General features: G+C 40.2%; 2 protein-coding genes across 8 annotated transcripts; one reads left to right on the forward strand and one right to left on the reverse strand.

Annotated features, from left to right (window-relative positions):
- Positions 1 to 844: 844 nt before the first annotated feature.
- On the forward strand, positions 845 to 32,934 carry AASS (aminoadipate-semialdehyde synthase). 2 transcript variants are annotated; one of them, XM_086747268.1, is made up of 24 exons: positions 845 to 917; positions 3,000 to 3,220; positions 4,371 to 4,547; positions 5,202 to 5,286; positions 6,021 to 6,088; positions 6,202 to 6,348; positions 7,355 to 7,433; positions 7,537 to 7,664; positions 7,837 to 7,985; positions 9,172 to 9,294; positions 9,422 to 9,533; positions 10,069 to 10,128; positions 10,222 to 10,289; positions 12,623 to 12,744; positions 17,058 to 17,187; positions 18,062 to 18,172; positions 19,356 to 19,464; positions 19,892 to 20,032; positions 24,435 to 24,602; positions 25,897 to 25,992; positions 27,904 to 28,019; positions 28,189 to 28,277; positions 28,589 to 28,765; positions 30,368 to 32,934. In XM_086747268.1, exons 2-24 carry the CDS (start codon positions 3,008 to 3,010, stop codon positions 30,484 to 30,486), a joined length of 2,787 nt encoding a protein of 928 aa, XP_086603394.1. In that variant the 5' UTR covers positions 845 to 917; positions 3,000 to 3,007; the 3' UTR covers positions 30,487 to 32,934. The 2 variants fall into 2 exon arrangements, with proteins under 2 accessions (XP_086603394.1, XP_086603388.1); XM_086747262.1 differs by lacking the exon at positions 845 to 917 and having other exon boundaries at positions 2,909 to 3,220.
- Positions 32,935 to 38,056: 5,122 nt separating this feature from the next.
- On the reverse strand, positions 38,057 to 179,812 carry PTPRZ1 (protein tyrosine phosphatase receptor type Z1). Of its 6 annotated transcripts, none has more exons than XM_086747302.1 (31): positions 179,480 to 179,812; positions 140,166 to 140,231; positions 104,083 to 104,262; positions 102,126 to 102,277; positions 100,578 to 100,673; positions 100,253 to 100,319; positions 96,477 to 96,634; positions 95,765 to 95,915; positions 87,240 to 87,424; positions 86,356 to 86,482; positions 79,709 to 79,752; positions 73,606 to 77,092; positions 69,823 to 69,967; positions 62,320 to 62,411; positions 57,781 to 57,866; positions 55,541 to 55,561; positions 55,279 to 55,375; positions 53,715 to 53,797; positions 52,844 to 52,978; positions 51,428 to 51,562; positions 50,218 to 50,381; positions 49,427 to 49,510; positions 47,733 to 47,868; positions 46,604 to 46,750; positions 45,293 to 45,386; positions 44,912 to 44,985; positions 43,770 to 43,898; positions 42,130 to 42,276; positions 41,696 to 41,838; positions 40,767 to 40,902; positions 38,057 to 39,096 (listed from the first exon to the last, which is right to left on the reverse strand). In XM_086747302.1, exons 1-31 carry the CDS (start codon positions 179,535 to 179,537, stop codon positions 38,956 to 38,958), a joined length of 6,960 nt encoding a protein of 2,319 aa, XP_086603428.1. In that variant the 5' UTR covers positions 179,538 to 179,812; the 3' UTR covers positions 38,057 to 38,955. The 6 variants fall into 6 exon arrangements, with proteins under 6 accessions (XP_086603428.1, XP_086603406.1, XP_086603413.1 ...); XM_086747280.1 differs by having other exon boundaries at positions 73,516 to 77,092; positions 179,480 to 179,811; XM_086747287.1 differs by lacking the exon at positions 55,541 to 55,561 and having other exon boundaries at positions 73,516 to 77,092; positions 179,480 to 179,809.
- Positions 179,813 to 288,358: the final 108,546 nt, after the last annotated feature.

The following is a 288,358-nucleotide window of genomic DNA, read 5'->3' on the forward strand; positions in this document are numbered from 1 at the left end:
CTCTTGAGTCCTTGTGGCTTCTGCTGAGCGCAGTGACGATGCCTCATGCTCTCAGACTCTGTAGCGATGCCCTCACACCTGCTAACAGAGACTTGTAACAGCAGCTACATATGGAGATCTGCCAAGGTGTACCTTCCACAGCACACAGCTTGCCGCCTTCTGCCACCCCACAAACCCTGGACGCGACTCTGGTTTTGCTTTGGTTTCTTACACCTTGCAATTTTTGTGATTTATAGCTACAACACCCCACTATTATTGGTGATACGCCAACTTGCCAGCTGAGGCCCAACGTAAAGGATCTCATTCAAGGACCAAGCTCCAGCTGAAAACTGGCAGCAGCATACGTCACAAATAACGTACCATTTCTATTCGCCAGGCAAAGTAACTTCTACCATGTCCTAAAGACACTTCCAAGGCACAACGTGACCGAACGGACGTAAATAATTCGAGCCGGCCTGTTTCGGGAAAACGCCCTGCGCAGGGGGGCGGTGGGAGGACGGGCTGCGGCGGGGTCCGGCGCGGCCTGCGCTCGGCCTCGCCCCGGGCCCGGCGGGGGTCAGGCCCCGCCGCGGGTCGCTGCCGGAGCCGGTTGTTGCCGCGTCGGGGGGATCGTTGTGCCGGTGCGCGGAGCCTGCGAGGCCTCGCGGGCCTCCCGACGCCGCCGCCTGCCCCGGCCACCGTGGGGTGCGGGGGCTGCGGGGAAGCGCCCGGCCTTCCAGGAACCGGGGGCGTCGAGGGGGCGCGGCGGCGTCAGCGGTGACGCCGCGGGCAGGACCCCTCGCCATTGGTGGGCAGCGAAGGGTGTACCCGGAGGGCGGCTCGCGGTTGGCTGCCGCCCTGGGCGTCGGCGCTGCGCTGGACGTGGACCGCAGCAGGGAGCCGGGCCGTGCTTCCCCCGCCGCCCCGCTCGCCCCGAGGTAGGTACGGCGCTGTCCGCCGCCCTGGTGCGGCCCAGCCCCGCGCTGTCCCCGGCGGCGAGCGCGGCCTGGTGCCCCCCGCCCGGGCGGCGCCGTTGGCAAGGCGGCCGCTCCGCCCCGGCCTCCGGCTGCCACCCGCTCGCTCCCGCTCCCTGCACTTCTTTCTCCCCCGGCTCGCCCGCGCCTCCCTGCCTTTCTTAACGGGTTTTTGGTTTTGTTTTTCCCCTTCCGCGCTGGAGGGGCCCTGTGAGACCCCCAGCCGGCGGTGCGGGGCGGGGGGCGAAGCACCCGGGCAGCGCCGGGCGCTTTGGTGTAGCGGGGTCTGCGGTAGTGAAGGGGAGACACAAGTCGCCCCTCGAAGCGTATTGAACTCGCTCTGGAAATAGCATCGACCTCAAATTGTGGGCTGTAGTCAAGTGCTTTGCTGGTTTTTGGGTTTTGGTTTTTGGTTGTTGGTTTTTGTTTTTTTTTTTCCTTTTCCTTTTGCTGTGTTGCTCGGCGCTATTTAAGGCTCCGTGAAACCCAAAGTTGGGTGGCACTGCCACCCCATAGCGTGGGGTGAGGGAGAAGCAGCCAGGGAGGGTTCACCGGCTGTAAAGTTACTTTCACATTTGCGACGGGATCTCAGTATCTCTGCGGCGAAGCCTGAGCACACACAGGGAGGCAGGGGTGCGAGCTCCGGGCCTGGCGGAGGTCACACCGAGTGTTTGTTTGCCGTAAGCACGGGGCAGCTCGCTCCCTCTTGAGAGTGGTGGTTTTTTCTTCTTGTAGGACTCCTCTGTGTGAGAGGAATTGGCTTCACTGCAGGCTTGGGTTTGAGGTGCACAGTGCACCGATGTGAACTGCTCTCATCGTTAAGTTTTAGGGTGCAGTGATAGTGACATGGTGTGACAAGACTTCCTCTGTTTTTGAGAGATACCGACATGCTTTTCGAGGATCCTCTTAGCAAGCTGAAGAGCAGTGTCATAAAACAGCTCCAACTTCCATACAGTAACTTCTGCTGATGACAAATCTAGCCATGGTCGGAAGACCACACTTGGAGCTAATGTAGAAGACAGTATGCTTCTGTTCATGCCTTCCTTCATGTGCTAGTTTTTCTGTCTAAGCAGCCTGGAGTCAAACAGGACCTCTTAAGGGTTTAGGCGTACAGAAATTTTACAAGGTTGAGGCATGAGAACAAACAGGATATTCCAAGTGATTCAGATGCAGAGATTCATGTTGTTATCAGTTAAAATTGCTTTGCAAACAAAGTTCACGTCTTTGAAGCCTCTTATGTCTTTTAGTCGCATAAGTATCTGAAGTTCTTAGGCACCTAGATATTTGGTGCTGGAAGCCCTTGCCGTTGATGGGAGAGCCAAGCAGTGGCATATATGCTTCACTGGGAGTGAAAAGGAGGAGAGAAAATAAAAGGATAATCCTCTGCCATGGGAATCTGTCCTAATGAAGCTTTTCCACTTTGTGTAAAATTTTGTTTAGAAAGAAAACTTGTCACTCCTGGCCACGCATATGCTGACCACTAAGCAATAGTAGTTAATAATAGTTAAAAATAGTTAAGGTCTTGTCCTTATCTTCCATTTTCAGCTTGCGTAATAATTAGTTATGTAGAAATACTTAGCTTTGGTCTTTCATACTGGGCTTTCTCTTTTAATCAGCTGCTTGCATTACAGCCTGTGTTCTGATTGCTTTCTATGTGTTGCTTCTCACTGTTCTTGATGCAAGCTTTGATAAGGGCTTGGTCTTTGCATGTTTATGCTGGCAAATGAATTTAATTGGTATCTTTAAGTTTCCAGCATTCTTCTTAAGCCATGTAATTAAAAACTGGGTGCATTGAACATATTAAAAGCCTTCCTTTACAGTAGTACAAACAGTTTGTTTCTTTAATGACACCCCACCAAACTGAGATGCAACAAAGTACACAGAAAGTAAATTAACGTCTCACGAAAGTAGGATATAACTAGAGTATAAAGTATCTGGTTTGTGTTTTACAGCAGATGTTAAAGGAGACCAGAACTTTTGCACAAACAATGTTTGAAGCATACATATACATGTATTATTTTACTGCTTTGTCTTTGCTGCCATCAGGCTTTACCATGCTCCGAGCCTTTAGTCACACAAATGGTAGGTGTGCGTTCCATCGCGCTAAGCGTTGGCATCATCGAAAGCCTGTGCTGGCAATCAGGAGAGAAGATGTTAATGCATGGGAAAGAAGAGCACCTCTAGCACCAAAGCATGTCAAGGAATTGACACAGATGGGGTACAAGGTCTTGGTGCAGCCATCAAACCGGAGAGCCATCCATGAGAAGGTAAGGTTCCGTTCTGAGTTTATCTAAAAGCAAAACCACAGTTCAGTTATTAGCCATAGTACAGGAAAAATAATATTTACAGGATATACATGAGAAAACACATTATTAATTTTTTTTTTTTTTGTTAAATGAGGAGTCATTGTGTCCTAGTGGAGAGTAAAAGGAGTAGTTTGTTTAGCATTTTAATGTCATGCTAGCACACCAATGGGTTTTTGGAGTTGTTTTTATTGATTTTTTGCTCTTTCATCTGTCTCAGAAGAAGTTCTCGATGCTCTTGAAGTAGAAACTTGGGAATTCATTTAACGTTGGTGGTAGTGTCGTCTGTGTGTGTGGAGGCAACAATCCAAAGAAATAAGCATATTTAAAAAAAAAAAAGAGGAGGGACAAATCTGGCGAATCCCATTCCTGCTTCAATCCTATTCCTCATGTAAAATGAGGAGAAGGCTTTTTTTTTCTCTAAGGCTGTGAGCTTCGGGACTTTTCAATTCTTGCAGCAGCAGTAATACTCTGCTCTAAGGTATCTGAGCCAACAGATAAAAATTGAAACGTAAGTAGAGAATTAGTGATCTTGCACATACCACCTTTTAATTAAGGCACAGTGCTGGTTTTCACCAAAGCACAGATCACATTAGGTACACAACTATGATACTGAAAGCTGGAATTTTAAAATGCTTTTAAGATAAGGGAGAAGAAAAATAAATTTTGATATGGCAAAACATTATTTTAGAAGTTACTCTTCAGGTTGGGCTTAGTCTTATACAATTTTATAAAATTACATGAATCGGTCTTCAGATTAATTTGTCACAGTCCTTTAAACTTATTTCCAAATATTTCAACACATTAGAAAGGACTGTTCATTATTGTACTACTATGAGATATACTTTAAGTGTAGTAAAAGATTCTTTTTGTAGTCTGTGAATTTAAGATGAAGGATTTTACTAACACACGATTATGTTTGGCCTTGCACAACAGGGTGTTACCATGGCAATTCAGTTTGATGTTTGATACCCCTTTTTGACAAAGAGGTTTATGAACTCATTGCAGTAACTTGTTTCTGGTTTGTAGAATTATCTATTTATCCTCTATTCTAGTTGCTTATGTGCTGAGATCTGAATATGAAAAAAAAACATTTGATTTTTCTCTTTCATAGGATTACGTCAAAGCAGGTGGCATTATTCAAGAAGATATTTTCGAGGCGTCTCTGATAGTAGGTGTGAAAAGACCTCCAGAGGACAAGTTAATTCCTAAAAAGAACTATGCCTTCTTCTCTCACACTATTAAAGCCCAAGAGGCAAATATGCCCCTTTTGGATGAGATTCTGAGACAGGTAATTGGGTCATAGCAAAGACAATTGGCTCTTAGCATGGGGTGGAAACTGAATTTAAGGCTGAAGTGTGATCGAAAGCTTACCGTGGAGCGTGGTTACTTTCAACATGCCTGTTTGTAGATGGTTAGTGAGAACTGTTTTCAGTGTCCTTTCTGGGAGCTGCGTATTTCTTGCTCAGAGGATCTCGTGCTTGCAGTGCTACTGTGTTTATGTGTGGAAGGACGACGACTTGTGAGAATGGTATGCTCAAGAGAGGTTCATGCTGTGTGAGCACAAAGGCTTGCTGGAATTTTGTTGAGCCAGAGTGCATACTGGTTGTTACAGGGCGTGGCAGCCAGTTCACTCAGAAACAGCAGCCTCTTGGCAGAGAGTGTGAATGGGTCTGCAGCAGCTAGAGTGGCACATTGGGGAGCTCTGTGCCAAGAGTGCACAGGCAGCACAGAGACTCTTTAAAACGAGAATTCAATGCAACCTTTAGGTTTTTCTTTTTATACTTAAATCTTGTTATGAACTATTTGCCTTTCTTATGTATGCCCATCAGACTCTATCACAAAGGATGACAAAGGCATATGAAAAGGTAGTTCCTAGGAGAGCAACGTGCCACTGACTGCAGCCACTGAAAGTTTTAATACTCAGTTTGCTATGTATTTTCAGGAAATTCGACTGTTTGACTATGAAAAAATGGTTGATCATAAAGGAATGCGAGTTGTGGCCTTTGGAAAGTGGGCTGGTGTAGCAGGTATAGTGCATAAAGTAAAGGCAGGCTTGCAACAAGTAACTTCTTGTAATACTTCTGGTTGCCTACGTTTCCTGAAAGTTGAGGCTTGCAATGCGTTTTTAACTGTGTTTTTAACTCTTGCCTTTAAGAGCTTTTTTCCATTCTGTTTTGTGCTCCCTACTTTTGATGTGATTACATGTCAAATAGTCCTGTGGATTCCTAGCACGTCTCCTATTTTATATTGTCTTGAGTCCTGTTTGTCTGTTCAACTAATCTGAGGCAGACTAAATATCAAGAGATCAACTGAACAGGCTTTTGAAAGAAATGGCTGCTGTCAGTCCTGCGAGTTTGAACAACATCTGTTTGTCACTTTGTTATCCATTCACACTGATTTTTGTGAGGCATGGTTCTCATTCTTTTCTACTGAACTTCAACTGCATTTCTTGAGAAGACTCTCCTTATTATCTCCTTCTTTGGAGTCTGGTGGTGTGGATGCATCTCATAAAAGGATATCTGAGTATTAAATAATGTTGCAATGCATAATGTGGGCCAAGAGCAGGTTTAAGGTCATGGCCTGCTATTGAATTTCTTCTTCCCTCATTTTAGGCAGACTTTATTTAGAAGTATTAATATTAAAACACAGGAAAAAATATCCAGGATGATTTTAGGCTTCAGTCAGTCTCTGCAGTTTCTAACTGTGCATATTCATAATTAACACTAATGGTTTGATTTTTCTTTTGTGTTTTTAACAACAGGAATGATCAACATTCTGCATGGATTGGGATTACGATTTTTAGCCCTGGGACATCACACTCCCTTCATGGTAAGAGTATATGTGGATGTATTGTTCTTCAGCAAAATGACATTCGAGCATCTGCTAATTAACTGTATTTGATTATGGAAAATGTCTTGATGGTTCTGTGCCTTTGTTTTCAGCATATTGGGATGGCACACAACTACAGGAGTAGCAGTCAGGCTGTGCAGGCTGTAAGGGATGCCGGATATGAAATTTCACTGGGATTGATGCCAAAGTCAGTTGGGCCCTTAACATTTGTGTTTACAGGCACTGGTAATGTTTCTAAGGTAAGAATTCCGTCTTCAAGATGAAACGCTATCTTACTTTTAATAGAACTTCTTGGCATTTGATACATATCAGGTTAAATGGGTTGATGAGTTAATTTTGTTTGCTTAGACTTCAGGCTTTGCTTTGCCAGTAAGAATTTTTAAGTACCGGAAACTAACGATGAGACTATGCCTGACAAGGCTGACCATGCTAACTTCTTACCATGAAAATTGGGTTAAGTCTTACTGCTCCTCTCTCTTTTCCTGCTTGCATGATTTTTGTCTCCCTGTCTCCCCTCTGTAGACTCTGGGCTCACAAGGTATGTTGAATCACTCCATTTAAAGTACAGGAGAAAGAATTATTTTTCCTAATGCTTGCTGACTTTTTATATCTGTTTTTATAGCATTGCTTTGGCTTGCAAATGCTGGACGCTAGAGCTGTTTTCTATGATGCAGCGAAAAGGCTTACGCCTGGTTTTGGCAACAAAGATCAGTTAACTAGGCTCCAGCTATAAAGTGAAATCACTGCCTATGTCAATATATGCTTTCTGGACAAAATTATAGCATGTCTGAAAGGCCTGTATTCTATGATCACAGCTTCTTGGGAAAGTAATCCTGAAGTTCTTTGCCTTTTGAACAGTCTGGTTAGTGAGGAGTAGCTTCAGAAGACTTCCCTAAAGAGAAACTGTTCCTTAAGAGTGGCAACAAAACCGTCTATTGTGGCCAAGTTGAGGCCTCCCAGCTCTGCCGCTAGAAATATAAAACAGACCTCGGGCTGTGGGTCGTACTACAGGCACGTTGCAGTAAAGGGGTATGATGTAAATTCCTTGTACATAGACCCCAGGCAGCTTTGTTTTGGATAAGCGGCAGTATGTGTGAAACAGTTTGTACATCTCTGAAGATGTTCTCTGGCAGGACTGTCAAGTTGTGCATGGTGTTTTTATATTTGTTTTCCCACACCAAATGAGCAGTGTTACACTACCTTTATATTCTCTGCTCATTCTGAATCCTACTTCATTATTTACAGGGTGCTCAAGAAATGTTCAGTGCTCTTCCATGTGAGTTTGTGGAACCACATGAGTTAAAGGAAGTTTCCAGATCTGGAGGTACGCTGTGACAATAAAGTGATTTAGAACACTAGAACCCTTTTTGTCTAAGTATAACCAAGTATAACAGCTAACTTATTTTCTTTTTTTTTTTTTACCTCAGACCTCAGAAAAGTCTATGGGACAGTGTTAAGTCGTCACCATCATCTTGTAAGAAAACGTGATGGACTATACGATCCAGTAGACTATGATAAACATCCAGAACTTTACACTTCTCGTTTTAACACTGATGTGAGCATCTCTTCTGTTCTTTTGCAAAGGTTTTTCCATGGAGTGTTGGTAGTTGCTACACCTTTGCATGTGCATTGATTGAGAGAGCATTTGTTTAAAACAGTAGACTAAATGCTTTCAGCTTCTTAAAGTACTGGATGAGAACATCAGACATCTGTAACTTTCTTTGCAGATTGCACCCTATACAACTTGTTTAATTAATGGGATATACTGGGAACAAAAGACTCCTCGCTTGTTAAGTCGACAGGATGCTCAGAAGCTGCTGGTGCCAGTTAAATCTACTGGTGGTGCAACGGAGGGCTGTCCTGAGTTACCACACAAGTAAGACACCTCAGTTCACTCGTAACAATTCTGCAGCACCATGATTAAGTCGTAATGTTAGGCAGTTTCACCACACTATCTACCAAATGATTCTGTTTCTTACATTGTTCCTTTTGTATGCCCCATTAGATTTTACTTTCGTTTTTCTGTGCTTTGCAGTCTTGTTTTCACAGTTCAGAGTTTTTGAAAGCATCACAGTACAAATGATTGACACATATTGGCTGTCTTTCCGCTAAAGTAGTTCTGGAATTGATCCTTGTGCAGAATCCAATACAAACAGCATGACATCTGGGAAATGTACCTACTGCACCATTATTGCTGGAAGTTTCTATGCCTGAGCAGTTTGGTTAAGTTCTTCCTGCCCTGTCATTTGGCTTGTACAAGTTCAATAACTGTTCCTTAACACCTCTGATTTCTGCAGCAGGTAGTGGGAATGCTTCACAACCCTGAATAGCTTTAAGGATGGAATGTGGGGTGCAAATCCAGGGTTAGTCTCCTTTCAGTGTGGTTAGGAGCCAGCCTTTTCTAATAGCCCTGTGTAATAGTCCTCTGGGAGACTGGCCTGGGAATGGATTTGGGGAGGATATACTTGGCAGTGTATCCTGGTGAGGAAGCAGGCCTTTGTCTCTTCTCTGCCCATTCTTGACACCTTTCTTTCTCTCACTTGACAAATAAAGAATTTAAGTGTTAACCTTGAGTGGAGCCAGAGGTTGTGAGTTAGGCTAATGAGTGCTCCACCTGTGCCAGCTGTCTGTGGACTGAAAGGACGCAGCCACCTCTTTCGGTTTCCCTTTACCGTGATGAAGTTATTCTAGTATAGGGCTGCCCAGTGATAACTCAGGGGAACTTGTCGATGGATAATGAATCAGAGGTGTTGGAAGTACATGGAGTACAGAGAAGAAGGGATGGATGAGTAGATTCTCCTGGTCTTTGCGTGAAATATGGATCCTCTTGATGTGAGTGGAAATCTTATGACTGCAGCAGGGCCAGATTTCCATTATGTTTCTGGAGGTCATTTTTTGTGTTGTGTTGACTTCTAAATTGGTTAAGGTGAATGAAACTGCAAGTCTGATAGATCTTCTCACATTTCTTTTCTTTCCTATTCGTTTGTGATCTCTCATACTTATATTCCTTAGTAATTTGAGTAACACTCTATTCCTTTCTATTTTATATTTAATTGCTTTAGACTTCTGGCGATATGTGACATTTCAGCAGACACTGGAGGATCTATAGAATTTATGACGGAGTGTACAACAATTGACAGTCCATTTTGTATGTATGATGCTGACCAGCATATTATTCATGACAGGTGGGAGAGCCTTTAGTTCTTACTGCTTTCCTCAGTAATTTGTACAGTCAAACATTATATTGAAAAATCATGCATTTAAAACACTTCTGAAAGAAGTAGTATAGAAGAGCTATGTTCTCTCTTTCAGTGTTGAAGGCTCTGGGATTCTGATGTGTTCCATTGACAATCTGCCAGCACAGCTTCCTATAGAATCAACAGAGTACTTCGGCGATTTGCTTTTCCCATATATTGAAGAGATGGTAAGGTCTTACATGTTCAACAAGAAGGTAAAAGACTCAAAGACTCAGACTTTGGTCTGCTTGTTTGTTGCTTTTCTGGTCTCCTGTATACATTCAAACTGAATCTGCTGTAGAACATAACTGACTTTGTACTTAAAGAAAAAAAAAAAGCATTCTAAGTCTTGAGGTAATGCTTTCAAAAAGCAACACGTGTACGAGACATTAGTGACCTGGATGTCTTGGGGATTTGTCTAGAACACTTTCTGTAGGCAGGAAGGAGGCTCTGGCAGGTAGTTCACTGCTCCTGGACCCTGCAGCAGATGTCTAAGTCTGATTTTCTTGGAGCATTCAACAATCATACGCAATCAGACTGCTGTTAGAATTCCTGTATTTTCATAAAAATCAAATGACATTGATCAGTGCCAGAAGAATTTCAGATCTACAAGGTATTGGTATTGTTGCATGCATTTAAATGTTGCTTAACATCTTGATGTTTTACTCTGAAGAAATTTATGGGAAATAAAATGACCTGATTTGAAATAACTTATCTCCATAGCTGTTATCAGAAGGCTCAGAACCTCTTGAAAGCCAGAATTACTCACCTGTTGTTCGAAATGTAAGTTTTGCAATTTGTCACTCTGCTTGTCTTCCTCTGCTTTAAAACATACAGGTACAAGTAACCCTGAAAATTTGTTTTGTGTATTTGTAGGCAGTGATTGCATCCAATGGCTCACTGACAGCTAAGTATGAATATATCCAGAAATTGAGGGAGAGCAGGTAATGTCTAGCTTCTTAAAGTTTGTTTGGTTCAAGATTGGAAAAAAACCCCAACAAACCACTTGTCTGCATTCTATCTCCCCTTTTGCATTTATTTACTCTTGTGTTTTGGTGGAATACTGCTGTATTGCACTGTGTCTAATTGTCTCCTAGCTTGATGATTTCCTTCTTTCTTCATGCACATTGCCTAAGTCATTAACGTGTTTTTAGCAGCTTACATTGAAGTTGAGAAAGTGGCCATTTTTCTCTTTCTTACATTATGGAGATTGTTTTACCAGAGGCAGAAAACAGCCACATACCAGTATTATTCTGTTACTCCTTGCCCTTTTAAAATGGGTATGACATACAGTCCTTTGAAAGGAATGGCTGAAAGGAAATGCCTCTCTAATATACCTTGAATCTAGTTTCCTCTGGTATGGCTCAAGTGCTGTGCTTTATAGCATTGTTCAGGGACTGGGTGTATTCAGGAGCTTCTGTGAGACTCTCAGACTTTTTATTATATTCCTTTAGCTACAGCTTTAGCTACCACTTCATCCATACCCTATCTTAGTAGTTATCTGCCAGTAGTAACATGAAAGAAGTAGTATTGAGTGGATTAAGCTAAAAAAAGTATAAATAACCTGGATATCTCTTCCCCTTGCTCCCTGTTATTCACAAACATTTATAGTTTATCTATGAAAAATGTTAATTTGACAATAAGTGGGCACCTCTGGCTTCATGTTTATGGTCAATGCTACCTGCACTGTACATCGTACGATGTTGAAACTAGTCTGACCACAAGCGCTGCATGCCCTATCTACTAAAAGCATAGTGTGTTTACTTTTGCATGCCAAACTTTTCAAATTTCCTTCGGGAATTTGAGGAGTTCTGGTTATGAACTTATGCATGATGGACTGTTTTCATGTTATTTAGGTATTGCTCTGTCAGGCTGCAACACCATCCTTCATTATTGTGGCTGTTTTTCAACTGAAAAAAACACAACTGAAAATTGACTTACAGATGCCATTTGGAACCCCCAAAACATCTGTACCAAACATTATTTAGTAGAGATATGATTAGCCCTGTTCTAAGGACAATAGCTTTAAGCAAAGTGGAGATGAGCTTGTCAGCTAGAGGTCAGGGTTCTTTCTGTGGCACAATCCACAATGCAGTAATGGCTGCATAAACTCTCAGTAGATAAAGGGGAAATTGAAGAACTTATTTATATGCTTCTGAAGTTTCCCATTAGTCTGTATTTTCAGAGGTCCTACCTATTTATTGAAATTTGTTTTCAGGATATGGGATAAGAAAAGCCAAACCTCAATCTCCATTAATTACATTAAACAATAGGGCAATAAACAGCTTCTTCTTTTTCAAAAATAAAAACTGCATTAAGTTTTTTTTTTTTAATTTGCTAAATAGTTTTTATCTGCATAGTGATGATACTTCAGACAAACAGTTTTACAATCCGAATTTTACAACTTAATGCAAGTTTAAGCTAAAAGGAAAAGTAATTATAAACAACCAAAATGTGTTTTCCTGCTATAATTTATACATTTATGAGAGCATATTTAAACAACTACTTAACTAGGTTAGTCTAGTCAGCAAAAAGAAGTGCAAAATCTGATGTGAATACATTTTTGTATTGTATTTCAGTATATTTCAATGTATGTATTGAAAATTTTATATCGAAAGTTAACAGGAGAGCTACTTGTTATATTTATTTAGGAGAGTTGTAGAAGCTTGGTTGAAACACCCTGTAATGGTTTTGAAAGCTGATTTCATGTCTGCAAACAGGATTTCTTAATTGAACATTAACTTTTATTTGACTTTTATTGACTGTCATGTTCCTATGATGGACTAATAAGAACCTAGAATAACTTACCTGAAATACACTTTCACTGGCATGGTTTTGTGTACTTTAACAGTTACCTGTGATGCAAAGGGAGCAAGGCAGAGCCTGGAATCCCTTTCTGACAGCCCAACATGACGAAGGCAGCCTCATGGTCCTCAAGTGATCAGATTACAGTCACTTGGCCACTGGGAAAAAAGTAATGACAACTGAGGAGAAAAACTGTTGAACAGCCAGTAGCAATTGGAGAAACAGTGGAGATGTTGATGGATTTCATCATGTTTATATTAGAGGGAAATAACTAGAAGTTATGCAGCGGAAGAATGGAAGACACTAGACAGTGATTGCCCAGTCTTGGGTGAGGTAGCTGGGAACTTGGCTCTTGGTCTGAATAGAGCTCTTGGTTTGTAGACCTACTAAAACATACTTACTGTGTTAGCTTTAGCAGCTTACAGTTTCCTTCTTCTGTGTGATTTTAAAATTTGCCTGTAAAACCTCCTAGGGAATATGCTCAGTCACTGAAGATGGGTAATAAGAAGAGGGTTTTGTTGCTTGGATCTGGCTATGTTTCTGGCCCTGTACTTGAATATCTCAGTAGAGATTCTGACGTTGACATCACAGTTGGTATGTAAGACTTTGCTTGTTTTTCATTGAAAAATTATGTGGTATTGAACCTTTCTCACAAGTAATACATTGATCTGGTTCTCAGAACAGGTAAAGAAAATCTTTGCTATTATGCACAGCAGAAAAGGATTTTTTAGCTTTCTGAGCATTTTAAGCTTATATAATTGATTTGAAAATGACAGCCACATGAAAAGTTTACTGTTCACATGTGTAACCTAAAGGAAAATTAGAAGTATTTTTCCTTCTATCACACTTTGGGCTGGGGATTGGTTTTGTAGCTAGCCAGTCATGTTTGTTGATGCTTGGCTGTGTTTTCAGCCTCACACAACAAGAAGATGATGTCGTTTTTATAGACATCTGTATGAGTGAAGCCTCTATTGTTATAACCAGTACTGTGATGGTAAACCTTCAGACCCTGACTTTCCCACTAGCCGCACATGCTTGTTTATTCCTCTGTTTTGATTTTATCTATGGCATATTTCAGGCTAGGCATCTCAAAACCATTTTTCTGTACCCTCGATGTTGACTTTACCCTGATTCTGTGATTTTGGATTTAAAACCCAGGCTGTGTTGCCTGAAAGATGCTGTGCTGGGAGGTGATTTCCTTTAAAACTTACTGTTGTATTTCTGTTGATTTTTGTTGTTGTTGCTTTGGCTTGTTTTTTTTTCCCCTCATGCTGCTTTCATACTCAGCTGCTTTTGCTACCCTTTGATAACTATAGTACTTTTAACCCCTGGGAAAATATTTACTAGGAAGAAGAGGGGAACTCAGAGGAAGCTGCACCCTTGTTATTAGCACTGCCTGATGCAGTGAACAGGGAGGGATTACAGCAATGTGCAGTATCCATCCCCTCATCAGTGCAGAGGCTGCATCTAGTCCCTGCAGTACAGAAGCAGTAAGAGAAACCAGGTGAACTGGAAGATCTGTTTTGCCAAGCACTGTGCAAACTTAGTAAGTGCCTCTTACCTGGGTAGCTTAAAAACATGCTGTTTCTACAGCGCGCACACACACACACACGCATACACACACACAAGCTCAGAAGGAAAGAGACGCAGAGATATTACTTGTCTGTTATTTGGCAGCAGGCAGGTAGGTGAAGAAGACATAAAGTACGTATCGCAGTGCCACATTTGGTTCCCTGCTGTTAGGCTACACCACTTTAAATCCAAATGACAGAAATCTTAACTGGGAAACCTTCATCTAATCAACATTTTTTGTTTCGAATTTGTAGATTATTTTACCTAGCTCTTTTCTTTCAGCACAAGTTGACGAGTATGGTACAGAGAATCATCTTCAGGCAACATTTGTTTCCAGTTGACTTTGGAAAGGTCATAAGGAAGTAAGGCCCTAAGTTAGAGGCACAGATACTTTTAATTCTCCATAAGCCTGTGCCCCACCTGCTGCCTTCATTGCGTACTCCTTTCTCCTGGCTGTGTTCCCATTGCTGTCATTGTCCTGGCAGCATGGTGAGCTGGCACAAGAAACCAATTCACTTTCAGTCAGATGTGGCAAATACTGGTTGCTTTTTCAGTTCTGCTTTCCTTACAATGTTAAGTGCTGATGGCAGTAGGAGCAAGAAAACAGGAAGGAACCAGTGGAGGCAGGCAGAGACTCCTCACTTTTAGTGATAACATTAGTGTATGCAGAATTGGTAGGATTAAGCCACAGGTAAATATTGAAACTAGTCTGATTGAATCTGGTGGGCCCTTTAGTAATATTTGGCCTCACCAAAAACGTAATATTTTTATCTTTGTTATGTTAAAAATGATTAATGATGTGAATTGGTTTTATTTTAAGCTATTAAGCTCTTCTTGGCTATAAATAGGAATTCTGTTAAAATGTACTGAAACAGAGTTTTGAAAGACGTCTTTTTTAATCAGATTTACCTATAAATATACTGGCTACATGGAATGAGGGATGGGGTAAGCTTTTCTCTTAGCTATGTTGAACTTGCATGTTCATCAAGACCTTAAAACCAAGTGTAGACTGAAAAAGAAAACCAAATTTTCCTCTTTGGGCTTTTTCCCTTCCTAGACTTCTAGTCAGCTTCTTGTTTTTCAGTGAAGTAGTCTGTGCATTTGCAGAAATAGCTGCTACCATCAATAACTGATTGAATACTTCACCTCTGCATTTATTTCGCCAGGTCAGAGAAGTGACCATTTTTAAAATAAGGAGAAAATATGTAGTGCATAGTGACCTAAGATACTTTAGGCCTCAAGATAAATTGTCACACTAATTGAAAATGGTTGCTTTTTCAGCAGGGTAATACTAATCCAAAGTCAGTTTGCTTTTAAAATACATTGGGCATACAATTTTTTTTTTGTTGCAATCTTCCCTCAAGAGTCACTGCAACACAGTTCATTAAATTGGGAAACACCAGGCATGCCTTTTCTGTATTTCCGTGTGAAGGTTAAAGCAAGAACAAAACCTCTCCCTGTTTCAATGCTGTTTGATTATTCTGTTTCACATGAGATTATAAACCTGCAGGGAAAGGCACTTTTTGGGGTAGGCAATCACTTTTTATTTTTTCCCCTAGCTTTCTGGTTATGCAGTGCTTCTCCAGCAAATTGATGAGCTCATGAATGTTGATGGTGTTTAGTACACCTAGGACCCTGATGCGAGTTTCTGGCATTCTAGTTTACTCCTACACCTTGTTCTGCGAGGCAGACCACTGGATGACTCATTTAAGCAAGGGTTAGTAGACCGAAGGGATGATGTCCTCCGCAAATCAAAGAATGAACATCAAGTCTGTTTTGTGATTCTCCAGCAAATAAATAAGGAGAAGAAAAGTTGCTACTTGGTTTCATAGTACTGTATCAGGGATGTTGTTGAGTTCCTGCTTGTTACTCCTACCTTGGTTCTCTTCCTCTCCTGTTTAAAGTTTTTCTTTTGTCTGATCCTTTTGACTCCCTACCTTCAAAACTTTTTCCACCAAAAAACCAAACTGATCTGCCTGAGTGGACTAGTTGTACTTTTGACTGGGCATAGTAAAGCTGTTATATTTTTCTGCTGGTCATCTTTATTTTATTTTTCCCAGACTGTGCATGGTGGGATTATTTTTTCTAGTTCAGATGAGGTGCCTTCTCCTATATCAATAGAAGTGTTTACTACCGCTCTTGCCACTTTCTTCTGATCTTTCTCTAAGACTTTGCTCGAGCCTGAACAGAAGCATCCAAGCATCTCTCTTGTGTGACTGTTATTTGCATTATTCAGCCTCAAACTCTTTAATTGATGTGCTTCTAGATCCAAGGTAATAGTACATTTCTAAGGATTCCAAAAGAATCTAGTTTTGTCCCTCCATCAATGGTTTGGTCATTTTTTCTTTGAAAATTTTGCAATGTTTTTTTTTCAGTGTGTTTCAACACTTTCCAAAGAGTGGCAGGTGTTCATCTGACATATCAAAGACTGAACCTCCTGTATGTATGTTTTTCAAAACTTAGAATATGCCTTCCTACAGGTTCCTATGAGGAGTCAAAGTTAAAGACATGGGAGTATGCTTTTGGAGTGGATCACAACTCTGCCTAGCCTATCATAAAAGTGTTGGGGTTTTGCAGCTGGTTAATGACATTTTTGTGACATGATTCTGGATAAGAAACATTCAGCAGACTTTTTTTCCCTCTCTCCAAAAAACACTTAGGTGTGAGTGTGTGCTTCTTTCTATGTAGTTTATTGGTTTTCCCACCCATGTGGGTGCTCAGTTACCTGGCAAATGTAGACAGTGTTTTTGTAGAAAACCATGCTGGGAGGACTTGTGCATGTGATGCAAATGAGCCAGTGGGTTCTAGGGTGTCCTACTGCACAAAGATGGGCTTAACAGTCCTTTATCTCATGTTCTAGACCTACTTCTTCATAGACTAAGAAAGAAGGGAGATGATTTCTAGTTTTGCATAAATAATTTGTGTTGATCTAGTCTGCAGATAGGAAAAATGGGGTTAAAACTTTTGTTAATTTTAAGTACACCCACAAAGCTGCGAATTGGTTACAAGTCTGTTCTTGTTACACGATTTAGCAATGAGTGGTTCTCTACTTCTGAGAGTAAGTATTCTTTGTAGATTCTTGTTCTTGAGTTATAGCTGCTGTGGCTTGACACTGGCAATTGATAATAAAATTTCTACGTTAGGGGAAGTAAGATGTAGGGGAAGTAAGATGCTTTACGCCTGCTTTCCCTTCAGCTGTTAGTAAAGGAAGATATCCGCACAACTGCTTCTCTTTGGGAAGAAGGAGGTGTATGTAAAGCACAATTATATGTGGGAGTGCTTTGGACTTGCCTTCATCTTTTGGTAACAGTTTATGTGTTTTACTTTTAAAACAGTATCTGTCATGAAGGAACAACTTGAACAACTGACGAAAAAATACAGCAACATTATTTCAGTCCATATGGATGTCATTAAGCAAGAGGAAAAGCTGTCCTCTTTGGTGAAGAATCATGACCTTGTGATCAGGTCAGAATTCTGTGTAAAACATAATAGGGTCAACCCTAAATCACACTGCTTCTTTATCCTAGTTCAATGACTTCAATCAACATTTTTTTTTCATGCCCAAGAACTGGTGTCATATTTGTGTATCTAAATAGTTGTAACTGGCCACTGCCTTCTCACGTAGCAGGGCATCAGGACTTTCAAAGGGGCTTTGACTGCTGCATCTTTTTAAAAGTGTTCATTAATTATGTGGGCAGCCTTCTCAGTGTGAGGGGCCAGCTACGTCCACCAGTGTATGTGTTCCTGGGATCACATTTGCATATTTGCAAGAGGAGGCAAAATTCTGACATCTGGGTCATTTCTCGTGAATATTCCATTGAGAAAGATCTCTTTCCAAGTATTGAAAAAGGGAAGGAAATTACTTCATAGTCCTTGCCATTTTGTCCCTTTTGCAACAGATGTCATGAGTGTTGCTTCCTTTCCACATAGAGCATGCTTTTCACAAAGTACTTCAGCAAGATCATTGTAATGCAAGCTTTCTCAAGGATGGTTTTACGCTTTTGCATCTTTAAACCTCCAGCATGCCTGTTTAGAAGGTGGCCTTGAAAAGAGGTCAGTGGTTTATTTTTTACAGAGAAAAGTGTGACAAAAGATGCTGTCTAAAGAATGACTCCCCTCTTGCCCTGCACCCTTTTCTGAGCACGTACAACAATGCTCTTCTGGTAGGGTAGCATTTCACTTACGTAGATATGAAACTCCTCAGGGCAAGGCAAGTATGGCTCCTGTATTTACTTGAGCTCCTTTGCAGGCATATAAAAACTCTTTTTAAATGTCTTTCCAGTGACAGCATAAGTAACTGGTTGGATTCTGATGTTACATAATTCTCCTTCATTTTTAGTTTGCTGCCTTATTCAGCACATCCTTTGGTTGCTAAGAAATGCATTGACCACAAAGTGAACTTGGTAACAGCCAGCTACTTAACACCAGCTATGAAAGAACTCCAGGAGAGGTAGGTATGAAAGTAGCATCTCCCTGATGTTGCTTCCTTCTTTAGTACGTTAGGTGAATATGTTGCAGTCTGTTACGCCTTCAATGCTTATTGTGAATGTTCTGCATTCTTTCTCCTTCCTTTTTTATGTCAGAGGACTAAGTACCCTATTTCTTATTAATGTGGCTTCTCCTCTCCCCTCAGACCTGTTAGGATCTTTGAGCTGGGCTGATATTCAAACTGGGCAGCTGGGCTGTCCTGTTCTACCAGTGACAGCAAGCTTGTTTGTCATCCTTCTCATTCCCCTAATAAAAACTCATTCTTGGCTCATTTTATCTACAGGAATATCCTCCTTCTTGCCACCTTCTTTTGGACAGGCCTACTGTATTAATCTCAAATTGGTGACAGTTCTAACTGTTCTAATGTTTCTGTTGTCCTGCTTATTGTATGATTGTAAGTTGTTTTGAGCATGGAGCTTCATCTGAGTGCTCCTCTCAGTCATGCTACTGGAAACTCTGAAGTGAATTTAAGTGAGCGAGATGAGAATTGTACATGCTGTGTCTCTAGAAAGGGAACACAGAGACAGCTAGACAGGTAGAGAAGAAGTTTTGCAGACAATGAGGGAGGTTTAGGGGTCTCTCCTCCCCTTCTTTCTGTGATGCCAAGAGGTCATATCATGCTCTCAAAAAAAAAAAAGACACTTCACATTTGTCAAAACACAAAATTATTTTGAAAATCAAATAAATCACCTGTGTAGTGATAAGTGAGCTGCTCTGGGAGTGTGTGCAAATGTTAAAAAAAGAAAACCCAATGTTTGTAATTTGGGAAAGGCCTTTTAATCTCTCTCCCCTGGAGCTGCTGTTTAGGGTAATTATGACTAGCCCTGTGCTGTCCTCTGCGTTACTACCTTCCTGCATTGTAGCGCTGTCCAGGAGAATGTAGCATATGGAGTCGCTGGTAGGAATTTCTTTTTCTGCCAGACCCTAGATGTTGCAGTAAAGTAAGAGAAACTAAGGATACAATGACTCTCAGACAATTGTCACTGTTCAGGCTTTAACATCTTCACATCTTCCACAAGCTGCAGACAGGGGCCAGAATTCACTGTGTTGGGGAAAGTTCACTGAGCCTTTGTTAGACAGATTTCCTGAATAAAAGGCCAGTAATAGTGAATCCTCTGACAGCTCTGCATTTCTGTTATTTTTAGTGTAGAAGCTGCCGGTATTACAGTTATCAGCGAAATGGGTTTGGATCCTGGTCTTGACCATATGTTGGCGATGGAATGTATTGACAAGGCAAAAGAAGTTGGTGCTACGGTAAGATTGGCAGGTAGTGCATAGTTCTGCCATGGTTTTATTAGTAAAGTTGTTCCTTTAACACCAGCCAGTTTTGGGGCATGTCACTGATCTGTAAAGGGTGCTGGACACCTGACTTTTTTGATACTTGGAATTTGGTGCCAGCTAATCCAGTTGGTGAGATCATCAACTAAGATGACTTTACCTCAGTGTATGGTTTGGTTTCCTCTCCTTTACGAGCAGTGCCTGCAGTGTGACAGTTTGATATTGTTGCTCAATGAAATTCTTTTGGTTCCCCTGTCCACTGTAGATCTGATTTGACTCATTTGGGGCATAATGTCAACAGAAAGGTTAAGAACTAATGAGGATTCTGCAGAGTAGCTCAGTTCTGTTTGCATCCTGGTCTGTCTTCTCTTCATTGTTTCTTTCCTGTGAATAAATTTGACAGGTTGTATCCTACACTTCTTTCTGCGGTGGCCTACCAGCTCCAGAGCACTCTGACAATCCCCTGAGATACAAGTTCAGCTGGAGCCCACAAGGAGTGTTGCTGAATACAGTTCAGTCTGCTACGTATTTAAAAAATGGAGAGGTGAAGTAATCCTAACATTTCCATTTAAAGCCAGACAAAGAAGGTGGAAATGGGCAAAGGAGGGAATTGGGATTTGTAAGGTGCTGCGTTTACTTCCAAGCCAGTGACAGTCAGCTGCCTAAGCAAGTTGCATATGTCACTTAACCTTGTGTTTGATGGTGTCTGGCTGCTGCCAGCTTAATTCTTACTTACTATGTAGAATGTGATTGCAAAGAAGGAATGTGTTCTAATGACTGAAGCACTGGATTGAGGTTGGTGTTCTGGGTTCATCTTCCATCCCTGTTGTGTGTTGCTTTTGCCACTTAATTGCCCTGTCTTTGGCTCTGTGAATCGAAGGTGAGAGTGCATCCTTCTACTTGCTTTTCTGTCTAGTAATTGTAAACCAAATAACCTCATTTTGAAACCATAGGAGCAGCCTCACAGTCACAAGCCCTGGTCCTCACGGGGGACTTCAACCACCCTGACATCTGTTGGAGAGACAACACGGCTGGGCACAGGCAGTCCAGGAGGTTCCTGGAATGCGTGGACGATAACTTCCTCCTGCAGGCGATAGAGGAGCCAACAAGGAGGGGTGCCACAGTAGACGTTGTGCTTACCAACAGGGAGGGACTGGTGGGGGATGTGAAACTAAAGGACAGCCTTGGCTGCAGTGACCACAACATGGTGCAGTTCAAGATCCACGGGGCAGCAAGAAAACTACATGGCAAGCTCTCTGCCCTGGACTTCAAGAGGGCAGACTTTGGCCTCTTCAGGGACCTGATGGGCCAAGTGCCATGGGAGGTGGCCCTGGAGGGAAGAGGGGCCCAGGAAAGTTGGTCCACATTCAAGGAGCACCTCCTCCAAGCTCATCAGAGGTGCATCCCGATGAAGAACAAGTCGGGCAAAAAGGCCAGGAGGCCCGCGTGGATGAGCAAGGAGCTCCTCGATCAACTGAAAGTGAAAAAGAAAGCCTATAGAGGGTGGAAGCGGAGACAGGTAGCCTGGGAGGATTACCAAGAGGCTGTGCGAGTGGCCAGGGATCAGGTAAGGAAGGCCAAAGCCCTGACGCAATTGAATCTGGCCAGGGATATAAAAAGCAACAAGAAAAGCTTCTACAGGTACGTAGGGGACAAAAGAAAGTCCAAGGAGAATGTAGGCCCCCTCCGGAAGGAAACCGGTGTCCTGGTTACCTGGGACATGGAGAAGGCTGAGGTACTCAATGACTTTTTTGCCTCAGTCTTCACCAATAAGGGCTCTTGTCTCACCACCCAAGCTGTGGAAGGCACAAGCAGGGACTGTGAGGATGAAGAACCGCGCACTGTACTCGAAGAGCAGGTTCGGGATCATTTGAGGAACTTGAAGGTGCACAAGTCCATGGGACCTGATGAGATCCATCCACGGGTCCTGAGGGAACTGGCGGATGAAGTTGCCAGGCTGCTGGCCATTGTATTTGAGAAGTTGTGGTGGTCTGGTGAGGTCCCCGATGACTGCAAGAGAGGGAACATAACCCCCCCATTTTTAAAAAGGGGAACAAGGAGGACCTGGGCAACTACAGGCCGGTCAGCCTCACCTCTGTGCCTGGCAAGGTCATGGAGCAGATTCTCCTGGAAACCATGCTAAGGCACATGGAGAGCAAGGAGGTGGTTGGTGACAGCCAACATGGCTTCACCAAGGGCAGATCGTGCCTGACCAATTTGGTGGCCTTCTATGACAGGGTGACAGCATCAGTGGACGAGGGACGAGCAACTGACATCATCTACCTGGACTTGTGCAAAGCTTTTGACACTGTCTTGCACGACATCCTTCTCTCTAAACTAGAGAGGCATGGCTTTGATGGACAGACCACTTGGTGGATAAGGAGTTGGCTGGATGGCTGAACTCAGAGAGTGGTGGTCAACGGCTCGATGTCCAAGTGGAGACCAGTCATGAGTGGTGTCCCTCAGGGGTCCGTGTTGGGCCCGGCCCTGTTCAACATCTTTGTCGGCGACATGGACAGTGGGATAGAGTGCACCCTCAGCAAGTTCGCCGATGACACCAAGTGGTGTGGTGCCGTCGACACGCTGGAAGGGAAGGATGCCATCCAGAGGGACCTTGACAGGCTGGAGAGGTGGGCCCGTGCCAACCTCATGAAGTTCAACCAGGCCAAGTGCAAGGTCCTGCCCCTGGGTCGTGGCAATCCCAGGCACAAATACAGGCTGGGCGGGGAATGGATTGAGAGCAGCCCTGAGGAGAAGGACTTGGGAGTGCTGGTGGAAGAGAAGCTCAACATGAGCAGGCAATGCGCCCTTGCGGCCCAGAAGGCCAACCGCATCCTGGGCTGCATCAGGAGAAGCATGGCCAGCAGGTCGAGGGAGGTGATTCTCCCCCTCTACTCTGCCCTGGTGAGACCCGACCTGGAGTACTGTGTCCAGTTCTGGAGCACCCACCATAAGAAGGACATGAAGCAGTTGGAGAAGGTCCAGAGGAGGGCCACAAAGATGATAAAAGGGCTGGAGCACCTCTCTTATGAGGACAGGCTGAGAGAGTTGGGGCTGTTCAGCCTGGAGAAGAGGAGGCTCAGAGGAGACCTTATAGCGGTCTTCCAGTACCTCAAGGGGGCCTACAAGAAAGATGGGGAGAGGCTGTTCAGTAGGGCCTGTTGTGATAGGACGAGGGGTAATGGTTTTAAAATAGAGGGAGGTAGATTTAGATTGGATATTAGGAAAAATTTTTTTACGATGCGAGTTGTAGAACACTGGAACAGGTTGCCCAGAGAGGTGGTGGATGTCCCAACCCTGGAAACGTTCAAGGCCAGGTTGGATGAGGCTCTGAGCAACCTGATCTAGTTGGGGATGTCCCTGCTCCTTGCAGGGGGGTTGGACTAGATGACCTTTGAAGGTCCCTTCCAACTCTAGCCATTCTATGATTCTATGATTCTGTACTCATGCATTGTATAGCAGAACTCTTGATTTCTTTTTCTTTTGGTGCAACCTGTAATGCCAGTAACCCACTGGGTGGATTTTGTGGAAGTGTACAGTGCTTTCTGATGTGTTTTATATAAGCTCCGTTTTGCTGTTTCTGCAGGAGTCGTTAGAGTAGAGTTACCCTAGCAAATGTCACTGCATCTGCTTTATGGAAAGATTGTAACTGATTTGTGCAAAGCTACTGCAAGCCATTATCACATTTCTGCTTTCCAGTCCTATCTGTTTGATCACTCCCACTTGCTCAGAGTAGTTACTGAGCAGGAGCTCTTCAAATGTCAAGGAGACTGCCTTGTATAACCACTGTAAAGTTTAGCTGATTATCTAAACTTTTTGATCTGCAAAACTGCGAAGTCTTTTGAGATGTTTTATCATGACATTTTGGTGCTCTGTTGTTCTTACTGCAGTAAGAAAGGAGAAATTCAGGGATTGTACATTGGATCATTATTTAAAAAGCAACAACACATAGTTACAAGTTTCAGATGAAAGGATCTCTTGGAGAATGTGAAAATGCTTCTTATTTAATGCTGACCTGGTTCACCCGTTGCTAGGAAAAATTAGATCATGCATATGAATGATTCATTATGAGAGCACTATGCGAGCTTGTCAATAAATTGTACAATTTTCCTCCTTGCCACTAAATTCTTAGCTGACTTTGTTGTGCAGGATTCTTCCACACTAGTGTCTTCCCTGACAAGCACAGTAAGGTCTTTCGGTATTGCTGCAGACTTCATAGCTTTAGTCTTTCTTCTAGAAGGAAACCTTGCTCCTTTGCTCAGAAGTCACAAAATGAGTTTGTATTGATGCTGCATAGCAGATAATGTGCATTAGCTGCTTGAAGGAAGCAGGGTTCAAGGCTTTGATTTGGAGGGATAATAGACCTAGTCAACCTTATTTTGCTTTCCTTCAGCGATGTGTTCTCTTTGTGCTTTGTAGCTGCAAGTAAAGATACACACGGGCAGCAATTTTATATCAGTGTGATAGCCTCTGGTTTATTTTAATCTTAAAAAAGAAACAAACTCTCATCCTTCTCTTTATATTTACCTTCTCCTCCCCCATAAAAAAAAAAAGATAATTAAAAAATTTACCAAAAAGCAGGGAGCCTATGAGCAGAATGTCCCTTCACAGTGATATAGTTTGGGGAGGTGCTCCAAAATTACACTGATGTAAGTGAAGTGGGAACCTGCGACCTTACTGTAAATGCAGCAGGAATTAACTGTGTGTGAAAAGGATGTGGCTTGTTTCAGCCCTTTGATTAGTAGTGGCTGACATTGTGCGTGCTCCTCCATCACAGGATGTGCTTAAATGGCTTGTGCAACTGCTTTACTTAGATTGGGCCTTTGTTTGCACCAGAAACACTAAGCATGTTGCTCCTGTTTGGAGCACACTTCAGCTTTTCTGTTGTAAAATAAATTAAATAACACTGCATCGAAATAATATTGTTGTTCTTTCACAAAATTTAGATTATCAATATTCCAGCTGGCGGAGCATTACTTGATTCTGTTACTCCGATGGATTTTTTCCCAGGATTAAATCTTGAAGGTTTTCCTAACAGAGACAGTACAAAATATGCTGAGCCGTATGGTATTCAGACAGCTCACACTTTGTTGAGAGGCACCTTAAGATACAAAGTAAGTTGTTATTGTTATTATTAATTATTGTTTTCTTCAAGAGATTAATGTTGTCATTTCAAGAAAACTAAAAAACTGACTTTTAAATACATATAGCTCTATACTTGCTATTTATGAGCTCTCCACTATCCCAATTGAGAGATAACTCAAAGCCCTTTTCTCTCTTTTTTTTTTTTTCACTGTAGCTTTACTTGATTTATTTAACAGGTGTTTGTTGCAAGCCAGAAAATAGTTTTACTTGTTTTAGGCAGGTGGTTGGTTGCATAGTCTGTATCTGTGTTCCTTTTTTTTCTCTGGCTTTGGACTAGGGTTGTGTGGAAGAGCTCGGCACACCTCTACCTGTGGTATGCCAGAGCATAGCGCTGAGCGGGGCAGAAGTTAATGTTGGGCCTTTGCACACACTGCTCTGTCACAGAGCAGAGAGCGATCCGTTCAGTGTGGGTGCTAGCATCTCCTCAGGGTGCCGTTTATAGATTAAGTTCAGAGAGCTAATGGAGTCAGTCTGAAGAGGGGTGTGCAGAAGGATCTCACTGCAAGGCTGGCTGAGCTAATAACCTAGTGCTGGTGGAGGTGGCTCCTAATTATAAATAGCCCTCTTTGAGGGTGCTTTACTTCCACCATTCTGCTTTTTTACAGGGTTTCTAGTCAGTTGCATCTAAGTCTTTTCAGGTATCCAGCAGCTGTGTGGATACAAACAAAAATGAGCAGAAACCAGTTGAGACTTCTTTTATCGTGCAGTCTTTGCAGTTCCTTTTAAATACCATGCCAGTGCTGACCTAGTTGTCTCTCTGGTATTCCTGAAGGAAAGATATAAACACACAGGTTTCTTATTTTTAAAATCGATTTATCTGATGTCCATACGACCGTACTGGTGTAAAACTGGGGTGAGCCAAGTTCAGCGTCGGACTCTCTCTTTTCTGTAGTTTGTTTATGGGCCAGCTGGCTGATACAACCCCATCTGTAACGACATGCTGGAGTTTGAACTACTGCTGGCCAGCTGAGCCCTCTGATCGCATGAACCAATGCTACTTGCCGTGGACGCATTGATGGCAGGATAATAATAAGTCATTAAAGAGGGTATCGAAAAAATAGAGGGAGGGGTGGAGAGGAGGTGGGGAAGGTACCACTCTGTAGCAGCAACTCCACTGGCATCATGTTATTGTGGCTGTCTTCCCTTGGGAATAATGCTTAACACTGCCGTGGTTGTGTCCACCGCTACGTTCAAATCAAGGAGAAGTAGTCACCTCAGTTCCAAGTGATTATTATTTTTAACCATGTTATTCTTTTGTTTTAGGGATACTCCAAAACTATGGGAGGCTTTGTAAAACTGGGATTAGTTAATGCAGATCCTTATCCTTTGCTGAGCTCAGCCACACCACCTCTAACCTGGGTGAGTTACTCTGATTACTCTGCTTTTTTTTCTCTGTTTTATTAATGTTTTTCTTATTGTTAGGCTTGAGTGTGCTTAACAAGGGGAATCTTGTATTGCATCCTGGTCTTCTCTACTTTTTATTCCTGGAAATTAGGAAGATTTTCTTCATCAGAAATATAATACAGTGCTGGAGCAGGTTCCCCAGAGAACTCTGGAGTCTCTGACACTGGAGACTTTCAGGACTCAGGTGGACTTGAGTGCTGGTGGTACTCCTGCTCCAAGTAGGGCGTGGGGCTAGAGGACCCTCAGGGGTCCTGTACCATATTTTTATGAATTGTCTTAAATTTTCTGTTAGTCAGAATCCAGCCCTCAGTGCTGTGAGTTTGAAGTGTCCGTATTGGTACTGGCCCATTGTCTTCAGTGTAAAAGTATTTTTTTAAGGCATCAAGAAGTAAAAGTTCATGCCTAAATGAATATATTAATTATTTTTTTTTCTGTTAAAACTCTGTACTCTTTTTTATTTTTCTTCCATTATTCTGCTTTTCTGTCTTGCATACGGATGCTTCACTTCATCTTAATCTCAGATGATGTGCTGCTGTAACATTTGGCAATCGATGTTTTGGTTGACTGTGGGCAAAGCAGGGAATTTCATATTTCAGTGTGGTGTAAAGAGAGCTGATTTTATGAACAGCTTACTACTTGTCAGGTCTGTTTGTCTGTCTTGTGAGAAATTTTTCTTCCATTTTGAAAACCCCTGGGAGAGTAACTTTGTTTATTATTCAGATGAACAAAATTCAAATCTGTCTCCTGTTTCCTTCCTCGTGCTTTTATCAGCATTAATCTGGAAAAAAGACACTAGGCTTATGCTGTGTAATGGTCTGAGGAGAGCACAGTATTCTTCTGATGATGCCATTATTTCAAATTAAGAATGTCTTGAGTGTTCTCAAAACCAAGAAAGCACAAGGTGAAGAGGCCCAGTCTTGCTTGTCTCTGACTAACATACAGCATCGCTCATGTTCTCAAACTCCAGGAGTTTTTGGGCTGCCATATGGAAATTACTTTTCTTTTTTTGAGATTATTCTTGCCCACTTTCAGTTTTAGGATTGATACCTTCAGATTTTCTTTCCAAAGATGGCTAGAATCTCCAGTCCTTCTAGCATCAGTGAATAAGGATGCAGTGTCATGTAGTCTGAAAATAACCACAAACTCATTAGTCTCACTGCAAACCTTGTCTCAGCAGCAGTGTTACATCTTTCCCTTTATCTACTCTGCCTGGGAAACAGAGGAGATAGGCTAACCTGAGCTTCTAAACAGACTCTGCAGTTCTTGCTTGCTTCATATCTTGTTCATAGCTCTGTTTATTATCCGTCTTGCTGTGAATGAGGCAAGCAATAATTAGTATCCAGAAAGCACAAAATGGTCTTCAGGTATGCACAAAAATCTTTGGAAAGCTTTTTCCTAATATTCCCGGGATTGCCAGAGCCTTGTTCATCTCATCAGTCTGTTTCCTTCCTTTTGAAAGGGACATTCTTAATTTCTAGGCTAGCTGAAAGATATACTTAAGTTCCTGACGCTCTGGCTGTCTCCAAGCGGCTTCTCTTTCACCCTAACATCCTCCCAGTGTTCCTCATTTAAGCAGATTTCTGTATTCTTTCTTCACTGTCAGAGAAAGCGGTAAGGCTAAAACATAGGAAGAAGGAGCTGAGTGGTGGGGTACAGAGTCTTTTAGGAAAAGGTGACCCCTATCCTCACTTGTTGCGATTAAAAATCTCAAACTATCTCACTTTCCCTGTACGCATGACTTGACTTCTCAGGAGTCCTGGATATTAACTGAGCTTAGTGGAGCAGTGGGTTCTCAAAACCTTGACTGAAAGGAGTGGGAACAGATGTCAGGCTTTCAGGAACTTTTTTTCTTTTCTTTTAATACAGAAAGAGCTCATGTGCAAACTGGTTGGAATTAAGTCACCTGCTGAGTACCATGTTCTTAAAGAAGCTGTATTTAGCAAACTGGGAAAGGACAAAAGTCAGCTGGAGGCAGTGGAATGGTAAAATGTTCTAAATGTTCTAAAACTCAAAAGGTTTGCAATTCTACCCATTTTGGTCCATGTTGAGACTGTTAAAGTGATATACTGAACAAACTGGAAATTACAGAACTGAGACTTAAGCTGATGGATGATAGGCAGTGATACAAGTCTGTCTCATTTCTTCTGCCAGGCTAGGTTTATTGGGAGATGAACCAGTTCCAGCAGCAGATTCCATTGTGGGGGCTCTTGCAAAGCACATGGAGATAAAGCTGCCCTTTGGTATGTAAGAAATTCTTCTTTTTCATGGCTTTGAGTGGAACAAGTCCATATCTCTTATCAGCCTTAATTGGATTAGTCGGTTTTACCTTCATTAATAAACCTTCATGCTATGTTTTTTGATGTCTTATGATATTCTCTACTCCCCCAATTTATCCTTTTCTTTCCCTGTTATTTGTCTGCCTTAGTAGGCCCTGTCTTGTGTCACTTCCCAGATATACGTGGTGTGTATGCATAGTGCCTTGCTCATCAGGAACCTCACCTTGATGTGACTGAAATAGAAGTAATGAATAGTTTGTGTGCTTTTCTCTTAGGTGCTGGAGAGAGAGATATGATTGTTATGAGAAATGAAATAGGTCTCAGGCATCCTTCTGGTCATTTGGAAGACAAATTTATTGATCTGGTTGTCTATGGTGATAACAAAGGATATTCTGCGATGGCTAAAACAGTAGGATACCCCACGGCTATTGCTGCCAAGATGGTTCTAGACGGTAAGTGACTGTTCCGGCTTCAGTAACAGTATTTCAGCGCTCTGGATCTTACTGCCTGTAGAAAGCAGATGTGTAGCGTTTCTGAAGTGTGTATGTGTGTGTGTGTGTGTATATATATAAATTTAATCAAACTTTTCCCATCATCTTTACGGGATTTTTTAATCTGCATATATGAATGTTTCATTGACTCTTCTTAACTTCTTAATCTATAGAGATTTTTAGTAGTTTAATCTTAAATGCTGTAGAGGAAACCTGTGGTATGGTAAATTACAATTAATTATGCCACAGTGAAGCAGGCTAAAATATACCTGTGCTAAACAAGCTAGTGACTTCCACTGCTACTTTCTGGATTGGTCAAATGTGAGGCTTGGGGCATATTACCTGATCATGTTCTGTGTATATATACACAGGCCTGCTCTGCCTTGTCATCACCATGTTTAAGGAAATATTGTGATTTCACTTGCTTGCTCTTAATCTTTAGAACTTCATTCTTCTCCTGGCTAACTGACATGAGCAAAAACTTCAGGTTGCGGTGGGGGTGGAAGGGGAAGCTGTTTTGGTCCCTTTTGGTTTAAAAAAAAAAAAGCCAAACTTTTGAAGTTCAGATGCTTTTCACCTAGGCATGGTGTCACAGCTCTATGAATTAAATTCAATCTGTGTATGCTATTATGTACTTCAAACTTTTTTCCCCTTGTTCTTTGGTACAGTACTGCTGCTGTGTGAGAACGTAATGCCAAGGCTGATTAATCTGCATATATAGATATGTAAAAATATAAAAATTTAAAATGTATATAATTGCGATTGCATATTTTTACCTGTGGTGGGATGAGCATGGCTGGCTGCCAGACGCCCACCCAGATTCTCTCTCCCCCTCCTCAGCAGGACAGGAGGAGGAAATAAGGTAAAACAGACTCAACTTGAGGGAAATTAATTTTCTTGCCAATTAAAATAGGTTTGGCTAGTGAGAAACAAAGACAAAACAACACCTTAATCCCCACCTCTTTTTCCCAGACTCAACTTTGCTCCTCCATTTTTGTCTTCCCTCTGCCCCGAGCGGTGCCGGGGGACGAGGAATGGGGGCTGTGGTCAGTCTGTAACAGCTCCTCTGCCGCTCCTTCCTCCTCATGCTTTCCCTCCTCACGCTTTTCCCGTGCTCCACCCTGTTCTCTCCACAGCTGTGGGGGAGTCTCTGCCACAGCACCTGCAGCACCTTCTCCCCACCTTCTTCCCTGACCTTGGTGTTGCAGGGCTGTTTCTCACACTTTTTTTCCTCACTCCTCACTGCTGTGCAGCGTTTTGCCCTTTCTTGATCCATTAAGATGTCCTTGCCAGGGGGGTTGGACTAGGTGACCTTTCAAGGTCCGTTCCAACCCGAACTATTCTATGATTTTTCCCAAAGTGCCACCACCTTGGCTGCAGGGCTCAGCTGTGCCCTGTGCTGGGTGGGCTGGAGCCAGCTGGAACCGGCTGTGTCCGGCACGGGGCAGCTGCGGCCTCTCCTCACAGAGGCTGCCCCGCAGTCTCCGCCGGCAGAGCTTTGTCGGGTAAACCCAGAACAGCACTTAACCTTGGTTGTTTTTTTTTTTCCTACCTTTATCTCAGGTGAAATAGATGCCAAAGGTATGGTCATACCGCTGACAAAGAATGTTTACAGACCGATACTGGAACGTGTTCGGGCAGAAGGTGTTGTGTACAGTACGCGCAGCGTTATCAAACAGTAACCGGAAGCGGTGGATGGAACCAGATTTGGCTTTGTTTGGTTCCTCCTCGCCTTTAAGAATCTCAATTTGGACCAGCTAAAGGCAGCACCTGCCATGTCACACGCAAATGATGCCTTCCGTAAAACCAGTCACCTGGCTTTGATGTCGATACCCAGACATCTGTAGATACCCAGATGCATGAATTCTGGTATTTTCCTCTTAAAACTGTTATGCTTTCATGTACATGTCTCAGCATCAATCAGATCTTTCTTTAGATCTTTCCTGAAATATCTCAGGAGGATTTTTTTTTTTAATTTATCTTTTAAGTGTGTAGGGTTATTACTGAGACACAGTTAGGCTGAAAGAAAAATCTTACTAGATTATTTTGTGGTGGAAAAGTCTGGTTAATGAATTCCATTGATTAAGTTTGATTGTTTGAGTGGTAAAAATAATTTATCAGAGTAACAGAGATGAAAGTGATACTTAAATTTTAAGTCTTGTTGTCCTTTTCCCTTTAATAGTATTTGTGAATGTTTTCACAATAACAATATGCAAGAAATAGTTTAGAAATTCTGCACTACTAGCAAATAAGATCCTGTTAAATCTTGAAAATGTTCAGTTAAATATTTGAAACCTAGACCTTAATATTTTTTAAATCCCTTTTTTATGAATGTAAACTTAAATTAATTGGAAGAGGGAGGAGTTTTAAAGCAAGCCTCCCCCAGACCCTTTCCCATTACAGAGTGGAAGCTAGTTGCAATACGTTGAAATACGTGCTGTTACGTGTTGCCTTGTGCTGCGAAGAGAGCACACGAGCATTTAGCTCTGCAGCCAGGAAGGGCATTCTGAAATACGAGACAGTTAATGTGCTTCGAAGCCGCTCCACATGACATGTTTACTCTTTCCACTTACACTCTGTGCCTCGTCCAGGTTAAGTGCTGTTACAAAGGGAATAGACTGTGTAGTTTAAGCACCTTTAAAATGCAGTAGGCTCAGGGGTTTAAATCACTACTTTGTGAGTTAACTTCTGTCCTTTTGCTATCATGCTTTTGAAGCCTTCGTTTGGGAGCCTGTCCATACTACTCAGTGCAGTGCCACTTCAGGCTGGTGAGAGCCTGACAGTGTACCAGCTCATTGGATGCTGAGTGCTGTGCTGCACAGACGTGCCAGCCTGGCTCCAGTGGCAGTTTAGCCACCTCAGCCCAGAACTGAACTTCAGCCTGAGTGCAGCTTCTCTCTGACAGAACAGCAGTTGCCTCCTTCCAGGTCAGGGCTACTTCTGTGGCTTTTGCTCAGGGATTTCTACACCACCTTGCAGTGCAAGCGTGATTTAGACTTCTCCAGTTAGGTCTGTGAGGTGGAATGCTGTGGGCAGATACCATCTGCGCTGGTACCTGTGTGACTGTTTGGAGCTGTCCTTTTCTAAAGCTGAATACTGATGCTGGAAGCTGTCTGCTTTCAACTTTGCTCACAAGAGCACTTTGCTGACAAACGCACAGCCTTTAACCTCCTGGGAAGCATAGTGCTATTGTCATGGTTTTGAGGGGCTGTAATTCCAGGTGTTGCTCTGCCTGCTAGGAAAAGCAGCCATAAAAATAGCTGAAGTTTTGATCTCCGAGCCTTGCTACTCAGGATTTGGATTTTCTTTGTGTAGATGTATTGAAGTAGCAACTGCAACAAAGAAGAGGGTGAAAGGAGCCAAAGGGAAAAGGAAGAATGAAGGACAGAGTATTATTGTCAAAGAGGAGGGCTTTTTATACTAAACCACTGAATACTTTTGTACTGTCAAATTTGATTCTGTTACAGTGCCATTTGTGTTCTGAGCATCGGATGAAATCCTGGCTCCACCAAGTTGTTTCACTTCTCACTGACCTTATAGGCCCTTGGTCTGTTGTATGGCTGGTGTGTGCATCTGGGGTAAGGAAGGAGCCTGCAATGAACATTTCACTCTCTGCTGCCTCCTCCTTCCCTCAGCAGATTAAAGGTCCACAACTAAGGGTTAAAATTAGGCTTGTATCTGCTGCCCCTTCCAGTCCAAGTGCTTGGTGAAACCAGGATTTCACTCAGGAATTCTCTGTTCCTTCCATTACTCCACAAATACACAACCATGGAGTTGTGACTTCCATATATTAGTGCACCTTGCTTGTTTTTCTGCCTAGGAAATGCAATATACAAAGAAAATGGTAATTTTTTAAAAGTATATAATCTCTTTGGAGCACAAGAAGAATGAGCACTATAGAGTATTTTCTTCAAGAAACACTGCTACTATTTTTGAAACATTTTATATCAGAATATATTTCTGTTTACCAGTGCAATGCTGCTTTTTGTTTTCTAAGTTTAGAGTTAAATGAGTTTATTGCTCAGCTTTTTCTATGAAGATTATACTTCTTAGTTTTCCTTGCATATTATTGGAAATATAATTGTATCTTACACATGAGAATGCTTGAAAAATAAATCCGAAAGCCTGTGTTTCATTGTCATGTCATCTTTACAGTCTTGTGAGATGTGTATGAATGGGATTTGGCTTTTTACAAGGATGGTTATATTGAAGGGGTGTCTACACATGGACTTCTCTATGTACATGAAACACCTTTCCATACTTCTTGCTAGACTCACAAGAGAAGACTCTTCAAGGATTGTTTAAACATTGCATCTAACACCCATATATATGTTTATATGCATATCTGTATCTAGGCATCGTAGTCAGCTGTAATCTGAAGAGATGCAATTTTTTTTTAGCACCTGTTTTGTGCTTGGGCACAAAAGTGGAAAGCTACAGAACAGTAGTTGTATAATGTCTCCCTGTGCCCCAGGAAGAAGTGGAAGCTTGGTGTCTCAGTGCCTGTCTCAACTTGAGGGCCTTGCTCGGCTGAATACGTGGTTTGGTTTCTGCTATCATGGCCTGGGCTGAAAGGCCAGGCTGTTCACATCAGGCTGCAAGGAACAGATTGTCACTGTGTGTCCTTATTTTTTCATTTTGGAATTTATTCTAGTGCCAGCTCTCCATGACAGATAAGATCCCAGTTTCTTCCTGAGATGGACGTGCTTGAGCCCTGTTACGTTCAGACTTCCTTCCTTTCCTCAGTGTTTCCCACTCTCTCTGGCCCGGATATTCCTGTAGATGAGAATTGCCTTCCTTTCAGGGACTGGAGCGCAAAAGTGTGACTGCTGGACAAAGGGCATTCGCTCATAGTTCAATGGCTGTTTAAAGGGAAAAAAATAGGGGGTAAAGTGTGATTAGGCTGGAAAACTAACAAGGAGATGGATAAAAAAGAAATTTAGCTTTAAGTGTCCAGCAGAATCTATCAAGGGAAATCAGACCATCTCAAATCCACTGTGACTAATTACAGAGCCACAGGATGTAGCTTTGCTAAAACAAGGGAATGAGTTCAGTAATCCAAAAGGGTGTTGGTTTTTTTTTCAACTTCCTTTTCTTCTAAAAGGAAAAACCTGATATTAATCCCATCCCTCTTCAAGTCTAGTTTAAAGCTCTGTCAATCAGCCCCCCTAGCTCGTTAGCAAAGACCCTCTTCCCACTTTGAGAAAGGTGAATCCCATCTGACACCAGCAAGCTTGGTGCCATGTAGGCCATCCCGTTATCAAAACACCCAACATCATGGTGGTGACACCAGCCGTGGAGCCATGTATTAATAGACTGACTCCATTTGTTTCTTCTGATCTCACTGCTCGCAACTGAAAGGAGAGAGGAAAAAATAACCTGTGCTCCAGATTCCCTTACCAACCATCCCAAGGCCCTGAGCCCCTAATCCACCAAAGCACAAACCTGTGAAACAGCGATGGATGGTCAGACCTCAGCCTTGCTGGAAGGAAGTAGGGAAAACTAAGATGGAAACCTAGGACACCTCAGACTTAGGGTGTAGCTGGGTCCTGTTTCTGTTTGTAACCCCAGCAAGACATCACGGCTGCTCTCCTCCCCAGCCCTGCTTTGCTTGTGCTTCAGAACACTTAAAGAGAGAAATGAGTTTAACTTTACTAAACTCATTTGAAGTAAGCATGTACGACTGAAAATTTCAACTCATCTGAAATTACACGTTATCCTAGGACGTTGTGATGAACTATGCCTGGTAGAGCATTGTGATAAAACATTGTGAATGAGTTTAGTCAACTGATTTTCAATTCCATACTAAGGTCTTCAACTAATAGGCTGTTGTACTTATAGCGATGAGTTTGTATGACCTATTCATCATTTATTGCTGACTTTTGTAAAGCTTTTCCATAGGTATTAAATCACAGCATCACCACCACTGAAAAGTTGGTGATGTTAGTAAATTACTTAAGTTTTTTTCCTAACTCTCTACTCACCTACGACTTCTTAGGAGGAAGCTCACGTATTGAGTTTTCCTTGTCACACACAACTTAGAGCTTTGTAAAAAAAAAAAAAAAAGAAATCTTAAACTGACATTGTTTATTAATATCCTACTTCTTGCAGGAGATACATGACATCTTTTCCACACTTGACCCAGTTTGAAAAGGCAGGCTATGTGTCTTTTGAGTCTGCAGCTTGGATTACAAGAAAAAAATTAATTAGAATATGGCCTTTGTCTGAGAGGGGAACTGACACGCATTTATTAAAATCTGTAATCCATCATGGTTGAAGATTATAAAAGATTTTTTATGATTCTTATTTTTTTCTAGATCAGAACCAATATGTGTGAGTAAAGAGATTATCCTAAGCAGTTATGTTTTAAATAACTTGTCAGCATGCTAAGATGATGAATGTGATTACAAACATCTCTGGAAGAAACCTTGAATGACAGCTGATTCCTTGGATTATCATTTTAAAATGTCTGCAAAACAGTTTAGGTTGAAAGGAACAGTTATGTCAAGATGGGATTTTAGACAGGAGGATTCCTTTTTTGCTTTTGGTCCACAGAGGCTTGAAAAACATAGTGGAATTAATTGGCCTAAAAACTGCTTTGTGTATACAACTATGTGCAATTGCAAATCCGTTAATAGAAGATATCAAAATAAAAAGCACAAAGTTATTTGTGGCTACAAGCCAATTTTCCTAAAAAAAAGGCTGGGGAAGCAGCACACAAGGATTACAGTTTCTTATGTTGTGTACTAATACGGTGAAGTGCAGAAGTCTATAGTAAGAAGATTATGGAATATGGTTTGGAAATGGCCATAAGATCACAATTAACCTCTCTTGTAGAGGCACCCCTAAAGATTAAGAAAGGAAAAATTGTGTTTATGTTTTTTGGAATGAGCAGCGGAAATTATCTAATACAGCTGTCCTGGTTAGCCTGGATGTGCAAGGGGAGGTGTCAGTCAACCTGAGGGCTTTAGAGGAAGCAGTAAGGAACCCCCAGGCCACCTGGAAAGGGAAGATAGTCCCTTCCTTGAAGAGCAACCATTACACGCTTCTGTATGCACCAACTTTGTGCCTGAAAGCTGTGAAGAACAAGTACGTGTAATTCAACAGTGTTACAAAAACTTAAATTGTTTGGGACAATGAGCGGGTTCTATATATTTGAAACTATTATGACCTCCAAAATAACACAAATATAACACACAAAAATTTTGGATCCTATTTTCAGTGGTGTTTAATTTCATTAGGGATACATTGAAAGTTCCCTTCCACTTAGAAGCCGAATCTCAGTCCTGTTCTTCCCGGGCTTCAGAATCAGCAAATACGCAGGTATGACAAGAACCACCGCAAAATTTAAAAAAATGTAAAACCTCAATAAAAACATCTTGGCTCAGAAAAGTAGGTTCCCTCATTTCTGAATTATTCAATCAACCAGTTATGGCTGTCAACTAAGGAGGCAAGCACCAGTATCTGCAGGCGCATGGCTGGCGCCCCGAGGCTGAGCTCTCTGCACAGACCCTGACAAACTGCTGGGCACGGGACGGGGAACCGCTGAAGAGAGGAAGAGTGAACCAGATGGCACGAACAGGGCTACGACGTCTGGCTGCATTTCACGGGCGGTTCATGGGGCGTGGCGTGAGGGAAGGCCACGCTCTGCTGGAGACATTTTGGAAAGAAAAGCTCACAAGGCCCAAGAACCATGGTAACTGTGTTGATAATGCCATGTGCGGCTGAGGGGATCCAAGTGGCAGCATCAGAGGTTTCACACTTGGGTATGGCTGTAACAAAACTCGAGGCCTGAAGGAAAGGTAATTAGGTTGTTTATCTGCAAAGAGACAGAAAGCAGGGTGGCTAGGGAACGAATAAGCAAGGGAAAACGGAGGAGGGGTAAAAGGGGCTGCATGCAGTATCCTTGTGCGGCTGTACCCTGTCCTTGATCACTGTTCTACCTCTTTTTAAATCCTATTCCTATTCTCTGTTTGTGCGTGAGACAGGAAAATCATCCTGCATTTGGCTCTGGTGGACAGGGAAGGGGAAACCCCCAGGGCCCCAAGCCCAATGGGTTCAGCCACTCCGTAACCTCTGGGGCTGCACTGTGGTTACGAAGAGAAGTGGTCAAGTGTAAAAGAGAATTCAAGCACATTAACATGTTAACATAGTTAATATGTTTGCAAAACAGACTATAAATTCGTTTGCAAAACAAACTATACATTACATTGTTTTGATTATTTTGTCTATATGATATTGTTTTCAAAAGAGGACAAGAGCAGGAACAAGTCTGCTTTAGTGCTAGCTGTTCCATTTTGTCTCCTGGCCTAGCACCTTCACGCTCATTTCATGTATCAACAGTATGAGGATTTTTTTAAAGTTTCCACTGTTTAGATTCCTCTAAATCTAAATTTATTTTGGCTTTGTTGCAGCTTCACCTGTCCATAATCCCACACTGCCGAAGGGATCTAGATTTATCTGCTGACACACCAAGATCTCTCACACACTCTTGCCTTAGGAATCAGTCAACTGAAATCTCCAAGCCCACATCAGGTCCGACTTCTCCTATCCTTACTTTTCATCTAAGATAGTGTCTGTTGGGTTCTGTGGCATTCTAGTCCAGAACAGTATCTCTGCTCTCAATATTTCTACATAGCAACTGAATGCACCAAAGTGAGAAAATAGTTACTCTCATGGCCTGTGTTGGTTTTAAACAAAGATCTTTTCTGCTCCAGGCTCCTCCACCCTCCTCAGTGCTTCAGCCTTCAGCACAATCAGTATCTTTTCTTGCCAACTCAGAGGGCTACAGAAAATAATTGAGTGACCAAGTGGAAACATCTTGCTTTTGTTCTTGCAGAGATCATTTGCTTTATTGCTTCCCAGAGTTTGGCTTTTGCTTTGCCAAAGGAGGCAGCAAAGACCTCAGCAGCTGAATGAATGATCTGAAGCAAAGCCAACATGGAGAAGTCTTGTGAGGGGGCAATTAAAGCAATTTGGAGGCATGGGGACAGCCCTTTAGCCTGTGGGTGACCAGACTGGGTGATGCACAAGGAGAGGCTAAAAAAGGAGCTAACCTGGACACTGAGTACGGGTGGAAGTGGAACAGAGATTAAATAACAAAAAGTTTTTCAAAACTGTCTTCTGAACTCGTAGATTCCATGGGAAGAGCAGCCATCTCCAGGTCAGCCTTGAGTCCTTATTCTTCTAAGTAAAAGCTCTCCTACCTGACAGTGAGGACTGTTTACTGTATGTGGAAGACTGCTAAGCACAGACTGGAATATTTATATTTATTTTTGCAATGCCATAGGTAAAAACAATTTAACAATGCCAAGTACAGGTGTTATTCTCATAAAAACTTCTCATTTCAAAACAAATGATCTCTATTTCCCACAAAAAGTTAAAATCACATGCAGCTATATGAAGGTTAATTGCTTAGAGATGCACAATTATATATCAGAAGACTTTGTTAAAATAAAAACATACTGGACTACATCATTTTAACAAGGCAATTACACAGAACTAGAAAACTGACTCTGTAGTAAAATATAAAAATCTACAATTAGAAATATAAATTTGGTCCATGGATCACTACAGAAGTAGCAGTATTTACAGTAAGTATCAGATTCCTATTCTAAATGTCCAATTGAAGTCTTAAAATGTTGAATGTTACGGAGGACAGTATTTTATTTACATTCTACTATATTAAAAGTTGTATTTCTAGCAAATGTAAATTGTTATAAATACAGCAAATAAATCAAATACTAAACCCATGACATGTTTGTAATTGAGAATCCTCTAACATCTATACATATGATAGTTTTAAGTTAAAAGTAAAGCCAGATAAATCAAAAACTAATACTGAAAAAACATACCACAATTCAATTCTTAGAAACACTGTAAAAGTCAATCAAGTTAGTCCAGACGTAACAACGTATTACAAGAAATCTTTCAAGAAAAGGCACACATTGTTAATGATAAAAATTCCGCAGGAACGTCCTATGGAACAGAAATGACTGTTTGTTTGAGCAACGGTTGGGATCTGATTATACATAGTGACTGGACAGATTCCCCCCGCCCCCCCCCCCAAAGTATAAAACTGAAAATAATATTGGTAAACTCCAGGTGTGACTGGTGTGATGCAGGTGTGTGTGTTCAATTCGATGTGTTACTTAAACTAAAGATTCTAAACTTTCAGCTGCGTTTCCGTCGGGTAAAGCTGAGCCATTACTGTCCATAGATGCTGAAGGGTTTTCTTCTTGCCTCGTGCTGACAAGGCTGAGAATAGCTTTATACAGAAACTGGTACTGTTCCTGGAGAAGCAAAGAGGATATAGTCAGTGTGTTGTCAGAAATAATAACACTAGATTATCTTGTAACACTGTTACTCAAAATTAATTAACAGCTGATGTGTCAGTCTGTTAATGTACTGTGCTCCACAATTTACTGTGTTACTTAGCAGCTTTATTAATTTTCTGACTAATGGCTCCCCCTGTATACAATGTAAAGCACAACACTAACAAACACAGTACAGGTAGGGGAGTAAACTGTATTTTAAAAGAAAAATGTGCTGAATCTGATCCTTCTTAAAGTCAATTACAAAGTTCCCACTGACTGATGGGGTCAGGATTAGGGCCACTATTTGTCTGGTGGCTTTTTTTTCCCCTTGAATATGTTCTCATTTTTGCCCTCTCAATTCTATTGAGGCAGATTTTTTTTCCTTTCGGTACTTGCATTTACTGTTTATGTTTTTGAAGACCCTGCCAAGTGCAGGAAGAGAGATGAGAGTTTCTGGCAAGATTCACTGAGGAGGCCACTGCCTAGAGGGAGTGGGAGGTCTCAGTTGGGTGCAGTGGGAAATGGGGAGTGCCAGAAGCCAGCTGGACCACAGTGTTGGCTGGGAAGGGGGAAACAACTGGATGCTCTGCGCAGGGCAGCATTGTGGGAGAGCGGAAAGTGCTGCAGCAGGAAACAGTGGATGCTCTGAAAGGGCAGAGGAATATTTTGGGTTCTAGGATGGGTACACGAGGATAAAGAATTTCTGTGATGGAGGGTGTGGGGAACAGTAAGATAGAATAAATAGAGTGGGGTTTGGGGTCTGGACTATGAGGTTGGACTAAGATATGGGGCAGAAAGCACAACGGATGTGAAAACCTGCAGTAGGAGGATGGGAAACTAGAAATCTGAGATAAAGAGCCCAGGTATTTGCTGGAGGTTCCTGGGACAAGAGGACTGAAGGTCCTGATGGTGCTGTTAGGGTGGGAAGAGTTCCTATTTTCACTCTGTTGTCTGCCAGGCACCTCAGTCTGGGCTAGCGGGGTACAGCAAGTGGCAGACACATCTGTCAATCCTGTCATGTCCCGTTTTTTTTTTTCTGCCAAAAACGTGATAATGCTAACCCTAACATTTAACTCTGAAAGTGCTCTCCTTACTACATCTATTGTAGCTCTACGGCAGTCAGATTTATAGTGGTATGATCAAGTGGTTCATAGTTTTAAATTTCTATGATGAATTTTCATTTGTATGACACTGACTTAGTAAGTAATTCTCCTTTGTTATACTTTAAATGTTTTTTCTTTCTGTAAGCACAGTGACAATGGTGTCAAGTGACCATTCAACAGATCATGAAAGATCAAAATCCATTCTGAAACGGGAAATTAGAGTAACTACTTCAAGGTCTACTTGGAGTACAAATTTATTCCTACTGAATTAAAACCTTCAATTACATGACATAGTGCAGATTTTATGATGATAGTGACAGCTCTGCCTATTTTGAGTATGACCACTTGGTAACTACATAGCAGGTTTTCATGGGAAATACTTTGTTTCGGAATAAGCAGCAGGTCCACTACAGAATGTCATGAAGACAGTTTTGATTAACTCATGCAGAAACTGAGGCAAATGGTTCAGTAATGTTGCCCTAAGCTTACTAATAATACCACATATAGGAAAAAAAATATGCACATATTTTGCTTATTACTTACAATGTCTGTAAAGACTCCAGGCCTCATCAAATTTATCATCTTCGCTACCTGGTAAACATCCACTGAGTTCTCATTTTCCAGTTGATGCATCAGTGTTGTTAACGCACAGAAAGTGCCTGCTGTCACTCCTCCATGCCTTTGTAAAGCGAAAAAAAAAAAAAAAACCAAACCACAAAACACACAAAAAAGGTCTCTAGAGACTGGATCAAGTTTCTACTGCTGGAGAAAATACAAAATCCAGGGTAAATGGGTAAGATTAATTTCTGTCATGTCATCTTTAGACTTTCTGAAATAGGCCTGCCCAGCAGTGCCTTAAGACAACCTTCACAGCACCTGGCCACAATTTTTGGAGAGTCTTTAAAAGTCAGTCTTGCATAGAATCATAGAATAGTTAGGGTTGGAAAGGACCTTTAAAGGTCATCTAGTTCCAGCCCCCCTGCCATGGGCAGGGACATCTTCCACTAGATCAGGTTGCACAAAGTCCCATCCAACCTGGCCCTGAACACTCACAGGGATGGGGCATCCATCAATTTTCCTACAATCCTCTACAAACCAAATCCTGAAGGCCTCAGGTGCTTCAGTATTTCAGCATTTCAGTATTTTTGGCCATTGTCAAACAGCTCGAGTAAGATTCCTCAACTAAATAGTCTTACTTCTTTCAATAATAGACAGTGAAGCCCTGATTGATTTTCTCTCCAGTGTCCTACTTGGCAATCATATGGAGTATCAAAATCATAGGACTGAAAAGAGGACGTTAAAAGTGTGATAAAATAAAAATGTTTCTCTTGTTGATGCAGCTGAAACAGAAGCAGCAGCACTATTGCTAGGTGCAGACTTTGTGCGTTGTTCCAGCAGCTTTCACTCTAAATTAGATGAAAGGATGGTTCTACAGAAAGACATCAAAACAAACTGAAAGCTGCAGTTCTTACTCGTCATGTACGATCATGGGTCCATCACGGTTGGAAGTTTCCTCTTTGATGATGCTGATCAGTTCAAAAGTTTTACTAATAGGACTATCAGGATTTGGCCATTTTGGACACTGAAAATGCCTCACTTCAAGGACATAGTCATCCTAAAAGAGTAAAAAACTACATAAATCAATTTGGTAAAAGATTGACTGTCTTTATTCTGATTCTTCATCCTATTCCAGTCCGGCTCCAGCCTCCAGATACAGAATCCCAGCCCTGTGGAGGTTGGATTACCCTATTCCCCATGTCACCATATTACCTATAGAGGTTATTCCCTCCCTGGGTATTTCAAGGGTATGGAATTTTATCACTCACTTACCATAGAAAATGTAACAAAATGCAAGCATTACCTTTAAAAATTCAAGTCCTGAGTTACATGTTTATGACAGTGTTACCTGTGTAGCTTCTAAAATAAAGTCTTGGATCATGAGCTTCTCCTCGTTAGAGAGACACTTGTGTTCTTCAGCAATCATAGTAACTTTGAAACTCTCACAGTTTATAGGCTCATCTTTGTTTGGCCAGTATACAAATTCATCTTCAGCCTCCAGGAAAAAAAAAAAAGAAGCCATAAAAGTAAGTAATGTTGAGCTCTTAAAATAAAACTTAATCCAACATAATAGATAATGTGTCATGTATGTAATCAATGCAGCCAGCTAGATTTAAATCGACAAATCAAAATCTGAGTGGGATTACAAACATCACAAGTGATGCTTTTCAGACACCTCTGTAGTGGCCCTGACCAGAAGACCACTGTACCTCATTGGACATAGCGACCCACACAACAGGCAACATGTGCTGTGTTGCGCTGTGCCACACGTCCACCCTGGCCTTTAGGCTGTGTTAAGCTGCCCGTAGCCCATGGCCACAGCATAAACTCGGCTGGTGGATTGTAACTGTGCTGTAGCTCCCACTCAGTACCAGCAATTATGACACCTGCGTGGCCTTGGAATTATCTAGAAGTAGAGCAAGAAGTTCTCATGAAAACATCCTTTCTGTTTGAGAGCAGAAATGATGAACAGAGTTGTTTTCTCTTAAGAAAATCCTGTAATAGCTTGAATGACCAAAATGGTGGTAACCCTTCTGTGGACGGGAGCTGCATGGCATGATGTACCTTGACCAAAGATCCATTCAATGCTGCACAACTTGGGGTTCCCAGCATCTGAAGGGATGTAAGAGTATCTATACTAACCTCTCCTTTATAGTGTCAGCTCTAATAAATAGCATTTTAAATTATACTTTACAGAGTCTGAGTGCCTTTCTTACTGGGATCATAATGAATCAGCACGTCCTGGCAAAGCAACCTCCCTTATTACAAGGGCTAACTTAAAAATCCATCTGTTTTAAAGGAAGTGTAACATTCATAAAACATTTTATGATAATTAAAAACCAAACATTGTCTTGGTTGTACATGTTTTTCCAATCAAGCAAGACTCTCCAAAGCATTTGGATGGCTTTCCTCCAAACTCATTACCAAACATGATGCCCTCTCACACCTCAAGATTTCTCTAAAAAACCCTAAAAGCTCTCACATATGCCTACAGTTCTAGTAATTGAAAAACCTATTAATTTATTATTAAATTACACATACAGGGTGAACACACGAGCTTTCTTTGCTGTTTAGAGTCAGATAAATCCCTGCTAAACAAGCATTTGTTTGTGACTTCAGGAGACAAACAAGAGAACAACCTCATATTTCTCCCCTTACCTAATAATGGCTGAAGAAACCATATTACATCTAAAGTAAAAGTCCTGGAGCAAAACTAACCTTGTATAACGGTTACTTCTGCTGTTTGTCTCTTTTTATAAATTATACAGGAATAATTCAATACTTTCTTATGTCAGTTGCAATCTGCCCAGAAAAGGATCTCCAGATTTCCACTAGATGATCTGGGGGATTTTACACTTAGCATAGTACTATTAATTTTTAACTGGTTTTTGTAAAATGCAATATAGTGTCTCATGTACTGCATATTTCAAAATGGTAACAGTATTAAAATTCATACATAAACCCATAACAATCAGCCATGACACTTACCATGTTCTGGCTATCAGGAAGCATGACTATTAGCTGGGCATTATGGTCCCATATCATTCTCCAGAAATCCTTGATAGTGTGTAGTAAGGGATGCTGGGTAATAATGAATTCATTACTTTGATAATAACCCTGCAAAACAAAAACAGACTCAGAACTGATGCCCAACTATTAGCATTTAAAGGAAGCTTCTAGTGGATAGAGCCAGAAGCCTAGAAAATAAATTACAGACTTGTGTCTCCTTTGGCTTCCTGCAAATATCAGAAGAATATGAAATTTCCACTGCAGTATTTTCCAGATGAAAAGAAGAAAATCAATTACACTGAAATGATTTTTAAAACTTAACAAAAATTTATCAAAAATAAAGATGAAAGAAATCAGTGGAGACTTGAACATCCAACTCTGAATGAAAATACATTAACTCAGACACACATGCTAATTGTTTCACATTAACCAGACTTCTAGAGGAGCTGGCAACCTGAAACAAATACAAGAATACTTCAAAGATCTACAAAAATCCCAAGTAGTCTCTTAATTTTTAGACATCCCAGATGAACTTCGCACAAAAGATAGCTCTTTTGCACTGATGGACCTGATGAAGGATCATGCATAAACAGCACTGCAGGGAGCTTTCCCATATCCTCCTGAATGTCCAGGAAGAATTTAGTCCTCCCTCTCAGCTAATGAAAGGGAAAAGAGTTGAAGAAAACCGAGGGAACAAAAAGATAATGAAAAGCTGATGAGCTATGGTGCCTTGGGCTATGCCAGTTGCAAAAGCTCTGTAAGATGAGCAGGTAGGAAGGCAAACCACAGTACTGCCATTAAAAACTAACAAGTTAGTTAACACTTTTAGTTCATCTCAAAACATCCTTCCATAGATGGCATTTAGCTTTACCCGTTCTAAAAAGTACGAAGAGATTTCCGGTTCTACGGATTGTCAAAATGCAATGCACTTAACCAAACTTAAAAATAGTAATAACAGTAATCATACTTCCTGGGGGAAGTAACTCTTTCAGGCAGAGTGAATAATGGAAGAAAGGAGCTTTCAAAACCAGGACTGTGCCACCAGAACGTGGACACATGGCAGCTCTGAAACCAGCTCTACAATGGGACATTGTTTTTCACCAGTACAGTAACGGACTTACCATTATATAGGAAGCATTGATGTAGTCTGTCCCTTCACCAGACAGCGATGAGATACCCACTCGAGATCGTTCCACTGTAAAAAAAAAAAGTAATGAACTAGTACATATGTTGCAATGACTCTCATATTACAACAATTATCTCACATATCTCATAGTAATGATAACACTAAGCTCTATCAATCAGGCTAAAGTGTTATGCAGCCATCTATTTTGTTTTCCTATGTGTAGTAGTTAAATAATTTCTTCACTAAAAGTACTTTACAGAACATTGCTCCACACAATGCAGATGTCTTCAGTTCTTGTTGAGGAAAGATTAAAAGTTTCACACGCACAATTCATAAACATTTGGCCACTCAGAGAAGCTGATTTGAACAAGCTTACCAGGAATGATGGATGAAGTTCGGTTCTTTTCTCTGTTACACTGTTTGAGTGCAGTTGAATAATCACACTGTTGTGTGTTAGACTGGCTCAGTAACTGAAACAATGAAGTTAAAAAAAATCAAGTCACGGTGCAAAAGCCATTCCTTCATTAGCTGCATTATACAGAAGGCTGCATGTATTGCAGGTTAGTTGTCTCTCTTAACCTTAGGTATCTAGTTATCTGGCTAAACTACTTAGCAAGTCATCAGAATCTTTTTTTCTTCACTGTTTTATCAGTTCAAATGATTCTTGAGCCCTAGATAGATAAGCATGCCTTTGAGGGAAAAGCCACTTTATGTTGGTCACACGTCCAGCCCCTCACTGCTTGTGGCCACCCCAGTGTCACTGCCATTTTGTGAAATGTTTGTGAAACAGTTTTTGAAAACAGTAAATTTCTGCACAGAAAAATCTGCATTGTTATACAGACAGTATAGCTCCTGTTTGTGAAACAGTTTTTGAAAACAGTAAATTTCTGCACAGAAAAATCTGCATTGTTATACAGACAGTATAGCTCCTGATGTGAGACTTCTCTAGAAGTCTCTGGAGCTCAGAAGCTCCAGTTAGGAGCTTCCTGATTTTCTCTCCAAGCCTGTGAGATGAAAACAGGGCTGATCTGGGGGGAACTCATTGACTTACTTGTTTCAACTAATACAATTCAAATAGAGAAGAGTATGAGAAGGAATAAGTATGCATGTATAAACATCACAATGCTGTATATATACTGCTTAGGCATGAAACAAGTTGGAAAACAGGTCTTTACTACTTTTTAGAGGTTTTTTTTTTTGATTGCTAGTAAAATCAATCACATTAATCACAACGTTTAAAAAATCAAAAGACGCTTCTGTGATGTTTTGGGCTGGGCATGTGTAGCTTTCAGAAGCTGCCTACTTTGGAAAAACATAGCAAAACAGGGAAGTTCCATCAAAACAAATTAGATCACAATCTTTTTCATTTAAAATATTTATGCAGTAAAAGAAGGCTCCACATCTTTGTTATTATTCTAATAATTTTAGCTTGCAAAGGAAATCAGATTGAATGAGACATGTCCCTTTCTAGTAATATTTAAGCTTTTGAAATTTGAGCTCTACATGGCTCCTACAATTTGCACGGCACATTCTGTGATTATATATATATTTACATACTCTGTTTCCATATATTATGTATTTTATTCTTTCATCTGGGTAGGAAAAGTGGGACACTTATCTCTTCAAGCACATCACACCTGAGATAAGAGTCCCTACTTTTCCCATTCTCTTTTCTGGGAAAGCTCACCTTGAATTGTTTCTCCAGTTTGGTCTTTCCTGTTGGTCCAGGTATCAAGAGACCATTCACATAGGCATGAATGTGAGTCTCAAGAACTTCTGTTTCTTTACTGAGTATCGCTTCGACCAATGCATCGTGAATGAAGATGTATTGCTCCTAGGAAAATAAAAACATCCAAGCTCTAATTATTTTCAGATTCCCCTGCACACCTCTGGCTAAGCTGCCACTTCTGGCGTGGTCAGTATTTCTTCACAGCATGCTGCTGTAGGGGTGTTTTCTCAAAAGTGATCCTCTACAGTGAAGGCTGTCCCTCCACAGGACAGTACACATTTACAAACACAATTGAACCACACATGCCATGTATATCATATAATACCAAATTCCCACCACCTGTGGTATCTTGTGTTCAGAGAACTGAGTTAAAAATGCAAGCATAGCCTTGAGTCAAATTTTCAAGTCAGCTTGTTACACAACTCTCCCTGTCTTTCTTGCAATAAAGTGATCGCTCCCAGTTCCCACTGCTATCCTCTATTTTCTCTCTCACATCCTTTAGAACAAGTGCCCATGCTGTTGTTGACTATCTTTTTTTTTTCTGTTGAAAGGCACTGGGGAATCTAACCACCTGTTCTTGAAACCTGAAACAGACTTTCAAATGCCCTGCTGTTGTCCTTATTGTTTTCTTCTGGTCTTTCACTATTCTATATATAATCTTCTGTTTAAAGCAGCTATAGATAATCTTCTGTCCGAAACAGCTTTTTTTCCTGCTTTTTATTGCCTGATACTAACTGTTTGATCAGGTTCAGTGAAGATCTGAACACCTGACAATGGTGCTTCCTTAAAAAAAATCTATGACAAAAAAAGCACTACTGCGGGAAGTATGATTTATACAGACTTTCTCTCTTCGGAGTCCTCCCTAATAAATGGACAAGAGCCCACAGACAGGTAATTTCTAGTGCATTGCTCTAAGTGAGCCTAGAGGAGTGTCTCTATAAAAACAAAAGAAGCAAAAGGGAAAGTCCAGTCTGGTGACTGGTTGCCGTTCTGTCTGGTGGTGCCAAAAAAAATGATTGTATCATCTCTCCTCCTGCAAACAGAAATAATCTGTAATAGTCTCTCACTATATATATTTTAGTCTTACCTCAGTCTGCACCAAGTAGTTCCTTTGAGTACGTATGTGTTTTAAGAATCCAAATATGTTGACTGTCCCTTCATGCTGGATTTGCTGCAGCATGCTGTCTAACACTATGTATGTGCCTGTCCTTCCAACACCAGCACTATAAAACAAAAAAACCAGTCTTGAGCCTGAAGTAAAACAGTAATAAAAATAACTGTTTCTTATACATAGCTTTTTCAACAAACTGATGCATAGGGAAGGTTTTCCTCTACAAATTGTTTTATTATACTATATACTTTGCTAAAACTTCAAAGCTGGTAATGAAGAAAAACCTTTTAAACTCATGTTTTTCTTTGTACACAAATAGATCTAAAGATCATTTTCTCAAATTATTTTCAAAGTATCAGTTGAAATAGAACTAAGGGATTTCCTGCAGGTCTGCAATTTTTAGGCTTCTGATATTCCTTAGGATACTTTGTCAAGTATATCTAGAAAGGGTAGCATATGTCAGCATCTGGGCAGGGTTAATGTGCCCAAGTTCTTCCACATTGAAACACAAATCACTTCAAAAGGAAAGTTGCATTATGCCACTCAGTACACATATAGGAAATTTCAAAGATACTGGACTGAGGAAAACCCCAGGAAGTGGCAGAGCTGCTGAAGGTACATCTGTAAAAGAAAAAGCTTAATGCTCTCCAGATACAGCTAAGAGGGCAACCAATGATTGAAGCTCTTCTTAAAAAGGAAAGATGTAAAAGAAAGGGTTAATCAACTCACTCCTGTTATGAACTCTTGACTCATTTAGCATAAAAGCTTCTGTATCGTAAGATTAAAAAACAATTTTTCTTTCATAAAATACCTGAGTAGGGTAGTAAAAAGTCAAGAGGTCCTTTTTAATCTAGTCATATATGGGAACTAGTCAGTTGTAACTCCCCTCTAAGCTGTATGAAAATGTTACGTGCATTGGTACATGTAACTTGACAGCAACACTAAGCTGGTTCTGCACGGTTCCTTACGGGCAGACCCAAGCTCAGTCCGTACACACCAATTCAGTCATCTCATTTCTTCCACAAAGGTGGCACAAAGCATAGGTAGTGTGAGCTCAGATTGCTGTAATAAACTGTCTAAATAAATGTAATATAAAACTGAAAGGTCCAGTTTATCAACACACTATTAGACACAAAACTATAAAGATTACCAGACACCATCTGTACTTGTTATGAAAGACAAAACATGAAAGTACCAAGACATAAAAATAGCTAAAAAAGTCTCATGAAGTTCCTCATACGTGTCCTCCATATAGCCTGTAAAGATAAATAAAAGTTACATTTCTCACATGAGATAACTCCTCTGAAATTCTATAGCGCATGGGGGCAAGTGAACTAAAAGCCGAATAAAACGGCCTACAGACAAGAGGTGAGTTATACCTATGACCCAATGGAGAGGTCTGACTGAAGCCACACAACTTACCACTGTTCACTTTTAAAAAACTCAATTTAATTGACTTATAATGCATTGCTGATCTCTCAGCCTACTGGCATAGATCTCAGACTTGGTATTTTGGAGAAACTCTTATTTTGAACAGGCAGAATGTAGATAGTGGCAGAACAACCAAAATGTGGAATTTTCATTTTCCAAGCTAAAAACAGATTTCAGTCAGATTAGATCATCCCAGAAATAAAATATCTTCATTTGCAGCATTTCCGAGGTGACTTTACCTGTTGGCTTCCTCAGAGTCAGCTCCAGAAGGACAGAATTCATGAGGAGGTTCTCTTTCCAAATGTTCCATCAAAGGTGAGGTACTACAGTGGAAAACCAGAACCTGCTTATATATTTTACAATAACCTGGTCCTTCACGGGCATTGTGAAGTCAGTCCAGGCCCTACAAGCCCTTTTTAACCATTTTTCCCTGAGCTGCCCAGTTTTAGCGAGCACTGACAGAACACCTGCCTGCACACTGCGGCACATGCAGACCTCAAACTGTTCCCCAGAATGCTCCTCCATTGCAAATGACTGCTAAAGCGCAGAGTAATGTTAAAACCAGCAGAGTTGTAGTTCAGCCAGAAATAGAGTGAGTCTTCTTTTGTGGACAGAGCTCCTCTTAGGATTACAGAGTATCCCTGCACCAAAGAAAGCATGAGCCAAAACCATCCTAACAATATATTTGTAGAAATGAAACAATTACTGCTATATATGTATCTGGTAAGCAATCAAGAGAGTAGTATAGAAATGTGCAAAAAGGTAGAAAGAAAAGCATTTTTGCAAAAAAGAACATGGTGCAGAGTAGCATCATCTTGTTTACAGCCATTATGGAGATTTACAGAAGTGGCATAGACAGTTGATTAGCTGGCCTTACCAAGGATCGAAATATCAGCTAAGAAATTAATCTTATTCCATCAGGAACTGTTAAAAGTGAGTGTGAAATTTTGCTTAACCCACCACTGAAAAATTCATTTTTTTTTTCTGCAAAACAAAAGCGGAGTGAACCTTATGGCGGTAAAAACCACACCTGCAATGAACCACAACAGGCCCGACAGCGTGGCGCTTGGCATGCGATGCCTTCCGCACGAAGGTGAGCACGGGCAGCGTGTATTCTGGAACACCCATGTCAGGCCACTGGGTATAGTGGTACTGAGTTACTATACGTCCACTAGACCTCCCTTTCTGGGAGCCCTGCAACAGAAAATAATTCCATACGTAAGCAGCTCACATTTGAAAGGCGGCTCTTCATAATTTTATTTATGTACTTGATAGTTCTTGAATTAGAACTGTCCCTAATTAGTTAAAAGCATGGCACCTAGCTCTGAATATTCCAGCTTTGAAAGAGAAGAGGAAAGACCAGTGCTTCTGTCCCATCAGCTTGCTCACTGAATGGAAAAATGACCTGGCACTGTCCCTTAGAAAGTCACAGAGAAAGGCTAAGAGCACTGGAGGGTTACAAATTACAGCTGCTCTTAAGAGTGACTAGCTATTTCTGCCATGCTGCTCCTCTGTTGGGTGGACAGAAAGAGTAGGATTAATCTCATCCAACTTTAGTGATCTAAAAGGGAATTAGCCTCGTGTAGGCTGCTTTTCTGAGCTCCCTCTCTCAATGGTAACTCAGAGGCAGGGATACCTTCAGAGAGCAGGTCACCTTATTCAAAGATTGTTTCCTAAAGAAGGCAGAAAAAATTACTCACCGGTAAGTGCTGTATTTTATGCATTAATTGTACAGGGAGGCTGAGAGACTAGATATCTAACATTTAGGTGGCTGAAATAAATTAAGCTTTCAGAATCCCTCTCAAAGTAGCCAGCATCACACCACTGAGCTGAGAGCACGCTCATTACAATAAAACAAGGTGTGGATTCACCTGTTATTAAAAAGCAAAATGGATAGCTGAGGTGGGTAATGTAATTTATACCAGATTTTCTACTAGTTGCTCTCTTCCTGAAAATGTATCCTCCTGCTCACCAGGCAGGCAAACCCACATCAGCTCTCAAATGTGATCATTGGCTTTTCCCTGATGGTCCTACATCACACTATTACTACAGGCTACCATCTTCTCAGTTTGTTGATCTGGTCAAATCAACAGAAGTTGACAAGCAGCTTGGCTGGCTGAGACCTACAGGATTCAGCTTTACGTATACAACAGAAAAGAGCTGCCAACTGCCTTAAAAAATATTCTGAGCAACTTTTAACACTCCCTTTTGCCCAACCATGTTTTCAGGATGCCACAAACCTTTTTGATCTTGGTGTTTCTAAGAGTAAAATTCCTCACAGTGTAATAGGCAAGTACATGAACGCTCTTCTGAGTAACCAAGAAGTTCCCGTATTCTTCACTACCTTCGGCAGGCCAGTACTGGTCACATTTTCTCTGTTAGAAAGCAAATGAAAAAAAAAGAGAAAAAAAGAAAGAAAACAAAATGTCAAACTAGAAAGCTGAAATGTTCACATTTAAGAGCACAGTCAACCATAAAAACATACAGGGACTCTCAATATACCCAGCCTATAATAGACATGATCTTCAGCACAAGAGAAGAAATAATGTGTATTTGTTTTGTGCTGTAAAGAGAGATAGCTGTGTAAAGATGCCCTCTATTTGGAACACTCAAAAAAAAAAAAGAGGTTTAAATCATACTTTCAGAGCTACAGCACTCCAATATTGTAGAACTTGCCATTCTGTAGGCAATCTAAAATCTAAAGAAAAGAACAGATCGTCTATAGAAATAGTGGGAATTCATCCAAGTCAGTGGAGTCGGAGGTGGCTTTTGGGTAGTTCACAGCATGGGTAGAGTATACTTCTGTCTGATCAGCGAGGGTGAGGGTGAGCTTGTGCGTGGCCAGAACACACAGTAGAGAGCTGTGATGTCCAGCCTTTCAGTTGGGCAGCCATATAGCCTTCTCTAGGAGTACAACAAGAGTACATGTTTATGCCATGGTATTATTAATGAAGCGGTACTCTCAATGTGGCCCTCGTCTGCATTTGCTATGTCTGTATCATCTGACAGATGCTTAATTGGTCATATGACAAGACTTACACGTGTTTTAGGCATTGCTGCCAGTGTGCGGCAAGTATGATGCCATGTCTCTTCCTGTGACCCCAGGATACGTGCACACTCTTATCACACAACAAGAGAAACACAGATCCTGTGATAAGATTTGACTTCATTTTGTCTCACTGGGCAAACGTTTATCTCACCATGTAGTAGGAAAGGAACTATGGGTCCTATGGGATGTTAACAGAAAAATTCACCCAAACTACAGCCTTCTCCTTTCAAGGGTCTAAGGCACCCCTGAGAAAGAAAATGATGGACAGCAGATTGCTAGTAGAATGTGGTCCTCAGTCTGGCCACTCCTAAATACATACAAGAAGTCTTTTTTTCAGTATAAGACAACTTTTTTTTTTTTTTGTAGTTGGAACACGGCATTTTCAAAACTTCTGTTGCTGGCAACTGAGTTTGAATGTTTTCTTTAGTTTCATACTACAAATCCTCAACTTGATACTTCTATAGCCAATCCTAGCACAAGCAACTACAACAGACTTGCTTTTTGCTCAATAAATGCCTAAAATAGATTTTTAAAAGAGAGAAAGGAGTCTACTAGAAGTAGATCTATCAACAGCGGGGATATAAATAATAGACAAAGGTACTCATACCCTTCCTTTTTCAACAAGATTAGTTATCATCACAATAACTTCTACGTTATGTTCCCATATCATTCTCCAGAAATCTTCTGCTGTCGATTTTAGTGGCCCTTGAGCTGCAATGTAGGCTTTTGGCTTGTTGTAGCCCTAAATTGAAACATAACAAATGACACTTGTCAAATCACAGACCACAAGCAAAAGGAGGTTGGCAGGAGTATATGACATTTTATGTATCTGTTTTTAAAGAATCTCAAAAGCTTTCAAGTACTTTTGAATTTATAACTATCCAAATCCCTGCAGTACCAGATGACATAGGAATGCAACTATTATGTCAATGTTTATCATTCCAACAAACAAGATATATGTTCAAGTGCCCATGTTCAGGCAGAATGTTGACATGATAGTGATTATGAGACATCTGTTATGATAGTGGTTTAAAAAACAAATCAAGATCATTCCCATGTAAATTACTGGGTAATGAAAACTGAATAAATGGTACCTCAGTGAGGCTCTCAGCCAAATGCCATCTTCCTCTTATGAGATTATATCAGAGAGAAGAACTAACCACTTACCAAAAATGTATAAAAGGACAAACATGCAGATGCAAAATGCTTCTGAAATGACTCAGACATGACAGAACATTTTTGTTTCATACAGCTCTTCACTAAGCTGCAGCTGCTACAATGTTAAGATGCAGTCAAGAATTGGAGTTTTACCTGTGCTTTCACTTTGTAGGCTTAACTTAGATCATTATAGCTTTTCTTAACAAAATCTGTAATATTGTGTTTCTTTTTCAAAAAATTAAGTCTATTCACCTTCATACACTAATATTTAGAGAAAGACTGAGAGATGAATAGTCTGGCAGGTAGAAGAAGGCACTTACATCAACATAGTTGGCATTAATGTAATCAGTCAGTTTTCCATCCTTTTCTGCAAGCTGTGCTAATTTAACCCTAGTATGATCATCTGTAGTAAAAGAAGGGAAAAAATAAGCATAGTTTTCTGAAAAAATTATATTCTATCTGCAAGAAATATTTTTTAAAAATAATGTAAAGAATTTTTACAATACACAAGACTAATACAGTAACAATCACATATGCAAACAGCCTGTGCTTAAGTATGAATCAGATTCAAAATTCTAGTTTGCAGAAAAATAAACTAATGAATTTAAGGGTTCAGAATTTACTTGCTTGAACAGCAGCACCTGGGGTCATTTTAGGCACTGTGACACATTCCCAGACAGCCTCCAGTTGCTGCCTGTGAAGGGGCACAGGTCTTCTCTAAGTCCTGTGCTGTTACTGCTGAGTCTGCACAGTGTCCTGGCTGCCCTGGGCTGTCTCAAACATGGTTAGGCACAGTCATTCCAAGTCAAAGAAAGTGGAGCCTGGAGCCTGGAAAGCGATGGGACCTTGGAGGAGCAGGTCAGCTGAAGAGCTTCAGCAGTGCCTAGCTACCTCAGGGCGAGCTGAAGCTTTCTCTAGCCTGCACTGATTACATGGGCTGGAGACTTGATTCAGTCGCACAGGGCAATTCTTGCTACTTGAGCTGCCCTAAGCTGTATGAGCACTGCCCTTTGGTAACAAAGCCCCTGGGTTGGCACCTTTCGTACGATCAGGTATCAAAACAGACTGGCAGAGGAAAACCCCTGACCTTCTGTCCCCCTAGAGGTATCTTCAGCCAGGTCGAATGGGATTTCTTGCTGCTGGCTTACATACTGTCTGCTGCCAGGTGGGCTCACTCTGTCTCTTTTTCTCTAAAGCTCTAGTGACACTGAATGTTGAACATGTATTTAATTCAGAGTTTCTTTTGTAAGAACAAAGTTGTAATAGTATAGACAGTTAAGAAAAAAATCTATTAAGCCACCAAAATTATCAAGAGCCCAGAGCCGTTAGCTTCAGAGAGATTATCAGAACTGAGTAGGTGTGTTCCAGAAAAGAAAAATCTGGGATAATGAAGAAGGGCAACATAATGGGAAAACATGTGTCCCAGCTAATGAAGCTGATCTATCACATTGTGGCCGGGCACAATACAACATAAAACCAGTACACTTCTATTTATATATGACAGTAAATATATTCAAGGATTGTGAAGCTCCTAGAAAGGATAAATCATCGTTATTCCAGATCAAAGATGGATTAATTTAAACAATCAAAACACAGCTTCTTTGGCTTTATAATGGCATTATAATGAAATCTCCCAACTCCCTTTGGGTCATCACAGAAGACACAAACATGTCTTGCTAACACATGCTCATCAAAGCAGCAGAATGCCAGAGAACCAACTTGAAGAGATGTGAAATCTCACGCTACTCCTCTTCAAGCATTTTGCTGAACAGCATCCAGAGCTGTACCAGCGTAGAGGTACTTTTTTTCCCTGTAATAATAAATAAATCTAGACTTGTCTATAATTATTTCTTAAACAAAACACCAAGTGACACATTTACTTACAAGCAACAATGTTTATGTATCGATTCTTATTCTTGTTGTCGGGGTGATTAGAGCTGTCTGATGTAATACCTAGATCTACAGTACAGCTCTGGATTTCCTGAAAAAAAAAAAGTACACTGTGCGTTAGTAAGTAGTAAGAGACACAAGATGCCTTAAAGTACAGTTAAGTCAGCAAAAAAGAACCACAACCTTATACCCACTTATCTATGATATTTTACAACTACTTCATTGCTAAAAAAAATGCAGTGAAATAATTCCTTACCTGATAAAACTCTTTCAGTGTCTAATGAGGGAATGAATGCAAAAAAAGTAAAAAAAATCAAATTCCACAGCACAGAACAAATGGATAAAAGCGTTTATATAAATTACAACTACTATATGGAAAACAGTCATGCAATATATATCTCTGTAATAACAATAAAGCTGAATATTTTGGCATAACTTAGAAGAAACAAGAGGCAATCTTCCTGTTAAAATACTGACATCTGTTTTCCTATCTTTAGCTTTAATGTTAGATGTTAGGCTGCTGAAAGCTTATACATATGAGCAACATCATTGACTTTAGCCAGATTATCCACATATTTAACTGCTTGTGGGATTTGTTATTGGTCCTTATAACTGCATTAATTTCTCTGTGGAATGCTTTTGCTCTCTTTGCGTTCAGCTGGGAAACCTTCACTGCAGCAGGACAGCGTGCCACTCAGCCAGCCCCATGGCACTCTGGTGAGGGACAGCACGACAGCCAGCAGTTTCTCAATGAACCCAACGTTTTTATAAAGAGAGAGCCAGGCCTGAGAAAGACAGGCACAAAGTCTATAAAACTCACAAAATTAACTTGTTTTATTGTTTACCTTAACTGACAAGAAACTCAAGCATTTATAAGGTCCACATCGTTAAGTAGGAAATACATTGTCATAACTAGAAGTACTATAACAATGTTTCCCAACACTTATGATTTATTTTAATATTAATCACCTTCAGCTACTTAAGTATACATATGAAAAGCAGTTACCAGTCTGAAAATTAGATTTTAAATACAAGTTGTTTTATAGTAATATAAATAAAAAAACTGAACCACCCCTGTACTCTCCTGTCCAAATGTATGCTGACTCTGCAAAGATAATGACTGTATTTCAATTTTTCCTATCTTCTAAATTATTTATTGATAAATAAAAGATCAGGAAACTAATTCCGGAGTAGTTTGCAAAGCCAAAAAAGATCTCCCAGAAATGACAAGGACACCGATTTTTTTTTGTAATAGTTAAAACAAGCATGAACTATTTCAGATGGTGTAAGTGTTGTTCAGTGAAATGCAACATATTTGGTCCTTGGATCACTGCTATAATTTAGGAAAAGAACAATTTTAGGAAAATAACAATTTCAGACAAACAATTTGATTTCTGTATTGTTGTCCTCATTAATGGTGAAAAAACTTTGTTACCATTGTATTTTTACATAGTCCTGCTCTTACTAACAGCCAGTCCAGCTGCAGCCCAGTCCTGTCAGTGCGTACGCACATGTGTAACACAGGAACATGTACTGGACATTCACAAGTGTTTACAAGTTTGGTGCCACAATCAGATGGCTATTTGTTAAATGAATTGGAGAAGAAACAGTGATGAAGAAGGTCAGGTGAAGGACATGGAATTTTTGGACCATTAGATCACAGCACATTTTCTGGGCAAACAAAAGCTAAACCAAAAGATGCAAAACTATGAATTTCTTTACTTTCAGTATTGGTTTTGCAGAGATCAATTACAAAATTTGTTTTCATCCCAACTGACTGATTTTGTTAGAAATCACTTGTCAAGAATTTTAATAGCACAGCTTTAATTATAGAGTTTGCATTTATAATTTTATTTTATGTGACTTAAGTTAGAATATAACTATATTTAAATTGTTTGTAATGTATATGAATGTGAAAAACAATGAAGTTCATTAGTTACATATGGTGACAGTAACATTATATGATGAGAGTGTATGTTTCAAAGTTCCAAAATACCTCTTACGAACCATTTATTTTAGGAAAGGAATTGTAAAGCTTTCACTACCACATATGAAGACTACATTAGCTCCCCTGCTAATCAGAAGTCTGGCCATATGTATGCATAATGACTTCCATATTTTTTTCTCTGTAAATGGAACAACCAAATTTGGGTACCTTCTGCAAAATTCAATTGGAATTAGTGTTGGAAAAGCTTTAGGTATATATCTGATAGACCATATAGACTGCATTATCTTTGCAGTTTATTGACATAATCATTTAGTATTTTGTCACAGTGATAAGCATTCCCCTTTGCATCCCAGTTCTGTTAGCTTTTATAAATCTCCCTAGCCTTTATGCATGAACAGTCCTTACTGGGCTCACAGTACCCATATTTACATGCATTTCTGAAATTGGTCCCTAAGCGAGAATGTAATGCCCAGTTCTTTGCTTCCAGGCATTTTAACTCAACATCATTTGTATGAGCTAAGAAGAAAGACAACATCATAGAGCCATACCTCAAATTCTTCAGAAAAACCATTACTTGCATGTAAATCTGCAACATGTTTTGGAAAATGCTTTATTGGAATTGCTCCAACATCATCTTAGGGGTGGGAAAAGACAAAAAATATATTTATGAAGAACAAAAAGCCAGTGACATATAAAGAAGTTTATATGTAGGCAAACCACACAACATCCTGAAAAAAAAAAATTTCACATGAACTTTGGACATAAAATTCCCACAAAAATAAAAACTCTTTAACACCATTAACATTTCTAAAATCATTCTCTAACACTTAAGACACTTCTAAACAGCTGTTCTGAATAAAGATATAGAAAACACCCAGCCAGGTCTTTAAGCCCCCAAAATCAAGGTGCTGACTCTGCAAGATTCTGGGCTTGTCTGTAAATTGAAGAGCACTCAGAACTACCTGAGAAGTCAAGTGGAAATGGAAGGATTAGCGGTTTGCTACGAGATACTCAGTGAGAGAGAGCAGGAGCAGAGCTCTGAGTGATACTGTTAAACAAAGAATGATCAGGCAGAGGAATCTGGGTACTTCAGACTGATTAATGTTGCACTGGGTACATGGATTAGCCATGTAGTACCAAACCTACTAAATTAATGCAGCATCATGTCAGTTGTATAATTTTAACCAACCTATTGCATGTTTGCACTGGTATCCAAAGGAATCAACAAGTAATCTTCATCTTTTACTGAAAGTACTGAAAATGCAGATGGGGGCATTTTCCCCCCCATTCTTCCCATGATTATATGATTACCTATTGATAATAATCTGTCCTGGTTTTATTTAATGGGGGGGGGGGGGGGGTACGGTGGCAGCTTCTGTAAGAAGCTGCTAGAAGTTGCTCCCCTTTGTCCGGTGGACTCGGCTGGGCCTAAGGCAGACCCACTGCTGGCCAGGGCAGAGCCAGTTGGTGACAGAATGGTAATGCCTCTGAGAAAATGTATTTAAGAAGAAGAAAACAGAAAAAAAAAAAAAAAGAAGAGAAGATGTGAAGTTGGAGTGGGGGCAGAGAGGGGGAAGCATGAGCCTTGTGAGCCTTCTGCCCCTCACCTGGGCCCAACTCGGCCCAGTTCGGCTGCAAGAAGAGGAGATGAAATGAGTTATGAAGAGAACCTGAGAGGTGTCTGCCTGAGCCAATTGTGAAGAATTTTTCTTGTGAGAGGAATGGCTGCAGACGCCAAGGTCAGTGAAGAAAGAGGGGGAGGAGTAATGCAGAGATTCCCCTGCAGCCCGTGGTGCAGCCCATGATGAGGCCGGCTGTGCCCCTGCAGCCCATGGAGGCCCTCGGAGGAGCAGAGATCCACCTGCAGCCCGTGGAGGACCCCACCTCGGGGCAGGCAGATGCCTGAAGGAGACTGTGGCCTGTGGAGGGCCTGCGTTAGGGCAGCCGTTCTGGAGGGACTGCACCCATGGAAAAAATGATCCATGACCAAGCAGTTCATGAAGGACGGTAGCCCATGGGAGGGTCCCCAGGCTGGAGCAGGGGAGGAATACGAGGAGTTCTTCCCCCAAGGAGGAAGCAGCAGCGTAAAGTGACGTGTGATGAACTGACCATAACCCCCATTCCCTCTTCCCCTCTGTGCCGCTCGGGGCAGGAAGGAGGTAGAGATAATTTTAAGCCCAGGAAGAGGGAGGGGTGGAGGGAAGTTATCTTGTTCTCTTTCTCATTATCTTGCTTTGGTTTTAATAATAAACAAGGTTTTCCCCAAGTTGAGTCTATTTTGCCCAAAACAGTAACTTTAAGGATCTCTCCCTGTCCTTATCTCAAACCTCGAGACTTTTTTTTATATTATCTCTCCCTTTTTGTTATATTATCTTCCCTCAGAGGGTGGCGGGAGTGAGAGAGAGACTGCGTAGTCTGGTCCCGAGCAGGGCTAAACTACGACGCAATCTTATGTCTGATCCTGGCAGTACTGACTGCAAATTTTCATATCAGGCTTTATACTTCAAGTTTTAAGTTAAAGATTTAAGTTTAAGACATTCTGGATACCCACAAAGACAATACCTACATTCTTAACCAATAAATGTGACTCATGCAACTTCTGGATCCTGATACTGAGTCTGAATTTTCCATCTGATGTTATTATTTCAAGATATCTCCTTTTTACTTTATACAAAGACAGAAAAACACTCTTGTGTAGAACATTCATTAGGGATCATGTAAAAAACCTTAGGGACTTTTAATCTTCTCTTTCCTGCAAATATGCTATGTAAACAAAGTCATCTGTTCTGTTAATTACCTATTAAAGGATGACATTATTTCAGCTAGTTTTGGTTCCGAAGAATAATTTTGGTTTGTTTTTTTTAAAGCCTTTCAAGGACTAAAAATATGTTTATTTCACAATTTCATCACTGTTTCATATGAGAACGAAACATCAAAAACATCGAACAAGGACCTGTTATTTACATCAACAGATGTTCAGCATTTAGGCCACCTAATAATTTTAGCTTTCCGTTACCAAGAATTGTTGATTTGTATTGAGATCCATCTGGTCTTCCACTTACATGAATGGATCTGAATACAAAAGTGAATTTACCCAGTCAAGCCTAAGAGAAGCTGAACAACTGTGTAACACTATCTTCACACTTCAGAGATGAAATCTGGCATAAAATGTTTATTCTAATTATATGCAAACACAAAACCAGAAGGGAAGGTAAATGACCCTAAGAGCAAGGACAGTAAGGGAGAAAGAAATCTCAGGTTTGGTGTAATTACTGTTTTATTTCCTTGCCAGTGCTAATCTCCCAATTCAATCACTTCTGACTCCAGAAATATATTTTATATCTGGATGGCAGGTATCACTTGAAACTACTTAAAGCTTGATAGTGGGTCCTAATATTACACTGTAATTCATTATTTGTTCTGAAAGCATCTTTGAATTATGCTGTGAAGTGCCAGGGTATTTTCTGTGAATAACATTCTCCTATCTCTGTCAATGAAACCCCACAAAAGGAAAGCTTAATATATAATAAGATCTGTGGAGTGTGCTTTTAGCCATAGGCATAATAAAAAAATGAAACTTAGCAGTCACAAAATGCTCTTCCTGCTCTACGCTTTTTGCCAGTATTATATTGCAGTTAGTCTCACTTGTTCTAAAATCACACTACTGAAACACTTGTGCAACAGAAAACACAAAAACTGCTCGCTTGATGTCTCTTGTAAGCAAAATAAAACAAAAATATTTCCTCAGTGCTTGCAGCTTTTTCCATAAAATGTTTTATGTATCTTTCTGTCACTTAGAAACACTTTGCTCTTTAAGTTAATATTTATCAGCATTTCAGAAGGAAAATCTCCAGCATTAAAACATGTATTTTAAGCATTCAGAGTAACTGTTAAGTGCAATTCTGTCTTATGACAATGAAAAACACTGTCTCTCTGAGGTAAGCTGGGCAGGAAAAACAGCAAGAGAATTATACAGTTGTACTGTAATATAGTTAATGATAGAGAGCAAGAGCAGAGATTTCCTATAACGATTGCCACTTGACATGCATGTATAATCACGTTTTCTGAAATCAAGCTATATTCCTGCCTATTAACCATTTAGAGAAAGGTTATGCACCTCTTAACAACAGCAACCAATACAAGAGCCCTTTAAAGTTGCCTACAAGTCAATTACAACAGAAGCATAATGTTTGGGATTTATTTAATGAAATGTGTTTACTAGTTTCTACACAAGGACTGATTTTGCTTCCCTTAGTCATTCCAAGGGAAGTCATCCCCCTGTGTGATAGCACATTTTGCAGAAGAAGTACTTGTGGAACGAAAGATCTTTTTCCTCATGGGTGGAAATGAGACTCAGGATCTGCTGCAGAATTAATCTATTTAAGGTACTTTTAATTCTACTTGGATTGAAAAAGCTGGGACGGCTGCATGTGCTCCTCTGATACTCTTTGAGAAGGAAAGAAAAAAAACAGTATCTCCAAATAACTGTGGTGGATACAGAACCAGAAGATGCTAATAATATTCTGCACTTGTGTATCATTTCTATGAGAGGCTCACAGAGAACTTTACCAGTGGTAACTATGCTAGTAAAATCTGTAAGTTAAAGAAAAAGGTGTAAATGCAAATGAAATGCAAACAGATGAGGCATAGATTGGTCCTGCTGGTAAAAGAACAGGTCACGTTCTATACATAGGTGACAAATTCAATTAAAGGCAGAAATACAGCAGAGTATGTTGCTAGTGTAATCCTCTGCTTTGTGACAGTGAACTAGAGATACTTAGTGTCGCTCAGAGGGCTACACTAGCAGCCATTTCCAGCGAGAGTACACCTCAAATGCCTGGAAGGCACGGTGTATCTTTGAGACAACTCTGTAAGGTGAGGGTATTTCTCTTTTGTGTTACCTACGGGAGGGAATATTAGAAACGCTAGTCTCTGCCTCCGCCAAGTGCACCTGTGTTTACTAGTACAAGACAGTGCAAATCTCTGGTTCACAGAAGTTACAGTAAGTGAAGAATTCATATAGACATATGCAAGGCAGCATTCTCCAACAGCTAACGACAATCCACAGAAGAGTTGACAAAAAATACCTGATACTGGGAAGATTGGAGCTGGGGGAGCAGAAATCACTCGAGGTGATGTATTATCTTCTAAATAAAAGTGAGCAGTCTGGAAACATTTCCTAGAGGGAAAGAAACATAAATAAATATTGCAAAGTTTAAAACATTATCTGAGACCTTTTGGAATTCTGGCTTTATTAAGAAACAAATAACGGTTTTGAAAACCAGTTTTCATGGAGTGTCAAATACTACTGCTATAATATAAATATTCCCCCAATACAGCACCAAATTATGCATACAACTGAAGATACCACATTAACTCAGCATAATACATAGTTCACGCATCTTTACCTATACCAGAGGCAGAAGACAGAGCACACATCAGACATAGTGAAAGCTGAAAGAGGAACTCTGCATCAGGAGCTACTGTAGATGCTGCACAAGAACTCCAAGTATAAAAAATGCCATTGTCTTCCTTTCTTATCCAAATTTGCACACATAATTACTGTTCCCTTTCATACGATTATGCTAGCCTGAAGATGGAGCAGGGTAGGAGATCAGTTCTGGTAATTCATCGATAGATCCTACTGCAGACATGGAAACGGAACAAAAGGCAACATGCCCTGTAACAGACAAAACGGCGGCTTTGGAACTACTATGACTGGGGCTAAACAATATTTTCATAATGTAATTGCAACACTGAGGGACACCTTAACCAAGGAGGACTTCCCAAAATTGACAGAAACAGGGGAATTTATAACTACAGGAGCTGCTTGTTGTTGCAAAAATAATTGAAGGATGAATATAAATGGAATCACCTTAACTATGACCCACAATGTTATTTGTATCTGTGCTGTAATCCAGATGTGAAGATAATAAGAACAGCAGCTGTTAAGAGTCCAAGCTATTCAAGGGACTAAACAATCAACTGCTACTGTAAGCATTGCAAAGCCTCCTTAATTAAAAAAATCTCCATATGATTAGATATGCTAATAACAATCTTTTCTCTAGGTCACTTAATCTATTTGAAATATTATTCACTAAACATTAAATTTAAAAAGAAATATATGCATCAGGAAAATATTAATCTCATTTTATGTTTACAAGATTCTGCTTCTTCAAAGATGCTGGCTGAAGCTATTATATGATCTTTTGATATTTTGTGTAATCACTGGTGTTTAAAATTCTTCTGTACTGTTCTTATATCACTGCAGGGATAGAACCGTAACTGTTGTAATAAAAAAGAAATTTCGAGGCTACTTGGAGAAATAGATAGGGAATATGTGATATTGTCATTCTTTCCAGAATCATTAATGTAGATCATAAAGACTTTGGTAAGCTTATTTCACCATAAGCTTTGGTAAGCCTCTGGGAAACGTGCCCATATTCTCAGAATGTGTTGGGACTTTTCTGTCTGTGTACATGTTGTAGTTCAGTACAACAGTACAATGCAGATTCTCTCAAAACACAAGAAAAAGTGGTCAGCTACATCAAACGGAAAATTGCATCAGGCAAAATAGTTCTGGTGATTCACATGACAATTAAATTTGGAGTCCAGCTAGAATCCTTTAAAAGCATATTTGTGACAGTCATAGAGGAGCTTTGGCTTTGCATGACATGTTTGAAGTAAGACTGTCCTAAGTTTTACTAAGAAATGGTAACTTTGGAAGCAGACCAAGAACACATTCTGGATGTACCTGGGAACATCTTTCTAATTTTTAAAGATGCTCAAACATTAGCACCCCACAGAGTTAGCGGCTGCTGAAGTGAGAAAGGCTAGCATAATACTCAAGAGTCTCAGGACTGTGTGCAAAATGTCTGTAAGAGGTAGGCAAGTATCAAAGTGCTTCAAACCACTAAATGCATTTGGAAAGTCTGGCCCTGCCTGCTGGGCACCAAGAATGCTGATGTGCTGTGTTTATTAAAAACAGCACCAACCAACCAAACACAACAACCAGCCTGACTGGAACAGGCTGCCCAGAGAGGTGGTGGATGCCCCATCCCTGGAGATAATCAAGGTCAGGCTGGATGGGGCTCTGAGCAACCTGATCTGGTTGGAGATGTCCCTGCTCCCTGCAGAGGAGTTGGACTAGATGGCCTTTAAAGGTGCCTTCCAACCCTAATCATTCTATCATTCTGCAATTCTATGATTAAAGCTCTAAAACCAAAAATGTCCTCCCCCTAATGCCTACTGCTTATGAACAATGATCATACATAAAATTTATTGACTAACATCACAGAGTTTTGTCATCTCCTTGCTTGAGAAAAGATTGAGCTAAAAAAAATTTAATTGGCATAATGGCTTTCACATCTGAAGCAGTACTTAAAATGTCCTCATAACATGCCACACATTCACTATCCCTCACCGAGCCACTGTATCTTTAATCTTTAACAAGTTAATTGTGGCTGAAAATAAATTACACCCTTAGCACATTTAGGAGACAAATTCATAGCAGTTGACTTAACCTGTAACAAGACTCATAAATAGGCACTCCATCTGCTTCTGCATCAGCAGTGAAAGCCTTCATGACTAAACCTAATGTTAATAACCATGTCTCCTTAATTATCACTTGTTGTTAATGAAAAAAGTGATGACTATTTCAAACTTCCAGACAAAGGTCCCATCACTCAATGTTAACCTGATTATTTAATTTACACCTTTCATCACAGCGTTTAGATCTTCAGCCTAAAACTGTAATTTGTAATTTAGACACTGCACTTCTTCGAATACACACTTTATATCATGCTAAGCCATCAAATTAATTAGAGTGCCTGTATTTGTACAAGAAGCCATGCAGCAGTAGCTCTTCAGTTTAACAGGAGGGACACTAGATCTGAATGAACACTTAAATTTGAACTGCTTGGGATAAGGCTACACCTCAGACTACAGAGGACATAGTTTTTCTAGTACGCAGGCCCCCAGACTTTGGCTAAGGATACATGCTGCCTGCTTCTCCCCTGGAGCAGGGACTGCTCAAAGGTTGACTGGGATTGTCGCCGAGGTGGGCAGCACAGCATGGCACTGTGAGTGTGTGTGCAGCGTGTTCACTGCTCGTGTCAGCCGAGGAAGAGAGCTGAACCTTGGAAGTCAGAGCCAACTGTGTCAGGATGGGTTTGCACATCCACTGCTCACTCAGAATGGTCTTAGAAGCACAACAAGGTCTTTCTCTGAGAATTTCAGGGTCTTTCATGCCCACAGGATATTTGCCAATATGTATTCTCAAACATCTATTAGAATTTACTTTTAAATGGTTTAGATCATTTCAAGATCCGATGGTTCCAAAGGATCTTAAAATGGATCCTCAGTGGATCCAATTATTCCAATGATTCCATTTTAAAATGGTTCCAATTAATTTTTAAGTGCTTGTCAGCTGAAATGTTAATTATAAAATTTTACTAACTTATTTATAATTTGATAGTACATAGCTGAGAAATTTTTCCTTCACAGATGGATGAGTGTGGCCTTTGTAAGTTTAAATCTGTTTCTAGTGTGTCTCTGCATGTGCGAGTTCAATTATCCTTACAGAAGGTTCTCAACTCCATTCCCATAAACCTAACACAGGATTCAAGGCATTAGTACAAACCATGGATAAGAAAATGAACATTCTCTGGCAGCTGTGTTTCAAAGATATAGGGTGATAGAGGAAACTTAAAATTTAAATGACTACTCAGGGTGTTGTCTGTCATTGGGTTCGTAATTTCTGAAGCACTGCTGTCATCTAACTTCTAGGAGGCTTTATGACCGCCAGTTGATATTCACTATGTCTATAGATAGAAATGTAGCTAGAACTGCATTAGCAGTTTGCTGTTCACATTATTAGAGCTAGTCTCTCACTGAGATTCATATATATTTGCTGAAAAAGAATCTGGAATGGTGCAGCTCCCACTGACAAGTATTACCGTTTCACTATTTTCCAAGCTCTTCTTATGATAACCATTACAAAAACTGATTTGCACAAATAGCCTGACATCTCTGCCTATATACCATTTCATCAGGTTTATTTTCATTGATCACTTCTATGAATTGTTTCAAAAGAGTACACACATGCATAAGCAATTTTATTATTACATGTTGGCACAGAGAAACTTTCAATTTCAACCACCTTAACAGATAAGGTTAATTCAGCAAAATGAGAGTGATGAAGTCATCCAGAAATGAAAAGAACAGAGCAAGAAGATTCAAATATCCCTACTGCATCTCTGCTGCAAGGACTCAATCGAGTAGACAGATACTGAGAGAGATGGACAGATTCTAGATTTGGGTAGAAAATTCTCTCTAAAGCTGTAAAAAAAAATAATTTATCTGGATGACAAAGCCATCAAACAGGCAAAAGAATCTCCTTCTTTATTCCACAGTAATCTTAATCATGCTGAAGAAATGAAAGGAAAATGTCATTGCTTGAAAATTTTTTGAACTACAAAAGATTTGATACATAGAAGTAGAGTAGCTCAAAATTGTCTATTTTCCTACTGGCAATGAGACAATCTTTAGGCAATATCACCATTAAAAGTTTTCATCTCTGTCAGAGAAATGAATATTTTATCATAGAAAGATTGAAACTGTGCCTAATGAGATAGTGAAGAGATTGGGGAATTTCCTCAAGTGCTGATTAACAATTTCATGTAAAAAAAAATCAAAACCCCAAAACCCAAACAACAGATGGTACAGAATTATTTTTCTGATACAAGTCATTCAAGTGAAGAACAAAATAGTTTTGCATTTTTTTAACCTTGAGAAACTGGAATTTGCTCCTCTTGGTACCTATTTGGGTTTTTAAACCAAATAACACACTTTTTGCATATTTAACACACCATTTGCATATTCAAATTAGGAGCTAATAGTGGAAACAACTCAAAGCACTATTCACTCAAATACCTAGCTAGGATATATCCATGCAGTTTTTCTAAGTACTGTTGCCAAAGGAATATAACTTCTCACAATATAACTTCTCATTCTTATTAATGAACATTAATAAGTGAACATAATTGGTCCATATGAAAAAAGAAACACTGACAGCTTACATCAATTATTTCAAAATAAACTAAATCTAACCATAAAAATGCTTATAGACTTTATACTAATATTTTCCAGGTATAAAGAAAACTGCATAGCAATGAAGTTAATGTTCTGATTTTTCCCAGGCTGTAAAAAGAAATGAGGGTCTTGGCACCTTTGAAAGAGGACCACAAAGTCCCACCTACAATACATACTGTTTATGTTTCATTCCTCTGAAATAAGAAACATGTTACTGGTGTTATCATAATGCCAAGAAAATTTTCTTGAGGATTAACAAAAAAAGAGCTCCATATTTTATTTTGTAGTACACAAGAAATACAGAAAAGATTAAATTCAAGTTCAAGAAGATATTACTGCTAACGGGATTTTTGTTTAATTTTGAAAGACCTATGTCACAGAATTGTTCATTCCCAGAAAAAGAATACAAAATGAACACAATGTTATTCGACAAAAACAAGCTTGTAACGTGTCGGATTACTAGAACTGCACTGTACAATCTCAGTCTTAAAATGGATGGTGTTCTTTGGCAAATAGAAGAGATTTCAAATTCTACTTAGCTTCAGAGATGAAACCCTTCAGAAGATGAATATGAACGTTCATGTTGCGTAACATGAAAGACAGGAAAAGTTTCTCAATATTAAAGTGGTTAGCTGGAAATCCTGTGATGGACACTATAATTATCCAACTAAACATAACCTAAGAAATGAGTTGCACAATTCTTACGGCAATTAACTACTTCTTTGTAAAGAATAAGGAATCTTTCTGAAAAGTCATTGCTCAGAAGTGTTTTAAATCATGCTGAAGGCTGTCTGACTCACTAGCACACTTGCCTGGAGCAAAGAAAGCTCAAACTCAATTTTTTAAGCTTAGTTTGTCCAGGGACGGGATGTATTCTGTCCCCATGTGGGATGTACCCTGCTAAGCGGAAAGAAAACCAGTGTTAGGAGACTAGAAGTCAGTAAACACAACCCTGACATCATAGTCTAGAGATTACAGTAGTCAATAGCTTGGGAAGGGCAGTCTGAGGTCTAGTTCCTGGTTCCTCACGACTTTTATACCTTTTAGATTAAGCAGAATTGAGTGGGAAAAAAAAAAAAAAAAAAAAGAAGAAGAAATAAGCTCCAGAAGCATCTGTGAGATGTTTGGGTTTGCCTTCCCCCTTGTTCATACAGCTCCTGGAAGAACAAGGTTCTGTTTCTTGCTGCTAGTTTACATGTTAGCACTGCAGGAGCGGCAACAGGATCAGGCTCCTGCCAATCACCAAACAGCAACAATCTCCATGGTAGTTTTTGCAACTTATTTCCTTCTTCTAGACCACTGCTTTTTCTCCTGGCAACCTGCACACTCGACAAACTGTTAGGTTGTGCATGGATTTTGAAAAGCCTATGAGCGCTTAAGCGGACGTGTCCCAAGGAAGACACTCTGGCTTTATCTACAACCAGTGAAACAGAGCCAAAGGCGTGGGCACTGCCACAGACTGCCACATGGCTAACTAGATTCCTGGTATGCTTTTAGCTCAGGCCAACTTGCATTATTTCACACAATGCTTGACGCAGTTTGGGGTTAGCACAGGGCAGAGACCATCCCCAGCAGGTGATGTGAATGCAGCCACTCTGGTTTTTCCCCGTGAGGGAAGAGACTTCAGCTGAACGGAAGAGATCTGTACCGTCCCAGCTGGTCTGCTTTATTTCACAGTTATAGATACAGTCTTTTGCCCTCATTGATTATGTTATAATGACTTTTTATAGCTATTGCTTCTCTTTAGCCTAATTTTTTTTCTCTCAGTGTCTTGTCAAGTCACAGAGAAACAGGCCCACGAGGGAACTTGAGCCTGTGTGTGCACAGGAAACGCATCCTTAGCTACCCACTGAATGGTATGAAAGGCTGGGGGGAAATTTTTGTTTTAGATATAGGCAGAATCACAAAGCAGAACAATTCTTTAATCACAGAACATCATAAGAGCTACTCAGTAAATGATCTTAAATAATTTATACTATCTCACTATCATTAAACTATCCCATTTCTGTCTTGTGTACAAAGTCAGATACAGCACACTCCTGCAGTCCTGTATTAATTGCTTATTCACATGGACCATAGATTCTCAGCCTAAATGGACAACTACCTTTTTTAACTGTTAAATGACTGGAAAGATAAGAAACAAACCCATGCCATGCTATTCATTCTTCTTCTGACTCCTGTTCTCAGTGCTCTCTTAAACCACTTGGCTTCTAGGTATTAATAATCACAAGTAAGCTTACTAAAATATCTCAAAAAGGAAATAAACTATCCACAACAGTTCAACCTTCTGCAATCAAAAATAACTGTAGCTGAGTATTTTGGACAGAAACAAGCTTATTTTATCAGCTTTATGCACTGGAAGCAATACAAAGACACGGTGAGAAACAAGATCCAGTCTTTCTGTAAACCCACCCAATAATGTCAATCACATTTTTCAAATCAGAGCTATTTAGAACTGAAAAAATAAAAAAAACAAACACAACCAAAAAACAACTTACCTCCAGTATATGAGAATACCCACAAGAATCACTAGACAGATAAAAGTCAGGGCTGATACGACCACAAGTGGTATAACTGTCTTCTTCTCTGATTCCAGACTCTCAGCTAGACCGATACGAGACTCATGGCTACTATTACTTGCCTCTGCAGTCAGAGAAAATTGAAACAGTCCATGTTTAAATTCTGACAAATGCACAGCACGAGTGAATGAGCCTACTTAATGCCACTTACCTCTATTTTCTACTATGTACTGCAGAAAGTGCATACATTTGCAAACCAGCTTACAGAAAATAAGCAGATAGAGGGTAAAGCAAAGTGTTCAAGCTTATGTGACTCAGCCTTCCAGCAGTGGAGATTTCTCTTTGTAAGAAAAGCAGATTGTTGTTAAAATATAGGATAAGAAAGCTTTTTATTTTCATTTGTTTATTAGCTGAAAGCCAACTGAGTTAAGGAATCTAAATATGTAATATTGGAATGAGTAAAGAACACTTTGAAATTAAATTATCACTCACATAATACAAATCACTTCTCTGACTACTAGCTTAATAGGAAAATTTTCTTACAACAGTCCCTTTGTGCTTTCTGCATTGCATTTAAGCCTTCTGTATTTTAATACATCGTCCATTCTGTAACTTGCCTTATAGATAAATCCTGCTTCCTTTCAATCCAATTGCAGTACTTCCTCCCCCAGCTATACTGGAGCCAGAATTAAATTTCCTACCTCCATCTTTACAGGTGATCCAATTCTTATTTAGATATTGTCATGGGCATAGGAATCTGTATGAAGACTAAAACAATACATCTTATAATCTCATTAAGTAACGGAACACAATGGTGGACAAGACTAATCATGCATTTTAAACTTTGGTCATACCTCAAAACTGTGATTTTGACGGATTCTTTTCAATCTGTGCAGTTTACTGTGATCTGTGACCATTATAGGAGTTAAAACACAGAAATAAACATTCTTGCACTGGTTAGAATTAAACTGCTAGATTTTCTAAGTATGTCTTCTGCTTTTGTGAACAGTCCTAATTCAGTGAATGTTCTGTATGGGAGCAGAATTTCGCTGTCTAGAAATCAGCTGCACTCCCCTGGGATTTCAAAGGACCAATTCTACACAAATAAAAAGCTTTCAGACAAAAGGGAGGAGGGAATGAAAAAAACAAAATGACACAAAACACATGGCCTGAATAGGATGTCAAAAACCACACAGCTTCACACAATACAGATTTCCAGGCAGCTCTCTGCTTGCTTCCATTTTGTTGAGTTTTGGGGGTTTTAGGGCTTCATGTGCAAAAGTGTCTAAGCTTTCATGTTGCAGACATCTTCTTGATTTTAGTTCAAAGTACTCAAACACCCAAAATCAATCACTAAATCCTGTAGCTCTGTATGCAAAGTGACTGCAGGCACAAGTTGCTTCTGAAAAATCTGTCCCTGAGTTTCTGGTGAGTAGGCCCAAATCAGTATTTCCCATAGATTTCAGAAGAAATCACACGTGTGGCATGAGAGATCAGAATACGATCTCTTTGAAGCACTCACACTTGCTTATCCATCTCTGGACTAATTCACAGCTTAAAATCTGTGTGATGACAGTGTTCCTTCAAATGACATGACCAAGCTTCTTCTATGACAGGAGGTTTCTTGCCTACTTGGCCTCCCATGATGCCAGCTGAAAAGGCAGTCTCATCTATTGTAGGTTTCTTTGCTCCCTAATAATTAATGTGTTTGGATCCTTTGCATATTTCTTTGTATTAGTTTTTCTTACAGTTTTTCAACAGAAGTCGAAAGGTTTAGGCAGCCACAGAGGTCTTACAGAGAAAGCCCTACTTCAGAACAAGCATAACTATGCGTTAACAACAACAAATGATGGGAAAAATTTAAATCACTTTTTTTTTTTTTTCTGTAGTGGTTATAACAAGAAGACATTTCATCAATTTTTGGCAAATTCACTGTAATGTATAAGTGAGTTCTCAGTGGAGAGGTTGGGGTTTTTTTTTGTTTCATTGCTTTATAATTGAACTAAAGCAAAGATGTCTTTGATTTACAGGACACCATGTTAGACATGCTCACATTGAATTTTCTGTTTATTAAAAGACAATATTTGGCATCATTTATTGGAAAAAATACTGTACATGAAATGATACTGTATAGTGTCTTTCAATAATACCTAGAAGACAATGTATTACAACTACCACTCTAGTAACGTAAAATCCTTTCTGAATTACTGTAAATAACAATTAAAATGACACCCATTATGTTAACTTTAAATCTCTTATGGTAACAGTCTTTCACATTAGTAACGTAAGTTTTGAAATAAGGATGTTGGTTTTGCTGATTTTAAAAGAAACGTTATGCATTTTAGATTATACAGTAACTACTTACCTACTGAAATAATTCACTTACTGATTCAGTTTTATAACACCTATCTTGTTAGGACTCCTATTAATTTCAGTATGTTTTCTACTTTATTTCAGTATGTCTTCTATTTTCTTTTCATTTTTATTTTCTACTTTTCACATTTTATTACCCCCAACTACACAGAGTGTCAATTTACCACCTTTTCATTAGTATTCTGTTGCTCAGGAGTAATGAGCAATTCAACTGTGTATTTGTAGGAATGTGCTGAAAATCCACATGCTTCATGGATTCCATTCCTTAGTGGATTTAGCTGGATAATACTGCCCTCTACAGATGCTGCAGTACTTAACAGAAATTCAATTTCTTTTTTAAAATACCAACTTAACCTTGTTTGTTGGGTTGTGGTTTTTTTTTTCAAACATCACAGATACTGTTTCTGACTTTACTTTTGGATTTTTCAATACTCTAACAAGAGGCAAGGCAAATTATGTGTCTGAATACTTCAAGTTTTTCACCATGCATTTTTAAATAGAAAGGAAATGCTTCATATTTATCAGGTTTTTATCTATGTGAGGTTCAGTTTTGCCTTCTGACCTTATCCTTGGAATCACAGATAGCAAATACCGATGTTAAATAGGAAAATAGCACTAAATATAAACAGGTACAGGAGAATCTGGCTCTTAATATTTTAGAAATACGCAAATCTGGCACAAAAAGTCTGCATCTCAGTGAAATCTGAAGGTAGCATACAGAGTAAGAATGAAAATGAATGTTTTTATGAGTTAAGATGAATCAGAATTGAACTGAAGCATCTTCTTTCTTGCTCAACATATCTTAGAAAATACAAAACAAAACACAAGGAGGAAGTTTGCTGCTGGAAGTTAAAACCCAGAATCTCAGAGGTGTGTTTCCTCTGGCAGAGGCATGGTTTCCTCTGGTGTGTTTCCATAAGGGCGGCACTTGTCTTTGTACAGAGAACTGATGTCCCTCTTAAACCTTTAAAACTCAAATTAAACAATTAACACTGCAACAAATTCTGGTTTTAGATTGTGCACCACCCAACTTCTGCTGGCAGTACACACCTATCCAAAAGCAGAGCATGAATCTTCTTACTGAAGAATATTTCAGGTGCAGTTTTAAGGAGCCAGAAGAAGCATTCACAAGATAGCCAGCTCAGCATGCACCCCCTGTCCCCCAATGATTCCTTAATTACACCCACTGGCACTGTTATGTTCTCTTTTTATTATATGTAGATAAACCTCATTCTCTATGGCACAAAAGTATCCCCTCACAGCTTTCCATGGTATTCATTAGACTTAGCCATAACTAACCTGCCTCAGAGATGTTGAATACTGATGAGTGATCGCTAGTAACAGATGAGGCTGATGACTGTGATGATCCAGGAGTTAATTCTGAGTTACCTGCTTCAACTGCCCCTTCAGTGTCTCGCTCATTAAGGTCAGGAAAACTGAAATCTGTTGAAGTTTCATTATCATTAAGGCTATCTGAGGTACCTTGGCCAGAACCACTTTCTTCATCACTTGTAAAGACAGCCCAAGACTTAGACTCTGATGTGTTTTGTAATGGGACACTAGAAGTTTGAATACGGTTCTCCGAAACTGTCAGGTCACTGTGCTTCTTAGGTATCACATTTGCTGTCAAAGTTGGTATGGAGGTATAATTATGTCTGTCCATGGCATGGTTTATCTGACTGTCTGATGCAGCAGTTGAGATTTTCTCTTCTTCTTCGGGTTTCTCAGAATGTGAGCTTATAATTAGGTTACTCTGATCCTTGTTATTGTTTACCTTTGTATTTTCTTCCTCTCCTACCATATCCTGAGCTTCTCTATGAGAAGTGCATGAGATACAGTTACTTACAGGGAAGCCATCGTCATATTCATCGTAGTCATCCTCAACTACAGAAGGCCACAAATCGGTACTGGACATGATACTGGGAGACAACCCAGAGAATTCTCTAGAAGGAACCAGCAACCTACTCAAAGTTACAGGGATCTCACTTTTGGGAGGAACAGCCGTAACAGAAATATGTACGTTTGGTAAAGGAAGAGTATGACGAATGGACATGTCAGAATCAGAAACAACTGCAGGCACATGAACAGGATCAAAACCCAGTGCAGAACTTGAAGAGACACTTGCAACCTCACTTCTTTCAAAAACACTTGAAGAGATACGGCTGTCTGCAGGAGTAGCTACATGCGATAATGTATCACCTGTTAGGAAGGGAGTTGTTACAGCATTCGTTGCTTGGCGGGGAAAGGCATTTGCATTTTCTAAACTGGTCAGCTGGAATGAAACATCACTACTGTACAATGAAGGCATAATCTGCTGAACATCTTCACTGTTAAACAAACTGGATGAAACATATTCCTCGCTTGCATAAGAAACAGATAAACCTTGACGTGACGCTGTGGGCTTACTAAAAGTGTCTGACAACATATCAGCAACGGAAGGTGCAGATGTAGAATGCAGCACGGTTTCAGTTGTAGCAGAACCTGGTGCCATTTGATGCAATATTTGGTCAAATGTAGAACTATGAACCCTGGAGCTTTCAGCCAATATTGGATCACTAGGCACAACTGCGGCTGTGTTAAGCAGAGGGCCATCACCAGAAGACTGGAAGGAGGATTGCAGTAACGTTTCATTATTTAATGTAGCTGAGGTCTCATAAAAGTACAGCTGAGTCGAGGAGAACGTTTTGCTATAAGCAGGGGCAGAGAGAGCTTGATCTGAGCTTGCACTAAGCATAGGCTTAAGCAAAGTGTCATCAAAGGCTGGAGGTGTAACATGCAAAGGCTGAACGGAAAGGCGATTTTCTGTAAGTTTACTAATATCATTATCAAATATCTTAGTAGTGGGAAGAGCAAGAGAGACTGGAAGGATTCCCTTTGTGCTAGAAACAGGAAGTGGGCTTTCTTGCAGAGACGTATTCTGCTTAATTATATCATCCTTAGCAACAGATGTAGAAAGTTCAGGTATCACTTTACTTTCAGCATTGGAAGCCATTTCACTTAAAGAAGAGGAAATTTGCAGTTCTCTCTCATCTCCATATATAACACCACCTTTTTGAAGCATCTTATTAACATCACTAAACCCAGATGATTCATATGTAATATCATCTACAGAATCAGAGGAAGAAACATTAAGTACCGTCAAAGTATCTGTATCAGGCAAAAGGGACTCACTACCAGAGTACGCTTCAGACCAATCCGTATCACTAGACAGAGAGCGCGTAGGCTGCAGCAAAGTATCAGCTTGTGGTATTACAGAAGAAGGTTTACGCACCAGTACATTGTTATAGCTGCTAAATAAAGGATCTTGACGAAAGACGTCAACAGAATCATGCACAAATTCTGTGGAGTCATAGGAAACAGTAAAGCTTTGGAGGGAGCCCACAGTACTAGACAAAGCATAAGGAAGTTCAGACATTGTAGACAGTACATGCATATTTAAATCACTGCTGGATGGTTCAACTTGAGAAAATATATGAGTTCTATTATGACCAAATATCAGTGTCTCTGAAGCAGCATGAGCAGTCTGATGTGACACCACATCAGCATATTGAGCAAGGCTTGGCTGTATTAATGTATCACCCTCTGCCAATGTCAAAGAAGCATGCAGGGACACCTTATCACTTGCAACAGCTGGAGTAGCACGTTGTGGAAACATTTGAGAAACTGGATACAGACGGTGAAACAATTTACTACTGGAGGAAGCAGAGGAAAATGTAAGCAAAGGTACATCATCATAGGAAGACAGGGTGGGTTGAAATGACACATCAACACTGGGAAATACAGGCGTAGCATGCAAGGTCACATCACTATCTGATGTAGCAGGGGTAGTGTCGAGCATCTGAGAGTCAAACAATAAAGGGGTGACTAGAGGAAACACTTCACTACTGTAGGAAGGTTGAAGAGGTATCTCACCATTATAGACTGGTTGAGTTGTCTGAGAGAGTACCTCACTGGCAGCAGAAGCAGAACCATATTCTCCAGAGCTTGAAGAGATAGAGTGAGGTGATAATTCAGCAGAGGAGAAAGCAAAGGTAGAATAATGTGGCAATTCTAAATCCGCATCTGAAGTGTCTTGTGAAACCACTGGGCTGCTGGAATAGGGCACGGTAGCTGGGTTTAATCCCTCTACATAAGCATCAGTGTAACTGGCCTGAGACAATTGCCTGCTATCCGACGTATCAACAGATTGAGTTGTCAGCTCTGTAGCATTAGGAAACCATAAACTTCCGTCAGTGGAAGAAGTATGCTTTGGAGGCTCATCGGAGCTTAAGGGTGTTACACCTTCTGAAACAGACTTAATGGAGCCTTGGGAAAGAACATAATGCATGCTTATGTCTGGGCTTCCTGAAAGAAGGGTGTCTTCTTGGGTGGTCTCCTCTGTAACCAGTTGTGCTGAAGAAGTGGCAAGAACCGAACTCCAAAAGTCATCAGATTCCCGATGAGGTTTAAAAGAAGACAGTAAGAAATCTTCATCACTATGGCCAGAGGTGGTTATTCTTGTTGGTTCAGTGCCTGAAGAAAGGTATATGTATTCCTCTTCTATGCCTTTGGTGGAGTCAATGAGTTGAGGAGGAATTCCAGTAATTGTTCGGGATTCCAAAAAAGGATCTTCCTCTTCTTCGGAAGTTTCACTAACAGGTGGAGAAGTAGGGTAATAAACTGCTTTGAAAACATCATCCTTACCATGCAATTCTTCTTCTCTTGTTAAGTATCTATTTGTTTTAGCTTCGTTGGGTTTTGTCCCCATTTTTTCTTGACTGTAGCTGGATGTAGTCACCTGGAAATCTTTCCTCCTTATTTGGTTTACCGTACTGTCAGTGCCAGGAATCACTGCAGTTTCTTCATCCATCTCTGTTTCCTTTTCATCAACTTCATCCTTTGAAAAAATATCACAGCCAAAGACAATTAAAAACATTTTTAGATACTGTACACAAATGAAAAGCAAAACTGCAAAAATACATTTTCTGGCTCCATAGAAACAACAGAGAGGCAAAACATGACAACACTTGAGAAGACTGTTGGTCTTAAAGCAAAATATTTAGCTGCAAGAACAGGTGTCCTCTTCTCTCTTGAAAATATTACTTATTTGCAATATAAACAAAAAGCTCCTGTGTCACAAGAACTTCTTAAATATTGCTTTACTTTTGCTGTGTTCGAGAGACAAAAACTACTCACAGTATTTACTTTATTAAAAAAGCTCTGCTCTTTCCTAACAAAATGCAATTGTATATGTAGTCCACAAAAAAGAAAGAATGGTTTTGCATTCAGAATGTCTTAGAGATTTGCACTAATATCCTGATAGTGATTAAATTGTCATAGTAACAGAATTTGTAAAATATATTTATGACCTATCCTGAAATTCGCTGAATTTTCAGAGTTTTCTGGAAAAGAAGATTTCTGTATGGTCAGCGTGACTGCAACAGTTTCACAAGTGTTTTAAGTGATACCACCTAGTTGCTGTTACGACCCTTTGCTGAGCATGAATAATGATATTTTGTGAAAAATCTGTGTTAAGTTTTTGACTTTGAAGGACAGATCCAAAAAAAAAAAAAAAATCACATGACTAAATACAATCAGGATTTAGGCAGGCCTTGAGGATCTAAGTTCAAATCCTTCCATCCTTTCTCCAGCTTCCCCTGCCCCAAATAAAAAGCAATGTGGAAGCATCAGACTTGCTCAGTTGGTATTTTTGCTTTGACCTAGACACAGCAGCACCTGCAGCTCTGAGCTGTGCCCCCATCTAGAACTGCACCAGAACTAAATGTCTGCGCACAAATCTGCAAACTAGATTGAAGGGCACCTTCAGTTTCTGAAGGGACTTGATTTGATTGAGGCACACATAGCCCTAAGAGACACCAGCAAGACAGAGCCTCTTATAAAATATAGTTGAAACTCTTTCTTCTTCTGTAGATCTGGCTTGGTGATGTGGTGGCAATGCCCATCTGCTTTTATTCAAAAGCATAATGTTCTGAGAAAACACTCAGAAGACAGGAGACTGGGACACCATTATCAGTCTGAGAAATCCTCGGTTTCCACTACATTTTAGGCTGAGTAGATATCCCACTCCTGCACTGAAGTGAGCAGGGCACAGCAAAGGAAGAATGTAAAATCAACGGTCTTTGAAAGTAAATGCCCAATATGAGAAATGGCTGAAGAAACTATTAACTGGGGCACTCGGCTAACAGGACTTGTGAGCTTTTATCCAGTCTGACCAGAGTGAGGGCTCTAACCACTAGGCTAGAGCTGTACTTCACACCTCAGTCCCTTTTTTGTACCAGGAACATCCTGGTACTAAAAATCTACCTCACAGAATATAAGGTACCTCAGACATGATCCTCAGGTTTGGATTTCATTCCAAGGGCTAGATATCTAAAATGTAGGGACACCATCAACTAAACTGCACGTCCTCAAAGCCAGACTGGACCAGATAGACCCTTGTTTGTGAAAATCTACCTTCTGAAGGGCAATGCTTGCACTTTTAAATGTTGATGGTTCAAGCAAAAATCAATGGACATTCACTGGCACTCAGTCACTGTCCTGACAGATGCAATATAATAATCCAGAGATGTAGCTTACATCAACAGAGAAATAACTGTATTATTGGTTATGCAGCATCCACAAATACAAGGGAGGATATACAGGTAGACAGGTAAGCACAGGCTGTCTATGTAACTAACAAGGACTTGCCACTGAGAATACTGTGGTCATAGATTGAAATGGTAATATAAAATTTCTGAGGGATTACTTGACACAAATGTAGGTCTTACTGAAGGAACGGTCCGTGTTGTAAAATCTGTATTAGAGACTATTAACAAGTTCACTGTGATATTTTCACCTCTCTCATTGCTGGGATGCCAGAAACCTAGTTACCAAATATGAAGTGTGCACAGAGTATCATAAAAACATAAAAAACTGTGTAAAATACAGTTGTACTGTAAAATCTAACTTGATTTCATGATGTAAGAGTAAATGACCCTCCAGAAAATTTGGAATAACTGTTAAGTTCAACCAATAGCACATAGACAGCAGATACACATGAATCTCACTCTTCAGCACCGCTGCCTTCCCCCCTTCCTTTACTACATGCTAAGACCATCATAAGAAAGTCCAAGTCAGATTTCTCTTTAAACAAACTAAAAAGCTTAACATTGACAGCTTTAATTGTGCTCAATGAAGAACTTTGTCAGACTTCACTCAGAGGCGACAGTAACTTGACATCCCATTTTCAAAAATACTTAGGCATATCCTGTGATATCCCTTACTGGCCCATGTATCTCCAGCCTCAGAGAACTAAACAGTGAGGTATCTCTAGTCATCTAGGGAGAATACAGCTGAAAGAGACGGCTGTGTATGCATATATATGTATGTATATATAAATTCAGAAATTACATTCAGTTGGTGACAGTTTTATGAATTTTCACAGATTATCTATTAAATTTAGTTGAAATGTATGTATTTGAAATACTCTCTTAAAAATAAACGAATGCTATACCTCATATTCTTCAGTTCCATTCAGTTCAGGAATGAGGCCAGCCTCTATAAAACAAAAATACATACCATATCATCCAACATTTTAAATTCACAGAATTATTAATTCTGCAAGGACTCAACTGAGTAGTTAGTATGTTTACTGAGACTCAGTCTAATACATTTTGCAGGATTATGTTTGGAGAACATAATCTCACTGGCATGAGAACTAGCTCTAAGGGCACCAAATGCTCATCTAGACAAGACATGTTCAGCCACAAAAGTTGTGCCTGGCTTTGATCCTGCAGCACATGTTGGATCTGCAGTGAGGACCACACCCTAGCCAGGGAGAAAAAGTTTACAAGAACATTTGCTATAAGAAAGTACAGTTTAATGCAGAAATATAGGAGAGAAAAAAGGTAAGTTTGGGAATCAACTATTTCTCTACATTTAATCTGAAAGCTCTGAAGATATTCTTGTAAAATGATCTCTTCTATAATTTTCATACAGCAAATTCCTCGTTTCTTCAGCCAGGCTTGGAGTCAGGTACTAGCACAACAGCCATACCATCATATTCAGCACGCAGGTGCCTGTCGCCATCAGGGCAGACCAAAGAGACTCATCTTTCCTACAGTTCATTGCTTAAGGCCTTTTCAAACTCCCACTCCACTTGATTTAATGTAAGGACATGAACCCAGTCATAGCACATCCCACAGGAAGTCCCAAATAAACAGCTACTGGGTGCTCCACAAAGAACTACTCTAAAGGCTTTTGAGACCTCCTCACTTTCCATGAATAAATAACAGCTGATGCAAGGTCAAGAAGTAAATCTCCTGCAGCCCAGGTGAAAATTCTTCTCTCTAAGTTTAGAGGTAGTCTCTTACCTTCTTTCTCTCATCTTTTTGACCAAATCCAATATTGCACTTCCGATGGTGCTCAGCGAGAGAGGCTTCAAAGCAGGTTGCAAGAAATCTACAAATCTCTGGTGGGAACTGGCACAAATCTCCAGGGATGAAATCTAATACCCCTCCCACAGCATTAACTCATCTTACTGCTCCTTTGGTCCACAGAAAGGTCCATTCCCTTTCTGCATCTTTCTAAGGCTTTCTCCTAAGCAATGTTCTAGTGCTATGTCTGTACACCAGTGCTAGCACATATTCTGAGGGCTGATTTGCACTAAGTGCAAAGGCCAGTCTCTTAGCTTGGGGAGCAATTCTTAGTAACAGCATCACACAGAGCTCCATGTCTGCACTTGCCCCACAATTCCCAAATGAAGTTTCCTCAGCATACTAGTATAAAGATGTCATCTTTATACCTCACATCTCTGCAAAGTCAGATAGGGATCCATAACTTAATTTGTATTCTCTTTGGTCTGTCCTTATCTACACTTAAAACAAATTGAGACATGTATTATATATGCAACATACACTAGACAAAGTTTGTCAAACTAACAGGCTCATGTAGTTTTATTTATAGCATGCAGACAAATTTTGACTAAAGAATGCTGCACAAAATTTTCATAAATTGTTCTTTTGTAACAAACATTTATAAATTACCAAGTACTGAATTAACCTTTTATTAACAAGATAGAGAAAAATAATCTTACCTTTGACTCCTGGAAGCCTAGGAGGCTCCGGGGCAGGGTGGGGAGGGGAGTGGAGGGAAGGAAGGGGTGGAGGAGATAATGATATTCCCTGGCTTCTCAATGATATAAATCGAATATTGTACATATTAGTTTCAAAGTCTTCCCAGAGTAGACCCATACCATGTATTAAGTACTCAATGGACTTATCTGAAAAATGTTTTTAATACAGAGAAATTCTATCCGTTTTTTCTGCAGTCACTATTCTTGAGCTGAGCTTTTATCAGACTCAGTTAGAAAAACAAAATGTCCTGACTGTGCTAGAGTATACAGTAGCATATTTGCTCTCAAATTCCACCAGCAGAAAACTACAGTTTCTTGCTGTTGTCTCCATGGAGAGATATTAACATATATATGCAAAATGTATACTAACAACACAAAATCTTCAGGCGTTTTACAAAGCCTATTTAAATTTAGTTGGTCACAGAAAATGTATTTGTCGAAAGCATTAGAGACACACACTTATAGAAGTTCTGTTAATCTTGTTGTTGACTTTTTGATTTGATGGGAGATTACAGAAATCTGCTGACATCGCCCAATCAAGGAGAAGAACCGCACCCTCCAAAAAACAACCCGTTGATGTAGGTTGATGAACAAGCTTATTTATTTTTTTTCTGGAACCACATATTGATTATTCTATAGCTTACATTTTAAAATAAAATAATTAAATCATTAGTTAGAAAGTTTTGTAGAGCTCTTTTCAGAGTCCATTTTAATGACAGATGCAGAAACGAGAGAACAAAGACAAAAAAGGTAACTATTTCCCTATATTTATGTTCAATGTAAGTCTTTAAAAAAATCTCTAAAATCTGTCTGATTTGTAATTGGAGAATAATGCGCACAACATAAACTGTTCATTTCTGTACTGTCTTATGTAATAAGTGGCACAGCAAGAACAAAAGTAAAGCCTGCTTCTTCTGAGTAAATTAGTTTTTGGATATCTACATTTATCAGTACAAAATTAGCAAAAAGCATCCCCTAAATGAAACATTTAAGATATGCTTAGTGTTTTTTAAGACAAAAATAACAAAGACAAGTTAGAAAGAAATTGCATAGCTAGATCCTTACAAAGCATTGCTGGTAGCATGAGCTGCCACACAGGAGACAGCATTCGAGAGCCGTTTACCAGCATTGGGGTTTTTTTTTTTATAAACACCAACCAAAGACTATGCAAAGGAAAATTAGAGGAGAGATATATCCTTATTTTTCATTTTCTGTGTCAGTAAAAGCATTTAAGTAACACCGGTATTAACTACACAACATACTGCAGAACTTTCAGAGCTATACAGATGTTATCTAGATAGTCCAAGCACACATTTAGATAGTTACTCAAAATCCAATTCTAATAGCAAATGAAAAATTGGTAAATAAAGGTTGGACTTTCATTAAAGCTGACTAAAACACTACATACATGATTCCTTTCATTTTCAATGGAGGTTGTGTAGCTACATCATGGAGGGCATCTGGTGACTTTTACTATGGAAACTAACTGGAAAGAATTTCAGCGTGCACATACGCTGTATCACAAGGCAAAAGGCTGCCACTCTGAACAGTTCAGGAAAAACCCAAAGAGCAGAGGTCTCAATTACAATCATTTGCTCAATGTCATAGTAGAGGTCCTGAGGCTTCCACAAACTGAGGCAGGGAGCATGGCCCGAAAGAGATCCTTCCTCTTAGGAAGCACTGCTGAGAACAAGAGGGTTTACACCTGGTCTGTAGATCACCTGGAGCTGGCAGAGCCCTCACCAGCCACATACAGGAGACACTCAGACAGAGCAGGGAGAAGGTATGAGAAATGCTCTCTGTTGCAAGCATCTCGAAAGGAAAAGGCTAAAACAATGGTCGTGAGTTTTTTGAACACTGGATTTGTGTTGCACCGTGTACTGAAACTTCCCTCATTAAAAGAGGCAGAACTCTTCCCAGGAAAGGGCCCATCTAACGCTTCTGCATGACTCATGCTTCCCTTTAGCTCTTAACATGAAGATTGATTGATCTGGAGGTGACTGCAGTGAATTTCACCTTAATTAAACTGGCTTACTCAGAGTAAATCTTGAAAATGAAAGTTTTATCTTATGCTTTATGTGAGTCAGTTTTATTTCATGTCTTCATGGTGAAGATAACTTTTCTTTCATAAATTCACAAGCAGGAGCTCCAAGAAATCCCCTTTTGCCTCAAGATCTATAAAGCAGATCACAAAACCAATTTGATGTTACAGTTGTAACCAGCAAGTTGCTCTGAACAAATCTTTCTCATTAGATATCTACATTCCCATATCTCTGTTGTTTAATATTTGCAACATTAAAATATTAAATATGGAAGTATTTGCAATATTTGCAACAGTTAATTCAGATGTAAAAAATTAGTAATTGTAAGTATGCAAATAAACATTAATATTAGGAGTGAATGGAAGCTTTTTTTATATTTTAAAATTATATCCAGGGTTGAGACAGCATCTATAAAACTTATTTATAGAGCAATGTACACCCATAGAAGTCTAATTAGTAATTACAGGGGAGGACTTTTTCTCTGAATTTTCCTCATTCAATGCTTTCAAACGTACTCCTGTGAAAGTGTCAAAATAAAAGAAAAACAAGTACCTTTAATAAATTTGTGTCCATTTCAGATAGGAAGCATCCCAAATGAATGTTTTGCATGTTTGAGAAAAACTATTTATTTTGGCATTTCATTGTTATTTATAAACTTCCCTCACTTTTAATTTTTTTTTTTAATTTAAAATATCCTTGAAATGCTTCACTTAACCTGAAATAATCTTCCTCAATTTCTAAGCTTCTGGAATACTAAAGGAAAAACCTGAGGAAGACCTGAAACTATTATAGGTTTTCAGAACTGCTTGAAATTTGAAAAAAAAAAAACCAAACCCAGATGTTTACACAGTTCTGATATGCAGATTATTTAACTCTCCTCTTTACAATACTTTATTCAAAACCAAGAAAACTTACATACTTATATGGATTAATCTGCTTTAATGCAACATTAAGGACACATTTAAATGTTCAAATGCCAGAAAACACAAAAGTACCATTTTCGTAGTTACACTAATCTGTTCATACTTTATCTAGAGACATCTTTACATTGTTATGACTCCTAGGTATCCTTGCATTATATTTTCTCATTTATTTAACAAAAATTAAGTAGTGGTGTGTCTGTGTAAAAAGGCATGACAGTATCAGACCTTCACTCAGAACTGCTAAATATAACATTTATTGCACCAAATTCTCTTGTCCAAAAATACAAAACTCAGAGAAATTTCTGCTGATGTACTGGAAGGTGAAATGAGTTTTCCAGTCTATATTTCCAAAGCAAGGCCCTCACTCTTCCTTCTACTGAAACGAATGCAAAGGCACTGCTTTGCATGACTTCAGCAGAAGCACAACAAGGTTGCCATGAGCAGTGGCTGCATCCACACCACTGGCCAGCTGCTGACTGCCAAACGCCCATCGTCCTCTTGCTGAGTTTGTTCCCTGGCAGTATTTCCTCACACTGCAACCACATCTTACTGAACCTTAACAGCACGGACAAGAGTAGTGGTAAGGTGGGTTATCCTACAGATGTTACCTACGTTGGATTTTTTTGTTGCAATCTCTGTTTTTTGAGCTTTTAAAGCTGCAATGGCAGCACTGTACTGCTTTGATTTGTTGAACTGACCATTTAATAACGACAACACGAGACTGCTTATTTGTCATTCCATATAGAATGGATGCGGGGGAATGTAGATGAAAGCTTATCTGAGAAAATTCTTCAAACACAAAATTGGCAAATTCTGGAAAGGAAGTGGAGGAAAATAGCATCTAAGGTAGAATGTCAGAATCTAGTTGTGGACTTCTTAGAAAACTGAAGGGAAATAGGAAAATTCTGGTAGATATTAGAAAAAGACTGCAAAAAAGCATTCTTCTTAATACATTGTGTTTGAAAGACAAGTTAAATGTTTATCGAAAATTTATATGTACTATACCTGACCCTGTGTCTCCCTCCTTCAGACAAAACCGCACTATTATAAGCCTATTACCATTACTAGTTCATAATTCACGCAGTAGAGATTGTTGAGAATCATACTCTTTCTCACTGTAAAGGAATGTGGTTCCCTTAAATGAAAAACTCAGCTGTTTACCCAAATGCATCACAACATTGCTAAGGACTTTGCTGTAGCTAAACAGACTTAATGAAGTGTAAAACTGAACTTACAGCATCTATAAATAAACAACAAGAATCCAGACCCTTAGATTAAAAAATGGTTTGTTGCATGATCAGAAAGTCTTTGATGTTTTCCTGTGATCAGTTACAGGGTTCTTAACTAAAAACACAGCACGTTCTCACTTTGCTAAGAACTGGGTCTGATGCAAAATCTTCCACAGAATTTAAGGAATTATTAAAGACAAGATTAAGCTTCATGCTATAGTTTCAAATTATTTCATATTTACCAGCAGGCAGAAGAAGTAAATCTGGCTGTGAAATCAGTAGGATTTGTTAGGCCTTTTGATTTTTTGCAAGGCAGCATTAAGAAGCAAGGGAATTCCATCACCACAAGTCCTTTGAAATCAAATTCCAAGTAATCATAATAAATCAAATTTCAAAATCAATTGATACAGACTTGTAAGTCATATATTGGGTTTGTATTAGTTGTTTCCTTAATACTTTGGCTATGTGGATTAATTTTGGGAGGACGCTTGAACCATAGAGAAATAATACCAAATGTGGTTTTATTTCCCTACATTATATTGCTAAAAGATACACTTGTGATATTTGAAATCAGGTAGGTGTTTTTCAGAATATTCTTAGAGTTAAAAAAAATAACATGCAGTCTTTCATAGGCAATGTTCACAAGGAATGGAGAATTACATCATGTGAAATATCAGTAGCAAAGAACATGCTGAAGGTTAACTGTAGCGATTTTGAAATTTCATTTTAGCATATGTTGATAGTCGTGCATTTTAACTGGTTTGCAAAAAAACTACTTCTTCAAATACAGATTTTCAGCTAAAAGTGATCACTAAGCTCAAAAGATTACTTACCTGGGTCCTCTAAAGGCATATCAACAATGACTTGGTCACTGTATTTTCCATATAGACCATTAGAGCAAACAGCAACTATCTGAAGAACATAACTTGTATTGGGCAGCAGATTATTTAGAATAGCCCCCTAAAAGAAAAACCATGTTTAATCATTTACTTGCAAACAAGTATCAAATACTTGGAAATGTTAATTTTTTTCATGATACATGTTTCATATGAACTCTAAAGCTCCTTTCGTCTAGGACTCTAATGCATGTTTTTTATATTTTATTGTCACAAAAGTTTTTCAGCCAACTTTAAAAAAAATCTTGTGAATTTTTAAATGGATGACACCAAACTACATAATTATTTAATCCTGAACACTAGTTTAAGTAATTAGTTTAGGTAACATTATCTCTGATAAATTATGAGACTTCAAAGAGGGTAAAAGGAACAGATCACATTAATAAAATACCATGAAGCTATAATCAGTAGCTTCATATTTAGAGAAGTTATGATTGTACTGAATCTTACTAGTTGCTTGTGTTGGTCATTCTTTGTACATCAGTGAGCGATGAACTACAGATCACTATTAATCGACTAAGGGTTCTGTGGCTGAGGAGCTCTGTGACTATCCCCATAAACTTTTGGGGATAGTACAGGCAAATCAGAACAGCAATCTGTGAAAGTTTTCCCTCTTCTTGCAAGAGAGGCTTTTTTTTTTTTTTAAAAATCATCTTTGTGGCTTCACAGCCAAAAAATGAAGTACAGCTTCTGTGAGCTGCAGCCAAAGAAGTAATTTATTATTGAATCAGCTCCCAGCTACTGTTTAATCCCTTAAGATAACTAACAGGAAGTGTTTTGCCATCACCCCTTTGTATGAAACTTGAAGAGCTAACAGTTACCAAGTCCTGATACCCATCTGTCAGAAACTCATGCTTAGTCTGGTCTTCTCCATCCAGCTGTTGATAAAAGACAGCAAATCTCTCAATTGTGGTGTCATATACAACCCGAGGTCTTTCCCATGTAACGAGAAGACTAGTATAATTCTTTGGATCGGATTGAACATTCTCAGGTTCTGAACTGCAAACTGGAAAAAAGAAAAGAGGAAAGAATATGATATGTATTAAATGGTACAAATGACTCTACTAAGATCTTGAGCCACCCCCTGAGAAAATTAATGCAAGTCTTTCATGTGCTCCTTTTTTAGCTTTCTACTGAAATACCTCAGATGCCGTGCACTATAAACAGAACTAGTATTTTAACACTAGATTTTCAAAAGCAAGTTAATTTGAGGACTGAGTCCTCTTTCCTTGCTTTTTTTTATACCATATTTTGTGAAATATTAATATGCAGTTCCCAATAAATAAAATATAAAACACAAAACCCCCATAAAGATATATGTCCTGGACATTAAGTATCTGTATTACTCTGCCTTTATGGGTCTATCAGAGTAGAATTAGAGGAGCAACACACTCTCTCATCAGCTATAACAGACTGCAATAGATATTAAATTGCTTTTAAAGGTTAAAAGTAAACCTATCACACTTGAATTTCCTCTCAAGGATGTCTGAACCTTATCACAGCAACCAAAGAAGAGACAAAAGACAAATAAGCAGAGGCTAAGAAATTATTAGGTTAGCAGTAGTGATTTCACTATATTTTAAGGCACCATTGAGACATCTGCTGAAGTCTGACCAGACTGCTGCAGTCCTGAGCTTGACTCATGCCCATCTTCTTTGTGAGCCTGGAACCTGCACTCCAAAAGCCGAAGCAGCCTGGTCAAGCAGGTACTCTTGCATGTCTTCCAGCCGTTCCCCTCCAATACTCCTCTCATCTTATTCAAGTAAGCCAAATGTATTGATAACTTTCTAGACATACAGAGGTACTGATTACCAGTGTGCTAGAAATTTACTGAGACTCTGCCATTTGGTTTTTTTTTTTTTAATTGCACAAGTACCTGTGTGTGGCTTAAAAATAATATACAAGGTCAAAGATAGATTAACTTGTATGAAAACTATGTTAGCAGAAAATGTAATTATTTAGCTGAAGCTCACTGAAAAATGTCCAATAAGTTGTGATACACTAAAAAATAAATCAACATCATATACAGTTCCATCTTTCATGGCTGATATTGGTTTGGGGTGAGACCCCATTCACCTTCTGTGCTCTCATCATCCCCTCTGCTGGTGGGGGAACCACGTCTTCAGACACAGCACTGCAGAATGGAGACTATTGTCAAAAGCTGTCACTAACTTTTGGTCAGAGCACAGCAACTAGATTTGTTCCGACGTCTCAGAATGAAGGCCAAGGGTGCCTGACATTTCCTGTTATAAATCCCTCTTCTTGTCTCCTTGAAACTGCATAGTTGTTGCACTTTGGCTGAACTGCTCAGTGGCTATCTGCTCATGCCCTAGCTTTGAGAAGGTCCTTTCTCATGTACTGAATTTCCTTTTACATGTGCTTTCATATGTATTGAAAAGGCACATTATTGAGTCTATTGCTTCCTTTATTATCTTATTTCTGTTGCTTTATTTAATCCATTGGACTTGACAAAGTCACTGATGAGAATACATGAAGTTTACTTTGAATCTCTCAACAATTTAATTAAATGTTACATACTAAAATGATCAAATGGATATATTTTTATTACAAAATTTTTAGCTTGACTTTTGCACAAGTAATTACATATCATTCCCTGTTTGGAATAAACGAGGAAACATATTTTTCAAATCTCAGAATCTATTTAAACCAAACTTTAAGTATCTAGTAAATAAAAGGAACTATATAGCTAGTTAAAAAACAAGTGTAGATGCTTTGGAGTTCTCTTAAAGGAAGCAAGCACCATGATACTATAATGCTTTCGGTAGACAACACTGCGTTCAGAAAGGAAAAAAATTCTTTCCATTAACTTTGCAATTTGCCACTTGAACACAGGAGGGCACTCAAACCCCATTATTTAGAAAAACTCAGTTTCTTCGGTTCTGTACGGAGGTGGGCAGTTTTGAGCAGTTCTGGTCTGAGCTGGTCAATGGAAAATAAACAACGATTTTTTTTTCTTTTTTTTTCTTGCGTATGTGAGCTAACTAGAAGCAGTATTTAGTTGTGTAATTTAATTGAATTCTGTAGCTTGCCAGGCTTTGAATCTACTGTTCTATGTATCTGACATGCGATTGTATTCATTATACTGAATTCTTTTAATTGATGTAAAGGAAGAGCAAATTAAAAAATTCTCAAGTTGTGTACATTCCGTTCCTAAAACTTGTCATTCCACCATATTTCCACCAGGTGGCAAAAAGAAATCATTAGACCAGCAAAGATGATTCCCTTCTCAATCCTGAGCATTAAGCCCCTTCTAGGCTTGAATTCAAGTTTCTGCTTTTCCAGGTGAATAGGTAGATGATTTTGCATATCAGACCATGATGATGCACCTACCTTTGCTTATTCTTCTGTGGAATAAAATGCTACCCATATGACTTAAAGTTTTTAATCTACACTGAATTGCATCATGGAGAAGCACCAGGGTACATTAGACAAATCATTGTAAAAAACTGTCTGGGCTGTGTTTTTGACAAAAAGACTTTCATAAACTGCTCAAATTTGGCAGTACATTAAAAAAATTATACCTTGATTTAAGCTTCTCTGAGCTTGACATAGTTGGAATATAACTAAGTGTAGTTCTGAGGCAGTTCTGGATAACTCAGGAGATTTTTTCCACATTTGTTGCTTTCTTCTACTTCTAGTTGAATCTGGGTTTGAGATTTTTATCTCTTAAATCCAGATTTTAAATTGTGGAAGCTGTGACATCACTTTATTTACATTAAGGCATTCAAGGGCTTTTCAGCTCCCTGTCACACTGTGTGGCAAAAAGTAGTTCTTCAGTATTCCCAGTCTACTCTGTCTCTATGATGGAGGTGGAACAGCACAGTGTGTGTGCTAGGTGGACCTTGACTGGCCATCAGGTGCCCACCCAGCTGCTCTCTCAATCCCTCTCCTCAGCAGGACAGGGGAAGAAAATAAGATTAAAAAGCTCATGGGTCAAGATAAAGACAAGATAGCTCACTAATCACCATCCTGGGAAAACAAACTCAACTGGGGGAAACTAATTTATCACCAATTAAAACAGAGTAGGATAGTAAGAAACTGTCCTGGGATGGAGTTAATTTTTGTCTCTGTAGCTCACAAGTTTTGGATTTAGTATGTGAATAATGTTGATAAACATACTGATGTTAGGAGCTGTTGCTAAAGAGACCAAGGACACTGTGCTAACGTGCAGGTGCAGGAAGCTGGGAGGGATATAGCCAAAGCAGTTGACCCAGACTGGCCAAAGAGAGTATTCCATGTCATAAACGTCACTCTCAGTATATAAGCGGTGGTTGTCCAGGGGTGGCATCTCTCTCTCTCTCCTTTGCTTGCTATTAGGTTTCATTTCTGTGATCTCTGCTTGGGACGGGCTGTATCGGTCGTTGGGATGACAGGTGGTGAGAAATTGTGCATTGTTGATTTTGTATATTTTAATATCCTTATATTTTGTTATTACTGTAATTTTCCTTTGCTAGTCTAGTAAACTGTCTTCATCTCAACCCACAGGTTTGCCTTTCTTCCCAATTCTCTCCTCCATCCCGCTGGGGAGGGGGAGGGAGAGGGAGAGTGAGAAACTGTATGGTGACCAGGGCTAAACCACACAGAAACAAAAACCAGAACATCTTCTCCCCACCATTCCCTTCTTCCCAGGCTCAGTTTCACTTCTGACTCTTTCACCTCCTCACCCAGAGTGGTGCAGGGGGGCTGGGAATAGGGGTTGTGATCAGTTCATTCAGCTTTGTCCTTGCCGCTCCTTCCTCCTCATGCCCCTGCACCAGTGTGGGATCCCACACATGGGATACAGTCCTTCATTAACTTCTCCAGCCTGGGTCCTTTCCACAGGGTCCTTTCCACAGTCCTTCAGGAAAAGACTGCTACAATGCAGGTCGCCCATAGGGTCACAGATCCTGCCAGAAAACCTGCTCCTGCGTGGGCTCCTCTCCACAGGCCGTAGCTCCTGCCACGAGCCTGCTCCTGCATGGACTCTCCATGGGCCGCAGCAGCACAACCTGCCTCACCATGGCTTCCTCCACGGGCTGCAGGGGAATCCCTGCTCTGGTGCCAGACACACCTCCTCTCCCTCCTTCTTCACTGACATTGGTGTCCCAGGGCTGTTTCTCACACTTTTTTTCCTCACTCCTCACTGCCATGCAGTGTTTTGCCCTTTCCTAACTTTGTTTTTCCAGAGGCTCTGCCAACTTTGGCTGCGGGGCTCAGCCGTGCCCTGCGCTGGGTGGGTTGAAGCCGGCTGGAACCGGCTGTGTCCGGCACGGGGCAGCCCTGGCCTCTCCTCACAGAGGCCGCCCCGCAGCCCCCACTGCCAGTGCCTGGGCACGGACACCCAGCACATTATGTGAGCAGAAAGTACCCTGCACAAGAGGAAATGTCTTGAGAGAATCTGAGAATGGTTCCAGCTACTTGATGTTGTCTGTGGTATGTGAAATGGTAAGGAAGTGTGTCCTTACCCCTGGTCTTGCAGAGAATTTAACTAAAATAGCTGCTGAGCTTTACACAGTTGTATTTTGCAGGGGAAAACAGGTTGACAAACATTTTTTATCAATATCTAAAAAAACTGGCCAGATGGCCAGGCCCAAAGAGTTGTGGTGAATTGAGTTAAATCCAGCTGGCAGCCAGTCACAAGTGGTGTTCCCCAGGGCTCAAGAACCGAGGCCAGTTTTGTTTAGCATTTTTATCAACAATCTGGATGAGGGGATCAAGTGCACCCTCAGCAAATATGCAGATGACACCAAGCTGGGCAGGGGTGTTGATCTGCTTAAGGGTAGGAAGGCTCTACAGAGGGACCTGGAGAGGCTGGATCAATGGACTGAGGTGAACTGTATGAGGTTCAACAAGACCAAGCGCCGGGTCCTGCACTTGGGTCTCAACAACCCCATGCAATGCTACAGGCTTGGGGAAGAGTGGCTGCAAAGCTGCTTGGCGGAAAAGGACCTGGCGGGGTTGGCAGACAGCCTGCTGAGTATGAGCCGGCAGTGTGCCCCAGGTGGCCAAGAAGGCCAATAGCATCCTGGCTCATATCAGAAATAGCATGGCTAGCAGCACTATGGAAGTGATTGTCCCTTTGCATTTGGCACTAGTGAGGCCATGTCTCAAACACTGTGTTCATTTTTGGGCCCCTCACTACAAGAAAGACATTGAGGTGCTGGAGCGTATGCAGAGAAGAGCTACGAAGCTGAAGGGTCTAGAGCACAAATCTTATGACAAGCAGCTGAGCGAACTGGGGTTTAGTCTAGAGAAGAAGAGGCCAAGGGGAGACCTCATTGCTCTCTACAACTACCTGAAAGGGGGCTGCAGCAAGGTGGGTGTTGGTCTCTTTTCCCAAGTAACAAGTGATAGGGCAAGGGGGAACAGCCTCAAGTTGCACCAGGGAAGGTTTAGATTGGATATTAGGAAAAACTTCTTCACTGAAAGGGTTGTCAAGCATTGAAACAGGCTGCCCAGAGAACTGGTTGAGTCACTGTCCCTGCAGGTATTTAAAAGACTTGTAGACGTGATGCTTAGGAGCATGGTTTAGTGGTGGACTTTGCACTGTAAGGTTTATGGTTGGACTTGATGATCTTAGAGGTCTTTTCCAACCTTTATGATTCTATGATTCTATATTGTCAGTCTTGAATTTTAGGAATCCATTGTTTTTTACATCTTCACTAAAACCAGAAAGATTAACAAGAATCATGTTTCTGTGCTTACTCACAGGGCGTTACTAGAAGAGTGGAGTGGATGGGAAGTTACATAACAGGCCCAGCAGCTACCATGATGGTTCTCAGGTTTATAGGAATAAACAATGATTTCTATTATAAATGGATTTTCATGACAGTTGAGGTTGGTGGAGATGAAGCACTGCAATTTCAGAAAGTTTTTCAAGTTGAATCCTCAAGTATGGCTGTTAAGAATTAGCTATTTTAATCTTCTTCTTTAATATATACATACATAAATGCATACATACTTATCACATAGGAAAACTGCGCGTATCACTAAGCAGACTTGGGGAATGGTATCTCCTATGTCCTCAGTAAGGCAGTGCGTGTACACCAGGAATGTTGGGGTTCTCACTGTGTGAAAATTTTTGACAATATATTGCTGAAATTAGTTTGTAATTGAACAGAAAGATTCCTCTAGCCTTTCGAAGGAAACTTAGCTCTACTTAAAAAATGCCATGTATTAATAACAGCAATAAATAAAGCACTTAATCCTACTGCGGAATGAGAGTCTATACTGAATTGAACAGGAGAAAATTTGGATTCTAGCTATCACAACACAAAATAATTATCTACTTGAGTAAGACCTACTCTTGTCATTTCTCTCATATCATCTAAAGGGATTTCAAAGATTATTTTTTCTCTGTTGACTACAAGAACTTTGCAATATTAAATATGAAATGCGTAAGCCTATTTACTCTTGGGGACTTAGGCATTCATGGTACAGTTTTTACATCTCAACATTTAAATTTAATGACTCCTAGTGCTTTTTATTTACCTTCTCTTAAAACAGAGGTAAAAATATAAATACTCCTCTAATGTTCCACATTAAAAAAAAATCCTACAATTGCATTTGTGTGCCTATAATTTTAGTAATCCCTTTCTATCCCTTCTTGTTTATGGCATACACACTGCTTTGGGACAGCAAGCGGAAAGCTCCTTCAGGTGTCAGCACATGGAGTGGGCAGAAGGAAGCAGGGGTCTGAACAGTATTATCCAGCCTTTCTTCCTGTCAGTCTCTATGGAAAACTAGATCAGGACGGCACAGCTGAAAGTAGCTTCCTTCTGTTGCAGTGACTGAACTGAAGGGTCAAGGCCAAGGTCATGGCTGTAGAGCAACCCCCTGGGAGGCAAGTGGATTGGAGGTGGCAGAAGTCTTAGTCTCTGTCCTCAAAGGTCCTTTGCCTAGTCTCTGTCCTCAAAGGTCCTTTGCCTATGACATTTCTTCACTGTAAAATGATGTCTATTTATAAAGTACTGAGAAGATTAATTTCCTTCAAACAACATGGACATAAGAAAAGGTGGTTTGTATCACAGTGACCTGTCTCCCAGAGACCTTCATTAAATACAGGGATTCAGGGAAGGATGATCTTTCTTTAAGTTAGACCAAATCAATAATATCCATTGTAAGTCTATTTGGAAACAGAAATCTATTTAATTGTGATAATTTGCTTGACTGCTGCAGCTCAATTCCACACTCCTTCTCCAAGCTTCTTAATTTCAAGTGCTATGTAGTACCTAAACAAAAAAATCCTGCCAGAACAGGTATTTCTTGACTTAGACCAACGCAAAAAAAATCATATCCTGAGCACATATCTGAGGAGTTCATGACAAACTGAGGTCAAAACAGAAGTGCCACTGACTGGTTATAGAAATGAAGCAGTAAAGCTATCCTGTGCAGCACCTTGGCACAACAGTGTGACGTACTTGTGCGGGGACCCAGCTCTCCAGCAGTTCTGAATGATGAACAATCCCTAGCTTGTATGCAAGTTTCATACACAGGATCCTTCCAGTAGGAAAAAAAAAAATCACCCAAATAAGGCAAATTAAAATGAAACCACAATTCTTTCTAGTCTGGAGAATACTTACACCACATACTTCAGTCATCTATCTGTGTCTAACTAAGCACAGTTCAGTGCAACTGTGTTTAAGAATTTACAGGTATCCCCACCCAAGTAGCAACATAAAGCTACCAAATTAGATGTTTACTATTTATTCTTCTGTGCTTGTGAGTATAGAAGTCATCAGCTTCCATATTTAGTGCTAGATCTTGTTTCCCATTACATAACACACTGTTTTGGTCATTTAATCTTCACAAACTTCCCAGAGGTTTTAGGTAAAACAGAGAACAGAGTCTAGCTTCCGGGATTCTCTCCATCTATCACTTTCTCAGCAGACTACGCGAAAAAAAATTGGTGACCTCACTTCAGCCTCTGTTGGAAAAGCATCCACATTATACAGCAAAGAACCAATAGGTTTGTAAAACAAAATCCTCTTGCAGCTCCTGAAAAGGAAGCTTTGTTTAAGTCTGAAACACAAGAAAGCTTGAACTGACACGATCTTCACTGAACATTTGGTCAAGACAAGCGTTTAATTTTCCACTCCATTTAATCTGACACATTTTATGATTGCTAGTTTTCTTATCTGAAGAGATAGATTTATAAGTAATAATACAGTGTGCTACTTTCTACACAATTTAGAATGAGCACCTTCATACTAGGATGAATCTTTTACAGAAAAGTGTCTTTCAGCCCGTGAATCATAGAATCATAGAATTGTTTGGGTTGGAAGGGACCTTTAAAGGTCACCCAGTTCAACCCGCAAGAAGAAAGGAATGACCATTCAGTAAATACCTGCTTCATGAATTTCTTCTTGTCCAGTGTAAGAGGAAAACACTTGCCCAAAGAACTTATACTGCTGCTCTCGAAAGTTATTTTGCAGATAGTCCATCAGCATAACATAGCCAGACTGCTGCATTGTAAGGACTTCACAGAACACAGCTAACTAGAAGAGGCGAGAAAAAAAAAAAAGTCGTCAGAAGTCATAACAAATGAACCGGATTCTGCTAACAGGCAAAAACCCTGCGGAAAAGATGTCGGGTAAAGTCTCCCAGCTGAGTTCTGCCAGATGGCACTGAACTTTTGTTGCTCTGTACCAGGAGTAAATCTAATGCTTTACTCCAGCTGTATTTCTCAACCACTCTCCTGTTGGAGCTATGCTCTGCCCAGTCACCACCATTTTGCTAGGGGAATACGAGGAGTGTTTTGCACTCCTCTTTATTTGGGCTAGAAGTCCAGATAGCCTGCAGAATTACCAAGTGTGTTCTTACTCCCTTCTAAGGCAAGAAATGACTCAGAATCTAGTCCTGAACTACAAAAGGGCAAAGATAACACACTCAAGTAATATACATACTTTCTAATTGTATGAACAATTTATAACTAGATAAAAGAAAAGCTAGGCTGTTGGACTGGCAATGAGTGCCATGAGCTTTTACCATATACGTGGCAACTGCTTTTCCCTGGTATTATGTAGAATTGTTTGGTTTTAATACATTAAACAAATTACCTGGTCTTCAGAAATACTAATGGTATCTTTAAACACAATCCATTCAACTGTTTCAGAGCAGGGAGGAGTCGATAAAGATCCATTATAAGTGTAATATTTGTCTGTTGCATTCGGCAAAAGGTTCAGCAAAATAAATGGTTCTAAGGCAGCCTGTTTTCCTGAAAATAAAAAAGAAATGAGAGTCAGATAGTTAAAGTACTGCAGAAGCAATGAATAAATAAAAATCACACTCTCCAAAAGAGTCACCACTATAGGAACATGCTAATTTTGAGGCTATTATCTCCAGACAGACTAGCATACAAATAAATTGCTGAGCCTTTTCCATTCAGTTTGAATAAGCATTGTTCAAAATCAACTTTGTTTACTTGGGAAGGTGTAATGAGTGACTCCAGTAATAAATAATCAGAACATTCTTCACAAGAGTTTGTTCACCTGTAAGTCTACTTGTGAATGTCCAAGATGCCAAATTTGTCTAACATGTTAACTTCAACGAAAAAAAAAATGTTAAATCTCTGTTCTTGCTCTCATAACATGTCTTCAAACTCTCTCTGAATTTGGTCAAGTTGTTGAGCTTCTTGCAGGATCTTAACCTCTACAGAAAATCACCACCTGGGGAACTGTCGCTCTGTTAGACCTGAGAGTTACATAACTCATGACTGCAGAAGCAGAATTTCTGTGGATCGGGGGTTTTTTAAATGGTGTTAATACAGCGCAAACCTGTAATAGCGTTACACAAAGCAGAGAAGGATGCAAAGACCTCATCTACGGGAGTATGACCATTCTGTTTATTGCCCTGTGAAAACAATACCACATCTTTCAGGTCAGCAGTTTACCTGGTGCCTTGTAAGCTGGGAGCATGCATGAGGAATTGCTGGGAGTCAATCCACAGTAAGCTAAGCTCATGCTGGTATGGCAGTAGGGTCCAGCAACAGAAATTGGCAGAAATGGTACCAACTTCCCCGAGGCAGATTTTTTCAGTCTGTGACATTTATCAATCTTGTCACAATTATCTGCCTTATTGTCTGGTGCCTCCAAAATAATACTTGTTTTTTACACCAGGAATAATGGAGACCCTTATATAGATTATTTCAGTCTCAAGTTACTGATTTTAAATTTCTCCCTATTTGATAAGTATTCACTTATGAGTATTTAATGAATTTTCACATTGTGTATTAACCCGTGGTTTTACAGATATGTTACTTCTTGAGCCCTCTACTGATTTCTGACCTCTGTCTTCATAATTCCTTAGAAATTTGATGAGAGCATCAAATTACATTAACATTTTACTAAAAATGACTCGTGCTTTTCTTTTGTACAGTGACTGCTCCACAGAGTTAAGGCTTAAGAGCTGGCTCCTCCCCTCTCTCCTACCCATGTGTCACAAAAGGGGAACATTTAGCAATGCTAAGCAAAGCCCATCCTATTTCTCCTGTCAACATGTTAATCAGCCTTCAGACAGAAGCTATCATTGCTATCTGGTACGTGTCTAGTTAATGCATTCTTCCTTCAGCAACAATGAAAGGACAGTCCATTTTATATAGATGCTTGGGGACATGAAACTTCTCATTTACAGTAAGAATTCTGCCATATATTTTGCAACTTTGGATTTTAAAATGCCCTTTACTGTGACTGAGAGCCTAGATTGTAAAATCAAACACCTACAAAGAATGATGAGAAACAGAGAGTTTGTCTGGAGGGAACAGGACTGCTCTTCTTCAGAGCTTGAGAACCCAGCAACTGGGATTCAAATAAGCACAATACAGATATGACTGACAAGGACAGATCATGTACACTGCAGACAAGGACAGATCGTGTGCTATTCACTTTTCTTCAGGAAGAACAACTTGATTTAGTCATGACCTGAATTTTCAGAGCTCATTTGCATTTTATCCAAGAAAATGTTATTCTGCTCATTGTCAAAGTGCCATGTAGTGGCTGTATCTTGAATCTTGCTGCTGGTAGTTTTACAGCTCCTTCCAAGGCTGTAGGACAGTATCTGCCTTGATGTTTGATTCATTCTCCTTCATGTTTGATAGAAGATGGCACACAAAGATAATGAATCTTAACCGCTTTATATTTTCTTCTCCTCTGTCTTTGTAATTTATTAAAGTTGCTCCCTTTTATATTTGTCAAATGGTGTTTGTTTTCTGGAGAAAACCAATCCTGATTCTAGTCATACTTTTGAAAGCTTTTAAAGTAGTGGACTAATAGCTTTTTATACTTTCAACATATTGATCTTATGAGGCTTTACAAAGCTCAGGCATCATTACATACAGGAAAACTGAGACACAGTTAGCCATTTACGTAAGGTCATGGCCAAAATATCCCTGTTCAAAACAGTGCTCATTTATGTTTCTTCTTCTGTGGAGCCACTTTGAAACTGAGTTAGAAACAGAGCCCAGATCTCCTCATGCACCACCCCGAAGTCCACTTGCTCAGACATGAAACTGTAAGGAATTCTAAAACACCAAAGTGTCAACATTTGGTTTGAATAATGCTCGTACAAATATAATATAATTGGATTATTTCAGATTTACACAGGAGCTACTGAGAAGAGAATTAATCTCTGCTGAGTCTACTGAATACTGCTATTCATATGGTCTCATGCTTGTAAGACACATCTTGGATGGCTGCAACAGGGTTATCTGGCTTCCAACCACAAACAGAAATCCAGAAATGTATTAATAAAACTCACAGAATAAATCAGACATTTTGCTTGATCTAGCATTTAAAGAGTTGCAAATTCCTTATGATAGTTATATTTATTCATTTACAATTACTGCTCTTGTTATAAATATTCAGTCTTGGGGTAAATAAATCACAGAATCATGGAGTATCTCAAGTTGGAAGGGACTCATTAAGGATCATAAAGTCCAACTCCCTGCTCCTCGCAGGACTACCTAAAACTGAACCATATGAATAGAACTGTCATCCAGATGTTCCTTGAACTCTGACAGGCTTGGTGCTGTGATGACTTCCCTGAGGAGACTGTTCTAGTGACCTATCACCCTCTCAGTGAAGAACCTTTTCCTAACGTCCAATCTAACTTCCCCTGATGCAGCTTCATACCATTTCCTCGTATCTTATTGCTGGTCACCGGTGAGAGATGAGCACCTCCCCTCCACTCCCCACCTTGAGGAAGTTGTAGCTTGTGATGAGGTCACCCCTCAGCCTTCTCTTCTCCAAGCTGAAGAAACTAAGTGACCTCAGCCCCTCCTCCTAAGTCTTGTGCTTGGGACCTTTCACCATCTTGGTCACCCTTCTCTGGATGCACTCTAAGAGTTTGATGTCCTTCTTACATTAAGGCGCCCAAAACTGCACACTGTGCTCAAGGTGGGGTCGCACCAGCACAGTGCAGAGTGGGACAATCACCTTCCTTGACTGGCTAGCTATGCTGTGCTTGATGCACCCCTGGACACGGTTGGCCCTTTTGGCTGCCAGGGCGCACTGTTGACTCATATTCAACTTGCCATCAACCCAAACCCCCAGATCTCTTTCCATGGGGCTGCTCTCCAGCCTCTCATCTCTCAGTTTGTACGTATAACCAGGATTACTCTGTCCCGTGTGTAGAATTTGGCACTTGCTCATGTTAAAGGTCATACAGTTGATGATTGCCCAGCTCTCTAGTCTATCCAGATGACTTCTGTTGTTTCTAATGAAACAGACATGGTTGAGCTCTAAAGAACCATGCTCCCTGATGTCTTTAAGGTTTCATAATGACACTGAAATGGAATTTAGTCTAATCAGTAATCAATAAAACATGGAAGCAGACTTACCGAAACGACTAACACTATCTACTCCATTAATGATTGGATTATAATCCGGATTATCTTCTAGTCCAATCTGTCAAAAAGAAATTGCATTTTTTTAACAGTATAGGCTTCATAAAAAACCTGAAAGTTGCAGTTTACCACCAAAATTATAGATGACTTAAAGCAGAGTAAATGTATTTTGCCCATTTGCTTTTCTGTAAGAATAAATTAGAAAGATATATGCAAATTTTTAACTCAATGGTCACACATCCGGAACCCGTTAAATTCAGTTAGAACATCTGCTGTGTTTCAAAGCTTGTTTAATGACACAAATATATACTTTGTTTACCTCAAATAAAACTGATAAAGCTCTTAACTTTCCATTTCCTTGAATTGCCTCTTCGAAATCTGTAAACTGATCTGCATCATAGCAGTAGATTTGCATCTGCAAATAAAAATATGTTCAAATGTTATATATACAAAAATTTTTAAAAATTAATCACTGAAGTTGTTTATACTCCCATTTTGAGAAAAAATGTCCAAGCAATAAATTTAGCTACATATATATGGATTTTTTATCTACCTCACATGCATTATCTGAAGATACAGAATGGAATTCATCACGTTAGCTACCTAAAAATGACCTCTCGTGGAAAACTGCTAAGTATGTAGAGGTTATCTTTTCAAAGAGCACAACACTCTCCATGGATAATACAGTAAGCTGAGATATCTTGCTGATACTGAACATCTAACCTAGAGTACTCAGGTAAGATGAAGCCTGAAATTAGTGGTAAAACATGAATAATACGGCAAGATGTCCCTACTGCATCTGCCTTGTGGTGAGGGAAGTATTTGTATTAAAAGATTACCAGGTATTTTATGTCCACATTTGACTGCTGTCATGAACATTGGGTTTGTTGCATCCCTTCCTCTCTTTCTCTGGATGCAGTTGGGAGAAATCTCCTCCAGTGCTGGGTCACCAAAATGAATGTCATGCTCCTACTAGCTTTTCACGTGATGATGATGGAAGAGAATATTCTCTTTGATGCCTTGGTCAGACAGGTGGAGCATAAGTGGGAATTTTTAAATGGCTAATAAGGTAAAGGAAACAACACTGCCCAGGGAAAGCTGCTGGTTTGCAGCTCTCTATAGGACAACCTTGGCTCTATTGCTTTGCTCTGACATAAAGTCTAAAGGGCTCAGATTGAGGAGTAGCATGGTTGCCTGCCAAAACTACATCCTTTTAACCGGAAAATGATCACAACACCATGTTGAGGGTTGAAAGTTTGGTCTGCAGAGTGCCCTTGTGGATCTCAGCAAGAGCTCCTCCTCTCCTACACCCCATCCCCATGCTGCTGCAAGCTATTCTGCCTAACTGGCCTAGCTGCCTGCAAATGCAGACACATCCAGGACCTGCTGTCACATGGTGGTTCCTGGCACACTGCTGCCAGCTCTTTCCAGCCAAGCGACACGGGCCGCGTTTTGTCTCAGTAAGGCCCAGTAGCTCCCATGGGCTCTCAGCAAAGCCCCAGCTTTGAAAAGTCCATTCACACTTTAAACAGTCAACTGCTGTGTAATATGACGGACCAAACTTGTAGGAGCTTAACTGTTAGTCGGAGCTTGAACTTTGTCAGATAAGCAGAATAAACTTCTGATGTAATCTTAAAAGACATGTTCAAAAACACACAGTTTAGACATTCTCAACATGTCATGGAATAACGCCTTACGCTGCCCTCCTAAAATGCATCATTTAAATAGTATTAATTTGAATTTAAGTGAATTATTATATATGCAAATAGACTTTAATCAAGTGATAAACAAAGGTATTTAGTAAACAGTATTACTTTTTGGAAAATGTCAAATCATCCAAATCGTCAAAATCTATTCTGTACTTTACCTCAAGAGGAAATTTTTGTCCTTCTAAACTATGTTCTGATCCATCTGATGACACGTTGCATTTTCCCCAGTGAAAAGTGATCTTGCTTGCTTTGAATACGGTGTCTAACCCACCTCCACTTACATAATAATCATTTGTCAAATTAATTTCCACTGAACAAAGAGAGAGAGAGGGAGGGGGAAAAAAGGAGTGTCAATATAAAGCCAACCACAGCATCTATGACTCTCATATTTCAGTATTAGATGCTAAAAGGTAAATATGATACATTTATTTCCTTGTATTTCATAAGCAATTTGACAGGAAATTGGTTATTTAAACTAAGCAAGAAATGTGGTAATTCACTATTAGCATGGAGAAATATGTTTCACTTCATGCTGCAATTCATAAAATAGTCATCTAATGAATTACCTAATTCATTTAATACCGAATTAAACTAATATTATATTAGTCTCTTGTTGTCTGAAACTAGCCACAGCAATACAAAAAGCTCAGAAAACTGGCTTAGCCACAAATCTGGCTTTCGAAGAAAAGGAATTCCTGAAATACACAGCTTCCTGAAAGCACCTTTTAACAAAAAGGAAAATACCCACCCTGTAGCCCTGTTATTATCATAATTTTAGATACAAATCATGAGGCAACACAAGAAAAGATAATTTTAGCCAGTTCCTAGGAGGACTGTCCTGTCTTTGAGACCTCTTAGCTTCAGAGTAGTCTCCCATGGGAGAAGGTGATGACAGGTCTTCAGCTGGACATAGCTGTACACACACGCTAGATGGGACTGAGTATTTGTCTTCTGGAGGGAATGAGCAGGGTGGAATAGACCGAAGCCCCACATTTGGCTTTCCCACTTCCAGTGACTGTGAATTGTTTGACCTCACTAGTCGAGCTCAGTTTCATTATGTTCCTTTCCTCAAAACCTTGAAGACAATTTTAACTGCACAGCTTAGCAGTTCCTTTTATAATATCTGTATTGCTGTAGATGAGGAAGAGCTCAGTTCACTTCTATGACTTTAAAGAATGTTTCCTCAGGGATCTCTTGAAAAGACAAATGCACTATTTATCTCAGATGATAGTAGGGCAAGAGGGAAGTAAGTGATCTGTGTTGTAGTATGCAGGAAGTACAGGATGGGGCCAAGAACAGAAGGTAGAAAGAATGTCACTAAAATAAAATAAAACTAAACAAAATAAAATAAAATGGCTGGTCTAGGGGTCTCACTGGAACTGGTAGAAGGTCAAAAACAATTGTTAAGAGATTCCTTCCTTCATGCCTATTCCCAAACCAAGAAACAATACTTTCAACAAGCAGCTTTTAGTTACTCCTATCCCGGATTTATAAGTGGTTGCCTACAGGTATTCGTAGGCATAAATCACTTCTTTCTAAAATACATTTCTAAGACAGGTAAGACAAATTGGACCATAAAAGCACCTATTTCTCTTCTTTGACTGTAAGAAAAAGTCTAAGTGAGTAATTCAGAGGCAAGTGTCTACATTATAGCCGTCTGTGTAGGTGAGATGAATTCAATCTTGAGTTTTTTGAAACCACAACTCATCCATGAAGTGCTTCCAGATGAGTAGGTAATTTATTCATACTTTTAAAAAATCATTTTTTTATACTTGTTCCAGCTGCTAGATAGGTAGTACTAATTATCATTATTTCACAGCAAATGCTAAATTACTGTTTAGCTTCAATGAAGTGCTCACGATGGGATGATAGTAACGATGTGATTGCTTTGGCTCTACCTGTCTAAGCGCATAATTTTAATCTGTGTGATTTCTCTATTTTGCTTGGTTATTGTCATCATCTGTTTTTTTTTTTTTATTTAATAGATAAATTCAGAATGCATCAGCTAAGGAAAAGTGAAACAAACATGTTTCATTAAAAGTCCTTGGTTGATTGTCTGCCGTGTATCACTTTTCTGACCTCATTTAACTACAAACACGAAATCTGACTTCTTACCTGTTTTGCCAGTGTTGCGAATGAAAGTATCTTTCAAAGTTTCCTTTTCCCATCCATGGAATTTAAGTTTCTTCAGATTCACGTTTACTTGCGTAAGATCTTCATCTATATTAATAGGAGATTGTTTGGCACCATTGCAGGCTGAATATTTCTTTCCCCAGTTCTTTTGGTTCAAAGTTCCTAGAAATCAAAACATTTGGGGTAAATACATTTAAAACCTAAACTGGTATCCGTATATTTTTTTAATGTGGGAAAGTTAAAATAGAGTTTGCAATCTGTGATCAGAGTACCTGCCCTCCTTTTAGGCCTCATCTGTGGCAATAGTTAGCACACCTACCATTGCATTCCACCTTCAACAGTTAAGTCACTTTTTGACTACTGTAGACATCATACATACATGCTTATGAATCTCTAGGGAAAGCAGAAAACAACAAAAAAAAACCCTTACACACAATATACAGAAATCATAAATAAAATGGGGGGGCGGAAATTAAAAGCTTTCAGGGGAAAGAAATTGGCTTTCAAAAAAACTCAAGAATTACTGCAAACTCCTCCTTTCCAAATAACTCTTTTAATCATACGAATCTCATTAACGTTCCTTCTGCACAATGAAGTCAGCCATTCAATAAGATTCTTAACTAAATAAAAGCAACAGGACCTTTAAAAAAAACCTTACCCAGAGGGAAGAAGGTTAAGTGATTCTACCCTGAAAAAGAAAAAAGGTTTGTGACGCTCTGGCGGGAGAGCCTGGCTCTGGAAGGCCATGCACGCACGCTCCACCCATCTCCCTTTGCAGCTGCCGGGCGAGAGCGGGCAGGAGGTCCCGCGCTGCAGCAGGGCGCCTTCTCCACGCATGGCATCCCACTGTGGCCAGTTCAGACACAGATAACAGGGACATAGGCAGCATGTCCTTCGCCAAAGACTTGATTATTTTCCGTAAGAAACGCTCAAGCACTCTACAGATTAGTGTGAGGGGTTAGCAGCTGCTCTGAGAATTTTTTGTTTATATAATACAGCAATATAAATAATACAGTATTTTGTGTATGTTTATGTGTTTGCATACATATAAATATTTTTCCTGACAGAGAATTCTGGTAACACTTCAAAGGGCTCATTAAAACCAAGAGTTGACTGCACAGACCTAAGAAAATCTAATTGCTTCAGTTAGCTTCCCACTTATTAGTAGTTAAAAGCTAATATTAGTGCATCCAATGCACACATTTTAATTCTATTAGACATGCTGAAATGAGCCAGTGCTCATTTACAGGCCACTGTGCTACATTCAAGTCTGTCAGTGGAAGATTTGCTATATTGTACCCCAGGCAAGAACAGCCCTCATATTGCACTCTGAAAACTCAGAGAGGGGAGAAGAGATGCAGCCAGTCCTGTAACCATGACAATAGGCAGTAATACAAGATGCTCATCGCTAGCTGCCTAGAAATAAACCTGAGCTAAATTATTCAACAAGTATCGAGTCAAGCGAGTTACCAGTATCACCTTGTTGCACCAGAATTACTGGAGGTCAGATGGTATATAACCTCATTTACTTCTTGCAAACAACAACAGAACAAACTGCTAAGCACAACAGCCAAGCAAACCAAAATGTGTTTAAGTCACAGGGTTATGAATCTGAATATCCTGCAGGTGAGGATTAGAGTCCTATACTGAGGAAGCAGTGCTCCCCTTGGGAACGGCACACTGGGTAAGCTTCCAGCTCCTCCTCAATTCACACTTGTCCTGGACATCAGCTGTCAGTTATAGTTCATCATTTGGACAAATGATGCAATATCCTGACTTCTAATGTGCTTTTCATAAGAAAAGAGTGGCTAATATTTAATCTCTCTCAAAAGCTTCCTTTAAGAAATTCTGAGCGCAGGTCAACCAAAACTTGGAGATGAATCTGCTCAGATCTTCTGTAGTGAATTTTTAAAGAAATATTGAAGGTTTTTAAAACCAAGAAAGCCAATTTTATTTAAATATAAATTAATTTTTATCTTTAGAATCACTAACTTTTAAACAGAAAAGCCCCCAAAATGGTCAGACAGGACAGAAATAACAATTCTTGGCTTGCCCTGTGCAAGACAGGTGCTTGTTTCCAGGTCTGCTTTCAGCCAGCTCGGTGATTTTGCAAGCTGCAGCAAACTCTTTAAAGCCCTCCCTGGCTCTTTCAAAGCCTCAGACAGTTTGGGCTGGGCTAGCTGCCTGTGGCCATCCGTCAGAGTTGGGTTGCACTCCCCACTCTGTGCTCCGTTTCTTTTGCTCCTTCCTTTTGCCACAGCCCAAGACTTCCCCAGGCTCCTGATGTTGCCTCAATGCAGTATAAATCTCCTTTCTCTTTCCACTGACATACCCACTCCCACTGCTCACTTGCAGTCTCTCCTTGAGAACATCACCACAAATCTTTTCCCAACATTCATTTCCCGTATTCTGTTCTCTCCACCACTGACATTACAACTGACTGAAAATAGTACTCTGCTCTCTCTCCCACCAGTACTCTTTTGGGTACTTTCTTCCACGTTTCTTTTGATGAATGTTATTATCCCATTTTTCCATCTTCCCTTTAAATTCCCTACTATCCACTATCACATGCAATAAAAACAAACACATTAAAATTAGAGAAGTTATAATCTCCTTCCAACTTTCACAGTTCCACATTTTGTGGTTTTGTTACGCAGAATGTAAATTCTTTGACTTGATAGTCATCATCTGTGCCTCAGTGTGTAACAGAACAAATTCTTAAGCTAACTACAACAGTAATCCTAGCTCATCCCAAAAGACAGTGTTGTGCCAGCACTGCAATCCATCACACCGTCCTGAGCCAGGGCACGTGGAGTTACGTAGGATGCTGGCTGTAGGCAGCACAGTGATGCTGTGACCCGACCATGGAAGTTCGTTCTTTCACTTTGGATGTGAAGCTTTTTGTAAGCATTGCCAGAAAGAAATAAGGGAAACAGAAGGCTTGATGAGATTAAGAATATTTCCTGTCCCTTAGAAAGGCCTCAAATCTATGAGATGAGCTTGCTACAAAGATTTTATTAAGTTCTATCTTTTTTTTTTTCTGTGTAGAAACAAAGGCAATTCAGTCAAGCAAGTGATGATAATAAAAAGATTCTCATTTCATAAAGAACTTTGTTGTTTACACCTTAATGAAATCTTACAGCATCTATGAACCTTTATGCCCCAAAGAAAGTTTTAGAACAGTGATTTTCATGCAATTACATACTGCCATATGTACTAACAGTCAGGTTAAGAAGCTGATCTACGTACATAATATATGAAAAAGATGCAAATACTGTTTCAGCTACTTTCTGGTCGACAAAAAGAAAAACATCTATCCTATCTGTATGAATGCTAGCTTGAAATCAACCAAGGATAAATGAAAAGTATTTCATGGTTGCAGAGCACAAGAGATAAGACTTCCAGCTATGACAAATTAACTGAATGCTCCAAATCAATGCTCCTGCTGGCAAATTTGAATAGGTATTTGACAACTTTTCATCTGTTTTCTTCTTCGCGGTTCAGTAGTTGGTGTAGCTGAAAAAGCTACATAAACAAAGGACATCATTATTGCTTACAACTGCAGACGTACAAGTGATGTGAGCACTGAGAAACACAGGCAATGTGGAAGCTCTCTTTCTAAGGTAAAACATATACTGAGTTCAGTAATGAGGAACAAGATCTGTCTGCATTCTGCATGTCAAGAGGAAAATCACACTTGCGTAACTACTGAGAAGCTGTACCATTGATCAAAAGCTATGGAGTGAAATGTGTAAGGAATCTGTGGCAGGCTCCAGTCTGGGGCAGGAACATGGGAAGTTCCAGAAGGAACTGGAGTTCCGTCATGATGATCCAAATTATATCTGAGCAGCAAAATACATGTTTATGCATAAATCCTGCAAAAGCTGGAGCAGATAATGGTTCTGTCTATATTAGCAAGTAGTGCAGACCAATACGAGTGGATTTACAGAGCGAAACAGTTGTGGCTGAGGACCAGATGTCCATACCATATGTCTTTCAGAAGGTTTTTACCTCAGCCTAGCTCTGCCTGGTCCCATGGGCTGCATGCCCACCGGCTGCTGAAGTGCATTTGGTACATTCCTGCAGCACATCTCCTGTTTAATATCAGTTGAGATGAACCCATGTCCCACAGTGTGAGACAACTCTACCTTGTGAACCAAAGCTTGGCAAGTGGGGAGCAGCCGGAAGGTTTGCTTCAGAGGTCCACTGCCCATCTGAACTGAAGCATTAACGTAAGCACAGCCAGTGCAGGCAGCAGGTGGTGAAACTGCTGCAGTTTACATGACTTGCAGAAAGCCAAAGGAAAAGTGAAAGAACTAAATGCTTTTAAACAAGAGCAGATCGTTTTACTGTAGGTGTTATGATGGAAATCATAAATCAAAGCAGTGCCAGCCATTTTGAAAAATATTGTTGAAAATGAGCTTCAAAAATGAATTCCCCCAAACTGTGCTTTGGAAATCTGAGGAGAATAAAAATGTGCACGATATATCTCAAAGAGTGCACAGAGGAAGCAATGTTTGTCAAAGCTGTCAGCTCTGAAGAAATAACTCATAATTCACAATGAATGAAAAGGAGTCTGAACACAGCAGATTACAAGATAATGGAAGACTGCCTATGCCATACCCTTAACCACCCTTGCCCAGGGAAGAATGTCCAAAGCAAATCTTCCTCCACTTTCTTTCTAGGAGTGCTGCTCCTCATCCTTAGCCCCAGTGCTCCCACCCCTGCAGCAAGCATCCAATTCTCATTTCGTCCTCCACTTCTGTTCGCTGCTGTCTTTAGAAGACCTGGCCCACAAGATGTTACTACTCTTCTGCCTTTTGTAAAAACACTCAAAAGAAAAGCATCTGTCTAACAGCTCTCTGTGCGTCAGTACCCTATGCAAATGGAAAGAATGAGCAGGACTGAAGACAAGCTGTGAAACTGAGTAGGCTGTTGTCCTCCCAGCAACTTGCCAGGAGAGGGGTTCCTCAGCGTACTCACACGCTACTACGTGCATGTCCACTGGGCTGTGTATCTTCATTATGAGCACTGCTGTTTACTACCACCTATCAGTACTGGCTAAATGTAACATACAATTGAGGAAAAACGGAAGGTATCTTTTTAAATCAATGGAAAATACACATAGAGAACTTAAAGTGTAAACCTCAAATCCAATGAATGAGATTCTGAATACATGAAACAAATACTCTGCATTTCTTCTTTGTACTGAATATGGATGTAGTTTCTGAAGAAATATGATCTTATAAATAACACTTTGGGCTTTATGGGATTAATAATGATGTCAGAAAATTGCATTAGTGAGGAGATATGTTTTACTTGGAAAATTCTACTTCCCAGCACTTCAATTTAGTAACTGTTGTTTTGGCATCATAGAGTTTGCATCCTTAACTCCTATTAGGATCACGTTTCTCGTGAACGGGCATACTCCTAGCATGTACCCCACCAGGAACTGTAAGAAGCTCGAGCCCTCATGACAGCTACAGAAAAAGAAATGCTTTACACGTTGGTGAAGAAGCCATGCTTCCTTCCCAAACATAAGCAGTGTTAGATATCTCCTGTTAGATACAAACAGAGGTACAATATAAGACCATATAAGTTTTAGACTCTAACCAGTTGTAAACACTGCTTCTCAAACTGGCAGTAACCGGTAGTACAGAAACAATCATAGGTCTGAATTAGATTTTCCATTGCTCCTATCTCATTTATTATTTCATTATTTAAACTGATGTGAATTCTAGGGTTTATGTTATAGATGAAAGACAGCAGAAAAGAGAGACGGATTCTTTACCTCTACTTCGTTTCTTCTTCATGATTTTTCATCAGCTTTTGCTTTCACAATGATATCATTACTTTTATAAGTATAGATTAGACACACACAGAAGATGAAGGCTATCCCCTCTGTGCGAACTGTTAATAATGGATTTGCCTTATCACAAATGTTACTGACTTACCACTTTGAAGTGTTAAGTGATGTCAATGGGGTTTTTTTTAGAGCAAACACATTTTACCTAAGATATGAGAAATCAGAAATAGGGCCATGACAAGATATGGGTACTTATACTGGGACAAAGTTTAAATTTAGATGTCCAGTCAATACTGCTCTAAACACCAAACCGAAGAGCTATTCTTTTTTTTTTCCCCCTCTTTATTTCTGCTTCACTATTTAGATAGTGCATCCAAACTGGATGAACAGAGGAGATGGAGATCAACAAACCTCAGGATGCTTCATACCATTAATAGCTATGGTATTTAGCTTATTACCAAAGGTTGCAGCTTCCAATCCTCCAAGACAGAAGAGTGATTTCAATTCACATTCTGGATGACTGCACTACTGACCTAAAGAGAGATGTACTGCCAACACTAATCTTGTGAATGTTACCATAGGTCGTATTACAAAGGCCATGACATAACACACTGCATTCTAGGGAAACATTCTGGTCATCAAAAAACCAGAAGGTTTAAGTTTTACATATTACTGAGTAGAAGACAACATTTCTGCTTCACCTTTATCTTCATTGTAAGGATTTTGGGGTTTTATGTTTTTCCCCTCCAAAAACCCCAATTATCCCCATAGCCTTTTCACGATCAGTCTCATAAAGGTTATAAAAATTCTTCAGATTGAAAAAGTAGGGTTTAATGGGTGACATTCCTTGTTAGGACAGAGTAACAACTACAGAGAGGGAATTCTATTTTCCAGGTTTGGGCTTAGCCAATTATTATGTCCGTCTCTGTCACTTAATTGCTTGCGAGTTTTCCAAGACTGGATTGCTTGCCTATGTCTAGGTCAAGTGTTCAAAAATGAAATTATACTGATTATGTTAAAGAGAGTCAGCCCACAGAGTAACTGGATGGCCGCTCCAAAAAACATTAATAGCATTTAAACCCTCAAAGTCCAACACTAATAAAGTAACTTGCTTTTAAATATGCAAGAGCCAAATATATCCCACATATTTTTTTTTGGCACATATACAGTAAGAGAAATGAATGCAATACATTTTCTTACTGTAGAGTATAATATTTGAAATAAAGCAAACAGAATCAACAAAAAAAATTCTAATTGATTTGCCACTAGATGCATTCAGGCAAGCCAAAACATCTAATCTATTATTTTGTTTAGTGCTTAATTTGTCATTTTTGCATCTAAGTATCAGCATATCTACATCGTATTCTATGTATTGTGTGTACGTGCACACAAAGAAGACAACACGTACTGTATAAACACAGACAAAAATGGGACTTTTCCTGAGGAGAATACCCTAAAAGATGGCACAGCACCAACCTGTCTTCAGCTGCACTCTAGTATGTTCACCTTCTCTGTTCCTCATCCGAAATGTGTTGGAGAACTTGCCCCTTATTAAAATCTAACTTAGAACATGAGTCAGGAAAATTCTGATGAAACATTTTGTTATCTTCAGATTATCAGATCTTTTGTTTATTTATTTGAACTTAAACTTTATGCTTCCTTCACATCTATGGTCACTGAGACATCGCTCAATAAAATAACCCAAAAGCAACTGAGTGAGAAAAATGTTTTCTTTTTTTTTCATTTTATCCCCACAGAAAAAAAAAAACCAAAAAACGAACATCAGACAGAATAAACTACAGTTGTTGGGATACAATGGAAAACTGTGATCAGTATTATTAGTACTCTGGCTTGCTGGAGATTTTTCTTCCTGGGAGTCAGTCTGATAATGATTCACAGTCAGACTAAGTGAATTACTGAGCAAAATGCGTAGGAGGATAAATGCCAGTGGACAGCTTTCTTTCAGTACAGCAACTGTTTGCTGTTCCTCTTCTTCTTTCATTGCCTGATAAATCTGGTCATTGCAGGCTAGTTAGAAAATATATAATCAAATACGGCTATGCCAGAGACATACAGATTATCACTGATGCTCCATTTGCAGTGCACTCAATGAGATAGCTGTTTAGAGTAGGAGAAAGATTCTGGGAAAAACTCAGTCAACCTTTTAAGATACTTCTTTTCTATTATTCTTATCCCATTGCTCCTGAATTTGCATATAAGTGCTGCTAGAGAATCATGTAGCCATACATAATGAAAACATGCCAAGTAATTTTTTATAATTCATGTAATGTTAAGACCTAAGCTATATTTTTCAAGTAAGTATTAAGGAAGGAAATTTGGTACAGTGCCAAATGGGAAAACGTCTAGTAAAAAAGAAAAGCATGCTTCCTCCTGCTTTTATTTCATGTTTGACAATATGTGAAGCCTTAATTGGAAGCCCTGATTACTTCTAAACCTTGCTCCGAGGAATTCAGGTTGTAGCAATGATTTCCCTTACCTTCAATAATACTTAAGGTCGTGAAACTGAATACAACACTGTTGAGTGACAAAGATCGTTCCAAGATCACAAATAACCAGAGCTGAAAACAGAACCGGAATACATGGAGCTGACTCACTTTCAGCCTAAGAAATAGGCGATGCCTCTTGGCCAGTGCTGAGGACCACGGCCTATGACTTCATTTCATATACCTTACAGCTGCACTTTTTTTTCATGCTGGATGTCATAGAACTAGCTGTGAATTTTGTGTCATGGCAATGTCAAAGGCCTGCTTGGTCTTCCACAAGAAGGGGACTCGCCACCTGTTTTTGAGCTGTTTGGCATACTGCTAGCAAGGAAGGACGAATAAAATGGATGACTGAAGGCTTTGTCCTCTTAACGCCACTCTGATTCACAAAATAAAAGCAAGAGCTTTCCTGCATGGTACAGCTCCATTACAATCCAGCTGCACCTCCTGGAAGTAAAGCTTACCCCCAAACTTACAGCTACTGCACAGAGAACAAGCAGATGTGTAGGCAAACACAGGCATAACTGAAGCTTATGGAGACATCTCCCTCTGCCCCATATGGTGCAAGTACCATTCTATTAGAAATGTAATGGTTGCATATGACAAAAATTATGTAGACTCAAAGCTTACATGACTTTTAAACAGACCAAAAAAATGCACTTTAAAGGACCATCAACTGGAGCACAGAAAGAGGAAGCCATAATGGAGCTCCATAATGGGTTCTGGAGCACCCAACATAAGAAGGACATGGACCAGTTGGAGAAGGTCCAGAGGAGGGCCACGAAGATGATAAAAGGGCTGGAGCACCTCTCTTATGAGGACAGGCTGAGAGAGTTGGGGCTGTTCAGCCTGGAGAAGAGGAGGCTCCGGGGAGACCTTATAGCGGTCTTCCAGTACCTCAAGGGGGCCTACAAGAAAGATGGGGAGAGGCTGTTCAGTAGGGCCTGTTGTGATAGGACGAGGGGTAATGGTTTTAAAATAGAGGGAGGTAGATTTAGATTGGATATTAGGAACAAATTTTTTACAATGAGACTTGTAGAACACTGGAACAAGTTGCCCAGAGAGGTGGTGGATGTCCCATCCCTGGAAATGTTCAAGGCCAGGCTGGATGAGGCTCTGAGCAACCTGATCTAGTCGGGGATGTCCCTGCTCCTTGCAGGGGGGGTGGACTAGATGACCTTTGAAGGTCCCTTCCAACTCTAGCCATTCTATGATTCTATGATTCTAATCTACTTCAAGTGCAGCATTTAGCATCTGTCTGGTAAGTGGTAGTTAATGTAGCCCCAGGAGACAAGCACAATGAAACCTATCTTCAACAGCAAGAAACCTCATTCTTACCAGAGTAAAGATGACCATCCAAGTCTTATGAACTGCACTAAGACAGTCTTCGCTTTTCACTCCTCGTTACTATAAGGTAGACTCTGCTGCATTTTAGAAGTTATCCGGGGTGGCAAAACCAGGCATTCGGTACAGAAACAAAATGCAATGATGAACTTTAAAAGAAAGCATGTGATTTCCTCCTTCTCAGCTTCTCAACAGATCAACAGATCCAACAAGATTGGCTTTCACTGAGAAAATCAATATGCTTTCCTTTTCTCTCCTACTGTGGTATGACCTCCCTCCTTCCCCCACTCCACTTCCCCTCTTCCCTCTTCTTCCCTCCTTTCCTCTCTCCCTCCTGGACCATTAATCATTAATGAGCAGCCTGTTTAGTTCCATGAGAAGTCCTGTGGCGGAATACCACAGGGACACTTTTTCCTGTTGCCAAAAACAGGCATTACAATGTTGCTATCACCTAGGAAAATAACTTCTGTCAGTACCAGCCTATCTACAAGAATAATAAGTCTCATAAAGGCCACAGTCGTAAGTTCTGGTCCAAAGCCCACTGAAGTATACAAATAAATCACAACTAGGTTCTCTGGGCTTTGGATCAGATAGGCTGTGCATACACAAAAACCAGCTACTAAACAACACTCACGGAACCTTGGATGCGAAAATCCCACAAATAGCCAAGAAAAAAGTTGGCATTTACCCTTGAACAGCAAAAAGGCATTTATTTCAACTGTGAAGAATAACATAAAGAACTTGAAAAATAAGGACTAGACAGAAATAAACCAAAGCAAGACAAATACAAGGATAAAAGACTACTGAATTACATCACTGCCCAGTCAGTCCCAGCAGCTACCAGCAGATAAATTACCCTCATATTCAAAAGGACATAGAGCAATTCTAGTTTTTCGCTCCCCAGGTTCTCATTTTTACAGAGCTTCAATTTTTATAAAATGAAACTCCTATATATCTCCAGAAGTACATAATACCAAAGGAAAGGGGGATTTCTTTTTAGTGTCTTTTAGTAGGATTTAGTATCACACTTCTATAGGAATTTCAATACGTATTATATTTGCATAATGGTAAGGATAAGAGGAGATGATGGGCAGGAATTTGTTATATAGCATTATATTGAGTCATACGGATTTCTTACACAGAGCTATAGCTGTATGAGTGCTTATCTACACAATTTCTTATCGTATTTTATTTCTTACTTCAGAAAGCCAATTCTAGTTCATAAAATGGCTCTTTACCAAGGACTTCTGCTGCAAGAGCAAAAACTTTAGTTCTCTTTCCCTTCCAAAATAAAAGAAAATTCTTTGAAAAATGTTAAACATCAAGCCCCTCCTAACATTCCCAAATCTTCCCGCACTAATGGTATTACTTTGCTTGGACTAAGTATAATTTCAGTGTTACCATTACGTTTCCATTTTGTCCACAGACTTTATAACAGGTACTTTCAGAACTGCCATAGCAATGTCAGTGGATGTGTATGACTCTTCCTCTGATAATATTCCATGTTAAATTTAAAGAATATTATGATGTGAACAGTCTTTTTTTTTTGAGATTATCATATCCTCAAAAACACTCTTTAACAACTCTTCCACGGAGTGGTGTTTTACCTAGGCTTGACATGATAGCAGCATTATGTAAATTACACAGTAGATTATTTATTCCAAGTATTTCTTCCAGAACCATGCTGTGTGAATCTCTTTTGTTTCCTTTGCAGATCTGCAAAAAGGCCTAAGCAGTTTTTTAAATCCTTTAGTATTAAGAACTTTCAAAGTCACTTTCAACGCTGAGTAGTTATTCTGAAGAGTGCATAGCTAAAAGCTATTGAGCAGTAGGCGTAACTCACCTCAGACGGGGAACTCACTGTCCATTAATATCATTTATATTCACAGCTTTTCCATTCTATCCTACAGTGAAAACTGTCTGAAATGAGGATGGAAGCAGCATTTACTGCTACAGAGGCACACACTTAATTCAAGTGTCTCTGAGCAATTGTGGTCTCACATGTGTCTTAGTCAGCCAGGAACTTGTCCCTCTGTGACTCTTCTGATAAAACTTGCCTAAAATGTCTTGCTGGTGCTAGGAGCACTGCTTTTTGCTTCATATTTTCTGCAACTAAGAATTAATTCATTGCACTGCTTGTACTGAAAAATTAATAGAAACTGTTGTCTAACCTACCCCCTCTGAGCCAAAAGTTCATAGTAGGGATTTCAGTTTTCATATCAATATTGCTCTAAATTTACTGAACTCTTTAATGGCTTAGTACTTCCTTTGGGTTTTGTTTTTTTTTTTTAATCTATGGCTAATACACAGAATAATCAACTCCCGTGAAGATTTGTGTCATCATTTTTCTTTTTCTTTTCTCAGTGAAGAAAAAAATATTCTTCTTTCATTTCTACGCATGGGAAAGTAGAAGAGGATCAGAAGAGCATACTTCCTTTCTTCACATTGTTACGAGAGATTAAATATGTAGGGTATTTTTGATCACCTGCAAATATTATTTCTTTTTACTAAGTAAACCATTCAAGGAGGAAGAGATCTAGCATACTTTATCACAGTTGGATAAATTAAAAGTATGTTTCTTCATTTATGTATCTATTTCAAGCAGGAAGTTACTATGGCAGGAGCAAGAGGAACACACGGTACTCCTGACACACTAACATCATCCAACCATCAAATCTCTCCCCAGTGCAGAGGAGCAATCATCTTCCACCACAGAGTTACACTATCATTCATACAGAAGAAATCAACCATTCCTAAGAGGGAACTGGATGCACACAAGTGACTTCAGTACCAAGTAATCCCAAGTATTCAAGAATTCTACAACTTATGGATTTGTGGAGGGCTTCTATATAAGCAGATAAAAATTTCAGTGAAATTTTGTCTATTGCTGCCTTCCCTTTCCTTTTCCCTCTTGGAGAAAAGTATCAATTTTATGCTCAGGAAAATAATTATGCTACCCTAAACATGTTATCTTGAACTTAAATGTTATTTTGTTACATTATCTTACAATTATTGAATTAATCCAGAGTAAAAATTTTCTGACAAGAATCTTCTCTGTTCAGTCTGCAAGGAATTGGACAGCCATAACAAAAAACAGCTATTAGGACAAAATCTCCCCAATACATGTCTATTTTGCAGATAATTGAAATGTAGTTAATCAAGCTCAAGAGACCAAGCCATGTCTGAGCCCATAGGTTCCTAAATTTTCACCAAAAGCTCCCTAAATACTCTAGCCTTGCCTGTGCCCTGAGGCACTGTCAGTTTGACTGAGCCCACTTTGGATCTGCAGACTAGTCATCCTTTGCAGAGATCTCCCAAGGCACAGACCTAGCTGGCATGGGCCCAGTGACCCTCAAACTGCGCAGCCAACAGCACCAAGATCAAAGCAAAGCCCTGCAGCTGCGCCTCCTGTCATTCAAGAAGATTCAAGCAGATGCCCATTTTAATACAACACCCCAGCAGCTACAGCCAGGCAGTGTATTTGAGAGAACATGAGTTAAATACCCTTTTCAGCCAAAAAAAAAAAAAAAAAAAAGTGTCTATATTTTATGACAAGGCCTGAGAATATTGAAAAGGGAAGGAGAACAAGTTCTCTTCACTCACCCCACCAGCACTGTCATACAGTAAAGCTGAAAATTCAAGAATCATTGGGCTGTAAGATGAGGGAGAAGGCTGATTTTGCAGTCCAGCAGCTGGAGCACTCAGCAGGGGAAGGGTAGAGATGACATAAATGGGCTGAGACAGGCACCTTTCTGCTCGTCGGTGGATACTGAGGCAAGTAACTCCCTCTTGTATTGTTTAGATGCCTCATGTAGATGCCTAACCTTGAACTGCAAACTTAAGAGAAGACCTATGTTCCCTATGATCCCTCAGTCATCAGCACTTTTACAATGGGACATGCTAAACCTTTGTGCACTTGAGAAGTCTACACAGCAAATTACTGCAAAATAACTACCACATTTGGAATTCTCACCTTAGATTATTCCACATGGACCTTCTACTGGCACACATAAACCCTAAATCACAGTCTGTAATTCTTCTATAGTATTTCTCGGGTGTTTTGGATGTCATTTGGATTAGGACTCACTCCCACACCAGATCCATGTGGGCAGCCAGCTATTCTGGTCACAGAATGTACTCATGGCCATAAAACACCTTGTATATCATTAGTCTGTTCATACAAATAGACCATGGTTCTGTTGCAAATCAATCCCCACCATTATTAAAGCAATTAGAGCAAGTAATTGATACAAATACTTAAATATAATACATTTCTAGTTGTTTTATATTTGCTATTACAGCAGAATGGCTCATGTTTGTGATATGGCATTTAGCACCAAATAGCACCGCCATGCATTAAGAGATTTCTGACACAGTTCCATGACTGTTGACCAAAGTCTGTATCAAATGATGATGTCTAATTCCTATATTCTTGAACAAGAAATTCAGATTGCATATAAAAAATGATAATCAGGAAAATCAGAGGAGAAAACCTCACCTAGGTTATGCCAAGTGTAAACCAACCACTTAGTGTTTTAAAACATTTTTTCCTGCTTTTTTTTTTTCTGGAAGAACTTCCTTTGTGCTTACCATGTTCACTCTGCATCACAGTGTATGTCTCACAGTCTCCCAGTGCTTCATTCTTGGAGGATCTGTGTATGACTTCTCCCTAACCAGAGTAGTTGTGGATGACCTGATCTAGTCGGAAATGTCCCTGCTCCTTGCAGGAGGGTTAGACTAGACGACCTTTAAAGGTCCCTTCCAACCCAAACCACTCTATGATTTTATGACTACTGTGGGCATTGATTGCAATTGGCGTGGAGAGCATGACAAAGGATTATGATGGTTAAAGAGGAGATACAAGATAAGAGCTTCTAGCTAAGGCATATCGCACAGGCAAGGCATACTAAAGCCCAAGTGCTGAACCTGTATCTCTTGGTATAGTTTTAAAGGTATGAAAAGATTAGTCCCACCCGTGAATTACTTGCATGACATTTACATAGAGCTTTCATTCTGAAAGGGCTTATAAAAAAACCCCTGTAGGTGAATTATATGATTCTTCTGTATCAATTCTAAGACAGGGAATAACATATTAGACCAGAAAAAGATGGGAGCTTGGGGGTGGGAAAGCAAGGCAAAAGCACTATGTAAATGAAAGTTTCCGAGAAAATGCAGAGACAGCTTCTTGCATATGTAATTGTGAACTATTTTTTAAATAATGTCTCTCTGCTGTAGGCAGCAACAACCTTTCCCTTCATGAGAATCAGCTTTATCTTGGAATAATACCCAGAATCTCTTGTTTCCAGTACAGCCTACCTCCCTGTGGGGAAACATCAAATCTAGAAGACTCAGTGAGTGGAGTTTCCATGGAATTGTTTCTGCGAAGAAGTTTTTGACTTCACTGAAAATACTGCCAGACTGTGACTGTGAGTCACAGGAGATCTGCTGAAAATGAGCATTTTTAATATATTGTCTCTTTACTTTTGCTAATATCCTGTCACACTGCAGTTCTGATAAATAATTCCTTGACTGGTAGTTGTCTTCAAATCTCTTATTCTGCAGAAACGTGCCATACAAACTTGTATTGAGACTCACTCACCCTTGTAATTTTTTAGCTTGTCATGTTCTTGAATTTCCTTCTTTCTCCAGGCTAGTAATGATCTGTATTTTGTGTGAGACTCTTACTCTTACAGAATGGTTGAGGGTGGAAGGGACCTCTGGAGATCATTGTCAAACCCTCCTGCTCAAATAAGGTCATCCACAGCTAGTTGCTCAGAACCACGTCCAGATGGCTTTTGAATACCTTCAAGGATGGAAACTCCTTAACTTCCCTGGGCAACCTGTGCCAGTGCTGAGTCACCCTCACAGGTAAAAAGTGTTTCCTGACATTCAGAAGAACCTTCTGTTTTTCATTTTGTGCCCGTTGCCTTCACTGGCCTGAACAGTACTCCAGGGCTGACTAGAGGGGAAGGATCACCTCCCTCAACCTGCTGGTAATGCTCCTTCTAATGCAGCCCAGGTTACCATTAACCTTTATTTTTTTTTTTTTTTTTCTTTTTTGCTGCAAGAGTACAATACTGTCTCATGTTCAACTTGGTGTCCACCAGGACTCCCAGGTCCTTTTCTGCAAAGCTGCTTTCCAGCTGGTTGGCTGCTGGCATCAACTGGTGTCTGGGGTTGTTATTCCCCAGGTGCAGGACTTTGCACTTTCCCTGTGGAATTTCATGAGGTTCCTGTCAGCCCATTTCTCCAGCCTGCTGAGGTCCCTCAACACTCTTCCCCGTTTTGTATCACCAACAAACTTGCTGAGGGTATACTCTGCCCCATCATCTAGATCACTGATGAAGATATACAGTAATACTCTTTTCCCATTATGCTAGATCTTGTAAAGAAAAAATAATACGGACTTGTGAAGTCAAGTCATAAAGAAAACCTCTTCACCAGGGCTGCATAAGCTACATCAGAGCTTAGAGCTCCTGGGGCTTTACAAGTGTAATGGCATGGCCATCCTGGGCATCCCATCTCATTTACGGGATCTATAAAACCTGGGGATCTGTTGTGCTTACTGCTCCGCAGGTTGGAAAATTATATTCCATGACCACATTGGCACCGTGGGTAAGCAGACCCTGAAGAAAGCTGCTCTTGCCAGCCTCTGCTCTCTCAACCTGTAATACTACCGCCATCCTGCCAAAGCAAAATACTGATGGGCACTGTGAGGGAGTCATGACACTAGCATTCAGTCTCACATCAAGGAGGGATTTTGTTGACAATTGTGTCCTTGTCTCACTTCTTAGCTGAGCAGAATTTAATTGCAACACATTTCCTGAGAACATTTCATCACTGTTCAAATAATCCTCAGCTTGCAGGCACAGAGCACTGAGGGAGCTTTACTCCCTGCCCTTGCACATTCTGCGTTCCCATGCCATTTGACTTGACTACAGCTGCACATCTGCATAAACTCACCCCTTCAGATCAGGGATGGCAAGTCCCTGTTCTAAGTAGAGCCCATTGCAAGACTGTAAAACATGATCTTGCTTGTAATTTGGTACACAATTTAATTTGGTATTAGGACTCCTTCTTAGTTGCATAAAACAAACACTGCCGTTACACATACCACAATGGTTCCCTTGTTAATGCTGCTGCTGCTGCTTGCTAAAAATTTGGCAGTTGCATTTCTCCAGATGTGCTACTTAAATGGCCATTCAGGATGGAGAATTTCCATCCCCTGCCTTACACAGTTTTATAGTTCTCATCCTCATATGTACTGGGCATTTGATGGAGCATAGATATATAAGATCTTACTCTATTTTAATGGTTTTTGAAAACAAAATGTTTCTTTACAAATATTGCAGGAAACAAAGTGGCACTGGCAGCATAGTGCTGTTTCCTCTGTATCTGGCCAGAACTGAAATGGTGGTAGCTGACATTGAAAACAAATTTACCAATTTTCAGCTGTGTTGGTTTAATGAGTGCTTAAGGGATACCTTGAGGGAGGTAAAGAAAGGAAGAACTTGCGTTCAAGAAGGGCGATTAGTGTTGTGGGTTCCTGTGAAGCATTAACTCAACAGCCATGCACAAGTCAACAGTATTTTTGTTCTCTCCTTTCTGCTGGGGGTATTGTTTCAAAGAGGGTCATCGGTTTGCAAGTCTGGCATCTACTTACATTGTTTAAAAATCTTACAAGACCTCCATTAGAATAATGGGTCTTGACATATATTTCCTAATTTGCTGTATGATATAACTACTGTGGACAACTGTAATCATTCTCCAACTGCTGCTTTAGAAAGAGGTTTTTAAAAAATTGCTCCATTGATCTGAGATGTAATCTGCATCTGTGATGGTATAAACAATAGGTCCTGTGGGATGACAGCATTAATATTTTATTAATAACTCCTTGCACAGCCTCCTACATGAGCTGTGGCATGTAAAAACAACCTTAATTGAAGCAGAGGATGAAAAATAAGAAGTTGATATATGAACAAACGTTAAGAAACATTTAGCCATTTCAGCATTTCATAAGATGCATTTCTGCTTAAGATTTTGGCTTTTAAACTGCAGGTTTGCTGCCCTGCATAGAGTTTAAAGGATGTTTGCTGCCAACGTGAAACCAGTCATTTTCAAGGAAATAATAATATTTGGTTTGAGGGATCACATTTGTCAGCCTTTGAGGTTTGACAATCACATTGCCTATTTTTAAAGGATGTTTTTTTTTTCTCCTGAGCATCCATATGCTATAGTTTCACTCAAACAAAAAGAGGAAACTGAGAGGGAAAATGCACTGAAGTTTTTGGCCATCCCTCTGGCAGCGCACAGGCTTAATGCAATACATCCAACGCAACTGGGGAAATATGCTATGCAGCTGAAGGCAGAAGGACTTGCAGAGGGAGATCCAATGATCATAAATTAACGCCTCTCTCTTTTCACTGGCAATACTGAAGGCAGGCACCTTTCAAAGGGCAGTCCAATCTGTCCAGCTCAATTGGTTCTCTCTCAAGGGTAATGGGGATGATGGCCACAGATAATATGTCTGTTGTTAGAGCACTGGGTGAGGAAGCAGTGACTTGAATTCTTGGGTTTACTCTTCCTGAAGGAGTTATGTCAAGACATTAGGAAAAGGCCTAACCAGTAAAAGAGAGAAGTGGTTGTTGTTTCCAGAAAGGCTGGGCTACTGTGGCCTCTGGGCAGCAAGAGACCTCAGCTCTCAAGGCAAGAAAACCCCTGACTTTCACCTTGTGGCTATGGCATTTAGTGGAGGGGAAGGAGGGCAAGGGAACAGTCTGAAGTCTGATCTCTCCTTCTAGGTCTGGTTTTTGCCTTTTATTCAGAGATAATCTAATTTGAGAGGTGTGGAAGCTGCATCTGGAACCTCAATGCCAGTGAGCTGTGCTAATTTGTAGGAAAATTGCACCACACTGCAGGAAGAGGCAAGAAGCTGTAGGAGGTTAAATAGAGGAGTTACAGCTCATGTAGGAGCCTGCAACTTTGGAGACTGTAGGCTGTAAACTCTGGAGTGTGCAAGATGGAAAGCGCAAACAGGTAAAAAGAAATTTCAATGTATTTCAAAAGGGCATTATAATGGAACGGTATTGTTCGACAGTATATTTAATTTCACTTTAACTCATTAATAGCAGTGGATGCTTCCTTTGAAAGCAAAAAACCCAAGAAGTGATACTTGAGTCTGATGAACATAAGATGAATCAGTCATGCAGAGACCGACAGCCCTGCTCCTCATACACACCAGCACTTCTGTGTCCTGCTTCCAGACAGAAGCCAATGATTTCTGACAACTGGAATAGCCACTTCATGGGTTACAGAAAGATGTCAGAGGGAAGAAGAAAGATGTTTGGGAAGTGACAGAGATATTTTTTTTCCTGACTGCATCTCTGTCTTTAAATCACCAAAGTGTATAAGCCTGGAAATTGCAGTGTCTTCAGTTCCCAGTAACCTCAAGGGACTGCTTAGCTAGAATCAGGTCCTAAGTGTGTGTATTATTATGTTAGGTTGAAAAGAGCATCTACTTAAAGGTACTCCTATAATGTGTCAGTTCATTATAAAAGCACACTCAATAACTTACACAACTATGTGACTGCTCTGGGTTGCTCAGCAAACAGAAAGTGGTTTGTGTTTTAAAGAACATATACCAGAGGGTGATGGGATATGCAGGTGCAAGCCTGACATTTAAAAAAGTGATTACAACTGCTTTTTCTAGATCTGCTATTGTTGGGTTGGTTGGTTGTAACTATACCATCTCTAGGCATATATTCCAGCTCCATTATGCAGTATCATTATGACACACAAAAGAAACCTAACATTATCCTCCCAGGGACACGGATTCATCACCCACCACGGTGCAGTAACCTCTGGGAATATTATAAAGAACTCATCAGCTAAGCAGAAAGCAAAAAAGTGTGACATGAAAGGAACTGATTCACCAAGGACAAATGTGTGAGCACCAATGATGCACCGTGCTGCTTGAAGGAAACTGTGGAGGTGTTCTAAACATCATGCTAGCAAAAGCTGATTTATCATACCATCCCGTGAATGTAAAACGTGAATGCTAGGACAAATACAGAGCGTCCATGAGAAGCCATTAGTTGGGTGAACAACAGGTGATGCTGCGTGGCTGGATTGCTATGGCAGGACTGCTAAAGGCTTGATGAAACGACAGGCTCTCCTAGTCCACACCGTGCCCACCAACTCAGTGGAGGCAGTACAAATGCAGAATATCTGACCCTCAGGCTCCTCTGACAGAAATGTCAGCAGGTACCAGCTGCTGACAGTCCAGCTGGTCAGAGCCACTCAGCAGCACAAGAAAGGAAGCACTGCCAGCCCTCAGTGCTCTGCTATAAAGAACTTTTCCCTCAGACAGAAGCAGTGAGCATGCCTGACTGCAGGCTTGCAGTAGTTGAAGAGACAGAAAATGAAATCAATTTAATCTCAGATTGTCTGCAATAAATGTCCAAAGAACAGCAAAACACTTTTTAATGTCCATGCAAAGCAAAAGAGTTTGCCTTTCAAAATGGGATCCAAAAGCTTTGGAGGAGTAAGTGATTGGTAAAACCCAAAAAAAGTTACGAACTTAGAGTTACAAGAAATCTCCCACATCAAATTTGAATTCTCGGTGCAAACCAGACAAGCCCTAGAAACAAGTCTGAGTGGCTTAAGAAGTTACTGCCCTCACACAGAGTTTTCTGCTGCATTGGATCCTACTGTATTTCCATTCAAAATAATTACACCAGTCTAAATCGCTCAGATAACATTAAATGAATTCAACAGATATTTCATGTCAGGGCGTGGTGGCGAGAGCTTGTCCCAGAAACACTTGCCCTAGACAGAAAGTGAGTTGATAAAATAAAAGCTACCTCATCCTTCCAGGTACCAGATCCAAAATGAGGACATATTACAGCTTTCAAAGAAAAGACTGCCTTTTTTTTTTTTCCCCAGAAGAGAGAAGTTACACATTTTTCTGAATCTTCTTACAAAAAACACATTTTGTCTGGAATACTCCCTGTAGTCCTTCCTCCCACAGTGTCAAACAGTCAAAAATGGGGAAACGACCTATCATAGAAAATAATTTTCTTAGACGAATGGTTGATGATTAACAAGTAGTAAAGGACTGAAAATCTGAATAATTTCAGGAATGGCTGGTAGTATTCTCTTTATCTACACAACAACACATACAGTAGGTGCTGTTTGAAAGATGATTAAATAGGGTCTTAAGTTGCCCCAAAGCATCACAGATGTGTAAGACTGAAAGGTCATCTGGGTCCTTTCCTTCATTACAGGATCAAGTATAATTAGACTATTTCTCACTGATGCTTATCTTCCTCATTTTTTGAAAGAGCTTCAATGAGAGGGATTCCACACCTTTCCTAAGCAACCTGAGTTTAGCTATTCTCACAGTTAGTTTTCCTATATTGCACCTAGACCTTCTCTTCTGCAAATTCATCCTTGTCACTTCAGTGGAATGGAGAGCAACTGATCACTTTATAACAACTTCTAAATATTTGAAGACTGGTATCATAACTCCCTTTTCTACACTAACTTATTTCCTTCAGTTTTTACAAGGAGTTTGAGCTTTCTTAGATGCCCATCATCCTTTTTCCTTCTTCTCCGGACCTTCTCTCAATTTCTCACTCTTTTCTACAAGTGTGTGGCCCAAGGATGAATACAGAAGTACAGATGAGATCTTACAAGTGACAAGTAGAGCAGAATAATTGCCTCCCATGCCTTATACATCATTCCTGGTAATTCACCTCAAAAAGAGATTGCCTTTTTTTTTGCAACAACAGCGTATTGTTAATTCAGATGCAATTATAGCTAACCGCCATATAGCCACCTATACCAGACAGTCCCCATTTTGCTGGATTTTCTTTCCCAATTGGGATATTTTGTGCTTACTGTTACCATTGTATTGACAAATTCTATTTGATTGATTTCAGAACATTTCTCCAATTCTGAATTCTGATTATGTCACCCAAAATTCTTGCAACTTCCAGCATGGCATCCTCCATGAATTTGCAAATACCCTCTTTCTTCTGTCATCTGAGACATTAGTGGAAAAACTGAAGAATATCACATTCAGGAAGAAGCTTTGTTGGATATATCTTGATAGGCTCTATGAAATTACTTTATGTTTTCACATTACCATTAATCTTGTAACAGTCTCCTTCATTCCTGGATGTGCAGAAAAAGCTACACTTGCATGCATTAATTTGGATCTGGTACTACCACAGACTGAAACAATAGCCCTGGAAAGTGTAAACTGAGCCATTCATCTTAGTGAAATATTAAATATGAAGTTTCAGGACAATTAAATGTCAACATTAATTTTCACTGATGATCAACTTTGTATAATCAAGCTAATACGCTTGTACTTTCTCTTATAATGTAAAATAATGAGGGGTTTGCACAGGGACAGCTAATTGCTGTTGGGTATTATAGAGTGATTCCTCATCTAATTACCAAACACTCCCAGTTTTGCCATGATAATTTCTCCAATCATTTTGCATTTCTGAGTATTTTTGCAACCCACTTCACCACTGCTAAAATCTACAAATTTACATGTTGTTTAAAAACATAGACTATTGTTAATGTGATATAAATTGGTTGTAACTATAAGGTAGGACTGATTCGAAGCTCAATTTCAAGTTAAGGGATATCTTTTAACTTATCTCAGTTGGCTGTATTTCAGGTTGTTAGACTAAAGTTTGAGATTTGGCCATAGGTAATAGTTGTACTTGTAAAATTTAGTACTTACACAGCAATAATTAAGATGTTATTTATGTAGGAATTTATTAAAATGAGATTTCTCTATGGGTGATCCCACAACAAAGCTGCGAACTGGGTATTTAATAACCATACAAGCATTTATTTTAAAACTATAAATCATTGCAATTTAATGATGCTTGAATAGGAAATAAACTTTCAACATAAGCAATATTTTGCCTAGGATACAGAACACTTTATGAGCCAGGTTCCTTATACTGACTCATGCTTATAAAGTCAATGGAGTTAAAGCAAGGTTGAATTTGCCTGCAGAATATGAATGAGAACATAGCCAGCTGTTTAGCCGGTATCCAAGTTTGGATATGCTGGGAGACAGAAAGAAAGAAAGAAGGAAAAAAGGAAGGATTTTAATTTAAATAATTAAATAATTAAATAAATAATTAAATAAATAACTGGAAGTCTTTGAAAAACTGGAAATTGTGTAATTGTGCTGAATAGATCAGTAAAATCCCAAAATTGTTAACACAGTATCTAACAAATCAGTACTTTCACTTGATCAGTAAACACAAGAGACGGAGAGAAACAGAAAGCAGCTGTAAATGAGAGGTACTAGGCTGTGTGTATGCAGGAAACTCAGGACTTTCTCAGTTCTGCTTATTACACCTACTGATGCCACGACGTGTGAAAACGTGCCATCACAAGGAGATCCAGTATAGCATCTGGGAAAAACAGCTGACCGAGGGCTGAAGTAGTAAAAATGGCATAACATTTCACAATGCAATTTGTAAAATCATACACTTAGAGACTCCTAGTGGGAGTTTTTATTACTAATGAGAATCTCACCATAGGAAAAACATGGGGAGGAGCAGAATCAGACCATGCCTGAGAGTCTCAGAGGCCTGTAAACAGACAGTGTGATGGAAAGGCAAGAGTGTTCTGAAGTTCTAACCGAGCATTTCCTAGTAAAGACAGGGAAGTGTTAATTTCTCTGCACAAAGTCCTGGGGACACTTCATCTGGGATAAGCGCATGAGATGCTGGTCACCCATGCTGAACATAAAAGAATTTTAGCTGAACCATGAGTGAACAGAAAAACCTAGTGCAATGATCAAAAGGCTCAAGAGACTAGATTATCTTGGTTTAATTTAAAAAAAAAAACAATCAGGAGAGGGATATCAGTACAGGAAAACATTGGCAATAGAAAGGAACCCTCAAAAAACCAAACCAACCAACCAATTCTATCAGAAGAACCAGATGACCTCAATGGTCTGCTAACACAGCTAGCCTGGAAATTCAGACACGGTTTAAAAGTCAAGAGCGAATTTCTGAGATAGTCTTTCAGTAGAACTATGAAGCAAAATATCACAACTACTTTTAAAACAGAGTTCAGTTAATTTTATGCAAGAGTTAGATGGCATGATTGTCTGTAACAGCAGGCTGTTGGAGTTGGGGAATCCATACCTGGTTCCAGTAAGAAAAACCTGAACAGTTCAATGAAAGAACTTAATCATACTGGAAAATCCTACTGACTTCATTCACAAGGGCTAAAGTTGAGCAACTGGGAGAAGAATACCTTGTTTCTACGAAACATTTATCAAGGAGAACTATAGTTCAGAGCTCTTCTCTGTATGATCTCTGAACCTGAGGCAATGTGTTTCCAGTCTACCTAAGCATTTGTTGAAGAGAATACGACCAACTTAACCTGGAACAATTGACTGGAACAGAACTTACTGGTAGCTTATTATTTGGAACAAAGGCATTTATTCATGTTTATGTTTGATATCAGTTTATGAACTAAACGACATATTTTAGAGACAACCAGATGACTCAGTTGCTTGGGATTTCAAAGTGAGTTTTAAAATCTGTCGGCATTTCAAAAAGGATTTTGCTATTTCTGCTACAAATCTATCTACAGGTTGCTAGCTATAAACCTGAGGTTTAAAAAACAACGTTTTCCAATGGCTGGATGCAGGATGTACTTTATTTGTATTGAATTTTCCACCAGGAAACTATATAAAAGAAAAGCTTTTTTTGCTAATAACCATGTTTCCGCTTGAAAAATAAATTACGAGGAAACAGAAAACACCTTCAAATCTTTTTATTGAAAGTACTTAATAAATACAGCACAGTGTGAATCTCACTGTTCCTCATCAGCATTTACATTTATGTCCTAACCTGTTGAGCTGGCAAGCTCACCAACAGTTTATATAGGTAACTTGTAACACATCTACAGACATACTAACACTCTCACAAATGGACGGACAAAGAGAATATTCTTAATTGATTGATGGTTTTTATGGTGCCAAATTGGGGCCAATCTTATACAAAATATGCACAAAAAAAGCGCACCTCTCTGTATGTTTGATTTAACTGTGACACAGCAGGTTAAGTGCCTTCCCTCACTGTATGCTCCTACAAAACGTGCAGTGGGTGTGCTGGCTTTTGTGAACCCTTGCAGGAATGCCAACTGAACGCACCATGGTAACCACGCTGGAGAGTGGCCCTGACATTTAGGAAAAGGCAGCTGGGAGAGACAGCAAGATAGTAAAGGAAACACTCAGCCAGCTCTTTCTCCATTAGTTACCTGGGAGGAGAAAGAGTTTCTCCAGGAAACACAGGAGATAAACTGGCAAACTGATGGTTACTTCATGCAGCCATTAATGAATGAAGTAGGCAACAAAACACTATACAATCATTTGATGGTGGAGAAAAAGAAGAATTAGATGAACCACTTGGTGGATACGGAATTGGCTGGATGGCCACACTCAAAGAGTTGTGGTCAATGGCTCAGTGTCCAAGTGGAGACCAGTGACAACTGGTGTTCCTCAAGGGTCGGCATTGGGACCGATCCTGTTCATCACCTCTGTTGGCGACATGGACAGTGGGATTAAGAGCACCCTCAGCAAGTTTGCTGATGACACCAAGCTGTGTGGTGCGGTCAACATGCTGGAAGGAAGGGATGCCATCCAGAGGGACCTTGACAGGCTGGAGAGGTAGGCCCATGCAAACCTCATTAATTTCAACCAGGCCAAGTGCAAGGTCCTGCACACGGCTCAGGGCAATCCCAAGCACAAGTATGGGCTGAGAAGAGAATGGATTGAGAGTAGCCCTGAGGAGAAGAACTTGGGTGTGCTGGTGGACAAGAAGCTCAACATGAGCCAGTAATGTGTGCTTGCAGCCCAGAAAGCCAGCCACATCCTGGGCTGCATCAAAAGAAGCGTGGCCAGCACATCAAGGAAGGTGATTCTGCCTTGCTACTCTGCTCTTATGGGACCCCATCTGGAGTACTGTGTCCAGCTGTGGAGCCCCCAACATAAGAAGGACGTGGACCTGTTGGATCAGGTCCAGAGGAGGGCCACGAAGACGATCAGAAGGCTGGAGCACCTCTCCTGTGAAGACAGGCTGAGAGAGTTGGGGCTGTTCAGCCTGGAGAAGAGGAGGCTCTAGGGAGACCTTATAGAAACCTCTGAGTACCTAAAGGCGGCCTACATGAAAGATGGGGATAAAATCTTTAGCAGGGCCTGTTGTGATAGGACAAGAGGTAACGGTTTTAAAATAGAAGGAAGCAGATTCAGACTTGATATAAGGAAGAAATTTTTTACACTGAGGGTGGTAGAACGCTGACACAGGTTGCCCAGGGAGGTGGTTGATGCCCCATCCCTGCAAATATTCAAGGCCAGGTTGGATGAGACTCTGAGCAACCTGGTCTGGTTGAAGACGTCCCTGCTACTTACAGAGGGCTTGGACTAGACGACCTTTGAAGGTCCCTTCCAACCCAAACCATTCTATGATTCTATGAATTTTATAATGCACAAGGGAAACAAGTCGTGGCTGCACCAACAAGAGAGGAAATAAGTCAATATGACAAAAAAGTGTAAAATGGAAAAGGCAAGAAAATTGCTCTCAAGAAAAAGATGGAGTGAGAAGACACAAAAAGTCATCCAGAAAAGCTCTTTTTAGTACATGCTCCATAGCTTCTCTAGACAAAACAAACTATTTCAAAGGGAACTTCAGACGTGTGACCAAGCCACTGCAACAGATCATCATCAGTTCCTTTCATGCAGATGAAAATGAGTATTGTTCTCATTTTGATCAGATACACATGATATAGTCACACGAGGACTGGCAGGCGTACAGATCTCTTCTTGGTGGTTAAATGTGTTGGTAAAGACTAATTATAATAACATACTGAATCTGTCTATCTGAAGTGGGTACTTACAGCTCAAGAAAACGAATAGTTGCATTATTTAAAGTATGTGTCCCCTGGTCCAAAAAACAGGTTACATATTGTCTATCGCCTGTTCGTGCTGATCGCCTTCAATCTGTTCTGGATGCTGTGAAAGCAGGTAAAATACAGACTGAAGAGGTAACATGCTAGTGCTCCTATTTAGAGAGCTCTATTCATACACACTGCAGCCCTACTGTAAAGCTAACTTTCACGAGGATGCGTCTGAATAATAATGAAAAAAAATCTCCTTGCTTGTAATTTTTCACTGACTTGCATGTCAGCCACAAATACTTGCTTTCCTGAAAACTGACAGAAAAAATACAGCTGAAAAAATAAGAGATTGATCTTACTGTACTGTGTATATGCAAAGTGGACTGAACCTCTGTGAGCAGGCAGAAAATCCACTCTATCCTGAAACAGGAGAAAAGAATTTATGAACCATTGACCAGTATTCCTAAATACTCCAGCAACAGTATTTTTTTCCACTTTTTCCCTTTCAGTTACTCAGACAGGGTAAGACAAGGTGAGCTTTTTGTTCTTGTGTGCTTGTTTTTGCCATTAACTCAGTGAAAATAATTGTTGTCAGTCTATGATCTTGCACCCAAGCCCTGAACTGACTCCTTCCACAGCCAGAGAAATACCAGAAGTTTGAAAATAAATTTCCAACTCCTTACATGTAAATGATTCTTCTCTCTTTTCCATGTAAATAATTCTTCTTTCTCTTTTCCAGCATTCAACACATTGTCCCTCTCTTAGCTTTTCCATTTTTAGTATCTTTGTTTTCCTAACTGCCTTTTAAAAATGTCTGTGGTTAACACAGTTTTCATCAGACAAAGCTCACCGACAGTGAAGGCACTGACAGAGAAATATCATGTTCAGAGGGAAAACAGCCTATCTCTTAAATGCAGCATCTATGAAAAAGGATAGCAGAAGACAGCAAATTGTTTCTGCGGCTCCTAAAAGTGGATCAATGTCAGGCCATATCAGATCAAGCCATAATTTAATTTCTGGTAAAGAAAACTCTTGAAAGAGAGCAGAAAGAAGCCACCACAGGACTGATATGGAGTTTGTTGCAAGCACAACTGTTGAAGCACAGCAAGAACTAGCTAAACATGTATGCAGCTAGATGCCCTGACCTGGTTTTTCACAGAAAGGATTTTGTGCACCTGTCAGAGCTGATACAGACGCCCAAAACTGAACTTCTGCGATTGTGGTAACCAAATAATGGAGGGAACAGTTTAGCTGATAAATCTAGTGGATGCACAGTGTCATAGCCACTGTCCCATGGACCGCTGCAAACTAACAGTTACAGACTTTGACAGCTTTCATCAGGACTTTCTCCACAAGGAGGGATGACTTTGAGCGTGGAAGAGTGGTTTCATATGCACCACAACTGGAGAAAAGAGGCAAAGGAAGAAAGGCTGTGAAATTCAAGGACAAGTCCAGGGGCACAGAGCCTTGATTCTGAATTATATACTTTCTTTGTGATCTAAGCAGCTTTTCAACATGCTCACTATTTCTTCAGAGTGGTGTGGAAAGCTTGTTACTCTGGCCAAGAAACAGAACACAGTCTTCTTTGGGAAAACCTCCTAGAGTGGATCTCCCTATTGTAAAAAACCAAGCTGTCTAACACTCCTGTATAATTCAGGTTTCTTAGAACTGTGCTAACCTGCCAGTACAAATCATGACACTGGATATAAACCAACCATATATAAGTAAACACCCATATCATAGAATCATAGAATAGTTTGGGTTGGAAGGGACCTTTAAAGGTCATCTAGTCCAACCCCCTGCAAGCTGGACCTTCAACTAGATCAATGCTCAGAAACCCTTGACAGAAAGTGTTCTATGTACAAATAAAAATTACTTCTGCCTTTTGCTAATTTACCCTCTTTGTCATGAATTACTACCACTTACAGCAAGCCTGCAGACCGAACTAGCCGTTGCTGACAACCACAAAACCTCCTGGCCTATCTAAGAGCGAGCAGGTGGAAAGAACTGCAACAACCATGCTAATGCTTCACAAGAGATCGTGAGGTCCAGCCACCAAGCTACAAACTGGGCTGGCTCTAACATACCCTAAGATAAGCAGAAGCTTATTTTTACCCTTGAAATGAGGTTACATGGTTTACACATACCAAGGGCAGATCTATGGAACTGAAAGTGCCATTTCTACAAGTTAATCTTAGAAAGATCAGGATTTTTCAGTCATTCGGGTTTTTTTTTTTCAGTAAATGTCGATTCATCCAAAACAGAACTGCTGATGCGTTTCCTTAGTTTCTCAAATTTAGAAGTTTTTGAAAAAATACTATTTTGTTGGAAAAAAAAAAGTCATATTATAACATTTGAAAATGAAATTTCAAGTACAGCATGAAAATGTGGTTTAGGTTCTTCCACAGTAATCTACCAATCAAAATTTAGAAATTTAAATAGTATGTGCTGTCCCTCCTATGCTCTGCTTAACTAAGTCAGCCACACTTGCAAAACACCAAGCACGCATCCCTCACTGAGCTTGCAGCGGTTGTGGCTTCAGGGGCACCTGAGCCTCCATGACAGCTTTCTGCTGTCAAAGAGGGAGACCACATTCCTCCTGCCCGCTCCTTCTCAGCATCCTTCCTCTGTACCCTTCATCTTCTTTCTCTCTGTGCTCCTAGCCACACAGACTTGTCTAACCCTGTCTTTTGGAGGACTGCTTTAATCCTTATTGACCCATGGAAGAATGATCTAGAAGGGCTTGTTTTCTATTGAATTAATGAGTTACAGCAAGGCCGTGAATGGTGTCAAATTTGTGAGTTTGTTGCACAGAATTAGCTACTGCACTTATTCCAGGACATCAGCAAACCATACATACTGAAATGAATGGGATTTAAACACATTAGGAAAAAAAAATTGTTATAAATACAGCAGAATAGTCTTTGAGTGAAAATGTTCATAAGAAAGCCCTAAACAAACAGGCAGTAGCAGGTGAGTAAAGAGAAGCCCTCTGTAAATGTAAGCAATGGGAGAATTATTTGCTGGGCTTTAAACTTCACAAATCCATAAATCACATTAATATGGAGGTGATGATGATGTCAAAGTAATCATCTGTGCATTTTCTGAGCAAGTAGTCCTCAAGAACATATCCTTCCCATCGCAGCACTGAGTGAGTGCACTTGCAAATGAGAAGCCATTCAGCAGTATATACAGGAGGATACTTTTATGATTGTTTTGAAGGGCAAAGAGGCTTAGCCAGAGGCTGTAGTCTGCTGTGAGACATCCACAATTTGCTTTTTTTTTTGGTTTGCTTTGCTGTATTCCCAAAAACAGCACTCCTAAAAAACCTTTTAATTTCCAAACGCATTTACTTAATGGGTAGTCTCTACATCTTTCTGACCCCTGGCCAGACCTTATCAAAACAACATTGCCATGCTATGCAAATACCTCATGCTTTGATTTTCTACACTTCAGAAACCAACCCTCCTGCGTTTGAATAACCTAGCTGATGCTCTGAATGAGATGTTATGCAGTTTCTTCAAATGACCCAGCTGTTTCCTTTGTACATTTCCTTTGTGCATTAAAAGAGATAAATGGGGGAAGGAATGTTCCTTATCAGGAAACTCTGGCAAATAGATCACTTAAATTTTTATTAACAGAAAAATGTGATGAGCCAAATACTAATACCAACATGTAGTTTTTCATACTTGTCCTACAAGCATCCAACTTTGAAAAGTCTCTGACTATGGGGTCAAATTCTCTTACCCCCTCCACAAAAAGCCCTTGCAACAGTTTTCTACTCAGTTTATCCTTCAAATATTGAATCAAAGCTAAATAAGTTGCACTTTGCTGCTAGCAGCCTTCTACTGCTCAAAGATCAGCTCTCCCGATTGCAAAGAAAGGATGTTTGAAACACACTCTTCCGAACCATATCACTTCACAGGAATTCAAAACGCATAAATATACTGAATAGGTATCTTATTTGTGCTGAATAACTTGCTTTGTGTTGTTGATTCAGTACACTGAGATACCTTAAAAGCAATTTATCTTTGGCCAGCAATGCCAGCATGAAGCATTCTGCTTGAGGACACTTTGTCTTTTTGATGTGAACAGATGCGTAACACTGTAATTTCTGTTGCTGAATCATCAGCCTTCCCAAAACCATAATAATATAACAGGCTTGTTAATTAGTGAGCCTGCAAATTTAGTGAAAAAACACTGGAACCATGAGTGACTCTGTGATCTGGGGGACGTAAATACATGTAATGAGCTATCTTGCAAGAAAAGGTATTACAGCCTCTGAAGCATAAGGTCTACTAAAAAAGAAAAGACCCTCTGTAGAGTTATTTTTATATGAGTTAATAAAAGAATCCATGTTATTTTGACTTCTTATGCTGCATCCTTTACAGAAGGAACCCACAGGGCCCAGGAGTACAGGCTTTTCTTTATTACACACAGCAGTTACAGTACATCAGTCATGATTACAGTTGGTGAATATAAAAAAAAAAGTTATTTATTTCACAGGAGGTGATAAAAAGACCAGATCTTCTCACAAAGTTATGCTGATACTGCCATGGTAGTTAGCTAGCAAGAAAAAACGTGAACTTAATTTGGTATGCATCATCTTCCCAGAGCCCAGTTTTATCCATCCAGTGAAGGCAGGAGGTTTCATCAGCTTTTGGCCAGGGCTCTGTTGGAGTCATTTCAGCTTGGTCTGGTAGAATTGTCTATTAAATCAGTCAGTTCAGCAGGCAGCTCCTGGATCCCACCTCCAGCCTGTCTTTCAAATGACAACTGAGGTTTTGTCCGTGTAGCGATAGTAATGGGGAATGATAAACTAGGGAGCTATCTCCAGGGTTGTTGAATCAGACATAGAAGGATAACAATTTTAAGCTTAACAAGATTAGTTCAATGTTCAACACGCGAGAAAAAACAATGAGCCATTAGGTCTAGGCATTGTTATTGTGAAAAGTGTTGGTGCAAGGGCCAGAAGAGCATCAACATATGGCCAAGTTTTACTACTGAGATATACCACATAGTCAAAGTTATCTGAAAAGATCATAATTAATTATCCTGATGGACAAAAAGTTGTGTGAGTCAGCAGTGTGCCCTTGCACCCAGGAAGATCAACAACCCAGACCACCTAATTGGGCTATGTTAGCAAGAGAGCAGCTAGCAGGACAACAGAAGTGACTGCTTCCCTCTACTGCACAGTACTGAGGTGACATCTAGCATATGGAGTCCAGTTTTGACTTCCTTCCCAACCCAGTACGAGACAGATATTAACAAACTGAAGGCCACTGAGATGATCAGGTGATTGGAGTACATCACATATGAGGAGAGGCTGAGGCATCTGAATTTGCTGAGGCTGGAGAAGAAAGGGGGAACCTTGCTGAAGTCTACTGCTATGTAAAGGCCATCTACAGAGCAGTGCACAGGGAGAGGGCAAGAGGCAATGCTCACAAGTTGCAGCGAGAGAGATTGCAGTTGGGTAAATGAAAAAAACTCTTGAAAATTAAGGTGGCACACACTGCCCAGGCTGCAGCATCTCCCCCCCTGGAGATTTTTAAAACTCCGCTGGACAAGGTCTGAACAATCTGCTCTAGCTTTGAAGTTAGCTCTGCTTTGAGCAGGAGGTTGGAACAGGTAATAGAATCATAGAATGATAGAACAGTTTGGGTTGGAAGGGACCTTGAAAAGTCATCTAGTCCAAGCCCCCTGCAAGAAGCAGGGACATCTGCAACCAGATGAGGTTGCTCAGAGCCCCTTCCATCCTGACCTTGAATGTTTGCAGGGATGGAGCATCCACCACCTCTCTGGGCAACCTGTTCCAGTGTTCCACCACCCTCAGTGTAAAATTTTTTTTCCTTATCTCCAATGAGTCCTTCAAACCTGAATTATTCTATGATTCATGATCCTCCTCCTCAGATAAAAAGTAAATATGATTCACATTCTCCTTGTAAGCAACAAACCTGACCTTTAAATAGCCAGAGACCCAATAGTTTGTATTAAAAACACCCTTTCCTCAAGATGAGAGTTGCCAGTAACTTACAAGGCAACTGTGTATCAGCATACCACATAATGAATGGCAGACAAACTGAATTTAGTACTTCTGAAGGATGAGGCAAAGAACACTGAGCTAACTGGCTGTGCTATTCATTTATGTAGTAAATTCAATTTTAAAAACCCTCAGCTTTTGTAATTCCTGGAAGGCTGTTAAGAATTTCTAGCTTTTAACAGAATTCAGCTCTGTTTTTTCCCCTAAACCACATAACTTACTTGTTTGTTGTGAACAAGAACCCAAATCCCAACAGAAATAAATTTCACTGGGAAAAAGTGAAAGTCTTCCTTGTGGTATCATTTGGCAATTCTACATGTGAACATTCAGCCTTTGAGTTTTCATGGACTACTGTCAATCAGCCACGGTAAAAAAAAAAAAAAAACCCACCAGAAAATAGCATTATATCATTCCTTCTGGTAAAACAAATACAGACAAACAAAGCATCAATAAAAATCTTTCATCTTTATGATAGAGAAATAATTGAAGCTCATATTGCTCGCTTTATGGTTTGAAAGCATATGAGATTGCCTAATCTTAGTGGTGTAGCTATATAATGTATAAATGTCCTTTAGTCATCCATTAGTATGTAACTGATTTGAAGAAATGAACTTTCTCAGCACATTTGTTTTTTCTACAACAAAAATGGTTGGATTCATTTTTAGTATATGACATAATTTGAAACTATTCATGATGTCACCAGACTTTTATTGCTATCACTGTTTTAATGAAAAATACAATGAAAGTTTGTTAAAATAAAATCATTTTACTAATAAACTAGCTTCAGGAGCCACTTATTCCTGAAAAAGTTGGATGCATCTGTAACGTGCACTTGCACTTTCACTTCTTTAACACTGTATTTGTTTATGCAAATATATGGAAAGTCAGGACATAAAAACCTAAATTCATGCTTTCAAATGCAGGATTTGTCTATGGCTTAAAGCAGAGCCCTCAGAAGCACTACAAAATGTTTCCAGTAACATTTATGCCTTCAGCAGACGTTTACCCGAGAGTCAAAATCTGATGATGAGTAACATAACTTACGGTAGGTTAAATTGCTTTATTACGAAACTTCATCTTCAGAAGTTACATTCTTTCAGCAGATAAATTCAAATTATTTCTCCAGTTCCATTTTACATTCATCTCACAGCACCATCCTAGTAAAGGTGTGTATTGACCCTCTGTGGCTAACGTACCTGAAATTTCTTAGCTGATACAGAGGCTCAGATCTGCTCAAACTCAGGTACGTTTACCAGGCCAGTCAGATTTTTCTTAAGTTATGGTGAATTAAATTCTACGGTTGCAGGATCCGAAGGCCCACTCATAACACTTCATTGGCACACAGAGGCTAATTTTTCAGGTCTTTCGGTGAGCGGGTTATAAGACACAAGAACGTAACTGGTGTCTAAGGAAAGGACGAACTGACAAAGCATAGGTCATCTATTCAGAAATGTGCATGTTGGTCTATACCTCAAAACCGTAAGTCTGAGCTAGATGCAGTAGTTAAATATATACTTAATATCACTTGCCTCCGGAATAAAATGATTAAATTTAAATAAATAAATGAATTACTACAAATAAATGAGATCAAAATGAATATGCCTCAGCCTCTAGACTTCAGTGCCTCCAACATACAATGTTAAAACTTGTAATTTTTCTTCACATTCTGGAAGATTGTGCCTTTTTAATTGAAAGCTGAATTTGTGTATTCCCTTCATTCCATGAACCAATTCCCTGGTATTTCAGGAAAGCACCACACACCACACGGCTCACAATACAGCTGGCAGCCCTAGACATGGAGCACCTGATTTATACACAGCCCCTAAAAAGCTTTGCAAATCCACACCCAACCGTGCCTGGAGCTGGCTGCGTTAGGAGCACTGGGGGCGTGCTGAGCGCGCGCGGCAGCGGGGCTGGTGAGATGGCAGAACCAGGGGCAGGAGGCTGCCGGTCAGGGGGCACACTGCTGAGCAGGGCTCCTCTCACTCTTGGCCACCCCATGCACTCAACTATATAGATCTGAATAGGGAGAAAGGTTTTGCCAACAGGAGAGTCACTAGGGCAGAAAGGCACATGAAGCAAGATGCCTACACAAAGGTATCTCACATGTCAAGGGAGAGAACCAACAGGTCCAAACCCTCTGGCTTGCAGAGTCTGGGCTGCTTTGCCATCAAAAATATCCAGTAAATGTGACCCGCGGCTGCTGCAGCAGCTGCAAAGCGGGCAGGCGCTCCGCGCAAGCTAGGGAAGAGCTCTTATCCTCCCATATCCTACACAAAACCCATTGCTATTCTTTAAAGTAAACTCATAAATTGCCCTCTGGTCACCTGTAATCCTGGAGGCTTATCCCTGCATTCCCCTAACTGCAATATTAAAAAATGGATGAACATGAAATACTGTATTGATTGATCTTATGCTTGGATTTTGCAGTACAATGTGTGTAAGTAGGAGTTTTCATTATAAATCTCATTTTGAAGGGTTTATGACTAGCCTGTTTCAATTCTCTGTAGGCTCAAAACTTGTTAGAAATATTTTACCCTGGAAGATAAAAACTCCCTTGAAAATCAGAAAGAGAGTGACAGAAAGAAAAAGAATGGTGTAACTTTCATTTACTACAGGAATATATTTTGAACCAAAGATATGAAACACTGAAATTTGACAGTCCTTATTTCTTTTCATAAATAGGTGTTTTTTGAAACAGTATCTTAAATCATCAAAAATGTAAGAGTCTGTGCACATCCTCAGAAAGTCACTTCTAACATTCTGGGTAAAATATACCTATCATTTAGGACAAAATTACCTGTTCAGTGTTACTGAAAATGGCTTGACTTCTACAGAAGAATCTAGGAGGCAAATTGTGAATTTCTCATAGTCCTTCTGTGATGAGGCAAAGGTCATGCAGAATTTAAGTGTACTTATGCAAGTAAGGTATACTCAAGAGAGCCCAAATGACTGATTTTTTAGGAGAATCAGAGTGGGAGCTGGACAGGACGCTCAGGTGCTCAGAAGCAAAGTGCAGAAGTTCATATGCAGTATAGAGATCTTCTTACCCACATAACATGCTGTGCCTTGTTTCAGCCTTTTTGTCTGCTTTGCAAACTTGCCAGAACAGTAATGTCCAGATGACAAAAGAGCACCTAACAATTTACTGGCACAGCCTTCACCAAGTGAGTCATGTCTCAGGCTTAAGGTTTTAAGGATGAGAACTTTCTCTTTCCAAAAGTAACAGATGTAAGAAATGAAAATAGTCTCTCCTGTTGTGACGTTCCTGAAATTTTTCAGACTCCATTTCCTACATTTTTACTTTAGCAATTGTTTAGGCATATGGCAAGTGGTAAACAGATATAACAGGCTCCTGAAGTTACAACAATGAACAGGAAAATATCAAAGTGAAATAAGTTCTTCAATAAACAGTTTTGCTTACCTGTGTATGACCAGTCAATCTCTTCAATCAATTTCCGCTGTTGCCTATAGTATCCGTACACCAAATCTGCAAAATAGCAATGAATTTACAATATAAAAACCAGAAGCTTAACAGGAACATAAAGTGTAGATTACACACCCCCCTCCAACAAGAAAATCACTGTTTTAATTACTGATGAATTATTTACTTTGTCCTTATCTTGGACCTCAAACGGTAAGTATTGGTTAAACAGAATATAAATACCATCAACACTGTAGCATATAAAGGACACAAACAAAGCAAACAGAAGTGCTTCTCAGTTTATCTGAATGTAATTTGTTATTCAATTTTTAACTCCTAGCTTAAGGCTTCACATATGGATACTGGTAGGACTCATGGTTTATTCTTGTCAAACTTCATTCCATCCAGCTTTCTTTCTTTATGTTCACATAACACACATTTATGTCTGGTTTATGTTTCACTCGGTTTTTATGTTCTTTCCTTCCTTCCTTTTTTCTTTTTTCTTTCTTCCTCTCTTTCCTTCCTTCCTTTCTCTTTCCTTCCTTCCTTTCTCTTTCCTTCGTCTTTCTCTTTTTCTTTTTTTCCTCTCTTCCTTCCTTCATTTCTTTCTTTCTTTCACTCCATTTTTCACCACAACCATGCCTTCTCCTTTAAAACTAATACAACTCCCCTTGAAGAAACCATCTTCTGTGATGTCCCTTAGAAAGAATCAATCCAGATTACTTGTAAGTCTATATGAGTTAAACTTTCCCTTCAGTGTGGTCAGGACTCTACTGATTTTCTTGAACTTTGTACTAGTAACACCACTAAAAGATAGTGAACAAAATATTCTATAATGTCATTTCACTGTGTACTATCACCAGCAATATTATAGCTCAAGTATGTGACGTTACTTGTATCTCCATAAACTTTATGGAGAGAAAGCTAGATATTAGATAATTTTTATTGACATTATATTTCTCTAAGGTGAAATATCTAACTGTATAAATACTCATTGATTTGTCCTGACTACTAAATAACCATCCCCGTTATCCTTTTTATGCCAGTACAACTCTAGCAACACTACTGATGTGTGCAAATAGACGACTATACCCCCTAATACTTATTAATACATGTAAATTGCAGATATAGCTTTTTGGAGACTGTCATTTCCAGAGTAATAATGTTAACGAGCTTCATTAAATACTGTTCTAGAGAAGCACAATATAACCTATTTAAGAAATAACTGCATATGAGCATATGGAGCACACATATGGATTGCTTCCCTGAGAAAACGCCACAGAACTCTGCTCACATTCTGCAACAAATACAATTTAATGAAACAGTTTTGTAGCATCCATTCCTTTTTCTTTAATGCAGAAAAGTACGTAGTGCTGCTTACAGGATGTTAAATCATAATTGGCATTTGCAAGGTTAGAAATGTTCTATGTCTTACAATGACTTTCTGCTACCTATCTGAAGTCCATACATTTTCATAACTTCATCAAGATTTCTGCCTCATCCGTGAAATTGCGATTGCCCTTAAATGTTTTTCTCTTCCCTTTCTCCCTCCTTACCAAAAAAAGCCCCTTGCAACACTTCGCAACATTCACTTCTGACTAAGATTTTTACAAAAATACTAAACCTTACATGTAAGCAATGGCACTGAAGAGGGATTTACATGCACCAGCATTGTCTTTGGACCACATTTTCAAGTCAATGTGACTGCTTCTTTAATTAATTGTGTAAAAGAAAGCTGTTTAAGTTCTGATTCACAGGTGTTAGTCGCTGTCTCAAGTTTCCTCCTTTATCCATTGTCCTCCTAATTGTTACTTCAAACAATTAGTTGAGCATTCATATGCTAACTAAGCAGGGTTTGGGCGTGAGAGCGTCCCACCACTTTTTAAATTCCACATGGAGGTCTGATGGACAAGGAGTGATAGCTTCAATGAACAAGAAAAAAAGGGGCAAGGTTCACTTTTTTTTGGTGCATTACACACTTATAGACCCAGTAAATCTTAGGGAAAGTCTTTATAAATGCCAGGAGACGTCAGGAGTTCATACACCTTCTTTCTTCTGCTATTCACCTATTGTGCTCCCACAGCCCCCTTCACTGCGCGCTCACAGCCATGCACCTTCTCCCATCTGCAGGGCTTGTCAGTGCCTTTGGTCCTGCCTCTTTCTGCTACAAATATATGGCCAAACTGGGGAAGGAAAGCAAATTTCATCTGGGGAAAGAAGCAACTGGGGAGTCATAGCTAGCACGGGTGTCAGAGAAAAGCTGTGCGGAGCGTATGAGGACAAGCGAATGCAGCAATTCTTCCCTTCAGCTGCTGGCGTAAACTGCCCTGGCAAAACACAACCATGCATCCTATAAAATGTTGCTGTGTAAACAGTCAGTGTTGACCAGCTAACAGCATAGAGACCAACTTGGCACCCCTTGGGAGCAGGAGGGGTGGGGGTCCCTGCAGAAGTGGGGTCTGGGAAGGGAGCGTGGCTCCCTGCGTGCAGCCAGAGTAATCTGCATGTACCAGCTGGAAGGAAATTATTTTATTTTAATTTTATTTATTTTATTTTATTTAGAGTCAACAAATTGACATCCTTTTTGCTCATGGTATACAGCAGCAGGTACCGGTGTTTAAACAGTGTATTTAAATTCCTTATGTTTAATTTAAATAAATATAGTAATAATGAGAACAACTTCACAAAAGAGAAGGCAAAAATTATGTCAAATTTGTGGTTGATACTTGAGCTTGATCAGCTCTACAGCCAGCGTGACTCCTGTGACACAGACTGACATCTTCAGTCGCTGCCTAAAATAGTTCGAGTTTTACTGGTTGAAGTGCTGCTTTATGAAGCAAAAAATCCTTAATGTTCTGTTCCGCTTCCAGGAGGCTGCTGAACATGTTTCCATAGATTGCTGATTTATTCATACAACAAGGCGGCTCAGTTGCGGGATCATGTTTTAACCAGTTTTATGGTTATCTTAGTACGCCTGTCAAGGAGACATGCAAGATATCATTAGACGCTTTTTGTTCCCTTTTTCTACCCTCCTACAAAGCCAAAGTTTTCTGTCTGAGGCTCTGAGACTTGTTTCTTTTTACGTTCTGTCCAAATAGTGCTCACCCCAGTGCCCAAGGCCCATGAATTCAGGAACAATGGTGGGAAATGCCCCCCTCTGCCCATGAGGGGTAGCGGGACCAACTGATTTGTGGCTGACGTTGTCTCATGTTCAGTCACGGTGAGCAAACAGAGAAGACGGGCTTCTGGTTCAAGCATAGTGCTGGGAGTAATAAGATCTCATAGATAGTTTTTCCTGTTTAAAAAGTATAAATAACTAGGTTTTCTTCCTCCTGACATGAGTCCTTTTGCAATCAGCTGAGTTGCTTTTGATTTACTGCTGTGAATGAAACATTCAGATCTTCAATGTGCATTTATTCATATGTAAAGGTAAAAAAATGAATAGCTTTGAAGATTAACAGAAGGAAATGTCTTTGAGGGAGGTCCTCTTCATTTGGCACTCTGTGCCAGGATCATGAGTCAGATAAGTGGAAATGGGACCTTAAACCTCTGAATTCTTTTGGGGAAAATCTTCTGAGAGATGCTGAGGCCAAGAGCCCCAAGTATCCACCAGAGATTCCTCTCCCAAGCCTCAGTAAAAAGGATATTCTGAGGACAGCGTTTGACATACAAAATATGTTTAGGGATGTTACAGTCAACGTACTGCTTTGCTATGCTCAGGCGTAATCTGGCACTGTAATTTACACCAGGCTGCTGTAATTTTGCCAGCCCTTTACGCCTGTCCTTTTTGCCACAGTGGTGTCAAGAGACATCAGCTGCTAGGCTTAAGAGGGCAAAAGGACAACGTCCTTACCGTTTTACCTCCGCTCAGCCTGAACTTTGTGAGCTGCACCTGCAGCGGGAGCCAGCATTTACGAGATTCTGACATCAGAATGACTTATTTATGGGAACTGGAATGCATTCAGGTAACGTCTGCATTTGTCAGATTTTCTACAAATGGGGCACTGATGGTCTGTGTGTACAGTAGGGGTTGGCACTCTTAACTACACATCCAGATTGCCAACACGGTTTGGTCCTGGGAAGTTACGTCTCACTCAATATTTTCCTCCCGTCCCAAAATCTACTTTAGGAGCAAAAAGGATTCTAAAGTCATAAGAGTCATAAGTATTCATAGAGGATAAGTGGATAATAGTAATGTATTACAGTCATGGAGATAAAGGCTATGTTGGTATTAAAAATGATAAGAATTTAAATTTACATGGGCAGGTCTTGACCTGTGGTTCTTAGGCCAAGGAGGAGCAAAAGAACTCTTGGGATACCAGTAAGGATGTAAGCAATCACTGCAAACATGTGATGATTTCCTCTCTGAGAAATACAAAAATTCTCATTTTAAACCCATTCTGTCTCATGAGATGTCCGTTATGTACACTTGTATTACTAACACTGCGGAAACTGGAAGCTGTAAATACCAGAAGCTTACACAGGTTTGGAAAAGATTAGAAAAATCTGTGAAGGAGAAATCCACAAACAGCTCTTAAACACAGTGACACTGCTTTTGGCTCACTAAGTCCACTGATGAAATTGGGAGGGTTATACTGGGAACTTCCCATTGCATATTTGCTCTATTTTAATGCACTTGCCTAGGCATTTGCTGCTGGTTCTTGTCAGAATCATGTTACCAGACAAGTGGCTTGAACTAGCAAAGTGGTTTTAAAATTTTTACACAAATACCTGCTGTACTTGCTCAGACACTCAACAAACTGTTTAGAAAGACAAAGGACTATTTACCCAGGTTCAGATTTTCCACCACACAAACTGACCCAACTCCACTGAAAGCTACCGAGAGGCACCCATTTGTGCCTAAATGTGAACGTCTTGGGTGATGCTCATTCAAATAGAGTGAGGTAGCTCAGTGTTTATGCTTTACTTCATCTTCTATCTCTACTCTTCATCAGCACTTCTGTACACTGTAAAACATTTGGGAAGTCCTATTTTTAGATTAAGATACAAATCTCTTCACTGGAGAAGAATTAGGGCTGGTGGAACAAACTGAAATGGTACAATGAGAACAACGCTTATGCAGGGTAGCTGAAAGAAAAACTACATGTGGCTAGTGGCTGAGAAGTGGGACACCAAAGTTACTGCAAGGAAGTCAAAGAGAGGAAGACAAATTGCAAAAGTGATATAATAGTAATTTTTATAAAAAGAAGGTACATGTGATTATCAAAATAGATGCTTAATGCTTTTCACATTAAAAAAGAATACAACTAAATTGATCAGAAAGACTTTTATCATGTAGGTTCTACTCCCAAAAGTAAACACAGAACCCTGAAAACAGGAAAACTGCAAAATCACCTCTGATGATAAATAGAGCAGTTCTTCAACCATTGTAATTTCCTTATTTTAGCTCCTTCCATTGACAGGAAGGTCACAGGACTCACTTCTAATACCTTTCATTCATCTTTTGAAGGTGTAGCTTCATTGCCTCAACTGAAATAAACCTTGATTTATAATGACGGAGGAAATGAAAAGACTCAGAGCACAATCTGCTAACAGTCTTGAAATTTTAACTGACAGGAGCTATCTATAAATCCCTTTGAGAAAATGATCTACATTTGACCAAGTAAGGTCTCTCTTTTATGGATGTATTTAATTTTGTAATGGCATCTGTAAAATCCTTAAAAACACCAAAATGCTTTAATAGCCCACCTCTGCAATTTCATATATACTTTCTCCCTGAAAGTCAAAGTGCCTAAATCTTTTGTCAAGATAGGTCTGAGAATTCTCACAGCCTTAGAGAAAGTTAAAAATATTTTTTTTTTACCCAGCATTCCTTCTGTGTAGGCTTATTTTAGGCATTGGTACATGTTCCCCTCATTATGCTGGAGTGTAGGCTGCTTATTCCAATACAGATTCAAAAACTGAGACTTTCTCTGCACTAAATACAAAGCCAAAACAAAACTCGTTTTGCAATTCGACAATTGTTGTGTGCATTTACTAACACAATTGTGTTTAAATCTAAAAAAAAAAAAAAGAAGATTGATTGGTCTTATATAAAAGTAGTTAGCATTAAGCACCAGAGTATTAATAGGCACTCTGCTTACTTAACCTATCACAACTTTACAGTGAACAGTGCCATGAATTAAAAGGATAATCTGTATGGTATCAGCTAAGGTTTATAAATCACATTTAATCACAATTTTCCAGTGTATTTGTATATGTAGAAGCAACAAGGACTCCAGTGTGACCAATTTACTTTCTACCCCATGGGAATTCTACATGCCTGGGGCTTACAGAGCCTCTGAAATTTCTAAGCAGCCAGTGGAAAGTGGGAGAGATCTCAGGATACCACAGGGTGTGATCCAACCTGCTTAAAATATCTCCTTCCACCTTTACTCTGACTACAGGTGAACTAGTAAGAAATGTTAGAAGTCTCCTTCCACTTGTGATCCTGTGCAACTAGACATCATCTGAAGATGGAGCAAAATGATCTGATAGACTTCAGCTTCCTACACAGCCATTAACAGTCAGCTGAAGCATTGGCTAGAGTAAGTTTTAAGGCTTCTCTGGTAACCAATGTAGCATTCAAGTGTCTGCTCACTGGAACAAAGCTGACAATACCTGTTTTAGGTAGGAGAGTGGTGCTTATGATTCCAGAATGCATATTTTTGAACATGCACAGATGAGTGAAATGAAGTGCCTGTGAAGCTCTTGGGCTAAATACAAAGATATCTCGGTAATTTAAGAACCTACAGAAGTAGGTAACCCAGGAAAGCTGGATGAGTGGCTTGCTGCTGAAGATGTGAAATGGATTTTAGGTGTCCAAAGCCAAAACCAGAAGGGACTTAAGAGAACTGTAATCTCCCCAAAGATGTTACACTATTGTCCCATGTATGAAGTGAGGCAAACAGGATTACGATAGAATCATAGAATAGTTTGGGTTGGAAGGGACCTTTAAATGTCATCTAGTCTAACCCCCCTGCAAGGAGCAGGGACACCTCCAACTAAGATGGATGGAACGGGTAACCTGTTCCAGTGTTCCAACACCCTCATTGTAAACTTTTTTTTCCTTATGTCCAGTCTGAATCTACCCTCTTTTAGTTTAATCCATTTACAGCGTTTCACTGAAAACTGGAACTGCTATTCAAAAAAGCAGTTAATGGAATCACACAAACAAGAAGTAAATCCAGACCAGACGTGAGTTCACATTTAACTGGCTTTTAGAAACGTTTTAAAAAATCTTTACTGTTTTTCCCCAATGCCTCCCCACTGCCTTTCCCCAATGCTATCTGTTAACATCTACAGATCAGCAAAGCTCTACAGCTTTGGTAACAGCTGTCTAAAACTCTTCAGAGTAGACCTTATGCAACTCATCTCAAAGGCACATTTACTGAAATAAATGCTTTTTAGCATAGTAGGGGCTGTGAAGTCAAGCTGTTAGAAACTTTCTCTTTTGCAAACTATTTCAAAAAGTAGAATAATCTTGTAGACTCTAATGAACAGCCTTAGATTGAATCCTATGAAGGTCCTGGTGGGGGGGATACTGAAAGAAACATATTCTCTAAAGGAGGAAGTCTTTAATTATTAAGTATTTTCCTTTCTCATTCATTTGATGCTGGAATTGCAAATTCTACTCAACCATTATCCCTCCAGTCATGTTCCAGTATGTTTCCTGAAATGTTGTTCTTTAGACAGCAATATCTTATTTTGCTTCAGGGGAGTGTTTACTTGAAACATCTTGGCAAAATTATTTTTTTCAATAACAAAGGGAAAGAGAGAGGTTGCCCTGGATGATTTTTGTATAAGTATTCACAAAAGTCCAGGGATTATGCCACATACCAAAATCACTCTACTCCTTTGAGGAAGATCTACATTCAGAAGATCCAGACTGAAAAATCCCAAAGCTCATCACGGGCACTCGGCATCAACTGCACATCTATAAAAATACACGTCTCTCTATTTGACAAAAAAACGTATGAACATAACTCAACAAACCAACAAAAATCTTGTAAATAAATATAGAAACCGACAGTTTTGGATAAATTTTTAGAACTATATTATATATATCTGCATAGGTATGTACGGATATATGTCTATTTATAAGGATTCGTCTAAAAGAGGAATGTAAATGCATACATACACATATTGCAATTTCTTATGATTGTATCATTATAAAGCTCATGTTTACCCTTTTCCTTTAGGCATTTCCTTATTGTAACTGATTACATAAACATATCATTTGAAAAAGGAAGCATCTCATGATTGCTAGAGACAACAGAGAAAAATGTAAAAAACACTGGCACACTAGAAGCACAAAACAGAGGCAAAACAAAGACACTTGATGTATAGGTTGCTTTTTAAAAAAAAATTTTTTTTTTTCTTGAATATGGCAGAATTATTACAGTGGCATAAAAGAGATCACAGATAAAGTCAACAGAATAATTGCAATTACTTCAAAATTAATTTACAGTATTTCAAAATGCAATGAGGTGAGAAACCGAAATCTATGCTCCCTTGTTCTCTACAGCTTCTCTGACTGCGGGACTAGAGATCCATGTATCCACCTGCCTTCCTCCCACTCCACTCAGGTTCCCTTCTGTATTGGTCTGCGTGGCCAGTTTTTGGTGGCAGGGGGTTACAGGAGTGGGTTCTGCAAGAAGCTGCCAGAAGCCTCCTCCTTGTCTAACAGACATAATGGCAGCCAGCTCCAAGACAGACCCACTGCTGGCCAAGGCCGAGCCCATTGGTGACAGTGGTAGTGCCTCTGGGATAACATATTTAAGATACGGGGGAAAAACTGCTAGGGGAAAGCAATTGCAGAGTGAAAGAGGAGTGAGAATATGTGAGAGGAACAGCCCTGCAGATGCCAAGGTCAGTGAAGAAGGAGGGGGAGGAGTAATGCAGCTCCCGGCCAAGATCCCCCTGCAGCCTGTGGTGCCGCCCATGGTGAGGCCGGCTGTGCCCCTGCAGCCCATGGAGGACCACGGAGGAGCAGAGATCCACCTGCAGCCCGTGGAGGAGCCCACACTGGGGCAGGTGGATGCCCAAAGGAGGCTGTGGCCCATGGGAAGCCTGTGCTGGAGCAGGCTCCTGGCAGGAGATGTGGCCCCGTGGAGAGAGGAGCCCAGGCTGGAGCAGGTTTGCTGACAGGACTTGTGACCCCATTTTTCCCAGATCTTTAAGCTTTGCTCAGAGATGGTAGCAATGGGAAGGGGCTCACTGTTGAGGAATTGGTGCTGTTGGATGGGACTGGAGCTTCCAAAACCCTCATCCATACCTTACAGCTACCAAAGACATAGAGCCTCAAGTTTAACTAGTGAGGCCTCTGCTTTTGATGGGATAACTCATCATTTTGCTCCAGCAATTATGAAGTTGATTTCAAGAAGTTGTAAGTCACGATCAAACAACATAATTTTATTTTCCTATGATTTCTTTGGGAAAAGATGTCATAGAAAAATAAGAGAGGACCAAAAAAAGGGAGGTATCTTGTAGTTCCTTAAGGAAACCAGATTTCGTCCTGGGGTTTACAGGATTTATGGAAGAAAAGTGACTCCACAGTGAGTAGGATAGTCTCAGGTTTGCTTTGCCAACTCCTGCGCCATGTAAGTAGAGCACCACACCACAGCTGTATTTTCATACAATCCAGGCACTCAGTGCTCATACTAGGCTCCTGCTAGCCTGCATGTTTTACTCTTGTTTTGAAAAGAAAATGGCCAGTATCTGGTTCTCTGCTTCACCAAACATCAACAAATACGGTATATTATTCTATAGAACAATATTTTTATTTTCACAGACTGCTGAAAACAAAAAGTTGTATTGATTGCTCCTGGAGGTGATTGTTTATTGCAGCTAACCATAGCAATATTAACACTTGATCTTTTTTCCCTGTCAGATTAAAGAAAAAAAATAGGACATATCAAATAATATAAGGTTATGCCATTTTAAAACCTATTTTCTTCACATTTCCTTTCTTTACGTCATTTTTTACTCTTTTCAGTATCTTGTTATCTATATTGCATCTACCATTTGATAAAGTCTTGAGGTCAAATTCTATCTCATGTTTTATGTATGTCCAAGAGGGTACCATGAAGGAAACACGAATCTCAACCTAGTCCTGTCCGACATCACCCACAAAACTGGAACTTCATAGAATCTGGCAATTCAGATACTGCTAGTATTTGGGAGTGGGGACTCAGAAGGGTGCCAGATATTTCACATGATCTGTATAGTCATGTATCTTGCTCATTTGTATTTAATCAATATGGTCTTCATCTTGGAGAGGGGAGGTAAATCTGCCTGGGAAGCTATATAAGGCCCATGTGAATGCAGACAGAATACAACACCACCTTACAGGCATACATCCCTCTCCCCCCATCCTCCTAATGTCTAATTTATGCATGTTTTACATAACAGTATTAGCAGACAGAATAGAACTTTATGATTTCAAAAAAGCCCCAAACCAACACAGTTTTGTTAGTTCATCATCCTTCTGCTCTCATTCCTGTTGAATTCTGTCAGCAGACGTAAACCTAGTTGAAGATGGTTTGACCCAAAATGTAGAAACAATAGCCTCATAGGATGACAGATACATGGTTCAATCAATCATTGTAAACATGAAATTTCACCTTTCTGCAATAATCGTTTCCCCATATAATCCAACCTTTCACTAAGGCAGTAAAAAGCCTTTTTCCAGGTCTCAGGTGGTGGTGGCACTCTATGAAAAGCCTTAATTTGTGCACTGAACCACAAAATGGAGGTTCTGACCTCTTGTTACTTGCAATTCTACACCGAGTGTATAACACAATTTGAACTGAGAATCTCATTGCAGAAATCTTCCTAGGTTCACATTAGTTCAATACAACTGAAAGTTCATATATTGTGGCAGTCAGCTGTCAACACTCAATAAGCAACTGCAAATTGACTGTGACTTTATAGCAGCAAGAAATTAAATCTTTGAAACAAAAATCAGGAAGCCTGATAATGACATTATGATTCATAGGCAAATTTTTACTACAAACTAAACACTATAACATGAAGAAATTAAATACAACGTACCTAACTATTAAATTTGTTTTCAGTTAATTGCAATGACTCATCTACCAGGATTAAATGATTTTTATTGCCAATTAATAAAGTAATGAATTGCTCTGCCAATTAACAGCAATCAGAATCAGGGGAAAACATTTTCTAAAAACGTATAGTGAATTCATAGTTTGAGCACACTTAAGTCTTGTAAGTACGTTTCAATGCACCTAAAACGACTTTGAATTTACAGCAGGACTGATCAAGTCATTCCCAGATTGGGAATTCACCTGCATAAGCTCTTTGCTGGTTTGGATCTCAACTCTTAACAGAACTAAGGAGTCTAGGCTCTTAAGTGATGGAGAATTTGTTCTAGAATGAGATTTTAACACTGAACTCCCATTGTAGGCTCTCGATGATCCTCAAAGCCCTTGATAAACAGTGACCTGCCCTTGGTCGAGGTGGAGAGCACTAAAACCCTGGGCAAAGGCATTAATTAGCAGGCTGTGAAGTGTGTCTGCCCGTCCCCTCCCCCTTATGAATATTTATATAAAGGTTTTATGGTATGGGGGAAAACTTCAATAGGCTGGATTCAGAGTGTCTTCTGTGAATATTCTTTGGGCAAGTAATTAGGACGCTTTGTAGTGGAGCCATTTCAACACTTCTGCCATTGTGCCAGGGAGGAAGCCTGCCTCACACATCACGCCAAGCAATGCAGAGCTATCAACAGGGGATGGCCAGGAAGTTTACATATAGACTGAGAAGTTCTCTCACTGCCTGTTTTCTCATAAATGCTTCCAATTAAGTGTGCAGGCTCAAACAGACAAAATGAACAGGGTGCTCAAAGAGCACCGTGAAAGAGCAAGGAGGTTTTAAACTTCTATGTCCCACACGACATCTTGGGGAAAATAAAACTGCTCAAAGGAGAAGAACATACACAGCTGACTCTACACCAAAACAAACTCTAAGCCCTAATTTTATATATATATATATATATATATAAAATATGGCTATACCACAGAATCTAGCAGAGAAAAGCAAATTGAATTCCTAAGAGGCAGCAAGACGGAACAATCAGCACAATGTAACAAACCAGTAAGATTTCAATTACCCTATGTAAAATGAACAAATGGCCCAAGAGGACAAAGCTTAGAGAAAGAACGTAGATATAAATCTGAAAAGTATCTCTTGAACACAAACCAGCAGAAGCCTTTCTAGAGAAACTCATGTAACACGCACAGCAGACAGGTCACATAGTGACAGCAGATGAGCCATTAAAGACTGATGACCGCAATATAATTTGAATTGACATTCAAGGGACAGCAAGGGTGTACAACTAGAACACTGACACCAACCTGTAGCAAATAAAATGCACAAGTTTTTTCAAAGATCCTCAAATAAAAATATTTCCAGTTTTGATAGCAATGCCACTTTGTAGAAGTCTTCAAAATGTCTACTGATTTTCCAGAAATGGAAACAGGTGGTTAAATTAACAGATTTAAGAGGATATGCCAAAATGTTGCAATGCACTTATATTTCAGGTATTTAGCTTGGGTAGGAGGACAGTTTCAAGGAAGTTCAGAGAGCTGTAACAAGCAAGGTAAATATGTAACAACACCAAATGCCAAGCGGCTTTGATAGATGTAGCAGCAAAAATAATAGGGAAAGAAAAAAGATACTGAGAAAAACTAAACTACTTTTAATTTTTTTTTGATCCCTGGACAGCCAAATAAAGTTCCTCATTCAGTGTACAGCTGGTGTCCAAGCAGAAATTTGGAAATATGTCAGAAATGGTGAAGAAAGAACATTATTACCCTTTAACGCAAATCATCCGTGTGGCTTCATCTGGAAAAATTCTGTGCTGGTCCTGCCTTCCCAAAAACAATTAAGCACAATAACATGGGTGAGAGGGAACACTGATGAAAGTGACCATGGAAAAGTTACAAACAAGGAGATAGAAAAGGTTAAGAATGCTTATTTTGGGAAGAAAATAAATACAAGGAATAATGAATGTTGCTGAGATGAAAACTGGGAACTTCTGTTCTCCCTCTCTCTAAAAGAACAAGAACACCTGGGGGCATTAATGAGGAGGCTGAAAGTAAGGAAATCAGTGAAAGGATACACTTTTTTTTTTTCACATCTAGGCAATTATCACTGCAGGAAACTGCTGAGGCTAACAGCTAAATGAAGATCAAAATAGCTATGAAGATACCAAGATTATATGGAATTATCACAATACATTTAGAAGAGCACCTGGCACAGATGAGACGTGAGAAAAGACTGAGGAAGCATCTCACTTCTACGTACTGTGGGATTTCACACCTCTTCTTCTGAAGCATCTGCACTGGTCTCTGGCAGACGATAATGAAGTCAAGTATGACCCAACGTGGCTTTTCCTGCTCTTTGCATACTACACATGAATGATCCATGGCATTTGAAACAGTGGTAGTACTTATCCTAGATGAAATGCAGCTACTAATAAAACTTAAAATAAACATCACCTATTGTTCTGTAACAGGCACTCTACTTACACCTGGGTAAGGAACAAAGTTAACTTCAAGAAGTTGGCTGGAGCAAATGATATGACTGACTCTTCCCTTGCTTAGATTCAAGGGACTGCGTCCCTAGATGCTTTTTAGCAATGTCTCCCTTTACAGCCTGAAATTCCATCAGGGACAACAAAACATGACCGCAAACTGATATATCTAATAAATGGAAATATTTCAGATCCATCTGCTGCAGCTTCCTTACAGGACTGGGGATTATGTGACTCTCATTTTTGTGTTGCAATATCTACCGTGTTCAAGCAGCAAATGCCAGTTTTAAACAGTGCTGGCTTTCACTCCCCTTATAAGAGAACAGGACAGAGCAGATTTTGGCCTAACCAACACTACACAGTACACTTTCTATCAATTCATCAGCCACTGCATTTTCAAACAGCACAATTCCGTGATTCTGCAGCCTCAAAACCCAATTCCTCTGCAAAGGCTTATTTAGATGACTGCTGCTATTATTAATACTGCTTTTTCCTCCGGACAATTTCTAGAGATTCTGCTTTATCTAACTGTGTTTCACCTGGAGAACCAGAAGAACAGCCTGATCTGGCCATTGACCCACATTCTTCCTGCAGAGGCCGGAGATATTCCTAAATGGCAGACTCCTGTTTATTCTCTTACTTTTTGTCGCAACTTGTAAGAAAATCCTTGCTGCTATCTTCTGCTCCCATGGTGAAAGACAACGTAAATGCTCAGTAAAAATGCCAGCCGTTACAGTACCTACCTAACTGTTCTTCCCCTGTCTTGATGTGATGATGTTGTTGCTTACGCTGTGATCACCCATCAATGGTCTTTTCCCTTATGCCTTGAACAGTTACCATGTTTCCCATTATAGTTTTAATGTTCAAACATCTCCACTGGTGAACACACGCAAGGCACAGTCACTCTTATGAAAATAATTCCAGGAACTTACAGCTCTGAAATTGGATTAAGGGCGAGTACCAGCTGTTCTTGCTGCGTTAATTCAGAGCCGTGCACTGAAAGACCTGCCTCTTCCCACTGGAAAGCTGTTGGGTAATGCCATTTTCAAGGAAGGCCAAGAAATGCAGTTACAGTGCTCTCTAAAGGCAGCTTCACACAGCAATACAGCAAATTCATTTAGCTAACATCTGTATAAAATGTTCAAGTAGCACTCGGCAGATACCGCAAAAAAACTTACATGAATTACAGACACTGAACTTTTAATTTTCTTACATTAATTGTTTTTATTATTTTTAATACTATCATCCTCAGCATCATCAGAAGCAAGCCTTCCCCAATACAATTCTATCATTAAACTGTGGAAATATCCTGTGGCAAACTAATTAGGATATGGAGCAGAAGGATCTTTTATTTTCACTAGCTGAAACAGATGAAACTGAGACAGGTATTACTTAATCTTGCAAATTACATCTCTGCTAAATAGCCAAATAAACACAGGCTGCCTAATGCTACTCTTCCTTGTACTGTAATTTAATTTAAATGTAGGAGAAAAACCCAAATGAGGCTGCTACGTACGATTTCTTCTGGTACAGGTAAAGGGGAATACAGTCTCAATCACTTTCTTCTTACCAGGGCAGCTGTATCAGCAGAACCATTTATGTCTGAAGAAGAGCAACATGAGCTGGGAGACTAGACATGAATTCTTTTTATGTCCTATGAAGGCTGATAAAAGACTCTGAATCACCATGTTTCCTCAAGCCTCTCTATGTCTTGCCTCTCGGTGTCAGCCACCCCTGCTCAGGCAGGACTCTCACCGCACCGGGGAAGGTGGCGAGGACTGGGGCTGCTGAATTTCCAGTCCTAAAGAAGCACCGCATGAGCTCCCTCAGCTCCCAGCGGCAGAAGGCAGGTAATGAGCCAGGACAACTGTGGCATTTTCACGCTTCTAGTTGCCCAAGTAGAGGCTGTAAATAACGGCAAGATTTTTAAAATTTTCTTTATTTCAGGGATGTATCCATTCTTAAGCTAACTGTTAAATTTTTATGCCTCTTTACAGATAAATGATGTATTTGACTCTAGCAGGTGACCAGCACTAAGCTCTTTCAAAGAGAAACCCTTAAAAAACAACATCCAGCTCTGATTAAGTTGACTATCTGAATTCAAAGCATGTCTTGACTGCTTTCCATGAAAACAACTGATCCTTTTCATGAGTTAATGCCATTGTAACTTCCTCTACACATTGAACAGATTACCATGGACACAAATTCAGACTCCTTCCACTCACACAAGGTCCCTAGAAATTCACATAAGTCTGCAGAGAAAACAGGCTGCCAAGCTTTCACTGGCATGAAGATTGTGATGAAACTTTCAAAAATGCATACTTTTGTATCCTAAAATACAGTTTACAGTAACAAACTGCAAATTAGTTAAACAGTAAGGAAGAAAATATTTTAAGTAACTATTTAAAATGGTCTTTTAAAATAAATAATCACTATCCAACTACCTTAAATTAATTCACTGCAAAATTAAAAGTTTGGAAATATCTCATGTACAATAAAAATGCTATTTTGCTAAGCTTTTTTTTCATGTAAAAAATACTACTCTGCAAGTCACAGCAGTGACAAAACAAAGATACAACACATTCAATGGACCGATAAGGTGTCCTCAATGCAGCTTGGCTTTGCTGATCTTCTAAAAAATGACAGGCATTTTTGCTATAACCAGACTCTTTCAAACATAAGAATAACAAACTACCCTTCAGAATCATTCTTACAAATTTTGTTAAAAAAAAAAATCACTGAAATCAGTTTTGGTCCATAAGACATTACTGTAATTTTGCATTCAAGGACTTTGAATGAGGAGAGGCCAGGACAGGGTCTTCCAGATACTGGATTTACTGCAACTATGTTTAAATATCATTATTAGGAATTAATTCTTAAAAGAAGCTTGGGAAATTCCAGTCTTCAAATGTTTCCCTGAAAGCAGCAACACATGCTGTTAGAAAATGCATCTTGAGTAGAAAATTAGATCTTTCTGAGGAATCTGGATTGATCCTATTAGGTTAACCTTTTGGTGAATGGTATGTCACAGGATGAAGAAAGGTCAGTGTCTTATTTGAATAGGCACCAAAGGCACCGAGGGATGCACAGCCTGTCCCAAATGCTTCAGCTTATATTTCCCATTTTATTGACATCTAGTCTTTAGTCTTCCTCCCCCTCTCAGGTCCTTCAGGGCTAACCAACCCTGTGTATTCCCTCCACAAACTCCTCCCTTTGCTGGCTTCCAAATTGTTCTCAGCAGCTTCTGCACCTGCAAAACCCTTCCTGGGACTCTGCTATGTACATGCTGAAAGTACTTCCAACAACAAAATATATATTTGGATTTTTTTCTAACAGAATCACATTGAGGTTTTAAGTTGACCAACATTTTCATAGTAAAGCCCTTTCCATCTAACAAAACTCATGTTTTTTAATGAAAGGAATTTATTTCTTTTCGTTATCTGGAGTCTATTTTTACAACCTATAATTACAAATTGAACACTCTCCTCTTTTATATTTAAGGACAGAAATTTTATGGAGTTCAGAGTTAATTGCTAGTTTCTTTTTACATGATTATTTTAAAGTCAGACTACCATGTAACAATCCTAATTATGAAGCTCGTTCTTGTCTCCCTTACACACCCAAGCCCCTCAATGAGAAACTGTAGCTCCATTAAAGGAACAGGAAGTTTTGCCACTGATTTTGCCACTGATTTGCCTGCACCAGTGAGCTCAGCTGTGATCTGAGGGTACAAAAACCTCATAACATTACCTAAAAAGCCCTCAATTCAAACAGCTTGGAACAGAATTTCCACAAATGAACTGGAAGAAACTTTTTCCTTACCCTATTCTCCTTTAAAGCAAAGTACCCCTTATCCTTTAAATTGCCTGCTCGACCAAATACAGGTTTTAACAATTATTTCCAAACAATAAAATACATTTCTTAGTAAAAGAAAATAGAGAATTTAACAAGAGGCATTGGTTACTCTAAGTAAATTTTTCAACCATTTATTCTGCTTGTGAGAGAATTCTACTAATTAAAAATCCTTAAGTTGACATCAATAACCATGCATGCATATATGTAGTGACCTCCATCTGAGACTTCAAAGCCAATCTTGAGGCTGTATCTTGAATTCTACTCTTAAAATGAATGTAGGAAGAAATCAAGCATCCTGACACTCATCTGAAAAAGACACTAATCCTGAGTTTCTAAGTGATCTTCGTCCCAGGGCATGCACAGAATAGATGCCAGTTGGGACAAGAAAGTGCAAAAATCTTTCTTCAGTCCATAAATAGCTACCACTAGCAACAAATACATTTCATACATCCACACAGCTTTCTGCAATTTAGCATTCGATACTTCACGCATTATTCATATCCACATAGCTTTCTGCAATTCAACGTTCAACACTTCATGCAATATTCTCTGGTACTCCATATCATTAACTTGTTACTTCGGTTTTACCATCAGCTTCAAGGGAATTTAATCAAAATAAGTCTCTCCATAAAAAGGAAATAGATTTGCTGTGAACAAGCAATATATAAACTATATAATGTTTCATTTAATGGAAACGCAAATTTTCCAAGCTACAAGCATTGATTACTTGAAGTTACATATAATTTATCATGAAAAGTACAGCCTCTTTCCAAACTACAGGCTTCTGCAAAAATATACCAAAGCAAAATAAGAGAAGAAGATGAGAAAGCAAACTTTTATTTTCACTCTTAGAGAACGACACACAGAAGTCGGCAGGAAGTAAATGCTGTCTTTGGAGAAGGAGTAAGGCATACCTTTTGTCGGAGTGCTGGCTACAATCTGTGTGAATGGTGCCTTTTGAAAGTTCTCATGAGGCATATATTACAGGTAATTGAATTCAACAAGAAATAGATAACTGTATCAAAGTCTACATTAGAAAAGAAAAGTTCTAATCTTCATCTCAAAGGGGAAAGATATTGGGTCCTTGAATGCTCAGAATATATGGATCAGTGTTAACCCTCCCCTCTTGTGTACTCTGAGGCACAATAGAGGAAAGGACTCATGTCAGCATGAATCTCCTAGGAATCTTGCAGAGGAGGATAGACAGAAAAAAACCAAGAAAGGTCTAGCCTTCTAGTGCAGATTCCACATTTCACATAAATGTATCCTGGCTTTCATTAGGAGAATGTAGCACTATGAAGTTCTCGGGACCATAGCTCTTCATAAATAACTGAACCCATTCACTTTTGAGGTCAATGTAGAGAAGACCACAGAGTGAGTATCTGGCCATTTTTATTTTTTTATTGGTAAAACTTACAAATGTTTCATCTCTCTTCCCAGAAGAAAGGGAATTAAAACTATAGAATGTATGTGGAGCTTAAAGTACAAACGAAAATAGAGCTTTTGGAAAAAAGATAAAAAAAGTCTTCTGGAAGAAGTTCCTTGTTAATCCAGAATAGGAGCCAAACCTTCACTCTGCTGTATTCTAGTTTCTTTTCTTCCTTCTCTCCTTTCTTTCATTCCTATTTTTTTCTCTTGTCCTTTTGCTCTACTTCATGGCTTGGAAGTTTTCATCTAGTTTTTGCTAACCTAAAGTTGTCCATTTAACCTTCCTGCCAGCCATCATTCCATATGCACTTCTTTCCAGATTTCTGATGTTTTAATTGCTCTATTTAATCGGTTTTCATACACCTTACCACACAAAGGCCAACCTAGTGGGCCGGGCCCATACCTTCATCTGCTGCCAGGGCAGGCTCACATGACACTGAAGAAGGAACACAGGCAATGGCTGAAAGATGGTTGCAGTTGTCAAAGCAGTCAGATCCTTTTTCCTACGGTCATCTTGGGAGCAGACCAAGAGTTTTTTAATGGCCAAATTAATTGCTCTGCCCTAGTCTTAGTGGCTATCTCTACCCCAGAGCAGGCAGACGCATATTTTGCGCATGCATGGTGTCAGGCGAACACAGTCACCTGAGTGCGATAGAAGCAAGCTTCTCAGCCCTGGTAAAAATGACAGCTAAGGGCAGGCTGTTGCCATCAAATTAACTCCCCAGGGAAAGCAAGCTGCCAGCAGTGGGCTGAATGATGGATGAATTGTTCTCTCAGGCTGCATATAACACACAGATCATGGCCCGAACATTCTCTTCTTCTTGTATCAAATTGAAGCTCCCCTTTTCACCTATACATTTGTGCCTCAGCCCACATCTCAGATTTGATTTACCCATCATTACCTTCTTAGTCCCCAGGGTCTCATTTGGATTTCATAATTTACCTTTAGCTTTATGGTTGTCATTTCTCAGTATACTCCTCTTATACCGGTGATTCTTAGGCTGAGCCCCGTCATCATCAGCAAAGCAAGCTCCTTCATATCTAAACCACTTCTTTATTAATTGCCACACACTCACTTTCTCAGGGCTTGTCATTACTAATTTTATCATAATTAGATTAAGGGTGAAGAAAGATCTTATCTACTCCGAATGTCAGGTAAGTGCAAACTAATACTTTAACATGACTGGGGTTTTTTTTTGAGTAAATAATGGAAATTCTATCAGTATCAATTCTGCCTACTATGAAGGTATGCAATGAAAGAGAGATTACAGTATTAATATGGAGAAATCACATTCTATATTCTCTGTCTAGTGCATATTTGCTAGTTTGATGTCAACTAATTGCTAAATCAAGCAGTGATGAAAGGGCCGCATTTTAATTTATCCAGCAAAGCCTGGCTTATTCCAAATGAATGGGCTCACTGCTCTTATACTGGCTGTATACTAGTTTATTTGTGTTAGGATGAAGCTTTATTCATTTACTAAAATGTGTCTGGTCTCTTATGAACTCCGTATTAGCACTGGAAGGAAAGGGGATGGAAGAGTACAACTGTAGGAAAAAAGGTTCTGTTGGTTTTATTGGCATCTTAATTTCTAATTTTATCTTCATAACACTTGCAAGGCTACATTTGTGTGTAGTGAATAATAGGTGGTTCTTGTTCAAGCACTAAGTAGTCCACATTTTGGGTCATGTTTTGCATACTTTCCTACATTAAAGAAAACAGATGCTCCTGTATACTGGGAACTAATACTCTTTCTCAAATTGAGTTTGCTATATGGTTACTTGCATTAGCAGTTAATTTTTTAAAATTTCTTTCTGAGCAGCTGAGTCACTTAAATCCAAGAGTAGCTCTTGCATACTAGTTCCTACCCTAGTATTATCTTACTCTTACAAATTTATTTCTTGTCTAATGTATGTCAGAAAAACTGTAATGCCTAATAGATGTACACCAAAAAAAAAAAAAATATGGACACAGTCTAGAACGGAGTAGAAGAATTTATTTTTATCAGGATTTGCACTAACATGTCTTTTTTTCCTGTCAATATCATGTTAGATTTATTTATTTATTTCAATAGGAAATGTCAGCTTTTGTTTTTTCTCCCTGTAAAACTTGGATATTCTACACAACCATCATGGAATTCTGGCTTGGAGGAAAAAGAACAAAGATCTTCCCTTCAGAGCTGCAAGTAGAAGATCGATTTTATTTTCTAGAGTGAATGCAACCCAGTCAAGCACATGTTTCTTCATGACTAGCGCCTTGGGTGGATTCTTAAAATAGCACTCATTATAGACATTGCATCAAAAAGAATGGGAGTTGTTTGCTCCAATTAAAATAATTGAGAAATTTAGCTGAAACTTTTTTTCCAAATATGTCTCCCTGAAAAAGATCTTAAGCTTACAGAATTTACATGCCATGCCAGCCTGTCTGTTCCCCCTTGCATGCTAAAACTCTTTCCAGGCACAGTCTTGACAAGTTCAAGTGTTTAACACCTCTTCAAATGTTCTCCCCAAAAAAACAGTTAATACCAAAGGTCTATACTTTTTGGTGCAAACCAGCGAAGTTCCTGTTTGATCTGTAAAGCACAACTATATTCTGTCCATAGAGGTACCAGTGTGCCATGCTTGGCAGCAGTGAGTTTTATCGTCAGATTTTGGTTTTGCATATTGTGCATGGAGGTAGCATTAAGTCTGGATACATTCATTATAAATGAAATGTACTATTGCAATCAAATCACCTTTCAGTCTAAGAATATACATTTCTGTTTTGAAAACAATAAAATTTCTTGGGATTTTTTTAGGTTACAATGGTCATCATGGCCTGAATACCACTGTCAGCATTGACTTATTAACAACTATTATTATGATTTACTTGTAATATTGCCAGAACATCCACAGAATCCTATCTGCATTGGGACTGCAGGTTGTATAAACAGAATTTAAATTATAATCTCAGATATGGATGCTTGCCACAGGCAGCGAGTGACAATTACCCAGAATCTGTTTTGCAGGACTCCCTTCTCCCATCTCAGACAAGAACTCTTCTTGTCTCTAGAAGAACAGGATTTTCTGAAGAGAGATCTGGGTCACAACCACGTGTGGCCCGGAAAGAGAAGGAGGGGAAGAGGACGTTCCCTACGAGCAGGAGAAGAGGAGGGCTTGTAGTTCACCCACAGACGAGAGGCCAAGTGAGGGAAAGGGGGCAAAGGGGTGGTGTCTCTTCCTTCCCCAAATCCACCACTGCTCTTCTTGTGTCACTTAACTTCTCCTCGCAAGTCTCAACATGCGTCTTTCTATAGTTCGTTCACTATGTATTTGCTAAAAGTGTTACATACCTATGCATCTTTAGAGTTCACGGTTGTGGTGATGCCAAGAAACTTACATAAACAACTCCTGTTAAAAGCAAATATATAAAGACTCCTCATCTCTTGCTCTGAGTATTTTTCTTCTCTGTTATGATGAATGAACATCTCATAAACTGCTCTGCAATAAACTCCATCTGGCTGCATTTTTTTAAAAAAATAAGAAATTGGTAGCATTACCCTCTTCATTTTCCTCACAATGTGGAAGAAAGTCATTAACAAGTGAGACTGAAGGCTTGGGGTTCACTCACTTCATTTCACTTCTCTCTGGGTTTGGGATGCGATGCCTGTAAAAGTCACAGCAAGACTAATTCAACTCCTTCCCCCAGTCTCCTTTTCTAGTAGTTACAATGGTGAGCAGTTGCAGACTGCAGCAAGCACCAAACTTAAAAAACATGAGATAAACAGAAGCTGCACAAGTGCCAAGTGTGTCTCATTTGTAAACTTTCTCCTTCCTTCCTCCCACCCCCCCCTTCCTTCTTCATTCTGTCGTTCCTTTTTTTCCCTTTCCTTTTCTTTTTTTCCTCTTCTTTTCCTCCATTTTCCCTCTTCCTCTCTTAACCTCTCTGTGGGATTTCTACGAACTCTGGTAGAGAACTGGAAACTACTATTAACACTCTTCCTCTTGTCAGTAGGACTTATCACTTTTTTTTTTCTTTTCTAGTCATCATTAGAAGACAACAGAAATCTGGAAAGGTCCTTTTATTAATTTTTAACATATACTTTTTTTTTTTCTAAGGGGAGAGTAAAAAGAAAGGTGGGTTTTTATCCACTGCTCACTTGTGCAATTTAAAGCTTTTGTCCATGTCCATATCTGTCTTTATGGTCACAACTTAAAAGCCAAGATTTACTTCTGAATTTCAAGTAATGGATACAGAGCATCACCTCCCGGAAGTCAGAATTGCAGATAACAATAATTGGAAAAGTGGAGAAAAAAAATAATGCACACTGTGGTAACAATGCATGGTAACTGGCAGCAAACACTGACATGTGAATGGTGACCCATGTCCTTTTTTACCTGGCAGTAGGAGGGCATAAGAGAGAAAAGCTGTTCTGATTCATTTGGCACCAGGGACCACCTAGACAACGTGTGTTGCAAGACCTCACGGAATGGAGATGGCAGCTAATAGAAAATAGCTGCTGACAGCCACCAGCCCTACACCCATGGTCACATGCCCACCTTCACAGCATGAACAAGAATGATACATGAAGAAGAATGACATAGGTAATTATTCTCACTATTATTATAACAATCAAACATAACCTGTGGACCCAAGCTGTACCAACTCCTTTACATGAGGAAAATCTAACTTATAGCTATACACAGCATATGAACAATAAATGACAGCAATTAGATAAAATAATATCAGTGGTTTCCCCATTGAGTATATCAGTTCCTTTCATGAGATGTTAGAGCTTGGTTTTATACAGATTTTGCCATTTTTCTGTGATGACTTTCAGGCTGGGACCATGAGGTGACAGGCCTTGTTGCAGTCCATGGTTTCTGGTACCACTGGATCACACAAGGTAGAAATTTCCATTTAGGTTTATGATCAGAGAGGATCCACCATGGGATCCACCATAGGATAAACGTTCAGATCAGATGGTTTGACCCAGGTTGTCAGGTGTAAATGTACACGCAGTCTCACCTAAGTGAAGTCATACACCTTCAGGAAGGCTGTGCTCAGGCAGAAAGGGCTGGATGCATGGGCTGATGTGAATTGCATGAGGGTCAACAAGTGCTGGATCCTGCACTTCGGTCACAATGACCCCATGCAATGCTACAGGTTTGGGGAAGAGTGGCTGGAAATCTGCCCAGCGGAGAGGGACCTGGGGGTGCTGGTAGACAGGCAGCTGAACATAAGCCAGCAGTGTGCCCAGGTGGCCAAGAAGGCCAACAGCATTCTGGCTTGCATCTGGAATAGCGTGGCCAGCAGGAGTAGGGAAGGGATCATGCCCCTGTACTCGGCACTGGTAAGGCCACACCTCAAATACTGTGTGCAGTTTTGGGCCCCTCAGTATAAGATAGACGTTGAGTTGCTGGAGCATGTCCAGAGAAGGACAACAAAGCTGGTGACGGGTCTAGAGCACAAGTCTTAGGAGGAGCAGCTGAGGGAACTGGGATTGGTTAGTCTAGAGAAGAGAAGGCTGAGGGGAAGACTCATGGCTCTCTACAACTACCTGAAAGGAGGTTGTAGGGAGGCGGGCGTTGGTCTCCTCTCCCAAGTAACTAGTGACAGGACAAGAGGAAATGGCCTCAAGTTGCAGCAGGGGAGATTTAGTTTGGATATTAGGAAACACTTCTTTACTGAAAGAGTGATCAGGCACTGGAAGAGGCTGCTCAAGGAAGTGTTGGAGTCACCATCCCTGGAGGTGTTCAAAGAACATGTAGACGTGGCACTTCAGGACACAGTTTAGTAGGCATGGTGGTGTTGGGTTGATGGTTGGACTTGATGATCTTGGAGGTCTTCTCCAACCTCAAAGATTCTATGATTCTATGATCTCGTCATCAGACGCAGCATACTTAGCTCCTCGCACACCAGTGCTCACACTGTACTACTATCTGGGCACCCTACTATTTACGCAATGCCTCTGTTCCTAAACTGACTTCAGAAAGTAGGGGGACACTGTCTCAGCTTTGCAGACAGCAAACTGAGGCAAAGAAGGTCAGACAACGTGCTCAAGTTGACACTGACTGCCACGTTCAGTTCCCAGGCCTCATGATTTTCAGTTTCCTCTTGAAATCACCGGAATGCATTAGGTCTCCAGGTGAATGTTTCTCCTCACCTGTAAGTGTTGCCTGTGGCTTACACCGCATGCAAGGGGCTGCTCCAGGGACTGCAAACTGACCTGCCCGCACCCCCACTTCATGTCCCATGGAGACTACAAAGGCTCCCTACATAACTGTTGTGCAGTGGGAGGCTGCCCTATAACACAGACTTGGAGCTAACCTTTTTTTCTCTTGAAAGAGCTTTAGAAATGCAAAGATACTCTTGTTCACATAAAACACCTCTGAGTAAAGTATTACTATTGCCACCTTACAGAGAAGGAACTGAGGTGGACCCGTTCAACACCTCTGAAAACTCTCACTGGCAGGAATGGCTAGAAAAGACATCACAGATTGCTGCTTCACCAACCCAGCTGCTTTTTATACAGACTAATACATTATTTTTTTCTTAGCAGCTCCTCCTGTCTTCTCTATCTTATCAGCTTCTCTTTTTGTATTTTACTTTATTTCTAAATTCCCTAGGGCAGGTGTCATACTCCTGCTGTGTTCATACAGTACCTTATGCAATGAAACCCTGGTCACTGACAAATGCACTTAGATGTCGTCGATACATAAAAAATAAATGATAGTAAATTCCTTGATTATACAGCATTTTCACACGTCAGTTTAACCTCAGATCCCATTTTTGTTTAAATATTCAACATGCGTAAAAGCCCAGTTAGGGGATTAATCTGTCCACAGAATGAAATAAGTGTAACATGTAATTTAAACAGCTGTATTTCCCATAACTAGCTATATTTTTCTCAGATGTTCGTAACATTTTTGAAGTATATTGGTATTGCATCAATAGGCATAGTATTAACACTTAATGCCTCAGTGGAAAGCTTTCGGACAAGCACTAAGATACATTTGTCCCTTCATTTTACGTGGACATAACTTTATTTTGTTATTATTCTGTAAACCCAGTGCAACAGCATTTGTTCCTTCAAAAAGCAACCTGAAGAGTGTTTTTCACTTACTCAAACATCCATTAGGGAGAATTTACTAAGCAATTAATCAAAGTAAATAGTATGTTTCTGAAAATGCCTTCAACAGGTACACGTTATTTGCATGTGACAGCACTACACTAGCTTAAAAATATCCACACATTCTTAAAAACAGAGTCTTTCTATAATGCCTTTTTCTTTCCTTAAAATGTTCTTATTTTCTTTCTTCTACCCATGAATAACTGGAAGTTATTTGAGGAAGTGTAGAAAATTTACAAGCAAAGACTACACTGCTTTATACCAAAGAACCTCTCAAATTTTAATCACCTCATGAAAAATTGAATAAATTAGGGAAACAGTTTGGTGGATGACATTGCTGAACCCACAACCAGCACCAGTCAAGCAAAGAAGACAGCTTCACATATTTTGCTCTCAGAAAACACCATGACAAAAATCAGGCTTCTGGACTGCAGTTAGTTAGCTTCTTTACAAAATATTCCTACCCTTGAAAGCAAAACAATAGGCTTTCAGATGCATCTTTATCATTTTTTTAAAATCTTATCAATTTTTTTTTAGATCTTACTAAAGTATCTGTGTTGGAACATAAGATAGGACAGGTCAGAATATTTTCATTAGGTTCATTTCTAGCACTGTATCAGAATGTAGCCTTGTAATTGCATAGAAATGAAAACAAAAAAAACAAATTGAAGAGGGAATGAAAATAAAATTCTTCAATTCAGTCTTATCTCCAGGCTGTAAGTACATGCAACTGCAGACTTCCTAGGACTTTCACAGCCTTTCATGCAATATAGAAATACTGAAATGGGTTCAAATGGCTTCAAATTGAGTTTTGGAAGGAGCAGCAGCAAATCTTCCCCTGGCCCTCTGCCACGCCAGTGTATTTAGCGTTTTGCCGCTGTTCTGTCGCTGTGTCTCTCCAGTTTAAGTCATGCTTTTATTCCTGCTCTGGAGTGATCAAAGCATTTCCATCTAAGACAGAACATTATAATTGCCAATTTCAAAGGGTTTTAGGAAGTTGCTTCGTAGATTTAAAATCATTAGCAACAGCCTTAGTGCTCATCTAGTCAGTTATATCTTCTAAGTGTTACACAAGCGTTAATTAATTATGGGTTTGACTGAGCCTCCAAGGTTTCAGCTGTATCGGGAGCAGCGTAACATGCTCCACCTCAGCTGAAAGCCTTGGAGATACGGGGCTTTAGGGAGGCCTCGTGACTCACTGGGAAAATGAATCTTGTCTCTAGGCCATCTAAAGCAGCTGTTTTCCTACAAAAAGGAGCACATGCTGTATTTTCTTCCAGGACGCTGCAGCTGTTGCTCACCCGGTTGCCATACCTGCCCGTGGCAGAAAATCTCCCGCTATTCCAATGAGGGTGGTGCAAACGCATGCATTTCCTACACAGACTAACGATACAGCCACACAGTTTTCTTTTCTGGGAGAGACACAATACACTTTTGTGTCTAACTGATTCAGTTTCTGCAACATAAAAAAAAAAAAAAAAAGGAACTGGTCCAAGATTGCACAGACTTTGTGGATCCAGGGTAAGTAGGTGGCTATTGAGAGATGCCCAGAAGACCCAAATAAGCATCAGACCGACCCATCTAGGAGATACAGCAGCATTCTTTGGCAGGTTTCAAAACTACAGGAGACAACAGAAATCCTGGTGTTTTTCACATTGCGTAGTAGCTAGATAAAAGACAGAAATAATCAAACTGACAGGGACTGGAACCCCACGTCTCAGTCTTTTCAGTGAGAGACATCACCCAGCATGGCCCAACCATGGACCCAAGGCTTTAATCCAGCCTGCAGAACATATTTTCTGGCCTGTCTCCTCTCCCCCGTCACAGACAGAGTGGCCCTTCCAGCAGCAGAGGTGCCTCTGCGGCCAAATGCCTTCCTCCACATTTGTGTCCATCCTAGCAGCCGCAGCGAAGACAGTGATGTGCGGGGAAGGGGCAGGGGGAGATGAGGAGGAGCCACAGCAGAAGCAGGAGATCAGGGGTTTGCCGCCCACATACAGCAGCAGCGGCTGCTTCTGGGGCAGGGTAGGGGGGCATGGTGAGGAAAAGAGGGCAAAAATCTAGTCTGGCACTTGGAAAGGCTGTGCTGGACCACCTTATCTCACCCATTAGACTGGGTAGTTAGGTTTTCTCTTCCAAACCTCTCCACTGTTCCCATCTTCAGCCTGGGTACAGACCAGCACCACTGCCCACCCTCAGCTGCGGTGCTCTGTCACTCGGTGGGTAACGCTGCTCTCCACAGCTCTGGTTCAAACCCCCTTACACGGGAAAGGTTTGGGATCGCTGTCTCCTGTTTCTTTGGCAAATGCTGTCCTATTAGATGATTAGGAGAAGTCTCCAGTATCAATCCCTTATGGCTGTTTCAGGAGCAGTAAGATCAACAACTCTGAATTCCAAGATACTTTTTGTCAAGCCCAGCCATCCAAACAAAATGTTTCAGCACCATTATTCCCAAAATATGGCCCTATGAGGCGCTTCCCACTTTGTTACGTTTTTATACTTTTGTGTCTACACTGATCTTTATTTTACCAGCCAGGCCTGCACATCCCAGCACTGGACGTGCCCGCTGCTATGAATCCCAGCCTCAGTGCCGGTAACGCCTGTGCTCTGTATAGGACGAGCATGACACCTAATCCAGCGTTTTCAGTTCCACTGCGAGGTGACCAAACCTCTCCTTTGATTTAACTGTAAAGCTACCCTGAGTGGGTCAAATTTCCTGAGGCTTTCAAGTGAACAGCAGATTTCAGGGGATCAGTGTTTCATGTTTTGAAAAACTCTTGCATATCCAAGAAATTCTTTAACTAATGCACAAAAACTCCTCAATAATTACAATTTTTTCCATGAAAACCTGGATTACAGTTTTATTCAGATGCAGTGTTTGCAATTGTGAAAAAATGTGTAGATCATACTAGAAAAAGCTGATTAATCCATATTACCTTATTCAGCAAAAACAAGGTTACATTTTCTGGTTGTTCCATACACATTTTCTATTTTGCTCAACTGCCTGTAACCTAAAATTATCCATTAAGCACCGCAGCCTGATTAGCTTCACCTGGTTTAGCGGAACCCGCTTTCTTCCATTCAGCGGGGAAATAAGGGAATTTTTTATCTGCTGTAGATTGCACTTGTAATTTGTTTCAATATGATGACTCTCTTTTCCTACTGTAAACACTTAAATAGTTGACAAAAGCTAATCAGATCATTTAAGATGTGCACATATTCCTAATGAAGAGTATACATCCGTTCCTGTTGTTACCCTTTCTTCCATGAGTACAGCCAGACAAATCTCTAGCAGATTTTGTGTCGCAGTCTTATCACCTCACAGAAAAAGTCTGGAATTTCCCATACAGACAGAGAAGACTACTGCCACGTGGAAACGGATTTTCTCTGCTGATTCCCCTGTTACGAATCCCACAGTGGATAGCACAAACCAGAAAAGACTGAAAAATACTCAAAGAATAGCTCCCCATAATGTTTTGGTATGGATGCATTTTTCTCTAATGGATTAAAAGAATAATTTCTAGTCTAAGTATTCCTGAATTTATTCTGTTGAATGTAATACTGTCTTGACCTCTGCTCAAATAAATGTATGTTAAATATAGAAATCTCTTTTCTCTCTCTTATCAAAAGATACAAAAAGCCAAATCTTTGCCTAAGTAATTAGACAACCGTGCAGAAACTAAAACCCATAGAGAAAAAACATCAGGAATTTACATTATTTTATACACTGTTTATTTCTCATACATACTATATTAATTTATGTATTTGGGGCTCTACAACCATACAGATCAAGCAGTAAGCAAAACATGAATCCCTTTTTCCTCATCTCAAATACAGAAGCTAATGATAATACAAAATACGGGAAGAAACAGTGAGGAGGAACTGTATCAAACCGGTAAGAAATACACATGAAACGGGGGCAGAAACCCATCAAGGAGGACCCTTACAAAGTTGCAGGAGTAATTTTACATGAGCAGATGAACATGGAACTGCCTGTGGCTTTGCAGAAATGTGCACGTGGTGAGGAGAGAGTTCACGGGGCTATCGGGGAGGCCAAATCACTTACACGGGAATGTGAGAGGAGGACATGGAGAGGGCTAACACAAAATGGGTGGATGAGCCTGAGAATATTCTCAGAATTAAGCCAATGTCACATTTGACACTGAAATACAATGAATTGAAATTTCCTATGGTCGTATCATGTGAGAAAGTGAGAGCTCTGCCGGTTCTCACAGATCTTCTAACGGCTAGTATTTTAACTAAACCCTGAGCTCCTGAAGTCATACAACCACATGAGATTTCAAATACTTTTCTTTGAGGGAGGTTTCGTACCTTGTGCTTGTACAAGTAATCTTATTTAAAATAGCGAACCCCATCAACAGTCTCAAAATGCAACAATTAAACACAAAATGTACATTTTTAAGTCTCCTGACTTTATATCAGACTTTCTTTGTTTTCCTGGACAGATTTATGATATTTTACTACTCAGTGTTGTTTGAAAAGCTGAGTGGTACCGGAGATGCTAGGTGACCACTCAGCCCTAAGCACCTCAGCTTACAAACGCACTGGTCCGTTGTGAGGAATGACTGGTTTACGCTGTTTCAGCGGCGGGCAGCCGGCTGGCACAGCCACGTGCACATCGCTCAGGTCTCTTACTCAGCACAGTTGAAACTGCACCGTGGTACTCACCGACTCCTAGGTCATTGATGGGGGACCCTCCTATTGCAGGAGCCACAGGACTTTCCAAAATCCCATTGCTGAAACGATTAGGAACCTTCTTCCAATTTTCAGCTGAAAATTGCACATTGCCAGTTTATATCCATTTGTTTTTTTTTTTTTTATCAGCACTATCCTAAAACTTAAACAGCTCTTCTGGATCTTTTTATCCTTGATGATGATCCAGAATTTACTCACACACTGTTCCACCAATATGAGCCAGAAGTAATTCATGTTTCTACAGCAATATCCAGTTATTTTTCAGATAAACCTAAGTTGTGTTAAAAAAAAAAACCAAACAATAAAACAAAACAACACAAAGCAAAAACCCAAAGAGAACCTGGCTCCTTGGGATTTCTCTGCAACATTGCAAGATACTTGAAATGCAAAGCTACTGTCCAAAAACCAAAGATTACAAAACAAGAGGCAGGCACAGACCACACAGGACTCACCCCAAACCGTGCGGGTGAGGGGTGGATGGGTGCTGTGGCGAGCACACCACGGAACATGAAATGTCCCACACACCCAACAGCCCTGCTCTGGTGACTCGCATGGAGTCCCAGTCTGCCAAATCTGTTAATTATCCTACTTACACACACCTACCAGAGTAAGAGTTACAAAAGCAAATGACAGAAACAACTGACATACGTATATACGTGGAACAAAATGATTTTTCCAAATGGCTAGAAATGGATGGAACATGTTGGTCAGCCTGGGGATGGAGCTAGAAGACAAACCGCCTGCAGTAATACTAGGTCACTTTTATAAAGCCAGCTGTTACTCTGATCATTAGCTATTTAGCCTAAGCAAGCAGATGTTTTTCTTTTTGGGAACTTCTGCTGAAATCATGGAGTTCAGCATATACTGCAATTGAAGAATCAAGTCCTTTTTTAAACGTTGATTTCAAAGGCTTAATTTCTCTTCAAAATATTTGCTTTAGCTTTCAAAAAGCTTTCAGTTTCTTCAATATAAGCTGCCCCTGCAGAACATCTTTCTTTTTCAAGGCTTTAATAGCTTTGAAAAATATCATTATATTTGGAAAAGTGTATTTTGTATTTGATACAAACCAGTCTAAATCTCAAAGAAGTCACTAAATCCTTCCATTTACTTTCGGAAAAATTTTACTTTGGCCTGGATAGCTCATAAAAAAAAAACAAAAAAAAAAAGGTCAGGAATTGTCAAATTCTGTTAGGGCGCTTACAGAAACATATGTCTTCATTCACTAAGATACATTTGATTTCATCTATTTTTATGCAACATCCTTTATCTACAACATTTCCAAGACCAATTTTGTAAGAAGATTTCGGTACAGGAAAAGTACTTTAGATGTCTCTTATTTCACCCTTTCTGATGTTATTGTTCAATCAACTCTTCACTGCTTTTACTGTTAACCTATCTCGGCAAAAAGATAAATCAGGCAGCAAACATGGATACCTCTTCAAATGTTACTTGCTTTACATTTTGGCTTTCTGGTAATCCAATACTTAGCAGAAATCTTTTGGCAGTGAGGATGACAATTCAGAGCCAAAGTGCTAACAGATATACTGCTACTGAAAACTCTTAACAAAATCTCTCACTGGTCAGGTGAACAGTCCTAATACCTTCATACAGAAATGTAAATGTTTATATAAACAGAGGGAGGTAGATTCAGATTAGATACTAGGAAAAATTTTTTTACAACGAAGGTTGTGGAACATTGGAACAGGTTGCCCAGGGAGGTGGTAGATGCCCCATCTCTAGAAACATGCAAGGTCTGGCTGGACGGGGCTCTGAGCAACCTGATCCAGTTGAAGGTGTCCCTGGTCCTTGCAGGGGAGTTGGACTAGACGACCTTTAAAGGTCCCTTCCAACCCAAACCGTTCTATGATTCTAAATTGATGAATGGTCTCGGCATAGTGGGATCTGAAGCATGTGCAGTAAGAAAACAGTAAGAAAAAGGCAAACTTAAGTGATGTGGTTGAAAATTTCCTTGCAAACTCTCCCAGGCTACATTTCCAGCTCCAATTCCTGAAATGGATGTGGTTTCCACCTGCTTAGCAACCCTCAGTAGGTTTCTCTTGCAAGATCTTGTCCAGTATCCTCTCAAAACACTTTGTTCCCACAGCAACCTACAGCAGAGTTTCACAAGTCTATCGCTTGTTGCAGGAAGAACTATCCTGTTATTTTATTTATTTTTAAATCTGGCTCCTGCTGCCTTAATTTGCTGTCTCCTCGCTCTTATATTGCAAGAGCGAGTGAAGAATGGACTCCCACCACTCATGAGTTCATAATGCTCTACAAAACAAACTCTTAAATTGTCTTTTTTTCTTGGCAGAGAGTCCCAGCTTACTTAGTCATTCCTCAAAACAGATAGCTGTGGTATTCCCTGTTGCCATTTTCTTAATTTTTTTTTACAAGTCTGCCATGCCCTTTATGAGATTAAGGGAAAACAAGTGAACACAATATTTAAGAAGCAGGTTAGCTATGATTTTATGCAGTGGTATAATTGATGTTATTTGTTCTTCTCTTTATGCCTTCCCTCAATTCCTAGCTTTTGACCTTTCTGTAAAAAAAAAAAAAAAATAAGCCAAAACACTTCACCTCAAGTGTGTAGACTTCCCTCATTTGACAAAACTGGATGTTTGGAGACAGGGAGATGTGTGTTCAAACCCCTTGAGCTCAGAACAGGTCTTCCCTCTAGACTGTCTTAGTAAAATGTTTCAGTCACTGGGCCACCACAAGGGAAGGTGAGACAGCCATCGCCTTGTCTTTTGGCTTAAACAAAGCAACAGCAGTAAGCAGATGAAGACACCTGATCCTGTCAGCACGTATTTTGGGAAGTCTTACTGACTTTGGGATCAGGAAAGTCACCTGAAAGAATATTTGTGTTTGGATCTCAATTAAACTTAGAAGGGAAGACCTCTGGGGAGACCTTATAGCAGCCTTCCAGTACCTAAAGGGGGCCTACAGGAAAGACAGGGAGAGACTCTTCAGTAGGGCCTGTTGTGATAGGATGAGAGGTAATGGTTTTAAAATAGAGAGAAGTAACAGATTAGACATTAGGAAAAAAATTTTTACACTGACGGTGCTGGAACATTGGAACAGGTTGCCCAGAGAAGTGGTGGATGCCCCATCCCTGGAAACATTCAAGGCCAGCTTGGATGGGGCTCTGAGCAACCTGATCTGGTTGAAGACATCCCTGCTCCTTGCAGAGGGGTTGGACTAGATGACCTTTAAAGATCTCTTCCAACACACACTGTTCTATGATTCTATGAAAGAGGCACTGAGAGGCATATAATAGGGTCAGGTAAGGCACAGAAGAGGAAGTGTACCTGCCTGAAACCTTCCCTGGAAGCTGTCAAAGGTACTAGCTGAGTCAGGGACCCTTTTAATTAAAACGCTGGGCTCAGGCACCTACATTCCACCAGCATCCTACTTTCAGGGCTGAGCTTTCCTTATCAGATGTAGGACAGTATTTTTGTCATCTATAGGACTTTTACCACAATAGTGATTTCTGAAATTAGCTAACTCAAACAACAGCTCCTGCAGCTTTCAATTAGTCATGAAAAACATTGATTTCCAGGGTCAAATATAGCTACTTCTGGTGGATCAAAGGAAAGTTAAGTCAAGTATGGACAAGAAGTAGAAGGCAACAGGAGCTTTCAAGAGGCATGCTTCATCTAGAATAATCCATGCAAACAAAAGAAACCCTCAGCTTGTTTCTAACATGTCCGTTTATTTCCACCTGAGCCTCAAAACTGAACAGATTGACACCAGTAATTTGTATTCAGCAAGCAACCTGTACCATACCTTCCTATAAAAGTGCTCTGCTGCCAACAGTTCCTCAACGACCTGCCGGAGCCAAGTTCCATTTACAGTCCCAGCCCCTCGGAAAAATTTGCTAGCTTTCATTTAGGGGATTTTGTTTATTTAATACTGTAAGTCCCTTTCTTCCTGTTGATTTATCTTTCTAATGCAGAAGCCTTGACATGTATTCAAAAAGGTAACTTTTGTCTTGATGGGAAAAGCAGCTTATTGAATAGCCAAAGGATGTCTCCTACAGGAAAGCCACACAAATGGTGCACGAAGCTGTGAGAATCGAGCTGCTAAATAGGAGCGGGGGGCTCCGGAACTGCCACAGACTTCCAGGCCCTACGGGAAATACTGAGAAGCACGGCACGTTTGAAGAGGAATTGAAACTGTCAGCGAAAGAACAGAATCTGTTCACCCTTACATTCCTAATTAGAGAACTCATAGTGGGAAGTGACCACTGAAATGATGAGCACAGAAAATGAAGGAAATCACCCTCCTTAAGAAATGTGAAAGTGCCTGCATTCATAAATTAACATCCTGATTTACAATCCAGATTATAATTACAATAGTTTCCAATTACCGCCTTATTTTTATACATATTATTTAGTTTCTCTCCAGGAATTCAGACAGAGGAGTATATTTAGAGATGAAGTAATGCCAAATACAACTTAGAAAACTCTCCTTATACATTGTATCAATTCAACATTGGAAACCACAACTTTAACTATTTCAGGCATGTCCTACAGACCAGTGTGCTGAACAAATATTACATTACACTGACAGTAACTTTAAAAAGTCATTCATTTCTGCACAACTTTTAATTTCATTTCCCTTTTTCAAAATAAATCCATACTGTATATTTAGATTTTGCTATGTATCAATCTGCATGGTACAAAAATGCCTGACATATAGATAGTTATAATACAGACGGTTAAAATAAGTGGTTTAATGGTCCTAAAATCCTTATTTTTGTTACAGCTCTTATGTTTCAGATATGGCAGGACTAAATTTCTCCACAGGAACTATATATCATCATCCATAAGAACATGTCACCTTAAGTGTAAAATATGCTAAAGCATTAAAAATAATATACAGTAATATTACTGTGAAGTAATTGAGTTTGAGGTACGCCAACTATCTCACCTACAAAAATATCGTCAAAGTAAGAGGTTAGTGCAAAAAAGAAGGATCTGATCCCACAGTCCCTTAACAGTCTATTGAATCTAAACACGCAGACATGAGAATGAACAGAAAATGTGATTGGATTTGTAAAGTGGAGCCAATCCTGTCCTTCAGATTCTCATTATTAGCTGGGACCATCCAGTAACGAGAGCAGAGAAGTTGCTTTTCTTGTTGGTAGTGAGATGCACACTGTCTGCCAGCTCGGAAATACAGTCTTGGTGTCAGTTATATAAGAAAAATTAGAATATTGGGGAACCATTACTACTTTTGTGTGAATAAAGTCATGGTACTGGGATGCCAGAAACAAACTGAAAACAAGAGAGAGAAATCTCTTCTAGAGAGCGAAAAACTAAAGTGAGACACAACTAATTAAACAAATCATAGTTTAATTAGCTGCACTTTGAAAGGCAAAACCCTGGTTGAGGTCAGACAGTCACAGTAGTAAGGTGTAGATGAGCTTATTTTGAAGACACTTTTCACATTATTTGGCAAAATTACCCATATATTTTCCTAGTAGAGCAGGGAATATTTTTGAAGTCTTGCCTAAATATTTACACCTCTTTGATTCAAATTTAGCCACAACTGTAATGTAATTTGTTAAAACATGTCCCTTTTTCTATTAACATTTTCTTGCCTACACAGATTCATAAATAGTCTACTCATTGAAAAGACTCCAGTTATTTTTTCCATAAGCACAATAAGACAAAAGCTCCAAAAAGGGCACACCCCATTAACTTCCAGGAGGTTATGTGGAACACATCAGTAAGGCAGGGCAGAATTTCAAAGGATAGCTTCAGCCTGAGATACACGTAGGCTGAAGATTACAGAGTCACGTATTTCTCATTTAAAATAAAAATGTAAAAAAGCAAGTGAATTGTCCATGTATTTTTTTTCCTTTAATTTTAGTAACAGAACGAACTGATCAGGAAATCTCTATTCTAACTACACAGTAGTGTCCACAAATAATCACACAGGATGCCTCACGTGCCCTTACTTGTGACTGAATAGCATCTCACTCCACAAGTAGTTCCATTGAACTTGGCTGAATGGCACTCGCTGAGAATACTCAGATAATACCCTGCTCCATAAATAATTACATCAGTACTCGGCTTCAGTAGCACTGCGGAGGAAGATACTGTTCCTGTCTCAGCAGGGATATTAGAATCAAGCCCCTAAGCATTTCTTCAATAACACAGAGAACGAGCTGCCACCGTCTTGTCATTCCCCAAATAACTTTTCGCCTCTGCCCACTCTAATAGGTTTTTCTGCAGTGAGGTTGATTTGACCGCCTTGTCTTTTCTCAACACATACAAGACTGAGATTTTCCTACTGAAACTCCCTGAGGTAACAGCAAACCTCCCAAACAGATTCCTCGGAAAGGACCTCCTATAGAGCTCCGTACATGACCAGCTGAGAACTCAACAATGTTTTTTGCAACTATAAGCAAACGAGGCCGGGATCTACATGTTGCCCACCCTCAAAGTAGCAAGAGCAGCCTCCAGAACGCAAAGGCAGGCTGCCACGCTCCTCAGCAGCGTCCTGTTCACAGAGCCCCAGCTCTGGTTTCTTCCATACCAGAAACACCTAATGGTAAGGGCCTGCCTGTCCGACTCAGTCCTCCCCACTGATCAAGCCCTAGGAACCATACACTGGTAGTACACATCCATTTATTTTATTTTTAAATTAAAAAAAACCACAAGGCAATAATGTCAAAATTCAACAAAATATTTACTCCTATGAACTAATATTATCAGATGATGAGAGCATGTTTAGTTATGGAGAGATACTCAAAGAGGAACATATTCAGATGAAATCTGATTAAATCAGTCCAATAACCTGTACAGGGTATTCATTTTGGGGAACAATCATGTCATTGAGCACACTGAGCAGTCCAGCTCATGAGTCTTCAGAACGAACCACCACTGAGATCAAATCATGCATCACATCTAGAAAGGGTGTCCCCTTCAGGTCAGGTTTGAAAACAATAGTATATCAGTCTAGAGAAAAAAAAAAAAAAAGTAGCTGCACTTCTACTCATGTGTGAATAAAAAACTTGTTTTCCCATCCTGACGATCATTTAAATTCATTGAATTTAACACACACATGCACACCATATATTTGAATATTACATTACACAAAACCACCATACTTCTAAAAAGACATGAGATTAAATTATTAAAAAACCCCATAGGTTTCAATAAAAAAAAAGTTATGTTTATGTCTTGCATTGCTGGCAATGTGGTAAGATCATCTGAACACTGAAGTTAGTCTCCAAAATTAAGCTGTGTTGTATTACGTTACGGTCATATCACGGCATACTTGTACTGTACTCACACATTTTCATATACTCCACGCTCACATACAAACACCTGATAATGTGGTCCTTAAAACAGTCTTGGGAGTACCTCTGATTTTAGGAAACAGGTTGGCAGTGTAAGAAAGATGTTATGAAAACTTGTCAAAAGTTCTATTACTGGAAGAGAATATTGGAATAAGTACTCTATTTTCAGAAATAGGTTAGTTTAAAAGTGACATTAAAATGCTATTAATGCCCTTCCAAAGATCACTCTTTTTAACTAATGGACAGTTACATTCGTCATACTTACAGTTGAATTATCCCACCGTACTGTCAGAAAGGAGATAAAAATATTTTTCACATGACAAGGTTTTAAAGAGTACTTTCCCCTAACTAGCAGAAGTTGGCAGGAAATCGCTTTCACTCCGCGTAACCCAACACCCATCTTTGTCTACAGAGCTCCACGGTTTCACAACCAGCACCACCTAATGGGTACAAAAATGTAGGTTAGTGCTGGCTGTGTCACCGAGAACCCACGGTGTAACTGGTTTGGTACCTGCTGGGCTGAAGCTCCCGAGTTCCCCATCAATACAAGCAAATGACCAGTATTTTCTAAGTGATCTATTGGAGAGCTGCCTATGAATCCAAAATCATCAATAATACACAAACCCTGCCACTTAAGCCCCCAATACTGATGTGCCAAAGTATTTCAGAGAACACCTCTCCCAGCACCAAGAGGCTCACCGCGCGGAATAACAGGGCACCGCACGGTTTTTAGGCTGCGCTCCCGTCGCGCGGATCTGAATGAGCTGGAAATTAATTTGCTTACGTAAGCAGCCCTACTAAAATCTATACGTGAATCCATATTCCGCCCGCAGCGTCCCGCGTGAACGCAGCACCGGTATTTTGCTCTTCCAGGACTGAAATTTTTGCACCCGTCCCCGGTCCTTTTCGAAACAGTTCCAAGCGAGAGGCTGAAGTAAAATTTCGCCTCCCGCCTCCCCGGAGAAGCTGGATGTTCGCGCGGGTTGGTAGGGGTTTCCGCTCTCCCTCCTGCCACGGGCGCGCACCCACGCGAGACGCCGCCGTGGGCGCAGAGGGAGAGTGGGCTGAGCTCCGCCATGCCCACGGAGCAACCCTCCTGTGGCGCGGGTGGCGTGGGGGTACCGTGGATCGACGAGAGTAAAAAGGGGTAAGGAAACCCGTTCCCACCCGTGGTGCTGACAGCGTGTTTCCACGGTGTGGAACAGCCGGTGACTGCACCTGCAGCTCTAAGCAAAAGGGATCGGAGGGGGAAAAAAAAGCCCCGGCGGAGCCCCAGGGAGGAAAAGTTGGTCTGAAACGCAAAGACGAATTCACGCAAAACATCACTCACCCACTCTGAGGATGGAGACGAGCTGGATGCAGGCAACCAAGCGCCCGAGAATGAGCATGTCCAAATCGTCCGCTGCCTCCTCCCGCTGCCTGCCTGCCTACCTCTCCGGCTGCCTCGCAGCCTCCTCCTGCCCGCCTGCCTCCGCGGGCAGCTGCGCCTCTCCCCCGCGGGGAGCCGGCTCCGCGCCGCGGCCGCGCCCGGCGGCCGCCCCCACGCCGCGGGCGGGAGGGATCGGCGGCGCTGGGTGCTGGCGGGGCCGCGGTTCAGCGCATGACGGGGGCTGGGCCCTCCGCGCCGCGCACTCCTGCGTGGGAGAGTGCCTGCGGGGAGAGCGCGCGGGTGCGTGGGTGCCCGGGTGGGTGTGCGTCTGTGTGCGTGCGCGCGGGTGTGCGTGTGTGCCTGGTGTGCGTGTCTGTGTCGGGATGTGTGTGCGCGGGAGAGGGGGTGGGGGGGGCGGAGACCGCGCGCTGCGGGGCGGGCGCGCACGTGTGTGCGCGTGTGAGTGTGCCTGCCTGCGTGTGTGTGCGCGAGTGTATGCGTGTGCGGGAGGAGGGGGGACGAGAGGGGGCAGACCTTCCCCCCCCAAACCAGCAGGAGGGAGGCGGCCGGGAGGGGCTCACGTCGCCGCGGCCGAAGCGTGGCCCCGTGGCCCTGGACTCGCCCCGGCGCGCCGGCGGGAGAGCGGCTCCGCGCGGAGCAGCCCCTCGGAACACCGCTGTCTCCCCACCGGCGTGCGAAGGAAAAGTTTATTTCGGCGGGGAGGGGGGTGTGTGGTTACTGCGGTCTCGGAGGACAGCGAGGGGGCCGGTCGGTGCGGCCCGAGGGGCGCGGAGTCCGGCAGCCCTTCGAGGGGGGGGCTGCCGAGCCCCGGCAAGATGCGATGGCCTCGGGACCGGCTCCCGGCCGTGATTTAACCGCTCGGCTTGGGCAGCGCGCAGCCCGGCGGGGTTTGGCGGGGCCAGTGAGCGGTACCGGCCGGTGAGCAGGTGCCGTCCGCGGGCCGGTCCCGGCGCCAGGCAGCGGGGAGGGTTCGTGTTCGCGGGGAACTGGAGTGGGGAGCGAGGGGGAGGGGGCTGGAGCAGCGCAACACCATCAGCCGCCTTAGAAGTGGGTCAGGGTGCAGGCACTGGCGCCGTTTCTTCGGGAAGACAAAACAAGACCAAAAAAAAAAAAAAAACAAAAAAAACCACCAAAACACCCAAACAAACACCAGGTTCCGCGCAGTGGGGACGCGCAGGGCGGGCCCCGCAGAGCCGCGCAGCGGAGCGGCACGCGTGGGTCCGGCGGGGAGCCCCGGCCCAACAGCCCCCCACCGTACCCCCGTGACACCCCGGGCCGGAAGGAGCGGGCACGCTGCCCCCCGGGCTGGGCCTGCCCGCGCTCAGCCGAGCTCTCCCGGGTGTCCCGGTGTGAAAAGGGACGGGGGCGGGCGAGAGGGAACTAAAAACACCAAACGCTCTGGGCTTTAAGGGCGTGAGCTGCCAGGCGCGATCGATTCTCCACCTCATCCCGGGCCCGTCGGGGGGGGCGGCCCAGGAGCCTCGGGAACGGTTTCGGTGTTTGCCATACTGTTCCCATCCGAGGCTGTGATGTGACTTTTAATGGCGGGCAGTGTCAAAACACTGGGTGCCCTGTGGGTACCCTGCACTGTTGGGCCTCTCAGGCCGCAGACACCGGAACCGCTTCCGCCCGCTTGTCCTTCAAGGAAAGCAAAGACAAAACTCCAGTGTCAGTTTTTCATTTCGATGTCCGCCTGCACTACGTGGCTGTTTGGGAAGCTATGAGCTATCTTGACATGAAGCGGATTGGAAATTTCCAAGTGAACAAAAGTGAAAGGAGAAATTGCCGAGATGCTCAAGCAGTCGATTGTATTTGGAAAGCGGACTGCGGACGTGTCTTCTTATGCAAGGTCAGCATCTTTCGGGGTAGTGCGGAGTTTACATACAATAGGGGTTGGTTCGTTAGGAAAAGGATTAACTCTGAATGACAGTTCTTGTTAAACGGACTTCTGGTGTCACAGGAAGAAACAACTTCCATGTGCTGAGCTCCACCAATAAAAGACTGTTTTAGGATTGTCCTAAGGGAAAATGTTGTTAAAGATTTTAATCAGCTGATTTTCATGTTACTGAAAGAACCTAGATGCCAGGAAACAGCTCCAGTGGCTTCCAAACCCATACACATGCAAACATGCAGACATGCACACACACACTGATACACATATGCAAGACAAAATACTGATACACATGGATAGTTTATTTGAGACAAACTCCAGCTCCAGCACCTTTTTGCTATTGGCTTCGTTTCTCAGTAGGAAGAAGATTTGTATAATATTGCATAGCCATATGTATAGGTATTATTATCACATAAAGCCAATGCCTGCAGAACTGTGGTAACACGTGGCTGTCAGGTTTTGCCTCCACTTGGCTTTCCTCTCCAGCTGGCAGGTGGACATGACTCAGTTGTGTTCCCTGTGAGTACATGTGAGCTTGCAGGAGCTCATTGAGTAGGGAAGGGATTGTGCCCCTGTACTCGACACTGGTAAGGCCGCACCTCAAATACTGTGTGCAGTTTTGGGCCCCTCAGTGTAAGATAGACGTTGAGTTGCTGGAGCATGTCCAGAGAAGGACAACAAAGCTGGTGAAGGGTCTAGAGCACAAGTCTTAGGAGGAGCAGCTGAGGGAACTGGGATTGTTTAGTCTGGCGAAGAGGAGGCTGAGGGGAAACCTCATGGCTCTCTACAACTACCTGAAAGGAGGTTGTAGGGAGGTGGGTGTTGGTCTCTTCTCCCAAATAACTAGTGACAGGACAAAAGGAAATGGCCTCAAGTTGCAGCAGGGGAGGTTTAGTTTGGGTATTAGGAAACATTTCTTTACTGAGTGATCAGGCACTGGAAGAGGCTACCCAAGGAAGTGTTGGAGTCACCATCCCTGGAGGTGTTCAAAGAACGTGTAGATGTGGCACTTCAGGACATGGTTTAGTGGACATGGTGGTGTTAGGTTGATGGTTGGACTTGATGATCTTGGAGGTCTTCTCCAACCTTGAAGATTCTATGATTCTAAGCTTCCAGGTTCCTCCTCCACCCTGGTGGGGACCACCTTTTGAGAAGTTTGGTGCCTTTTTATCTCCAGGTTTTCAGCTGTGGTCAAAGCTTTCTGACCAAGGCTAAAGACCACCTCTAACTGCTGCGTCATGGTTACCTGCTCAGGTAGGTGCTGCAAAAGCTTTAGGTAGGTCAGTGTGCTCCCTTTCTTACATGATTCCTTTAAGAATCCCCCTTTATTTATACCCTGAACAAGTTGCCCATCGTGAAAACACCCATACCAAAGGGCAAGCACAGCGTTCATAGATAGCACAACTATTTCCTGATTTTCCACAGTAAATTACTACCCAGAGAGAATCTGGTCCTGACATGGTCATTATGCCAATAGTTAACTTTCACTTCCAGTAGGTAATAGGCTGTAATATTTCACAAGGTGAGTGATAAACATTTAGAACAGATCACCAGTGAATGTGTCAGACTCTCCATTATTTGAAACCTTTACATCCTTAAAAACATGACCAAAAATGTCTGCACTAAGTAACTCATCTGCAGTTTTATAGCCTGTAATACAGAGATAATAAGGATGGATTAGAAGGTTCATCTCTGGCCTTTCAGTGTATATGCATACCTGATCAGAATAAGAATAAAATGATAATACCCTGATGTGATGGTACTTTACAGCTGCTTGGAACAGGTGTCAGTGGTTTAGAAAAGACACCAGGCCAGAGGCCAGTTCCTACAATTCCCCGCTGGTTCTTGTGCTGGTGAACGTTGGTGAACCAGCTCTCTCTATAGCCTAGGAATCGCTTGGCTGTGGTAAGGTGACACTGTTCATCATCATCTTTAGCTGTCATGTCATGATGTTTTAGCTTGTGCTGCATGAAGCCAAATTAGCTAAAATTCATTTGGAAATAAGGAAATCTGTCAAGTAAATCAATTCACTAGCTCTAGTGACATAATTTCTATTAGTTTCCTCTTTCCCCTCTATGAAGTATAAATAACCCCATCAGGATACAATAGCAAGCGGACATGAAAAGGACTTGTAGTTAACATTGCAGATTTCTATTTCTTTAAAACTCACTATTCTTATCGATGACTTAGCAATGAAAATATGACTTATTTTCATCGCTATACCCTTTAGTAAATATTTTACAGATTTACATAAAGCTGCTCTTTTGTTACATAATATTTCTACTGGTCCTTTTATGGAGCATTAGCAAGTCTTGATGAGAGATTGGTCCCTGTTTAGTTTCTGTGTTAACATTTTCCCCTTTTGATAAGCTTTTCTCTTTTTATTTTTTAAAATTTCTTTACTTTTCAACTTTCTTGGAGTCTTCTCATCTGATATTGAATATTTTCTTCAAATCTACTCTTCTTAACCGTTGTTACATTTTTCTCAGTCTAAATGAACCTCTCTTCGCCGTTGATACTGTATTTTCCTTTGTATTGTGACAATCTTGTTATTTTCCAGGGTGAGTCATTCCATGTCTTGTTCAGCTTTTTTTTTTTCCTAGCTTGTTTTGAGTGCTTATGTTTTTTTTCAGAATAAGGTCAATTTCTTGTTGGATTTATCTTTTTCTCTTGTGGCAAATGTTTTCATTTTCAGTGCTGTCTTTGATATTTATTGAATCCTTTTTTGGGTTTACATGCAGCTTTTATTTTTCTTTCTTTCCTATATGAAGGCGTCTTGGTAAGTATGGTACAGTATGTTAACAAATAATCTGGTGGACTCCATCTCTAGTTTCGAATTTGCTGGAGAAATCCGCACATAAATTAAAAATATTAAAAAGATGTGTGCAAAAGGTGTGTTGTCCTGGTAATAGTTATAACTACCATCATTAGGAAAATCATGCAGACACATAGGACAAAACCAAAACCCAAATTCATTAAGTGTCATGCTGAAGTCAAATGGTCAGATCTGTCTGGTTAGAGTACTGGCATTTTTTTCAGAGAACTTATTCCCATGAGTATTTAGTATTAAACGTCCCTTTACGTGGAGGAGTATTAGTATAGGATTTCAACCCTTTTTTTGGTAATATTAGGATACAACATGAGAGTAAACACAGTATTTTTGTCTACCTCAATTTTGTTTGGCGTGTTAGAGTTTCAAGATCATTAAAAACTTATTCATAAAAAAGAATATTTTTTCCATTTTTTAAGGGAGTTCCACTTTTTGCACTCTGTGTAGTGTTATTTTCATTTTTGAGATTGGTCTGAGGGGTTACTTTCCCAATTCGGTTGCCTCCAAGAACACAGAAGGACAAGAAAAATGGTGACATTGAACCTCTTATTTGGCCCTTGGTTAAACAGAAGATGGAAGTCAACTGCTTTTTAAAGCTAAACCCAAGGATGGTGTACATTTTCCTCTCAGAAGAAGGTGAGAACTGGGCAATTCGATAGCTGCCAGGTGCCATCTGACCCTGGGAAGAGATAGGTGAGAGACGATGTCTATTAACATAACCTGGTTTTATTGTTTTGGTTCTCGGTAAAAAGCATGTGAAGAGAGCTGGGCTGTTAGATGCACTAAAGACAGCATGGTTTAAACCTGTCTTTTTAAGCCGCTATCTGTCTGGCCTAGCCATGGAAAAGGCTTCCATACCACATCTTCTCGCAAAGCAGATGATCTAATGAAAAGTTTGCGGGCTAGAAATCGTAGATACCTGTTTCTCCCAGCTTTATCAGCTGATCTTGAAATAAAAACCACATTTCTCTACAAATTCTGTCTCTTCTGGCAGAAACAGTCTGTACCTTACTGACTCCAGTGTCAAAACAGCTACCCCTTGTTAAACCTGCTGAGGAATGGCCTTCCAACCCCACTACTTACCAAGCAGAGTCGTTACAGAGTATGAGAAATTAGCAATGGTGGGCCAAAATGCAAAGTTTGAACCTGTTAGTTTTATATTTATGTATATGAGCACTGGGCCAAATTTGTCTACGTTTCCTTCGTACTGCTTTGTGGCTGTTGAGTCACAATTGACCTCTCTGCAATGTAGCACTCAGCACTGCTACTCAACACCCACTACTTCTACTCAACACCTGTTGAAAACAAGTGTTTCCAACATTTTCCGTGAAGGTTGGTGCTGTTTTTCCATACAAAACCTATCTGTGAAGAAAGATGCACCACGGACTGGCTTTCTGACTGTGCTTTCAGTCAGAGAGGCATGGCCACGTTGTAAAATCCTCTGACTCCAGCTGCAAATCCCTTCCTACATTCTCTATGGATGGAGATGCCTCTAGGGGCATTTGGTTATTTTCTCTCCTGCTATGCAGCAACAGAGAAAATGAAAATAATATTTCATACTCCTGTTTAGCATTCCTATTCATTTCTGCTTGGGTTATTAAATGTAAGATTGGGAACACAAAGCACAACTACTACCGCACTAGTGTATCATCTCACTGCATAGTTACCTGTTAGCAACACAGTAGTTTCCCGCAGAGACAGATAAGACTAACCCCTGAGACGCTAAGTGAAGAGTGGGCAGGAGTGAATTATTTAACAGCTGATTCCCCCCCCCCCCAAGTCCCCAAACACAGGGTAGCGTGACCTCTTGGGCGGCCTTATTTTTGCTCATCTTTCTGCAGAAGGGCAGGTAGAAGCAGGTTTACCTGTATGCCGGCTCCTCTACAACGCCTCCAGGCGCTGAATTGGGCCGGCTGCTCTGAGACACCTGAGGTGCCCGCTGTCTTTGGTGTCACGCATTCAGTGAGCTGTGCCTACAAGTAACAATTTCACAGGTCCCCTTCCTCTCCTTGCAGAGTGTAAATAAACATTTTCTATCCAAGTGAAGAAGGTTCTTTCAGTCAGTAATGCTGAATAAGGCACTGCTTTCAGTGCTGTTGGTGATTAAAAGGCTCTTTTTCTGCTGCCTTCTTTTTAAAGACAGTGTACATCCTGGACAGGAAATTCAGACGAGTAAACCCAAAATGTGTGCTTACAAAACCAGCAAGCCAAAATGGAAAACTCCGGTGCATGGTTAAGCTATGCACTAAAGACACACATGGACTCAAACATTTGCTCATGCAGAGTAAACAACAGTTCCTATGAATGTGTCAGGCTTTAACAATAGCCCGTTAGCAATAAATAAACTAATAAAAAAATAAATCCCCCCTACAACCAGCCATTAAACTGCGATCTACTAGGTCAATTCCAGCCAAAAGCAAGTTGGTTTGGCTCATTTGCAGATCTAATCAAACGGTATTTCCTACACTGGATTCACATTTACAATTTTTTTTCTCTTTCATTTGTGAATCTGGTGGCAGCCTTATTACAGCAAGTGCCGACCTGCGAGTACAATAGATACAAAGTCTCTGGAACAATTTGTCATAATCATCATGCTTGGGTAAACATTGTTGATGATGCTACACAGAGGAGTTTTCAAATAATGCATATTGAATGGTAGGAACACTATACTGCTGGCAAATGAAGCACAAATACTTTTTTTTTCTGCTTAAATTCATGTTTATACTTTTTTTTCTGCATTTTTTTACTTATAGCAAGTTTTACCACTTTTAGAGGGTATGTTTCAATTTTAACCACAATTAAAAGCAAGTTAGATTATGAGACTGACCTAATATTTGACTGACATTATTCTTACTGCTTTTAAATATGAAATAAATATTTAAATCTGCTATTCATCTGGGGATAAAAGTAAATGGCAACAAAACAACAAGGATATGCTGAGATACCATAACCCATCTCAAAAATAGCCACTATTTGTCAGCTTTCAAGGTATTTGCAAAATAAACTATTCACAGCTCATCCTTCTTTTGACAGTACCACCAATGTTGCTCTGGTACATTGATAGGAAAATAAACAGAGGGAGAGATGTTGGCTTCTAGCACATAGAAGCAAAAGGCACAAGTTTCTCAAGTAGGAAAAGGAATAACGGAGTACAACAATATTCCTCCTTAACATCTAAAAATATTTAAGGTGATGATTCCATTGTAATGGCTTCTAAGATCTCAGAACATCTATTGCTAGAAAGAGTAACTTCTTAAATTTGAACAAAATTTAATTAGAAAACATAGACATATCTTGGTGTGCTATTAAATCTTCAGAGCTGCCTATCAACTGTGGCAACTGAAGTATATATAATATAATATACATAGAGAAAAATGTGATGCCTGTAGAGAAAAGAAACCTGGATTCTAATGGAAAATGCTGAGATCTGAGATTACTGTTACCACTCAGGAGTGAGATTTGGGGTTATGATAGATAGTTTTATGAAAATAATTAGCTTGGTACTTGGTAGATGTCAAAAGAAGGCAAAAACATTCTTAATAATTATTTGAAAGTGAATAGAGATCAAAACAGAGAGCATTACTTATGCCACTCTATAAATCCTCTTTTCTCTTGCCACTTCTAACTCAGACTGAATACAAAATGATTCTTTAGGATTTCTTTATTTTTTTTTCCACACTACACACACACAAATCCCCAAATTTTTTTCTTCTCAGAATAACAAGGGTGATGAGGGGGGATGGCTTCTGTGTTTAAGAAAGAGGGAGGAATATATTTGAGGGGGGAAAAAAAAAAAGAGTCTGGCATTCCTTGGTCTAGAAAAGAGACGACCTACAATCAAGGTCTGTAGAACCAGATCAGACGATGGAGAGGGTGGATGGGTGATGACTGCTCACTTGTCCAACACCAGAAGCTGCTGGCAGCAAATGAAGCCAAGTTCATGAGCCAAGTTCAAAAAAGACTCCAAACCCAAAGTTCTTTCTGTGATGAGAGTCAGGCCTGTGGAGATCCTTGGCAATGGTATTCTGGACTCAGTGAATTTATGAGAGTTCAAGGGCAGACCAACAAGAGTTTGGAAGAAAGATTCATTGAAGATTACTAAATAGACATGTACCATCAGTCTCAGGAAGTCTCCTGAACTCAGAATTAGCACTTGCAGGTTACTTGGGGAAAGTATTGTATACCAGTCCCATTTTTCTCTTTCCTAGACATCTACCAACCACTGGAGAAAGAATGGTTGCTTTTTTCTGAGCCAGATCACACTTTCAGATTACTTTGTTACAGGTGCCTTCAGCAGAGACAGCTGAGACCTTTAGAGGTCTTCTAATTACATAGAAGTTCTATAAACTATAGCATATTTAAATATGCTGGAAAAAAAAAAGCAGCAATGGTGTTTGTCATCAGAACTTAAAAATATTCTATCTGCAATTAATGAATATGCCATTAGATTATGCTTCTGTCAAATGTCATTTGCTTGTTTTCAAATACAACTGTGAAAAATATAAATGTTTCCATGGAACTAAATTTCAGGAGAAAGCAAAATCCCTAAGTAGTTTTTATGGTTAAGGAGAGTTAAGGACCAATTAAGCAAAAGCTAAGCAGCCAGGTGTAAGGTATGCAGGGCCCTGGCCCAAGGTTCAGCTTATTGAACATGACATGAGACATTATGGTGCAGGACATAGTGAATAGCAAAGTGAGGAGCTATGAGAAGTTTCAGATAGTACTGTGAAGGCTGGCTGTGTTTCACAGTTGGTTAAGGGTGAGTTACATGAGAGGTGGCCAAACATTACAATAGTTGGAGGACAATAGCGGGATCTTTTGGGGAGAAGAACTTGCAATGCCAGCTGTACCTCGGTAATGATACCAGTAAAAATGTATAAAGTCAAGATTACCTGGGTATCTGTATCAAAAATGCCAAATTTGGCTACAGATACAAGAAAACTGGTACCAATGGGGAAAAATAACTAGTATTTTGTTGATTATCTGGAGGGAGACCAGAGTGGAGAAAGGGAAAGATCAAGGAGGATGGGGAACTTGCGTGGGAAAATCTTGATGTGGAACATAGAGAGGTTTGGTCATGTGTGAGCAGGTAGCTGGTCAGTAAGTATTTTTTTTACTTAAATCAACCTGACTGAAACGTTCCCAGTTGCTATTATGAAACAGCAGCGATGTGTGGAGACCTATCCACTTGCCTGAATTGTCACTTCTATTGTGATCTTTCACTGTTTAAAAATACTGTATAATATGATTTGGGCAAATACTGGGATGATAGTCATAGAATCGTACAATGGTTAGGGTTGGAAGGGACCTTCAAAGGTCATCTAGTCCAGCCCCCCATCCAACTTGGCTTTGAATGTTTCCAGGGATGAGGCATCCACCACCTGTCTGGGCAACCTGTCCAAGTGTTCTACCACCCTCATTGTAAAAATTATTTTTCCTAATATGTAATCTAAATCTATCTGCCTCTATTTTGAAACCATTACCCCTAGTCCTGTACATGTCCTTCTTATGTTGGGGGCTCCAGAGCTGAATGCAGTACTTCAGGTGGGGTCTCACCAGAGTAGAGTAGAGGGGAAGAATCACCTCCCACGCTCCTCTTGATGCAGCCCAGGATGTGGTTGGCCTTCTGGGCTGCAGGGGCACATTGCCTGCTCATGTTGAGCTTCTCATCTACCAGTGCTCCCAAGTCCTTCTCCTCAGGGCTGGTCTCGATCCATTCTCTGCCCAGCCTATATTTGTGCCTGGGATTGCCCTGACCCAGGTGCAGGACCTTGCACTTGGCCTGGTTGGAGAGGGGAAGCATAAAGTTGACTACTTATGTGGGGGATGAAAGAAGTAGACTACTTACAGCAAAGGTGAACAAAGCTGTAGCAGATCCTAAAAACGGATCTGGCAACCATGGCTGCCAAGGCTTGGTTGGTCTAAATCATCTCTCAAGGTACAGACAATTGTCTCACTTCTCAAGTACAGCTGAAGAAGCTGAAATAGCCACTTTGTGTACTAGCTGAAGCTCTTACACAGGCACTAGGACACTCAGGTCCTCTGCCCACCTCATTTGCAAAGTTCGATGCTTCTTTTTACTCCCAGAGTTTGCCTGAAGGTCCTGGGACCCATTAAGTTGTGTAAGTGCTTTTGTGGGTTCTGCTCCTTCGGTTTTCTGCTCTACAGGTTTCTGTCTGCTTGGGAAAGATAACAGCTCTTCCCTACTCCAGCGGGGATTTTGGAGATAAGAACTCTGCAGACAGCTCAGTAACCGGAGTCTTTCAGACAAACGTAGCCTGTGCAGGACCTAGTGCAGATTGTGACACTCCAAGCTCTATTTAGATTAAAGTCTTTGTGAAAAAGAATGTTATTATCAAGTTCCTATACCTATATCTAGCATAATTATATAGTAAAGTATGAATAACCTTGTTGAAATGTCTCATATTTAGTTAAATTATTATTAATAGGAGACAGGGAGCCTTAATAAGTGGGATTAGCACATGAGTGGTTACATTAATGAACCGTTAGCATAAATGAAATACTTCGAACTTTCATCATTTGGAACAAATAAGCTTGTTCATCTCCTGAGTGATCTGTTAATATACTAAAAATAGCCTCCAACCTTTGATGTGCAAGATAGCTGCTTTAACAGGGGAGGGAGGAGAGAAAGGTGGAGGATTGTGTGTGCGTGTCTGTGGGGTACAGCAAGCTCCCACACTATTCTTTTTAAATTTTTAAAAAATTTTGTCATCTCAAATTAGCTTTCAGACTCCAGCAATAGTCAAGAATGTGGGAAAAAAAAATATTAAAAGATGAGGACAGAATCACAGAGTTTTTCCCCTATGACCAACTGTAGCCGGAGTGGCGTGAGTTGCTTGTGCACTTCAGTTCACCCTGAGCGGTGCTGAGCTGGATGCTCAGTCTTGCTAAAGGCGCCCTTCTCCGCTAACTGTCCTGAAGTTGGCCACAGCCTTAAAAGATTTGCCATGTGTAAAGGTGTGACAGATTCCATAACTAGAAAAGGTAGAACTCTGAAAAACAGATCTCTCTTAAACACTTCATATGCTGAAAGCTTCCAGTTAAACAAAAGATCAGAATAAAACCTGTAGTTTGCTATGTCAACTGCTCAAATTAACTGAAAATGAACAATGTGCTCCCACATAGCAGAAAACAGGCTGATACCTCCAAGGTTTTAATTAAAATGAAGGTAAGTATCACAACCACTTTATGATACTGACAAGCATATTTGACATGAAAATAATTATTTTTTGTAACTCAAATCTTTTTTGTAACTCAAATCCAGTTCTTGTGGTACTGGATTAAGTCCAGTTGTCAAAGGCAACAAACATGCAGTAGCTATAAAACATCTTGGCTTTTCCTGAAATAACAGTTTCATGTTTTCTTGGTATACATGGTAAGTAAATGACTGAATTTGAAATCTTTTGCATTGTTTCTTTGTACTCAGTGCATTGAACATCAGAGAGTTTTCTTCTCCCAGCTGCTTTGCCCTTCCCAAATTTCTGGGGCACACATGACTGCAGTACTTCTCAACTGGCTGTGAAACACTGTGGTAACATAAACCATGATGCTTTAAAAGGCCACATTAATACATCTGTCCTTTGTAATAGGTGTACTGTGGGTCAGTTCAAAATTTAAAACATAATTTCTTTCATACTTGAACTATTGAATCGTGTCTGTCTTACCATAGGACTGCTATAAATGAGTATGGGAGGCACATAGATTATTACTGTTTCTCTGGATGGGTGGATTTTCTGACCTATACTGTGTAAAACTAGAAAACCTGGGTTCAGATTCCATTGTCCCTCATGCATGTCTCCCTCAAATGCTAGATGACTGACACTGAAACTGAGTTATCCTTCTGGCATGGACTGTAGCTTTCTAGTGCTACCTCTAGGTCAAGCCTGAGATAAGAAGGCCTCTGAAAATATGGATGGCCTTTCTCTTCCTCATATTTCCTACAATGTCCTATATAACCACCTCCTTGTTAGGAGTGTTTTCACAGGGTTCAGGTAGGACAATGACATGGGCAGGATCTGTGCAGATGAGATGCTCCTTGTCCAGTCCCAGGATATATCTGTAAAAACGCACTGTGTTGAGTTTTAGGCGTGGGATTGACAGTGCTGTAGCACTACATCTTCCCACTCCAAATCTGTCTTCATTTCCATTCAGATAAGAATATTTAGTCTTCACAGAACAGGGCGCACCATTCGTGTTTGTGAGGACAATTCAGGCTCAGATTATGTGGAGTAGAGAATTTATAAATCTTTTGTGGGCTGCAATGAGGATGAAATCCTGACCTATGGTGCAGTCAGTGGTATAACTCCTGTATTTACAAGGGTTCGTGGTTCAATCTAATCCCCTGTACTTTGTAAAATATATTTGTGTACTGCAGGTTCATTTTTTTCAATACTTAGAGGCCCTTGTTCAGCTTTGAAATTGTTAGCAGAATAGTCGCTGCCCTCATGCTTTTAAGTGCTGCCACTTCCTTCTGCCTTTGGAGAGACCAGGTGCAAAACAAATGTTTTTGAAAGCCAGATTGCAGAAGCAAACAAATAATCTCTCCAGAACAATCAGAGAGGAAGATTTATGTATATAATGAGATATGTTGTTTTTCTTTAACAGCAACAAGTGAGAAAGCGTAGGAAAAACACTGATGGAATAATTAAAGTGTGTGGCATCTAACATATAAGATATATTACCTAGCACAGCCCCACCGTGAAATTTGCATAATTATTTTCTCTAGTATCTCTTAAATGCTGTAGACAAACAATTCTATCAATTTTTTTTTTTTTTTTTTGCTTTAGAGCCACGTCTGTATTACTGCATCTTCAGATACAATTGGATTCTGTCTAAAAACAACTGGAACTGTACCCTGACCTTCCAAAACAATTATGGAAATCCTCAAAGGACAAAATAGTCTCGAATTGTTTTCACATATTAAAACACAGGATTACTGAAAGAGATGAGGGCCCTGAATGTTTACCCTGAAATGTCTGACTGTCCCAGTACACATTCAGCCTCTGGTGTGTAATTTGTCTGGCATACATAATAGCTTCAAGAATATACAGAAAAGAGTTCTTGAATCAGCACCTTCCCTTTCACTGCCTGAGCAGCTTTAGAAAGGCATATCTGCATCATGTAATTCTGAAATCCTTGTAAATTTAGGTAATAATTAATTCTTACTGACACTGAGTGAAGGAAAACCCTCTGTAGTTTATTTTTATGTCAAGAAACAGATTTTTCTCCTAGTGCAAACTTACTGAAGGCAGTTTTTGCCCAAGAATATTTAGTTGTTGGTAAGATTTGTGTTGTTTCTCTATATGCAGAAAGGAAATATTTCAGAATACCCGTGAAATCTCTGCACATTTCGGAAGCTGAACCCAAATCATAATGAGTTTCAGAAAGACTGGCTCGGCATTCAAGGAAGAAAATGCAGCAGACACTGATTCTTTTTTTAAATCTTAGACTAGAAGTTATATTCTCTAAATTGAACAGGATTTCAATCCTGTGTACACAAGTGCATAGAAAAAAAAACCATACAGGTACTTTATTTGATTTTCTTTTAGCTGGATAGTCTGAATAGAATTAGTGTTAGTGAGGTGCTTCAGCTGAAAGTCGACAAATGCGTATTTTCCAAGCCTACTATCTCACTAAAGGCCAAACTGTGCAACTCTTTCTCATGCTAATGAGAAGTTGAAGTCAATGGGACTTGACATGTAAGTGCTCAACAACTTCAGCAAAGGCTTCATAAGCTGGCCCTAAATGCTTTTGCTTTAATAGATCTCTGTCTCGCTGTCTTGCTGTCTCTGTGTCTTTTGGAAACAGGTTATCTCCAAAACTTTTGCTGGTGATACATTGTGAGAAGACAGCTCAGTAGGCTTCCTGCCACTTTTTGAAAACCTGTTAACAGTACATATTAATTGCTGTTTGCTCCCAGCTTCATTATAAATATAATTCTCTGTTGATCTGCATGCTCCATCTGACAGTACCGAGCACCATAATATCAGGATATCTACAGCATCCATCAGCATGACTGACACAGATTAGACAACTGTGCTTTATATCAACGAGGTTTCTATCTCTGAAGATACTCTCAGTGCAGTGCAAAGCCAAATAAAATGCAAATAATACAGTGTAGTCTACTAAAACATGGAAAAAAAGAGTGCTTTGGCCTCTTTTTATGTGTGTTTTTAGGCATTAGACAAACTCTTTGATCTTCTTAAAAGGGAGGATAAATGTTTTTGTAGCCAAGGAGGGTCCTTGAGAGGAGACAGGATCCCTCTGGCCCTGGACCTGTATGTTCCTCCTGCAGTGATGTCTTATCTGTGGGCTACATGAGATAATAACAACTGGAAAAAATGAAACTGAGTAAAATTCATACAGTTAGATATCATGACACTTATTTGCTAGATGAAACTCTTCCCTTTGGGCACAGAGAACCAAGCCCTGCTCTGCTTACTGAAGGGCAGCTCAGTCTAACCACTAAAAGACAGTGAAAAATGAAAGTAATTTCACTGGTAGAGCCTGCTGCTCATACATGTGCATCCCTCCTTTCCACGCAGCTCATGGGCTCACCTTCAGCTGCATCTGTGCACTGGGAGCCTACAGAGAATGTGTTTTATAAATCAAATCATCACTGAAAAGGCAATCTTTAATTTTACAGGCTACAAATGACATGCATCTGTATTGTATGCTCTGCACTGAATGCTTAGTGCAGGGACTAGATGGTATTTGTGATATCAGGGAGGGATTTTTCGCTATGATGAGATTCAATCTAACCTGCAAATGATCTCCGGGTTCTTGGCCTCTCTGTTTGACCCGTTCCTTTGTGGCACATGAAAACCAGAAAAACAGCTATGGTTGACCTTGGACTGGGGTTGTTGTAGTGCGATCACTGTCCGTGCTCTACCACCCTCTCTGTCCTATGAAGGAGCAGAAGGGACTCCCACCCGCTCAGCAGAGCACCTCCAGAAACACTGTTCTGTACTTGCTTCAGCAATGCCGCCTTCTTGTCCTCTCCCTTCACTGAAAAGCAAGGGCACAGTTGTCACCTGTGTCTTCAGCCGTGTTACTCTCTTTCTCAGTTCTGCTGAAGGACGTATGGTCAAGCCCTGGGGACACAAAGCCTGTACAGCAAATGTTTGAGCATATTGCATTGCTCTGCCAGAGGTGGCCAGGTCGAAGCAAGGGGTGAGCAGGGCGGCAGTTGATGCTCCGCGGAGTTTCCAAGCTAATGCCACTCCCATGCTACACGTCTGCTGCAGGCTGTAGGTGCTGGGGATTGAGGTGTCACAGGGCCATGAGATTTAAGCATTGGTGTAAAGTGAGTGTCTGCTCTCTGTCTCCCCAGTGGCTAAGCTGTGCTGCTTCCAAACCAATTTACTGTCCAGCCCTATCCCAAGCACATGTGGTGCTGCATATGTATAGACATTGATACATCAGCTACGGAAGAAACATGCATTTAATAGGCTGAGTTCAAGATTTGGGTGAAAAGACTTTATACAAAGAAGAAAAAGTACTGTAGGCCATGATAACTTTCTTCTTTTAAAACAGAAAACTGCTATCTTTTTTTCCAGTTCACTCCCAAAAAACTAAATGGTGCTGATTTTTTTTTTTTTTCTTAAATTAAACCTGTATCAACTTTGCAGCAGGCACTTTTAATGGATTTTTTACTGCAGTTTTAAAGCTCCCTAACTTTACTGGATTTATCAAAGCCAGTTAGGGCAAGACATCCACAGTAGAAACTCCACCTGCCCAGCACAGCGTACTGCCATTCTGTGTCCATCCTGTATCCCACAAAGTCCAACCATCCTTATCCTTTCCCCTGGGATATCTCAGAAAACAGCGGTTGAACTGCAAGGCAATGTATCTGTTTTCTATATTTGCATTTCTAATCAGAAGCTGATTAATTACTTTAATAACATGTTAATTTGCACTGAAGTAACTTCAGGATACTACTACTAAAATCAGTGGATTTACTCCACATAAACACCAGCTGAGCTGGCTGCACAGTTTTATTTATGGGGAATTCATATGTGGAAAAGTCAGAATAAATTGCAAGCACTTATAAGAGTCCAATGCCGTTCTCAAGAACCTTGTAGACTGTGCAAGCAGTTGATATGAAAATAATGAACGTAGGAAAAAAAGAGGCTATTTTTATCTAAAAATACAGCATAAATCTAAGGGGCTGCAAATCAGTAATATTTCAGAAGTTAGACAAGGAAATAAATATCTAGTTCCTATTAATCTTCTCAGGATGCAGAGAGTGCAGGATATCACTCTTTTTAAAAACATTTTATGGAAGTAGTAGAGGACAGTCAGTAGCAAGGCACTTGCCTTCATTGTGGGATGCCAAACCCATATCTCTGTTGGGACCGTCCACTCTGCATCTTAGACCAAAGTCTTCCACTTCTATTAGAAAGACCCGTCGTCTAGGTTACTCCCCTGGGCCCAAGCTGAGACAAGACCTCTGAGCTGTAGAGGCCAAACTGACGGTTTCTCTTCCAAGGATGAAGTGCTAGACAGGAAACAGCAGGAAACAGCACAGTCAACGGGCCTGCTGCTCCTGCTGGGAAGGCCGATTGAGTACAGGAGGTGTCGATTGCTACCTCCTCTGCCTCTCAAGGTGAAAGCCACTGCCCTGGACCATTATAACCTGGCTGCTCCCTGAGAAGCAGAAGCAAACTTGGTTTCTTAGAGACAGGAAAAGGAAGCAGCAGAGCTCTGTTCATTTGCTGCCCTTTGTAATTATCTGTTGCAGAAAACTTTACACTTCCTTTTCCTGAGCTCCTGCCAAGGTGAGATGTTCTCTGTTTTGACCAGAAACTCCATCTTGAAACTTGGAAATCTTTCCAAAGTATATCCATAAACAAGATAAGGTACTGCTATACTTTGATTAAAAAGAAATGTCAGGAAAAACTTCTAAGCAGCACTGATACTTACCTTTATAAGAAAACAAAACAAAAAACGACAACAACAAAAAAAGCTCTTCTGCTCTGTGGACATTTGTGAAAGTTTGATTAATGTGTGTCAAGAGATTTGAGGGTCTGAAATAGGACAATTTGAATGTCCCAAGCATTGAAGAATACCTCTAATTATTGGATATTTGACTCCTCCCAGAGTTAGGATCAATGGGAACTTTGTCTACTTGATAGCTCAGTAAAAAGCATCAGAGTCAAAGGTAGAGCTAAATCATGAAATATTTGGATTAGAAGATCACACAAATAAAATTTGCCTCATTAGATCATCAGCTGCAGATCATCAGTTACATTTAATTGGCCATATTATTTCTCAACTACCTCTAACAAAATACTGCATATATTTGGTTTGTGTTTGTAGAAATGAGAATAATTGCAAAAACTTTCAGTTAGCCATTATGGAAATAGTGAATGTCCAATAGAATGCCCCCAGAGTGTGAGCTTGGATGGCATACTGTATTTATTTATTAATTTAGCAACTGAACATTTGCATAAAGCTCAGGTAGAGCTATTCCTATGAATAAGCTTGCACAATAACATCAGACATCTCTACTAATCCTTCAGAACATCAAAAGCAATGCTGGCTGCTATTCAGCACTGGGTTCAGTGCCATGACAACAGATGGAATTCATGGCTGAGGGGTAAAAAAAAAGACTTCCATCCCCTGTCACTTTTTGTAAGAATCCCTAAAGAGAAAATTATGCAAACTAGTAGAAACTGAATGTAGAACAGGAATGCCTGTGAACGTGTGCTATCTGCATTTACACAAAACAGCTTATTTGTGAAATAGAATGTAAGTGCTAAAAGTAGGTATGGAAATCTTATTTAAATTCTTACAAAGGGCAAAAAGGAGAAGGAGGGAGAATGGGCTGGATTTCTCTTTCTCTGAGTTTGGTGGGGGAACAGACTGAAATTCATAATATTATGGTCACAGGCAGATGACATGAAAATGATTTTTTGATGTTGTTAAAATGAATGTTCCTATGTTTTGTGAAGAGATAAGTCTGAGGCATTTTAATCTAAATATGTGTGTTTTGCAGTAAAATTTTGTTTGGCAATATTGTAATATCTTTAGATTGAACGACATTTTGGACTTTATTGTCCTATAGTGTAAGACAATTATAAGTGAAAACCTAAAAGTTAAAATTACTCATTGGTTTACGTCATCCATTAACAAGAAAACTGTTGAGATGAATGGGAATTATCAGTGTAAATGAAAAGAGATCTTGGAGTAATTTTTGTTGGTGGTTTTGGTTTTTTTTCTCTACTCAACAGCCCACAGAGTTAAGGTGATGAGTCAGATATATCTACTATGCAACTACTAAAGACCACTGTTGCTTCAAAAGCCTAGTCAGTCAGGCTTACAAGTTTAGAAGACAAAATAGCCGTACTTTCTAATGCACAAAAAGGTCAAGTAACAACAGTCTCAGTCTTGCAGGTAGAAATGAGCATTCTGGGAACTGAAATGAAAGTGGTAAAAGAAAATGGGAGTCTTAAGGGCTGGATCCAGCAATGCATTGGTCAAAAGGTAGTTTTTCCATTTCCTAAGATGTTTGCATGATCAGATAATACATGTGGAGTGGAATATAGAATAGAAATGACAACTCTTTCAAGGTACTCTCTAGTTACCTATTGCTGTGTCTAACAGAAGCACAGTGCTCCCTAAATAGATTTTCAGAATTGTCTTCACACTTTCCTCAGCAATAAAAATGTGGCTTTGCATGATGCTGTCCATTAGAACCATCTGTAGTACAGAACAGAAGCATGAGTGATTTTTTTTTTTTCTGCAAGATGGTAGTCAGAACTAACCATATGCTTCTGCATTCATTTTATTTTGGAATGCTTATTTAGTACCCTGGTTTTCGGGTACTGCAGGAAAAAAAAGAATATGTTAACATTTCTTGGCCTAGCTACAAGAGCTGTAAGCAACCTTGCAGTGGTCTGCCACTGCAAGAATACAGAAGGAGCAAATGGCTCCTTAATATCTTATACCTGTATCCTCGACCTTTGAAGAAGTTTGGCTCAGGGTCTTCTTGTTTTGTGGTCCTGACTGCGTATCATTGAGAATTTTCTTTTATTTCATTTTCTGCATATGGTGAAAAGAAAGAGCCAGCCTTTGATGACAGCTGCAAAATTGTTTCTTATTTTATTTTTCTACTTACTCTCTAATTTATTTTCAGTAGTTATGACTCTGAAATACCACTGTAAGTTTTCTTTCTGAGATACCTAGTGTTTGTGTCTGGTTCTTTGATCTGACCTATGGCAAGGAGCAGGAACAGATGTGAAAGACTTCTCTGCCCAAGCAGTGTGATGAGATGCTCAGCTGTGCATAGTTGCATTCAAGAGCATTCACTTGCAGATGTTAGATTTGAGGAGCATTTTGAAAATATAGTCGAGAGTATAAACTGCGTGTCGGCTTTGTTTTAGATTCCCAGGTCATATGCTATAAAAGCATTTATTTGACCTTTAGCAAGGGCTACTTCTCCTTCTGATGTTTTTTCATAAAATTCAGTGTATGACTAAATCAACCTTGTTAAAGCTGACCATCAGTGAAGCGGAGACAGAAATTAATCATGAACGAGTAATAGACAAAATTACATCTTTTTAAGGCTAAGGAGGAATTTAATGTGCTCACTAAAAAAAAATATATATTCACTAACAAAGTTAACATTCTTGCACAATGGAAAAATTCCTAATTCTGCGATGCACAATGGGACATCCAATTTAGAAAGGGTCAGTGAGTTTCAGAGGTCCTTTTCCTCCTTTCTAGAGGGAATACGTTCTTTGGAAACCTACCTTTTGAGGAAAGGGTGGAAGGCAGCAAGACCTATTGAGATGACAAAGAGATCAAAAAAGAAGGAGTGATTATTCAAATCCCTCAGAGAAATAAAAGCTTGAAGTAAGAAGAACTGAACCCAGAAAGGAGCAGGCAGGGTGGGGAGCGGGCAAAGGGGAATGAGAAGCAGAAACTGAATGCAGAGGGCAAGGCCTGAATGGGAAGCAGTGAAAGAATTAGGAGCTGAAAAGGGAAGGAGGAGGGGAAAGTGGGGCTGAGGAAGAGAAGAAAGCAGTGAGAGGCACATCATGGTGAATGAAGCAGAGATGGGAAGTTTATTCTTCTCATCCCGTAGCAGCTCTTTTGAATACTTTATATGATGGGTCTATGATTCTAAAACATAGCTTAATCGTATTGCTTTTCCTGGGGTCAGATTGATCAAAGTTTCCATTTTTGTGTCTGTTGTCAGAGTGGGCCACACTGGTGAGTGGCAGGTACTGTAAAGTTTCAGAAGGCCATGAGACAGCACATCCAGTCCTCTGCTTGGTTGCTTAGATACACTAATGAATTGTATTAGGAATTTCTCACCTCGCATTTGCACTCCCCTATGTTTCAAGTATTGCATTTCAGATAATAACGTGAGCAGACTTGAGGCATGCAAAAATAAATTCATTTTTTGATTAAGAAAACTACTTACAGCACAGCTGCAACCACAACAAGCATTTTTTTCAGAGAGATTGATTTCCTCATCATTTTTCTGAAGTTCTCCTTCTGCAACCTCTGCTTTTTCCTCTGAATACTCTGTAAGTCACAATAGCCCAATTCTTGACACACTGTATGCTGGAATAGTCTTCAAAACTAAATTAGAGCAGATTTCAAACCCACCGAAGGATAGATATGATGATGGATGCCTGAAAAAGTAGTTGGTGATTAGCTAAGCAAAATGAACTGATGCCTTCAATGTTCTAGCTGCACCTTTATGTTAGAGCAGGAAGCATGTAGGACATGCTGTGATATCTTCCTTAAGTGAGCTAAGATGTTAGCCCGAAACTGCAGATCTACAAATGAATTTTACCAGGAGTGTCACAGAAGTGGCAAAACGTGAGCTTTTGTGTGTGGAGTAGCTGTTAATATGGTTAGAGAAACAAGCACTCAAGAAGTGTGAGTTACTCAGACAATAGTATCTTCAACTCAAAAAAGAGGATAGAGAATCTAGTGATGTGCACTGATGGGTGAATATTAAGCTCTTTTTAGCAGTTGGCTCTTAACATAAATGAATGGATTTACTGGGTAACAAGATAAACTCAGGTTATCAGTGAAGTTGAGACATATTATTAATTTTCTTTATAAGCAGTTCCTAATTAAGGCAAAATACTGTCCATGTATTTATATCCCAATTGATATAAACATCAAACTCTTAAAAAATTTAATTGCACTTATTAACTAAAGAAAAGCTAAATTTATCCTATTTTAATTCTCTTCTGCTTTTTGAGCCTAATAGTCCAGCTGCAAGTGCAGTTTCCATTTTAATATTGGCATGTAATGAGATGGGAGTCAGTATGATCTTTAAGCATGGGCTGTAGCTAGTAGAAGTTCAACAGTCAACATACAACAGACTTGTGGAGAGTTAGCTCTTTTTGCGTCATTTTAGTATATTGCATAATTGGGATTATGTTGAGTCTTTTTTTGGCTGCCTAAAAGATCTGTGAAAGCAGGACTTCTACCTTCAGGGGTCCCAGACATAAATCGAGTCTAGCCTGTGTTGAGAAGGAGAAGCTGAAGCTAACTCCAAAGAGGAAGAGAAGAGAAAGAGAAAAAGAGAAGGAGGAACTGGGCATTTGTTCCCATGAAGCTCGGCTAAGAAAAGTTACAGGAAAGATGATGGATCATTTGACAGTGAAAAACCTCTTTTACAAACATTTAAATGTTTATGTTATTACCTGCCATGAATTTAAGAAAATGCAAGAAAGTAGACTTATCCTATTGTGCTCTTATTTATTTGCTTGTGAAGAACTACCAATGCTGTGATACTACATACTAACAAGTTAGACATAGATGTTAAATATATTGAGTAATATAAATGTGGAAATAATGAGATAAAGTGAAGTCTCTGATTAAATACGGTCTCTGGAAGAATAAGATAATTTGAGGATACTGTTACAATCTCTGATAGGAAGGAAGTTAATAAACAGTCATTATTAAAAAAGAAAAATTGATTTACTGTAGGGAAAACTGGAGACATAAAATCTCCCACTGAGAAAGTAACTCACAAAGTCAGCTTAGCAAAAGATAATTTTAAATCAGAATAAAATATATTTTGCCGTAGGTAAAAAAACATTCTCATGTGTTCTGTAAGTTTGGCGGGGAGGGGGGGGGGTGTCCTCCAAATTTAGTTAAACTGCTTAAAGATATGTTGTGCAATCAAATCCTACAAAGAAATGTTAGGGAAGCTTGTGCAAGGTTTCTGTCTATTTAGATTCTTGAAAATAAAAGTAGATGACTACACATGCAATTCCTCTGAGTTCAGCTATAGCAAAGTGCAGATATCAGTGTTCTGCAAAGGGAAGTACGATTCAAAGTGCATCAAAGATTAGCATCTGCAGACTTTCTCCTCCTTGTTAACGAAGGTGACCTATTTAATAATAATATTTCCAAAGATATTTATGGATTTCTATTCATTCCCCATACAAATGCTGTATTCAATGTCTTTCTGTTTCTGTGTGTTCATAGATCTAGAAATGGAGAAGTTTGACAGGGAGTCTAAACTGAGCGTTAGCTACTCTTTCTTAATAACTTACATTGACATACGCCTACATGAAGCCATAGCTCTCAGCAGAAATAAAAATGAATAGTGTCCAGACGTTTAAAAAAGTAATTTTTTTTTCCTTTTCCCAGCAGGGTGTCTTTATTGTTTGTTTCCTATTGATAGCAGGCATTAATAGATGGGTAATACTTGCCTCCAAAGTAGAATTCCCCACGGCAAAATCATTGCATGCCAAGGACTCCACTGACATTGTGCGTACCAGGTATACGACTGCTGAGTGGTCACTCTGCAGCGGCAGCAGCCACCCTGGAGACAATGTATTAATTGGATCTCACAAGTCCCTGGAGGCTCTGTGAGCCCTACACAATAAGGTCCCTTCTGTCTCTTCTGGCTAAAAGACGTGGACAAAATACTTTCATATACTACTCTGTTGGCTTAACATTTGGGCTCTTTGCTGAGCCAGGGAGCAGTTTAAGTGATGCATCTTAGAGACCTTCAGTGAAAGTATTATGACTCAGAGCTTCCACACCCCATCATGTTACTATATTTAACATTTGACCAGGCGCTGGCTGAGTGGCAGTAATTGCCTATGCCCACGCCCTGGGATAACAGGAAAAAGAAGCTTGAGTTGGATTAGGCCATAGCGAGAGAGATGCAAGCTAAGTTGAAACAACTAATGCTTGCCACAGGATGAGAGCACGCATCCTGACTAACACAGCTGCTTGACTGATGAGTGAAGACCTGTGCGGCTAAGGTAACCTGTATGTACATCCAAACCCTCAGAGTAACTATTGTTCCTCAGCCCATTCTTTGTTCTTGGAAGGAATCCTTTGCAACTTCAAAGGAGGCAGGGCTGATCTCCTGCCCTGGCCACCGAGAGGTAGGTGTGGGACTCTAAAGATATGGTCCCTGTTCAGCCTGCTCATCCTGCCCTGCTCCCGTAACAGAGAAGGATGACGTTGTGGTCTACAGCAGTCCTGTACTAAAAGCAACATACACAAAACAGGGATCTTGCTCTCCAACTCAGCCAGACAAAGGTACATCTAACTTTCAGGAACTTTCTAGTATCAGGCAACAATTTATCTCATTTGATTGCATAAACCTATCTGCCCACTAACACTTGTTTCTAAAACATCTTTGGTAAACCCAGTTTGCCTACTTGAGAGGATACATGAAAGTGTCAGCATTCAGAAAGAAGTGCTTAAGTTCTGTATGGAGTTGTTAGAGATTTGGCTGAAAACATATGGTTAAGGACTGAAAAGTAGAAAAAGATGTATCTAATCAATGGAAATTTGCAACCCTAAAAAGAAGACATCTGAAGACAATCAAGACAGAAAAAAGTTGAAGCAAAATTTGGATTTGAAGCAAAAAAAAAGAGTTGACAAGAAATAAGAGCTTCTGGGGAATGAAGAGCTATTTTCATGACCATTATGTAAGGTAGACAAGTACATATGACAAAATATGAGGATTTTTTAAAAAAATAATATACTCCTGGTAGGGTCACCATGTGAATAAAGCATGTAAAAAGTTATACAGTCTGTCTTTCTTGTCTGACTTCCATAAAACCCATATTCAGCAAATCTTGCTTTCTAGCAAACAATGGGACATTCAGCTTGTATGTGAGGGATGAGGGCATTCCAGTGAAAAGAGAGGGCACAGAATGGGAAAGAGAAGCAACGTTGGCACAAAGGAGGCAAAGAATGCCAATTCAGAAGGCGAGTGTGAAAGTAAAATCTGCTTCCATGCCTGCTACAGCATATATTACACAACTGGCACTTACTTGGCAAATCACCCGCTCAGGCACTGACCTTGGCAGCATCACAGGGATAACCTCTATGTGAGGAAGGACTGTTCTTCAACAATGTCTCCAAAATGTTTGGCACCAAAGTACTTTTTTAAGAAAGCAAGCATTTCTTCCAATTCGTGTTTCGATTGAGAACCAGCATTTTCTCTTGGCTGCAAAGGAGACATCCTGTCCATGACTTTTGGTATATTCTTCATATGGTGTTCCAGATTATTTGATATTGCGTATAAATGCCATTGCACAACCATCTCATTTTGTGGATGTTCCCATGTTAGAGAGCAATGGGTGTATTCAGAGACTTGCTCAACTTAAATGATCTCCTTGTTAATTATTTGAGGAATTATGACAGAGTGCTTGGGGCTGCAGTGCCCTAGTAGAAAGTCTACTGAAGGAAAAATGGAAAGCACTCCAAATACTGGTAAAATTGAAATGTGTCTCTTCCACTGACATGCTATCTTATGCATAGTAGTGAAAGAAAGATTGGGGATGTTAGTATGGGGAGCAGTCTTTTATTGCGTTACCAAAGTAAACCTATTCACTTTAATGGTTTAGTGGAGCTTATGTACTTACTCAGATCATGTAGAAACTCAGTGCCCAATTCTACAAACATAAGAGCGAACGCTATTAATTTGTGTGAGAAAAGTTAGTGACATGTTGAAGGCATCACCGTATATACCTTTTGGACAGTTACTTTAAAGAGGGATGGGATCACGTGAATTCCAGAATAAGATCTGGTAAGTGTTTTTAAGCACACTCTGGGGATGAAAATCAGTCTTCTGGATAAGAACCAGTGGCTCTCAGAGAAATTTGGGGTTAATTGTGAACATGATTTGAATTATGATTGCTAGAAATAAATAAATGTGTTAGTCTTCTAATTTACAAAGAAACATGAAAGTGAACAGAAGCAGAGATGCTTATTACAATGCATTTTAAATTAATTCCTACAGACTTGATATTGATTTGCATTTGGTCTCTAAAGAATAACTGAAATTTTTCAGGGAAGTCAAATAGTAGGATATTTCCTTGCTATGCACAACAAATTCAAAATCTGCGAATCAGGAGAGTGAAAGTCACATACAAATACATAGATACTGTAAGCGATTTACACTCTATTCAGTGCCTCCCACTGAAAGTCTGTTTAGTGGGACATGGACATTACTTTTATAGGTGTAAATATCATTCTGAGTTTTAAAGGATATAGTCATTCTGAGAAGTATTCTTGCTAGGAAAGATTGCACTAGTGAACTAGCAGATCTTTGTAGGTAAATATTTTAAGAAGCCTTCTAAATAGTGTTTTGCCCATATGCATCCCCATACTTACTACCAGATGGCATAAAAATGGCATCACATGTTGATCTCTCTTTTTTTTTCTCTTTTGCTTCCACTGTCACTCATTTTGAAGAACGGAGAGTCACAGCCAAAATGACAAACTACGACAAATATCTGGGGCCCAGCAAGACTCATTTCAGGTCCCAGTTTGACCATTTTAATGATGGTGGGAAGGGGCAGGAACTAGGCCTAATCAGATCTGCAGCTGACTTTCACCACCTTTCTGACCTGGAACGGACAGACGTTTGTTCTGGACGGGAACTTTGCATTGGCTCTCGCTGTGTCTCTGTGCTCTGATGCTGCAATATGCCCTGTATTGGGTGCTGGCCCTCCCAGACTGGCTGTGCCACCCTTGAACATCCATCACAACCAGACTGGGTACAGATTTCCTGGAGGACTTCACACAACATTAATTTGATTCCATTATCTTCAAAAAGAACGTCTCTTTTCAGATAGTGAATCATGCAGGTGAAAGGATTTTTTTGTAGTATGGGCAACAGGTTACAGAAAATGAGCTGGAAGGCCAAAATGAAGGAAATCTTAAACTCTGGAGTTTTTCCAGCTAAAGATTTTATTTGTAGCTGCTAGAGAGCATCTCTTCCTCAATTTGTCTGTCTTGGAACTGAGAACAACATTTCTCCTACCATGGTTCACAGGGAGATACAGGATCTTGGCATTTGAGTGATTGGTCCTTCCACTGCCAGTTAATGTCACAAATTCAATAGCAGGGAGATGCAAATTGCCCTTTCCTGTCCAGCATAGTCAGCCTTGCTTGTATCTCAAATCTAGGGCTCTCGGTAAAGAGTAATGCTCCTGCATGCTATTGCAAACACTACTTGCTGGATAAATAAAAGAGCTTTCTCTCTCACAGCTATATTGCTGTGGCTTGTATCTCTTGCACAAAGGTCTTAAAGCAGAAGGTTTCCTCTCCTCTGCCCAAAATAACCACATTCAGCTTTTTGGATTACAGCTGAGATGATTGCTTCACAACCTAACAGCCACAGCCAACAAAATATGATGACATGCAATTCAACAAAGATTTTTGATGAACAGGCATTAGCAAGTAACTGCAGATCTGCGAACATGAGTGTTTAATCCTGCTATTTAAAGTTCCTGGACTCCTTTATTTATAGTCATTTCTGTGGCATCTGAGTGGCTCACAAGACTCCCGTGAGCAAAGCAAAGAATTATCCCAGTTGGCAGGGGAAGGAGAAGAGGAGGCTGAGAGAAGTGGCAGTCACGCAGAGCATTTGCAGAACAGCCAAGATCACAATCCATCCTTCCTCCCTTTTATGAGTTCCCCATCCTTCCTTCCTTTTACTAGACTGTTGGCCAAATAAATATGTGCCTTCTGTCCAAAGGTCTTTCTCCTGGTTTTATCATCATGATCGAGCTAATTGGGAGCAGGAGGGTAAATGAGGCATAGCTGATGCACATGGCATGATGCCCAGCTGACGCTACTATTAAACCAATGCCGGAAAAGTTAGGAAACCATAGCCGGGCACTGAATAATAGGCCTATTGCAACTCAAGTGTGGGGCAGAGAGATTTTCCTGCAGCTGGCACCTTGTCTACAAGTGGTGTACAAGAGAAAGTAATAAATGACTTGACTCTTTATGTTTCCTACGTTCATTTTATCGCAGTTCATCAGGCACCCATGAGTCTGACTGATGATTCCATGTAAAAAGCAACAATAATTTCCCTTAAGAGAAATGAGTGACAGATGAAGAATAAGCTGCAATTATAATCTCCCTTTTCATGGGTTAGGTTGGCAATTTAATGGACTGTGCTCATTAACTGATTTAAGTTCCAATTCTCTGTTTTTATATCTGATGTGAATATCTTTAAGTTAAACATTGCTTGTGATGTAGGGTAACAGCTAACAGCTAACATCGTAAATAGGGAACACTGGAGATAAACGAAACTTTAATTTCAAAATGAATTTGCTCCATCAAGATAAGGTACCTGGCACCTCGCTCAGCGCTTTTTCCATTAAGAGGCCGTGTTTGCCCAAAGGGGAGCATCTGTTAAGATCACTGCTACCACATGGAAGCCTTTTCCCATATGCACTACATAAAAAATGAAATGAGGACATAAATTTTTTCATCACAAATGAAATGCATGTGTTAAACAAAGCAGAAAAACAGCTATGTAAAAGCCAAACTCTGCCTGGTAAGTTTGGGTGAAACTTGCCTTGGTCCCCATTTATAGTCTGATCTTCTCCAAATATGCTAATCAGCTCTGAGCACCTGACTTTGGAGGAACAAGGAACTCTTGGATGAGACAGTCAGATCACTGAAGATTTTTATGAAGCTTCAGAGCTATTAGTGGGTATGTTGCTGCTTGGTTGTAGATGGTGATGATTTACAGGAAACTTATGGATAATTAAAGGCTGCACAGAGTGGTTGCTGTTAAAAAGCAATTATTTACCATTGATTAGCATATTATGGTGAGGCTAATTAAGCAGAGGAAGAACTTATTCAGGGTTTTGATGGATTTACCATTGCTGGGAATTTTCTTTAAGGTTGTCTGCTTTCATACAGGTACGTGCACATGCAAACAGGAAATCATAGCTGAAACACTCCTAGCCTCCTTTTGTAAGGGGTTGTATTTTATTTAGCACAGCATTTCCTTCTGGTTTTTTTCCTACTGTGGTATTAGAATGTTATAGAGTTTTGTATACTCATAACAGAAGCTATTGCAACATTTATTTGGGAGGAGCAGCCTCTGGTAAAGGGGCTGATCTGCACTTATCTCCTTTTCTCCCTCACCACAAATAGGTGCAGCCGGGAGGGACTGAAGAGTGGAGGCTGAGAACTGACTCATGGCTGCTTCGCTCTACTGTTGATTGTGTGCCATATCTAAACCACCTTCTCATTGTAGAGCTATATATAGGGAACTTCCAGATTAGGTATAGGACTGGTTCTTCAAGATTATTTTCCGTTCGTAAGAGCACAGGACTCATCTTGGGAAGGATGGAGGGGCTAGGGATGGCAAAGTCATTTGAGGAGCTCTTGGGGGTCAAAAGAGTCAGAACCAGGAAAATACCCCTATGACCCCACACCACTCCACTGCAGTGTCTAGCAACAGTGATTCAGCTGTGTCCAGAACTCTAGGAAGAATTATTGCTGCATGGGCATGCCCCACACCATCGAATTTTTCTGTTGTAGGGCTTTTTTTAGGGGTTCCCTGTCCCTCAGTCCCTCCCAGCAGCTGCTGCTGCTGTGGATATGCAGCTGCTCTTTCTGTGTAGGCTCTGCTGCCATATGGCACCGTAATCCTCCCTTACTCACCACAGCTCTGCCCACTCTTCTAGTATCCATGGTGTTATTGAATAGTACCTCACTTTGTTCTCTGAAGATAATTTTATGTGTTTTGGCTATTAATCATGAATCCAGTGTTTTTATTCCACACACCTGAAGGCTTAATTAAAGTGATGGCAATTCTTTTGTCCACAATCATCACTCATTCTCTGCAGTATATGGGAAATTTTCCTCCTTACATCCATCCTTACCTGGTCTGCAAAGCTCTGATTAGCAGGAAAAAAGATGTCTCCAAATGTGCCATCTCCAGAAAATACAGTTTTTAACAAAACTTTTCCTAGAAAAAAAAAATATTGGAGGTGATTTTTCATCTGGACTGGGAGTGTTTACTCAACAAGGTGTCCCATGAAATCAAAGATCCACACTGTGGGTCATCTGGGATCATCTTTCACAGTCTATCAGTGCATTTGCTCCTGTTTAAAGCCTGTGATGTCAGGGTGGGTAGGCAGTTGGTTTATCTCTCTCTGCCTGGGCTTTGGAGCTTTTCTCTAGTACCACAGCACTCAGAGCAGAAGTCAGCCAGAGAGGAGAATGAAAGGAAAGGGAATTTAACTAGGCTTTTTTCCTCATTCTCCTACTTTTTATCTTATATTCCCTCTCCGTGTTTGTTGCATGTACGTGAATAGCTATGAGCTGTAATGCCCTCTCATTTTTTCTGCAAAGACCCTCAATTAACAGCACAGCTGCATCAGGCACATGGGTACGTGCTTTTGCCTGCCAGCCTGAAATGTCTGGTACACCAAAGGCTGTGGCAACCAACACTGTTCTTGACCTGTCATATGCTTATCTTCTTTTCTAGAAGAAAGGAGAAGATACTGTGTAGCTTTAATACTATCCATCAGAAAAAAAATGAAGCCCCTTATTATACTATACCGTATTTCTTGGACTCATTTGGTCACTGCTGTGAATGACTCACTGGGCACTGAAAACCCTATTAAGGGAAGAGCAACCTGCCTGAAGACGATAGGATTGAACTTTTATATCCAGAGTTGCGAGATGTCAACTGATAGCATCTTTGCTTTCTGCTTTGTTGCAATGTGAAGCACCTCACACAGAAAACTAGGATGGCATAAGAATAATAAATATTGCTGAGTAACAGCTGGAGTTTCTCAGGGTGCCTGTGTTCCCTTCAGTGAAATGCTTCCCTGTATAATTTACTAGGTGTCTCTCATTGAAGCGGAGATAGTATATACAATTAGGGTTAACAAAATGATACCTCTGAACAAAAAGGGGCACTGCGTTGCCTGGAAACTGTTAGTCCGTCTAAAACTGAGTGCTTGCTATTGCAGACCCGTGTTAATTTGTGCTGCTTGTGAGCAGGAGCGGCTACGGGAACTCAGCCCAGACACTTGTTTGTCGGCAGGAGGAACCCTGCTGCAGCTCCTCACACTGCACCCAGGGTCAATGGCATTTTACTGCACGCCATGATGCTTCGGGCTGGTTGTAAATCCCAAAGTCTCTGTATGTGGGAGCCAAGGGACAACCTTGATCCTGTAAAATAGTTCTAGGTGTAACGTGGCTGTTGTGACGCTGCTCTGATCCCTTCAACAGGGGCATAGCAGCAGCTTCAAGCTCTGAGCAAGAGGCAGGGATTTAGCTTGAGGATAACTTTTGTGCATATATTAATACGCTTGTTTCTTCGGTTCAGTGGTGGAGGAGCATTATGGACTTTTCCCTATGATACAATGTCACAATTAGTTGTGAGAGCCACTGAGCATATTATAAGGGACATTTTATGAAATCATGTTTGCTGAAAAAATTTTCATGCTTGCAAGAACAAGAATATATACCCAATTATTTTTAGAGTGGCAATTTTCTCCGTGTGGGTTTAATTAGAAAATGAATAAAGAGAAAGTAGGTTTTTTTTGTTTGCTTTGTTTTTACAAACTGAAGTTTCAGGAAACAGATTGCATAAATGTTGCTGCCTTGGTAGCCTTTAAAATGATAATAATAATAACAACAATAAAATCTTGTTCTCAAAAGGCCAGGAAGGCATTTGATGTAAATAGACTCAGCTCCATGGAAGCTCATGGATTTGTGCCAATTGATACCAATTTAGAATCTGTCATGACCTTTCATTCAGGGATAGAAAGTGCTCTGATGGCAACTACAAATTTTGAAAATGGCAGAATTCTTTTAAGACACATTTTAAGGAATAATTTAACCTTGAAAAGAGGAAGATTCAATGACAGAAAGTCTATAATAAGTTGGTTCTTTTGGAGATGGGGGGGTAACACAATGAATTGTATTTTCTTGAAGACCATGACTCTGTTACCCAGAGTTATATTGAATTGAACTTCAGAATGTGAGAAGAGTCAACTGATTTTGATGAATTTGCTCACATATCAAGGTGCTTATTCAATGACCATTAAGTTGTCGGAATTGGATCTTGTGATAAATACAAATAAAATGGTTTTTTTTGTGTGTGTGAAAGACAGACGATGAAGCAGGGTAGCATTTTTCCAGCCTAGCTACCTACCTAACCCCTTAGGCACTGATGTTCCTAGGCATGTCACTGAAGGAAGGCTTGAAAAACCTTCTCGGCGCTCACGTACGCTCGTGCTGAGGAGGCAGGTAACTATTTCCCACTCTGAAGCGCAACCAGCAGTCATGTCCTCTGTGCATCCTACGCTGCCAGTTAGTACTCGTTCTTGGGAATAGGAAACCCTGAATCCAGGTCTTCTTTATCTGAAGAGGATTTGATTTAATTCAGGCCATATTGAAGAGCAGCCAGCCCCCCAGCCCTGTGGTGTCCTGGATAATAGCGTACTCGGCTCCCTTGAAGCTGCACCGTGCGAAGGGTGGTGACAGTTTGCAGAGGACAAGCAAAGCCAATGTTCTCCTCTGTGTGAAGGGATGGCACCCTTCTGCTGCTAGGTGTTCCTCTTCTGCTCCCTCCCGCTGGTGGCAGGCATCTGAAATGGAAGTGCATCTGTGCCTTAATGACAGGCTGAAATTGAATTCACGGTCTCTGCATTAAAAAGAGGATGGGAATACAGTCTGTATCCAAATGTTGTATCATCCCTCATGCTGCAGTATTTGAGAGGAGTTGTGAATGAGAAAGAGTTTCACGTTGTTTCTCTGTGAGCTGCCGTCACACAGCAACACAGGTGGATCTTTGAATTTCCCCCACCTGCTTTGTTTTTCTTTCCTGAAGTAAACTACCTTCATTCTCTCACTTAATACTTCTGCTTCTGCCTTCATCTGGGAATTTCTGCCCGTATCTTCTCTTCTTCTTAACAGAATACTTCTTGTTTGTCCCACTTTCCCAGAGCAACTGAGGACTGCAAGCCTCCAGGCCTGTTTTTGTAGCTTGCCCTTGGGTACCTCACCATTCATGGGGTAACACTTGCCTGATAACCCAGCTCTGGGCTTGGCAAGTTGGTTTGGAAATAACAGCCAGAGCCACTGTGAAATTTCTCCTACAGATGCACACTTCCAGGTCTGGTTGATGTCTCTTCATTTACCGGTAGTCATGCTGAGGCAATGCAGCTGGAGTGGGGTAGTCATCAGCGAGTCTTATTTTGCTAATCATTCTCATGTCACACAGAGTAAAGAGGCAAGAGCACCCCTGGTACCGGTCTGGTGATAACTATTTCCTGATTCCTGGCATGATGTATGAGTTATCAAGGACAGTATCTGAATCAAATAATGTAATGCACAAAGTATGTTCTTCTTACTTCTCAAGTTATAAGTGCAAAACCTGCAAAGCTGTGCTTGATGGGGGGAGCAAAAGAGAAACAGTAGGATAAATTATGTAAAAAGTTGATTTTAGCCGCTATGACATGAATGGCAGAGAGGGTAATTTCAGAATCAGCTAGAAGATTCCATATTTTGAGAGACAGATTGACTGAATAATAACTGTATGTGGTTTGGAGTTACAAATGAATGGAAAGCTCTGGAGTTTGCTGTCAAAGACAGAGATGTGTTTGCAATAAGACTGGGATGAGGTTGAATACAGAGAAATCAAGTAAAGCAAGTTGAGGGATATTTAAAGGGGAATAAATCTTGTAGTACCTAGGTAGATAGACTGCAACATGTGAGCAGCATTAATTGGAGAAACAAACATTGGACTATAAAGCGTTTGCATTACTCTATCAGTAGATATTGCATTACCTTATCTGAATATTTATGCATAGGAAATAAAGTGGTACATTAAGTACCATAAAAAAAAAAAATCACTGCACTGAAGCTAAGGTATTGGAATAGAACAGTGCATTTATTATAAACCAAGCAAGTTAGAGTAAAAAAAAAAAAAGTAATACAAGGAACAAAGAATTAGTGTAGTGCTTCATAAGCAAGCATTGATTTAGCTGGCTCCATCTTAACTCTGCTCCAGAATTTAAAAAAAAAAAAATAAAAAAAGAAAAAGAATCAGGTCTTTGCATATGTAGACATGAATGTAATTTAACAAAACAAGCTGAATCATGAATTTAATTACACAGCAAGTGCAAGTAAATTGGTTGTAATGCTGTTATGGAAATGTGACTGTGATAAACTTATTCACGTTACATTCTGTTGCTAATTCAATTTCCATGCACGAGCCCAAAATGCTAGGTTTAGTTCTGTCACTACAGATAGAACAAAACCAGTATAAAGGAAGAAGTTTTTCAATAGTGGGACATTAAAAAGCTATATTTTCCTTCCTAATAAATGTTATACTTACAACTAAACAAACAAAAGCACAATTTTATAGCCAATCTTTATGCTCATAAATGATAAATACTGCATTAAAAAAAATTTGAAGCATCCACAGTAAAATTGTACATGACAACTCATACTGAAAATGAAAGAGAAATAATCTTGAACGAAATCTTAGTAACATCTAGGAAATCTATGGAAAAAGAAAATTCTCTCCATGCCCGACTCCTCCACTTCTCATCATTATCACTGGAGTATTACTGCACCCGCACTTCACAGCCACAATGGTGTTGCTAATAAAAATGTTGATAATTTCTTAAAATGAGTGTACATATTTGCTCTTTGATTCTGTGCACTGCATGAATTGCAATCCCTGCCTCTGCCAATATTGGATTTTTGTTACAGAGTGGTAAAAGCTCTGGAAAATGTCTGTGCTGTAATGGTCTAATTAGTTTTAGAATGGGCTGTTTAGGGATCTGTTGTGCAGATGACATAAATTTCTTAAGAGAGCTCAATTTTTGCCAAAAGGTAATAATTTTAAGCTCATTTCACTTTTTTTTTTCACCTAGGTTTCAAAGCTGAAGGTCAACGTCAACAGTTGGATACAGACAACCAAGCAAGCTCCTGCTGGGAAGGGGAGAGCAGCACATCACTGTTCACTGGAAAGTAAGCCATGCGTTCAGTTTTACCCACTGTTGGTGTATGAGGTAAGTGTGAAAGAAAGGACTGCGGACTAGCTATGTCCACATGGGAAGCAGCTGATGTTGGTAAGCCCTTTCCCTGAGATAACTTGTCTGATGGTATGCTGGTCATATCATTACCTCCATCCCAGAAACCCAACCACAATCTTGATGTTGGAGAGACTGTAGAAACAACTGAATACCATAATAAAGTTGCTGTTGATGACTTGACTTGCCAATTTCCTCTATTGACTTTTGATTTGTGTTCTACAGGATTTACAGGTGTCTAAATAAAAGCTCTGGTTCTTTGGCAATGATGTGTGTGCTGTTCACGGAGAGGTTTCTGTGAGGAAAAGATGTGCTTATTTTTGATGCCAATATAAAGCTTCTGCCACTATAGTAGCAACAGGAGTATTATGCCAAGTATAATGTATAATCTGATTTGCAAGAAGAAACAAATTTAAAATGTTTTATTAGGACTTCAACTTCTCAATATCATATCCTAAACCACCTAGTAACTTACCTAGTGGCAGACCAATAAATGGCCATGTTCTGCACCAGAAAAAGCCCTTTTTGAAAAAAGAAAACATTGAGAAATAATTGATTTGGCAATAGAAACCATTCTGGGGGAAGTAAACTGGGGACAGAAGTTGAAGTAATTTTTACAGAAGCTATGGTAATCCCAAACTGTAGTCACCTGTGACCCAGAGGTCCATCGTACATGGCTCTCAGAGGGGCTACCTGTGAGACTGTGCTCATTTGCCAAGGGACCAAGCGATCACTGAGGCTGGAGTCTCTTCCAGCTGTTTGGAGACTGAAGATTGTGCCTGAACACATGGAGTCCAGTGTCCTTGGAGCTCACAGCAGCCACACCTTGCCAAACCACCCACCAGCTGGCTCTCAGGGGCACCCCAAGGTTACATTCTGACTCATAGGTGACTTTCTGTAGTGGTTTGTTAATGGCTGTCAAGTTGTTGGGGGAGATGGTGGAAGATTTCTGTCATTTGCTAAGGAGTCCCCAGCCTGAGTGGTCTATGTGACCTTCCAGGATGAAAACTTTGGGGATCTCTGTCCTTTGTCAATGTAGGCTCTAAAAGGAAACAGCAATGCAAGAACAGAATTTGCCCAATGATCATGTCAAACAAATTATTTTTGTGATTCTTTCAAAAGGACAGTGTGGGGGTCATCGCATAACCTGTGAAATGAAGAGGATCACTGTTACACACTTCCGGCTCTAACCACTGATGTCTTTGTATTTTTCTGACCTAGCTCCTTGTCAGTTTACAGTCCTTCTTCCTCATCCCTGTCTTAACAGATGCATTGTCCCAAGCCATACCCCAGCTATGCCTTCAAATGATGATTGATCTAGCTACCCTGATAATGAAAGCTATTCCTGCTACCTTCCCTAAAACTGAAATGCAAGGAGTTGTTCGCTGTTGCTCTCACTCCCAGAGGCTGTGTTCCAGAGCAAAGGGACCAATAATGCAAGTCAGTGAGCGCTCCCACTAGCTTACAAAAATGCCTAAAATATTAAATGTAAAAGAAAATTCTTGGGGTGCCAATCACTTTTTTGAATATCTTCTTTGTATCTTCATTCTGTGTTGCACTGCCCCAGTAGGATATAAAGAGCATGGCGAATATTCGGTATTTTCTTTTGAAGTAAGTGGTTGGAAGTCTACATACAAAATATCTGCTGTTGCTGAGAATAGAAAAGAAGGCTGGCAGAGATATTCCCTGTGAGCACTGCCAGAAAAAAACCCAGAATTTTACATAGGTAGAATAAGGTAAGATTTCCTCTGCAGTAGGATGTCTCCTGTTCATCTTTGAGAAGATGTTACTAATGAAATTTCTGAAATTAAATTGACAAAAATGTTTCTTTTTTACTACCTATCTTAAATTTCTCTTCTATCCTTACAGGGAAAATATGTTTTCCTGTCTTTTTATGGAGACTCATTTATATCAGAACTTCTGAATTTTGCTGAGAGGGTTTTAACTATTTTAAATAATTTTACGATGTAAGAGTCATTCTGCTGGGTAAAACAGGGAGAATATTTCTATCCAGAAAATAAAATAAATTAGCCTAACAACAGGAAAATATCAAGCAGGGAAGGACATTATTGCTTAACCAGTCAGTAAGCAATAAGCTCATGATTTTGGGCATATCCTCATGAAAGCTGACATCAAGGTTAGCCTTTGGCTAAGGCGGGAATAAATACAGTCCAGAGTTACTATCCCTTGAAAAGGAAAGAAAATGTAAATTGCATCCCCTGCTCCGTTTCAGGAATCATTCAAAAAGACAAGAAATAGGCACCATGGTCTGAAAATTGTACTTTTTTCCATTCCTTCAGAGCAAATTACTAAAGAAAATGCCAAAATGCTTCATTGCCTCTCTTTTGTGTGCACACATTTACTTTAGAAACTGTGTGTTGTTTATAGGTGGAAGAGAACATATAAAACAGCATATAAGTATTTATTTTGATTTCCTGCAGCCGTTTGGTTGTCTTTGGATAAATTAGCCTGCTGTATACTCACCACCCTAGCATGTGCATTGTTCAGCCAGTTACATCTCTCCAATACAATCTGGGTTTTTTGCTTCTTCTCAGCACAGAAGAAACTCAAAATGAACTTAAGCAAGGCACTAGGAAAAAAAAGACTTTTTTACATGCACCTTGTCTCACAGGTAGTGTAAAGGAAGTTAAAAAAGAGAAGTGAGGTGGAGATCAGCTGTTCTTCAAACTAGAGTTTTGAAATACTGAAAATGGAATACCTAAGGAATTAGTTAATCAAGCCTAACTTGTGTGTATAAAATTCATCAGTTAAATGTGCACTTCATCATTCCACCCTGATTAAAGGAGAACTACAGCCAGAGACAAAGATCTCAGAAATTGGTGCATTGATGGACCAATATAAATAAAACAAAAATAGATTCAATACTCTTTATCTAAATTATTGGAGCTTTTAAAAAAGATGAACGTTAGTCCTGACTGTTTCAGGATTCACTTTAATACATATTTGATGAGATTTGAAAGAACTCAGACTTAGAAATTCTCTTTTATTTAGGCTTTTCTAAACACTAAAGTGGAATCAACCTTGGATTTAAAGGAATATTAGCTCTCTCCTCACATATTCTGTCTAGTCTTGTGAGAGCTGCCCATTGTACCCAAATACAACAGTTTCTTTAGCAGTGCTGAATCTTAGACACTAAAGACAGCCTCTCCTCAATGGGGGTTACTACAAGGGGAAAAAGAAATTTTCAGTGCGTCAGAGAAGGGACAATCTAATCCTCTTTGCTGGTACATCTGCTCTGGCAGTTTTGCTCTACAAATCAAAAGGCATCCCATTAATTAAAGTTCCTTTTTCTTTCATTTTTATTCAGCTCAAGAAATGTGACCAGTATTCAAAAAAAAAAAAAAAAGTTTCAGCCCATTTTAGCCACAAATATCCACCACCAGAAGTGTACACCCTTTGGTTTCCGCTTTTTTCTCTTTCTTTTTCTTTCTCCTTCCTTTCTTCCTTCCTTCCTTCCTTTATCTATTTATTTGTTTATTTATTTATTTCTCTCTTACTTCCTTTCTCCTTTCTTTATCTATCTCTCACTTTCTCTCTCTTTCCTTCTCCCTCTCTCCCCCTTTTTCTTTCTCTTTTTATGGAGAACCTTCTCCTTTGGCAAAGCGCAATACATTCAGAGAGACTTACAAAACAAAGCTTTCAGTTCTTGGTCAGCAACAAACTCATCTTTGTTCATGCAGCTCTATTAAGGAAAGAAGGCCAATTTTATGCAGGTTTCTATGGTCTACAGCACAAAGGCATCTATCTGCATGCAAGCTATCTGGCAGGCACACAGCAGACTATGAGATCATCTGTTTTAGTGATCGCCAGCTGCAATGAGGAACTGTAAAAAATTATAAACTGGTTTATACAGTGCTTTTATTTTTCCAAACAGGCGGCACTACAGATTTATGCATTGTTTTGTGGACAGATAACAAGTGCAGCTAATGGGGTGCCTTCACATCTAGATTTCAGGATCTGGTCTGCGTTTTCCCCTACGGGTCTCGGTCTGTTTTCATTGGATACTAATGTCATCTATCTTAAGCAGGAAGTGATGCTCGACTGCTTTATCCCTGGGGTTTTAACTGTTGTCTAAGGAATTCTGGCCCTTTATTTGATGGACTTTTACTGTGCTTTTGCAACCATCCACTATTATTCCACAGTGGGTGGCCAGCTATTTAACACTTGCCAGTTGCATCATACACTGCTCATAAAGACCACGTACTGTAATTTCACAGTGTGAGGAAAATGAGAATATTTCAGAATTTTTTCTCATAGAAAAGGAAGATGTTTTGAGGAGAGGACTTGACCGGAATGAGAAGGGCTTTTATATAAAAAAAAAAAGATCAGCACATTATTCATTTAATTCAATTGAGTACTACAGTGTAACACAGGGCAAATACAGCTCTTACCTATTTGCCTGTTGAGCTATCTAGGCAAAATGCATAACCTGGTTTAAAACACAGTGGAAAGATCCCCTTCTATTCAGTTGGGTTTGAACTGCATCTGTGATGCAGACTGACCTTTACCAGCTGAGGGGCTGGGCTGCATTTAGGAGCAGAGTTCAGTTTAATGGGTTTCCCTGTGTACTAGCATACATGAGTGTCTGAGTAGAGAGACAGTCAAGCAGAAATTGCTTTCCTGCAAGACAGTATTCCTGTTATGCACAGCGTCCACCTTATGAACAGCTGAGCAAGATAACACATGGTAAGGTATAGCGGGAAATTGCAGTATGATAATCGGTGCACAAAAACTACCTTGAGCTTGTTTTTACTGTGCGGTGACTGCCAGGAAGCCAAAGCCTCATTGAAGAACGGAGTCTCAGGGTTGCTGCACCATGTAGTTATCACTTCCCTAAATGTGGAGGTTAAGCATAGCTTGCCCATGTCAGAAGCATTCTCCTGAATTTATTAACGTAATTCTAAAATCTCAAACCACTAGATTTAGAATTTGTTTTCTGAAAGAAAATTTCCCAGCATATACCATCTAGGATTTCTCTTACATGAAAACATATGTTCCTGTAATTTCTGAACATCATGGGTTTTTTTAAATCAAAATTACCTAGAAAGCATAAAACAGGGTGGAAGAAAAAAGCATAGTAGTCATATTTCATAGGGTATGTGAGATATATTTCCTGATGAGTAAAAACAATACAAGACGCTCCCTTTCAAGCCTATTTGGTTAAGAACTTTAATGCATGGGAGTATAAAAGATTCATAAGCTTTTGTCATCCAACACCAGCAGTTTGGAAACAATTACATTCTGTAAATAGAGAACACTATGTACTTTTCATTAGAGCACAGTATCTGGTTGCAACTAGTGGCACAGGAAAACTCACGATGTTCACGAAAACAAAATCTTTACATCCAGCATGTTCTGACCTAACAAGCGTGATCCCACAATCAAACCAGCGACTCTTTTGTATGTGCCTTTTAGATGACAGCATCCATCTTTAGGTAGAAAGCAACACATGTAGAACAAATGAATACATCAGATTGCAGCAGCAAAGCTGAACTACTGCAAAGGATGACTTTCACTGCTGTAAACAGGTGACTGTCTTCTTTCTGGATCTCCAGCAAGAATCCAGCCTTTGCCTTAGGATGCACACTTGTAGATACTCTAAGCATTAGAAAAGTATTATTCTTTTGTATTACTAGTAATAATATATTATTAGCTTGTATTAACGTGACTGTTTACTAGCCTCAGCCCACGCTAGCAGATGTTGCATAAATGCTTGTGATAATTCCGTGTGTATTTGAGAAGATGATTTCTCACATTACTTTTAGCATTTCTCATAAAAGCCAAAAAATAAGCCTTGTTTTGTTCCCAAATATGAAAGAAAATTCATGCCTTCAGTAACACCTTTGTGAGTGGGCGAGAAGTGAGCTATATTTCAAATGAATTATTTAACCACCCACACATGGTTTTATATGGATGATTAACCTGTTAGTGTGTCTTTTCTTAGAGCATTGTTCATGATTTGTAGTTTTAACACATACACATGTGTGTGCGTGCACACACACGCACACGCACACAGAAGGCACATACCTACACAAAAACGTGGGTAACCTGAAGTAGGTGGAAGAAATAAAGGAATAGAAAGTATCAAAAGTCTCTCAGTAAAACATTGTCTTTGGAGAATAAATGCCTGTGTTTAGAATATTTGGAATAATATTTCAGAGTATTGAAGATCTGTAGTTATTTCTAAGAATAAGGAAGTGAGCTTCTCTGTGTGCTCAGCTAGCAAACGTGTTCAGGTATCTATTCAACGAGCCGCTGTGGGCTTGTTCGGGTACCTCTGGGTGAAATTCTGCCTAGGATGTGACTCAAAAACCGCTCATGAGCTGAATTGACAGATTTGTAAGTTCCGAGGTCCCACTGATTTAATTTGCTAATGGTGGAGTTACTACAACTTAATAATCTACCACGTGTCAGGTAGGCCTTCACAACGGGCTGCAGACAGGCAGCAGGGTGAGTAAGAAGAATTTGACTGTACTTAACCTGCAAAGGAAGAGCCACTTAAGCCTCATTCGCAGAGCTTAGCAGGCTAAGCGTAGCAGATATTGCTGCTCCGCTGATGTGAAGTAACTTATTATGCTATAGTAATCATGAGGCTGTGGCTCCAGTGGGATTTATGTTTCTAAGTGCTTATGTCATTTTTGATAATGGTACTTCAACAGCTTAAGTAATTTGGGCACTCTTGAAGATTTTACCTTAAGCAACGATAGTAATGTCTTTCAGCTTTACAGGAATTAATCTATCCTGGGCTTTTACATTGTGCTGATTTCTGCAGTGCTGAAGACTGTGTTTTGCTATTGGAGATAGACACTGTGAAGACCTCATGATAATGATCCCTGTCCTTCTTTGCAGTATAGCGTCTGGGAATGGAGCCAGAATTCTTCAGACAGGAGAAAGGCTTCGTTTCTCGGGGGCTTCTTGCATGATATGTTAAATTCCATGGGAATAGCTAGGCAGAAAAAAACAGGCACAAAATTCAGGTCGTTTGGTATTTTTAATTGAATGTTTCTGTCTGGAGCCCAGAAGTCAGTCCAGTTTGCTCTTTTTCACCTGATGACAGATGCTTTTCAATGTGCAACAGAAGAGTGATACCTGTACCCAGTTGTTCTCTTACCATGCTAGAGACAAAAATACTACCTGGATATCTAGATATGTGCATCATAAGTTATAGTCAAATAAATGCAAACTTTGAAATTACTGGTCATAAGAAAACTTCCATAAAGCTACTGTAAGAACGTAGAAAGCCAAGGTCTGACTTACCAAAAAAAGGAGAGGCACCTCCAAGCTGATTGTGCAGTTAGGCTTCTGCCGGTCTGCAACAATCTGTTATTTTAGTTTTTAACAATCTTTTATCCCTTAGGTAACAGGCACTGATATATTGTGGCGATGCTTGGGGAGCAAAAGGAATGAAGGTAATGTCCCCAAATGAAATCTTAATTTACACAAAAAATTCTTTGTCCTTTGTTTTAATATATGAAACAATCAGATCATATCTGGTGTGTGACACAGTCCAGCATAATTTTCCATTGCTTATTTAACACCAGATATTCTGGAAAAGTACGTAGAGTACAGAATTATCTATTGCCCTTCAAGCACCATGCAGTTCAAGCTGCCTGACTTGGGCAATGCATGCTCCTATTTAGTGTTCTTTTGGAAAATAATAGCATCTATCTTTTTCCTCACTCAGGTTTTGCATAAATCTTAGGGATTTAATGAAGCCAGTATGTCTGAAGTCATGAAAAGACCACATCTAAAGATCAAACAGCATGGGGCTAACACTTCCTTCCCAAGTACAAGAACTGGCAAAAATTCTATCATCTCAGATCTGCACTGGCCTGAAAGCTCAGCCTTTCAGGGGAGGTAGGTGGTTTCAAAAGAGGCTCTCAGAGGAGCTCAGTGGACCAGAAGAGCAGTAAGTTCTTTGTCACCTGACAGAACTGACTTTCTCAAACTGTTGTGAGCAGAAATGTGAACCAATTCTGCTTTTGAGCAGAAGGCTTTTCTGGGCTGCCTTGGTTGTGGGGTAAGTTTTCATGTTCGTATTCCATGAGTCAAAAGGTGCCTTTGGACACCTGATTTTTTAAAACCAGCATGGTTATTCTTCAGCGGCTTTTGGCTCAACTGGGTTTCAGTATGGGTTCAGTAAAACTTTCTCTTTCCCCTGCCCACAGTACTGTGTTTTGCAATGGTCATATTGCTGCTGAACTGTTATTTTGACAAAAATTCCTTCTTCCTCACTGTCAGACAACAGAGCCCATATTTATACAGCAGCTTGACATCACTGTGGAGGGAGTGGGAAGCTTTGATGTTCATTTGGATAATTAAAACTAAAAAGACGGTTTTCATCATACTAAGGGCTATTTTCTAGAGTTTTAATTACTATCAGTGAAGCCAGATACAGATACTAAAACTTATATTGCAGTGAATAGGGTATGATACTTCTATTTTTGTCTTCTCCAGTGAAGATGTTACATTAAAGAAGACATTTGCCACCACACATCAAAAAGGTAACAAAATCTATGAAGTTTTCATATGTTACAGTGAGGGACTTATACTTAATTTATTTAGCTGATCAAAAAGAAAATCAAGGCACAACTTAAATCTTAGGTATTTATATAAATATATACATATATATTCATGTACACAACAAGGAGACATCAGTAGATGCAATCACACTCTTTAATCTAGGCAGTGCCTGGAAGTTAAAGCAGATAATTAGGTAATGCGTATGTATTTGTAACATTTGGGTTAGCTGGAATAAAACTACTAGGGAAATGATGTCTGACTTAAAAGTTCAAGCCTTGCTGGTATGTTTGGGACAAATCTATTCACAATAGTGATGTCAAATATCTACTGTCTCGCTTGGCTCTAAAATAATGGATTATATGCCATCCATTATATTATATATGATATTTTTTTATATATATATAATATATGTTGCTTTACCTTTCCACAACTTTCTCACTTACCTCATTCAACAGGTGGAATATCAGTTACCCGTTAGAAGTTCTTGATCTGGGGGAAGGATCACTGTACAATCCTCTGTACTCTGTATTGGGCAACAAATCATGCTGTCTTATATGTCTCCTTAGGTCTCATGCCTTCTGAATTACAAAAGTTGGGATTCATCCCATATAACTTTAGACATCTACGCTGCTGTGTCTATGTCTTAACTAACTGTCCGTGGCTCCACTTGTGTCAATAAAGTGAAGCAGGTATTTTCAGGATGCAAGTAATCTATAAAACCTATTCTAAAATGAGAATGTAAATAAACAAATAAACAAAAAAACACAAATGCAAACCATAATGTATTGAATATAATCTTTTTCCAGAAGAAAAAGTGCTTGCTAGGAACTTATGACATTTGGTATTTTTCAGTTGTGATTCATGGTAAAAATTACTAATGAAGAGTATCAGAATTTCTTTAACCTTGAACAATTTGACATTCAGGAATGTGCAACGTGAAAAGTTATTTCCATAGGACTTGAAGTTGTTCCACTGAAAATGGAGGTCTGATTTAGGAATGTGTCACGACATCTGATTTTTGAAACATAGTTTGAACCTGCAGCTGCCATCAACTTAAGTAAAAGTTAACAGTGACATGCGCCTCTGATATCTGGTTGTTATGTTAGGATGCAGTTATCTCGCTGACACAGAATCTGATATATGAACGAGTAGAATATATTGTTTCTTCTCTTATAGCTCACACCACTTAATAAGCAATACCTGTTACACATTCAGATCTTCAATAAAAGAGCAAGCGGTTTCTGACTCAAGCTTCCTACTGTGATGAGACTTGAAAAATGAGTCACGGTCAGCAGCATTCAGCATTTATGATCAGATAAGGCTTTTGTGTTTGACATCAAATAGCAAATAAACCGGTTTTGAAAAGGTTAAGCGATGACAAGCTGTTTGATCTTTGTGTACATGTGTGCATATTGACTATCTTTAAAATGGAGATGAGTCATAAATTCAACACACTTTATAACATCAGCAGAAGCACAGTCACATGGGCACATCAGTATGGTTCTAGCAGTAGGGTAAGACTCAAGGCAGTCTTGAATAAAATACTGAGGAAGTGTTAGTTTACTTTAATAATTCATGGAATTCAGCACCCAGCTGGGTGCTTGTAGCACTAGAAATTCTAGCAATAGAAATTCTTCTGAGTTTGGTTAGAAAGTATGAAGTTGCTTAAACTGAAGAATTATTAATTAGATCTTTTAGAGCAGAGGGTTTGCCATTCCAATGGGGAGGTAAAAAGCCAGACAGAAAGCAGAGTATCTGGAGATGGTGGTGTGTGTCTTGGAAAAGTATAGTGGGAATACTGGGAGCTATGAGAGAAAATGTAGCAGCAGAGTACAGGGAGGAGGAAATACTCTCTGAAGGCAATGGAAAAGTCCTAAGAATTGGTTAGGAAAGGATGGAGGGTATGTTCCAGGTCAAAGAGAAGCATTGTAAACAACTCTTTAGAGATCTGAAGGCAGTCCATGGGTCTCAGGTCTGTGTTACTACCAAATATTAAAAATAAATCTATTTTAAATTATTGGAAATGTAATTATGCAGAGGTGCTTCCAGTGGCTGTATAACTTAAGCTCTGGACTTGTGGCTTCTGATGTAACTCAAACTTCTTGATGGGGTACAAACTTACATCTTGCAGTGGCTGGTTGGCGATTGTAAATGCAATAAGCATATAAAATGTACAGTAGTTTCTACCACGTTACACCACAGTCAATTAATTGTTCTAATGGTTATTTTACTGTCAGGTGAACAGTAAGGAACTTGAGATATGAAGGTCAGAATAAATAAGTGATTGTTACCAGAACAATTTATTCGGTAGTTCTATAAAACATATCAGAGCCTAGCATGTGCAGAGCAGTTCTAATACTGATGTCATTTATGCAAACGCATTCAGAGCTTAGGAGATTGCTGATGATGGATCTGGTGGGTTTTTTTTCCAAATCGGACTATGTGATGAGTATACATGACATCATAGAGTCATAATAGAGTGAGAGTTGTTCTCCCAAGGAAGTAAAAAGTTCAAAGCAAGCATAAGCTCATTTGCTTACGACATAAGATGCTGTCCTGCGAGTGGTGGTGATCATGAAGCTGTGTGTCATTTAATTCATTGATTGTGTACCCTGAATTCCAAATTTACCTAGGTTTTTGCTCTGAAAAGGAAGTGAGAATTTTTTTGTTTCAAGGAAACAAAACTGTCCCATGTATACACTGAGAACAAGGTCAACAATTCCTGTCAGAAGAAAGCTAGGGAAAGCTGAAACTTTGAGAGCCATGCTGCTGATAGGAGAAGAGGAAGGATTATTTTAAGGTCTCATAATGACTCCTACAGCATGCTTTTACAATAAACTCTGTAAATGTTAACCACATCAGCTTCAGCTCCCATTGACTATAACTGGAAGCCATTGTCCAGGACATCAAGCCACCTATCTTGTGTGCTTTCTTCAAAAGTTGAAAGAATACACTCATCCAAATAAACTCCTCAAAGCCCGAAACTGTCGGGTCTGGTGCTAAGCAGTATCAACAAACCCACAAACAAATTGGGTTGAAAGGCATTTAGCTTGTCATGTTTCACCTCATGAAACTACTACTGCTCACTACTGGATTATCATTAACATGATATTTCTGTTCTCTCATGCTGAGTGGGTAGAAGTGCCTGAGAAGAAACTGCACCATGCTCCATCTACAGCCGGCAAAGGAGCAGAAGTGCAGCTCAGTGCAGAGATGCACTCTGAGTCCATTCATTCAGATGTAGTTTGGAAATGGAAGATGTTAGAACCAATATACAAACCCTTGAAAGTTTTAAATGCACTGTCTAGAAGGTATGGAGAGCATGAAATGTGATTCAGTCCAGTCTTGGAAGTAAAATAGTCCTGAGGTCAATTTTCCATCCAGCAACTTGGAATAAATGGCACTTCTGGTTTTCTTTAAAGACTTATAAGGTACCATACATTTAGAAAGTAAGGTAATCAATCTTATTTTACTGCTTTTGGACAGAAAACACGTTTTAAATGTTCAAAAAGCACTGACTGATTTTGAGTACAAAGTCACATAAGACAATGGTTTGTAATCACTTCGATGAAGAGTAATAGATTAGGAAATGATCCTATAAAAATAAGCAGATGGATTTTATAACTTAAGTATGTCTTCTCACATCTAGCTTCTGAATGGTTTAAAATTTGCTGCCAGTCAGTATAAAATAGCTACAGGCCTCACATGAGTTAAACTATAGCAATTCCAGAAGTGACAAAGGGATAAGCTGATGTCACTCCCTATTGACTTTCTTTCTAGGCACTAAGACTTTCAGTGTGCTAGCCATGGATTCCACAGCATTGTCAATAGTGGACAGCATAATGGAACTAATCTTTGCTATTGTTTTGACAATAAAATCCTGAGTGCTGACTGTTTTCTAGTTCCACTAACTGCAACTTGTATATGAGACAACTGCAGAGACCACATTGATCAAACTGTTTCAGCAGCAGCAGAGTTGTCCAAATTAAAAGAGCTATAAAGAGCTTTTAAACTCATCAATTCTGAGTTCCTTGCATACAGTTTGTAATCAAGGAAGGTGAGAAGAACTCAGGTAAACCCTCAAAGATTTAAGCCATTTCACTTACAAATAAATAAGGCCATTCCTTTGGGCAAATGTAGCTATTTTTCCTAATAAAAAATTTGTTCAGCAAAATTGCCCATCTATAAACTGCTTGCGATCATTGCAATCTTAAAAACACTTGTTTATTGTGTTACACACAGTAAAAATAAAGGCAAAGTCCTAAATTGCCTTTGGGAAAAAAAAACTAAAAACAAATCCTATTTTTTTCCCATAAATGTGAGTTCTGCTTATTTAAATACACCTGACTTTCATGAGAACTATATGGCTTAGCTGTAGTTTATAATTTTTGTGATATTTTTCTCTCCACAGTGAGTACGTTTTTACCTGCTGTGTCTTCCTTATGGCTGTGGGAATGCAAGAAGGAAAATAAAATGGATAACTAGTTCACAAGATTTCTGGCTTGATTTAGAAGAGGTTCTGTATCTGTCTGCCCTTCTCTTCCTGAGAATAGATGTGTGACTCTGCAGGGAGAGATTGTGACTGATGTTAACACTAGAATAAGACTAAAAATTCATTGGGGAAGTCAAATGAGACTCAGTGGAACTTCAGAGCAGTTATAAGAGCAGTTATGAAGGAAATGTATTCTATAAATTTCTTTTAATCTTCCTTTTAATTGCTCCATTTGCACACTGGTGCCTCAACATTTATACTTCTGGGAAATTTCAGACAGAAGGAAGATATTTTTCATGAGAAGGGATTTAGGTGCACATCTAGATTTTAAATGAGCTTAGTAAAAAGATCTCCTGTGATGCTAATGATTGCTGGAAGGTTTTGCTCTTTGGTCTTTATAATTGGAGTCTGAGATAACATCTAAGTACTTTGTTTTGAGTGCTTCCATTTAATTGATTTTTCATTACCATTTTCTAAAATTACTGAAAATACCATTAATGGGTTGATCTTTCTGGGGCTTAAATTTATTAGCTTTCCAAGTCATATTGAGAGACTCAGAGAGAAGACCCGAATGGAACACTATCTGTTCATTTATTTCTGTGCAAAAAGGATTTTTTTTTAATATCTTCTCAGCAATAATAATTCAAGTAGTCTGTTTGGTTTGTATCATATGGATTTTTAATGGACGACCACAATGACACAAATTAAAAAAAAAAAACAATCGAGTTTTTAGAAAGAATAACTCTTTATGATTCATCTAAATGGTTGTAGCTGAATTTGATTAAACTTCAGAGTACTTGAATATTGCTTTCCCCTGTGAAACTTCACCAGGCTTCATCGGAAGTTCCATTTCTCAAGGAACTCTGAGAGATTAAATGGGATAAGAAGCCAAATATTTCAAAGTTCTAGAAAAAGGAAAAAAAAAGATCAGTCTTCTTGAGGTGTTTCATCTTCATACATATAAAATGGTTTATGCTGATAAGATTAAAATGCTTGCTTCCAATGCTATGTCTACTTTCAATAAAACACAATAATTGCTTTTATCTTTATGATAGAATACATATTATCATTTAGCATAAGATAATAATTGAAATGATGACATGAAAATAAAATGTCTGCCTTTGCTGAAAACAAAATATATTTCGGACCTGTTGAAGTGAATATTAGATCATATAGGACTTGTGTTGAAAGTAGAGGGAAAAATTACCAGTTTCTGCTATGTTGTGGTCAGCTTCAATCAGAACTACTCTGTTCTTTTTATTGAGATGGCTTGGACATATATTCTTGCAAGAAGAGAGTGATAGTTCCAGAATGACATTCACATTTGTGTGAAATATTTTACATAAGTCAAAATCAGCATTTTTTTGCATGGAATATTGTTCCCTGTACAACCAACTTCGAGCCCTCAGAAGCCACATCAAAAACATTGCTAACTGAAGTGGGGTGTTAATTATAATCATTATGTCAGTAAAAAAAAAGCACGAGGCCAAATTTTAGAATTGCTCTCTGAGCATGTGTGGTTCCAGTAAACGGAACAGATCTGCGAACTTTAAAACAACAAAGTTACAACAGGAGAAAATTGTAACCACTATTAGCCTATATAATTACATATTGCTTGCATCTGATGAGTCAGGCTGATCCCCGAATCTGGCAATGGAAAGATGTTTTGCCTCCAGGTAAAATTACCTGGGGATAGCTGTCTCAACCATAGGCGTTTACATTACAGACGTCTGAAGTGAGGTGTGAGGAATCCCATCTGTGGTAGATTTTGCATTTCTTGCTCTTCTTCCCATCTCTTGAAGAGCTGGCAAAGCCCTGGTGCCATTCCCAGCCATGAAGGTGCTTGCCCAGAATCCAGCTGGCTGTCAGTGCCATCACCTTGCTGCCTCGTAAGAGTCTTTAGACATTTCCCCAGAAGATTTTAGAAAAAAATAAAGAGAATAACTGTGAACTTGTATGATTCCTTTATATCACGGGTCAGTTAGCTTTTTCCCAAAGTTTCTAACACAGTTTCAGTGGCTGTTACAGCAACTAACTCCCTTACAGATTTTAAGGAGCAACTAAAACTATTGATTTGGGAGATTGAACAGAACTGCACTTCTCAGGTCCCAAATACTTATAAACTCATTTGCACAGTACTGTGAGAAGTGACTGTAGCAAACAGTGGGGAGACTATTAGGCAAGGAAAAATAAGTCCTACAATATCAAGATTCCATATTTCCTTTTCTCAGGTGTCTGACTCAAAACTAAGTAGCTGTGTAAATGCTTATATTTGTATATACATTGTATATATTGTTCATACAGACACACATATACATATATACAAAAATTTGATCACTCATCCTCCTTGCAGAAGAAGGGCACATGAAGAAGGAATCTAAATGCAGAAAAAAAAAAGTTTTTAAGTGAACAATACCAATGTTGGAAAGAAACTGATAGCCAAGGCAATGTCTAGAGGAGGATGAAAAAGAAAGCATTGTGTACTTGCCCTTGAATGAATCCTCGACCTGTCAAACTGAGGTTTTCACACTGCTTTTATTCTTCTGTGACAAGACTACAAGAAGGCTCTGAGTAGGTTCTGTCATAGCCTCTGTTTTTGACAGTAGGAGAAACATTTTAACACTGTTCTCTGTGTCAGTCTTCCCATCAGTTAGTCCAGGAACAACATTTTCAGTTTTCCCCTCTTTTTTAAGGGCTGTAATTTCAGAACAGACTGTGAATAGAAGTTTCCAAGTGTTCCTTGAGGAAAGTTCACCAGCCTAAACCAGCCTACCAACTGCTGGCTTGAGCTGAATTGCAGCAGAGACAAAGAAATTAATCTCCTGGGTTGCGCAAGAGGCAGATGCTATATTCCATTCTGTAAGCCAGGACTTTGGCATGGGAGATGCCCTGTAGAGCAATTCTGATCTTGAGAGACCAGTGCATGGTGTCCCATGATGGTGGTAATGGGATTAGATGATCCAGTCATCCCTTCAGGTGTTACGTTCTCATGTTTCACTGATGCTCCAGCTCTTCCTAATCCATACACATGTTATGAGAAAGGCAAACTCAAGAACTCCCACAGGAAATGAATGCACAGACACAAACTGGCAATGGCTGAGACTGAGAAAGCAGCTAAGATCTGATGGCTCTCTAGCTTCTCATGACCTCTCCTCTGACATTGGTGATGCTGGGCAGAGGATTCACACTACCACCTCCATTCCCCATTACTCTTCAGCAAAACACTCAGCTGATTTAAACTGTTACAAGCTTACATCCTACTAACACGAGCAGAATATTGTCACACACTTCAATTCGGGTGTATGTTTAAGTAGTCTGTTGCTTAGCAATGAACCTGGGCCTCTGCTTATACTTCTTGGTGATCAAAGGATTGTGTGAGACAGTAGCAAGCACAGCAGCCGTTGTTTCGTACGCTTAACAACGCTTTCCTACTGTTATGTCGCGAAGAGAACTCAGGCAGAGGCAAGAACAAGGTTTCAGAACAAGAATCTCTCTTCTTTCCTCTCACATCCAGCACTGACCCATGATTTAGAGTAGCACTCCTGTCCTGAAAATGTCTTTTTCCTCTAAAGCTGATGCTTGTCTTTGAGTCTTATGCAGTTAAGTTGTCGATCTGTTATTTATAATTTGTTATGCTGTTCTTCTCCCAACTCCTTTCTCCTCTCCAGTTTGCCTGGCTCACAGGTATTTTTTCACTAATATTTTTAACTTCCTTTGTCACCCTTACCTTGCTCCTCTGGAGCTTGTAACTTGTAGCTGCTTCAGTGAAGAGGGCCTGTCCCCTGCCAGGGGAGTCCTTCGCAGAAGACACTGACCTGGGAGCAGTTAGCCTGGGCCATCACAAGGGCCTGCCAGTCTCAAACCTGGGGTCCAAACTCACCCACTGCCCCTGCTTTCAGCAGGCTTTGAACATCATCAGTTACTTCCTTGCTCAGGGACAGCACGAGGCTGAGCCTGCCCTATAGTGAATCCATATAGATGTCTGGGTAATCTGTGCTTAAGAGACTGTATTTTGCTGATAATTGGAATAGTTTCATCTGCCCTTTTAATCTTGTCACTCCCTACCACACTTTTTGTGTGTAGTTCTAAATTTTTTTCAGATCTAAGCCCTTTGAGGAGGCAGTGGGAGTGGGAGTTGAGTTTAGAGAGCTGAATTTTCAGACAGCGAGATGAACCACTTAGTTTATGAAGATTTCACTTGTAGAATAAAGTCTTTCTATTTTGGAAAAAAATCCTGTAAATTAATTATACTTTTCTCATACAATAATGTTAGTCTGTTTGCAACAAGCCACAGATTTTCATGCTACAAACTTTGGTTTTTTTACCTTGCATCGTTACCTGCAAAAAATACTTGCCATCATATTAAAAGAGTTCACGGTACAACTGCTTAGATATGTAGAGCTGATTTTTTTGCCAGAATTATTATGTGCCAGGGAGAATCTTCTCACGAGAGTTGTAGTCAGAACTGATAGAAAAGATCTCATCTTCCCTGCCCCTCTGAAGTCTTTTCAATTGTCTTTTTAGAACTCACAGATATTTTTGTCAGAAATAATCTACTATTTCTCTCAGTGTCTCTTGACACTGCTCTCATTCATTTATGTATTCATTTTACGTGCATTGATTTTCCAGCGAAGGCTATCAGACTGACAATCTGAAAGTTGAAGAAATAAATTAAACACCTTGGGAAGATACCTTTCTTGCCCTTGCACAATGTCCAGTGAATGTGGCTCAGGTCCTATCTGCAAGGGTGAATTAAAGAATTAGTGAGAGGTCTCTCCTTGGCCTCCTTTCACAAACCATGTGTGAGGGAGCTGAATGGACCCTTTGCAAAGACAGAACCTCCTTGTGCGACAGCTAGACTGAGATCATTATATATGGGCACTACCAAATGGCCATGAGACAGTAAGAGCAGCTGGTTAGGATGTGATAGTTTTGAATGGGTGGCTTTGATATCAATACAAGTCTTTTTACCTCTGCAAGAAACTTCAGTTAAATGTTGGCACCCAGCATTTTTGCTCAGTCAGAAGTCTCACGGACAACTCTTTCCATTTTCTCTAAAATAATCTGATCATATTTACTATAAGTCTAATAAACAATTATAGATTTTGCCACACCCAGAAATAATGGCTAAATTCTAACAGTCTAACTTGCCTAAATAAGCTAGCAGACTAGCAGATCTAACCTAGCAGATCTAGCTAGCAGATCTAACCCTACATGGCTTTAAATTCAATTGTCAATGTCATTTCAGCCATAGAATTTAAGTGCTTGGGCACTACCTACTAGAGTAAAGCTGTTGTGAAAAAAAAAGGCCATAGATTCATAGGGTCAAGTCACAGCTCTCAGATTAAGACACTTAACCTAGACATCCCCTTATAAACCTGAACTGGGTGTTGAAGCTCCCAAAAGACTGAGTGTAGATTCAGTCAACAGCTCATAGGCACCAGAGTGATTTTAAGCAGACCTCTATTTAGTCAGTTGAGCTGCTTTCTATTTTCCACTGTCTGTGTCACCTAGATCTCTAGGATGGGTTTCAGCTGTCTGGACACACTCAGGTGTTTATTTTGGGTGTTGTGGAGTGCTCAGCACCAAACTACTATGAGCCCTCATTCGTATCTGCTGGTCCTGTGTAGGCATCTCAGAGCCCCAAGAGTGGCTCAAACAGCAGTAGGTGCCTAATTTTAGGCTGATGAATAGAGTTTACTATAGTGGGAGCTCAGAAATTAGCTCACAAGTAGTCACGTACATGGAGACATTTACAGCTGCAAGGATTCTGTGTCGAAAAGAAACTAATCTAGAGGTGACCTGACTGCGTGGTCCTACGGTTCAGAGGCAGAGGGAGGGCAGGTCCTGTGCCCTTGCTGCTATGCGACATGCTACTACTGCCTACGCTGCGCCCACTTAATATTTATTGGGCTAAATGTGCAAGCAATGTTGGGAATAGAAACTAATTTCCAGGCCTTGCAGACGCTCATACTGTGGGAAGCAAAGTCCAGTGTTTTATCTCGGTGCTGTGAAGATTTTTGTCTTGGAGCACAGACCCAGACTTCTTCCAGTCTAAATCAAGTGATGCGACAGAACTGACGGAAATCTGTAGCCTCACAATATGCCAGTATGACTCAGCTGGATTAGTCTCTTTTCTGCCTCTAAGACAGTTCCCACAATATTGCACCACCGTCAAACTTTGGGAACATTTGGGTACGCTCAGACACTGCAGCATTGTTTGTTCCGTTCCCTCATGACTGCACATAAAGAAAGGTGTGCACACACATGGTGAAACCTCTGCCTAATGGATTAACCCTTTTGCTGGGATTTTAACATTTGTGCATCAATGGGATCCCCAAAATTTAAATTCCTGGGGAGGGAAATCAGTAAACAGTTGGAAGGAAGGAGTGAAAGTTGTACTTCAGCTGGGACTGAGAATGGGAAGGTGTGTGTTGTCGTTTGAATAGCAACTGATTCTGGGATGAGGAACCTGAGCTGGACCCAAGCACAGGACAGCTGCAGGGACCCTCTCTGCTTAGGAGCAGGGACGCCAAGGTCTCAGCCTGGACAGGCAGAAAGGAGAATAGGAACTACCCACAGAGCTGGCAGAGCAGAATGCAAGGACTGCCTCGTTCCCCACTCAGGAACAAGGATTTCCCAGTCTGAGTCCAATGAGGATCCTCTGATGAGGAGAGGAGGCTTGGTTTGCCAAGAGCAGTGGCACAGCTCTCAGAAAAGAGGCAGCAGCAGGGGTCAGGATTCTCCAAAAGCAGGTTTGAACAAAGGGCTCTGGATCTAGCTGTGATTTTAACGTCCTGAATGGAGCTTCCTCTAACACACCCTGAAGAGGAGGAAATGTTTCTGCTCTTGCCTTTAGCTACAATTAAAGCCTAATTTAAATAAAGAAAAGTGTAAAGAAACTGAAAGAATATAAGGTTAGGCAACTTGCTGAAGCAGTATGGCAATCACTATCCCTCTTAAAAAGCCCTGGGAACTGTTGATACAGTGGCAGCCAAGATTGCTAAAGAAGTTTGATGATTTTTTTTTTCTTTTTTTTTTCCACTGTTCTTTAGTTTTTTGGTTTTGCTCAAGTGACAAAGACAATTTTCCTCATTTGCTGATACAATCAATTACTGTCTTCTTGTGAATCTCCTGGGGTGTTTTGTAAGGGTTGAACTACTGGGGTGATGATGGGAATGTTCCACAAATCCTCAACTGCTAAAGGTTTGCACTGTGGGAAAACTCAGGGATCCCAGTTCACCCAGTTACAAGGGCTGAGAGCTTGACCTAAGTCTCCCCTGGGTCTCATCTGGCTCATGTGCTTGGATCTCCTCCACACAGCGATCAGTGTAGGGAGAGCTGTACACAGCCAGGCATCACCTGGAGATAAAACTAGCTTGTGGCAGAAGCATGGATCTAGACCTTGGACATCAGAAGCACCCCAAGGGCTCCCCAGTTCAGGAATCAACTGTGTAGACTGGGAGCTTGTAGAACATCCTCCACCACTTCACCCTCAGAGTGTGTTGTGAGGACCCCCAACAGAACAGAAAAGATTTTGGAAAATCCAAAAGAAGAGTTACTATACTTATTGCAGACACTGATGGAGGGGGACACGAATGCAGGAGTAAGATGCTGAAATCATGTTAGGCTAAAGATTTTTTTAATTGACTCAGTTTTCAAGAAAGAAATACAAATGGCTTCTCAGGTTCCTTATCATTAAGGACAAGTGCTTTTCTGATTCAGGACCATGAAAGCTAAATTGTTTCATTTACATGAGGGCAGAATAAAGTCTAATAATGTGAAATTAGGGGAAAAAAAGTAAAGGCTTCTCACAATGGAGATTGTGTCTACATTCAAATTAGAATGGGGAAAACCTCACATGAGAACAGAGGTTTCAGCTCTAAGAAAATAATTTGTGAACCCTGGGATCAAATTCCAATTTATTTTTTTAATAAAAGTTTTAATGATTATCCCTTGCAGAAGTCAAATCCTATTTAATTTAGAAAAAAAAAAAACCAAAACAAAGCCAGCCACAAACCATTTTCATAAATGTAAAAAGCACTTGAAAGCCAAATATTGTTTCTGCTGCTTTTTATGTTGGCAAAAAGAAAATAGATCTGTTCAAGACTGACCTGAAACAAATTAGAAAGTATTTTTTAGGTTCAGCCACCAGACTGAAAAATTAATTATTTGCACATGTCTAATTAGGATTGGAAGAAAAAGCCTTAAAGAAGAGGAGTATGAACTATTTTTCACAGCTCAGTGTTCTCTTTTTTTTTTTTTTCCTATAGTTGCTCACAGGCATTGCTCTAGCCCTTTCTGTTACAGTTAGTTATGCAGGCTCCAGTGCACCTTTTTCAGTTATTAGCAATACACAGTATCCAAGCTGTCTCTGCTTTGAGCCCCATTATTAAACACAGAAGGGATCTAAGTAGCTCCCTTGCACCGTGCAGTCAGGAGGTAATTTTGCATGCCCGGCTGCCTGCTTTCAGTAGGTGTGTGCTTGCTCTCTGTACGATAACTGCTCTGCGAGTGTACGTTTTACGAGAAAAAATTCGGTTCTGATGTTTCAGTAACACACGCTTAACTCACAAGTTCATGACTTTGTCTGGACTGCTGTTGAATTAAAAATACCAGTTTAATATTTTATCAATTACATTGTCAGAAGACTCAGGTTACTGGCGCCATTTCCTCACGCTAATATTCTTGGGTAGACTTTTTTGCTTAATTAGGACCTTTTGGAAAACCTGGACCTTGGGCACTGCTATTTTAAGCTAAGCCTTTTCACTTGTTATACTTCCCACTTCAAGCTGGAATTACCACCACTTCGGTCCTATGTTCTGCACTTGAATCTCTTCTGCAGAAGAGCATAGGTTTCTTTCTGCACCATTGCTTTCTGTTTCTTCCAAAAAAAAAAAAAAGTTGCTTTGCTTGTTTTGACAGTTCTTAGCACCTCTGAAAGGCTTTACTTTAAAGTACTTTCAATGCACTCCACAGTTTTCTGCAGCCTGGTTTCCACCTTTGTCTCCATGATTTCGAATGGCATTAGTGTTTATTTTACTGCACAATGTGCACTTTTTCATATGCCACTTTATATTTTCAATGCTTTTCCTAAATTGAGCAAAAGGATTGAAAAGAGAAGAGCACATGAGTACAAACACAAAATACCAGATCAGCTCTTCAGGAGATTTTCTTTTTGGTAGCTTTGGTGATATCTGCTCTGAGACCATCCCAAGTGAAAACATTTCATACCACTGTGTGTAGAAAATATCGTATTTATGGTTCTGTTTTAACACTACCTTAACATGGGGCTGAATACCCAGACAGTCCTCCTGAGTTCCTTGTAACGAAGTGTGCTCTCCTTCTGTACATTTTTATTCCCATTAGAGTGGAGTACAAACATTTTAAAGGACCTGGGAACATGAGGAGCTATGCACTCCTGTATTGGTCTCTCCCTATATATTCTTATCTTTTGCATCTGTTGTTTTGTTATTAACCTAAAAAAACCACCCAACAACAGCTATAAAACAATGTCAGTGTAATTGTCACCTATTTTGCAGGAAAAAAAAAGCAACTCTCCTCAGATCTTATTTACCTTTTAAATCTGAGAAGAATAGCAGGTTTTAGGTTGCAGTAAATACTTCTTCACAGACTTTCATGTTCATAATTTATTCCAAGAGCTGCTTGCACTTCGTAGTGAAATATGAGTACAAATCTGTTTTTCCAAAGGCTTCAGACAAATGACTCTCTACATTTAGCATTACTTGGTTTCTTGCTTTTATTTATCAGCTGTCATGATTCTTACCTACTGCATCTTCTTACGCAAACAACCTTGTAGATTGGGTTTGAACTTTTTATTTTTCTCCACGTGGAACAGATAAGACATGGCATTTCACAAACACATTGTCCGACGCTTGTTAGGCAAAGAAATTATATGAGGCATTTTGTATCTTTGAAAAATACACAAACCCCTGTTGAATGGCTAGTAACTGTGAGAGGATTATGCAGGGAAGGGGAAAGAGATGTAACAGTCAAATGAGAAATCCAATCATAATTCGATGAACTGAGGACAGGTGGGTCTATCGTCTAGCTTGGACGTGCCTGGAGAAAGTAAGCTGAGTCTAGGCACGAGTGTCAGGTAACAGACACCTGACTTTAGCATTTGTAATACATATTTTTATGGTCTATATTCTATTATTCTATGGAGAAGTTCTGTGTGTCGTGGTTTTGTTAGTGAGGGGGGGCCTAAGGTGGTAGCTTCTGTAGGAAACTGCTAGAAGTCGCTCCCCTTTGTTCAGGGGACTTGGCCAGGCCTAGGGCGGACCTGCTGCTGGCCAAGGCCGAGCCGATTGGTAGCAGAATGTCCCGTGATAATGTCTCTGCAATAACGTATTTAAGAAGGGGAAAACAGAAAAAAACAGAGAGAAGAGAAGATGTGAAGGAGCTGAGCGGGGGCAGAGGTGCAGAGGGGGAGGCGCAGGCCTCATGGGCCTTGCAGGCCTCACCCTCTGGCCTCTCACCAGGCAGCCGACTGGGCCTGACTCGGCCCAGCCCAGCTGCAAGAAGTGGAGAGGAGATGAGAAGTGAATAAGATGTAAAAAAGATCCTGAGAGACATCTACCAGCCTGTTGTGAGGAACAGCTGCAGACGCCAAGGTCAGTTCAGAAGGAGGGGGAGGAGTAATGCGACTCCTGGCCAAGATTCCCCTGCAGCCTGTGGTGACGACCATGGTGGAGCGGGTTGTCCCCCTGCAGCCCATGGAGGTCCACGGAGGGGCAGAGATCCACCTGCAGCCCGTGGAGGACCCCACGCCAGAGCAGGTGGATGCCTGAAGGAGGCTGTGGCCCGTGGAGGGCCCGCTGGGACAGCTGTTCTAGAGGGACTGCACCCCGTGGAAGAGACGACCCACGCCAGAGCAGTTTCACGAAGGACTGTGGCCCGTGGGAGGGACCCCACGCTGGAGCAGAGGAGGAATGCGAGGAGTTCTTCCCCCGACGATGATACAACGGCGTAAAACAACGCGTGATGAACTGACCGCGACCCCCATTCCCTTCCCCCGCCCCCGCGCCGCTCGGGAGGGGAAGGTAGTAGAGATAATGTTAAGCCTGGGAAGAGGGAGGGGTGGGGGGAGGTTATCTGGTTCCCTGTCTCATTCTCCTGCTAATTTTAGAAATAAATGAATAGTTTTCCCCAAGTCGAGTCTGTTTTGCCCGTGACGGTAACTTTAAGGATTTCTCCCCGTCCTTATCTCAAACCTTGAGCTGTTTTTCTTATATCATCTCCCCCTATTCTCTCGGAGGGTGGGGGGAGTGAGAGAGAGACTGCGTAGTCTGGTCCCGATCGGGGCTGAACTACGACACTGTGAAAACATTATACCCTGGTAGCCTACTCCTTAGCATTAATGACCTCTTCCAAAGCCTGGGTCTGGGTTATAAGCAGACTTTCAAGCAGTTTCCCCAGTGACTTTCCCAAGGCATGCGTCTGACAGCACAGAGAAGCCTTATGGACTGAAGTGATGAAAACAACAACGCAGTTGCAATGCTCACTGGAGTGAGCAAACTGCTTGATACCTTTCAGAGTAGGTAGAACAGACCAGTATTTTACAGTAGGGATCTCAGGTCAAAGGGTTGACTGGAGAACTAATCTCCTGGAAATTATTAGACTAAACGAGCTGCCCCTTTTCTTAATTCTGATGAAGACACCTTCCACTGAATATTTTACAGTAGTAACAACTTTGCTGAAAGGGTTTGTAAATATATTTTTTTGAACACAATCTCACAAATCAGTATGATCCAACATTTTCTGCTGCTTAACTTCGTTTCAACCTTCTCTCCTGTGCTGAAAGCTGCCTCATTTTCTGTTGAAGCCACGAACTGGTTTGAAAGGTTATTCGCGGGTCTGCTGTGAGCAGTCTCCCTTTGTTACCTGCTCCTGGAAGAAGGGGTGTTCTCTGTGCCTGCCAGGAACAGCTTTCTCAATACAGCACTTAGCACTCCCAGGCCCTGGCTGACCCTTCCAGAGAGCATTCAGCCCCGCACCAGTGTGCGTCTTATGGTGGGGGGGCATTAGACTGACACTTGCAGACTTTACGTCCAGAGACAGAACGTGAGCTGAATGTGTCAGCTTCCCTTGACCTCAACTCTAACACTGGAAAGATGATAGGGAAAATTAATGCAAGGTTACTCGAGGAAAGGAAAATCTTAAATTCTTAATATCAGAGTTGGAAACAAAGTGGTAATGGGAAAAACAAAACAGCAAAATGTAATTCTAACTCACCTCCACAAAGCTTTCATGTCTCACATCTTTCACCATTGACTTATGGAGAAGAATTTCAAGAATCAAGAGTCATGCACAGCAGCAGGGTCTTCCGCTGTCCCTTTCTATGCAAATTAAGAATTCATTTCTTCTTTGGGGACATCCCTAAAATCCTTCAAGCCTGTGATAAAAATCCACAAAGGATATATCATAAAGAGAATTAATTGTATTAATTGTAAGCTCAGCCTTACCTTTCAAAGCTACATTTTGTATTGGAACTACTGTCATAAGTAGCTCACTCCCATTTATTGTTAGTTTGAGGAACTCTCGTTCATTCACAAGCTCCAGGTAAGTGAGGTTCTTAAGCATGTACATAATTTTAAGCACATACTTAATTTTAAGCACAGGAAAAGTAGTTCTCCGTTGCAGTACTGAAATTTATGTTACTAGAGTCAATGTCAAGAATGTTTCAAACAGGTCTCTCACAGTTGCATACCTGAAACCTACCCAGAAACAGCTCTTCTAGCTTGAAGACTCTGCCTGAAAACATCATAGATCATGCTGAGACAGAGGACAGGGATGTAAGCCTGGACCTCATGTGTTGAAAGCCAAAATGTACACAACTTCTTGTGCATGCCTGTACCTTGTCACCTGCGACTTTGTGAAGTATGAAAGAATATCATTGTAAAAATGTCTGGAACAATGTGTTGTTTTGGAACAGAATTGTTGTCATGGGGTCAGTTGCTAAAGAATAATTGCACTGCAGTCAGCATAATGGTTCACGTGTTTAAAGGTAAACACATGCTTCCCTATCACATGGAACTAGGCCAAACCCGTAACAGATGAGAGGAATAATGCTCAGCATGCATGAATGCCAGAGTTACAAAAGGCCCAATCTCAAAAGTAGGCAGCCCACTGCTCTCCTGGGGACCGTGTGCCATGGGGAGCCTAGTTTTCTGGAGTCTGCTGCTTCTTCCACTACCTTAATTACATTGTGGGCACATTGAAAGAAGACAGTGACCCTACTAAGAGCATTCAGCCTAACCAAGACACGTAAGCTTGGCCGGTTACTTAGCTTAACCAAGCCTTAAGTGCACAGTATCCTTAGAGAGCACGATATCTTTTAATTTTGTCTCCTTTCTGAGATGTTGAGAAACAACTTTTGTTCCCTTCTTACTCTCCTCTTATATAAGCTGCCTCACAAGTTTGTCAAAACATATTTATTTACAATTTTGAGTCTTTACAATAACAAAACATAGTCAAGGCCTTGTTTTGCAGCAAGTCACATTCCAGGGCACGGGCTGGCCATCTGCTCCCGTGTACTGCACGAAGCACTAGTCTGGAAGATGGCATTTCCAGCAGCCCTTGCGGGAGGCTTCACTGTATTGGAGTCAAACAGCTTTTTTTCTGGCTCCATGTAAAGTATCTGTGCTGGCGCATGTCATGGTTCTAGTAATTCCTGATGTTTGGTGTTGTGGTTTGTTTTTTTTTTTGTTTTTTTTTTTTAATTACAAGCATCTATATGTATGCATATATTGTATTGTCAGTGTGATAATCCAGAAGCACATGGCTCCTACTTAAATTTCTGCCTTGAAGTTTAAGATACATCCCTCCCCCAACTCGTGAAAAATTTATTTTTTCAGGAAGATGAATTCACTCTGCAGTCTGAGGCCTTGTGCTGGGATTGCACTGCTAAAATATGCCACCCCTTTCCATAATACCATGTCCTGGGAAGTACTCAGTGTCTTCTATTTGCTGAAGAAATGTCGTTAGCATCCTGGTCTTAGTAGGAGAGTGACCTCAGATTTTATCACAGCTCTTCATTTGCCAGGATTTTTCTTTTCTCTCTCCTTTAGTAGGCTTGAGATAGCCCTCTTCAAGTAGCAGTTTGGAGTGGCTTCCTATGAGAACCCTACTCAGGAAGAGGAGGAACTGGATTACCCCACACATCTATACAATCCCTCTCCTCAAAGATCTCAGTGTAACCAGTGGACAAGAACACAAAACCAAAGCAGAATGCTTGTTTTTTTCTTTCTCTCCACACATTTGTATTCAGCAGAACTTAAAAAAAAAACACCTCCTAAATCCTTTCTGAATAATTTAGCTTGAAATGTTTACCCTTTAACAAAAAAAAAAAAGCACAAAATAACTAGGAAATACAAAGTCCTGAAACCATTCCCAGAAGCCACCGTTGCATACACTCTCTACTTATTTCAATTCCTTTATGCCATGCAAGACCTTAGGCTTTCTGTTTAGCACAGGGCATAGAGAAATACAAAAGACACTCAGCTCTCCTTCCTCATGGGAATGCGAATCTCAACAGAAGAGAAAGAGGACCGCTTCACTGTGCAGGAAGTTACTTTAGCTTGCAGTGAAAATAATTCTCCAGTGTGCACCGAGATGTTCAGCGTAGCTCGAGTTCTCTTTTCATTTAAGAAGTGAGTTGCAAAGCAGTACATATTTTACTATTTAATTTTTTACTGTGCTTCTGATTTTACAATGATTAATAACCATAATCTATGAGACCACTTTCTTAAGACACAAGAATCTCCTGTTCCTTAGACCCCCTTCGTACAAGTACCTGAGCAATCGATTAAATAGTAAAGGCTGAAAACACAATGTATATAACAACATAATGTATCAAAAATGAATATGCTTAATATGTGCTGGCTTCCAATAAACCAGAGGCTTACTGTTGAAAGTCTCTGGGGAAGGGTAAAAGCAGAAGCACTCTGTAATGATGCAATTGAGCCAGGAGGCTGAGCTAGTTGAGACACATTATTACTGTTAAAATTATTATTAAAAAATCAACTGATTGAGAGCATACAATGGACTGTTTCAGTTTAGGTGACTAACAAGAGAAAACAGACAAGAAGAAAAAATTCTAATTGTTATCTTAGAAGGAAATGAAGGGAAAAGAGAGGAACGAGCCCAATACTTAAGAGGAAAGGAGTGACAGTAATGAGTGAAAAAAATGCAGAGAAGTTCAAAGTCTTTTTTTATTTCAAATATCATGAAAAAAATTGTTGTCCTATATGGTTAAAATAATAAGAATGAAAAACAGAACTAAGAAACCAGGCTTAAGAATCTTTGAATATTTTAGATATTCTCAAATTTGGGACATTCTAATGGAGTGTATTATAGCAACTCCCAAGTCTGCAGCAATTTTCTTCAAGAAATCATGGAAGTCAAGGGAACCTGATGGCAAAGATATTTCCAATTTTGAAAAGAGTAGAATGGAATTATAAAAATATGCCATTTTGATGGCCAGGAAGAATCAAAAGCAAATTATTAAAAGCAGTTTGTAAGTATCTAAAGGATAATTATGTAATGATTACTGATTTGTCAAGAATTAAACATGTTCATCCACTGCAATTCCTTTCTTCTTCAGGGAAAACCATTACATGTATGGAGAGAGAGGGGCAGCAGGAGGACATATCTTGACTTTTGTCCTTTGAGATCTTTCCACACAGCACTCTCTCAGAGAGTTCTTGTATAGATGATGGTTTTAGCGAGTTCACAGCTAAAAGCACACATCTGCTCCACAGCTATTTACCAACCATTTCTTATTACATCAGGTTCTCTAGGGCTCTGTCCCATGCTTAATGTTCTTCAATATTTTTTAATAGTTTGGATGAAAGAACTTTCATTAAAAACTGAATGACTGAAGATTGCAGGCAGGGTTCACTGAAGATGATCTTGACAGTCTGAAGCCTCATTTGATATGAAAAAGGTGAATTTCAATAAAAGGTGAAATTCAGTATATTCCATGTGGGAATTTCATACAGAAGAGAGCACTAACTGACTGGTAGCAATAACACAGAAAGGACCTAGAAGTTAGAAATCTTCACAGACTAACTCTGAATCAACAATGTTATGCTGTTGTAAGAAGGCATATGTCATTTTGTGTTGTCTGGAAGGTCGCTATTCTGCTGTATCTGGCACTGGACTTAGCTGGAGTACTATATTAAGTTGGGCCCACCATATTTTAAGAAAGATGCAGTCAAAGAAAGTACAGAGAAAACCAGCAAACAAAAAAAGTGCACCCATGAAAGATATAGTTATATTTAGCCTACATATAAACAAGCTAAACAAGGGAGGAAAGACATGAAAAGCCTTCCAATCCTGTAACAGTTTGTTTTGGTTTTGTTTATTTTTGTTAGCAAAATAATTCTCTTCTGTACTCCAAGTCCACAGAGGGTAGGACAACAAGTAAATAGCTTAATTTGCTACTTTAAAAAAAAAAAAAAATGGAAATACCTTATAATTTTAAGATGAGTAAAGAATTAGAAAAGATAGTCTAAGGAGGTTGTGCAATCTTAGTACCTAAAAGATTGCGGATGTGTTTAAATAAGCCTTTCTCAGGAATGCTCCGTGTTCACTTGATCCTATTGTAATGAAGGTACCCTTTTTCAACCTTTGTTTCTGAGAAATATTCTTCTCATGTTGTATACAAACGGTTACCAACCAATGTAAAATCACCACACTTCATTCAGCCCTAAAGACAGCCCAGTGCCTGTGGGGTGCAGAGATGGAGTTTGTCCAGCTGGCTCCCTGTAGGTCATTGCCTTGCTACAAGCATACTCAGGCTGGCAAATTCAACAGCCAGGAACCCTCTTCTGGCAGCCTCCTTCAGACCCAGCTGTAACCCCCCTTTTTAACAGGCCACCCACAAGGCTCTTTCATGGCGATTATAGCCCCCTTTGCCAGAAACATATTGTTTCTTGTGCCAGCTCTGAGCCTTTCATCCCAATATCCAAGCCACCAAGCCCTCTTTCTTCAGCCAGCTCCCAGTCTGTTTAACTTCTTCCTGCTACTCCAAAAGCCACATAGCCTCTGGCTCCCTACAACTGCTGGTGGTATTTTGCTTTCTGTGCTGGAACAGCTATTAAGTTCTCTCATGGATATGCACCAAAATGGAATTAAATGAGTCTGGTGGCTCACTGCTCTTCTTGGTGAGCGATTTCAGGGAAAACTGCTATCTGCCAGATTAGAATTTGGCTGGGTTGAGAAACTGTACTGGTGGGAAAAAAAACTGTCCTTCACCAAATTCAGCATCCTAAACCTGTTTATTGGAAACAATTCTGAGGTTTTTTTAAGAGCCTGGGATTTCAGCTTTGTACCAGGTAACTTTTTCCATCCTTTCTTAGAGAAATGGAAACATCTCCTTCTTTGTGTATGGAATTGCTCCCAACTTGCAATCAAACCATTCCTTCAAGTATACTTGTAATATTAAGCCTAGAAATAAATATCTTCTTACTTTCATACATTTAGACATGTCTGAACCATTTTCTGTGGCTGAATTGAGCCTTAAGACAAGAATCACATTTCCGTGTGTTTCCAAAGTGCCAACAGCACCAACATCATTTGGCAAACAATCAGAATTTCTTGCATTTTTCAGGTGCAAAGTGAAGGAAACCATACAAAGAATGTGAATTCGCATGGAAACCAGACTTTCATAAGTAATATATTGAAGAAAAAATATTGCTTTGGTATTAAAAATAGATAGTTCTTTAGGCACTGGTATAAAAAGCATGTTCTTTGGAAACAGACTTTTAGACAGGCATTCAGATGTTCTATTTCAGGTGCTCCATACAGGTTAAATTTCATTGAAGGGACTACAGTCTTCCAATGCCATTTGCAAGCATGTGTGTTTCATGGCTTGACGTTAAATGGAGGCTTCCTTTAAGAGACCAGTAAGTAGAAGTGCAAAGCAATAACATTCTGAAAATCTGTCTTTTGTTTCAAAATTAAGGTCCTTGCCCTAAGGAGCTTTGTGTGTAAAGTTGCTAAGAAGATGATTATTTGTATTATTTTGAACAAATTATTGTACCACTAAAGAAATGTGACTATAAAAAGAGAACTAGTATACATACTAGAAATGCTTTTCCAGGAAAGGAATGTTTCAGTCATAGAATCATAGAATCATAGAATGGTTAGGGTTGGAAGGGACCTTTAAAGGTCATCTAGTCCAAACCCCCTGTAAGTAGCAGGGACATCTCCAGCCAGATCAGGTTGCTCAGAGCCCCGTCCAACCTGGCCTTGAACGTTTCCAGGGATAGGGCATCCACCACCTCTCTGGGCAGTCTGTTCCAGTGTTCCACCACCCTCATTGTAAAAAATTTTTTCCTAATATCCAATCTAAATCTACCTCCTTCTATTTTAAAACCATTAGCCCTCGTCCTGTCACAACAGGCCCTGCTAAAGAGTTTCTGCCCATCTTTCCTATAAGCCCCCTTGAGGTACTGGAAGATCGCTATAAGGTCTCCCTGGAGCCTCCTCTTCTCCAGGCTGAACAGCCCCAACTCTCTCAGCCTGTCCTCATAAGAGAGGTGCTCCAGCCCTGGAGCAGGGGTATGTGTCAGTACGCCACATATGTCCTTCTTATGTTGGTGGCTCCAGAGCTGGACACAATACTTCAGGTGGGGTCTCATGAGAGCAGAGTAGAGAGGCAGAATCACCTCCCTCGACCTGCTGGCCACACTTCTTTTGATGCAGTCCAACATGTGGTTGGCTTTCTGGGCTGCAAGTGTGCATTGCTGACTCATGTTGAGCTTCTAATCCAATATTTTTTATTTTTATTTTTTAATATTAAAAAAAAACCAAACTAGGCAGAGAGACAGAGGGGAAAAATAGGATTTGCAATTAGAAGATCTAGGAGTCAGGAAAATCCTCTGTCAATACGGGTAAGAAAATTGATGTAATGTTTTCAAATCTAGGTAATTAGGATAAAGCACCAAAATTGAAATCTTTTGTTTTTAATATCTCTGCCTGAGGACTCTGACTCAGGTTTGCAGGAGGAGATCGCTGGGCCACGTCTTATATCAGAGCTCCACTTGTACCCACCCTAGAGCTTTCCACCTATGTAGCAAGTATAACTGAGCACAATGTTCATCAGCTTTGCTGTCCCTGAAATCAGTGAGAATGCAATAGTACCAGAAAGCCATCAATTGTTAATACAATTCCCTCTTTTCTCAATTATGCATTTTTGTTCAAATACTCTGTGTGCAAAGGCTTGATTTCTGTTCATCACTGGCCTGAAACACGGATGACTCCACCAAAATCAGTTGCATGAGACTGATTCAGCTGAGATGGAAAGTAAGCCTAATATGTCAGTGTTTACATATATTGCAAGGCAAAGTAAATAATGAGACGACAAGAATTTACAAGCCAGCAACGACTGTTGAAAAGCTTTGAAAATTAATTGGGGAAGAAAGCTGGGTGAACTTCTATAATCACAGAATTCCTCTAACCTACTTTCTGTAGCATAGATGCTTTACAGTGTTTACATTTTTACTCTTACCCAGGATGAAAAGGAAAAAAGGGAAAGTAATTCCACCAAATCACGTGAGGTGTAACCTACTTGAAAGCTAGCAAAGCACTTTCCAAATGAAATGGTCTCCAACACGTTACATCCTCTTGCTCTTCTCTCTGCATGTGAGCATAATTACACATGCACTGACACATTGAAAAGACTTTTTTTTCCTTATTCGACTTCATAATAATTTCTTGTTCTGCAAATGTGGTTATATATTTGTATTTGTTATTTTTCACAGTTAAAAACTTAAGCTGTGAGGTGAGAAGGTGTGCAAAAGAGAGAAGGGAGAAGAAAACAAGAACTAAGTGAAGTAGTGTGATAATTGTGAGCATGGATTTTATGCAGAGGCTGTGCAAACCATTCAGATTTTATTCCTGAAAAAGCAGGAGGACCAGTGCAATCCTCAGCTGAACATCTTCTCTGTGGCAATACAGCAACTCTTTTCTTGTGCATTACAGTTCAGAGCAAACACGCACAAATATACTCACAGACAATCTTCCAGTCATCTTCTTGCATGTCATGCACGTGTACTGCATGAGTGCAACAAAAGCTGGCTGTGGAAGGCCCAGGAAGTCCACATCAATTTCTGTTTCTCTGTGATGCCCATCTACAACAAGAGCCAGAAGGAGGATGGAGGGAACGACAGGCTTGTCAGTCTGACCTCCTTGGTGCTGGGGAGGGTTATGGAGCAGATCATCTTGACTGCCATCACAGGACACATACAGGACAATCAGACGATAAGGCTCAGTCAGCATGTGTTTATGAAATGTGGGTCCTGCTTGATTAACCTGATTTCCATCTATGACAAGGTGACCTGCTTAGTGGATGAGGGAAAGGCTGTGGATGTTGTCTAATTATACTTTAGTAAAGCCTTCCACACCATTTCCCATAACATTCTCCTGGAGAAATTGATTGCTCGTGGCTTGGACAGGTGCACTCTTCACTGGGTGAAAAACTGGCTGTATGGCTGAGCCCGAAGAGTTGCGGTGAGTGGAGTTAAATCCAGTTAGTGGTCGGTCGCAAGTGGTGTTCCCCAGGGCTCAGTATTGGGGCCAGTTCTGTTTAATATGTTTATCAATGATCTGGACAATGGGATTGAGTGCACTCTCAGTGAGTTTGCAGATGACAGCAAGTTGGGCAGGAGAGTTGATCTGCTTGAGTGTGGGAAGGGTCTATAGAGGAATCTGGACAGGATGGATCGATGGGCCAAGACCAACTGTATGAGATTCAACAAGGCCAAGTGCTGGGTCCAGGTGGCCAAGAAGACCAATAGCATCCTGGCTTGTATCAGAAGCAGTGTGGTCAGTAGGACTAGGGAAGTGATTGTCCCCCTGTACTTGCCACTGGTGATGCAGTACCTCGAATACTGTGTTCAATTTTGGGCCATGCACAGCAAGAAAGACAATGAGGTGCTGGAGCTTGTCCAAAGAAGAGCAACAAAGCTGCTGAAGGGTCTGGAGAACAAGTCTTATGAAGAGCAGCTGAGGGAACTAGGGTTGTTTGGTCTGGATAAAAGGAAGCTGAGAGGAGACCTTATCACTCTCTACAACTATGTGAAAAGAGGTTGCAGTGAGGTGAATGTTGGTCTTTTCTCCCAAGTAACAAGCGATAGGATAAGAGGAAATGGTCTCAAGTTGCACCAGGGGAGGTTTAGATTGGATATTAGGAAAAATTTCTTCACCAAATGGTTGTCAAGCACTGGAACAGACCGCCCAGAGAAGTGGTTGAGTCACCATCCCTAGAGATATCTAAAAGACATGTGGATGTGGTGCTTAGGGACATGGTTTAGTGGTGGACTTGGCAGCATTAGATTAATGGTTGGACTTGATGAACTTAAAGGTCCTTTCCAACCTAAACTATTCCATGATTCTATGATCATGTATTTCTGTACTGACTACAACCTGTTCTAAGACTTCAGTTGCTGAAATAGTCAACAGCTGGAATCCTGTTTGGATGTATTCAGTGGTCTCTATAAAGCAATTCAGATTACATGTCTACATATGTGTATAGCACACATGTAGACATCACAGTATAGGCAAAATGAATCTCACTGGTAAAATTTAAATATCTGAAGTTAGGAGAGAGAAATCTCACTCTGATTTTCTTCTTTTCAAATTACCCAGGCCAATATCTCCTACATGAATGCTGAAGGACACTAAAATAATGAGTCCTCAGCTAGTGTGATCTGCATTAACTTACAGCCTCAGGGATCTACACCTGTTAGGAGATATATTGAGTGCTTGTGCCAGGGATGTTACAGTGCTGTTACTCCTTTCCTGAGTGTGGAAAAATTCCTAAGTGTACAGGTATAGAGTTAAGTACATTACTGGAAATTTTTCTGAATACTGAAAATGAACGTACATTTCTGTGTTAGTGCTTACTCAAGTTAGTGACTTTGATTTTATTTTTCATCCACTGAAAAATTTGAAAAGCACCTAGTACTACTTAAACGCTTTCTTAATATTACCTATATACAGTATTAGTTATTGCTGGAATTTTACAGCAAGACTATACTATTGACTGAGAGGAGGCCAGTCCACAAGACAGACACTGCACTGAAATATGGCCAGATTCTTGAAAGATTTGAGGGACATTTCTGCAAAGGAAGAGAGAAATTGTCATTGATTGGAATAATTAGCTATAAATTACATAGAAGTAATGGAGGTGAGGTTTTCAAAGAAGAAATAAATTTTCTTTCATAGTGGCCATTAAAGAGTTTCAAATAATTGATAAAAATGCCACAGTTGTAACATGTCATGCTGTAAAAGTTATGATATGAAGTACTGATCTTGATCAGCTGGAAAATAACATGTTTATCATGAGGTATTGCAAGATTTGCATGTTGGAGAAAAAGAATCAGTCAAGCACATTACATAAGAGAGAAGTCAACTCTTTATACAAGACATGCTGAAACAAAACCAGCCCAACCCAGGAAAACCTGTTGATCACCCTTTAAGAACAAAATAAGAAAGTTACTGGGGCAGATGATGGGTGTGCTGTTTATCAGTACGGCCTGCCTGGGCTTACAGATATAAAGCCATTGTCTTGCAGAGAAGGATCTGATGAGTAATTATTTACCTTTTAACACAAACCTTAACTTCTTTAAAAATTATCATCCTTGTAATCAAGTGATAAGCAACCAAAAAAGCTCAACAAGTCTTTAGTTTTTATTTACATACGTGTACTTTGATAGGAAAGCAATCAATGCCAGCGTCTGATTACCTGAAACAATCAAATTTTTCCAGCAATAATCTGTGGTATTTACGAGTGAACTGCAATCCTATTTAGAATTACTTACAAAGTATCTCAGATAAAGCTGAGTAGCTAATCCTCAGTGAATAATTTGGTTATTTCAGCTCTTTCTCATAGTTAAATCACCTGAAAATTATTTATGCTTTTCTTTTTTTCAGTTTAAAAATAAAATGTATTTGCAATTCAAATTTATTCACCAGATATTTCTTGTAAATAACTTTTATATGTAGACTCTGCTGGCAGGAGTATGCAAAATCCAAACTGTGCTAAAACATGCTGATCACATGATGTTCCTCTCTTTCCAAACTGAATGAGTAAAATTTGGAAATAGCTTTCTTCACAAGAAGAAAAATGTACATTTGCTAATACTTCATTAGAAGTGTATTGTTTAACTGATCATTCTTGTTTGAAACCATATCCATGGGAAATAAACACAAGAAAAAACACACCAAGCAGTTTCAATTTGCTGTTTTTACTGACTATGCATGATAGTGAACGTACATCTTTATTCAGTTCTTGTACCTGACTTTAGCCAAAACCAGTGAAAGACAAGAACTGTCATTGCACTACATTCCCGTGGGCTTCAGTCACTCCGATTAATTGCTGCTGTGTTTCTTGGCTATGTTTACTGTGAAAGATTGTACTAAGAAAGTCTGTGTATCAAGTTTGTCTCGGTAAAATCACTCTAACGATAGCTTCTCACAGGATACCCAAAGACTGACATTTGCAAACACAGCATCACAGTAATACACCACTGACCTATTTTTGTGTTGTGTTTCTAATAGCTGTACTGTCTTTCATTATACAGAGTAGGCATATTTACTAAAAAAACCCAAGATGTTAAATTACATGTGCAAATCTCGCGAACTTTAACCAGGCCAAGTGCAAGGTCCTGTAAGTGAGTCAGGGCAATCCCAGGCACAAATACAGGCTGGGCGGGGAATGGATAGAGGGCAGCCCTGAGGAGAAGGACGTAGGGGTGCTGGTGGATGAGAAGCTCAACATGACTCAGCAATGTGCACTTGCAGCCCAGAAAGCCAACTGCATCCTGGACTGCGTCAAAAGAAGTGTGGCCAGCAGGTCAAGGGAGGTGATTCTGCCCCTCTACTCTGCTCTCATGAGACCCCACCTGCAGTACTGTGTCCAGCTCTGGAGCCACCAACATAAGAAGGACATGGACCAGTTGGAGAGGGTCCAGAGGAGGGCCACGAAGATGATCAGAGGGCTGGAGCACCTCTCCTATGAGGACAGGCTGAGAGAGTTGGGGCTGTTCAGCCTGGAGAAGAGAAGGTTGTAGGGAGACCCCATGGCGGCCTTCCAGTTCCTCAAGGGAGCCTACAGGAAAGACAGGGAGAAACTTTTCAGCAGGGCCTGTTGCAATAGAATGAGGGGTAATGGTTTTAAAATAAAGGGAGGGAGATTGAGATTAGATATCAGGAAAAAAAATTTTACAATGAGAGTGGTGGAACACTGGAACAGGTTGCCCAGAGAGATGGTGGATGCCCTATCCCTGGAAACATTCATGGCCAGCTTGGATGGGGCTCTGAGCAACCTGATCTGGTTGGAGATGTCCCTGCTCCTTGCAGGGGGTTTGGACTAGATGACCTTTAAAGGTCCCTTCCAACCCAAACCATTCTATGATTCTATGATACAGTTTTCAATCTGTCCATAACTACATTTTAGTATAAAACTACCACAGATGATGCTGTTCTTCATGCCAAAAAGATTTTATTCCCTTAGTATAGTTATGTCTTCTGTTCTTGAGCAGTTTTGAGGTAGAATATAACAATGTGGGAGACTAAATGAGAACATAACAAGAACTTAAAAATCTCTCACTAGATTTCAGAGATTTTTTTTTTTAAAAAGATTAATAGAAGCAAGCTAGAAGTCAACATGTATTTTCTGAAAGAGAAGCTCACCATCTTTGACATATTTGCTGAAATACATAAAACTCTGTTATTTTTATGATTTTTTTCACATTGCTCCCAGATGACTCCCTCAGCAATTCAACCTAGATAATGCTATACCACCTGCAAATAAATTACTTTCTAACACATGAAGTAATTGCAATTCAGTAAGCAGTTTGATAGAAAATGGTGGCAAAGGTCACAATTAGAATTAATTTTCTGTTAGAAAATAATTTTTAAACTGTGGTAAACTGAAATGAAGAAATAGAAAAACATGTCCAGATTTGGAAAATGAATATATAATGAATCAGAAGCACACAGCCACCTCTACATACCTGCCCGTGACCTAATATAGACACACGGCCAGTGTAGTCTGGGATCCCTTAGGTTTCTTTGAAGACAGATATTTTCTAGAATCCAGTTGATCTTTTCTTTTTTTATGTAGTAGATTTTTTTTTTTGGCAGGGGTAGTGTTAGTTCAGGCAGGTATCTCCTGCCTGTTCAAGAACCCTGCACCATTACTTACCTTGTTGATTCAGAATAGCTTCCATCTAGCATTAACCCTACTGTCAGCTAAGACAGAATTAGATGTTCTCTTTCAGTGTCTCCACTGTTATAACTGAAGAGAAAGAAGAGGGTAGATATTATTTTGGTCAGAAAAAAAAATGATAGATTTGCCCCTTCCTAGACCACTGCATTCATGTTTATGCCTTTGGACAGAAACTAGCTTACGCTCCTTTGTAAGTGCTCAAGCTCGACTATCTCTAGGACTCTGTCTCTGATCTTCTCTAAATCTTCAGTGACTTTGGAAACCCTGAAATAACTTCAGCATGAGACACTGCTCTGTTAGCCCTTGTGCCTTGCAGAGCAATTTCCTGTTGCGGACCAAATCAAAATACCCAAACCCACCCCAACACTATCTGTGGTGAAATGACTGTCTTGGTAGATGAGTGGAGAGCAGTGGATACTGTCTGCTTTGACTTCAATATGCTTTCAACACTATCTTCCATAAGATCCTCATAGAAAAGCTGATGAAATATGAACTGGATGAGCTGCCAGTGACATGAATGAAAACTGCCTGAATGGCTGAGGGTAGTGATCAGTGGTATGAATTCTAATTGGAGGCCAATAACTAGTGATGTACCCCAGGAGCAGATATTGTGTGCAATACTCCTCAACATCTTCATTAATGATATAGATGATGGGACAGAGTGTACCCTCAACAGTTTTGCTAATGATGCAAAACAGGGTGAAGTGGCTGATGTACCAGAGGGTCACGCTTCCATTCACAATGACCTTGACAGGCTGGAGAAATGGGCTGACAGGGACCTCACAAAGTTCCACAAAGGAAAATGCAAAGTCCTGCACCTAGGATGGAACAACCTCAGGCACCAGTACACACTAGGGGCTGCCCAGCTGGAAAACAATTTTGCAGAAAAGGACCTGGGTGTCCAGTGCACTATGACTGGGTACTGGCACAGGTTTCTCAGAGAGGCTGGCGATACTCCTTGGTAATACTCCAAAGCCATCTGGACGTGGTCCTGGGAAACCTGCTCTAGGTTGGACCAGATGACCTCCAGAAACCCCTCCCAAACTCAATTATTCTCTCATTCTGTGAAAATATTAAAGAACAAGTTAAAAAGAGGTAGTCCATTGACTTAAGTGGGACAAAGATTACACCCTAACTCCATTACGAGCATTTGAAATATTGGAAGTATTCACCTGACCCAGGTGAAAGAAAGAAATGACCACTATCATCTGCAAAAGCAAATGATTTTCTAACAGATATTCTAAAACCAGTACAGGATGGTCCATTATTTATTAATTTCTTAATGGTCCATTTATCAATTTCTTAAAAGAAAGTCTCATTTGGGCTGTCTTTAGAAGAAACAGGCAGAAAATACTTATGTGTATGAAAAAGCAATACAGTGGTGGTTGATAGCAAAGCTGTTAATGTCGATGTTACTGGTTTATTACAAAAACTTTTGGAAAAGCATGTAACAGAGCTACCCTTCTTAATCCTTCCTTAAAGCAATAAATGAAACGTGATTATCAAGAAATCTTGTGATAAATAAGCAAACAATCACTGCCTATGTTTATTGTAATGAAAATACCTCTTCTTTAATTCATCAGAAGAAACTGCTGGGTTAAGGGATTTTAAAATCTATAAACATATGCCTTAATAGGTAATCTACACCTAATGACCTGTGGAATATGTCTAAATGTAGACTTTAACAGTGACGTGAATTTGGGACTTCCTAGATGTGCTATGTCCAGATTGCAACCTTGGCTTGAACATGGGATTCCTTTTTGCCTTCATACTAGAACAGAATCCAAAAGGTCAGTGATACAGGTTAAAAAAGCTCTTTGGTCTGAGATGGATGAATCAAAAAGAAAAAAACCAGCTTTCTCCAATTGGTCTGCCATAGCTAAAAAGCGGTGAACAAGAGGAGAACTAAATGCTGGAGAAGCAGCTGGAGGAATGCTGGACAGCAGGGAAGGGACATTAATTCATATGACACAAGCTGATGTCTACAGGTATATTCAAAACAATCCTCAAACAACCTGAACTACCTGAATTTCATTTCTCTCTCTGTTTCAGTTTTTGCAGCTCCCACTGAAGTGATTCGTAACATGCTTTTATAAACCCCCGATATTGCAACCAGATATATTTGAGGTGTGTTTGCTATTAGCAAATTTTCTATGCCCAAAGTTTAGATCACATCACTAAGCTCTAGTCTCAAGTAGCCAGCTGTATCAGGTGAGACAAGCCAAAGAAGAAATAAAATTGTTTGCTTGAGAGCAAGAGAGAGGCCATGAGTGTGGTGAGAGCTTTCACGTTCAGTGTGGAGGATCCTGGATTTCTCTGAAGTATATCCAGTGAGTGCTGAAGAGAAGGCAACTGAGGTGGGGAAATTCTGTCAGGTGTGTTATTATTTTTTCTAGATCTGTGTATGTTTATGATAAACAGAATATAATTATGTTTTGGAAACCTTGTAAATTTTTTGTATCTGCTTACTTTCTGTTATCACGGTGTGCTCAAGAATAAACCCTGAGTGGGAGTCTTGGATAAGGAAACAGAAAATACTTCGTTCCCTTCATACTGAGTAAGCTTAAGACTTCTGTTGAACACTGATGTGTTATCTAATCAGAGGGATCATTCCCAGGGTTGTAATTCTGTGTGATGGCAGCATACCACACTGAGCAGTGAAAATATGTTGATAGACTTCTGATACTTGAAGGCTTCCAAGTACTCTAGGCAGAAAGGTACAAATTCTGGTCTAATGACATCAACACCAAACCACTACCACTTATCCGGAATGGTAATCAGTGAAGAATACAAACTGGAAAAATGTATTGTCTAAGGCCATTGATGTTGATGTGAAAACTTCAGAATAGGGCCTCTGTTTAGGGACTATGGAGAAGAAAAAGGTTTTGTTTTTCCCTTCCCCCTAGAGGTATCTCTATGTAGATTTGGTCATTCATTTTAGTGGCAGCAATTGCTATGTTTATGGAAAGTGCTTTTCATTATCTGTTATAAAAATCACATTGCATGAGAAGATAACTATATCATGTTAACAACCAAGAATCATTTGCTTCATGGCAGTTCAGCATCACATTTAAATGCCACTGCATTACTTAACGCACACTGCTGATTAGTTAATGTTAACTTTATTGGTAATTGGATTAGACAGTTGACAAAAAGATGAAAAAGGGAAGGAAAATGATTCCAATGTCCTTCAATGCCGTACTTTTGGTATAATGTAGGAGTTATTCAGGTCTGAGAGTGGGGGATAAAACCAAATTCAGGCACTTAGTCCTTGCTCCAGACAATATGCAGGTTAAGTCAAATAGGATGGTGGAACTACAGTGAACTATTACACAATGTTTGTATCTCATATCTAAGACACTGGGAGAAGAAGCATCATATTCATCCCTGAAGATCTACACTCTCTCCAGAAGCACTAGGTAACTCTCTATATCTAGATAAATCTGCCTTCTGGAAAGACATATCAGAAGATAAAGACAGAAAATGGGCTTATGACAGAGGATTGCATTCCTCTGGAACTCTTATGACCTAAAAAGTATACTGAAGATCTTGGAAAAGCTATCCATGATGTACTATTGGAGAGAGTCAAACTACAATTGCAACGCAGAAAGGCTGAATGACCAACTGAATACCAAATGCCAACAGAACAAGTGCCAGAAATCATGTGAGCTGGCTATGATACTGTACTAAACGCTAAAGCACAGCCCTGAGCACTCCATGTTGCTAGCACACTTACATTGATGGCTTTGATCTAAGAAGCAAACTCTCCCTACATATGGGATAGGTCAGGCCGGCAGCTGTTTCCATTAAGGAGTAAAGAGAAGGCCGTTGTCTTTCAGAGGTGGGTAACAGAAATATTATTTAACTGTACAGATACGATCTGTATGGTGCAACTTGCCCTCAGGGCCTAAAAATGGGACCAGCTCCATTTTATTTACCAATAAGATGCAGCCTCAGATACCAGAATGGGAGGTAAAGTATCAACATTGAAATATAAAATGTACTCCCTTCTGTATATGTAAAAACATTATTTTTCAACTTGAGAACTGTAACAGTATTTGGAGTTAGAGGTTTTGCTTTTGCAGAAGAAGTACACTGACCACTGCACACAATTATTCATAAAAGCTGCTCTTATTTATGGCTTACAGAACATCACAGGTGTGTTTAGTATTCATTCTGCATAATCTTTAAAGGTCAGTGCACATATTTACAGTTTTGCTGCACAAAGATTTGCTGTTGAATGTAATTTTAGGTCACAGTACTTGCACTCCCTTCAGCTGAGGTCAGAAAAGAGAAAGAATGAGTGAGAAGACATAAGTATTATAAAGAAAACACATTGTAAAGAAGACAAACTTTATGTTATTTGTTTGAGGGAAAACACAGCAAGGTTCAGTCTCAAAGTCGAATCTTTCAGAACATTATACGCAATTAGGAGCGAGATTAACCTGGAAATGACTTTGGAAACGTAACTATAGCTGAAGTAATAATGGCATTTTAAAGAATGTTTATAGATGGAATATTGACTGTAAAATGTAAGTCTTTTTTGTTTGTAAGTCTTTTTCTATGATAAACACAGTGGGGTTTTATTTTATTCCATATTGCATTACAGAGTGCTATTCAATAGAGTGTTGCAATGTCTATTTAGATATTGCATGCAAGAACAAGGCACTTAAGGAAGTTGTGTGTTTGTAAAAATATCTTAGCTCTAATTGGATAAGTATCTGTATTTTCCTTTTATTTCAACTAAAGAATCTAGATATCCTTCTGGAATATACTTATTGTAATTGATAGATAAGTTTTTTTGTCATTGTAACCCTATCTAGTATTCTCAATGTCTAGTAGGATTGTTCCTCATTGTGTTCCATATGCACAAAGCAGTGCTGTATTTTTAATTTTTGGTGCTTGGGTTAAGGGTGACTGGATATAATAAAAGGAACATGCCTCATAAATGTAACATGAAAATTACAGGAACACAATGACCTTGTCTGCTAAAGAAAGAAGAGTTCATTTGTAAAACACAGACAAAAAGAAAAATAACCAAAAGACAAAGAATAGAAGGATAGTCATTCATTTATGTACTAGCTAAATTAAACCCACTATATTAAATTTCTCTCTCCCATTAATATCTGTATTGACCGGTACTCCCATCTGTTGTCATGTTAAAGCTATAGAAAAAAAATGTGGACATAACCACTAAGGAAAACAAAACTAAAAATCTGTTCAAGTTACATAACAGAAGAATGAGTTGTGTTCATGTTAGAGGAAATATTTGCCATCAGTTTGTGGATCAGATTCTTCAGTGATGTTATTTACACTGATGTAAATGGGAACAGAACTAGATCGTAAATAATTTTCAAAACCTGAATGTCAACTTCTGGTCACTCTTTAGGAAAAGATATGTTAAAAAGAGATAATTTATCCAAGGATGGATAAAGCTATGTGGCTATCTCACTTCCAGGTCAATGCTTTTTGCGGTAGCACAGCTCAGTAAGAAAAAAACCAAATCCTTCCCACAACAGCTTTTTTGGTTATCTGGACAAAATTAATCAGTGGTCTCAGTCTCTGGAAAAAAACTAGCCACACAAACAAGGCAGGGCTTGGCTCTCTCTTTGACATTGCAATGTGTGCTCCACTAAAACGAGCATAGACTTCCTACTTCACACGTGTAAAACTCAGTATAATTCTTTCTGCTCTAGAGACAGGCTGCCTGTATAAGTGAGCCAAGGGAAGTGAGGTAGACATGTTTTTCAGTCATCATTCTCTTTCTCTACACACAATTACGCATTCTCTATAAGTGTGGAGGGTTTTTTTTGACTGAGGAAGACCCTATGTTCAGCTGTCTGCCTGCTAGGAGTTCCCATGCCCAGAAATCAGCTGGTTCAGCTCTTTACATCGGGTTTCACCCATCAGTCGGGTGCAGACATGTTTTAACGGATCCTCGAGAACCTGCCTCTTGAGAACAAAACAGCCGGGAATCTCCTCTGTGTGTCTGCAGCCAGGATGAGGCCTGTGTGGATGTTCAGCATGTAGCCATGAGTTACAAAAGCCTATGGGACAATTTAAAGGCTCCCTTTGTGCGTCTAGTCCCTGGGTGACTTCTCCAGGTATTTAAAAAGCTTCTGGTAAAGCAGAAACTTAAACCAATCTGCACTCAGCAAGTTCTGCATTTTGCTCCACTTCATGAGCCCTGTGTTTCATTAAAAAAATACATATAAACTAAAACCTCCTCTTTTTTAAAACTTTGGTGGCTCACTATATTTTGGGTTTACTTTGTGAGTGGCTCTCTGCACATTAATGTTAATTTTGTAGCAAATTACCATTTCAGAAGGTATTAAAACAGGCAGTATTTTCTTTCCTCACCCTTTCAAGTTTTCCTGCACTCATTGTGAAATACATTCAAGCTGAGAGACGAGACGGGTTCTGCTGCTTAAATATGCTTATATAAAGCATACGTTACTTCTTGGGCATTGTTGTGTTGTTTGTGCCTGTTCAGTGATACTCCAGGGTTCTCCCAGTGACAAAAAAGCCTGTGGTCTGGCAGGCTTCTGTTTGAAAAGGGTTAGGTTACTTCAAGAAAGAAAAGGTTGGGAAAGAAAAGAATATGACAAGAAAAATCTTGTTTTGTATAACTATGTGCAAATAACCAAGGCTTTGCATGCATCTGAAAATTATCCTGGATTAAGACAGGATACACATACATATATATATGTATATATGCACATATATATATATATATTCTGTGCAACTGAATTCAGTATAATTCTAAGCACAGATCTTACTCAGAATGAGAGAACATTTTCCTGGCACTATCTACTTCCAAAACACTCTAGTCCTGGAATAAGTGTCTTAATTTCTTTTTTTTTTTTAAGGTAAGCAGTCCCAAATAAAATTTAAAACATTATAGATACCTGTGTATGAAAATAATTTGTTCTTGATTAGAAACAATGGCATATTATGCACTGTAGCTCAAGAAGTATCAGTGAGCAGTATATACAAAAGATGGAGCAAATGCGTTTTAGGGAAGATGTTATGGGATAAGTTCAAGGACCATAAAACAAGCAAATCCATATTTACCTTTAATTGCAAAACAAATCTAAAGATGCTAACCTCGAATGCTGAAATGCATCCAGGCATTAAACCCAGTAATTGACAAACAACAGGCGCTGGGATTTAGTTGCCTGAATACAATCATTTAATGCCTATATTTGTAACTACTTATCTATCTATTAATTGTGCACAGGTACTATGGGAGACCTTCTCCTTTCTGGAGCAGCAGCTGGCAGCCAGGGCGTCTCAAATGGCAATAGGTACCTCTGTTTAAGTGACTGAATTACATCTTTGGTTTCATTGTAGGTATTGTTATTTCTGTTTATATAAAGCTATGTTGAAATAGTCTAAATAAGAAATTAAATTATGTAAAGCAGTATATTGATATAATCTAATTTTTTTTGGAAATAAAATACAAGAGATAACGATCTGATCTGATGAGGTCTTAGATTTCAACAGAATGTCTGATTCCATCAGTCTCTAGCGCTACCCAAATTTCTCTGACCTGTTCTACAGTTCAGGTTCTGGCCTCTTACAGCTTCTCACATCACACATCTGTTGTCATTTACTCTAGTGTACAGTTACAGCGGATATACACCGGAGAGCGGAGTCTGGCACAGAGTCTGCAAATTACTCTGTGTATCTATCTGCTTTTAAAGCCAGTCTTTACTCTCTCTGTGAATTCAAAAGGCTAAATGGATTCACATTCAGACTTCAGTTATTTCTTGTGTGTAAATAGTTTTATTTGAGAATAAAAGCACAAAATATTATTTGATACATGAGAAAAATCAACAGGCTCAAGAGCCATAATGAAAATTAGCTATGTTGAAGCATTTGGGCAGCTTGAAGTAGAAGTGCTGTCAGCGTAACTTAAAAATTTGCTACTTTCTTGTTAATTATCATTATAAAATAGCCTAAAACTCATACAGTTGTGACCACTGCTGTCCTGACTAGCATCATAGACCAGAACTGAAGTAGTTATTATCTGTAAGTGGAAGTTTCCTTGCCAGTAAAAGGAGCTGAAGAAAGAGGCATGTCTAGAAGCAGGTTTGCGCATTCAGTGGAAGCTGTGCTAGGACGTGAGAAGAATGATGGGCATGGGGTGAGGGCTGAATGGGCAGGGTCAGCACCAGTCCCACACTGCAGACAAAACAGTGTGGGCACAGAGTGGAAGGAACAAGCAGAAGCAATGTATGCAGGCACAAAGTAATGACAAGGCCTTCACACGTTACCAGACCACAGAGCCCAGCATCTGGGAAGAAAACATGGAAATGGAAGAGCCTTAATGAGACCGTGATGACCGGTTGTTTACTCAACTACAGCACAAAACTCATTAGTATCAGCTGACTGCCCCTGTGGTGTACTGTGAGGGACCTCACCTAATTGCCTGAGTTCCTGGAGATGAAAGATCTCTTCCCTTGAATAAGCAATGATCTAATTAGTGCACTTCTGTGAAGCATTTCTGGTTCTATATCTTTCTTGTATTTTGGTACCATGTTATGTGGTATCCAAAGGCAACAGCATTGAACTCTTTGGACGTTTAACATATTGTGCTAGCCTTTAAAGAAAGGTTTTTCAGAGCTGAACTGCTATGGGAAATTTTAATGAATCAAGGTACAGATTTTTATATTCTGCTTTGCCACAAAGGTCTTCACAAAGCTGCAAATGAAATAGATTTATTCCATAATATTTATTTGAAAACAGCTGGACTGGTAGACTATTCAGGGAGAATTCTACCAAGAATGTGAAAGAAACAGAAAGCTAACTAAAAATAGTTTTCCCAGTGTGCTTGGCTTCTACGCAATAGAAGAGCAGAAGTATTTATGAGCTATAACTTAAGGAAGTCAGAGGATGCCCTCTTCAACACCACTTACAATGAGATTCAGTTGTGAATTCAACGGAGATTCCTCTGGTAACAAAATACAAAAATGGGAAATGACTGGACTGAATGATTAGTACAGTTTATGAGTTATTTAGAGAAAGTACAGGATGACTGATAGCAATAAAAAGGGTAAAAGGAGAACTGTTCTTCAGATGAAAGTGACTGTCAGGAGATACGTTATATATATGAAGCTTTTTGTTCAGCTTGCTTTGTAACTCTCATCTCAGCTACTCCAGGGATGTTTTATAGTCCTAGCTACACTGGTGAGTCATCTGGCCGGTCTGAGCTTCAGCTCCTTCATCTTTCAAAGTGGAGAATAATACTTCTCCGGCTTGCTGGAGTGTTAGAATTTAGAGTTCCTAAAACACTGTGAGTTCCAAGGTGGTAAAATACATGGGAATGTAGAGGATGGTCATTACTTTAATTCTCTGTGCTGTGGGGTTTTTGCCCAGAGACATACCACAGGTGTTTCTTTGATAAGCCTGTTTGAAGTGGTATGCCAGAAAGCCTTTCAGTTCGCAAGAGGCTGTTTGTGTGTGCTTTGGAGCATGCCAGAACATATCTGAAAAGCAAAATGCATTTTCCAGGTCATTTCAGATCACAGGGCATCCACATAACACATAGCTGCAGTACATACACTACCTTTACACTACCAGCCCAACAGAAGAGTTTATTACCTAACAGCAGCGGAGACGTAACGGATCCTGTCCAGTCTCCATGGAGAAAAGGACAGGGGAACTGGCTGGTGAGGTCCAATGGGTACACCACTGTGTGGGTGTGTGTCTGACTGCAGCTGGAGCCCCTCTCTACAGCCCCTACGCAGTCTGCCCATCACTGTGGTAACTGCTCCGTAGCTGGTGAGGGGCAAAGTACTTGCAGGAATTGAAGTTCCATGATGTCCAAATGAAATCTTGTGTATTTTCCCAAAGGCTCTGCTCCTGCCCCTAGGATTGCCTTACACAGATGCAAATCCTCACACTCTTCCCATGTCTGGGTCAGAATATCCCTTGTCTTACCTCAAATCTCCTCACTCCCCCATTCAGATTCTCCCTGCCGAGCCTGCTCTTGCTGAATTTGTCACAGGCAGATCTTTGCCAACCAGACCGTCTTTAACAGAACTTCATGCCTACATGAGACTAGGGAGAAGTTTCCATGTCCTGATTCAACACTGACATTCACATATCTTTAGAAATCTTCTCTTGCTCCTGATTTAGACGTATAAGAGATAGCTTGCATTTGTGAACCTGACTGTGCTCCTCAGTCGCAGATAAGTAGTCATGTTTGAAAGAGAACATATAGAAACACAGTGAAGGTATGGTCAGACAAGTGGTAGGCTTGAGCAGAAGAACTTGGATAGCTTTTAGGCACAACTAAGTACACTTTCTGTAGTAAGCAATAAACTCTGCCAACTCATTAGGATTTGCAACCCCATACCACTTCTCTTGCCTTTGAGTGGTGAGGAGCATGAACAAATGCGTAGAAGTGCCACAGACACTGAAGTGTTGCCCAGAGTGAGCTTACCCAGACTTGAAAGCCTCCCAGGAAGGATGAGATTCCCATGTTTCAGGCAGAAACAGAATATAAGCCATATTGAGCCAATATGAAGGCATGCCATCTTAGGGATTCAGTATTGTATCAAAAGTAGAGAGAACGGGGAGAAGTTTGCTTCACCCAGGTATTAGCCCCAGGCTACTGGTTCAATGGCATATACATATAACGTGTACAACTAGAGACTGAAATCCTTCTAACCTTGTCATCGCTTGTGCTTCTTTCCATTGAGCATATAAACTGGCATTGGTTGATTAGTAGTGACTTCAGTTCACATCTCTCTTGTTCATAGGTATAAGAGCTAAGAAAGGCCCGCAAACACAGATTTTCTGCACAGGGGAGCAGAGGGAGAGAAGGGAGGCTACTGTGTCTTTTGTGGCATGTTTGGCCAGTCACACTGCACAGTTTTATCCCTCCATCCATTTTTTCTATTCATCTTATCCATTAAATATAAGGCTTATGTAATAATACTGCCAAATACCGCTGATTTTTTATCGGATAGATATTTCTAGAAAATTATTTGCAGTCTGGTTTCTCAAGCACTGGAAAAGCTAACAAAATGTTTAGGTCTCTTCAATCAGAAGCACACATTTCACAAGCATTTGCCAGCCCCTTACATAGGGAGGTTTGGGTCTGAGCGGATTATTCATGGAGTATTCTCAAAGCATAAAGCTGTGCCAGAATGAACGATGGCTGAAGAAGTACAGTGAGTTTCTGACAATGAATGGTGGATGTTGGTAACCCACACAGGACTGTGAGCAGCAACTGGAAAGTCCGCGCTGAGTGATGAGAATTAAAGAACAAGTGAAAGTTCAGTCACTGTGGTATTTATTGCAGCAAACTACATCTTAAAAATCGTTGGTTGTCTTGGAAAAGGCTGTGGATTAGTCAGACAGTAAAGCTGTCAGTTTTATTAAGGTATGGGCACTGAATTCATGCTTGTTTTCAGTGATGTGAGAAAAATAGAAGGCAGTGATCAAAAGTGTCTTCAAAAGGAAATGAGGTGGCTATCGTGTTGAAAATGGCTGTTTTGTCTCTTCGAATTCTGGTCTGAGAAACAAGCTTTCATATTGATTTCAGGTTTGAAGGCACAGGTGATTTATGGCTGTCAAGATTAGCCTAATTACCTGACTCGTTCATGTGTCTCTGTGAATAGACTGCCAGTTTACAGGAATAGAAAACTCTGTCTTTGAACCTTTACAATAAAACTGGGGCAATGAAACAGCAAGTGTGAGTTACAGGAGCAGAAACTGCAGCTCACTCACAACCCTGGAACCTTTCCTCACTGAAAATTAATTGAAAAAGTATTCCGACTGCACCGATGACATTGAAGAACAATTACCTAAATTCAGTTGGGAAGTTTAATGAATTTGATTTTGACAGTATAACTAATGGGATTTTGATTGTGTAGCATTCAGCACAGAAGACACCATCCAAGATGACTTTCCAGGAAAGGAAAAGAAGAAGTGATTAAATTATGATATGACAGTACGCTTATACTCCATCTCAGGAGAGTGTCCCTAGAGTCCTTTGTCTGAGAAAAAGAAGAAGGAAGGTTACTAAGCTTGATGTTAGACTTCGATCATCTTGGCACGTTGCATATATTATCAAAATGTGGGCTTTTTCTTTCTCATAGGCCATTTGGATGCCTCACTTGAATTTGGTGGCCAGCAATTTTCTCCTTTACCATAAAGCCTACCACCTCAGTTGCTTACCTAGGAAGGAAGAAATCTCACTCTGACTTCTGAGCTGAAGAGAAATTTGAACTCATCCCTCCCCTATTTCAGGAGGATGTGAATGTGCACCAGGAGGCCTGTGATCGTTGAACACTCCTGTGGGAGCAGAGCCCTTACATGCCTGTCCCTCCAGAGCAGTCGTCAGTCTGGAACCAGTCTCTCTGTAGCTATGTTAGATGTCTCAGTAGCTACAGTGGACAATGCATCTACCTTCACTTATTCCAAAGTTTACAGTCTATTTCTGATGAGACTCTTGTTCTGCACTCATCCTTGGAGCCACTGGAAGACACAGCAGGTTACAACACGGGGACTTTTTTTTGCTTATAATTTACCATCACCCAGTGGCACATCTGCTAAACCTCTGTGAGAAGGTCTATTCTCTGTCTTCTGAGACAAGACTGGTCGGTTTGTTTTTTTTTTTAATTTGCCAACATGTGAAGGCTCTTTTGTCTCTGCTTGTGAAAGCCAAAGCAGTGATGAGCACAGCAACTCAGCTTGGAGCCTAGCTGGGCAGCTGTGGTGGAGCTCGTAGCTGAAGTGAGTTTTCATTTTAAGATCAGCTATGAATCCTTCATGACTAAAGAGGAAATAGCAAAGGAAAGGAGCTTCACCCCATCACATATAACTAGCTATTTAACTAGCTATTTAACTTCACTGAAGCAGAATGCTCCTCGTCTGTCACTCATCAGTTAACTCTGAAAGGGACAGCAAATCACAGTGAGCTCATCCAGCTCAGAAATGCCACTTCTGACAAGCTATGTCCTCAGCTGGGCTTGTCTCCCCAAGGAGGTCAGAAGTTCAGCTCCGTTCACTCTCAGGATGTGTTGCAAAGGCTCCTACTTTTAACAGGCTTCAGAAAGGCACAACTGCCGTACAGTTTAGTATTTCGGAGAACTGTGCTTCCCACCTGTGTAGATGAGAAAAGACTGGGTTTTTTTTCATAGGATTTGGCATTTATGTATGATCTTAAAAACTGCCTGTTTCTTGCTTAAGCATTCCCAGTGCCTTGCAAATGAAAGCAGAATAAATAAAAGCACAAAAAGCCCTCTCTTTAAGAACTTGCTGGAAAACAAAGAGAGTAAGGCTGATGTAATTGTATGAATGGGACCTAGGATTAACTGACCAGAGACTCAGGGGGTGCTGTACTGATTTTGTAATGTGAATATTCTACCAACTTTCTGCCTAAGTGTGTATTCAAAGATTATGGGGATATATTTCAAAAAATAATGTGTATATCTTTTCTGCCAACCATAAGCACCGTGAACTTCAGTATTTGAGTGAATTCCATCACATTTCAGCTTGAACCCAATTATAAACTTCAAAGACCCTTCAAAGATCCTGAAATCTGTGTTAAGACAAAATCCCTATTTGAAGCCAGTTCCTATAGGGAATCGGAGGATATTTATATTCCAAAACCCACACTTAAATTATAAAAGGAGTGGCCTATTTTATGCTTGAACACAGCTCATTAGAGAAATCTCTTAATGAATATTTTTCAATCATCTAACAGAGAAAATCAAAGCACATAGGGCATACTATAAGATTTGCATGGATTGCTAGATACTCTAGCGGACATGTGCACTGCAAATTATGTGCCATTAATAGTTTTGTGCTCATTCATCAGCATATGATTTCATAATAATTTCAGTGGTGAATTTCCGTAGTATATGTATTATGAAAGAGAAAAAAAATGCACTAAAGTAGCCAGCATCTCTTCTGCTCTAAACCAGTATCTCTGAGACAGTTTCATAGTTAATGGTAGCATCATCTTTACATGCAGTAATGAATTTTCAACATCAAAATACCTTAAGTAATCTTCTTTGTTTCTCTGATTTATTGAATTTCCTTGTGGGAAGTAAATGGCTACAGAATCTCACTCCCCTTCCTCTGTCATCTTGAAATTTGTATTTTTTTCCTCATTGTGACTCCAGCTTCAACTAAAAAGGATGGAAGGTAATAATAGTCTGATGCCAGTTTTCTTGGGATTTGGGCTCTATAGATTTGAATGCTCTCAAGGTAAGGGAAATATAGAACATCTATGGATGAGTGCTTGACCAGTGGGATATTTTATATAGGGCAGCCCCAGGCATCTTCAGTGATACTAGCTATGTATTTGTTTAGATACTATCTATTTTAGGTGTATTCCGTGTGGGGAGGATCCTGAAGGGCACTTGTATGAGAAGATATTTAGGCAAAACATTCTGAAAGCAGAGAAAAGAAAGACTAAGAACATTTTAAAAGTATTTAGAGATTCAGGCTATGTCAATTCTAGGGACAAACACATGAGCCTCAACCTTGAGAAGAATCAGGCTCCTGGAGGCCTTCAACTTAGATACTCTGTGTCATTGTTCATGTTTGGAGAATCTAGGAACTGAGACAAGACATCTCTCTGCCACAGAGACCTCCTTACATTTAGTAACTTGGCATGTCCTCAGAGGGAGTGAAACATGGGACTTTATTGTTTGCATTGACCATAACTTCCTATAAAGAAAATAAAATTTCATGAAGATATGTCAAGAGAACTAAAATACATACCAGTGCATATGCGTATGTGTAGTGTGAACCATCAATCTCTACCCAGTTTCCCCCTTATGTAGCTCCCGAAAGAACTTGGTTTTTGAGCGTGATAAGGAGAAATTCAGGCTTCTGCAGAAAACAAGAGCCGGATAACTGGTGCACAGTTTATTCCATGCAAGATGTACCATGGGATATATAGCTGCATTTGTGGGACTGGAAGAGGATGACAAAAGTATGTGTTTTCCTGTGCGCTCTGTTGCTATAGGGAAGAAATAATCTGTTACCCACGCAGCCAGTACACAACAGTTAAAAAACTATTAACAGATGATATCTTCCCTTCAAATTGATGAACTGGTGACCTCTCCTTCTTTGTTCTCATTTTCCCCTGTGCCAGGGGGAGTCACGCATAAGGCTGATGGCTTGCTGCAGACAGCTGAGCAGAAGAGGAGATGGTAAGCACAGGCATGCAGCAGCTGCGCTTCCCCGTTGTACAACTGTGAACGTGAGCTGTGCCAGCAAGGATGGCAGGAATGTGGAAACACCCTGTTTTCCTATCTTTACTCCTCTCTATCTCCGAAGGTAATGGTACTAAATAAGCAGAACAAAACTATTTCTTCTCCCTCCATGAAATTATTACTAAAAATCTACTAAAAATGACATAACATTCTACCTTTTATGGAAAAGTAATATTCACAAAACTAATTTGACTTCTTTTCTGTTGTGTGCCTCCCCAGCAAACAAACCCAGGTGTTTTCTCACTGAATGATCTCTGGTGGAGCAGAGTGGACAAGTCGTAGCAGCATTCCCTCCGGGGGCAGATCCCTCCTCCTCTCTCTCTCCTTGAAAGATCCAAATTCCTACGCTAACTTCCTTGAGCCTTTCTACTCACATTCAAACCTGTTCTGAAGGCTCAGCAGACTCCTCACTCTGTGTGCAAATCCTTTCTCACTGCCTCCTCTTCCACTGCCTGATGCCACTTCTACATGCCACATGGTCTCGCAGCCTTGTCTTCCCACATTCTCCAAGGCCACCTCTTCCTCTTAGATACAGTTTTACAAAGGCCTACCAGGAGCGGCCTGTTGCAAGGATTATGCTCACTACACAGGTTTTAATCATAAAATGACATCTAAACCACTCTGAGTTGAGTAGACCATCTGCTTACTCAGTATATTCAGTGTCTGAGCTGCTCTAGCAAATTTAGGACCTGCCTGGGGTGGGTCATTACTCAGCTACGGAGGCTGTGAGGGCGGGGAGATCACAAAGGATAAATCCGCATCAGGCAGTGTAGCAGCATGCAGCATATCCAAACCATCTGCAAATAAACTGGCTCAAAACCTGCAAGGGTTACAGCCATGTCAGAATGATGCATCATCCAAACTTACCCCAGTGGAAAACTATTAATTTATGCTTCTGGGAGCCAAGCTAATATCTCTGCAAGACAGCGCACTGTAATATTTAAATATATTTGTCTATCCAGTCCTAGCATGGCGCTGTCTACACAGCACTTTATAAATTGTACAGGTATGTAGGGTAATCTTCTTTTCTGAAAATCTGGAAGATGGTTTTTTAGAAGGTGGGAGGCCAGGGACAGGTCACCCTGGCTGCAGGAATGGGAGATTTGGAGAAAAGGGTTGCAGTGGAGTTGCTCCCACATTGCAGTAACTATTGCTTCACCTACCTTGACCTCTCCTTCAGCAACAGTACCGGCAGCAGCAAATCCAGACTGCCCTACACACAGTGGAAAAAATCTTGGCCGTTTTGCAAGGCCAGCAGCCTGCTGCTCTAGACAACTGCCTGCACAGCCTGTGCCTCAAGGTGGCTTTGCTTCTCTCTCACAGGTCTGGTGTATCCTACATTTTTACTGCAACCTTGGGGACGGTCACTGACTCAAAGGAAAGCGCAAAGCTGGCTTAACACGCCAGATGTGCAAGCTTTATCTTCACAAGGAGGGCAGCAGCTGGCATGATCCCACTCCAGGAAATGATGCACTTCTCCACTGCTCCAGGCTCAGGCCATTCTGAAATTGCATAGCATAAGCCATAGATTGTAGGCTCCATAGGGGAGAGACTGTTTCTGGCTTTTTCTGTTTGTACAGTGTCAAGAATACCAAAGGCGTCAGTAAATAAAAATGATAAATAACAGTCTCCTGGAGTTTCACTGTGGCTGCCACATTCTGCACTTGAATGTGATTTTACACGATAATTAGTTGTGAGGGGTCTTATTTTCTTGTAGAATGAAATAATCTTCCAATAAAATAGAAGATAACTTATGCCTAATGCTACTTGCACTCTGTCTGCAAGAAGAAAATAGAATTTGAGATTAAAAAATAAACTTGAAGGGAACCATCAAGATGTCCACAATTCAGAATACCCATCAGACTGTGTTCACTTTGTTTCCTCTCCTCACACTGTTTACTAATCCCATTTCTTGTGACACATATGAAAAGCAGGTTGTACATAGGGTTGACAGAGATTTTTCATCCTTTTGTGTAGTCAGGAGTATTTCCATCTCAGAAAACTAAAATCATAGCTCTCAGCCCAGCAGGGTCTGGCCAATTTTGCTTTTACCCAGTAGTAAGAGAGCTGAAAAGAGTCTTCCACTTGGGAACCCACAGGCAGACTTGGCGAGAAGCACGGCAGCCTCAGTGCCCTCTCCACCTCTCCCTTGTCTCTCTGTTCCTTCTGTTTCAGCCAAGTTGTGGGTGCGGCAGGGAGTATGAATACCCTGGCTCCCAAAGGAGCCAGCAGCATGACTTACGTTGGTAAGGGAAAAGAAGGGAAAATCAGCTTTCCAGGCTTTACAGTTCCATACCATACGTGGAAGCTTAAAATTTCAGTTTTGTTTATAACGGTTGTTTTTTTTTTTTTTCTGGAAATAATTAAAACTATTGAGGAGGGAGGTTGGCAATCTCTTTCATACTGGATTTTTAAAAAATCTTGGTCTATTTTTTTTTATCTCTGTGCAAATCAAGATTGGCTTTGCATTTGCCTGTTAAATCTAACAGGCTCTGCTCTGCAAAGGAGAGATCTTATCTTTTGGTGTTGTTCTTGCAGGCATTATATATATATGAACATGTAAGAGTTAATACTTCTTCATTGTATTGCTGTTCTTATCTGTCTAAATACATGCATCTATGTAAATATATATAAAATACATTTGTAAAATACATGTATACACACAGACACACACATTTACATGGAGTGCTGCTTCAGCCTCTATAAATTCAACTAAAGTTATATGTAATGAGACAGTCAAGTCTGTCCAGATTATGTGGTCTAAAATCATGTAACCTGAAAACCATTTCCTCTTTCCATGTAAATATGGCACATTTTCTCAGCACTTTTCTTCCATGGTTTCAAGCACAAGTTGAAACTTGAAAGTTTCTGTTTGCAATTAACTTTGAAATTTGACTTAATCTCAATTTGGATTCAAAACCAGACTTTTTTTTTTTATTTTTAGTTAGACAGGTGATCTTCCCCTCATACCTTCTATATTTTGAAAAGGTTTTTTTTTCCAGGAAAAAATCCCAACAGAATTCTGGAAGATAAAATTTAATTTCAAACCATATTAAATTTTTGTTAGTGTTATTCCTACCTTAATTCATGAAAAAAGGAGAAGTACAAGATAGAGTGTAGATGAGACTCTGCATCCCACCATATAATCCCAAGATAACATTTCCAGTAATAATATTTCAATATTGTGTATTCTGAAAGACATTACAGCAGCTCCTAATTATGGCAGATTAATGACAAAAAACTTGCAGTGTCTCCTATTATTAAAGAATTTAATGCTTTCAGCACTTCATTTTGTTTTCTGTTGAATGCGCCATTTCATCAGAGCATAAACGGGGAACGCTCGTGTGGAAAATAAGAAGGGCTCTAATTTACAGTCTCTGATGGATTTAACTGCAATGGCAAAAGAGGTTACTGCCTCCAGCTGTCCACCCTTTTCCTGCGGGAAAGATTAACAACCCACTGCAGAGTCCGTACAGCACGTAGTGTTTCTGCTCCTCACCCTTCACAGCTCCCAGCCAAGCGTACCAGTGTAAACTGCCATCAGCTGGGATTAACCCTCGCCTCTGAAAAGGTGCTCAAATTCTTGAGAGGGATTGTGAACCAAAACTCTCAGGCAGGATTTTCAAATAGTGATACCTGGTAGTTGCCCTTCATGTTTATTAATATTTTCTGGGCATCTGTACTAAATGCTTAGAGTTGCCTTTAGTTCAGCCTCCTGATTCACCTGAGACCATGATATGCTTCAGAGTGTTTTACAAAAGAGATAGAGATGACTAAACTCATGTTGTATGGCCAGGAAGCCACTGAACTGGGGACACAGGGATCTTTTCCAACGTGCATGGTAGTGCTGAATCCAGGTAATGTTGTCTACAAGACAAGATGGTTTCCTGCCCTGAGTCTGATGAGAAGCAGACACTGGAGTGAATTAGGCAAAGAAGGAATATTACTCCTCTGAACTCCTGTTTTGTTGTTACCCAGATGGTTCCCAGAATGTTGATTTATTTGGGAGAGTTCCTGTACTCTTGTCAGTACCTGGACAAAAAAAAGAAAACTGAAGAAGAGGTGTTGTAGTGAAGAATGTTTCTGTGTAACAGAACAAACAAACAAAATCATTAGAGGTTTCTTTTTTTTCCCCCCTTCCAGGAAGGAAACAAGCTTCAGAGTAATAATATTAGCCCCAGCTGTGTAAAGGCCTAGCACTCTGTGTGTCCTAAAGGTACACATGCAAGCATCCAAGGCCACACAGGGCCTGCTGTGGTTTTCCCTTCTGCTCAATAAAAGGTCAGGCAGAGTGCAAGCTTGTTATATAAAACGAGCCTTTGACAAAGACTGTGCTTTCTGTTAAATCCAAGTGTCTGCATTAACTATCCTCACTTGAAGAACAGTTAGATCTGTTAAGACAGGATGCAGTACCATTTGCATGCTGATGATGATAGCAAATCATTTCTCCTCTTCAGAGCAGATAAAAGGAGGCTGCCTGTATCTGCCAGAATAAAACCATCGGGCTGATTTCAAAAGACATAGATGTTAGCTTTTGCCCTGAAACTCCCCCAGCCTGTTCTAAACCATTTTGGTTGCAGGGTTTTGCCAGTACGTAGCGTATGTGGCAGAACTTCCCAAGGCACTGGCATATTGGGGGATCTAAAATGCCCACTTGTCCACTCCATTATGCTTTCAGAAGGATTTGCTGGGGGATTTTGAGTATGCAGAAACCACATTAAAAGGAAGGTAGCCGTGCACATCTCTTAGAGACATCTCTTAGACCACATGCCAATTTCTACCATCCAAAGCCAGTCTATGAATATTGTTCGCATAAAGCTGCAATCCTGTGGCTGTTACTAAGCCAAGCAAATAGATTGTCCCCCTTCCTTTTCACTCAGCTGGTATAACCGCACGTATAATCACTCCCTGACCCAGTTCAGTCAAAATGATCCAGGTTAGCTCACACACTTTAAATAGCAGGATTTTTTTCCTAACCTGTTTCATTTTGATTGAACTGGGTTAGGGAACAATTATGTACACATATCAGAGGGGGAGCGTGGGGAACAGGGGGGATAACCTTCAGAGAAGACACTGAGAGGCAGCTGGGACCGGGAACCTTTTTGATCCAGATCAGCTGAAGTCAGACATGCGGCAGCAACTGATCACTGGCACAACAGGAAATTCCTATGAGATTGGGTCTTCACCTGGTGCGAAACATCTTAGTTCCTTTGAAGTTGAGAGTGATACGTGCATTTACAGTACTGGAAATACTGTCTCCTGTGTATTTCTGCAGGGTTGCAAAGTGTTTTACAACCATTCTGACTGGCTCTCAGTAGTGAATTGCTTTAACTGCTGGAAATATCTGCAAACAGAAAAGATTCATCTCAGAAAAGGATCCCACCAGTGCGTCTCTGTGGGCTCACTTTTTTCACTCATTGACAAATTCTACTGACAAAGTTTCTTCATTGAAAGTAGAGATAAGCTCAGCTTTCCAGGCTGCCCTATTCTTCATTAACTAAGGAAGAAAAAGAAATTCAATAAAAGAAGACCAAACAAAACACAAGAATGCTTCTGGAGGCTAGGGAATTCAATCCTTTAAGCTTTCTTCTTCCTTATCATTTTTTTCCACAAAGTCCCCAGTATGAATCAATTAAAATGAGCTTGCTAATGGTTAAAGAGGTTGACTGTATATTTGTGCACTGTTGGCCATGTGTTGGCCTCAAAGGCAGAAAAATAGAAGAAATAGCACCTGAAAGGCTATGTTTTCATGTGAATAAGTAACCTGGCACAGCTTGGCAATTCTTGCCTTCCTTGCCTGTAGAAAAGAGATGTCTGAGCTCTGGATGTTCATCCACTAAGGCAAGGAGAACTTCATTTAGTTCACGGAATGCTCTAGGCTTTACTGCCTTTGAATGGTAAATTAGAAGGAACAGAATGATAAAGAACTGTGCAACTCTTATTTGTGTAGTCAATCTCTGTGCTAGAAAAATAAGTAGAAGTAAGGCAAGTGCTCTGCCCTATAGCATCTACAGTCTAGTTTATGTCATTTGATAGATGTAAAAAACAAGGATAGAAATCATCAAGGAATTAATTGTGTCTGGGTGGAGGACAGGCTGAGGTTAAGGCAAAAGCTAACAGAGTAATATTTTTTTTTTAAATCACCAAAAATTCACCTGGTTGCACTCATATGAGTTACTCAATTATCTAATATCCCTGGTGTATTCAGGTTTTGGTGATCAGAGAAATTTCTGAGATAGGAGTTTTGCTGGTGTGCAGAGGGCTTGGGTGAAAGGAATGAGAGATGGAGAGGAGAAAGCAAGGTGGTTTTTTAGATGTTCTGTAGAAGAGTGCGTGTAGAAGGGAGAGAGGGGTAACATGAACTGCATAGATGTGACTGGAGATAAAAGGCATAGAAAAAGTTTGAAAAATTGGTTAATAAAGTTTGTGAGAGATGAGTTAGAACTGTGTTGCTGTGCAGAAGGGCTACGAAGAATGTAGGACTTGAACAAAGAGCTTGTGCGATGAAGTTAATAAGGAGTACAGATAAGAGATGCTGTTTAGAGAATAAGATTAATTCTCTCATCATGAGGGAAAAGTCAATAGGCAACAGTCAAAGCTACATTTCATATGGGCATGAACAAAGGATTATTTTTCTGTGGGGCAGACAGGGAAGAGCAAGCTTCAAAGAAAGACTGAACTTTTGAGAGAAATTCCACATGATGGAAGTGATAGGGATAAAAGGAACAAGGATGGGAAAATGGACTCTTATGGTCAAATACTGAGAGCTAGAGGTGGCATCCACACCTACCTGATGCTTTCAGGATCAGAAACCATGAGGTCCAGCCCAGCTTGCTCTCCATAATTAACTGATCTCATGAATCCATACTGCTGACAGTAGGAGCTTTTATTTTGTCAACAGATTCCACTCAATCATAGGGCAGAGGTGCTCAGAGATCTCAGAATAATTCTGTGCTTGTTCATCATACCGCAAAGAATGGTGGAAATGTTGCTGAAAGGAGTTACAGAGGTGTTTGGATCAGGCATGCCACAGTAAGGGATAATATGATCCAAAATTTATTTCCCTGGCTTTTCCAAAGATCACCACAACCTCATGTTTGCAATGCTGACACAAATATTTAGATTTCCTTGGCCTCAGACTCCTCCTCTAAACCCAGTCTAGATATAATTAGATGTGCTCAGCTTATAATTATGTCTCTGATACTGACTTTCTTTTATTGATTGCCTTTGGGTGAGTCACTTAACTTCCCAACTCTTTCTTTCTGTCTTTCATCTTTAGAAGTAGATATGGTAATATTTACCTGCTTGGCTTTGAGGCATCTTTCAGAGATGAATAAGTTGTTGCTCATTACACTCTTTGAGGATGAAAATACTATGTACATGCTAAGTAATTGTTCTCTGGGTGTGATGCAACAGCCCAGTCTCACTGCTGACTATCCATATTCATTTGCCCAGCATTACAGTTTAGAGTGTTCACACACTATGGACAAGGTTTTATACAAAGTCAATGCTGTAGTTTTAGTTGTTAATGCTCATGTAACTGTACACTGCTTAACTGTTTCACTCTGTAAGATCTTAGCTTAGCTTCTAAAATCTCTGTCAAGAAAGCAAAAGAAATACATGAAACTTTCTAGGGGAAAAAAAGTCCTCCTGGGGGACTTCAACCACCTCAAGATCTTTTGGAAGGACAACACAGCAGGGCACAAGCAATCCAGGAGGTTCCTGGAATGTGTTAACGTTAACTTCCTTCTTCAAGTGACAGAGGAGCCAATAAGGAGGGGTGAAATGCTGGACCTTGTTCTCACCAACAAGGAGGGACTGGTGGGGAATGTGGAGCTCAAGGGCAGTCTTGGCTGCAGTGACCATGAGATAGTGGAGTTCAAGATCCTTAGTGCAGTGAGGAGGGTGCATAGCAAGCTCTCTACCCTGGACTTCAGGAGAGCAGGCTTTGGCCTCTTCAGGGATCTGCTGGGCAAACTACCACGGGAGGGAAGAGGGGCCCAATAAAGTTGCTTAATATTCAAGGAGCACCTCCTCCAAGCTCAGGAGCAATGCTTCTCAACAAAGAGGATGTCAGACAAAAATGCCAGGCAGCCTACATGGATGAACAAAAAGCTCCTGGACCAAATAAAAAACAAAAAGAATGCCTACAGAGGGTGGAAGCAAGGATAGGTAGCCTGGGAGGAATACAGAGAGATTATCTGAGCAGACAGGGATCCGGTAAGGAAGGCTAAAGCCCTGACAGAATTAAATCTGGCCAGGGACATCAAAAGCAACAAGAAAAGCTTCTTTAGGTATGTCGGGGATAAAAGGAAGACCAGGGAGAATGTGGGCCCTGTCCAGAAGAAAACAGGAGACCTGGTTACCCAGGACAAGTTCTTTAGCCACATCACCCAAGTTGCAGAAGGCAAAAGTAGGGACTAGGAGAATGGAGAACCACCCACTGTAGCAGAAGAGCAGATTCGAGACCATCTAAGGAACCTGAAGGTGCACAAGTCCATGGGACCTGATAAGATGCATCCACAGGGCCTGAAGAAACTGGCAGATGAAGTTGCCAAGGCACCGTTCATCATATTTGAGAAGTTGTGGCAATCTGGTGAGGTTATTGCTGACTAGAAAAGGGGAAACATAGCCACCATTTAAAAAAAGGGAAAAAAGAAAGATCTGGAGAACTGCAGGCCAGTCAGTCTCACCTCTGTGCCTGGCAAGGTCATTGAGCACATTCTCCTGGAAAGCACACTAAGGGACATGGAAAATTAGGACGTGATTGGTGACAGCCAAGATGGCTTCACAAAAGGCAAATCATGCCTGACTAACTTGGCAGGCTTCTGTGATGGGGTTACGGCATTGGTGGACAAGGGAAGAGCAATGGACATCACCTACCTGGACTTGTGCAAAGCATTTGACACTGTCCCGCATGACGTCCTTCTCTCTAAACTAGAGAGACATGAATTTGATGGATGGACCACTTGGTGGATAAGGAATTGGCTGGATGGCCACACTCAAAGAGTGGTGGTTAACAGCTCGATGTCCAAGTGGAGACCGGTGACGTATGGTGTTCCTCAGGGGTCAATTTTGGGACCAGTGCTATTTAACATCTTTGAAAGCAACACGGACAGTGGGATAGAGTGCATCCTCAGCAAGTTTGCTGATGACACCAAGCTGTGTGGTGTGGATGACACGCTGGAGGGAAGAGATGCCATCCAGAGGGACCTTGACAGGCTGCAGAGGTGGGCCAGTGTAGATCTCATTAAGTTCAACAAGGCCAAGTGCAAGGTCCTGCACATGGGTTGTGGCAATCCCAAGCACAAATACAGGCTGGGTGGAGAATGGATCTAGAGCAGCACTGAGGAGAAGGACTTGGGGGTGCTGGTGGACAAGAAGCTCAACAAGAGCTGGCAATGTATGCTTGCAGCCCAGAAAGCCAACTGCATCCTGGGTTGCATCAAAAGGAATGTGGCCAGCAGGTCGAGGGAGGTGATTCTGCCCCTCTACTCCGCTGTCACGAGACTCCACCTGGAGTACTGCGTCCAGCTCTGGAGCCACAACATAAGAAGGACATGGACCTGTTGGAGAGGTTCCAGAGGAGGGCCACGAAGATGATCAGAGGGCTGGAGCACCTCTCCTATGAGGACAGGCTGAGAGAGTTGGGGCTGTTCAGCCTGGAGAAGAGAAGGCTTTGGGGAGACCTTATAGTGGCCTTCCAGTATCTAAAGGGGGCTTATAGGAAAGATGATGAGAAACTCTTTAGCAGCATTGTCCCTGTGACAATACAGCCACAGTTGCACTAATTTTCCCCATAAGTCTTAAATAAGCAAAGAGCTTTAAACAGAGGAAAAAGAAGAAAACACAGGAGAGGAATCAATGAGTAAGTCCATTTCTCTGTGCATTTTCCTAAAATTTTTCTGTTAAAGTAAAGGGGCTACACACAGTGAGAGCAAGCAACAGTTAGCCCTATGGCTATTTGAAAAATCCTTCTTGGAAAATATTTTTTTTTCCATCCTTCCTTTCTGTAGCCTGCCCTTTGAGAGAAATGTATGTTGTAGGAAATAGTTATATTTGTCTTGATACTCATAATTAGTCCCACATTTAATGACATTCTAACTTCAATGTAAAGCTGGAATTTGGCAAATAATGCATGAATCGGGATCCATTTTGTTCACTGATCCTAAACTGAGTGAATAGAAGTTACATAGCAGTGTAGAAGAATTTTTAAAAAACCCCATAATTTCATAACCAATTAAAAAAACAGTTCTGAATTTATCAGTTATTCACTGTATTACTCTCTCACACCAACTTCAGTAACCGAGGCATCAAACCCAGTGCTCTATCACCCCAAACTGAAAACAAACAAGTATCCAAAATAAAGACTTCCATTCTGTCCTTCCTGTATGCTTTTCTTTCTGCTAATGCACTCAGTTATTAGTGCAGTACTAATGAAATCCATTTATAGCCTATGTTGTCCAAACAGTTGCCTGAGCTTTTCACATTCTATTCAGCCACCTATCTATGAGATTAACTGCATGTTAATCAGAGTGATACCCACCATCTGCAAAAAGCAGAGACCTTCTAGACTGCAACTAGCCACAGTTTAGCCAAACCACAAGAGTTGTGAGACTTTCACCTTCCCTGTCTTAAAGGAAAGGAATGTAAGAGAATGTGCAAAATGAAGATTAAAGGATGCTCAAAGAACAATAGGTATCTAGAAAAGATTCTTCACTGTCACTTTTTTTTTTTTTGGCAGGAGCACCTAGCACATAAAACAATGTAAAAAACTATCTCCCCAGAAAATATGTGACTACCTTTTCACTGAGATAAGTTACCTGATTTGACTTCTTGCAGTCACAAAATAGTTTAATCATGATGTGTATTGCAAAACAGACATTTCAGTTTTTTCTTAGACAATTCTCTTGTTCCGTGGCCAGATGGGAACTTGCTTCCCACAGGTTCTGAATTCATATCATTAAAAAAGTTACATAAAATCCATGCTGGTTGAACCCTGTATGCTTAATTTAAGTGATTCCCTCTGAATCTGTAGGGAATTTATACAACTTTAAGGGATGATTCAGCTAATGTTAGCTATCTGTCACTCGTGTTGCAGTCCACTCTTGCTCTTCTGAGGCTGGTAATTTTAATGTAGCTGTGTCATTGCAGTGATATTTAGCCTCAATGCAACAGCCTAATGATTAACAAAAACGGTCAGAAAGCAGTATGACTGCAGTGGTGGGTCTGTGCTTCCCAAGTCTAAAGAGGATTGACCCCTCCAGAATACTTGAATTCATGACATGATCTGAAAATTAGGGCATCCTCTTATCCTTCCGTCAAAGCTGAACCTTGTGCTGCTGGGAGCAAAAGTCAGAGGAAAGAAGTCTAGCAAAAGCCTGACTCTGGCCTCATGATTATGCCACTTGCCTATGGGAAACAACCTTACTTTCAGCCTTGGTTTTGTTTCTAACTAGCAGCAGTCCTCTGCAAAGTTTGGACTCTTCTTGAGGAATGCAGAATCCCAGTAGCAGGAGGCAGAAGACTCCTCTCGCCACTAGGCAAGGGGATGGCTTCCCATTGCCCATCGTCTTGTAATTTTCGCTGTATTTCTTAAATGAAGAGACTAGGACTCCGACCAGTCCCTTGCCCATGATCCCCTCAAACATCCTTACAAAAAAGTCTGGGGAAAGCGAAAAGAGTACCGGTAGGTCAGGAGAGGTTAGCTGTTAGTTTAGAGCGCAACTAACTTTCCAGGCTGCTGACAGGATTTAAATGCTGCCTAACTGAATGAACTGCCATGCAGTAAAACCTTCGGTGCAAAATAAGCATTCCCCTTCCAGGATCAGGTATTAGAGTGTCTAAGAGATTTCATGATTAATAATGAGGCATACAATTAAGTCAGGCTCCTCCAGAGGTAGGTAAGTGATGGTGGAAAGTAGCTGGATTTGGCCAGGCTGAACCTCTTTCTCTCAGGAGTTTTATTAGATTTCCTAACACATCTCCCTTTTATTCCTAACTAGGAGTTGAAACAGTTTATCTTAGTGTCTTTGCAAACTACATGAATTTCTATGTTAGAAAACCAGAATGGTTTGATGCATTTTCCTCTTTGAGATACTTAAATGTGTCTGTTTTTCAAAAAGTATCCCTAAAGGAAAACATGCAGCTGCTGCAGGTATTAGTTATCTATATAGGACAGAACTAAAACAATATCATAAAGAACGACTATGGAATTGATTGAGGCCAGAAACATTTTCTTGTAAAAATCTACAGCCTTGCTACCAAATCAAATATCCATGGAGGTCCATCCAAAATATTTTAATAGATTAGTATTGCAGATCACTGTGAAGCAGCTAGAAATCCATGGCAAATTACAGTGCAGATACTGCAGGAAGGAATACTATACAGCAGGTAATTTTGGGAAATACATTTTAAAAGCTGCAGATTAAAGAAAATTGCTGTTTTCAGTTTAGCAGAGACAACCAACCAAAACAATTGAGTTATCAGAGAACCGAGTTGACATCCAAAATGCTACCCGTAAAGAGAAAAAAAAATTCAAACCTGTCAAGAATTCAAAGAAGCATTGGGGATTTTCAGCTATTTAACTAAGAATAGACACATAGGAGCTCCTGCCAATTTGGCAGCATGTCTTTCCAACACTGGTGCACACAAAAGGTCCCATTATTTTCAACATGACTGTCGTAGTTTAGGCCCGCCCAGGACCAAGCTACGCAGTTTTTCACTCACTCTTCCCACCCTCTGAGGGAATGGGGGAGAGATAATATAGCAAAAAGCTCAAGCTTTGAGATAAGGACAGGGAGAGATCATTAAAGTTACTGTTATGGGCAAAACAAACTCAACTTGGGGAAAACTATTTATTTATTATTATTAATAAAACCAAAGCAGGATAATGAGCAAGAGAACAAAACAACTTCCCCCCACCCCTCCCTCTTCCTCGGCTTAACTTTATTTGAATTCTCTTTACCTCCTTGCACTCTGCAAGTGGTACAGAGGGGAGAATAAGGAATGGGGGTTACGGTCAGTTCATCACTTGTCACTTTGCGCCGCTCCTTCCTCCTCAGGAGAAGAACTCCTCACATTCCTTCCCTGCTCCACTGTAGGGTCCCTCCCACGGGCTGCAGTCCTTCATGAACTGCTCAGACACGTGTCCTTTTCCGTGGGGTGCAGTCCCTCCGGAATGGCTACCCCAGTGGGCCCTCCACAGGCCACAGCCTCCTTCAGGCATCTGCCTGCCCCGTTGTGGGGTCCTCCATGGGCTGCAGGTGGATCTCTGCTCCTCCGTGGGCCTCCATGGGCTGCAGGGGCACAGCCGGCCTCACCATGGGCTGCACCACGGGCTGCAGGGGGATCTTGGCCGGGAGCTGCATTACTCCTCCCCCTCCTTCTGCACTGACCTTGGTGTCTGCAGCCGTTCCTCTCACAATAAATTCTTCCCAACGGGCAGGCAGACGCCTCTCAGGTTCTCTTTTCACATCTCCTCTCTCCACTTATTGCAGCTGGGCCCAGCCGAGTTGGGCCCAGTCGCCGCCTGGCAGGAGGCCAGAGGGTGAAGGCCACAAGGCCCACAAGGCTCGCGCCTCCCCTCTCTGCCCCTGCCTCTGCTTCTTCACTTCTTTTTTCTCTTTTTTTTTTTATTTTTTATTTTTCCCCTTCTTAACTACGTTATCACATAGGAGTTATCAGGAAACATTCCGTCACCAATTGGCTCAGCCCTGGCCAGTGGCTGATCTGCTGTAGGCCTGGCTGAGTCTGCCAAAGGGGAAACTTCTAGCAGCTTCTTGCAGAAGTCTTCCTGCACTAAACAAAACCAACACAGTGACTAATCAAACAAGGTAAAGTACTGCACATTGGAAATGTCTGAAGAATCAAGGCCTTTAAGAGTCACCTGCTTGGCTGATAGGTAGTAATCAAGTGTTCAATATTGTTTTCCTTAAATCCTATTCCTGCTTCACATATTCATTAAGTATGTGATTTATTTTAAAAGTAGTCCTTTCGATGCCAAGTTAAACTTAATTGCTGGATATTCAGTGCTGCCAAACTTACATTAGAAATCATGAACTAAATCCACTGCTAGACATGAAAATAGAGGACTCCAAAGTAATAAATTGATCACTGACTTTAAAACATATTTTGATTCTGTAACCTCATTTCATAGCTTAGACTTGCAAGCTCTTCCATAGGGTCATCCTTTCAAATTTTTCTTTTTCTCTTTAAATAAACTAGAGCTTTTTCTTCATCTCAGGAACTTAAGACTTTCCAGGTACAACAAATTTCTGCAAATATGGCAAAACACAAGTGGAAAAATCTTTGAGGACTTACTGCCTTATCTACCAGATCTTTGGATTTTAGTTTTATGAATAATGTAACATTATGTGGAGAAAAGCTTGGATGTAGGCATCTAGGACACTGCACTAGCAAAAAAAAAAGAATCTGGAAGAAATACTATCTTCCTTCTAATGAAGTATTGGACACAATTTATTTTCCCAAAGAAATATAAGTATTGAAATTGTTTGCAAAGGCTTTGTTTTGAGGAATTTTTTTTTCCATAAAACCAAAAAATAATGGTATATTGAAAATTTCAGACATGCTTCAAACAAGGTCTTTGTTTCACATTTATTTATAATACTCTTCTCAAGCATTTACTTATTCTTAGTTTCTCTCTACATGAGAAAACAAAGACCAGTTCAACTCTGATTCTCCTGTTGTAAGTCAAAGCCATGTTTTAGAGTTAGGCACACGATCATGCCTGTGCTCTCTGTTAGTAGTATTCCACTTCAAGTAGCTTCTCTGCTTCTGAAAGCAGCTGGTTTTTAGGTGAGCTTAGGAAACAGATAGCCTAAGCTGATCTTAGTGATTATTCTGTGAGCTGACATTTGGTTGACAATACATGAGACTGAGTAACAATTTAGCAATGAATGAAATTAAAACCATACCTGAAAAATATCTTGAATATGCATTCCCATACCTTTGTATCTTCTGTTACCTTTATATTTTCTGTTACCTTTGTAATGAGGTTTTCAACATTTTCAATAACTTTGGAGACTTTTTGTGCATGCAATGCTTGAAGGTCAACTACTGTGAAATCAATCATTTTAAACATCTAAGTTTAATTAACAGGTTCAAGCATCCTTGTCTGAATTTTTGCAGAAACTTTTCCTTGTAGACATTCAATACAGGTGTAGCTGCACCTGTAATATTAAAATGCTTCTGCTGCAGAAAAAAAATCTGTACCCTTGGTCTGTTTTATGGTCTGAAGATAATTAAGTGTCTTTTCCTGAAAGGACTGGCCCTCTCCATGTAAAATATTTAACTATTACAGAGTTCTTAGCAGAAGTGTCTATCAACCCTAATGGTGTTCAGCCTGACTAAGAACTGAAGAGGAAGCTTATTTCTTTTCAAGTCCTTGTGAGGCCTCTTTCAGAAGCTCTCGTTACACCTTCATATGCCTACCCACTTGTAGGTAGTTGAAGGTAGTGCTCAGAAGGTAAAGCAAATGCACCTGCAGAAGGTCCATCTTCTTGGACAGAATGATGGATGATTTCCACAGATGATATAACATCATATTTCATGTAGTATAGTTTCTGATTTTCATGTTTTATTGTATTTCTATGGATTTTAAACATGTCTAATTATTTCAAATGTGCTTCTTGATTGCAGTCTTGTTGCTATGCCTAGTGAGACACCTGCTATATGCCCAACAGTTATTATAACATTGCCCAGCAATTTTTGATCCTGTTATTTCACCAGCCGTGATAGTTTCCTTCACCAGTATAGAATTTACATTTTGAACTTTATTACCTGAAAATACCTGGAAAGGTCCAGATGACAATAGGGTATTAGTAGTTTTTTTTTTTTTTTTCCCTACAGTAGGAAGATACCCACTTAGAAATCCCACCTAAGCAGGGAGATGTGTGAACGCTTGTTTTCATTAGAGGTGAAATACTAAAATCAAAGTTATCATCCACAGGTTTTGTGGAAGAGTAGGTGGGGAATTCAGATCAAATCAGAAGAAAAATGAATTAAGGTGAAACTCATGAATTTGATGGGAATTAGACTTCCCATCCTTGCTGAGTTCAGATTATCCACATATCTGGTTGCAGTCTTACAATCAGCAGCAGTCTGTATTCTTGAAATACAGTTTTCTCCTTTTTAATCACATATATTTGAACTTAGGTAATTTTAGTGCTTTAGAAGTGGAGGGGACTTGACCTCCACTTTCTTACTATCCTATTGTTCAGAGTTCACTGCCACTACCAGAAAGGATAGTCCCTGTGAGAGCTGAGCCTCTGGGGCTCCCCTTGTCACAGGCTGAATCCAGAAGCACTTTAACTCAGGGACTCTAATCTGTGGAGAAAGGAACTCAAATTAATTACAGAAAATGTTTCAGAATAATTTAATATGCATTGAGATAGAGACTACAGGTCAAGAGAAGAAGATACATCTTGGGCTGGACCTCTCTCCCTAGAGGGCTTTGCAGGACTAAAGGGAAATTAATGGCCTCTTCTGTTCTGAAAGTAAAAGATTATAGTTGTTGCTTTGACTAATAGCATGATAATTATAAAAAAACATGTTCTAGTACATTAGGAGCTTTCCATTCAGTGAAGTCTCCTTGAAGATAATGAATGTTAGTGTGACTGTAGCGGTCTCTTTGTGTCTGTGTTTAGTGTAAAACTAAAACTGTTGGGTCTGTAGCTAAACCTAAGCTACCTTGGGTATCTGAAGGATTTGTAGCGGTAAAGGAGTACCGTTGTCTAAACAACATTCCGATTTAGTGCCTATCAGCAATTGATAGGAGTTTTCTATTTCTTCTTTTACCATTTTTGTGGCCTCTTTTAACTATCTGGCACTAGTTCCTTTAATACTTTTAACTCTCAAAAGTAATTATTTCTGCTGTAAGAAAGAAGGCTTTCACTCCCGTTGCCTTTGAGCAGTAACTACAGCTTGCACTGCCTTTCTCCCTCGTGCCTGCTGATGTGTTTGTGAATGGGTTTCTGATGTAGGTTAAGATAGTTTAGTGTTGAGATTGTTTGGGATTAAGACAGGTAAATTTTTTAAATGTCTACATTCATATTCAGTTGGCTAACCATAAATATCTAGTGCCATGCATGTCCCTATACTAATCCACCTACTCTCCAGTTACCAATCTGGAAGGGCATGGGTCTCCCTTAGATCTTGCAACAGACATGCAAGCTCTTAGACCTCCTAGGGCATCTGAGATATTAGCTGGTATCCACTGAATTCTTGCCTAGGTCTCTCTTGACTGCAATGGAGGTTCAGACACCCTGTAAGAGGCTTACCTTTAAACTCTAACACTGGAGAAAAATATGTTTAGGAGTCTGAACTGAAACCTATCCTCTGTTGCTATGTGGTCAGAGAACTGATCTGGATTAAAACTAACCAGAGTTTTGCAGGGGGGGATGGGGGGGACGGGGGGGGATGGGACGGACACGACATAGTGGGGACACACACAACATAGAATGGTGGGGTTTTGTTTGGTTGTTTGGATGTTTGTTTCTACTTTAGTTGTAATCCGATTGATTCCCTGATCCTGTGTACTCACTCCACAGCCACACAAGGCGACGGGTGCAATAAGACAGGTCGTTATATTTGGTATCATGGCTGATCCGTGCTGTCCCGAAGTGTTCTTGGAACATCAGCCTAATTGAAAAGTTTCATGATGGAATTTGGGATCCAAAGTCCTCATATCTGAGGAGGGGATGATTATTTTTTCCTAACTTTGCTGTGTTGTCTAGGACTGTGTGCAGGTTTTGGCTGGGATAGAGTTAATTTTACTCATAGTAGCAGGTACGGGGCTATGTTTTGGATCTGGGCTGGAAACAGTGTTGATAACGCAGGGATGTTTTAGTTGTTGCTGAGCAGTGCTTGCACAGAGTCAAAGCCTTTTCTGCTCCTCACACCAGATGACCAGCAAGTGGGCTAGGGGTACCCAAGAAGTTGAGAGGGGACACAGCCAGAACAGTTGATCCCAACTGATCAAAGGGATATTCCATAGCGTAAGACATCATACTCAGCTTAGAAGGCCAGGGGAAGGAGGAGGAATGGGAGTCACTCAGAATTATGGCATTTGTCTTCCCAGGTAACTTTTATGCATGACGGAGTCCTGCTTTTCTGGAGATGGCTGAACACTTGCCTGTTGATGGGAAGTAGTGAATTAAATCCTTGTTTTGCTTTGCTTGCATGCACAGCTTTTACCTTACCTATAAAACTATATTTATCTCAACCCATGAGTTTTCTCTTTTAGTCTTCCAATTTGCTCCCCCATCCCATTGTGAGGAGAGTAAGTGAGTGGCTGTATGGTGCTTAGCTGCTGTCTGGGGTTAAACCACAACACACTGAAAAAATTACAAAATTGGAAGTTCATTCACATGTTTCTACTGTATTAAAAAAAATGAGTAAAAGGGAGTTTAACCATACTCCCTTCAGTGCTTGCTAAAACTTGATCCTGTCTGGGAAGTGAAATGTAAGACTAGATTGAAACAGAATGATAACCTGAAGGTCTGTGCTCGTCACAACAGATGAACAAAATGCAAAAACTTTGCCAGTAGCAAGAGTGCAAAACTGTATTTTTCAGACTGATTCACTTTTAATAATGTAGCATTATTCATAATGTTGTAAAGGCTGTGCATTAAAGCTAATTTAGCATTGAGTATTATTTAAACATACCATTTAAGAGTATGATACAAAATAAAAAATCAGGCTTGTTGCTTTCTTCCAACACCTCAATGTTTTTAATTAAATAATAATTGTAATAAGCCATTAGTAGCTGGCAAAGAATCAGTTTGAAAAGACCTCACTTGGTGCATTGTCTAATGCACTGTCTAACTGCTCCAGTTCCAAAGCTGTAGACCGGCTTCAAAGAGGGATTCTGATTTTGCCATGCTAATAGTTAGGTATCTGGTTCTTTGGGCAGTGTTTAATAGTCCAGACTGAATATCAGATAGAATGAATGGAGGAGTAGTGACATAGAAATCAAGATTTATCTGAAGCCAAGTAGGTGGATATCATAGGAAAACCCAAAGGGAAACTTATGTTTGAAGTTCTGCCTCTCTTCAGTATCTGTTAGAGGCTGTAGTCATCGTTTGATCTCTCTGTTGTCCCTTTCAGCACAGTTAAGTGCCTCCTTCATGTCTGCTGTAAGACTCTATGCCTTGCAAATATTCTAGTGGTCATAGCAGTCCTTCAAGCGTGGGAAGAGACTTGTCTTTCAGGCCTCGCACAGGCACCTGAAGAGACTCAGACTCACAGTTCAAACATCCCAGACAACTTTGCTAACTACCAAGTTGTGGGCAAGGCTGGTGTCTTCCATGCTGAGCACGGGATATGGTAAAAGAGAGTGCAGGGTCCATGAGTGTAGTGGGTTTGCTTGGGGAGGGGATTTGGTGACTGGGACCCTCCTGTAGCTTGTCACTGGGCACGCACAGTAACAAAATCTTACGTGAAAACAACAAAATTCAAAGCATTGAACAGTGTTTACAGAGAAATACAGTGTGCATTTTGAGCAGTATTTGCACCTTACAAGTTTTTGTTCTGCTCTCCTTCTTCCCTTGTAAATTAAGTGTATAATCTTGAGTGCAGAAGTATTCTACTACCAGGCAGAAGTTGTAAAACAGTAAAGGTCTCTTAATTTTTTTTCCATGTAAAAAAGCTATAAATGAGTCCCTTGACTGATACAAGCTGACTAATTCCATATGTTATTATTGCTGTTCTTACATCAGAGCCAATTGCTTAACGTAAGAAAGATAATTGAATCTGAATGCTAAGTACATAGTTCTTAAGGCAAATATTTTCAACCACATATTGTAGCTTTTATATAGCATCCAAAAGTGTGTTAGGTGCTCTACTAATAAATTATAATATAGTTCCTACTCCAAACTATTTAGATGGCTTGATTATTCATGACAGATCAAGCCAAAAATCAAAAGAATGGGAAGAATAAAGGGAAGCAAGCCCAAAATACAATGTGTTAACATGTTTCTTTTTATTTTCCTTCAGGAGTCTTACTAGTTCAGACATTGTGCATACCTGTGTGTGTATTTTGTTAGAAAAAAAAAAGTATATATAAATAACTAGATAAAAATAGAAGAAGAAAAACAATGGCAAGAGGGCCTGTGTCTGCAGAGGGTACAGCAGTAGGGAAACGGAAAGGCAAAGCAAAATAAGAAGAAAGAGAGAGCAATGAACAAAA

Source organism: Chlamydotis macqueenii, chromosome 1 (genome assembly GCF_036417535.1).
Source record: "Chlamydotis macqueenii isolate bChlMac1 chromosome 1, bChlMac1.mat, whole genome shotgun sequence".
NCBI classification, from domain to species: Eukaryota; Metazoa; Chordata; class Aves; order Otidiformes; family Otididae; genus Chlamydotis; species Chlamydotis macqueenii.

Bases quoted from the DNA above. Each gene is read 5' to 3' on its own strand.
- PTPRZ1 (XM_086747280.1), bottom strand. From the start codon at position 179,537: ATGCTCATTCTCGGGCGCTTGGTTGCCTGCATCCAGCTCGTCTCCATC. The intron at 55,376-55,540 runs GTAAGGAATTAT...TTTTTTTTTCAG, and splicing joins CACTGAAAGAGTTTTATCAG to GAAATCCAGAGCTGTACTGT. The intron at 52,979-53,714 runs GTAAGTGCCTTC...GTTTCAATTTAG, and splicing joins TTAATGCCAACTATGTTGAT to GGCTACAACAAGCCAAAAGC.
- AASS (XM_086747262.1), top strand. From the start codon at position 2,909: ATGTTAAAGGAGACCAGAACTTTTGCACAAACAATGTTTGAAGCATAC. The intron at 17,188-18,061 runs GTCAGAATTCTG...CTTCATTTTTAG, and splicing joins AATCATGACCTTGTGATCAG to TTTGCTGCCTTATTCAGCAC. The intron at 24,603-25,896 runs GTAAGTTGTTAT...CTTTTGTTTTAG, and splicing joins GAGGCACCTTAAGATACAAA to GGATACTCCAAAACTATGGG.